Consider the following 262248-nt stretch of genomic DNA (forward strand, 5'->3'; position numbering starts at 1 on the left):
TAGGGGCGCTATTTCATTTTTGGATAAAAAACGTTCCCGTTTTAAGCGCGATATTTTGTCACGGAAAGATGCTCGACTATGCATATTCTTGACAGTTTTGAAAGAAAACACTCTGAAGTTTCAGAATCTGCAAAGATATTGTCTGTAAGTGCCCCAGAACTCATTCTACAGGCGAAACCAAGATGATGCGTCAACCAGGAAATGAGCAGAATCTCTGAAGCTCTGTTTTCCATTGTCTCCTTATATGGCTGTGATTGCGCAAGGAATGAGCCTACACTTTCTGTCGTTCCCCCAAGGTGTTAGCAGCATTGTGACGTATTTGTAGGCATATCATTGGAAGATTGACCATAAGAGACTACATTTTCCAAGTGTCCGCCTTTTTTGTCTGGCCTAGGGTGGCATATAGGCCAGGACCTGATGCTGCAACCTGGTCTCATGTTCATATTATTCTGTAGATGAATCCGAGACACTTAATTTAGTATGATATGTTTCGTATGGTATATATTGATTTGTGGATGTCAATCACCCATTTCGTATGATATGTTACGAATTTGCAAACTTATATGTTACGAATTCTAGCGAGGTGGCTAGGTTGCTAACGTTAGCTAGCTAGCTAATGTTAGCTAGGCTAGGGGTTAGGGTTTAGATTAAGTTTAGGAATTAGGTTAAAGGGTTAAGGTTAGGGGAAGGGTTAGTAACATGCTAAGTAGTTGCAAAGTAGCTCAAAAGTAGTAAGTAGTTAAAAAGTTTCTAATTAGCTAAAATGCTAAAGTTGTCCGTGATGAGATTTAAACTCGCAACCTTTGGGTTGATAGGTGTTCACGTTATATGCCCACCCATCCACCCAATCCTTTTGTTTTTGCCTGAAGTAACCATCTGTATTATGTAACCATACCAAATGTTACATATCATATTCTTTTGGTGTTCCATTTACATTTACTACGCTATGTCTAGTCTATGAGACCATGCTTGACGGTTGATCCCATTGAACTCAAACAGTTGTTTATCTCTCTGATATCTTTGCATTCAGAGATAGGCATTGGTTGATGGCTTAGAAAGGCCTCTGATGCTTGAACTCAAAATGTCCCCAGAAGAAACCAAGCAACGAGAACACATCAGGAAGTGACTTTGATTGTGAATCAGCAGTCCTTTTAGGTCTCATAAACTAGACGATGATTGCTCCCTTCCTGATTACAGAGAAAGAGGGAGAAAGAAGCGTTGATCATTGAATCAGAGGAGAATTTTCTCCTTCAGAACTGAAGACATTTGGGCTGATAACAAAGCTCTTAACTAGCCGAACAGGAAACAGCCTTTCCGCATTCCATGGGGGCAAAACCTTTTGTGCCCCCAGTCCTTGTGCCACGTAGAGAAGTCCCTGTAAGCAGGCATATACACAGTAGAAGTGAAATGTTAGTTGGCTTGCTTTTGTAGCCATTTCACTTTTTACCTTGGATTACAGACACAGCGGTTAGTAAGGGAGCAGTCATGGAGAGGAGGGCCCCAAACTACTCCAAATGGGCAGAAAGGCGATCCACTGTGGTTTATGGTAGGTGAGGATTCTTAAATTGCAAAGCTTCCCTCGAAGGTGCATCCATGATGGGACTTGGTTTATGGTGCTTCTTCATTTTCTGGCTGCCTTCCTCACTCACTCCTCAACATCGCAACACTGTGATACTCCACTTGCTTTTGTGTCAGACAATGAGTCACTTTTTTTCAACCCTGTTTGTGGTTCCTTCTATTATTTATTATTAAATAAAACTTGGTTTTGTACTTGAAATATTTATTTGGACACTACAGCATGTATTGGCACCTCACATTTGGCCAATACATTGTGTGCATTCTCATTTAACCACTATTAAAGGCCCAATGTAGCAGTTTTTAAGTACCTTATTGTAATAGTTTTCTATTAAAATTGTCAAAAAACTATTCCAGAAGTAAGAATTTAGCTTGGACTGTCTGTGAGTGGTCTGAGTGGATAGGGGAAAATTGAAAAATTGCCATTATTGGCAGAGATGTTTGTAACTCTCTTTGTTATTGGTTCGTTAACTCATTTACCACCTGATGATGTCATGAGGCATGCCAAAACCTGCCCCATGACATGCAAAAATCCTGCTGATTAGAAGGTCCTGTGTAGATTGTATTTTCAACCAGCAACTATCAGGATATAACACTTTTACAGCGTTAATTTCATCAGCTGTTCAACTATATAATACAAAACACAATAAAAAAACGAATTTTAACTGCACTGGGCCTTTAACCAATATTAGGCTAACATTGAATTCAATTGAGTAAAATGCACAAGCAGGCATAGTGGATTAGAGTTGCCTTTTATTTCGCTGGTTTGGGGCAAATTTGCATGGGATTGACTCAAATTAGTAATAGGACAGGCCAAGAAAAAACAGCTGCAAGACCAGATATGATGCAACAAGTATCTGTAGGCCATATCTCATAAAAACAAATAAGCAGTAAAAAAAATCCCAGTTCAATTAGAGTCCCAGGCAATATGTAAACTAGCCTATATGCCTACTGTAGCCTACAATCACAGCTAGAATAATTGTATACTTGTAAAAACCATAAGGTGATGTTAAGATGTATTTTATTTTGTTAACCCCACAAGCAATGCGCTCTGCCACATTCGGCTCGTGGAGGATGCTGACTTTGGGCACGGAATACAGCTCATGGGCCCAGTCTCCTGAAAGCCTTCGTCAACGACAGGCAGTGATAAGCGAGAATGCTGAAGAAACGGACAGCATCGACATTGACCCGTCATGGAGAGAGCAGCAGATGGACGTTCCTCAACAGTATGATGCCATCCTGCACCTTGACGAGAGAGCAGCTTCAGGAGGGAGTCGTGGTAATCATAACATCATTCGTACACACGAAGCCCTCAATAGCACGCCATGGTCCAAGTCTAACAGGTAAAGTTGATAGTTTGATATTTTAAGTAGAAATTGTGCACCAATATTGACATTTTAAAGCCTGTGATATTCAATGAAGTTCCCTTTAATATAGACCACATAGAGAATTAAATAAATTAGATTTGTTATATAAATACAGATTTGCTAAAGTGCCAAAATTCAGCATTTTGTCATGTCCCTCTGTGCACCCTCTGTGACTTCCAGGATCATGTAAACCCAAGTAACCGCAACATTTCTCAAAGTTTTAACCATCATTATAAAGCACTAGTTATTTCTGAAGATTGTTATCATGTAATTAGTGATTCATAACCAATTTTAAGAATAATAATGTTGATCATTCCATTCGTTTTAATATGGTGAAACTATTCCTTTTTAAATAATAATAATAAAAAAAAACATTGAACATTAATACTTCAAATCATAGTGTAAAAGCAGTTGAGATGGTTCTACTATTTTTTGGCAATTTTCTAGTGTTTTGTGGTGGAAAACTGAGTGAGTCGAGCATAACACATCAACATTGATAGACAGGCTAGAAATGTTTAACAAATTCAATTGCCACTCTGTTGCACACAACAAGCTTCCATTTCCCCTGTCACAAGGGGATTTCTGCCTGATTTAAGATGAATCATCCACCCTGTTACAGCTGTCAACCCTGTTAGTTTATTTTCCACTTTAATAGTATTTTTTTTTACTCACTGGGAAAACATGTTTTTTTATCAAGTCAAACATGAGCTCTTTATGACAAAATGTTAAAATTTGATTAAATAAAGTATTTGCCACCAAGTTAAACATCTCAAAATGAAACGAATTGATAGAACAAGTCGAATGACCCAGTAATGGTATTCTCAGGCTAGGCTAGCGCAATGACCTGAGGAAGATTAACACTTTTGACAACTTTGATATAGAGGCTTTCTTCCCAGTAGCGTTTGTGCAAGGGATATTTTGTCTCTAATATCACTGAAAGGGTTACTTATTAATTTGCATTTTCATTCTGTTGCAATAAATAATTGCAGCCACCAGAGGGATTAAAACCTCACTCAACTCCTCTAGATATCTACAAATCAAACACAGGCCATGAGTTATTAGGCACTATTACGCACAGGCATTTCTCAAAGTTTCTTTCTATCAACCTAAGAGGCTGTTCTGTTGGATTTATTGCAACATTGAGCTTGTACCATACCATCAATAGCTCTCTTACATAGATGAGGTCAATTAAACACAATCAATAAATGTATAGCAGAGGCTGGTGGGAGGAGCTATAGGAGGATGGGCTCATTGGAATGAGTCATTGGAATGTAATTACTGGAACGGTGTCAAACCTGTGGTTTCCATGTTTGATACCTTTTCATTTATTCCATTATGTCCTCTTATAGCTTCTCCCACCAGTCTGATGTATAGGCTATGAAAACCTGAATTCCAGTGGTCCTTGAGGATAGTAAGTGACAGTGATGCCAAGCCGGCACAGAGGGAGATAAGCTCCTAAACCAGGGGGCACCCAAGCAGCTCAAACAGGGTATTTGGCACAGGGGGACAGACCGACCATGGTTGCACAGAAAGACCCGCCAGGCCACTGCCATCCCACCCACAGTCCCTAGTTGGGAAACACAGGACTTCCTAGGGAATATCTTCAGCAGTGAGCTGGTGGGGGAGGCTCATCTCCATTCAGTCCTGGAGTGGCCTAGCCAGTCTCCAGATCTCAACCCCATAGAAAATCTTTGGAGGGAGTTGAAAGTCCGTGTTGCCCAGCAACAGCCCCAAAACATCACTGCTCTAGAGGAGATCTGCATGGAGGAATGGGCCAAAATACCAGCAACAGTGTGTGAAAACCTTGTGAAGACTTAAAGAAAACGTTTGACCTCTGTCATTGCCAACAAAGGGTATATAACAAAGTATTGAGATAAACTTTTGTTATTGACCAAATACTTATTTTCCACCATAATATGCAAATAAATTCATTAAAAATCCTACAATGTGATTTTCTGGATTTGTTTTCCTCATTTTGTCCATCAAGGTTGAAGTGTACCTATGATGAAAATTACAGGCCTCTCTCGTCTTTTTAAGTGGGAGAACTTGCACATTTGGTGGCTGACTAAATACTTTTTTGCCCCACTGTATATACAGTGCCTTGCGAAAGTATTCGGCCCCCTTGAACTTTGCGACCTTTTGCCACATTTCAGGCTTCAAACATAAAGATATAAAACTGTATTTTTTGTGAAGAATCAACAACAAGTGGGACACAATCATGAAGTGGAACGACATTTATTGGATATTTCAAACTTTTTTAACAAATCAAAAACTGAAAAATTGGGCGTGCAAAATTATTCAGCCCCTTTACTTTCAGTGCAGCAAACTCTCTCCAGAAGTTCAGTGAGGATCTCTGAATGATCCAATGTTGACCTAAATGACTAATGATGATAGATACAATCCACCTGTGTGTAATCAAGTCTCCGTATAAATGCACCTGCACTGTGATAGTCTCAGAGGTCCGTTAAAAGCGCAGAGAGCATCATGAAGAACAAGGAACACACCAGGCAGGTCCGAGATACTGTTGTGAAGAAGTTTAAAGCCGGATTTGGATACAAAAAGATTTCCCAAGCTTTAAACATCCCAAGGAGCACTGTGCAAGCGATAATATTGAAATGGAAGGAGTATCAGACCACTGCAAATCTACCAAGACCTGGCCGTCCCTCTAAACTTTCAGCTCATACAAGGAGAAGACTGATCAGAGATGCAGCCAAGAGGCCCATGATCACTCTGGATGAACTGCAGAGATCTACAGCTGAGGTGGGAGACTCTGTCCATAGGACAACAATCAGTCCTATATTGCACAAATCTGGCCTTTATGGAAGAGTGGCAAGAAGAAAGCCATTTCTTAAAGATATCCATAAAAAGTGTCGTTTAAAGTTTGCCACAAGCCACCTGGGAGACACACCAAACATGTGGAAGAAGGTGCTCTGGTCAGATGAAACCAAAATTGAACTTTTTGGCAACAATGCAAAACGTTATGTTTGGCGTAAAAGCAACACAGCTGAACACACCATCCCCACTGTCAAACATGGTGGTGGCAGCATCATGGTTTGGGCCTGCTTTTCTTCAGCAGGGACAGGGAAGATGGTTAAAATTGATGGGAAGATGGATGGAGCCAATTACAGGACCATTCTGGAAGAAAACCTGATGGAGTCTGCAAAAGACCTGAGACTGGGACGGAGATTTGTCTTCCAACAAGACAATGATCCAAAACGTAAAGCAAAATCTACAATGGAATGGTTCAAAAATAAACATATCCAGATGTTAGAATGGCCAAGTCAAAGTCCAGACCTGAATCCAATCGAGAATCTGTGGAAAGAACTGAAAACTGCTGTTCACAAATGCTCTCCATCCAACCTCACTGAGCTCGAGCTGTTTTGCAAGGAGGAATGGGAAAAAATGTCAGTCTCTCGGTGTGCAAAACTGATAGAGACATACCCCAAGCGACTTACAGCTGTAATCGCAGCAAAAGGTGGCGCTACAAAGTATTAACTTAAGGGGGCTGAATAATTTTGCACGCCCAATTTTTCAGTTTTTGATTTGTTAAAAAAGTTTGAAATATCCAATAAATGTTGTTCCACTTCATGATTGTGTCCCACTTGTTGTTGATTCTTCACAAAAAAATACAGTTTTATATCTTTATGTTTGAAGCCTGAAATGTGGCAAAGGGTCGCAAAGTTCAAGGGGGCCGAATACTTTCGCAAGGCACTGTATGTCAGAAAAGCTGTAAAAAAAACTAAAAATATAGTTGTCCTCCGTAGAGTGGGGGTGGTGGATGGGTTAATAAAAAATATAAACAATTATAGGCTATAGATAGTCTTGATCATTTGGGACCCCTTGGCTATTTCACTCATGACAGGTTATAGCCCAGACTTAATCAATATTTTGTTTTGTCTCATTTATTGATATGAATATAGCCTCTTCGTGATGGGGTTGTGCAATGCAAATGGCTATAACAAGCCTACATACAGAGTGGAATTCGCTAATACAGCAGTCAAAATGCCTAATATAAGACCTGCAGTCCATGCTGCTAAATACTGAAAAAGTGTGATTCATTAGGTTACATGATCACCACAGCCCCACCGACTATAAAAATAAATTATGCAATTATATAGCCATTAAATAACACACAACAGCATGGCATATTAAGATAGTGGAATAGGCCTAGCCTAAATCAGATTTACTTTCTATTGTGCAGCTCAGGCCGTTATTCTAGACAAGGCTCTTCTCTGTCTTTATAGAATCATTCTTACAATAGTAATTTGCTGAAGGCCCAAGCCTATACTACGTCATCTACTGGTATAACGTCTTTATCGAATGCCGTTCTAAAACAAGCTCTTGACTTTTATTTTGATCATTAAACCAGAAGATGCAAAGCAACTATCATCTGGTCTAGAAGTTGCTTGATTGACTAACTAACTTCGACTAGCTACGTTTGTTTCGTGTCCTTTGCAGATGCCACATTCCTGACAAAAGTTTGTACATATAAAAAAGATCTGTATCCGAGTAAAGCGAGACGTAAGTAAGAATTAAACGATTATATTTTGATTCATAGTCGTAACATATGGTTTAAACGTTTACGTATCTATTTTAACGGTTACTTTTCATGTTTCACGCATGGATTTTCTTACAATCCTAACAATTTATGTATGGATTTTCTTACGAGTTTAATGATACATACGTTCAAACTTTTGGCAGTTATCTGGCTCATATCTATCGTTTCCCCCCGTTGGCCCTCCAGTTCCCATTTCTTTGGGTTAGATGGGGTCCGAGCTGCTTGTTCAGGTTGTGTGCTACCCTTATCTGCTATATGGGCATCTACATCCCATTCATATCCATTCAAATCTGTCTGAGCTGGCACTGCCTCCAGAAACTGCCCATTCATTATGCCGCTGTAAATATGGCTGCAAACTCGGACCAGACAGGGAAATTGAATAGAGGTTCAGGCAGACGGGAGGTGCGATATTGTAACGTTTGAATCACATTGGATGACCTATGGTGACTTATTAGTGCTTTTGAACATAAACAAATAATAAAACAATTTACAGATTGCAGCTTTAACGGTCATTGACATGGCTGACATCGGGTCCTCGATTCTCTCAGACTGAGAAAATAGTTCCAACATGCCGGCTAGCGTTAGCTTTGTGCCTTCCTCCAGTAACTTTGTGCATGGTCTGATGTAGGCTACATTAGCTAAGAATAGCATTCCTGATCTGATTCTCAGTATCACCGGAAAAATATGTCTCTTGCACCCTGCCTAAGGCGAGTGCTAAATGTTGTACAGTCTCACCTTCCCTTTGTGCAATTTTCTGAAATGTTTGGCAGGCAAATGCTGTGTTAATTTGTGGAATGAAGAAGATTCAATGCTCTGATCGCAGCTCCATAATCCGCATCATCCAGTCCAGAAAAAGTAGAGCTCTCCTGCGTTGACAGTTGCACACAATGTGGACCTTTTCTATAATCAGTAGTGCCACAATAGCCTACAAGGGGCACTCTTTTCAGGCCACTTAGATACAACGATTTTCACTTCAAGTAGTGACGTCATACATCAAGGATGCCCACTGGTGTCAAACCCAGTAAACTATATGACAGTATGATTGTGTATGTTTAGCCTACCAACAAATCCTAACGTATTATACATGTTTCATGTAGGCTCAATGTTTAATCGAATACATTATTAAACACACATTAAATATAGGCTCTTGATGCGTCCTGAGTAAATAATTATTAGAAACTCTCTGTCACACATCCATCCACCTCAGAGCGCTCCTGAACAGGTCGAGTACCGATAGGCTAATTTTGGTCACATGCGCTGATAGTTAGGGACCAGTAAATCATTGGATCGGAGTCTACTGAATTGGTTGGGTTGTACAGACAGCGAGCGATCAAGTGAGAATCAGGAGGAAACAACCCCGTAATGGTTGATTGCTATGCTATTGGAATCGACAATTGACACTTGCAGACAAAACATAATTGTTTTGTGTACTTTTCTCTTCTTCTGGAGACTCAAAATACTTTTTCTGTGGTCTTTCAACATTGACAAGATGTAGCCACTACCGAAAAGATACACGTGTGTTTCATTTCGGCATTTTTCCTGTCGTGGCTGCATTATCTATTTAGTTGGAGCAGGCTGACATGGATGTGATATGTGGAATGAATTGGAGAATATATCATTCGATAGGTTGAAGTGCATTTGGCACATATTGCGATTGAACGCAAACTTTATTTAATAATATTTCGAATTTCTTTGAGAATGGACAAAAAGGAAAGGATTTACCCAAAGAAAATCGATGTATTTTCTTAAAACACAAGCCATACACTAATGCAAACCTGTGGTCTGGCTAAGTGTGTTTGTTGTAATGCTTCTGCCCTCCATTTCCACTGACACCAGTTTGGATTTTTATTGTTGGATCTGTGCGTTTCCAGAATGGCTCGCTTCGCAGAAGGTCTACCCACCCGCTTTGGAGCTGGAGCAGGTGGAGGAGGCAGAGGTGCGCCCGGCGCAGGCAGAGGGGGCGCCCGGGCTGGTGGTCCTCCAGGCGGCCAAAGGATGTACAAGCAGTCGATGGCTCAGAGAGCCAGGACAATGGCCATATACAACCCTAACCCTGTCAAACAGAACTGCTTCACTGTCAACCGATCCTTGTTCATCTTTCGAGAGGACAATCTCATTAGGAAGTATGCTAAGCGAATAACCGAATGGCCATATCCTTTCCTACGCAAAACCAGGTTACACATTTGTATTTGTATAACGCACATATCCTTATTTGACAAACACGCATTGGTAGATTTTCATTTAGAAACATGACACAGGGAGTGAAGCGCTTTTATTTTATTTCAATATGTCTGATTTTACTGAACATGACATGTATGCCCTTTGTCACCATTTCGAAGCTCATCTGTAAGTGTACTCAATCGATTATTACATTATAGGAAGTAAGCCTATTCTGGTGTAAATTATTAGTTCATTAAACCTTTTGCTTAACCTCTGGTACACCTGTCACTCAGTGTTCTGCCTGATTGGACACGAGAAAGGATTTTTCATCCAATAATAGTGTTAGCATATACAGTTTAATGACTTGGCAAGATGTCCTATGTACCGTGTACACACTCACGAATTATGCACGACTGCTTTTTACTTCAAACATATTTGGTTGTGATTCGCAATTGCCAACTACATATTCGCTAGATTCAGTTTTCAGTTAAATGAGCGAGTTTAATCTCTGCAATGTGTATGTATGTTTTTAGTTATCTCAGCGCTTGCTTCTCTTGGATTATTAGGGTTCGTTTTTTAAGGCACATTTTCCGTATTTCGTCTCGTTTGCACATTGCCTGTTTGTTAGCAGTGTCTTTTCAACTGTTGCTGTTCACCGATTTGTCCGTTTCCATGGTAAGGTGAGCGCCCAGTGAGTTGGAGACCGCTGGCTCTGATGTTGTAAAACGCCTCCCCTAAAGGGCAGATTCCACCATTAATTTTTCGTATTTGTCCACTCAGTCGAGTAAGGCTCGTTATGGCCTGTTTGCAAGTGCAAAGTGCAGTGTTAGGCTTCTGGCGGGCCCTGGGCACACGATTCTAGGGTGATATGTCGATGGGTCAGTAAAACCTTCCCATTCCTCCCCGACTCGCTATTCCACAAAGGCCTCCCCCCCCCGGCGAATGATCAGAAAAAAATTGGTAGAATGATTCAACCATAGAAAACGAATTGAAATGGTAACCCAAGGATAGCTCTACAGCCCAGGTTCTTAGCCACCCTGCATGGGCAGAGTATGGTCTATTGTTGTAGTGTGTGGGATTAGCCTACCATCTTTTATTTCTGTCCATGTGTAGCCATGCTGTGTGAATTAGGATATCTATTGGACTCCTGTTCAGTCAATGTCATTAATTGGTTAACTGAGCTCAATGAGTCAGTGACTTCCTAAAGCTGAATATATGTTCTGCTCATCCAAATAGATCAATCTGTTCAGTGGCACCTCAGGTGGGTGGTGGCAGTGAGACTGTTTTAGTGATGCTCATTGTACATAAACACTGTTGAGGCAACTCTCACCAGCCTTTACACAATTTGGGTATTTGCCTATCTTTTTTAAAATCTAGGTTATTCTATGTCAATACAGAGATATTTACCGCTATGGGTTAAGACTAATAAACTTACATGTCGGAGTTAGTTTTTTTTTTTTTACTGTGCATGAAATTCTTTGTCATGGCTTGTGTTCCTTAACCTGCACACTCCGTTTGAGTACTTGATCCTGGCCACCATCATCGCCAACTGCATCGTACTGGCTCTGGAGCAGCACCTACCAGCCAATGACAAGACCCCCATGTCAGAACGTCTGGTAAGACACTCATCACACTGAGTCCCAAATGGATGGTCGTGTACCAAATGGCACCCTATTCCCCATTGTCTTCCGTCAGATGGTGTCATTCTAACACGACACGCAGGAGCCAGAGTGGACAATGTAAGGAATAGGATTCCATTTGGGACACAGCCTATGATAACAATACCTATCACACTTTCTATAACTTTACTTAGTGCTACAATTTATATACTTATACAGTTTGCCTTCCGTTTGTTTGCTGTAAAAGTGTGGAATGTTTGTTCTTTTTGCTCATTTTGAGCTCTCCACCACTTGAACTCTGTGATAAGGCAGTCCAGTCAGCCCTAACAATACCTCCCAGAGGGCCCTGAGTCTCAGACACACCTCCAGTACATGGGAGAGCAGCACCCCTTCCTTATTAGTTACTGGAAGCATGGTGTGTCTCCCCTCCTCCCAGCTATCATTCTGTAAGTCAGTTGAGCCTCGCACTGAGCAGGCTTTGATCCCCCCCTTCTCCTCCACAGGCCCCTTGTTCCCCCACCTGCTCACACGCGTAGCTTAAACCCCCGTTTGCACTCTGCCAGTCGAGTCATTAAACCAATACCGTTTAAACTGTAAAAAGCTTAAATGGTAACTTTTCACTTTAAGCTGTGAAAGAATGAAGCCGGAGGGGCTGCCACGTAGCCGTTAGAGAAACAGCACCACAATCCTCCAACACAGCGTCTTCAGTCAGGACACGCATAGAATAGCATTACATTGTTCAGCACTTAGCTCACAGATCGGTCTTAAGGATGTTTTGACTCCTGGGAGTCTGTATAAAATAGAGGAAAAGGCATAAAAGGCTCTGCTGCAACAGCTTGGCGAGATAAGGTTAATGACTCCCCTCAAATGTAGTCACCTGCTCCTGTTCTCAATTATCTCCGTAGTTGTGATGCAACATTAGCAGTGGCGTAGTGGCACAAGAAAACACAAGGTACTCGACACCTGAGAAACTGATTAGTGTTTGTGAGAGAATATACAACTCCCCTCTTCCTTTCTCCCTCCTTCCCCTCAAGAAGAAACATGGAATACCAGCATCTTTCATGGTCCAGGGTGAGTAGATTGAGGTGTGTCTTATGTGAGCTCATGATAATAGAACATTGTCAACAGGCATGGTTGTTCAGCTCCATAGCAGAGTTTTACCCTCATGGTCCCCTGTGATTTCCCCTCTGCCCCTCCAGATGCATTTACTTTAGATGGAGTGTTCATTATTCATGAACATTTGACATCTATACCTTATGTTAACAAACAGTCTACTGTACTACATAATGCATTTATGGATGGACCCTCCAGCCTAGCCATTATAAACTCAGCAAAAAAATAAATGTCCCCTTGTCAGGACCCTGTCTTTCAAAGATAATTAGTAAAAATCCAAATAACTTCACAGATCTTCATTGTAAAGGGTTTAACCAGTGCTTCCCATGCTTGTTCAATGAACCATAAACATTTAATGAACATGCACCTGTGGAACGGTTGTTAAGACACTAACAGCTTACAGACGGTAGGCAATTAAGGTCACAGTTATGAAAACTTAGGACGCTAAAGAGGCCTTTCTACTGACTCTGAAAAACACCAAAAGAAAGATGCCCAGGGTCCCTGCTCATCTGTGTGAACGGGCCTTAGGCATGCTGCAAGGAGGCATGAGGACTACAGATGTGGCCAGGGCAATAAATTACAATGTCTGTACTGTGTGACACCTAAGACAGCGCTACAGGGAGACAGGATGGACAGCTGATGGTCCTCGCAGTGGCAGACCACGTGTAACAACACCTGCACAGGATCGGTACATTCGAACATCACACCTGCGGGACAGATACAGGATAGCAACAACAACTTCCCAAGTTACACCAGGAAGGCACAATCGCTCCATCAGTGCTCAGATTGACCGCAATAGGCTGAGAGAGGCTGAACTGAGGGCTTGTAGGCCTGTTGTAAGGCAGGTCCTCACCAGACATCACTGGCAACAGCGTCACCTATGGGCACAAACCCACCGTCGCTGGACCAGACAGGACTAGCAAAAAATGCTCTTCACTGACGAGTCGTGGTTTTGTCTCATCAGGGGTGATGGTCGGAATCATGTTTATCGTCGAAGGAATGAGGCCTGTACTCTGGAGCGGGATCGATTTGGAGGGGGAGGGTCCGTCATGGTCTGGGGCGGTGTGTCACGCATCATCAAACTGAGCCTGTTGTCATTGCAGGCAATCTCAACACTGTGCATTACAGGGAAGACATCCTTCCTGCAGGCTCATCCTGACATGGCCCTCCAGCATGACAATGCCACCAGTCATACTGCTCGTTCTGTGTGTGATGTCCTGCAAGACAGGAATTACAGTGTTTTGCCATGGCCAGCAACGAGCCCTAATCTCAATCCCATTGAACACGTCTGGGACCTGTTGGATCGGAGGGTGATGGCTAGGGCCATTCCCCCCAGAAATGTCCGGGAACTTACAGGTGCATTGGTGGAAGTGGGGTAACATCTCACAGCAAGAACGGGCAAATCTGGTGCAGTCCATGAGTCGGAGATGCACTGCAATACTTAATGCAGCTGGTGGCCACCACAGATACTGACTTTTGATTTTGACCTCCCCATTTTGACATGTCTCTGGAACTTGTTCAGTTTAAGTCTGTTGAATATTGTTATGTTCATACAAATATTTACACATGTTAAGTTTGCTGAAAATAAATGCAGTTGACAGTGAGAGGACATTTCTTTTTTTTGTTGAGTTTATAAGGCTTGGCATAGCATTGTTTTGTCTGCTATCTCTTTTATAGCAGACAGAGATGCATAGATGTCAGTCTTAATGCTCTTCATTAGTGTCTTTCCTTACATTAAAGCCCTGAGAGCCTCAGCCCTGTGTGTTGTCTTCATAGTCAGCGGGAGGCCCAGAATCACTTCACTGGGTGAACAACAAACCAGTTATTTAAAAGCTCACATACCCTTTAGCCTGTCAAACTCATTTGTGATTATTTGCATTGGTGGTTGAGTTCATAGAGCTGTGGAGAGAGCGAGAGGGAAGTTACTGTAAGGCGTGCAATATCCTCTGCTGGTGCCTGTGTGTGTAACAGGGCCTCAGGAGTTAAAAGTGACGTGATACGTGTCTGATCCAGCACTTCTTTGAACAAGAGCAAGGATCATCCTATCTGAAAATTGTTTTTTGTCAAAGATCTTCATGCCACTCAAATGGTTTAATTGTTTTAATGCTTTGTTAAATATATTTAGCAGGAAGCCAATCACTAATAGCCCTATTGGAGACTAAATAGCTTCATCAACTTATAGTTGTGTAATTTGTAATCATACTCATTTGCTGTCAATTAGTATTATTTGTTAAGAGTAAAATGTAAGCTTTTATTTTATGCAGGTGATAACATGTTAGGATGAATGTGTTAATCTCACTGATTGAAAATTGTGTCCAAGATTACAGTTGGTGTTCTGGAGTAGGCTATGTTTTCACTTCCCCTCACTCCTTCTCCTCTTTTCATCCATGAAGAGAGAGTTCCATTCCTTGACCCATTCTCCACATGCTGGTAGAAAAGTAAAAGAAACAATCCCCCTTCTCTTTCCCCCTCTCTCTTCTGCCATGCTTCATTTCCCTCTCCCTTGTTCCCTGCCTCTCTTCTGCCATGCTTTATTTCCCTCTCCCTTGTTCCCCGTCTCTCTTCTGCCATGCTTTATTTCCCTCTCCCTTGTTCCCTGTCTGCCATGCTTTATTTCCCTCTCCCTTGTTCCCTTTCTCTCTTCTGCCATGCTTTATTTCCCTCTCCCTTGTTCCCCGTCTCTCTTCTGCCATGCTTTATTTCCCTCTCCCTTGTTCCCTGTCTGCCATGCTTTATTTCCCTCTCCCTTGTTCCCTGTCTCTCTTCTGCCATGCTTCATTTCTCTCTCCCTTGTTCCCTGTCTCTCTGCAGGATGACACAGAGCCCTACTTTATTGGAATATTCTGTTTCGAGGCTGGCATTAAGATTATCGCCTTGGGCTTTGCATTTCACAAAGGCTCGTACCTCCGCAACGGCTGGAACGTAATGGACTTTGTGGTCGTCCTCACTGGGTGAGTCCTGGGCCTGCTGTGTGTGTATGTGTGTAGATTTGTTCATGTCCATGCTTATTTGTATGCGTTTTATGAATGTGTATGGGGCACATTCCTTAGTGGTGCATTTGGCTGGAATTTGCCTTTTCCACTACTGCGCTATACTTAATGATTAACGCTGTCCAACAAAGAATATTAATGCAAAGCAACCGAAAGTGACGTTTAAATAAAAAAATACGAATTCTGTTATACCAATTTATTGTCTAATATTGCTCATGAAATTTGCTCATGAAAGTCTTTGTTTTGACTCTCCCTTTATGATGCAAGGGCTCAGTGGAAGCTTGAGGTAATAGGCTAACTCATCCAAAGGTAAAAATGAGTAGAACTTCAGTGAGACAGCACAGTTTTGGATGGATGCTCTGTGTGCCATGTTCAAAGTCTGGGGCCGGCTCTTAGTCCGGCTGTGCTGAGAGAGTGTCTGGCTGGCAAGGTGACACTAGCCAGTCAGAGGACTTTGGAGAGCAGTAATGGCTCGGCCTCTGATTGACTCCAGATGGGTGAGAGGGTAGAGCTACTGTAACTATCTGGAGCAGTGATGCGGTACCAACACAGTATAATCACCTCTGAGAAGTGGACCAGCCAGGTCATTAGCTAGAATCACCTCCTCTCAGGGTGTATCCTACTCCACTGCTATAGGGAGCACCTACAAATGCAACACAGTCACTCTGTTACTGCTTCTATTTCTCTGTTGCTCTTGCCGGTGGTAAACGTTGCCTTGCTTTGTTCAATTTACGAGTGGCAAGGTATTGTGCCAGCTTGTTATAAGTAGTTTGAATAAGATTGATGGTCTAAATAATGGCCATTCCGGAAAGTCGATAAACAAATAAATCAAGCTGGATACTGAAGCTGGTAAGTAAGGAAGAGTGAGAGTGGGGAAGAGAGTGGGAGAAACAGTTTGGCTGTTGATGTAGTCTTCGTCTTGCCCCCTTCCACTACACACACACCTCTCATAAGTCATCAGTAGCGTTATTTTATTTTAGAGCGCATGTACAATGTGAAATATCTTATCTTAGGCAGCCCAGCTGTCTTTATTATAGCAAAAACAAACAAGCAATGGCATTGAACTACAATGAATAAAAATATAAAAACAACATGTTCAGTTTTGGTCCCATGTTTCACGAGCTGAAATACAAGATCCCAGACATTTTCCATGTGCACAAAAAGTAAATTTTTCTAAAATGTTGTGCTGCTTGTGCTGGGGGCAATAAAAGGACACTCTAAAATTTGCAGGAATGTCCACAAGAGATGTTCCCTGAGAATTTACCATTTCTCTACCATAAGCTGCCTCTAACAGAAAATGTGGCAGGACGTCCAACCGGCCTCACAACTGCACACCACGTGTATGTAGATTGTAGGCGAGCGGTTTACTAATGTCAACGTTGTAAACAGAGTGCCCCATGGTGGCGGTAGGGTTATGGTATGGGCAGCCATAAGCTACAGACAACGAACACAATTGCATTTTATCGATGGCAATTTGAATGCTGAGATACCGTGACAATATCCTGATTCCCATTGTCATTCATCCGCCTCCATCACCTCATGTTTCAGCATAATGCACCGCTCCATTGTGCAAGGATCTGGACACAATTCCTGGAAGCTGAAACTTTCCCAGTTCTTCCATGACCTGCATACTCGCCAGACATGTCACCCATTGTTTGTGACGCTCTGGATGGACGTGTGTGACAGCGTGTTCCAGTTCCCGCCAATATCCAGCAACTTTGCATAGCCATTAAAGAGGAGTGGGAAAACATTCCATAGCCCACAATCAACAGCATGATCAACTCTATGCGAAGGAGATGTGTTGCGCTGCATGGGGCAAATGGTGGTCTCACCAGATACTGGCTGGTTTTCTGATCCACACCCCTACTTTTTTTTTTTTAAAGGTATTTGTGACCAACAGATGCATATTTGTATTCCCAGTCATGTGAAATCCACAGATTAGGGCCTAAAGAATTTGTTTCAATTTACTGATTTCCTTATGAACTGAACTTCCTTATGAACTGTGACTAAAATTGTACATTTTTTGCATGTTGTGTTTAATTTTTGTTCAGTATACAGCTCTGTAAAAAATGAAGAGACCACTGCAAAATGAACAGTTTCTCTGGTTTTACTATTTATAGGTATGTGTTTGGATAAAATGAAAATGTGCTTTATTCTATGTACTACTGACAACATTTTTCCCAAATTCCGTATAGATATATTGTCATTTAGAGCATTTATTTGCAGAAAATGCAAACTGGTCAAAATAACAAACAAAAAAATGCAATGTTGGCAGACCTCGAATAATGCAAAGAAAGTAAGTTCATTTTCATTTTTAAACAACACAGTACTAATGTGTAACTTAGGAAGAGTTCAGAAATCAATATTTGGTGGAATAACCCTGATTTTCAGTCACAGCTTACATGCGTCTTTGCATGCTCTCCACCAGTCTTTCACATTGATGTTGGGTGACTTTATGCCACTCCTGGCGCAAAAATTCAGCAGCTCGGCTTTGTTTGATGGCTTGTGACCATCCATCTTCCTCTTGATCACATTCCAGAGGTTTTCAATGGGGTTCAAGTCTGGAGATTGGGCTGGCCATGACAGGGTCTTGAATTGGTGGTCCTCCATCCACACCTTGATTGCCCTGGCTGTGTGGCATGGAGCATTGTCCTGCTGGAAATGTTGGGGAACATTGTCAGAGCAGAAGGAAGCTAGTTTTCTTCCAGGACAACCTTTTACGTGGCTTGATTCATGTGTCCTTCACAAAGACAAATCTGCCCGATTCCAGCCTTGCTGAAGCACCCCCAGATCATCACCGATCCTCCACCAAATTTCACAGTGGGTGCGGGTCACACTGTGACCTGTAGGCCTCTCCAGGTCTCGCACCAAAATTTGGTGCAGGATTTTTATTTCACCTTTTATTTAACCAGGTAGGCCAGTTGAGAACAAATTCTCATTTACAACTGCGATCTGGTTAAGATAATGCAAAGCAGTGCGACAAAAACAACACAGAGTTACACATGGGATAAACAAACGTGGTCAATAACACAATAGAAAAATCTGTATACAGTGTGTGCAAATGAAGTAAGGATGAAGAAAATAACTTAACTATTTGGTTGTAATATCATCACCTCTTGAAGAGCATAGTCAGACCTACGAATTTCAGAATATTCCATGCAAAGCAATTGCGCACATTTAGCTCTGTCAGTTATACAGCAAGTAACTGCATGCTTTTCATGATCAGTAAACATCAATTGATCATGTGAGGCTACACTACGTATCTGAAATGACATCTCTCAATATTGGCCAACATTTATTGAATATTTGAGTGATATAAAAGTGAACAATACCTGAGTGGTTTATGTTAATTTCCCATCTTTTGAGGGTTCTGCCTGTCAAGCAGTAGAAGAGCGCATTTGCCATGATACTGTTAGCCGATAATGTTTACTTTGCAAGCTACCAGTAACATGTTGTACAGACCTAAATGTACTTTTTTCCCCTCCAACCAATGTAGGCCTACCTAGCAAAGTTAGCTAACATTGTTTGTACATTTTTAATTATGATTGCTGCTGACAGACATATAGGCTACATTGATTGATTGAAGGACCCCTTCAAATTGGATAGCTAGCTAATAACAGATCACGTAAATATGGCTAGGTAAAAAGCAAACTTTCATGACTATATCCAAATATTGTTTGATTTGCTTGCTATCTACGTAGAGTGGTGATGATAGTAGTCCGACTGACAACTTTACCAGGATGTCAAGCTCTTTCCAAAATCCTAATCTCTGAAGCAAGCTAAATGATGTTTGCTTAGCTAGCTACATGCCGAATGGATAAGGTACCGTCACATATCTGAAATTACATGATCATTGATGCTTACTGATCATAATAAGCATGCAGTTACTTGCTGTGTAACTCCAAAAAATGTGCAAAATTGTCTTGCATGGAATAATTGGACATTTTTAGGTCTGACTATGCTCTTCAAGAGGTGACTGGGCTGCCAACTTTTGAAGAAAGCTTGGAGAGAGATTTGCTAAGAATGAGAATTGTTCCACTGATAAGAATAAATGCAGTAACTAGATAATAAAATCTCCTGAAGACAAGATTACATAAATCTTCCCCTACACCCTAACCAAATGTTTTTATTTATTGCCCCCACCCCCCCAGAATAAAACGTACAAACTGTTTGCCAAAATTATTTTCATAGTTACAAATCAGATCACCCTACCAAAATTCCCTGCTAAAACATACTGTAGATGTGTCTGCTGCCTTGTCGTTGTCACAGCATAAATGCTAATCACAAAATGAGGCGACTAATGCTAGTGTGGATTAAATCGACTTTAGTACATGCTGTCAAAAGGCTGCATTCTGCGATAGGGATGGGAGTAACCGCAATCTAATTTTGTTGACAAAACAGTGCTACCCAGTCGCGGCCGGCTGCGACAGAGCCTGGCCTCGAACCAGGACCTCTGGTGGCACACTGTGCCACTCTGGTGGCCCATCATTTTTTAAAGTTAACATGCTGATTTATACAATGGACAAATTAGAAAATTAAATCAGTACTTTTCATTGCATGAGATATGAGGTCAAATGTGTGTTTCATGCCAATGCATGAGAGTCGGCAGCTCTGATAACAAAATATACTGAACAAAAATATAAACACAACATGTAAAGTGTTGGTCCTATGTTTCAAATAAAATTGTATTTGTCACATGCGCTGAATACAACCTTAGTGAAATGCTTACTTACAAGCAATTAACCAACAATGCTGTTGTAAGAAAAATAAGTGTTAAGTATAAAATAAGTAATTATATATTTTTTTAAATAAAAGTAACATAATTAAAGCACAGCAGTATAATAACAATGGTGAGGCTATATACAGGGGGTACTAGTTCTGTACCTAGACTTGGCGCTCCGGTACTGCTTGCCATGCGGTAGCAGAGAGAACAGTCTATGACTAGGGCGGCTGGAGTCTGACAATTTTTAGGGCCTTCCTCTGGCACCGTTTGGTATAGAGGTCCTGGATGGCAGGAAGCTTGGCCCTAGTGATGTACTGGGCCGTACGCACTACCCTCTGTAGTTCCTTGCGGTCAGAGGTTGAGCAGTTGCCATACCAGGCAGTGATGCAACCAGTCAGGATGCTCTCGATGGTGCAGCTGTAGATATTTTTGAGGATCTGAGGACCCATGCAAATTCTTTTCAGTCTCCTGAGGGGAAATCAGCTTTGTTGTGCCCTCTTCATGACTGTCTTGGTGTGTTTGGACCATGTTAGTTTGTTGTTGATGTGGACATCAAGGAACTTGAAGCTCTCAACCTGCTCCACTACAGCCCTTGCGATGAGAATGGGGGAGTGCTCGGTCCTCCTTTTCCTGTAGTCCACAACCATCTTCTTTGTCCTGATCACGCTGAGGGAGAGTTATCCTGGCACCACACGGCCAGGTCTCTGACCTTCTCCCTATAGGCTGTCTCATCGTTGTCGGTGATCAGGCCTACCACTGTTGTCAACGGCAAACTGAATGACGGCGTTGGAGTCATGCCTTGCCATGCAGTCATGAGTGAATAGGGAGTACTGGAGGGGCATTAGCTAAAATAAAAGATTCCAGAAATTGTCCATACACACACACACACACACAGCTTATTTGTCTCATATTGTGCAAAATGTTTAAATCCCTGTTAGTGAAGGTTTTCTCCTTTGCCAAGATTGTGGGTAAAAACGTTTCTGTTTGGCTGGCCCTGGCTCCCGAGTAGATGGGTCTATTCCCACCCATGGCTGTGCCCCTGCCCAGTTATGGGAAATCCATAAATTAGGGCCTAATATATTTGTTTAAATTTACTGATTTCCTTCTATGAACTGTAATTCAGTAAAATCATAGAAATTGTTGCGTTTATTTTTATGTTCAGTATATTTCACATTTAACAATCCCTTTTAAAGTTAACGCAGTTGTGATTGGAGCAGAGCTGGAGCGTGGAGTGGAGCTTGCTCAATTTGACTGGAGAGTAAAGCACGTTTCCCAAAGGGTGGAGCGCCGTCCTCCCCAATTTCGCATCCAGTAGCGCTCACTTCACGAGCTCAGGGCATGCCCAGGCCAGCATGCATTTGTAGTCTAGTTGTGTGCCGCTATAACCCCTTACTTTAGCTACTGTCATCTAGTATGCTAAATATTTTCATGAAGAATCTTATTAAACACAGAGATGAAAAATCAAGGTAACTCGCAAAGATGAGGAGGAGCAAGAGACGCAGTGCGGTGATGTGTCCACAACTAAAGAGTCATTGTGGAATCTGAAAAGACGGGTATCCCGAAAGAACTTGCACATGCTAACAAAAAGGAACGAAGTGGGTAGCTAGCTAAATGTGTCATTGTAGCAAAGTATTTATAAACAAAAAATCAGATCTCTTAAGTTTTGTTCATTTTCGTTCTGTAATCTGTACAATAGGCCATCAGTGATTTTGGCCCAATAGTGCTGGCATATTGCTTCTTTTAAGGAGCTTTCCTTTTTTGGTAGGGTTATTTTGCCTAAACTCTTTTTAGGCCTACCTACAGAAAAATGTAAAATTAATAACTACGCATCCCTGCCCAGGTATTCTCCACTGCTCTCCATGAGCCTGAAGCAAGAGACTCATGTTTCCAAAAATGTATTCAAAGGCACTGTAATGGAGCCTAAGGCATTTTTTTGTTTAATTTGTAATGAATTCTAAGTAAGTCATAACCTACATGTGCAATTTATAGACTATATAATGATTTAATACAACAAAATGTTGTTTGAATGCTGAGCGCTTAATGTCCCTGCCAGCCTAGTGTCACTCGCAAATGCTTCACAATTTATTTATTTGCATGCTTTTGCCTAAATAATTATTTTATTATTATTATTATTTTATTTTATTTATTTATAATTATTTTATTTAGGCTACCTGTCTAGCTCCTGACCTATTTAGTGTTCATATGCTGTTTAACACGACATGTAGCCTATTTGAAATGAGAGCTACTTAGTCACCTTCTCCTGTTGTTTATTCAAATACTTTTAATTCAAATCGTTTGGTTTCAATACTTCAAAAACAAATGGTAGGTCCAGGTAGTCACAAAAATAGATGGGTGTCGGTTAAATGTTGAATTTAACTTCTTGGCGCACCCATACCGTTAGTGGGATCATTTGTCAACATCCGCTGAATTGCCGAGCGCCAAATTCAAATTAAATTACTAAAAATATTACATTTTCATTAAATCACAAGCGCAATATAGAAAAACAAAGCTTAGTTTGTTGTTAATCCACCTGGCGTGTCAGATTTTAAAAAAGCTCTGCAGAAAAAGCTATCCAAGTGTTTGTTAGGACATCTCTCTCAGCAGACAAAACATTACAAACTGCTAGCAGCAAAGTAGATTGGTCACGAACGTCAGAAAAGCAATAAAATTAATTGCTTACCTTTGATCTTCAGATGTTTACACTCACGAGACTCCCAGTTAAACAATAACTGTTCCTTTTGTTCCATGAAGATTATTTTTATATCCAAAATACCTCCATTTGGTAGGCACGTTTTGTTCAGAAATCCACAGGCTCGAGCGGTCACGACGGGGCAGACAAAAATTCCAAATAGTATCCGTAGAAACATGTCAAACGTTTTTTATAATCAATCCTCAGGTTGTTTTTACAATAAATAATCGATAATATTTCAACCGACCATAGCTTTTTCAATAGGAGAGAGAGAAAATGTCTGCTCCAAGCTGTTGCGCAAGCAAAACTCTGCTAGCACCCAGCCATCCACTGACACGATGTGATCCTTCTCGCTCATTTTTCAGAATAAAAGCCTGAAACTATGTCTAAAGACTGTTCACACCATGTGGAAGCCATAGTAAAATGAATCTGGTTGATATCCCTTTAAATGGAGGGAAGGCATGCAATGCAACAGGGAGATTTGTTTCTCTTCGGCACTTCCTTGTTGGATTTTCCTCAGGTTTTCACCTGCAGTATCAGTTCTGTTATACTCACAGACAACATTTTGACCGTTTTGGAAGCTTTAGAGTGTTTTCTATCCTAATCTGACAATTATATGCATATTCTAGATTCTGGGCCTGAGAAATAGGCAGTTTCATTTGGGTACGTTTTTCATCCGAACATCGAAATACTGCCCCCTACACTCAACAGGTTAATGAATGCACCGCTCCATGAGCGGAATTTCCGCCTTCACAGCTTTGCTCACATACTCTGTCCACCAGCAGGCAAATCAAATGCTCTACACCTTATTGTGACGATTTATTGAAAACGATCTTTCAAATACTGTTATTCATTATAACACAGACTGGGAGGGGTTATCCATTTCTATCTAGTAATTTTAGAATCACCCAAGTTTGGTAGCCTATGCTGTTGGAACACTTTCTGGCCATGGTTGTTTATCTGGTGGTTGCAATGTATCTATCACTGTCATCAAACATTCACCTGAACATTCTCATAAAAAGGTCTGTGGGAGAAGCGTTTGGTATAAGGTCAGACAACATTTTTACATTCAAATCTGATTGGATACAGTGTTTGAATAATGAAATATCTGACTCAATTTAACTCCAGAGTTGCTTTTTTCTTCTGACAAAACTAAAACCGGGGACTGTCCCCAGGAGATTGGAGACATAAGGTTGCCCAACCTTAAAATATACATGCTAATGATTGTGATCCTTGGGACAGTGGCAGACTTTTTTAATCTTTCCTGTTCAGGCATCAGCAGCTGCTAATAAGATAATACATCTGCCCGTGGTGCCACAGGCCTAATCAATAGAGTACAGAGCCAAGAACACTGACAACTGAAAGAACTCAGGTACTCATGCTCATGTATATTTTCCTTTGAAGCCAGAAGGAGGCTAGTATCAGCTACATTTATGCCTTTACTAGACTATGGGGATATTTTATATATGAATGCTTCCGCTCAGTGTTTGAGATCAATTGACACTCTTTACCATGGCACTTTGAGATTTATTTTAAACTGCAAAACCCTTACGCACCACTGCACTTTGTATACCAGGGTTGGCTGGCCTTCTATAGTCACTCGTAGGCTCAGTCACTGGTATACTTTTATTTACAAAGCCATTTTGGGTTTACTACCTTTTTATTTGTGCATTTTTATTGTTCAGAAATGTGGTGGGTACTCTCGTCGTTCGCTGGACTTTATCCTGCTAACTGTTTCAAATATCTGAACTGAATTTGGTAAACGGGATTTTATGTACTCTGCGCCATCGTCTTGTAACACCTTACAAATTACTTTTAAACTGGAAGAACTTGTCCCGATTTGGTGTTTTTAAATCACTGATGAAGGATTTTGAGGCTGATTCCCTGACCTGTCAATGTTTTTAATTTGCTGTTTTATACTCTTGTGAATTCAATGGTTTTTACTAGATTACTTGTAATTTTTCATGTCTGTCTGTAATTTTTTTTTAATGACTTGGTGCTGCCTATCTTGGCCAGGGCGCTCTTGAAAATATATTTTAATCTCAATGAGCCCTTCCTGGTTAAATAAAGGTAAAATAAAAACTGACCTGGAGCCAAAACAGCCAACCACAACTCTGGACCTGAGAGTATCCATGACATGTTGAAGAACGGGTATTTTCTTGCTTTAAACACTACATTTACAGTTCTCTGCTGCCAATGACTGGAACGAACTGCAAAAATCACTGAAGCTGGAGACTCTTACCTCCCTCACTAGCTTTAAGCACCAGCTGTCAGAGCAGCTCACATATCACTGAACCTGTACATAGCTCATCTGTAAATAGCCCATCCAATCTACCTCATCCCCATACTGTATTTATTTATTTATCTTGCTCCTTTGCACCCCAGTATCTACTTGCGCATTCATCTTCTGCACATTCTACCATTCCAGTGTTTTTAATTGCTATATTATAATTACTTCCCCACCATGGCCTATTTATTGCCTTACCTCTTTTAATCTACCTAATTTGCACATGCTGTATATAGATTTTTTCCACTGTATTATTGATTGTATGTTTGTTTACTCCATGTGTAACTCTGTTGTATGTGTCGAACTGCTTTGCTTTATCTTGGCCAGGTCGCAGTTGCAAATGAGAACTTGTTCTCAACTAGCCTACCTGATATAAAGGTGAAATATATATATATATATAATTATTATTATTTTTTTGTTCATTTAACAGACGCTCTTAACCAGATCGACTCACAGGAGCAATTAGGGTTAAGTGCCTTACTCAAGGGCACATCAACAGATTTTTCGCCTAGTCTGCTCAAGGATTCAAACCATCAACCTTTCGGTAACTGGCCCAATGCTGTTGACCGATAGGCTACCTGCTGCCCAGTGTGTTATCACCCGTCAAATTCACGGGTTCCATCCAATTTTAACTCAGTAACCACATTTTCAGAGAGGAGTACAAATCTTCTGGCGCTGCAATACTGGATGTTGTGTTTGTTGTATTTTATTATTATTATTATTATTATTATTATTATTATTATTAATTTAACTAGCTACACAGGATCATCTGATTACTTAATTTAGAAACCTGGTTCACCGTTTTGATTGAAAAGGCCCCTTGGTCTATTGAATTTATAACCGAGTAATTAATCAGTTACAGTATGTGCTGAAGCACGGTGAAAAGGAGGAGAGCTGCTTCCTGTTTTCTTAGCCCATGCATTTGATTGATGGCCAGCTTTTAATCACAGGAGAGTTATGTGAGATGTGTATGTGTTGACTGCGAGATCTATAATCGGCTGTGTTTTGTTTCCCTCCGAGAGCTTGCCAGGTCTGTGCTCCACCATGCTCCTGTGGTTAGAGCGCCAGCTCCTCTCATTGTTCATGCTTGTAGACATCCAGGCATCACTTTTATTGATCAAGGCCTCAGTTGGCCTTGTAAAGCCCTTAGCAACAGCATGGCAACCACAATCAAATGTTCTCGCGGTGAGGTCAAAGACTTCACTCTCTGCTAACTGTAAACTACATGCAGACAAAACATTGGCAGTAGTGTTTGTCATCTGCGTTTGGGCTTGATGATCAAGTCGGACCTCTAAGTGTTATGGATATGAGATGGCCGTTGCTGACTTCAAAGTACTGCTTTCAATCCTTCACCCTTTCATGTGCCTTTTTCATGTAATATGGTCGGACCAACAATCGTGGGCTTCAAAGTGGCCGTAGAGAGAAGCGTGCTTGGGTCAGTCCTGTCTGTTTCAGTCCCTTTGAACCCCTGCCAAACTGTTACTGTATGTCTGGTACTTGTGTAACTGTTCGCTCTCACAAAGCTCTACAGGTGATGTGTGCTTGAGATTATATGTGTGTGTGGTTTGATTTGACTATCCTTGTGGGGACCAGAAGTCGTCACAAGGATAGTAAAACAAGGAAAATTCAGACAAGTGGAGACCATTTCGCTGGTCCCCACAAGGAAAAAAAGCTATTTTTAGGCTTAGGGGTTATGTTTAGTTTTAGTGTTAGGGGTTAGAGAAAATAGGATTTTGAATGGGAATACATTTTTGGGTCGCCACAAGGATAGTAAAACAAATTTGTGTGTGTCATCTGTATGTTGCCAGACCTTGGGGCTCTGCTGAATAAGACATGACAGTATGAATGAACCATATGGTGTCGTTTGGAATGGGCGTGCTGCGCTGTCACTGCCTGATGCAAAGTGATACTAAAACGACAGTCTCCGTGTCACCCCTCCTGGTCAGGGCATCAAAATCCCATTTGAAATGTACAGAGAGGAGCCTTATTTACACACCCTGGCTTTGAGGCGTGGCTTTGGAGAGTTGGACACATGAGAGGTGTCATATTACCCCTGGGTGTGTGGCAATCTCTTTCTTTCTTTAAATCATGTCTCTTTTATGTCTGCTTCCATCCTCTATGTACAGTATTCACATCTCTATCACTACACCTCCCTTCCTGTTTCCTCTTTCTATCTTGATCTTGTCTTTTTTCATCCTTAAGAGAGGTGGAATTCTTTCACTTTGTTTATTAATTGTGTAGTACTTAGACACCTTGTCAGTACTGATGGAGTATCTGATATGTTTTTCTACCAGGTTCTCTATAGTGTAGTATGTCAAAAACCTTCTGGAGTTTTTTCACCACTTGAGAAAATATTGTAATACTAGCCTCTAATATTATGTAGCTGACGCTGCTGATTTGAAGTCACTTGGAGGTGATTCAGTATGCTATTTAGAGTATGCTAATAGTGGTCTCAGTGATGCAAATGCTAAATGATAGCTAGGAAAACATGTCTCGATTCCCTGTTTCTGTTAGTCCATTAGGGTTAGTCCATAAGATTAATATTGATTTAGGACTTCGTTGCCCTATATTTGACTGCAGGAATTCACCTTTCAAACATGCCGGAAAGCATGATCAAATTTGATGCAAGTTGAATATTGAAACACTGACCAAGGTTGTTCCCGAAACGCGTCTGTTTGACCTCAGCTGCCTCATAAGAACATTCAGGAAGTCCTTTTCCAGTTAAATATTTCCCACATCCACAAAGAGTAGGATCTCAGTTCTTAGCACAATGTTCCTTATGGTTTGGCTTTTTCTCACATTGATGTGATTTCCCACTACCTGCTGACTGCTGTATACCTAGGGCTGTTGCGGTGACCAGTCACCGTGACTGTGGCGGTGACTGGTCACGAGTCATGATGGCAGTCAAATTCCATGCGACCGTTTAGTCACTGTAATTAGGCTTCTCCAAGCTGCTGCTGATGGTCATTAGTAGCCTACCAAACTTGCTAATTGCCTGGTAGTCAGCACTCCATTGTCCCTCTAATCACTCTGACATCAATGCAAATGTCTTTGAAAATCTAATCAAACACTTCATGAGGGCAACATTTCTACAGCCTATGCAATTTTGGGAGAAAACAGAGTGATGGCTGCTAATAAAAAGACGAGGATGGCATCAGCTTTCTGTAGGCCTACTATATTTATTTCTCAACTTTCCTAATATTAAGCACATTGCTTATATTTACAACAGGAGAATAATCTACCTGGCTGGCACGAAAATGAACCTCGGGGAAAAGCGTCCTCCATTCGCCATTTAAGTGCATAGATAACATATTTTTTCCCGCTGCCCCGTTTTCAACACAGGTGCATTCTAAATGGGTCAATTCTAAATCTTAACAAATGTCACACATATATTATTTAGTATATGTAAAGACAAGATTGAATGAAGAATAGTCAGGGTGATGATATTAGCCTATCAATTATATATTATAACTTGTGATTGATGACCAGCATAAGAAACAATGCCTTTTTTGACAACTTTTTCTAATCATAGTCGTGCATCTCTTGTAGCCTAACCTATATGTTTTAATAAGGTTTGTATCACAACTAAAGTGGCAAAATGAACTTCTTAAAATGAATTACATTAATCTGCTTTAGATTTGGTGTAGTGCCTAACTGGCATGAGCAGCAAGTGAGTTTCAAGTTTGGGGAAGATCATTTTCACCATAAAAATGCACCTTTTATAATAAAAGCATGACATGCATAATTGCATTTCTGGTTACTTTTGATAATGCCGTTTTCCCTTTAATGGAACATTCCGCTTATAGCCTACTACCATGTGCGCATTGCTGCGCTTATGTGAAGAAATGGCTTCATAGTTTATCAACATTTTAAGCTAAACGTTCTGTTACGTCAGCAACGTTGCATACCTTTCTTTTTTGACGCTAGTGGTTATATTAATTTGATCTATAGCATCCCACAACTGTCCCAGACTGTTTGGATTTTTTAATTCTCGCACAGAATACGATAGGTTGACTTTGGTACTATGGGGGATAGTAGATTGACATAGGCTAGTGCTTTTGCCTACTCATCTTGTTGGCTGGCGAAAAGTAAATGTGGAACGTTCTTTCAATATCTTCAATATGCACCTTGGAATTGGATAAGGATGCAGTTGCTTCCCGGATGTGTCCGTCTTCGCTTGTATGTAGCCTGTGAGAAAGACCCGATCACATGACCGAGCCTTGTGAGTGAGAGACGCTTTTGGATTGTGCAGCACACTGAGGGAGAACGGGCACTCCGGGCTGCAAAAGCCATGGATTTTTTTAGGGTGCATTATGGCCATGAAGGGGATGCCCCTGTGAAATTCGAGGCATTATCAAGTGCTTGTCAAATTGTAAATGAGAGACTATTGGAGTGTGTGCAGCTTGCGCAAACAACTAAGCAGAGCTCATGCCTTTCAAGCAACTTCTTTCAAATCATCATTAGTCTCATCATGCTGCCTTACAATGGATTAAACATCTGAACATATAGCCCAACTAAAGTGGCATTAACTCTAAATGAAGCATATAGGAGTACCTATTTCTTTGTTAACCGCTCAACACAGAATAGCCGCATGTGCACACTCCCTCAAATCATTTGGAGAAAATATGTTTTATTCTGCTTTGTTCAATTATATTCTTCATACTATAAAATAATGCCACGGAATGATAAGCAAATCTTGTCTCTTAAATGAACCAGTGTAGCCCATTGCCATTTGGCCTAGCCACATCAGGACCTAGCATAAGGACAACTCAAGAGTTTGCTATTATTATAGACTACATTTTCTTAATATCTTGCTTCTTTAGAACTGTCTAAAATAAATTATGGATTTTTGAAGGTGTAGCCTATATTACATGGATTTATTATTAGACATACATAGGGCTGTGGCGGTCAATTACCGTTAGACCGACTAGTTATTTGGTTGACAATCACCGGCTGATGAAATGTTGTGATCGCCACAGCCCTATGTATGCTTCGACATGGACAGGGGTCTGAGCTGGGTTGGTTAGCTGTTGACTGTGGGACTCTCATTGCCTGTCTGCCTGGTTTTTTGACAAAGTGGTTTGTAAATGCTGGTGCGGAACGCCGTTCCCCACATTGTAACAGACTGATACCAGCTCCTCTCCCTGTCAGCTGGCCAATGTGCTCCAGGGGGATCTACACATCTCTTTCTCTTTTGTTTTTCTCTCACTCATCTCTTTCTCTCATCTCCCTGTTTTTTTCGGTCTTCCACACACACACACACACGCGTGTGGACACTTACACACATTCTCAATCTGTTTCTATGTATACATTTCTATGACTACTGCTTCCAGAGTAGTGCCGTCAGAGTTACAAGAGAAGAGCACTGCTAAACGGTGACACTGTGACATTTCCCCGTGCTCTCAGCACCTCATCAAATCTCAGGCATCCTATAAAAAGCACAGGCTTGTAAATAGGGCTGTAAAATGAAATGTGTTTTATGTCGTCAGCATTTTAAACAGGACAGATTTAGGTCATTGATATGGAAATAAAGGTTGTGTTGGTTATGGCATAATAAATAAACCCAAATATTACCATCTTTTACACTGCATTTTATTTCCAGTGTCTCACTTAGGGCTGTGGCGGTCATGACATTCCGTCAGCCGGTGATTGTCAAGCGAATAACTGCCGGTCTCACGGTAATTGACCGTTAATTAACAGAAAGCATTTAGTATCTCCTGGCTTCTACGCATAGCCTGAAAGCCACTGATGCAGAGCTTTGGAACATCTACATTTTAAAAAGTCTAATAAATCCATGTAATATAGCCTACACCATCCAGTAATTTTAGGCAGATCTAAAGAAACATGATGTGAAGAAAATGTAGTCTATTTGGGCATACTCTGAGTTGTCCTTATGTTAGGTCTTGATCTGGCTAAGCCAAATGGCTGTGGGCTACACTAGTTCATTAAGCAGACAAGATTTGCTTAGAATTCCATGGCATTATTTTATATCATTTCATAGTATGAAGAATACAACTGAACATAGCTGAATAAAATATATATTTTCTCAATGATTTGAGGGAGTGTGCACATACAGCTATTATGTGTTGAGCAGTTAACAAAGAAACAGGTCCTGCTATATGCTTAATTTAGTGTTATTGATGAAACTTTAATTGTAATCAAAATGTTGGGCTATATGTTTGGATTTTTAATACATTTCTAAGGCTGCAATAAGCGTCTCAAATTATGATTTGAAAAAAAGTCACATGAAAGGCATGAGCTCTGCTTGATTTTTTGCACATTCTGCACACCATCAGTCTCTCATTCACAATTTGACAAGCACTTGATAATGCCTCAAATTTCACAGCAGCATCCCCTTTTTGTGGATGTAATGCCCCCTTAAAAAAATCCATGCCTTTAGCGGCCAGTGTTGTGCCCTTGGGCTGAATATAATAATTATAATTCCCTTCTCCTGGCTGCGTGCTCCAAAGCACCTCTCACTCACATGGCTCTCTCCGATATCTCAATTCTTATTATCCAATGTCCGTCACGTGATCGGGTCCTTCTCAGTCTACAAGTGAAGACCGATAAATCGGGGACGCAAATGAGTCCTTATAGAATTCAAAGGCGCATATTGAAGATGTTGGAAGAACTGTCCACATTTACTTTTTGTAAACAAACAGCAAAAGCACTAGCCTATGTCAGTCTACTATCCCCCATAGTGCAAACGTTTACCTATTCTATTGGTCAACTTGTCCTTCTGTGCGATTAAATAAATATTCCAAACATAGTCTGGGACAGTTGTGGGATGAGAGAGATTCCAAATGAATACAGCAACAAGTATCAAAAATACTTTTAAAAGCAATGAGGCTGATGCAGCAGATCAGAACGTTTAGCTTAAAATGTTGATAAACTATTAGGTTATTTATTCACATTATAAACGCAGCAATGTGCAAATGTTCCAAAATGTAATAAATTAGCGGGAAAACACCATTCGCAAAAGTGACCGCAAATGCGATTTATGCATGTAATGCTTTATTATAAAGGTGCATTTTTATTGTAAAAATGACCTGTCCTGAACTTAACTCATACGCTGCCTATGTATGTATGCCAGTTAGGCTCAACACCAGTTGTAAAGCAGATGAATGTGCTGAATTTTAAGAAGTTATTTGGCCACTTTAGTTGTGATGCAAACCTTATTAAAACATATAGGCCTATGGGTTAGTCTGCATGATGCAGTTTGTTTTCATTTAAGATTGACCAGTATCATGCACCTGTCTTGAAACCGGAACACTTTTCCTGTGGTTAATTGGCCAGGTAGGCTAGGTAGACTATACTCCTGTTGTAAAGAGAAGCAATGTGCTTAATATTAGGGATGTTGAGAAATAAATATAATAGGCCTAGCCTATAGAAGAAAGCTGATGGGATCCTATATAAGAGGCCATCAAAATTCAGTTTTCTCACGCAGTTGCATAGCCTATAGAAATGTTGCGCAACACGAGCTCATGGGCTCTCATGAAGTGTTTGATTAGATTTTTGATTACATTTGCATTGACGTCAGAGTGATTAGAGGGACAATGGAGTGCTGAGTACCAGGCATTTAGCAAGTTTGGTAGGCTACTAATGATCATCAGCAGCATCAGCTCTTGGAGAAGCCTAGTTACCGTGACTAAACGGTTACGTGGAATTTGACTGCAGTCATGACTCATGACCGCCTGTGTGGAGGGAATACAGTCACCGTAACAGCCCTAAACTCACCTACATTTTTGGTAATAATGATCACATTATAGCAGCTAGGAACTGAACTCCTGAAATAATAAAGTGTTATGTTTTACGCTAGTGCTGTACTTATTTTGGCAAGGCCTCTGACGATATCCACTGCGAGAGCTTGTTTTACTCTCCATCATATGGTGAGTTTCCTCCACTTCTACCATGTTGTTTTTAGTCAAGGGACTTGCATCAAAGTGGACAGGTTGTATTAGTTAAGACTGTCTCCCTGTTCTATTTGCACCTCCCCAGGTGTGTGTGTGTGTGTGTGTGTGTCCTACTGTCTGACAGCAGTGATTCATCTGGGGCCCTCCAGCTTGTGGCTGGGGTTTATTTGTTCACAATATCATCCGGACATTGAAAACAAAGCAGAGCACACATGCCCAGACTCACGTGGCACAGTCCTGAAAATTAGATCGGAGCATGGAAAAAGATCCTTTCATCACTTGGAATTTCCTCCAAGCCAACCAAAACTCCACGACCTGGTGTCCCTGCAGGACAAGTTTACAGGTTGTTGAGACATGTCCGACTGGGCACATGTCAATTCAACGTCTATTCCCTCTGGTTTTAATGTTGTTTTATTGAAATTATGTGAAGACAATGTTGATTCAACCTGTGTGTGCCCAGATGGGTTGTTTCTAGTTGTCACCCAATGTTTCGAGTTTGCGCTGCCTTATGTAAGGAAGCATGTTGTTTTACCTCACACACACCACACACATGCCTGCATGGACACACATACATCCATCATTTGTTTTCTGTTGTATTTGTGCTGTTGCCTGCGTCTGTTTTTGTCTTATTTTTTAAAATCTATTTTTAAGCCACAGTACCCTTTGCCTCTTGCCTGTCCGTCATTGTAAATAAGAATGTGTTCTTAATTGACTTGCCTGGTTAAATAAGTACACACTCAATCTTAATGAATGACTGAACACATAATGTGAATGTGTCCGAAATGGCACCCTATTCCCTATTTAGTGCACTACATTTGCCCAGGGGCCATAGGGAAATATGGTGTCATTTCAGACGCAGCCCACATCTGTCGGTTACTGTGTAACCTAAAAGAAGAGGCCCTTTTATCTGATGAACTGGTTACCGTTCAGCTGCACAGCAACAATATCTGCTGGCATACCAATCAACACCAGCTGCAGGTGGGTCTTTGTTCCTGCCCACATCTCTCCCTCCTCACTGTGAGTTCCTCCAACTACTGAGCTCATTTAGTTTAGCTGAGTCAAATGACAAGTTCTTGGTTTCAAGTACATCATCATTTTGAATGTCATTGTGTTTGTCTTGATTTTCCATTGGTTAGATCCTGGAATTTATCTAAACATTTTTGTAAATTATATTTGTTTTTACCTTTTTATTTAACTAGGCAAATCAGTTAAGAACAAATTCTTTACGATGACGGCCAAACCCGGATGACGCTGGGCCAATTGTACACCGCCCAGGGTGTCTGTAGTGACACCTCTAGCACTGAAATGCAGTGCCTTAGATCAGATCAAATCAAATGTATTTATATAGCCCTTCTTAGATCAGCTGATATCTCAAAGTGTTGTACAGAATCCCAGCCTAAAACCTCAAACAGCAAGCAATGCAGGTGTAGAAGCACGTTGGCTAGGAAAAACTCCCTAGAAAGGCCAAAACCCAGGAATAAACCGAGAGGAACCAGGCTATGACGGGTGGCCAGTCCTCTTCTGGCTGGGCCGGGTGGAGATTATAACAGAACATGGCCAAGATGTTCAAATGTTCATAAATGACCAGCATGGTCAAATAATAATAATCACAGTAGTTGTCGAGGGTGCAACAGGTCAGCACCTCTACCGCTCCTGCTGTCTCTAGAGAGGTCTGGGACAGGTAGCACGTCCGGTGAACAGGTCAGGATTCCATAGCCGCAGGCAGAACAGTTGAAACTGGAGCAGCAGCACCGCCAGGTGGACTGGGGACAGCAAGGAGTCACCATGCCAGGTAGTCCTGAGGCATGGTCCTAGGGCTCAGGTCCTCCGAGAGAGAGAAAGAGAGAATTAGAGAGAGCATACTTAAATTCACATAGGACACTGGATAAGACAGGAGATATAATATTCCAGATATAACAGACCGAGCCTAGCCCCCCGACACAAAAACTACTGCAGCATAAATACTGGAGGCTGAGACAGGAGGGGTCAGGAGACACTGTGGTCCAGTCCGACAATACCCCCGGACAGGGCCAAACAGGCAGGAAATAACCCCACCCACTTTGCCAAAGCACAGCCCCACACCACTAGAGGGATATCGTCAACCACCAACTTACAATCCTGAGACAAGGCAGAGTATAGCCCACAAAGATCTCCGCCACGGCACAACCCAAGGCGGGGTGCCAACCCAGACAGGAAGATCACGTCAGTGACTCAACCCACTCAAGTGACGCACCACTCCTAGGGATGGCATGGAAGAGCACCAGTAAGCCAGTGACTCAGCCCCTGTAATAGGGTTAGAGGCAGAGAATCCCAGTGGAGAGATGGGAACCGGCCAGGCAGAGACAGCAAGGGCGGTTCGTTGCTCCAGAGCCTTTCCGTTCAACTTCACACTCCTGGGCCAGACTACACTCAATCCAATCATAGGACCCACTAAAGAGATGAGTCTTCAGTAAAGACTTAAAGGTTGAGACCGAGTCTGCGTCTCTCACATGGGTAGGCAGACCATTCCATAAAAATTGAGCACTATAGGTGAAAGCCCTGCCTCCAGCTGTTTGCTTAGAAATTATAGGGACAATTAGGAGGCCTGCGTCTTGTGACCGTAGTGTACGTGTAGGTATGTATGGCAGGACCAAATCGTAAAGATGGGTAGGATCAAGCCCGTGTAATGTTTTGTAGGTTTATCAGTAAAACCTCAATCAGCCCTTGCCTTAACAGGAAGCAAGTGTTGGGAGGCTAGCACTGGAGTAATATGATACATTTTTTGGTTCTAGTCAGGATTCTAGCAGCCATATTTAGCACTAACTGAAGTTTATTTAGTGCTTTATCTGGGTAGCCGGAAAGTAGAGCATTGCAGTAGTCTAACCTTGAAGTAACAAAAGCATGGATACATTTTTCTGGATCATTTTTGGATCAAAAATGTCAGATTTTTGCAGTGTTACGTAGGTGGAAAAAAATTGTCCTTGAAACAGTCTTGATATGTTCGTCAAAATCGAGATCAGGGTCCAGAGTAACTCCGAGGTCCTTCACATTTTTATTTCAGACAATTGTACAACCATCAAGATTAATTGTCAGATTCAACAGAAGATCTTTTTGTTTCTTGGGACCGAGAACAAGCATCTCTGTTTTGTCCAAGTTTAAAAGTAGAACGTTTGCAGCCATCCAGTTCCTTATGTCTGAAAGACAGGCTTCCAGCGAGGGCAATTTTGGGGCTTCACCATGTTTCATTGAAATGTACAGCTGTGTGTCATCGGCATAGCAGTGAAAGTTAACATTATGTTTTCAAATGACATTCCCAAGAGGTAAAATAAATAGCGAAAATAATAGTGGTCCTAAAACGGAACCTTGAGGACCACCGAAATTTACAGTTGATTTGTCAGAGGACAAACCATTCACAGAGACAAACTGATATCTTTCCGACAGATCAGATCTAAACAAGGCCAGAACTTGTCTGCGTAGACCAATTTGGGTTTCCAATCTCTCCAAAAGAATGTGGTGATCGATGGTATCAAAAGCAGCAATAAGTTCTAGGAGCACGAGGTCGGATGCTATTAAAACGTAATTTGCCACCTTCACAAGTGCAGTCTCAGTGCCTGGATGGGGTCTAAAAGTAGACTGAAGCATTTTGTATACATTGTTTGTCTTCAGGAAGGCAGTGAGTTGCTGCACAACAGATTTTTCTAAAATGTTTGAGAGGAATGGGAGATTCGATTTAGGCCGATTTTTAAAAAAAAAAATATTTTCTGGGTCAAGGTTTAGCTTTTTCAAGAGAGGCTTTATTACTGCCACTTTTAGTGAGTTTGGTACACATCCGGTGGATAGAGAGCCGTTTATTATGTTCCACATAGGAGGGCCAAGCACAGGAAGCAGCTCTCTCAGTAGTTTAGTTAGAATAGGGTCCAGTATGCAGCTTGAAGGTTTAGAGGCCATGATTATTTTCCTCATTGTGTCAAGAGATATAGTATTAAAACACTTGAGTGTCTCCCTTGATCCTAGATCCTGGCAGAGTTGTGCAGACTCAGGACAACTGAGCTTTGGAGGAATACTCCGATTTGCTTTCTAATGATTGATATTTTCCTCAAAGAAGTTCAGGGATTTATTACTGCTGAAGAGAAAGCCATCCTCTCTTGGAGAATGCTGGTTTTTAGTTAGCTTTGCGACAGAATCTTATTTTCCTCAATTTTGTTGGAAAAATAGGATGATCGAGCAGCAGTGAGAGCTCTTCTATACTGCACGGTACTGTCTTTCCAAGCTAGTCGGAAGACTTCCAGTTTGGTGTGGTGCCATTTCCTTTCCAATTTTCTGTATACGAGGGAACTAGTTTCTTATGACAAATGTTTTTAGTTTTTAGGGGTGCAACTGCATCTAGTGTATTGCGCAAGGTTAAATTGAGTTCCTCAGTTAGGTGGTTAACTGAGTTTTGTCCTCTGACGTCCTTGGGTAGGCAGTGGGAGTCCTTAAGGGCATCAAGGAATCTTTGGGTTGTCTGAGAATTTATAGCACGACTTTTGATGCTCCTTGGTTGGGGTCTGAGCAGATTATTTGTTGCGATTGCAAACGTAATAAAATGGTGGTCCGATAGTCCAGGATTATGAGGAAAAACATTAAGATCCACAATATTTATTCCATGGGACAAAACTAGGTCCAGAGTATGACTGTGGCAGTGAGTAGGTCCGGAGACATGTTGGACAAAACCCACTGAGTCAATGATGGCTCCGAAAGCCTTTTGGAGTGGGTCTGTGGACTTTTCCATGTGAATATTAAAGTCAGCAAAAATTGTAATATTATCTGCTATGACTACAAGATCCGATAGGAATTCAGGGAACTCAGTGAGGAACGCTGTATATGGCCCAGGAGGCCTGCAAACAGTAACTATAAAAAGTGATTTAGTAGGCTGCATAGATTTCATGACTAGAAGCTCAAAAGAGGAAAACGTCTGTTTTTTTTTTGTAAATTGAAATTTGCTATCGGAAATGTCAGCAACACCTCCGCCTTTTGCGGGATGCACGGGGGATATGGTCACTAGTGTAATCAGGAGGTGAGGCCTCATTTAACACAGTAAATTTATCAGGCTGAAACCATGTTTCAGTCAGACCAATCACATCAAGTTTATGATCAGTGATTCATTCATTGATTATAACTGCCTTTGAAGTGAGGGATCTAACATTAAGTAGCCCTATTTTGAGATTTGAGGTATCACAATCTCTTTCAATAATGGCAGGAATGGAGGAGGTCTTTATTCTAGTGAGATTGCTAAGGCAAACACCACCATGTTTAGCATTTACCCAACCTAGGTCGAGGCACAGACGCAGTCTCAATGGGGATAGCTGAGCTGCTAGTGGCAGACTCCACTAAGCTGGCAGGCTGGCTAACAGCCTGCCACCTGGCCTGCACCCTATTTCATTGTGGAGCTAGGGGAGTTAGAGCCCTGTCTATGTTCATAGATAAGATGAGAGCACCCCTCCAGCTAGGATGGAGTCTGTCACTCCTCAGCGGGTCAGGCTTGGTCCTGTTTGTGGGTGAGTCCCAGAAAGAGGGCCAATTATCTACAAATTCTATAATTTGGGAGGGGTAGAAAACAGTTTTCAACCAGTGATTGAGTTGTGAGACTCTGCTGTAGAGCTCATCACTCCCCCTAACTGGGAGGGGGCCAGAGACAATTACTCTGCTGACACATCTTTCTTGCTGACTTACACGCTGAAGTTATGTTGCGCTTGGTGATCTCTGACTGTTTCATCCTAACATCGTTGGTGCCGACATGGATAACAATATCCCTATACTCTCTACACCCACCAGTTTTAGCCAGAACCATCTTCAGATTAGCCTTAATGTAGGTAGCCCTGCCCCTGGTAAACAGTGTATGATCGCTGAATGATTCGTTTTAAGTCTAATACTGCGGTTAATGGAGTCGCCAATGACTAGGGTTTTCAATTTGTCAGAGCTAATGGTGGGAGGCTTCGGCGTCTCAGACCCCGTATCCAGAGAAGGCTCGGCCTCTGACTCCGACTTGCTACTTAATGGGGAGAACCGGTTGAAAGTTTCTGTCGGCTGAATGAGCTACACTGGTTGAGCATTCCTACAGCATTTCCCTGCGCTACTCAGGAACCAAAACACGTGACAGGTCAGCTGACCCTGTTGTACCAGAAAGTGTAGCTGGTTCAGAGAAATGCAAGTTGTACCAGTTCTTGTCTTTTCCTTTGGTTTTTCCTGCTCGTTCAATGACTATTGCTGTGTGTTTCTCTGTCCATGTATTTAAGTTTGTCCAGTTTTCAGATTGGAACAACCATGTTGTCTTAATACTCGGCTGTTGTTGAACATTTTCCTCAGTTGAACGCTCAACAGTATTACATGCCATGGTTGAAGGTCTCTGCTCCATTTCCTGTTTCAGTGTCTATATCATTGGATGCGTCATCTGGTAGATTTGTCTGTTAATGTGTCATTTTTGACATTTTCATTAGGAGGTTGATTCTCAGCAACAGCCCCTCCATCTTGTTGATCATTTACTTTCCGCAATCTTGAGTGATGCACCTTGACAATGGTGCCTCCATGCCTCAAATATCACCACACCATCTTGGCCAATGACTACTCCCAGTCCTTTTCCACTCACTCGAGTCAACTCGTTTGTAGTACACTTTGTTTCCAGTCTCGTATTTCTCATCGGTGGGTCGAAGCTGGTTACGCAGAGCCCTGCGAATTCTCTTTGAACACTATGCTTCAGTGAAGGTTTTCTCGCTGCATAAAGTGCTGAAAGGTGCTGTCCCACCCATTCAATCACACTGGTCCCTTCTAGTGCTGGTGGATTGTCAACCAGTACAGAGAGAAGATTAGGGTTCTGCCCGAAATTTAGTTGGTATGGGCTGTAGCCATGAACATTATGCATTTATTTTTTTTGCCAACAAAGCCCAATTTAGGGCTGTTTTCCAGTCACATCCATTGTCTTTCTTCACTTTCAGCATCTCCTGTGAGTGTTTGATTATGTCTCTCCAGAAGTCCATTGCTCCATGGACTATATGTAGCAGTTGTCTTTACTTCCATGTTAAATTTGTCAGCCATTTCTCTTATTTCATTATTATTAAATTCTCCTCCATTGTCACTACAAATTCTGGGGCGGGACATGCACACTTATCCAGGAATGAATGAAGTGCTTGATGATTTCACTGGGTTTCTTTGTATTCACAATGCTTCCAGCACTAAAGTGTGTGAAGTGGTTGACTATGTGAAGGTACCACACACTTGGTCCTAGCTCATGTAGATCTACAGCCAATGTTTCATTGTACTTGGAAGCCAGTGGCAAACCAACAGCTGGTCCGGGTTTAGGTTTGCTGTATTTCTGACATGTCTCGCAACTGTTTACTATCTGCTGTAGAATGGAAATACTCTCATCATTATTCCCAGAACTGCTGAGTCATTTCTGAAGTCTGTCAACTGTAGCATGTCCAAACTGTTTGAGGTTTTAACAATACTTTGTGTTTTTCCTTTGTGTTCATGTTCTCTGTGACTGTCAGAATCTCCATGTGCTCTGTGTGCATCAGAATTGTTACATGGACTCTGTGTGATGTCTTTGTCTAAAATGTTTACACAATAGTGACCTGAGGTAGTAAGTTCAAAGGTCAATGTTTTTTTAAACATCACTGCCTTGTCATTTTTTTTATGTCTAGAACATCCCCTGCCTTCTTGGGGGAAGCTTTGCTTAATAGTACGGGGATACCTGCAGGGACCACTTCTGTTTCAATGTAACACTTAATCTGACACATTTTTGCTGGTATCTTAACTCTCTTGGGAGAATCGTCCATTCTACCGTCTCCAGAGCCATTTTGCACCACACATACTGTGTACATGCCGTATCAATCACAGCAGATCCTAAGGATTCAATTATAGAGATCTCAATATCAGAAACAGATTTGTTTGAAAACAGTGTAAAGTTACACTGCTCTCTCTGTGTTTTACATTTTCCTCTCTTAGTTTAACTTGTTCATTTTTATGAGGACAGTCTTTAACCCAATTGTAAGTGCTTTGACGAATAGCACATTTTGATCTCCTTCCATACCTGTCCAGTGGATTTGTGGCGTGCAATGTCGCCCTCTTCCGGTTGTCTTGAGGATGTGACTAGTTGGCGTCTTTTCTCTGTTGTTCAGTATAATATGCTGCATCACTCACTTGCATTCCATCACGACAGACGTCTTTTCACAAAAAAATATTTTCAGTGCCGACTTCATTGACGGAAAAGTGAGCACAGTACAAGCAGTCAAAGCCAACTGCTTCTCCCTGCCATCCAGACAGGTAGTATCTAGCAACCTAAAATCAATTTGTATTGGTCACATACACATGGTTAGCAGATGTTAATGCGAGTGTAGCGAAATGCTTGTGCTTCTAGTTCCAACAGTGCAGTACTATCTAACAATTCCCCAACAACTACCTAATACACACATTTAAAGGGACGGAATAAGAATATCTACATAAACTCAGCAAAAGACACTAAGAGCAGACCACATGTAACAACACCTGGACAAGATCGGTACATCCGAACATCACACCTGCGGGACAGGTACAGGATGGCAACAACAACTGCCCAAGTTACACCAGGAACGCACAATCCCTCAATCAGTGCCCAGACTGTCCGCAATAGGCTGAGAGAGGCTGAAATGAGGGCTTGTAGGCCTGTTGTCTGATGAGGACCTGCCTTATATCACCGGCAACAACGTTTCCTATGGGCACAAACCCACCATCGCTGGACCAGACAGGACTGACAAAAAGTGCTCTTCACTGATGAGTCGCGGTTTTGTCTCACCGGGGGTGATGGTCGGATTCGCGTTTATCGTTGAAGGAATGAGCGTTACACAGAGGCCTGTACTCTGGAGCGGATCAATTTGGAGGTGGAGGGTCCGTCATGGTCTGGGGCGGTGTGTCACAGCATCATTGGACTGAGCTTGTTGTCATTGCAGGCAATCTCAACGCTGTGCGTTACAGGGAAGACATCCTCCTCCCTCATGTGGTACCCTTCCTGCAGGCTCATCCTGACATGACCCTCCAGCATGACAATGCCACCAGGCATACTGCTCGTTCTGTGCATGATTTCCTGCAAGACAGGAATGTCAGTGTTCTGCCATGGCCAGCGACGAGCCTGAATCTCAATCCCATTGAGCACGTCTGGGAACTGTTGGATCGTAGGGTGAGGGTTAGGGCCATTCCCCCCAGAAATGTCCAGGAACTTACAGGTGCCTTGGTGGAGGAGTGGGGTACTATCTCTGATATCTCTCTGGAAGGAAACCCTTACTCTAATTTTGTCTACCTTGTTGTCAAGAGACTGGACATTGGCAAGTAGTATACTCGAAAGCGGTGGGCGGTGTGCACGCCTACGGAGCCTGACCAGGAGGCTGCTCCGTCTGCCACTTCTGCGGCGATGTTGTTTTGGGTCGGCTCCAGTTTGGGAAAGTAGTATTCCTGGTCATAAAGTTGGTAAATTGACATTTATCCAATAGTTCTCTTTAATCCAATAGTTTTCCCCGGTTGTATTTTAATAACACTTAACATTTTCTGGGGTAACAATGTAAGAAATAATACATAAAAAAGGTTTCCTAAGGACTCGAAGCGAGGCGACCATCTCTGTCGGCGCCATCCTGCAACTTGAACGCTAACACTGCATTCAGGAGAACTTGTGCATCCTGTTTTACCTCTGTCCGAAATCAATTATGTAGTCCGTCATTGCAACCAAAATGTCTCTAGTAACACTGTCAAAGTTTGAATATGCCTCGTAGGCACGGTCTCTCTCTTCTTTAAGACACACAGAATCAAGTGCTCTGATTTAAGTTCCCATATCATCATCCTTGTTCAAATCCTCCAGGAATATTTCCTGTGCTGTATCTCTTGCTCTTCCCTCGAGTGATAATACCACCACAAGTGCATGCTTTATCTCATCCAGATTAGTAACCCCTGTCCAGATTCCAAGTTATTTTTTTCCTATTTTCATACGACCTCTTGTTGTCGGTGGGACATTGGTAGGAGAGAATGGCTAATAACTACAATGTTAACATAAAATGCGACTAGGTTCCAGTTTAACAACGTTTACTAAACCGTATTTCCACAATACATGATTGCCATTGCTCTCAGGCCAGGTCCATAAACAGTGAGACTAACGTGCAGACGTACTAATAAGAGTGAAAGCACCTTTAATAATATAGGGATACTTAAAACATGAACTTAACACACACTTCTTTGGCACCTGTGTGAGAGCAGGCGTAGCACTGGAAGAGGTGGACCATGAGGTACCACCTCCCACCACCCATCACTCATCCCTTGCCAGCTGTCGTGCCAACTGAACACTTTTTCTCACTCATATCACAATTTATTTGTCACATGCCAAACTCAACTGGTGTAGATTTTACTTTGAAATGCTTGCTTATAAGCCATTCTCAATGATGCAGTTTATAAATAAAATACACTAGAATGGAACTATATACCAGATCAGTGTGCAGAGGTACTTAGTATTTGAGGTAGATACTATATGTACATAAAGGCAGAGTAAAGTCACTCGGCATTTAGGATAGATAATAACAACAGTAAAACAAAGAACGGAGTAGCAGCAGCAAATTCTGAGTTAAAATGTGTTTGTGTGTGCACACAGTTGAAGTTATAAGTTTACATAAACTTAGGTTGGAGTCATTAACTACTTTTTCAACCACTCCACAAATTTTTTGTTAACAAACTATAGTTTTGGCAAGTCGGTTAGGACATCTACTTTGTGCATGACAAGTAATTTTTCCAACAATTGTTTACAGACAGATTATTTCACTTTATAATTCCCTGTATCACAATTCCAGTGGGTCAGAAGTTTACATGCACTAAGTTGACTGTGCCTTTAAACAGCTTGGAAAATTCCAGAAAATATTTTCATGGCTTTAGAAGCTTCTGATAGGCTAATTGACATAATTTGAGTCAATTGGAGGTGTACCTGTGGATGTATTTCAAGGCCTACCTTCAAACTCAGTGCCTCTTTGCTTGACATCATGGGAAAATTGTGGAACTCCACAAGTCTGGTTCATCCTTGGGAGCAATTTCCAAATGCCTGAAGGTACCATGTTCATCTATACAAACAATAGTACACAAGTATAAACACCATGGGACCATGCAGCTGTCATACTGCTCAGGAAGGAGTTCTGTCTCCTATAGATGAAAGTATTTTGGTGCGAAAAGTGCAAATCAATCCCAGAACAACAGCAAAGGACCTTGTGAAGATGCTGGAGGAAAGAGGTACAGAAGTATCTATATCCACAGTAAAACGAGTCCTGTATCAACATAACCTGAAAGGCCGCTCATCAAGGAAGAAGCCACTGCTCCAAAACCGCCATAAAAAAGCCAGACTACGGTTTGCAACTGCACATGGGGACAAAGATCGTACTGTCATGACGTGGCCCCTTTTGTGTATAGCTAGTGGCTTCCCCCTCTCTCCTACACCCAGGTTTCAGAAGGAAGTTCTTTGTTTCTGACCATTTTGAGCCTGTAATCGAACCCACAAATGCTGACGCTGCAGATACTCAGCTAGTCTAAAGAAGGCCAGTTTTATTGCTTCTTTAATCAGGACAACAGTTTTCAGCTGTGCTAACATAATTGCAAAAGGATTTTCTAATGATCAGATTTTTTTAAATGATAAACTTGGATTAGCTAACACAACGTGCCATTGGAACACAGGAGTGATGGTTGCTGATAATGGGCCTCTGTATGCCTATGTAGATATTCCATTAAAAATCAGCCGTTTCCAGCTACAATCGTCAATTACAACATTAATGTCTACACTATATTTCTGATCAAGTTTGTTATTTTAATCAATGAAAAATGTGCTTTTATTTTCAAAAACAAGAATATTTCTAAGTGATCCCAAACGTTTGAATGGTGTGTGTGTGTGTGTGTGTGTGTGTGTGTGTGTGTCTAGTGAGTGTGCGTAAAGGGTCATTGCAAGAAATAGTCAGGGCAGATAGTTAGGGTACCATTAATTGATTATTTAGCAGTCTGTATCTTTAGCAGTCTCATGGCTTGGGGTTAGAAGCAGTCTCGAGCATGTTGGTCCGAGAGCCGATGCTCCTGTTCCATTTGCCGGACGGTAGCAGAGTGAACAGTCTATGGCGTGATTGGTTGGAGTCTGTGACAATTTTTTGGGCCTTCCTTTGACAGCTCCTGATATAGAAGTCTTGGATGGCAGGGAGCTCGGCACCGATGATGTACTGGGCTCTCCGTTCCACACTCTGTACCGCTTTGTGGTCAAAGGTGGTGCATAAATTTGCCATACCAAGCAGTGATGCATCCAGTCAAGATGCTATCGATGGTGGAGCGGTTGAACTTTAAGGATCCGAGGACCCATGCAAAATCTTTGCAGCCTCCAGAGGGGGAAGAGGCTCGGTCGTGCCCTCTTCACGACTGTGCGGGTGTGTGTGGACCATGTTAGGTGCCTTCATGACTATGTGACCATGCACAGGTCTCTATGGTGTGGTGTCAGTGTTACAAAAAAAACCTATTGAGATTAAGAGACTATTGGTTCCTTTTATGTGAACCCTTAACAACAGAAACAATGTCTTGTTCAGAACTTTATCTACTTGAGTGGCATCAAGTAGAAATCAATGGTCTGGATGGTTTAGACTGACTCACTGCATGAGAGTGGTGGGTGTATTGGTTTCGAGGGATTCTTCCATCCCCTGACAATCATGATGACATACAGTATATGTATATGCCACTTTCCTGTTGGAGGGGTCAAGAGTTACGCCACCTGCTGTAGCAGTGGCACCAACCCCAGGCAGATGTTAATAGCTTGTGAATCAGTGCACTTCTTCAGTTCAGAGCTTTCTGCACACACACACACACACACACACACACACACACACACACACACACCATATCTGTGTGGTTTTGCTGGCAGTAGTGCATTCATGCATTGTTGAGTGGTGGTTGTTAATTTTCCTGTGAGCAGATGAACTAGAGAAAGCCACAGCTGACATCTCTTCACACATAGCTTTTTAATTTTTTTACAGCAGCGATTACCTAGGTCGCCTAATGACCACATTTCCTAAAATGTCATTTAATTCTGCCACCCATCACAGTTGAGCAAATTAAAATGTGACCTTTAATGTAATGATTACAGTGATTGTAAGGATGCGTCTCATCATTATTGATATATCTGAACCTGAGATCTGCTTTGTAATCTGATGGTTATGTCACTTTTGGTGGAGAAGGGGTTTGTGCTGAGAGAGAGGAGACAGTAAGCGAGATGGAATAAAGCAAGAAGTGGTGACATTAGCGTCATCTCTCTTTTCTGTAGTAGCCTGCGGGGTGGCCATCTCCCTTGGATAGGTTCAGCTTTTGGCTGGGCCACTCCCTTCACATGGTCATGACTTTCTCTGTGTCTCTGTAGTGGTAAAACGACTCCCCTGAAGTGGGATTGGGTTGAATTTGTGCACATCTGTCGGTGTTGGAAATTGAGATTCAGAAGGTCCTACCTGTATGCCAACAAGCTTGATGGAAAGATCATTGGCTATTATGATTCGACGAAAAGCTGTCAATCAGTCTGCCCAAGGAGCCTGGAGCCAAGATGGAGTCCTCTGTCCTCCCACCCTTCCCCTGATGGCAGCCTTGTGCAGCCAATCCCAGACTGACAGCAGTGTATGTACGGAGGAAGTGTTTGAAAAGGTCCTCTCTGAGCCAGGAAGTCTCATCACTGCATCAGAACTCTTAACAGATTGTATTGGCCAGGGAACTGTGATGATTCATCAGGCTTTTGACAGGGACCTGAATGTGGAAATGCTGCTTATCATTCATGGCTGCCCACTGCTAACGTCTCTTCACCCATCATAACATCTTGGCTCCAAGCTGCAAACAAATACAATACATAAGAAGGCCTGTCAAGGAAGGTTTGCCAAAGGATCGGCCAAATGATCAGGTTGGCTTTAAGGTCAAGGCAAATAGGGCCCTGGCTACTTGCTCATCTCAGTCTGCTCTCAAGATCGAGATATAGTGTATTTGTGTTGTTTCTGTGTACCCAAAATGTCTGCAATAAAATGTGTCCCTCAAACCCCACCCACTGTTTCTGTTGTCCAAATACATCTGAACATAGATGGTACCATAGCACTCTCATAACGTGTCCCTCAAGACTTACGAATGTGGAGGAAGTGAAACCACCGACCGTGTGAATAATGAATGATGCAACCAACTCCTATTGGTGTACGCCAGCCAGCCTCCTCTTCATTCTCCCTGAGTGCTCCTCCAAGGGTGTAGGTCAACAAAATATAACCCACATCACATGGCTGTGTTGTAATGGGCTGTTGACTAGCAGTATTGGTTCTGTACAGTATTGGTTCTGTACTCCATGGAAAGCCTGTAAAAGGGAGAAAAATTGCTTTTTGCGACTTGTCCGTTCTACCAAACAGCAGTGTAATGGAGAGGATGGTTGTAGAGACAGCTTTGTGTCTGCCTCCCTTCAGTTCCATAGAACAGAGGGTGAGTGAGGGGAGAGTTTGCTTCGTGCGTTTAGAGAATAGCCTTCCTCCTCCAGTTTCCCTTTTGTCTCATTACATCTACCAGGAGGCTGGCTCGCCTCCTATCGTCTCGTCTCGCCTTAGTGTAGAAACGCTCTGTTTGTTCACTCAGCGCCGCTCTGTATGTGCTCTTTTTCTGTGGCATATCTGACAGAGAAAGCGAGAGGGAGCATAAATTGTATACAGAGAGGAGGGGTAGAGTAAGACTGAGGTAAACGTGTCACAGAGCGCAAGAGAAGGAGGGAGAAAGTGAGAGACTGTGTATGAGGCAATTAAGCTCAAGGTAAGTATGAGCAAGACAAAGAGGGGCTGTGGGGGGCGAGGGATCCAGCCGTCCAACCCTGTGGTCAGTGCATGCATCTGTCTGTTTGCTTGATATGCTCATGAGATATTGATCCCTAGCAGTGACTTGATACGGTCAGCCCCTTCCATACGCTCAGTATGGTGTTTTTCAGCTATTAAATGGATCATCATCCAAGTCTTAAACATGATCTAAAAAACACAAATTAAACTAAATACAGTCTCTTAACCAAACACCTCGATTGAAATAACGTGTTGCTATCTGACATTTAACCAATCCACTATAAGTCAATATTGACTAGAACCTTTAGTGGGAGGGGAATGAGTTGCAGAGATTGTCTGCCTTGGGATCAGCCAAGCGTTATCTCCTTGTTAGTGACACACACCATCCCACTAAATGGCCAGTCCACAATCTAGGCCAGCCAAACAAGGCTGTTATCATTCTGAGATGTGCCGCTCTGATCGATCACTGGACCCTTGTTTGTCCTTCACAACTCACTGCCCTGGCTGGATTCCTCTTCTGGAAAACTCTCCCCTCACTGCAGGAATGACACATGAGCACGCATGTATAGATTTTACACATGAATGCTCATATTCCTGTACAGTAGAGAAAGGGAGAAATAGAGAAATATATTTATATATTATAAATATATATAAATATATATATATATTATTGTCTGAAACTGAACCACAGGCAGTCAGTGTCCAGAGCAGAGACAGAGGATGCTCTTTGGGACGCAGACAGAGAGCAAGAAGATGGAGACAGCCTTTAGATGAACTGTCTGGCGCTCGCGCACCGGAGGGCATCTCAGGAGAGCCAGTCTAATCCATGGGTGTGAATGGAAAAAGGAGCAGAGTGGCTGACTCGTTTGAGACCCTGCCTCCACTGCCTGCCCTTCGCCACCAGGCGCTGCCTGCCATTCACCACACTGTGTGTGTGTGTGTGTGTGTGTGCACGTACGTGATGATGATTAAGGAGCGTTTAGTTATGTTGGTGTGCTTTCTTCAAGAAAACCTGAATTTGTGATAATATACACTCTTTTTATTTATGTCTGGCTTTTCAACCTTGTTGAAAGCCAAATCAATAATTAAGTATGAGCACCCATCTATACTGAACAAAAATATAAACGCAACAATTAACGTTTTTACTGAGTTACAGTTCATATAAGGAAATAAGTCAAATGAAATAAATGTATTAGTCCCTTCGTATGGAGCATTTCTGGGATTTATTTTTTCAGCTCATGAAACATGGGACCAACACTTTACATGTTGCTTTTATATTTTTGTGCAGTGAGTTTCATTGCCCCTTGTGGTGGTGATATTTCAACCATGTTTTTCCCCTGCTTTCCTCCCTGTCTTTCCCTTCCTCTTGTCCTCTTTCTGGGATTGCAGAATTTTGGGGGAATAGCACCCGAAACACTGAGGAGCCTTTTAGTCGCCATGGCAATTGATTTATTACTGTATATCCGTTCTGCATAAAAAAGTGAGGGACAGGGAAAAAGACCAGGACTGAATCAAATGTACCGGTAACTGCCAAAATAAAGGACACATTTGAGTAAGTGAGAGATGCAAAGTATAAGTATCCGAAGCAATTGACATCCCATCATGCTTAGGGTCATGTAAAAAAAGTTGCCCGTTGTTTTGGCTACCATGGCTATGCCCCCATAAGATGACAATGCCCCCATCCACAGGTCACTGAATGGTTTGACGAGAATGAAAACGATGTAAACCATATGCCATGGAAGTCTGTTACCAGATCTCAACCCAATTGAACAATTATGGGAGATTCTGGAGCGGCCCCTGAGATGCCGTTTTCCAGCACATCAAATTTTATTGGTCACAGATGCATGTTTAGCAGATGTTATTGCGGGTGTAGTGAAATGCTTGTGATTACATCTCCACAGTGCAGTAATATCTAACAATTTCACAACAATACACACATCTAAAGGAATAGAATTAAGAATATAAACAGTGGGGCAAAAAAATATTTAGTCAGCCACCAATTGTGCAAGTTCTCCCACTTAAAAAGATGAGGCCTGTAATTTTCATCATAGGTACACTGCAACTATGACAGACAAAATTAGAAAAAAATCAAGAAAATCACATTGTAGGATTTTTAATGAATTTATTTGCAAATTATGGTGGAAAATAAGTATTTGGTCACCTACAAACAAGCAAGATTTCTGGCTCTCACAGACCTGTAATTTCTTCTTTAAGAGGCTCCTCTGTCCTCCACTCGTTACCTGTATTGATGGCACCTGTTTGAACTTGTTATCAGTATAAAAGACACCTGTCCACAACCTCAAACAGTCACACTCCAAACTCCACTATGGCCAAGACCAAAGAGCTGTCAAAGTACACCAGAAACAAAATTGTAGACCTGCACCAGGCTGGGAAGACTGAATCTGCAATAGTTAAGCAGCTTGGTTTGAAGAAATCAACTGTGGGAGCAATTATTAGGAAATGGAAGACATACAAGACCACTGATAATCTCCCTCGATCTGGTGCTCCACGCAAGATCTCACCCCGTGGGGTCAAAATGATCACAAGAACAGTGAGCAAAAATCCCAGAACCACACAGGGGGACCTAGTGAATGACCTGCAGAGAGCTGGGACCAAAGTAACAAAGCCTACCATCAGTAACACACTACGCTGCCAGGGACTCATCCTGCAGTGCCAGACGTGTCCCCCTGCTTAAGCCAGTACATGTCCAGGCCCGTCTGAAGTATGCTAGAGAGCATTTGGATGATCCAGAAGAAGATTGGGAGAATGTCATATGGTCAGATGAAACCAAAATATAACTTTTTGGTAAAAACTCAACTCGTCGTGTTTGGAGGACAAAGAATGCTGAGTTGCATCCAAAGAACACCATATCTACTGTGAAGCATGGGGGTGGAAACATCATGCTTTGGGGCTGTTTTTCTGCAAAAGGACCAGGACGACTGATCCGTGTAAAGGAAAGAATGAATGGGGCCATGTATCGTGAGATTTTGAGTGAAATCCTCCTTCCATCAACAAAGGCATTGAAGATGAAACGTGGCTGGGTCTTTCAGCATGACAATGATCCCAAACACACCGCCCGGGGCAACGAAGGAAAGGCTTCGTAAGAAGCATTTCAAGGTCCTGGAGTGGCCTAGCCAGTCTCCAGATCTCAACCCCATAGAAAATCTTTGGAGGGAGTTGAAAGTCTGTGTGGCTCAGCAACAGCCCCAAAACATCACTGCTCTTAGAGGAGATCTGCATGGAGGAATGGGCCAAAATACCAGCAACAGTGTGTGAAAACCTTGTGAAGACTTACAGAAAACGTTTAACCTCTGTCATTGCCAACAAAGGGTATATAACAAAGTATTGAGATTAACTTTTGTTATTGACCAAATACTTATTTTCCACCATAATTTCCAAATAAATTAATTACAAATCCTACAATGTGATTTTCTTGATTTTTTTTCTCATTTTGTCTGTCATAGTTGAAGTGTACCTATTATGAAAATTACAGGCCTCTCATCTTTTTAAGTGGGAGAACTTGCACAATTGGTGGCTGACTAACTTTTTTGCCCCACTGTACATATTTGGTTGAGCAATAACAGAGCGGAATAAACTAAAATACAGTAGAGTAGAATACAGTATATACATATGAGATGAGTAATGCAAAATATGTAAACATGAATTAAAGTGGCCAGTGATTAGTCTATGTATTATAGGGCAGCAGACTCTCAGGTGCTAGTGATGGCTTTTTAAGTCTGATGGTCTTGAGATAGAAGCTGTTTTGCAGTCTCTCGGTCCCAGCTTTGATGCACCTGTTCTGACCTCGTCTTCTGAATGATAGTGGAGTGAACAGGCAGTGGCTCGGGTGGTTGTTGTCCTTGATGATCTTTTTGGCCTTCCTGTAACATCTGGTGCTGTACGTGGTCCTGGAGGGCAGATAGTTTGCCCCCGGGTGATGCGTTGGGCAGACCGCACCACCCTCTGGAGAGCCCGGCGGTTGAGGGCGGTGCAGTTGCCATACCAGGCGATGATACAGCCCGACAGGATGCTCTCAATTGTGCATCTCAAAGGTTTGTGAGGGTTTTAGGTGCCAAGACAAATTTCTTCAGCCTCCTGAGGTTGAAGAGGTGCTTTTGTGCCTAATTCACCACACTGTCTGTGTGGGTGGTCCATTTCAGTTTGTCTGTGATGTGTACGCCGAGGAACTTGAAGCTTTCTACCTTCTCCACTGCAGTCCCGACGATGTGGATAGGGGGGTGCTCCCTCTGCTGTTTCCTGAAGTCCACGATCAGCTCCTTTGTTTTGCTGACGTTGGGTGAGGTTATTTTCCTGGCACCACACTCCCATGGCCCTCACCTCCTCCCTGTAGACTGTCTCGTCATTGTTGGTAATCAGGGCAAATACTGTTGTGTCGTCTACAAACTTAATGAATGAGTTGAAGGCGTGCATGTCCACGCAGTCATGGGTGAACAGGGAGTACAGGAGGGTGCTGAACACGCTCCCTTGTGGGGACCCTGTGTTGAGGATCATGGACGTGGAGGTGTTGTTTCCTACCTTCCCAACCTGGGGGACAGCCTGTCAAAGTCCAGGAACCAGTTACGCATGGCGGGGTTCAGACCCACGGTCCCGATCTTAATGATGAGCTTGCAGGGTACTATGCTGTTGAATGCTGAGCTATAATCAATGAACAGCATTCTTACATAGGTATTCCTCTTGTCCAGATGGGTTAGGGCAGTGTGATGGCGATTGCGTTATCTCTGGATCTATTGGGGCAGTAAGCAAATTGAAGTGGGTCTAAGGTCTCTACACCTGCATTGCTTGCTGTTTGGGGTTTTAGGCTGGGTTTCTGTACAGCACTTTGAGATATCAGCTGATGTATGAAGGGCTATATAAATACATTTGATTTGATTTGGTCTCAGGTAAGGTAGAGGTGATGTGATCCTTGACTAGTCTTTCAAAGCACTTCATTATGACAGAAGTGAGTGCTACAGGGTGATAGTCATTTAGTTCAGTTACCTTTGCTTTCTTGAGTACAGGAACAATGGTGGACATATTGAGGCAAGTTGGGACAGCAGACTGGATTAGGGAGAGATTGAATATGTCCGTAAACACTCCAGCCAGCTGGTCTGCGCATGCTCTGAAGATGTGGCTAAGGATGCCGTCTGGGCCGGCAGCCTTGCGAGGGTTAACACGCTTAAATATCTTTCTCACGTCTGCCATGGAGAAGGAGAGCCCACAGTCCTTGGTAGCTGGCCGCGTCTGCAACACTGTTATCCTCAAAGCAAGAAAGGTATTTTAGCTTATCCGGAAGCAAGACGTCGGTAGAGTTCCAGACACTATGTAGACCTAATGACGAGGCATATTGAAGCCGTTCTGGCTCATGGTAGCCCAACGCGCTATTAAGTCATTATGTTGGTGTATTCTTTACTTTGGCAGTTACCTGTAGTTATGCTAATGATTTCAACACCCATGAGAGAGGAGGGAAAGTTAGCTTCTAGTGTGGGAGAAGTGGTTCTGCTGGGTTGCCAGCAGCAGTATATTCAATGCCCTTTTTAGTGGGAGTTTCTGTCTTACAGTATAGCTTCTAGTAATTATACCCTATAGTCTGTTCATTTGCTCAAGGTAGTTCAGATTTATCCAAATAGTAAGTTCAATATGAGTACAGTGCATTCGGAGCCCTTGAATTTTACCACATTTTGTTACATTACAGCCTTATTCTAAATATATTAAATTCTTTTTTTCCCCTCATCAATCTACACAATACACCATAATGACAAAGCAAAAACTGATTTTTATAATCAAACATCTCTGGAGAAACCTGAAAATAGCTGTGCAGCAATGCTCCACATCCAACCTGACAAAGTTTGAGAGGATCTGCAGAGAGGAATGGGAGAAACTCCCCAAATACAGGTATGCCAAGGTGTACAGGTGTAGCATCATACCCACATATGGGTGGCCCCCAGTAGGCTGCACATGGCTTTTCAGCACGAGGCTTAAACTTGCTAGATCGGGTTAATCACACTCGCAAGCTTACATCACAGTGCACCTTGTCAGAATGGGTCCTTCGGGAAAAATATCCAACAATCATCTCTCTGTTTCATTAAAAATACTGTCCTCCATGTTGCTCTTAGGCTGGATTAATGCACATAGAGCTTCAGCTACCTCCCTAATTCTCTGTCTCTGCTACCCCTGTTATCTCTCCCTCTCTTTGTTCTCTCTTCTTTCTGCCTTTCTCGATTCACCCCTGGGCCCTGCACTGCCAACAAGTCTCTCCATCCCTCCACCTGACATTTAAATGTTAACACAGCCTTAGATCTCAGTAAACCCCCCATGATGCACAGTGTCAATTCCCACTGTCCCCTCATGCCCCCTGTGTTTGTCTTTGTCCCTGTGTGGATGTCTTTGTCCCTGCGTGGATGTTTTTAGTGTATTTTCTATTGTTGTTGCCCTCAACCTGAAGACCTGTGATCTTGTTATGTCTTTATCTACTTCTGGCTCTTTGTTCCGGCTCTTTGTGTTTATCCTTGTCCTTATGTCCCCTGCGTATCTGTCCCTGACTCTGATAACCCTATGTGTTCGTGATCAGCTCTGTATGTGATAATGCCAGCCTTGTTTTGTTGTTAGCTCTGTCTGTATGTTGCAGACAGCCATCCCTTCATTTACTCTCTCTTTTCCTCCCCTCTCTCTCCTTTCCTCTTTTTCTATCTGTGCCTCTCCCTCTCTCTGCCCACGACCTGAAGGAAGGCTGTGCTCCTCTCAGCACAGAATCATATTTTTTCTTTCCATTGCTATCTACGTATGCATGGCATTTACTTATCAAAGTGTGTGTGTGCATGTGTTTTGCGTGCACTCTGGCGTCACACCTACTAATCATAGTAGGTATATGAATCTTTATGGAGGATATTTTAGTTGACATGGAGGAATTCAGTCTCAATTAATATTGACATTAGTCTTGTCCATATTCCTGCGTGTGTGCCCCTTTGCAGTGTGACATTAGGAAAAACTCTCTCGCTCCATCTAATGCTGTGCTACTCCCACAAACCCGATGGAGCTGTTGTCATCTCACCTTCCTGTTTCTATGGTGACAGGGTGCGATCTATGGTCAGTGTGGCTCAGTCTCGGTATTCTCACAAACACATGAACACTAACGCTTATGCACATCATGCAGGCACACACACACTCATTGACCCTTTCAATCATGACCTTTCACATGCCATCTAACATTCATGAACATTCACGCACGCAGAGGCACAGGAGGTTCCTTCTCTAACCCTCTCGGTCTCTCCCTCTATCCCACAACGTGCACACACACACACACACACACACACACACACACACACACACACACACACACACACACACACAGAGAGAACTATGTAATCCTTACAGTCTATCTCTTTAGCTTGAGTTATCATCCACACACACCTGCTTCACACACACTCCCACTGATGGGAAACCAATATGAAACGATGCATCTCACCAGCTGGTACTGAACCACAGGCAAGACCAACCCATATGATTGGCATCAACCTCACATACAGTATGTATTGATGTCATATTATTGTAGTGAAAAGCATGAGCTGGCAAATACCCCATCAATTTAGTGGAGGTGCTGACTAAAGGTGAGTGAACTGTAGGCTATAAAAATAGAGAGTCGCACCCTCTATATGTAAGCTGTATATGTAAGTAATTTGTTGGGTAAACACAAGTTTCGGCCTCACTGTGATTCTCCAGCCTGAAGAAGCAAGGCAGAGTGGCTGAAACCTTATATATATATATATATATATATATATATATATATATATATATATATATATATATATATATATATATATATATATATATATATATATTTGTCCCAGCAAATTACTGAAAGCTTACATATAGTGTGTGCGACTCTTTATTTTTGTCATAATTATATTATACCCCATATAATAAGACAGTGACAGCATGTGTGGGAGGATGTTACCTTGCATGACAATGAGAGAGTTGACAGGTACAGCTGCCAGCATGCTGTAGTGTACTCTATATTTCTCTTTTTCTAAGACATTTTTATTTTATTCCTTTCTTTTTATTTCTCTCTGTCCTACCCTCTGCTGTGAACGTAAGAGAAAATGGTTGCATGTCAAGGGGGTTGAAACGTGTGTGTGTGTGTGTGTGTGTGTGTGTGTGTGTGTGTGTGTGTGTGTGTGTGTGTGTGTGTGTGTGTGTGTGTGTGTGTGTGTGTGTGTGTGTGTGTGTGGGGTGGAGGGGGTTTGCTCCTCTCCCTGGCCCCTATGTGGAGACAGCTGTCCAGGCTGAGGGGTGTACTGTATGAGCTGGCAAAGGTGTGAATCTCTGAACCCTTCCAGCAAAATCTGCTAATTTACCACTGGCCTCATCCAAGGGTTTGTGCCCGCTCGATCACTGTGATTGTGTGTGTGTAAAGACCTTTATATACATGATTTATTATAGTACATTGTTGAAATAGCAAGCAAGAAATGCATTTCACTGTACTAGTGCACCTGACAATAACTTGAAACGTGGACCTTCTGGCTATGTATCAGAGCTACAGTATCGACCACAGAAATATAATCACTATAATTGCATTCCCTAATATTTACTGTAGAATTTGGAAGTGGAAAAAGTGCATAGTTAAAGTTATGTAATCTCAATTAGCCTAGCTCGAGTAACTAGCTTCTCTTGTTTTGATGCAGTCAATACTAGGGATTTCCTTACAAAAAAGATTGCCGTTTTCAAACTGCAGTAAAAGTGCAGTAACCGCAGTCGACTGTGGTATTTTGGACACAGTGATTGCAGAATAACTATAGTGTACTGCAGTTGAACTGCAGTTTTACCTCACTGTAACTGCAGTTACACTGCAAAATTACTGCAGTCAATAAAAATGTGTTATTTTGGACTCAGTATTTGCAGCATACTGCAGTTATAATGCAGTATAACTACGGTTATACTACGCTGTACTGCAGTTTACTGCAATCTGACTGCAATCTTTTTTCATAAGGGTTAATATTTTCCCGAAAATATATTTTATATATTATATATTTTCCCGAAGTTTCAGTACCGGGAATATCAGAATGAATATCACCATATTTGCCAAAGTCAAGTTGATAATTATAGAGATACCAGATCAGCTCATAAATAACAGGGACATGAAGAGAGGAAATGGTTTAAATATCAAGATATCTTAACAGGGGCTGTTAAAAAAAATATCCATATCTACGCATGCAAGACAAGAAAAGGATTTTGCGTTTCAGTGGGATTGGGACGATAGGAATATAGCCTAGGCTCCATTGACGTGAGTCAATAGATAACTAATACACTTGATTTAGGCTACGTTATTGCATGCTAAATGTTTCTGCAGTGATAGATGAGCAAATGAATAAATGAGTTACCACTTCCGCTTGTCCAGCCAGAGCTCAATCAACCAAATATACAGACAGTAAACTGTATTCTGGTCAAGTCCATCCTTTTCAACTGTTGCTGTACATGTACTACTCTATCCACTTATTCTTCAGATATATATACAGAGAGAGAGTCAAAAGTTTGGACACATCTACTCAAATATATTTGAAATTCTTCTAAATAGCAACCCTTTGCCTTGATGACATCTTTGCACACTCTTGGAATTCTCTCAACTAGCTTCACCTGTAATGCTTTTCTTACAGTCTTGAAGGAGTTCCCACATATGCTGAGCACTTGTTGGCTGCTTTTCCTTCACTCTGCGGTCCAACTCATACCAAACCATCTCAATTGGGTTGAGGTCAGGTGAATATGGAGGACTATTTTACAACCAAGATATTTGATATGGCATTGAGATATGGAGTGAGCGAAATTCTCATTGGCCATTGCGATTGTGTAGGTCTTATTGGACGATATACAACTGTAATGTTTTTTGGGACATAACATTTACTATTAGACTAATACATGGCTATTAGCAGTGGGTATTATATTTTTATAACATTTTTATTTAATCTTTATTTAACCAGGTAGGCCAGTTGAGAACAAGTTCTCATTTACAACTGCAACCTGGCAAAGATAAAGCAAAGCAGTGTGACAAAAACAACAACAGAGTTAAACATAAACAAACGTACAGTCAATAACACAATAGAATAATCTATGTACAGTGTGTGCAAATGTAGTAAGATTAGGGAGTAGTAGTAAGATTAGGGAGTAGTAGTAAGATTAGGGAGTAGTAATAAGATTAGGGAGTAGTAGTAAGATTAGGGAGTAGTAGTAAGATTAGGGAGTAGTAGTAAGATTAGGGAGTAGTAGTAAGATTAGGGAGTAGTAGTAAGATTAGGGAGGTATATTTAGAGTCAGCAATCTTGTTATGAGTTTCCACTTCAACGCAGGTGGTGAATTAGTCCCAAATAAATTTGCCTATGATATTATTGCACATAAAGATGCCGGTAAATTCACATGTAAAAAAATGACATTCTGGAGTCCTATATTAACAGTCAAATCTAACAACAATAGCATATTTGTTAATACAAAATGCATGACAATCCCTGTATTAGGTTGCACATGAAAATATTTTGAATCACAACAATGAAAAGATGATTAAACAACTTAGTTCTCGAGTACCATCTCCGTAGTCCACACTTTTTAATAAAGCACTGTAAATTACTTTTTAAGATGATACAAATTTTGTGACACTGCTAAAACATATTTGTGTGACTAAAAATCTTAGTGGCACCAGTGCCACCAGGGGAACATGTTAGTCTGGAGCACTGGTCGAGTAGCAGTGCTTCTACTAAATAATAAAAGTAATAATTGCACAACAAATCTGTGTCCGTGGCTGCAGGATTTTTTTTTGTGGGGGGTTGCTCTTGTTTTAGTTTGAGCACATGCACCCCCCCCTCCAAAATGTATGTGCACAGCCCTAAACATTTGGGATGAAGACATTGGCTAAAAGACACACTATATACATGCCAAGCTGAGGACCCAGCAGAAGAGAATGTGTGAGGGTGCACCTCCTTGGAATGGATTACCATTGACAGAAGGTGACATACATGTGTTGTGTCGGCAAAAGGGTCTTGCTATTCCATCTCCCTGGTGTGATTTGAACATTCATTTGGAGATTGATTTGGTCTCTCGCTAACAAGGACCGTCATAGGAAAAAGAAAATGGCTTTTCTTCTTTCACTCCTTTCACCTCATCTACTATTCACATAAATACATTCTGATCTGTCGCCATCCAAGAATAATTATTTTCATTTGGTTTTAATATGCAATGGCCCCAGAGCGGGACGCAGTCTTTTCATGGAGTCAATAAGTCATTGATCTGAAATTCTATTGTGCCCGTTCGAGAAGGTGTAATGTAAGCACTACCTCATCTGATATGGGCGCACTGAGGACAGTAACGATTTCTGGGTCTGGTTCGCAGCTTCTTCTACCTCTGTTCTCGCCATTTGATAGCACGCTTTGTTCTTATTTGGTTCTTTGTTCTTATTTTCCTACACAATGGGAAATTAAACCAAACTCACTTGGTTTTTAACAACATTATCTGTGTGCTTTAAGTAGCCATCAGTAGCTTTTTATTGAGAAATCGACACTACTTGATGTGCTCATACAGTCTGGAAGTATGTCAGGTGTGGTTATATTTAGCTAACACTATTTGCTGTATACTGAGGGAAGAATGAATTATTGTTATGGGAGTGAGTGATGTAATATATGCCCAAGGGGAGGAGGAGAGTTTCTCAGACAGAAAGACAGGCCATGTGTAGCAGTCAATTGCTGCTCTCTTTTTCCCTGAGAGCCCTGTATTCACTGAGCGAGCGGGGGGACACGCTGTTTCTTGTTTGTTTGCTGAAATCATTATTTTGGCTGATGAGAGACACTCAAAGGAAGTTCAGTCTGCTTTCGTCTGAACATAAAATAATTCACCCTCAAAGATATATATATATATTTTTTTTACTTTTATTTAACTAGGCAAGTCAGTTAAGAACTAATTCTTATTTTCAATGACAGCCTAGGAACAGTGGGTTAGGGGCAGAACAGTGTTCGGGGGTTAGAACTTGCCACCTTCCGGTTACTAATCCAACACTCTAACCACTAGGCTACCCTGCCGCCCAATATAAATTGTTCCTTTTAAGTTATGTTTGTGTGCGTGTGTGCATGCGTCTGTTTTGTGATAATTATCTGGTACATCAGTTGGCTGTGTTCCTACACCTATACAGTATATACAAAAGTATGTGGACACCCCTTCAAATTAGTGGATTCATCTATTTCAGCCACACCCTTTGCTGACAAGTGTATAAAACCGAGCACACAGCCATGCAATCTCCATAGACAAACATTGGCCTTACTGAAGAGCTCAGTGACTTTCACTGTGGCACCATCATAGGATGCCACCTTTCCAACAAGGCAGTTCGTGAAATTTCGGCCCTGCTAGGACTGGCCCGGTCAACTGTAAGTGCTATTATTGTGAAGTGGAAACGTCTAGGAGCAGCAATGGCTCAGCCGCGAAATGGTAGGCCACACAAGCTCACAGAACGGGACGCAGAGTGCCGAAGCACGTAACGCGTAAAAATTGTCTGTCCTCGGTTGCAACACTCACTACCAAGTTCCAAACTGCATCTGGAAGCAAAGTCTGCACAATAACTGTTTGTCGGGAGCTTCATGAAATATGTTTCCATTGCCGCACACAAGCCTAAGATCACCATACACAAGCCTAAGATCACCATGCACAATGCCAAGCGCCGGCTGGAGTGATGTGAAGCATTCCACCATTGGACTCTGGAGCAGTGGAACCGCATTCTCTGGAGTGATGAATCACGCTTCACCAGCTGACAGTCCGACGGACAAATCTGGGTTTGGCGGATGCCGGGAGAATGCTACCTGCCCCAATGCATAGTGCTAGGTTGGTGGAGGAGGAATAAGGGTCTGGGGCTGTTTTCCATGGTTCGGACTAGGCCCCATAGTTCCAGTGAAGGGAAATCTTAACAGCATACAAATAATAAAAATGGCGCCGGAAGAAATGGCAGCAGTTTTACCGGTGCCCAACCAGTTGTGCTATTATGTGTTTTTTTTCCCATTATTTGTCACTTTTTTTGTACATTATTTTTCTGCAACTGTATTTTACATATCTTAAGATTTTTTCTTCAACAAGCAAGACGCACAGGACATTCTCCAAACACCCGACAGGGCCAATATCCCCATTATTTGCAAGAGGAAGAAATGCAGGCACAGGGGACACAGAGCGGGATGCCTCGTGAGGACCCGCAGAAGGCGAGTGGGCAAGCTGCCGTTAATGTCAATATTACTCGTCATTGGACAATAAATTAGACGAGGTACGATCACTAATATTCTATCAATGGGGCATCAAAAACTGTAAAATCCTATGTTTCACGGAATCGTGGCTGAATGACGACATGAATATTAAGCTAGCAGGATATACGCTGCATCGGCAAGCTAGAACGGCACACTCCGGTAAGGACGTTGTCCCAACAGTGACTGTACGTACATACCCCAACCAGAAGCCATGGATTACAGGCAACATTCGCACTAAGCTAAAGGGCAGAGCTGACGCTTTCAATGTGTGGGACTCTAGCCCGGAAGCTTACAAGAAATCCTGCTCTGCCCTGCGACGAACCATGAAACAGGCAAAGCGTCAATACAGGGCTAAGATTGAATCATATAACACCGGCTCCGACGCTCATCTTATGTGGCAGGGCTTGCAAACTATTACAGACTACAAAGGGCACAGCCGCGAGGTGCCCAGTGACACAAGCCTACCAGATGAGCTAAATCACTTCTATGCTCACTTCGAGGCAAGCAACACTGAGGCATGCATGAGAACATCAGCTGTTCTGGACGACTGTGTGATCACGCTCTCCGTAGCCGACGTGAGTAAGACCTTTAAATAGGTCAACATACACAAGGCTGCAGGGCCAGAAGGATTATCAGGACGTGTGCTCCGGGCATGTGCTGACCAACTGGCAGGTGTCTTCACTGACATTTTCAACGCTGATTGAGTCTGTAATACCAACATGTTTCAAGCAGACCACCATAGTCCCTGTGCCCAAGAACACAAAGGCAACCTGCCTAAATGACTACAGACCCGTAGCACTCACGTCTGTAGCCATGAAGTGCTTTGAAAGGCTCCAATTTGCATACCGCCCCAACAGATCCTCAGATGATGCCATCTCTATTGCACTCCACACTGCCCTTTCCCACCTGGACAAAAGGAACACTCGTGAGAATGCTATTCATTTACTACAGCTCAGCATTCAACACCATAGTACCCTCAAGCTCATCACTAAGCTAAGGATCCTGGGACTAAACACCTCCCTCTGTAACTGGATCCTGGACTTCCTGACGGGCCACCCCCAGGTGGTGAGGGTAGGTAGCAACACATCTGCCACGCTGATCCTCAACACTGGAGCCCCCCAAGGGTGTGTGCTCAGTCTCCTCCTGTACTCTCTGTTCATCCATGTCTGCATGGCCAGACACGACTCCAACACCATCATTAAGTTTGCAGGCGACACAACAGTGGTAGGCCTGATCACCGACAACGACGAGACAGCCTATAGGGAGGAGGCCAGAGACCTGGCCGGGTCTCACTTTATTAGGCCCTGACATCCATTTCTCTTTCAACACATCCTTTTAGCTGTCATTTGTTTTATTACCATATTGTTACTTGGAAAGATCAATAATTTATAATTCAAGAAAAACATCTTGTTGTAATCATCCTCTATTCCGTCTCTTGTTCTACAATATCAGGGTGATGTCAGGGCTCTACCCACATACAATCAAGCTATAAGCTATAAGCTTGTTTTTCTGGAGCCTTTGACTCACATGCCCTCCCAGTCCCCTCATTGTACGCTCACTACTAATGTGTTTATCTAGGTGATTAGTCAGCAAATGAGAGTGGGCGGACCGGGCTGGGGCAAGGTTGTTGTCTCTTTTCTACTTTCCTCTTACACATGCAGCCCAATTAGACAAAATGAATGTGAATGCAAATGGTTTCTGGCTAATGTGTGTCCCAGTGTGTCTCTCTCGCTCTCTCTCAGCTACAAAAAGCGCCAATCAGAGATTGTCTGTCTTTGGAAGATGAGGTGATTATCAGTAGTTTGCGAAGTGTAGAAGTGGAGTATAAATATTACATTAGTGAAATACAGCATGCATTTTCAATGTCATAGGCTTGATCTTCTTCACTGTAGAAGGATCAACCTTTTGTGAATGTTGAGGGTCATAGAAATCTGCTCTGAGGTACAGTAGTGGTTTTCTATGACTCTTTTTCGTAGGCGGCAATGGAGAGCAGGAGTGAATTCTTGATTCCTCATGTCCTTCGTCCTCATCTCCTTCTCAAAGCACATTGGAGCAGAAGATCTGAGGCCAGGAGAGTGGATGTGAGTAATCAAGGGAATACAATTGAGACTAATCCCATGATTTTGATGATCCACCTCTAGACGTCTTAATGAGGTAGTACAGAGGTTGTGACAAACCCTCTGAATCAAACGGAGCAGGATGCGCCAACTCATACACAATTTGTTAATATTAATGAAAAAAAAGGACGAGAAAATAGCTCCCTCCAAATGGATCACTGCTGTTGAATATCGCAAAGATTTGCCCTCTGCTCTAATCTCTCTGTCTTTCCTCAAGGCTACTAGAATCTGCCTTCCATAGTCAACAACTCTCAAACCTTAGCCCTCATCTGTTGGATTATTTACATCAACGTACTAAATTACTCTCATTTAGTGCTTTGAATGAAAATGTGCACAGGATTCATCTTTGACTATACATCCTTTATTACCAATTCCTTTGGTTATCTGTTTTCAACGTGTCCCTTCTTTGCCACAGCCGAAGAACCCTTTTGGAACCCTTTTTTCTAAGAGTGTATGTGTTTGTGTGTGTACACTACCGTTAAAAAGTTTGTGGTCACTTAGAAATGTCCTTGTTTTTGAAAGAAAAGCACATTTTCTGTCCATTTAAAATAACATCAAATTGATCAGAAATACAGTGTAGACATTGTTAATGTTGTAAATAACTATTGTAGCTGGAAACATATTTTTATTTTATGTAATATCTACATAGGCGTACAGAGGCCCATTATCAGCAACCATCACTCCTGTGTTCCAATGGCACGTTGTGTTAACTAATCCAAGTTTATCATTCTAAAAGGCTAACTGATCATTAGAAAACCCTTTTGCAATTACAGTTGTTCCTCCATTAAAATTTGCGAGCTTGCACCGTGGGACTTAGAGGTACCCAGCGTCACGGCTTCATTGCTCCAGACCACCACAAGGGGGAGTTGGAGCACTCATTATGCATTTGGGTCCCAAGGTTTTTATATGACCAATCATATCAAGTGGTTCCAATGACGAATTTTGACGCGAGCCACCCGTGCCTGGTGGCGTTCTTCAACAAATATGGCTCACAAAACATTATGGTGGAAGCAAATGTAAGTAGTTATAACGTCATAACAACTGAAGCAAAGAAATGTACAATTGAAAGGAATATGTTAGAGACAAAAGCTTGTGCATATTTTTTTGTTTGTCGTAAAGTTCATTTACAAAAATCGCTATTTAGCAAGTTATCTGACAAGCTAACATTAGCCAACTAGCTGGTGTTAGGAGAATGAAAATGTCATTTGTGTTTAATGTTTTAGGGACTCCTGAGAACCAGCAAACCAGGCTGTCGTCTTGTGGATGTAAAGAATCTAGCTAGCTAAAGCATTTACTGAAAAATGTAATGTACAGTTGTGTAAGCTTGCCTTGCAATGCAGCTGAAGGAACATAGCTAGCTAACTATTTACTTGCTTATTGTGGGGCCTCCCAGCATCCCGGAGTCGCCTCTTCACTGTTGACATTGAGACTGGTGTTTTGCGGGTACTATTTAATGAATCTGCCAGTTGAGGACTTGTGAGGCTTCTGTTTCTCAAACTAGACACAGGAGTGATGGTTGCTGATAATGGGCCTCTGTACGCTTTCATGACATGGCCCTTTCTGGGTATAGATTGTGGCTTCCCCCTCTCTCTCACTCTCTCCTACAACCCAGGTTCTGTTATCTCAGGTTGTAAATTCCTGGCGGAGACTCTCTCCCCCTTTTCATGCAGAGAGACCACAGAGTGAACAAAGGATTTCACGTGGCCAAACTCCTAAATCCTGGGATGCGAATACCGAGAACCGCCGAAACATCTATCTATGAGAACATTTCTGAATGGTACTCTGAAGTATCCATTCTAACCACGAAAGAGAGAGCGACTCGGATGAACTCTCCATCAGACACACCGGATTATAACAGAAAAGACCACGACACATGGGAGTAAATATATATTGATTTAAATTATTCCCGAATGAGTGAGTGTTCATTTGCAAAGGATTAGCATTTCAATTAATATAATTGTCAATTGTGTGTAGTGAACCCTTTTTTCTTTCCCGCTCTCTCTCAGTCCACACCCACTTCCCTTTGTCCACCAAGTCGGCTTAGCCCACTAGGGAATCTTCTTTGTTGGTAACATATATACTGTTTGTTTGTTTTTGCATTTCTGTGATTATTTAGTTAGTAAATAAATGATTAAGCCAATTGGTGTATGGATGATTTATAGTAAAGGCTGGGTTTGTGCAGATAACCAACAATTTGTGATGTTTGGAATGAGACTGACGTGAGGTAAAGAATAATTAATTAATAGAAGACTAATTTATCATTGAATATTAAAATATCTCAAGTTATATTCGGAAAATTGTAACTTTGTAATCTGAAGATTTTCCGTGGTGCCCCGACTTCCTAGTTAATTACATTTACATGATTAGTTTAATCACATAATAATTACAGAGACTTGATTTGATAAAATAAGTCTTCACTTTTAATGATACCAAGGACATAACGCCTATGTAGATATTACATAAAAAATCTGCCATTTCCAGCTACAATAGACATTTACAACATTAACATTGTCTACACTGTATTTCTGATCAATTTGATGTTATTTTAATGGACAAAAAAGTAGCTTTTCTTTCAAAAACAAGGACATTTCTAAGTGACTCCAAACTTTTGAATGGTAGTGTATGTATTTTCCGTTGGGGCACGGACTTTCAACTCCCTCCAAAGATTTTCTATGGGGTTGAAATCTGGAGACTGGCTAGGCCACTCCAGGACCTTGAAATGCTTCTTACGAAACCTTTCCTTTGTTGCCCCGGGCGGTGTGTTTGGGATCATTGTCATGCTGAAAGACCCAGCCACGTTTCATCTTCAATGCCTTTGTTGATGGAAGGAGGTTTTCACTCAAAATCTCATGATACATGGCCCCAGTCATTCTTTCCTTTATACGGATCAGACGTCCCGGTCCCTTTGCGGAAAAACAGCCCCAAAGCATGATGTTTCCACCCCCATGCTTCACAGTAGGTATGGTGTTCTTTGGATGCAACTCAGCATTCTTTGTCCTCCAAACACGACGAGTTGAGTTTTTACCAAAAAGTTATATTTTGGTTTCATCTGACCATATGACATTCTGCCAATCTTCTTCTGGATCATCCAAATGCTCTCTAGCAAACTTCAGACGGGCCTGGACATGTACTGACTTAAGCAGGAGGACACGTCTGGCACTGCAGGATGAGTCCCTGGCAGCGTAGTGTGTTACTGATGGTAGGCTTTGTTACTTTGGTCCCAGCTCTCTGCAGGTCATTCACTAGGTGTGGTTCTGGGATTTTTGCTCACCGTTCTTGTGATCATTTGGACCCCATGGGGTGAGATCTTGCGTGGAGCCCCAGATCGAGGGAGATTGGGAGAATGTCATATGGTCAGATGAAACCAAAATATAACTTTTTGGTAAAAACTCAACTCGTCGTGCTTGGAGGACAAAGAATGTTGATTTTCCACCATAATTTGCAAATAAATTCATTAAAAATCCTACAATGTGATTTTCTGGATTTTTTTCTTCTCATTTTGTCTGTCATAGTTGAAGTGTACCTATGATGCAAATTACAGGCCTCTCATCTTTTTAAGTGGGAGAACTTGCACAATTGGTGGCTGACTAAATACTTTTTTGCCCCACTGTATATATATATATACACGTGTATATATGTGTGCGTGTATATATACCACCATTCAAAAGTTTTTAGTCACTTAGAAATGTCCTTGTTTTTGAAAGAAATCCATTTTTTTTGCCCATTTTTAAAAACATTCAATTGATCAGATATACAGTGTAGACAATGTTAATGTTGTAAATGTCTATTGTAGCTGGAAACGGCAGATTTAAGTCGTGTCTTTGGCACACACACAAACATCCACAAACAACTGTTGTTTATAGTCTTCTTTGTTAAGGTGCCACATTTCGCATGCTAGCATTTAACATATACATGTTATTCAATAATTTCACCAACACAATTCGCTTGCGTGAACGTGCATCTGCGTAGCCAAGCTCTAAAATAGAACTTGGTTCTTCACCCCCTTATTGGATATCAGGAAGTTACAAACCCACATGGATGATTGAAAGACAAATGAGGAGAGATTAATTATATATATACACACACACACACACACACACACACACACACAGTACCAGTCAAAAGTTTGGACACACCTACTCATTCAAGTGTATTTCTTTATTTTTACTATTTTCTACATTGTAGAATACTAGTGAAGACATCAAAACTATGAAATAACACATGGAATAATGTAGTAACCGAAAAAATGTTTAAAAAAATCAAGAGATTTGAGATTTTTCGAAATAGCCACACTTTGCCTTGATGACAGCTTTGCACACTCTTGGCTTTCTCTCAACCACTTTCATGAGGTAGTCACCTGGAAACCATTTAAATTAACAGGTGTGCCTTGTTAAAAGTTCATTTGTGGAATTTCTTTCCTTAATGCGTTTGAGACAATCAGTTGTGTAGTGACAAGGTAGGGGTGGTATACAGAAGATAGCCCTATTTGGTAAAAGAACAAGTCCATATTATGGCAAGTACAGCTCAAATAAACAAAGTGAAACGACAGTCCTTCATTACTTTAAAGACATGAAGGTCAGTAAATCCTTCAAATGCTTCCGCAAAAAACTTAAAGCGACATGATGAAACTGGCTCTCATGAGGACCGGCAAAGGAAAGGAAGTCCCAGGGTAACCTCTGCTGCAGAGGATAAGTTCATTAGTTACCAGCCTCAGAAATTGCAGGCCAAATAAATGCTTCACAGAGTTCAAGTAACAGACTCATCTCAACATCAACTGTTCAGAGGAGACTGTAAATCAGGCCTTCATGGTCGAATTGCTGCAGAGAAACCACTACTTAAGGACACTAATAAGAAGAAGAAGATACTTGCTTGGGCCAAGAAACACGAGCAATGGACATTAGACCGGTCTAATGAGTCCAAATTTGAGATTTTTGGTTCCAACCACCATGTCTTTGTGAGACGCAGAAACGGATATTCTCTGCATGTGTGGTTCCCACCGTGAAGCATGGAAGTGGTGGTGTGATGGTGCTTTGCTGGTGACACTGTCAGTGATTTATTTAGAATTCAAGGCAAACTTAACCAGCATGGCTACCACAGCACTCAGCAGCGATACGCCATCCCATCTGGTTTGCACTTAGTGGGACTGTAATTTAGTTTTCCACCAGGACAATGACCCAACACACCTCCAGGCTGTGTAAGGGCTATTTTACCAAGAAGGAGAGTGATGGAGTGCTGCATCAGATGACCTAGCCTCCACAATCACCCGACCTCAACCCAATTAAGATGGTTTGGGATGAGTTGGACCGTGGAGTGAAGGAAAAGCAGCCAACTAGTACTCCGTGTTTATAGATTTTATAGCAGGCTAGAGAAAACTTGTTTAGGAGTGTATGGGCACACAGACCCACAACAGGCACTTAACAAGACACTTGGAATAGTAAGTATTTTTGTATATTCATAAAAATAAACAAAAGTATGTGGACACCCCTTCAAATTAGTGGATTTGGCTATTTCAGCCACACCTGTTGCTGACCTGTGTATAAAATCGAGCACACATCCATGCAATCTCCATAGACAACATTGGCAGTAGAATGGCCTTACTGAAGAGCTCAGTGACTTTCAATGTGGCACAGTCATAAGATGCCACCTTTCCAACATGTCAGTTCGTTAAATTTATGTCGTGCTAGAGCTGCTCCGGTCAACTGTAAGTGCTGTTATTGGGAAGTGGAAATGTCTAGGAGCAACAACGGCTCAGCCACGAAGTGGTAGGCCACACAACTCACATGCCGACTGCTGTAGCACATAAAAATCGGTTCTCGGTTGCAACACTCACTACCGGGTTCCAAACTTCCTTTGGAAGCAACGTTAGCACAGTAATTGGTTGTCACTAGCTTCATGAAATGGGCTTCCATGGCCTATCAGCCTCACACAGCCTAAAATCACCATGCACAAAGCCAAGCGTCGGCTGAAGTGGTGTAAATCTGGCCGCCATTGGATCAGTGGAAAAGCGTTCTCTGTAGTGATGAATCACGCTTCACCAGCTGGCAGTCCGACGGACGAATTTGGGTTTGGCGGATGCCAGGAGAACGCTACCTGCCCCAATGCATAGTGCCAACTAAAGTTTGTTGGAGGAGGAATAATAGTCTGGGGCAGTTTTTCATATTTCAAGCTAATCCCCTTAGTTCCAGTAAAGGGAAATCTTTCATGCCACAGCATACAATGACATTCTAGATGATTTCTGTGTTTCCAACTTTGTGGCAACAGTTTGGTGAAGGCCCTTTCCTGTTTTAGCATGACAATGCCCCCGTGCACAAAGCGAGGTCCATACAGAAATGGTTTGTTGAGATCTTTGTGGAAGAACTTGACTGGCCTGCACAGAGCCCTGACCTCAACCCCATCAAACACCATTGGGAGGAATTGGAACGCCGACTGCGAGCCAGGCCTAATGCTTTTGTGGCTGAATGGAAGTCCGCACAGCAATGTTCCAATATCTAGTAGAAAGCTTTCCCAGAAGAGTAGAGGCTGTTATAGCAGCGAAGGGGGGACCATCTCCATATTAATGCCCATTATTTTGAAATTAGATGTTTAACGAGCAAGTGTCCACATACTTTTGGATATTGATGTTTGAGGCAATATCAACACAAAAGAGGATTTGCAATTATTATATACAGGAGGAAGGTTGGCTGGGTTAACTAATGTTACCATACACCACATACGCGTACAGGTACACTATTTCATCTCTAGTTTCTCTCAAGTGTGTACGTTTTTGTCTAGCTGATCAGCATCCAAAAATAGATGTATTATCAGCTTCTTATCCTTCACTCTTAGAAAAAAGGGTTCCAAAAGGGTTCTTCGGCTGTCTTGATAGAACACTTTTTGGTTCCAGTTGAAACCCTTTTGGGTTCCATGTAGAACTCTCATTTTACATGGAACCCAAAAGGGTTCTACCTGGAACAAAAAAGGGTTCTTCAAAGGGTTATCTTATGGAGTGGTTCTCAAACTTTTTGACCTGTGATCCACAAAAAGCTTGCTACCCTCGTACATGCACATCCATGCGCACACAAGCACGCACAATTACTACACAAATGTAACCAGTCATTACAGCCATAAACGATTATTCTTTTTCAAAATGCAAGATACAGAAATAAACTATTTTTTACACCTGCATTTTGAGCTGAAAGTCATTTATGACTAGGGAGGGATATGTCACTTCTCTGGATTCCCAGAGCAAGCAGGATACAACCTACCTGTAAGTAGTTGCCGGATCGGATGGAAGGCGTGGTCTGTCGGTAGCCAAATATTGTAATAAATTAGGCAAAAACATCTTCGACCCATAAGTATTGACGGCAGTTTTATTTGATTTATTTTACCTTTATTTAACCAGGTAAGCTAGTTGAGAACAAGTTCTCATTTGCAACTGCGACCTGGCCAAGATAAAGCATAGCAATTCAACACTAACAACAACGCAGCGCTACACATGGAATAAACAAAACATAGTCAATAGTACAGCGGAACAAAAGAAAACAAAATGTCTATGTACAGTGAGTGTAAATGAGGTAAGATAAGGGAGTTAAGGCAATAAATAGGCCGTGGTGGCGAAGTAATTACAATATAGCAATTGAAACACTAGAATGGTAGATGTGCAGAAGATTAATGTGCAAGTAGAGATACTGGGGTGCAAAGGAGCAAGATAACTAAATAAATACTGTATGGGGATGAGGTAGGTAGATATATGGGCTGTTTACAGATGGGCTGTGTACAGGTGCAGTGATCTGTGAGCTGCTCTGACTTTAAAGCTAGTGAGGGAGATATGAGTCTCCAACTTCAGAGATTTTTGAAGTTCGTTCCAGTCATTGGCAGCAGAGAACTGGAAGGAAAGACGACCAAAGGAGGAATTGCTTTTGGGGGTGACCAGTGAGATATACCTGCTGGAGCGTGTGCTACAAGTGGGTGCTGCTATAGTGACCAGTGAGCTGAGATAAGGCGGGGCTTTACCTACCAGAGACTTGTAGATAACCTGTAGCCAGTGGGTTTGGTGACAAGTATGAAGCGAGGGCCATCCAACGAAAGCGTACAGTTCGCAATGGTGGGTAGTGTATGTGGCTTTGGTGACAAAGCGGATGGCACTGTGATAGACTGCATCCAGTTTGTTGAGTAGAGTGTTGGAGGCTATTTTATAGATGACATCACCGAAGTCAAGGATCGGTAGGATGGTCAGTTTTACGAGAGTATGTTTGGCAGCATGAGTGAAGGATACTTTGTTGCGATATAGGAAGCCAATTCTAGATTAGATTTTGGATTGGAGATGCTTAATGTGAGTCTGGAAGGAGAGTTTACAGTCTAACCAGACACCTAGGTATTTGTAGTTGTCCATGTATTCTAAGTCAGTGCCGTCCAGAGTAGTGATGCTGGACGTGCGAGCAGGTGCAGGCAGGGATCGGTGAATAGCATGCATTTAGTTTTACTTGCGTTTAAGAGCAGTTGGAGGCCACGGAAGGAGAGTTGTATAGCATTGAAGCTCGTCAGGAGGTTAGTTAACACAGTATCCAAAGAGGGGCCAGAAGTATACAGAATGGTGTCGTCTGCGTAGAGGTGTACCAGAGAATCACCAGCAGCAAGAGCGACATTATTGATGTATACAGAGAAGAGAGTCGGTCTGAGGATTGAACCCTGTGGCACCCCCATAGAGACTGCCAGAGGTCTGGACAACAGGCCCTCCGATTTGACACACTGAACTCTATCAAAGAAGTAGTTGGTAAACCAGGCGAGGCAATCATTTGAGAAACCAAGGCTGTCGAGTCTGCCAATAAGAATGTGGTGATTGACAGAGTCGAAAGCCTTGGCCAGGTCGATGAATACGGCTGCACAGTAATGTCTCTTATTGATGACGGTTATGATGTCGTTTAGGACCTTGAGCGTGGCTGAGATGCATCCATGACCAGCTCTGATACCAGATTGCATAGTGGAGAAGGTACGGTGGGATTCGAAATTGTCGGTAATCTGTTTTTTAACTTGGCTTTTGAAGACCTTAGAAAGACAGGGTAGGATAGATATAGGTCTGTAGCAGTTTGGGTCTAGAGTGTCACCCCCTTTGAAGAGTGGGATGACTGCGGCAGCTTTCCAATCTTTGGGAATCTCAGACTATACGTAAGAGAGATTGAACAGGCTAGTAATAGGGGTTGCAACAATTTCGGCAGATATTTTTAGATAGAGAGGGTCACGATTGTCTAGCCTGGCTGATTTGTAGGGGTCCAGATTTTGCAGCTCTTTCAGAACATCAGCTATCTGGGTTTGGGTAAAGGAGAAATGGTGGGGGCTTTGGCGGGTTGCCGTGGAGGGTGCCGGGCAGTTGACCGGATTAGGGGTAGCCAGGTAGCTGGCCTCACATTGGGTGAGATGTCCATAGCAGATTGCTGAACTGTATGTTATATGGATGCCAAGCAGAATGGGAGAAAATGTCAGTGCTTTCTGGTTACTAGTATGGCTATGCGCATATGCGCATACATATGTCAACAGTTGATGCTCAACATTTTGGTTCTGAAGCGCAGATGAGATGTTTTTGAGATAAGAATTTGGTACAATATTGTAGGACTATGTTATTAACCAGATCTAATAGGCAAAGGAATGAATATAAAATACACATGCTATATGTAGCCTTTTAAAATATTAATGAAAAATATATATTTTCCCATTCTTTTTCACACTCGTGACCCCACAAATCCTTCTCCCGACACTCCAGTCTGAGAACCACTGGTGTACTGTACTGTGGGCAGCAGTGGGACTCTGACACAGTCAGCTGACCCCTTTCATTATCTGGCGCTGGGTCTTCCAGAGTTCCTTGGTGGACGGACCTATAATAAGACCATGACGTCAGCCTCTCTCTCTCTCTGTCCCCCAAGGCCACGGCAGGCTCTGGTCTCTAACAACCAGCGTCACCCAACACAGCTACCACCAGGGAAAGAAGCAGAGCATGACTCACTCCAACAATGGCTGCCTGCCACCGCTTCTTTCTATTTTCACACTACTTATTCAATATTTACCTAAATTAAGGATTTGTGTATTATTTTGTTTTGTCTTATGGTGAAATTGTGAGAATGAATAATTGAGTGATTTAAATGTTTTGGTAGAAAGCCTTCATCCCCTCCAGCTGAATTAGTGACAGGGGCAGAGAGGGCACGGAGACTTGCCATAGCTTTGTCATCAAGTCAGCCAGTCAGTTTGATAAAACCCAACGACCACACTTTTCTTTCCTTATTTACCAAATCTGGCAATGGCTAAGAGCATCCTATTGGGTGTGAAGAGGGAATGAAAACACATGACTATTTTCTTTTTGTTTTTCTGCAAATAGTGCAGGATCAGCTTGGGACACATTAGTGGGCTGGTATTAATTAACGTTCTGAGGGGTGAGGAGGCGGGGGAGGAGAGGGGGAGGACGGGTGAGTAATATGGCAAAACGAACACCCCCCCCCCCCCCCCCCCCCCCCCCCCCCCTCTCTGCTGTGTTAATTGACTGAGGTGGGAATAGGCAAGAGACTGGCTCAGATTTCAACTTCTACAGTACAGGAGGACCCCTAAGGAGAACATGTTGTACCCTGCCTGACTGCTGTGACATCAGTGCTCAAGCTACGCTGCTCAACACTCAGAGAATATTCTTTCTAAAAGACTGTATCTGCCGATAATGACAGTAATAGAACTAGGAGAAAGACAGCCGCACGCATCAAGTTTCTAGGTTCTCCAGGTTCATGGGATGCATGCCAACCCCGAAAATATGAAGTCTGGCTATGTGAGACTAGGAAAAAGACGTGGGAAAGACGTATTGTTGACGTGGGATGGACAGTTTGTTTTGTCTGACTTTTCTGTCCTGATCTTTGATATCTGAGATGTTCATGGCTCTAATCTGAAAATGTCTCATCACTCCTCATGTTGACGCCCTGTTCATCACAGCCAGTGCGACTGCCAAAGGTGGCCATATTTGATCAAAAGGAGGCCTGGCAGGCACAATGAATTCATTAGACCTGTCCTTATGGGGCATTGTGGAAAATGCCTCTCTCCGTTTCTGTCTCGGCACGGCTGTCCTCTCAAATCACATGGTGGCGGGAGGCTGTGGTCAAAGCTTCACTGACGAGTTGACCCCCGCCTAGCAGACTAACAGGATATGACACGTGAAGACTGCCGCTACGTAATTGGTGGACTTGACTGATGTCCCTTTCTATTAGAAGAGATGGCAGAAATGAATTTTAATTGGCAAGAAATGGGCTTTATCTAATGGCCAGTTCATAGGGTATGTGTGTAATTTCTGTATGTTTGTGTTTGCATTTAGAGACATTAATGGACAAATCCACCCAAAACCACTCATTAATTTAATTTACAGTGTTAAATAACACTAATATGAGAGAAAAATATTTTTGGTGAACTAATGTTTAATTTTGGCATTATAAGGTTGGTAGCAAAAATCTGTTGCAGCTCAAGTCGCCTACAAAATCCACAATGTGACGATTTAGCTTAGCAACCGCGTGACGCAGCATGACAACATGAACGTGATAGGTCGATAGTCTGCTAGTTTGGGCATTATACATTTCCTAATTAGAACACCAATAACTCAGATGAGTTAATGACCCAGGGAATTGATAGAACATCTCTCAGATGCACAAAAACAATATAACATTCAAAATGGGGGAACATTTCCAGTAAGAAAGACAACTATACAGAAAGCAAGGCATTCTGTCTGCCTGTATTACGGCATAGGTCTGGAATTAAGCTGTTGGCCTATCGAGACAGACCGACAGACACAGAGGATCAGGTAGACAGTCAGGCAGCCGCTTTTGTGCTCGCACTACTCTCCTTACTGTGCTCACACTACTGCCTTCTCCTCTGGGAGTGCACATTGCGTCTCCTTTAGTCAGGACGTGTGAAGAACTCAATCGTTGCCCCCAGACTGGCTGTGTTTCAGTAATTAAAGTGTCTCACTCACCCGCAGAGGGCAGGAAACCTTTTTCTCTCTCTGCGCGCGTGGATCTGGAGGAAGGAATGACGAGCTGTATTCACACACAGGCTCCAGAGCTACTGAGGCATCCTAATGTAACAGGATGAAATGCACAGAAATGTCAAAGATTTTACTGAGTTACAGTTCATATAAGAAAATCAGTCAAATCATCCCTGGGTCGCTCCTCTTTTTAGTTCGCTGCAGCTAGCGACTGGAACGAGCTGCAAAAAAAAAGAAGCTGTGACACATCTCCTTCATATAGAGTTGATCAGGCTGTTGATTGTTTCCTGTGGAATGTTGTCCCACTCCTCTTCAATGGCTGTACGAAGTTGCTGGATATTTGCGGGAACTGGAACACGTTGATCCAGAGCATCCCAAACCTGCTCAATGCGTGACATGTCTGGTGAGTATGCAGGCTATGGAGAAACTGGGACATTTTCAGTCTCCAGGAATTGTGTACAGATCCTTGTGACATGGGGCCATGCGTTATTATGCTGAAACGTGATGGGGGTGGATGAATGGCATGACAATGGACCTCTGTGAATTAAAATTGCCATCGATAAAATGCAATTGTGTTTGTTGTCCGTAGCTTATGCCTGTCCATACCATACCCATACCCACCGTCACCATGTGACACTCTGTTCACAACGTTGACACAAGCAAACCGCTCACCCACACGACACCATATACGTGGTCTGTGGTTGTGAGGCCGGTTGAACATACTGCCAAATTCTCTAAAACCACTCTGGACAATGGTCGAAAAATTAACATTCAATTCTCTGGCAACAGCTCTGGTGGACATTCCTGCAATCAGCATGCCAATGGCATTGTCTGTGGCATTGTTATGTATGACAAAACTGCACATTTTTGAGTGCCTTTTTATTGGCCCCAGCACAAGATGCACCTGTGTAATGATCATGCTGTTTAAAATCTCTACAGAATCAGTGTCCCGAAATTGGGACAGTTGCTGCTCAATATGCGATATGTGACTAGAATGGCGTTGTAAGCAACAGCCAACTTTCCGGGACATAGACATGTCTTATATCGTCAGAAAGCTTAAATGATTGTTAACCTAACTGCAATTTAAAGTAGCTATTACAGTGAAAAAATATCATGTCATTGTTTTTTTGTTTTTTAAAATTTATTTCACCTTTATTTAACCATGTAGGCAAGTTGAGAACAAGTTCTCATTTACAATTGCGACCTGGCCAAGATAAAGCAAAGCAGTTCGACACATACAACGACACATGGAGTAAAACAAACATACAGTCAATAATACAGTATAAACAAGTCTATATACGATGTGAGCAAATGAGGTGAGATAAGGGAGGTAAAGGCAAAAAAAGGCCATGGTGGCAAAGTAAATACAATATAGCAAGTAAAACACTGGAATGGTAGATTTGCAATGGAAGAATGTGCAAAGTAGAAATAAAAATAATGGGGTGCAAAGGAGCAAATTTAATTAATTAATTGAATACAGTAGGGAAAGAGGTAGTTGTTTGGGCTAAATTATAGGTGGGCTATGTACAGGTGCAGTAATCTGTGAGCTGCTCTGACAGTTGGTGCTTAAAGCTAGTTAAAAAGCTAGATAAGTGTTTCCAGTTTCAGAGATTTTTGTAGTTCGTTCCAGTCATTGGCAGCAGAGAACTGGAAGGAGAGGCGGCCAAAGAAAGAATTGGTTTTGTGGGTGACTAGAGAGATATACCTGCTGGAGCGTGTGCTACAGGTGGGAGATGCTATGGTGACCAGCGAGCTGAGATAAGGGGGGACTTTACCTAGCAGGGTCTTGTAGATGACATGGAGCCAGTGGGTTTGGCGATGAGTATGAAGCGAGGGCCAGCCAACGAGAGCGTACAGGTCGCAATGGTGGGTAGTAAATGGGGCTTTGGTGACAAAACGGATTGCACTGTGATAGACTGCATCCAATATGTTGAGTAGGGTATTGGAGGCTATTTTGTAAATGACATCGCCAAGGTCGAGGATTGGTAGGATGGTCAGTTTTACAAGGGTATGTTTGGCAGCATGAGTGAAGGATGCTTTGTTGCGAAATTCTAGATTTAACTTTGGATTGGAGATGTTTGATATGGGTCTGGAAGGAGAGTTTACAGTCTAACCAGACACCTAAGTATTTGTAGTTGTCCACGTATTCTAAGTCAGAGCCGTCCAGAGTAGTGATGTTGGACAGGCAGGTAGGTGCAGGTAGCGATCGGTTGAAGAGCATGCATTTAGTTTTACTTGTATTTAAGAGCAATTGGAGGCCACGGAAGGAAAGTTTGAGGATAGTGCACGACAACAACACTTTTATCAAGGCAACTAGTTTGATACATTCACCTCTGACGGTAAATAATGTACTGTCATTCAATAATCTTGCTCTGACTGGTCATTCTGAGGGTCCCAGAGATAAAATGTAGCATTGTTTTGTTTGATAAAGTCTATTTTCAAATCCTACACTGTCCATGTTGTATACTGCGTTTTGCATGAATGAAAACAATTTATTAAATCTATTCGGCAAAACGTTGTTTAACCCGGTCAAGTTTGGTTTCTGTGCAATCCTCAGACACTCTAGAAGGCAACCAAACGTGTTTCATCTTTCTACATTATGTATTGGCTACACAACATGACAATTAGCCCATGAAGGTCTGACATCATTACACACCAATGAGACAAGCGGTGTTCACTTGAATTACAGTGTCTTGGTCCAATGACCACCTATCGTTTTGAAACCTAGCTAGTTGGATAGACAATGAGCTGGGCTTTCCAGTAGTATGTGAATACCCTTTGTACGACAAACAGCCATCATGCTAGAGCTGTGCGCAACAGTGTTCATTTTCATGTGAAAGCAAACTGAACACATGGTAATTTACGTTACGCAGCGGTTCGTTCTCTTCTACATACTTTTCTCAAAACTGAAAAAGTAAAACATGGCTACTAGGAATGGAAAAGCTAAATCGAAGTCTAAGTATACACATTTGGATGAGATTATTACAGAAATTGTCCGGGAGAGTGACACACACACATGGATGTGGACTTTGTGAGTGTCCACAGTTTTGATTCCTGCGTGGAATAAATGTTTTTGGAAGGAAAAACAAGATCCACTTTTAGATCAGTATGCTAATGCAGTTGCTTAAATGGTTGCATATTAATTTGAGATTTTTCTAATATATATATATAAAATCAGCAAATTTAAGAAATGTCCTCACTATCAACTGCGTTTATTTTCAGCAAACTTAACATGTGTAAATATTTGTATGAACATAACAAGATTCAACAACTGAGACATAAGCGGAACAAGTTCCACAGACATGTGACGAACAGAAATTGAGTAATGTTTCCCTGAACAAAGGGGGGGTCAAAATCAAAAGTAACAGTCAGTATCTGGTGTGGCCACCTGCTGCATTAAGTACTGCAGTGCATCTCCTCCTCATCCTATCCAACAGGTCCCAGATGTGCTCAATGGGATTGAGATCCGGGCTCTTTGCTGGCCATGGCAGAACACAGACATTTCTGTCTTGAAAGAAATCACGCACAGAACGAGCAGTATGGCTGGTGGCATTGTCATGCTGGAGGGTCATGTCAGGATAAGCCTGCAGGAAGGGTACCACATGAGGGAGGAGGATGTCTTCCCTGTAACGCACAGTGTTGAGATTGGCTGCAATGACAACAAGCTCAGTCCAATGATGCTGTGACACACCGCCCCAGACCATGACGGACCCTCCACCTCCAAATGAATCCCTCTCCAGAGTACAGGCCTCGGTGTAACGCTCATTCCTTCGACGATAAACGCCATTCCGACCGTCACCCCTGGTGAGACAAAACAGCGACTCGTCAGTGAAGAGCACTTTTTGCCAGTCCTGTCTGGTCCAGCGATGGTGGGTTTGTGCCCATAGGCAAATTTGTTACCGGTGATGTCTGGTGAGGATCTGCCTTACAACAGGTCTGCAAGCCCTCAGTCCAGTCTCTCTCAGCCTATTGCGGACAGTCTGAGCACTGATGGAGGGATTGTGTGTTCCTGGTGTAACTCGGGCAGTTGTTGTTGCCATCCTGTACCTGTCCCGCAGGTGTGATGTTCGGATGTACCGATCCTTTGCAGGTGTTGTTACACGTGGTCTGCCCCTGCATGGACGATCAGCTGTCTGTTCTGTCTCCCTGTAACGCTGTCTTATTCGTCTCACAGTACGGACATTGCAATTTATTGCCCTGGCCACATCTGCAGGCCTCATGCCTCCTTGCAGCATGCCTCAGGCATGTTCACACAGATGAGCAGGGATCCTGGGCATATTTCTTTTGGTGTTTTTCAGAGTCAGTAGAAAGGCCTCTTTAGTGTCCTAAGTTTTCATAACTGGTGTTCCCCATACTCTATATAATATATATGTTTATAGATATGTGTTGTGTATTTGATGTATTGATGCAGGGCTCACCCCCTGATACAATTAAGGTTAAATAAAAATAGTGTGTACATTTTTTTTCTTCACATTGTTTTTCGCTGTGTGTACTTACAGTATGCTATTAGATCAGTGTTGGTTGCTAACTTGGCCCTTATCTTAAATAGTTAACGTCTGTGTTGGGAGGCATTGGATCAGCGTTCTCGTCGCGTCTCCTGTTAGTACCTTTTAGCTAATGATCCATCACGTATGACATTCCTGGGAGTGTGTAAACTTAAATGTTTTATTACCATAGCATTTTTGTATGTTCTCTATAGTTATATACTTGAAAATGTATACATTTATTAATTCGGCCACTTGGGTACATTTTGGCAAACTTGTGAGGGACACCTGAGAGACTTCATTCTAAATATTATGTAGCTCTCTCATTCTTGAATGTGGACGACATCTAAATTATCCCCAGCTTCCTATCTCAATGTATGGCCTTTCTTTTGCATATCAAAGATGATAAAATAGAAAACACATGTTTTAAAAAAAAAAAATATTTTCCCAGATTCATTGTGTTATATTCTCCTACATTAATTTCACATCTCCACAAACTTCATAGTTTTTCCATTCAAATAGTATTAATAATATACAAATCCTTGCTTCGGGTCCTGAGTTACAGGCAGTTAGATTTGGATATGTCATTTTAGGTTGAAATTGAGATGAAGGGTGCTATCCAGAAGAGGTTTTAATCAGCTTCTTGATATGCCACACATGTCAGGTGGATGGATTATCTTGTGAAAGTAGAAATGCTCACTAACAGTATATAGATCTGGAGCCACCCTAGATTGGGCCCCTGGAGGGCGTGGCAGCCACTATAACACAAAAATATAAAAACATAATTAGCTTTCTGTCAATGTGTCTTTACAAAGTTGAGAGTATCATCTTTCAGATGCAATTGGAACTGAGTTGATAGCCCATAGCATTCCTAAGCATGCTGAACGTCTTTAGTTGTATGTCAGATTAGCTCAATCGCCAATTTCTAAACATCACAGAAACACTTTTAATGAATAACACTAACATGTACATGACAAGTTGCTATGGATGAAATTGATCAAAATAACTGTTCAAAGCATAAAAACATATTCCTAAACATCAAATTTGACTGTTATGTCAAATTTGTCAAATATATGCTTATTTGGAGAGATTTAAACAATTTACTTGTTACATAAGATTAATAAAATAAAATGTTACAGCTTGATACTGTGAAATGTTTAATTGGCACTTTTAGGGTTATAAATAATGTATGTAATACTTGTATCCCTTATTTCCCTTATTCGTGTTTCCTTTATTTTGGCAGTTACCTGTGTGTTGTTGATTTTAGGGTTAAAGGGACATTCTGCCATTACATCAATTTTTTTTACTTAAAAAAAATATAGATATATTGAGCCCCCCCAGAGAGTGGGCTCAGTCCAAAGGTTCATACAGGTGAATGCTCTCCACAATATATGCTTAAGATTTCTGCCATATGCTATGTTTTGGTATACTGATAAGGGGTGACTCACAGGATAGGGAAACATCACCAAGGACCCACAAGATAAAACATTTTGTGTGTGTGTCTTTGTGAAATGCATACACACCCGCTGTCTGACTGTGTGTGGCTAGCAGGCGCCGAGTGTGTGACTGATGGCTGATAGCATCACCCTTTATATTTCCCGTGGCATCGCCTGGCGCTTACATAGATATATTGTGGTGATGATAAAGAGATAATAAAACCCACTCCTCTTCAACTCCCAGCTGCCTGTCTGCTCCTCAGACATAAAACCATGCCCTCCTGTCCCCATCTCACTCACACACACACACACACACACACACACACACACACACACAAGGTTTCATCATTGATTCGGGCTGATATGGTGTCAATTCCGATTCAACAGTCGAACGGACGCGAGCAAGATGAAACATCATTGCACAAGCAAACACTTGAGTCGAGGGAGAAGATCTGTGGTCGAGCGAGCAGAGGATGGGTGCCGCGAGTGCAGGCCAGTGTCGTTGAACGCAAATGAAACTTGAGAGCTTGCGAGTGTAACTTTGATCAAGCAGAAAAGCATTTCCGCATGCAGTAAATTAATTTAAGAGCAGAGATTTTTGTTCACCTGAAGAAATACTTTCTACTGTGCATACCACCCTGAATATCACTGCTGGCTTGCTTCTGAAGCTAAGCAGGGTTGGTCTTGGTCAGTTCCTGGATGGGAGACCAGATGCTGCTGAAAGTGGTGTTGGAGAGCCAGTAGGAGGCATTCTTTCCTCTGGTCTAAATACAAAATATGTGATTGGGGACACTGCCCTGTGTAGGGTGCAGTCTTTCGGATGGGACGTTAAATGGGTGTCCTGACTCTCGGAGGTCATTAAAGAGCGCATGGCACTTATCATAAGAGTAAGGGTGTTAACCCGGGTGTCCTGGCTAAATTCCCAATCTGGCCCTCAAACCATCACGGTCACCTAATAATCCCCAGTTTACAATTGGCTCATTCATCCCCCTCCTCTCCCCTGTAACTATTCCCCAGGTCGTTGCTGCAAATGAGAACGTGTTCTCAGTCAACTTACCTGGTAAAATAAAGGATAAATAATCAAGACTCCGAAATGACTGCACTCACAAATACGGCACGTATAGCCAGAATTATTTTTTTTGGGTAGGCCTAGAAAAATTTGGATTGCCATTTTTTCTACTTATTTATTTAATTTGCAATGTGCACTGTATATTATTTCGTAATACAATCGTTTCATACTAGTGCATAGTACTTGGAGCAACCTCATTACATACAGTTGAAGTTGGAAGTTTACATACACTTAGGTTGGAGTCATTAAAACTAGTTTTTCAACCGCTCCACAAATTTCTTGTTAACAAACTATCGTTTTTGGCAAGTCGGTTAAGAAATCTACTTTGTGAATGACACAAGTCATTTTTCAAAAATTATTTACAGACAGACAAATATTTCACTTATAATTCACTGTATTACAATTCCAGTGAGTCAGAAGTTTACATACACTAAGTTGACTGTGCCTTTAAACAGCTTGGAAAATTCCAGAAAATTATGTCATGGTTTTAGAAGCTTCTGATAGGCTAATTGACACCATTTGAGTCAATTGGAGGTGTACCTTTGGATGTATTTCAAGACCTACCTTCAAACCCAGTGCCTCTTTACTTGACATCATGGGAAAATCAAAGGAAATCAGCCAAGACCTCAGAAATAAATTGTAGACCTCCACAAGTCTGGTTCATCCTTAGGAGCAATTTCCAAATGCCTGAAGGTACCACGTTCATCTGTACAAACAATAGTACGCAAGTATAAACACCATGGGACCATCAATCCCAGAACAACAGCAAAAGGACCTTGTGAAGATGCTGGAGGAAACAGGTACAAAAGTATCTATATCAACAGTAAAACGAGTCCTATATCGACAGAACCTGAAAGGCCACTCAGCAAGGAAGAAGCCAACGCTCCAAAACCACCTTAAAAAAGCCAGACTACAGTTTGCAGCTGCACATGGGGACAAAGATCGTACTTTTTGGAGAAATGTCCACTAGTCTGATGAAACAGAAATATATTTTTTTATCCATAATGCCCATTGTTATATTTGGAGTAAAAAGGGGGTGGCTTGCAAGCCGAAGAACACCATCCCAACCATGAAACACGGGGGTGGCAGCATCATGTTGTGGGGGTGCTTTGCTGTAGGAGGGACTGGTGCGCTTCACAAAATAGATGGCATTATGTGGAAGAAAAATTATGTGGATATATTGAAGCAACATCTCAAGACATCAGTCAGGAAGTTAAAGCTTGGTCGCAATTGGGTCTTCCAAATGGACATGACCCCCAGCATACTTCCAAAGTTGTGGCAAAATGGCTTAAGGACAACAAAGTGAAGGTATTGGAGTGGCCATCACAAAGCCCTGACCTCAATCCTATAGAAAGATTGTGGGCAGAACTGAAAAAGCATGTGTGAGCAAGGAGGCTTTCAAACCTGACTCAGTTACACCAGCTCTGTCAGGAGGAATGGGCCAGAATTCACCCAACTTATTGTGGGAAGCTTGTGGAAGGCTACCCGAAATGTTTGACCCAAGTTAAACAATATAAAGGCAATGCTACCAAATACTAATTAAGTGTATGTAAACTTCTGACCCACTGGGAATATGATGAAAGAAATAAAAGCTTAAATAAATATTTCTCTCTACTATTATTCTGACATTTCACATTCCTAAAATAAAGTGGTGATCCTAACTGACCTTAAACAAGGGGTTTTTACTAGGATTAAATGACAGGAATTGTGAAAAACTGTACTTGGCTAAGGTGTATGCAAACTTCCAACTTCAACTGTATACAAATAATTACCTATCCCAGCACATTAACATTAAAAAGGCAGTAACTTTAGACCAGTTGCCAACTTCCCAGCAATATAAAACTCCTCTTCAGACTCACTTTAATCTCGATGGGCAAGCAAGCTTATATTTGATGATTCAATTTATACCACGGTGGGCATTATTACTATAAAATGGTAACTTTCCTTTCGTAGACGTACCATACATAAGGCGTGACTTACATCATAAGGCACAGACGTTGAGGCTTTGAGTTGAATATGGTGATGATTTCATCATAATCCAATGTATCTGTCAGTTCACGCTCAAAAGACAGCAAACTGAAGAGGTTCAGCCGGGCCCTTGTCATTGATGTGCGAAGACGATTTATTTTATCCTAGTTGTTGTTGAGAAAAGTCTCTCTAAACTGCATGATGTCATTGAAGTGTGACAATGATCCTTAACAGAGAGTTTATATTAGGGAAAATATCATCAGGGCAGCTGTCAAGTACACTCATTATGGAGGAAAACTCACTCTTTCCCATGTTAATTTTGCGACTCAACTGCTGAATAAAAACAGTGAATTCAGCGTCGTCAATTGATATTGTATAAAGGTCACATGTGGTCTTCGGCTGCTCTTTAAGCCCGCAGGTTTGGGATTCTTTGGAAAAGGAGGCAGCAGCTTGTATGATCCCGTATGTGTCTTCTTGAAATCTTGAGTTCAACTCAGTAATCTGTCTGTCTAGAATATTGTTCCAAAGTTGCCTCAGGTCACTGTCACTCTTGATGCTGGATGTTTTCCGTAAGGAATTTGTGACTACACTGCCAATTTTACAGGCATTTTTTTGCTGCCGTGATGCACTCACATCCCAATTACTAATATCATGCTTAATCATCATCTCTTCAGTTCGCTTGAGAACTTTATCAAAGTCTCCGCCTGAGTTATCTCTGAACGTAGAAAAGCTGCTTTTGAGGATTTCAATTAAACCAATACAGTCCGTCACAGACAATGTAGAGCTTTGTAATCCCTTCATAGCAAAATCACTAGTGTCAAACAATTGACTAAAGGAATAAAAACATATTTTTCTGGATTTGTTGTAAGAGGGCATCGGCTTCTAATTTGGTTTGTCCACAAGCCTCTGGAAACTCTGCAAGAACCTCTAAAATGACATCTAGCAGTAACAGCACTTTTCTAACAGACCCTGATTTTGAACTCCAACGTACATCTGTGGATCTTTCTAGCTCGATACATGGTCTATCGGGATGCAACTCTTTCTGTACTTCTATGAATCCAGCATGTCTGTGGGATCCACTCATAAATGTGTGTAACTAGTTTACTGTGTCAAAAAAAGTACTGACATGTCCCGACACTTTTTGTCGCAGTGCACAGAACCAAATTCAGATGGTGGGGAGTTGCAATGCACATGTACCGCTTGCTTGAATGTTTGCTTTAGCAGGACTTCTACCCCTCCTCTGTTCCCCGATATGACTGAAGCGCCATCGAAACAAAAACCCTCACACAGAGTGGGATCCAACTCCAGGGGTTACAACACTTCAAGTATTTTCTGAGAAATCTCTTGTGCAGACAAGTCAGCAGTTTCCATAAACCCAACAGCTCTTTCTTTAATCAAGTCCAAGATGGTATAGCAGTCAGACAATCCGCCTCACCCAATGTGGTATGGATCTGCTATTTTCTTTACTTTAGAACCGGAACCCCCAATAGAAGCTAGCCAGCTAACTAGCTACTAGCTAGGTGTCAGCTAGCAGTCATCAGCTAACCTTTAGCCCAGACAACTTTTGTCAGTCTGCACAGCGCAATTCAAACCAGAGCATATCAGACTTATTTTTCTCCATATCTCTGGATTCCTACCGCCAGCTCTGAACCTTTTCACCTGGATCATCGCAGCTAGCTAGCTGCTATCCGAGTGGCCACTCCTGGAAAACTTCTCTGTCCCAGAGCAAGTACCAATTATCCTGGAGCTAGCTTATGCTAGGCCCATCTCCCGGCTAGCTGAAGAGGTCCATCAGCCACTCCTTGGGCTACAATACCTATTTTGCCAATTGGCCTGGACCCCTTTTACTGCCGATACGGAGCCCCGCCGAACCATCACGACTGGTCTGCCGACGTAACCACACGAGGGGGCTACAACAGACTTCTTCCGTCGTGAAGTCCCTCTAAGGCCCTTCTGCTAGCTTGCCAGCCCCGGCCCGCTAGCTGTCTGAATCGCCATGTCTCCAGCCCGCCTAGCTCACTGGACTCCTATGATCACTCGGCTACGCATGCCTCTCCCTAATGTCAGCATGCCTTGTCCATTGCTGTTTTGGTTAGTGATTATTTCCTTATTTCACTGTAGAGCCTAAGCCCTGCTCAATACGCCTTAGCTAACCCTTTAGTTCCAACTCCCACACATGCGGTGACCTCACCTGGTTTAAATTATGTTTCTAGAGACAATATCTCTCTTATCTTCACTCAATACATAGGTTTACCTCCACTGTACTCACATCCAACCATACCTTTGTCTGTTCATTATGCCTTGAATCTATTCTACCGTGCCCAGAAACCTGCTCCTTTTACTCTCTGTTGCAAACGTACCAGACAACCAGTTCTTATAGCCTTTAGCCGTAGCCTTGTCCTACTTCTCCTCTGTTCCTCTGGTGATGTAGAGGTTAATCCAGGCCCTGCAGTTCCTAGCTCCACTCCCATTCCCTAGGTTGTCTAGGTTAGGTTACCTTTGGCTATGCCGGATTAAGTGATATGACATGCTATTCTATAAAAAATGTTATCCGTAATTAATATTACCTGATTGAGCTAATCATGTAAATGTAATTAACTAGAGAGTCAGGGCACCACGAAATAATATTTATAGAGCTGTTATTTTCCGAATAAACTCTTAAAGACCTAGTGATATTTTACATCAATAGCAGTCAATATTAATCGTCACCTTAATTCAGTCTCATCTGAAAGTTGTAAATTCTTCACGAACCCTAGCTAACAAGTAGAATCAGGAATACATAATTGGGTTTAATGATTTATTTACTAAATACCTAACTAATCACACAGAATTACATGTACACATAATTAATCATAATTTCATTACAAATTACGTCATAAAGGAAAACGTCCCTAGCGGGCGGAACAGATATGACAGCTTGTTACACAAAAGAAAAGGGCTGGGTTTGAGTGAAAGAGCGGGAAGACTGAGGAACAAAGGGCGAAGCTGTGCTATCGTACATCTTATGCATTCTAAATTACCGCCCATTTGGAAAAGGAAAATGCAATAACTATTTACTCTGAGCTGCGCTTCGGTAGGTTGGAGGTAGATGGAAGGCCGTGTTGCCCAACCGAATCCTTTGAAGAATGTCTCTGCTGGTAATTGGATACGTTGTAGTAACGTCGTTGTGTGGTAAACGGGATACTCTGTCTGTTCCTTCCTGACCTTCGTTTGCAGCTGCTGTTGCTAACTCAACGGCTAGGAGGTATCACTTCTGTAGTGAATAAGAGTTCAAAGTTCATACCATTCGCAACCAAAGCTCACGCTGATGTTGGCTTCGTTCTGTAGTTATTATCTGAACCATTCTGACATCGGACCATCGTCCTCACATCCTCGGAACAGGAGGTTACATTGTCGTCAAGGCTTTATATAGGAAGGGAGAGGAGGGCGTGCTTGAAAAGTTTTATAGCCCATGTCCCTTCACAGGGGCAGGCCACTGATTGAGCATAGCCCTACCCTTATGAAAACCCAAATCTCACATTTTAGAAGCTAAAATCACATTTCATCCCATCACGAATATTTCATATTCAAACATTTAAATTGAACAACAATTCCATGTGAATCCGATAACTCTGATGTGTAGACTTTCCACTGTAGAGTTTGTCATCTTATCATTGATGAGAATGTCTCAGATGACAACCGAACTGACATCATATTCATTAAGTACCACTGCATATGTTCAATTGGTCGGATTACCAGAATATAGTTCATTTCCCCCCACCTTCTGATGTTCCAGAATCTCTATTTTAACCAAAGGGGTTTGCAAATGTAACATCAGTTGGGTAGAGAGAGAAAAAAGGGGGGAAGAGGTATTTATTACTGACATAAACCTACCCCCAGGCCAACGTGACAAGGTGCTCTCATTTGTTAACTTCTGTAACCGTAAAAGTCTTTGTTTCATGCATGTTAACATTAGACGCCTCCTCCCTAAGTTTGTTTTATTCACTACTTTAGCACACTCTGACAACCCGGATGTCCTAGCCGTGTCTGAATCCTGGCTTAGGAATACCTCCAAAAACCCTGAAATTTCCAATCCCGAACTATAAAATTTTCCGACAAAATAGAACTGCCAAAGGGGGCGGAGTTGCAATCTACTGCAGAGATAGCCTGCAGAGTTCTGTCTTACTATCCAGGTCTGTGCCCAAACAATTTGAGCTTCTACTTTTAAAAATCCACCTTTCCAGAAACAAGTCTCTCACCGTTGCCACTTGCTATAGACCACCGTCTGCCTCCAGCTATGCCCTGGACACCCTGAATTGATTGCCCCCATCTATCTTCAGAGCTCGTGCTGTTAGGTGACCTAAACTGGGACATGCTTAACACCCTGGCCATCCTACAATCTAAGCTTGATTGCCTCAATCTCACGCAAATTATCAATGAACCTACCAGGTACAACCCCAAATCCGTAAACACAGGCACCCTCATCGATATCATCCTAACCAACCTGCCCACCAAATACACCTCTGCTGTCTTCAACCAGGATCTCAGCGATCACTGCCTCATTGCCTGTGTCTGTAATGTGTCTTCGGTCAAACGACCACCTCTCATCATTGTCAAACGCTCCCTAAAACACTTCAGCGAGCAGGCCTTTCAGCACAAAAACATCCTGTGGCGTACTGGATTCAGGGAAGTTAGGATCAATACACTCAGGGAAGTTAGGATCAATACACACAGGTAGTTAGGAAAGCAAAGGATAGCTTTTTAAAACAGAAATTTGCATCCTGTAGCACAAAGTCCAAAAAGTTCTGGGACACCGTAAAGTCCATGGAGAATAAGAGCACCTCCTCCCAGCTGCCCACTGCACTGAGGCTAGGAAGCACTCACCACAGATAAATCTACGATAATTGGGAATTTCTACTTTTCTACGGCTGGCCATCCTTTCCACCTGGATACCCCTACCCTGGTCAACAGCTCTGCACCCCCCACAGCAACTTGCCCAAACCTCCCCCTTTCTCCTTCACCCAAATCCAGATAGCTGATGTTCTTAAATAGCTGCAAAATCTGGACCCCTACATAGTATAGTCTGAGATTCCAAAAGATTGGAAAGCTGCCGCGGTCATCCCCCTCTTCAAAGGGGGTGACACTCTAGACCCAAACTGCTACAGACCTATATCTATCCTACCCTGCCTTTCTAAGGTCTTCGAAAGCCAAGTTAACAAACAAATCACCAACCATTTTGAATCCCAGCGTACTTTCTCTGCTATGCAATCTGGTTTCCGAGCTGGTCATGGGTGCACCTCAGCCACGCTCAAGGTCCTAAACGATATCATAACCGCCATCGATAAGAGACAATACTGTGCAGCTGTATTCATCGGCCTGGCCAAGGCTTTCGACTCTGTCAATCACCAAATTCTTATCAGCAGACTCAACAGCCTTGGTTTCTCAAATGACTGCCACGCATGGTTCACCAGCTACTTATCAGACAGAGTTCAGTATGTAAAATCGGAGGGCCTGTTGTCCGGACCTCTGGCAGTCTCTATGGGGGTGCCATAGGATTCAATTCTTGGGCCGACTCTCTTCTCTATATACATCAATGATGTCGCTCTTGCTGCTGGTGATTCTCTGATCCACCTCTACGCAGACGACACCATTCTTTATACTTCTGGCCCTTCTTTGGACACTGTGTTAACCAACCTCCAGACGAGCTTCAATGCCATACAACTCTCCTTCCGTGGCCTCCAAAAGCTCATAAATGCAAGTAAAACTAAATGCATGCTCTTCAACCGATCGCTGCCCACACCTGCCCGCCCGTCCAGTATCACTACTCTGGACGGTTCTGACTTAAAATATGTGGACAACTACAAATACCTAGGTGTCTGGTTAGACTGTAAACTCTCCTTCCAGACTCACATTAAGCATCTCCAATCCAAAATTAAATCTAGAATCGGCTTCCTATTTCGCAACATACCCTCGTAAAACTGACTATCCTACCAATCCTTGACTTCGGCAATGTCGTTTACAAAATAGCCTCCAACACTCTACTCAACAAATTGGATGCAGTCTATCACAGTGCCATCTGTTTTGTCACCAAAGCCCCATATACTACCCACCACTGCGACCTGTATGCTCTCTCTGGCTGCCACTCACTTCATATTCGTCGCAGAACCCACTGGCTCCAGGTCATCTATAAGTCTTTGCTAGGTAAAGCCTCGCCTTATCTCATCTCACTGGTCACCATAGCAGCACCCACCCCTAGCACGCTCTCCAGCAGATATATTTCACTTGTCACCCCCAAAGCCAATTTCTCCTTTTGCCGCATTTCCTTCCAGTTCTCTGCTGCCAATGACTGGAACAAACTGCAAAAATCACTGAAGCTGGAGACTCATATCTCCCTCATTAACTTTAAGCACAAGCTGTCAGAGCAGTTCACTGATCACTGCACCTGTACATAGCCCATCTGTAAATAGCCCATCCAACTACCTCATCCCCATACTGTTATTTATTTATTTATTTATTTTGCTCCTTTGCACCCCAGTATCTCTCCTTGTACATTCATCTCCTGCACATCTATCACTCCAGTGTTTAATTGCTATATTGTAATTTCTTCTCCACTATGGCCTATTTATTGCCTTACCTCCCTTATCCTACCTCATTTGCACACACTGTATATATACTTTTTCTATTGTGTTATTGACTGTATGTTTGTTTATTCCATGTGTAACTCTGTGTTGTTGTTTGTGTCGCACTGCTTTGCTTTATCTTGGCCAGGTCGCAGTTGTAAATGAGAACTTGTTCTCAACTGGCCTACCTGGTTACATAAACCTGAAATAAATAAAAACTAATTCCAGCATGAATGTATCGAATGCACACAGCAATAAATTCTCGTTTAGATTTATCTTTTTATTAATCTGCTATTATGGCAAAATATGTGGAAGGAGCAGAATGAACTTCATCTTTTATCCTCCACAGTAACAATGATGCTGGCAACTCGTTCTGTATTTCGGGGCTCATAAGTGTGGCATTGCGAGGTAGCTAATTAAGCCTGTTTTGTATTTCTGAGTCATACTTTAAGATGACGAGTTAGTTATGTGCGAAACAATGTGGTTGAGCAAGCAGAGGAGGGGTCCCGCGAGTGCACAGGCCAGTCAAGAGTGGAATTTAAACTTTAGAGCTTGCAAGTGTGACTTTAAGCAGCAAAACATCATTTGCACAGATCAACACCCCCCAAAAATTTTCCACAGTACATATAGATAGAACTGTAAGCAAAGAAATGCTTGAATCGTCCACCAGCAATAGTCACTTGTCAATGTCAAGTTTTCGCTCTCAATTTCTCCAATTGTTCTCTCTCATGTCTGGGAAACGTTGGGTTTGGATTTCAGGCTGGTGGGGGGCAAAGTTAACGATGGGTGCGTGTCTAGAAGCCTTAGATTGGTCACTGGAGTGATGGAAGAACTAACAAATTCATGCCCTTGGTCAGTCCAGTGTTGTGATTGGCTATTACGAGCATTCTGCTTGTAATGCATTGCAGAGGCGTCTGTTTGGAAACCCAGCAGCATGATAACCAAATTAATTGGGAAATAAAACCTAATAGGTATACTATACCTTGTAGAATCTACTTGCTAAAGTTAGCTAGCTAACGTGCCAGCAACATTCGTCTGTAAAACGAATAGCAGAGTCAGTTCTAGCAAACACCGTAAACCGAGTCCCCTAATTAGACGCAGGATCGAATATTTAGGACTCACACACACACACACACACAAACAGCACATGGGGATTTTGAATTAAGGGATAATCTGCTGCGTGCTACAGTTTATCCAGTACATAACCAATCCCAAATAATAATTGTAAACTGACATATGATAAACCAGCTAAACTCAGGTTAATCACGTGTCAGAATCAGCTTTATTCGCCATATACGTTTGCATGTACAGGATTTTGACTCTGAAATGGTGCTGCCACAATAAACAGAATATACAGACGATAAACAGAATATACAGACAAAGGGTTCATAGTGTACATACTGTATGTGGGTCTGGAAATTCTGCATTTACAGTGCATTCGGAAAGTATTCAGACCCCTTGACTTTTTACAACAGGTTTAGATTTTTTTGCAAATTTGTACAAATTAAAAAACAGCAACCTTATTTACATAAGTATTCAGACCCTTTGCAATGAGACTCGAAATTGAGCTCAGATGCATCATGTTTCCATTGATCATCTTTGAATTGTTTCTACAACTTGATTGAAGTTCACTTGCGGTAAATTCAATTGATTGGACATGATTTGGAAAGGCACACACCTATCTATATAAGGTCCCACAGGTGACAGTGCATGTCAGAGCAAAAACCAAACTATGACGTCAAAGGAGTTGACCACAGAGCTCCATATTTTTTTAATTTCCCAATGATGGAGACCATTGTGCTTTTGGAAACTTTCAACAACCTAGAAATAGTTTTATTCTCTTCCCCAGATATATGCCTCATCACAATTCTTTATCTGAGATCTACAGACATTTCCTTGGACTGTATAGTATAGTTTCTGCTCTGACATGCACTGCCAACTGTGGAACATGTCCAAACAATTGAATTGGCCACAGATGGACTCCAATCAAGTTGCAGTAACTTCTCAAGGATGATCAAAGGAAATTGGATGCACCTGATCTCAATTTGGACTGTTGCAGCAAAGAGATGTGAATACTTATGTAAATTAGATTATTAGATTAGATTAAAATTGGTATTTTTGGAAACCGATTTGTCAGATTTTTACACCTTTATTTAATCTTTATTTAACTAGGCAAGTCAGTTAAAGAACACATTCTTATTTTCAATGACAGCCTAGGAACAGTAGGTTAACTGCCTTGTTCAGAGGCAGAACAACAGATTTTTACCTTGTCAGCTCAGGGAGTCAATCTTGCAACATTACAGTTAACTAGTCCAACGCTCTAACCACCTGCCTCTCATTTCACTCCACGAGGAGCCTGCCTGTTACGCAAATGCAGTAGAAGCCAAGGTAAGTTGCTAGCTAGCATTAAACTTATCTTATAAAAAACAATCAATCAATCATAATCACTAGTTAACTACACATGGTTGGTGATATTACTAGTTTATCTAGCGTGTCCTGCGTTGCATATGTGGTGCGTATTTGCGAAAAAGGACTGTCCTTGCTCCGCTGTCCTTGCTCCAATGTGTACATAAACATCAATTATTTTCTTAAATCAATACACAGAAGTATATATTTTTAAACCTGCATATTTAGCTAAATGAAATCCAGGTTAGCAGGTAATATTAACCAGTTGAAATTGTGTCACTTCTCTTGCGTTCATTGCACGCAGAGTCAGTGTATATGCAACAGTTTGGGCCGCCTAATTTGCCAGAATTTTACGTAATTATGACATAACATTGAAGATTATGCAATGTAACAGGAATATTTAGACTTATGGATGCCACCCATTAGATAAAATACGGAACGGTTCCGTATTTCACTGAAAGAATAAATGTCTTGTTTTCGAGATGATAGTTTCCAGATTTGACCATATTAATGGCCTAAGGCTCGTATTTCTGTGTGTTATTATGTTATAACTAAGTCTATGATTTGATAGAGCAGTCTGACTGAGCGATGGTAGGCACCAGCAGGCTCGTAAGCATTCATTCAAACAGCACTTTCGTGTGTTTTGCCAGCAGCTCTTTGCTGTGCTTCAAGCATTGCACTGTATATGATTTCAAGCCCATCAACTCCCAAGATTAGGCTGGTGTAACCAATGTGAAATGGCTAGCTAGCAGGGTGCGCGCTAATAGCGTTTCAAACGTCACTTGCTCTGAGACTTGGAGTAGTTATTCCCCTTGCTCTGCATGGGTAACGCTGCTTCGAGGGTGACTGTTGTCGATGTGTTCCTGGTTCGAGCCCAGGTAGGGGCGAGGAGAGGGATGGAAGCTATACTGTTACACTGGCAATACTAAAGTGCTTATAAGAACATCCACAGGTATGTGAAATACAAATGGTATAGAAAGAAATAGTCCTATAATTCCTATAATAACTACAACCTAAAACTTCTTACCTGGGAATATTGAAGACTCATGTTAAAACTAACCACCAGCTTTCATATGTTCTCATGTTCTGAGCAAGGAACTTAAACATTATCTTTCTTACATGGGACATATTGCACTTTTACTTTCTTCTCCAACACTTTGTTTTTGCATTATTTAAACCAAATTGAACATGTTTCATTATTTATTTGAGGCTAAATTGATTTTATTGATGTATTATATTAAGTTAAAATAAGTGTTCATTCAGTATTGTTGTAATTGTCATTATTACAAATATATATATATTTTTAAATCGTCCGATTAATCGGCATCGGCTTGTTTTGGTCCTCCAATAATCGGTATCGGCGTTGAAAAATCATAATCGGTCGACCTCTATTATTGGCATCCTTGGTAAAGATGAGCAAAAAATACTATATATTGTATGCTAAAAATTTGAAATATTATTTTATACTAATGCAATTGCTTTGAGAAAAATATTTTGTAATTAAAAATAATCAAAAACATTATTGCCACCCCTGTGACCAATACTCTTGCAACCTCCCCTTGCGAGGATAACGACACTGAGCCTTTTGTTTCATGAGATTGGAGAAGACATTGGGAAGGATCTTAGACCATTCCGCCATACAGAAGCTTACCAGATCCTTGATATCCTTCGTCTGCTCTTATGGACTGCCCCCATCAATTTAAACCACGTATATGAATTGCTGTTCTAGTCCAGAGACTGAGATGGCCATTGCAAAATGTTTATTTTTGTGGTGAATTAACAATTTCTTTGTGGATTTTGGTTAGTGCTTGGGGTTACTGTCTTGCTTGAAGATCCACCTGCGGCCTAGTGTCAGCCTCCTGGTAGAGGCAAAAAAGGTATTTGGCGAAAAATGTCCTAGGTACTTGTTAAAGTTCATGATGCTGTGGACCTTAACAAGTGCTCCAGGACCAGTGGAAGCAAAATAGCCCCATAACATCAAAGATCCACCACCATATTTTATCATAGGTTTGATGTACTTTTCTGCATATGCTTCTGTTTTTTTTAATGCTGAACTCAACAGTGGTGTGAGTGGCCAAAGAAATCTAGTTTCATGTCATCTGACCATAACACAGCCTGGAGTTCTGTTTGATAAACAGCATTGGCACTTGGATTGGAACCGTTGCTATGGTCAGATGACATGAAAAAAAGCTTGCACACCAGTGGTGGATTTAGCATTGAAAGCAGAAGGCCATCTCAGTCTGCCAACATGAAACCCATTTAAAACCTGTGGTTTGAATTGAAGAGGTCAGTCCTTAGACGAAGGATATCAAGGATCTGTAAAGATTCTGTATTAGCATCCCTCCCAACGTGTACTACAATTTCAGAAAACATTATAGAAAAAGTCTCGGCGTCATTATCCTTGCAACCGGTGCCAGTAATGAACTTTTAAATGTTTTATTTGGTAATACTTGTTGAACAAAATCTCTTTATCTGAGCAATTGTATTAGCATAAGATCATATAATTTCCCAATTTTTGGGGAGCATACAGTATAGCTCAGTATTATTATTTATTTTATTCAGTCTTTTTTGCTCATCTTTGTCAATGGTGCCAATAATTCTGGACCCGATTGTATTTCTGTCTCTCTCCCGCAGTGTGTGATGTTTTTCAGTATGTTTTAGTGCAGCACTTAGTTGTCCCCCCCATCCATGTGCTTCTGCTTATAATGCAGCCAGCCAGCTGTGGCTCTGTGACTGAGAGCTACACCACACACACACACACACACACACACACAAGGACCTGCTGCTGCTCTACTGTCCTTACTGACAGAGAGAGAAAGTGGTGAAGATACCTTGCCCTGAGTGTACTGTTTTACGTGCCTCTTATGAATGCACCCACCTGACTCTCTTCTCGTTGTCATGTATGTGTCTCCAGGATCCTGGCCACGGTGGGCTCAGACTTTGACCTGAGGACTCTGCGAGCGGTGAGAGTACTAAGACCACTCAAACTGGTGTCTGGCATCCCCAGTAAGTCACTGACATCAACAACAGGTTACTTAGTGTGCACCATCATATTACTGTAGCATTAATACAATATGGAAGATTTGTATACAGATCATGCATTTCTAAACACACAAACACAAACGGACTTATTAAGTATGACATATCTTATCTTACATGGTCAACATATGGCACCTTTCTCTCCCTTCACCCCCCCATCTCTCTTCCTTCCCAATCCATCTCTCTCCACAGGTCTTCAGGTGGTTTTGAAGTCTATCATGAAGGCCATGGTGCCTCTGCTCCAGATAGGCATGCTGCTCTTCTTCGCCATACTCATGTTTGCCATCATCGGAGTGGAGTTCTACATGGGCAAGTTCCACTCCACCTGCTTCACTGTGGACACTGGTGAGTGCTGACACACACACACACGCACACACACACACACACACACACACACACACACACACACACACACACACACACACACACACACACACACACACACACACACACACACACACACACAGACAAACACACACAGTAGGTTATGGAAACACAACACACAGTACCAAGTTTTAGGCCTCCCTTGTCTACATTTTGATAGCCTTTTATAGACAGATTTTGATAGATCACCTCTCAAGGTTGGATAAATAAGTGTCCATCAATAAGGAGTTGATGGAGCTGAAATAGATAGATATTCTCCCACTGGAGTCAATGTGTTGATAAAAATGGATCTGATAGAAAACAGTTCCTGTATGCATACTTTATGCCATCAGTGTCAATGGAGGGTGTGAGTTGATCATAGTGTTGACGGCTCTACCAGCTGGAGGTTGTGTGTGTGTGTTTGACCCTCTGTGTGGTGGTGGTGTGAGAGGTCTTGACAGCCTGCTAATGTATGTGTGTGTGTGTACATGTGAGTTATTTTAGTAAAGAACAGTGGGGTAACAAATCAGCTCAAGGCACTGGTAACATCTCCCCAGCTGCACGTTGCTGTGTGTGTGATTCGTCAGCAGGTGTGCACTGAGTGCATGTTAGTGAGTGTGTGTGTGTACCATATTTTAAGCTCACTTAATCTGCCAGTGTGTTTGTTTTACTGTATGTGTTGTAATTACAGTAACTCACTCTCTCCCTCCCCCTCTCCCCTGTGCCCCCCCCCACCCCACCCTACCTTCCCCTCCTCCCTCCCTCACCCCATCTCTCCCTGTTCTTTTTCTATCCCTCTCTCCCTACCACTCCCCCTCCCTCTTCCCCCTACCACTCCCCCTCCCCCTCCCTCCCCCTCTCTCTTCCCCCTACCACTCTCCCTACCACTCCCCCTCCCTACCCCTCTCTCTTCCCCCTACCACTCCCCCTCCCTCCCCCTCTCTCTCCCCACCCCCACTCTCCCCTCTCTCTCCCTTCTTTCTCTTCTCCCCCCATCCAGGAGAGCGAGCAGCAGCGTTCCCCTGTGGTACGGAGGCCCCAGCCAGGATGTGTCCTAATGGTACAGAGTGTACAGAGTATTGGATCGGCCCCAACTACGGCATCACCAACTTTGACAACATCCTGTTTGCCGTGCTCACCGTCTTCCAGTGCATCACCATGGAGGGATGGGTGGACATCCTCTACAATGTAAGACCTCTGTCTTTCATTATTTCGTTCTCTCTCTCCATCTGTCTCTCTTTTACGCTTTCTCCAAGAACAATGTCACCTCTATAGGGTTACAAAATTCAGTCAACTCTCCCAAAATTCTCAGGTTTTTCAGAAATCCTGGTTGGAGAATTCTGGATATCCTACCTGATTCTGTGAATGTTTCAACCAGGTTTTCTGGAAAACTGGCACACTTGGGAAAGATACTGGAATTTTGCAACCCTACACACACATTACTTTTCCACTTATTGTAAACTAAGAGCTAACACATCCCACACTTTCCTTCTCTCTCACGGTTTCTCTCCCTATATTCTATTGGGTATATAGTGAGTGCATGTCTGTGTATAGAAAACATGGAGAGAAAGAGAGCTACTAGAGGTTTATTTGACTGAGTAGCAAACGTGAGAATGCTAATCATTGACTACAGCTCAGCGTTCAACACCATAGTGTCCTCAAACCTCATCACTAACCCCTCTGCAACTCGGTCCTGTACTTCCTGATGGGCCGCCCCCAGGTGGTAAGGGTAGGTAACAACACATCTGCCACGCTGATCCTCAACACGGGGGACCCTCGAGTGCGTGCTCAGTCTCCTCCTGTACTCCCTGTTCACCTATGACTGCATGGCCAAGCACGACTCCCAACAACATTAAGTTTGCCGACGACACAACAGTAGTAGGCCTGATCACCGACAACGAGGAGACAGCCGATAGTGAGGAGGTCAGAGACCTGGCAGTGTGGTGCCAGGATAACAACCTCTCCCTCAACGTGATCAAGACAAAGGAGATGATTGTGGACTACAGGAAAAGGATGACCGAGCACGCTCCCATTCTCATCGACGGGGCTGTAGTGGAGCAGGTGTCCACATCACCAACAAACTAACATGGTCCAAACACACCAAGACAGTTGTGAAGAGGGCACGACAAAGCTGATTTCCCCTCAGGAGACTGAAAAGATTTGGCATGCGCCCTCAGATCCTCAAAAAGTTCTACAGCTGCACCATCGAGAGCATCATCACCTGGTATGGCAACTGCTTGGCCTCCGACCGCAAGGCACTACAGAGGGTAGTTTGTATTGCCCAGTACATCATTGGGGCCAAGCTACCTGCCATCCAGGACCTCTATACCAGGTGGTGTTAGATGAAGGCCCTAAAAACTGTCAAAGACTCCAGCCACCCTAGTCATAGACTGTTCTCTCTGCTACTGCACGGCAAGCAGTACTGGAGCGCAAAGTCTAGGTCCAAGAGGCTTCTTTACAGCTTCTACCCCCAAGCCATAAGACTCCTGAACAGCTAACCAAATGGCTACCGGTACTATTTGCATTGACCCCCCCCCCCCCCCCCCCCCATTTTTACACTGCTGCTACTGTTTATTTTCTATGCATAGTTACTCTACCTCTACCTACAATGTACATGTTACCTCAATTACCTTGACTAACCTGTTCCCCCGCACATTCACTCTGACTTCAGTTTATTCTTCTTCAAACTACATTGTTGGTTAAGGTCTTGTAAGTAAGCACATATGACAAATAACATTTAATTTGAACAGAACTGAGGATCTGGAGGTAGCATACGTGTCTGCTGTGCTGCTGTGTGTGTATGTGCACTGAATCTCACACACACAAACAAACCTACCTACAGCTGGGGAGATGTTACCAGTGCCTTGAGTTTCCAGTGTGTTTCCATTATGTACGTTTGTGTGTGTGTTTAAATTAGAGAGTTTAATAGTCACATGTACAGGGTTGCAGATGTAATTACAGTGACAATTCCAACCAACAATGCAGGACAAAGTGACATATAAAAATAGATAGTAATAATATATATTAAGCGGTGTTGGAACAGCAGGGGAGGAGGGGATGGGGGGTAGGAATACCAGGGGAGTATGAAGGGGGGACAGGGCAAGCAGGTGTCTGACTAGTGGTAGCTATTCAGCATGAAAAATGTCAATTTTAGTTGGAGGCAGTGTAAAAATGTCTGTTGAGGAGGTGGTGGGTAGGAAGTCCAAGTGGGCAAGGGGGAGCAGGTAGCTGACTAGTGGTGGCTCTGGGGGTAAAAACTATAGGCCAGTCTTACAGTTTTAGTTATGATGCTCCTATACTGCCTGCGTCTGAGTGATCGTAACGGGAAGCACAGGCCATGAATCAGGTGGCCGGGGTCCCTGATTATCTTCTTGGCCTTCCTGCGACACCTGGTGTTGTAGGTGTCCTGGAGGTCAGCCAGTGTGCACCCAAAGGTGCGTTCAGTTAGCAGTTTGAATGAAGAGCACCTGGTATTGGAGAACCAGGACTAACAGACAGTTTGAATGAAGAGCACCTGGTATTGGAGAACCAGAACTAACAGACAGTTTGAATGAAGAGCACCTGGTATTGGAGAACCAGGACTAACAGACAGTTTGAATGAAGAGCACCTGGTATTGGAGAACCAGAACTAACAGACAGTTTGAATGAAGAGCACCTGGTATTGAAGAACCAGGACTAACAGACAGTTTGAATGAAGAGCACCTGGTATTGGAGAACCAGAACTAACAGACAGTTTGAATGAAGAGCACCTGGTATTGGAGAACCAGGACTAACAGACAGTTTGAATGAAGAGCACCTGGTATTGGAGAACCAGGACTAACAGACAGTTTGAATGAAGAGCACCTGGTATTGGAGAACCAGGACTAACAGACAGTTTGAATTAAGAGCACCTGGTATTGGAGAACCAGGACGAACAGACAGTTTGAATGAAGTGCAGCTGGTATTGGAGAACCAGGACTAACAGACAGTTTGAATGAAGTGCAGCTGGTATTGGAGAACCAGGACTAGCAGACAGTTTGAATAAAGACCAGCTGGTATTGGAGAACCAGGACTAGCAGACAGTTTGAATAAAGACCAGCTGGTATGTGAGAACAAGGACTAGCAGACAGTTTGAATAAAGACCAGCTGGTATGTGAGAACAAGGACTAGCAGACAGTTTGAATAAAGACCAGCTGGTATGTGAGAACAAGGACTAACAGACAGTTTGAATAAAGACCAGCTGGTATGTGAGAACAAGGACTAACAGACAGTTTGAATAAAGACCAGCTGGTATGTGAGAACAAGGACTAGCAGACAGTTTGAATAAAGACCAGCTGGTATGTGAGAGTTTGAATAAAGACCAGCTGGTATGTGAGAATAAGGACTAGCAGACAGTTTGAATATAGATCAGCTGGTATGTGAGAACAAGGACTAACAGACAGTTTGAATAAAGACCAGCTGGTATGTGAGAACAAGGACTAGCAGACAGTTTGAATAAAGACCAGCTGGTATGTGAGAGTTTGAATAAAGACCAGCTGGTATGTGAGAATAAGGACTAGCAGACAGTTTGAATATAGATCAGCTGGTATGTGAGAACAAGGACTAACAGACAGTTTGAATAAAGACCAGCTGGTATGTGACAACAAGGACTAGCAGACAGTTTGAATAAAGACCAGCTGGTATGTGAGAACAAGGACTAGCAGACAGTTTGAATAAAGACCAGCTGGTATGTGACAACAAGGACTAGTAGACAGTTTGAATAAAGACCAGCTGGTATGTGAGAGTTTGAATAAAGACCAGCTGGTATGTGAGAACAAGGACTAGCAGACAGCAGTTTAGATTACTCCCTGCTGGGTTCTGGAGCCCTGTGTGGATTCTGGCTTCCTCCTTTTCCCCCCAAATCCTGCCACCTTGTCTTTAGGTAGGCTGAGCTGCCAGCAACGTGGCAGGATAGCAGCATTTGCAACTGCTACAACTTCCAACACCTCTTCCTCTTCTCTCTATCCTAATTTTTTCCCTCTTTATAAAACCTCTCCTGTTGCCTGCTTTCTCGTTATGCTAGCAAGCTCCTCTCCTGTGTGGCTACATGCTGCTGGGAACAGACTCACTGGGCTTTTAGTGCACCTGTCACACTCTATCCCTTTTTCTCTCTCCCCATTATTTCTCTCTCTTCTCTCTCTCTGTTTCTGTCTCTACCTCTCCCTCTTCCCCTTCTCTTCCTCCCTCTCTCTATTTCTCTCACCTTTTTCCCGATCTTTCTATTTCTCTCTCTCCTCTCTATGTCTCTCTCTCTTATGCCCCCTGCTGTGTTCCTGGCAAGGCTGCCTTCACACAGGGTGAGGAGTGTTCCCTCTAAGTAGGACAGACTCTTTTCACAAGGCCTCATGGAACTCGTAAACATACTGTTTGCCTTCCTCCTATCAGATCAATCCTGTTGGCTCGTCCTCCTCGAATCTGGTTAAGTGGATTGAACTGGTACATGTGTACACACATATCTAGAAGAAAAAGAAACGCACACCTATTAAAACGAGGTGCTGGCTAGCAGAGTAGAAAACTTGAAAATAAAAGAGAGCCGCACACTCTAGGAGCTCAGATGCAAAAATGTAATTTAATTTAATTTCGACAGCCAAGCTGTCTTCATCAGGGTATGTGTACACACAAACACACGCATGCGTACACACACACGCACACACACACAGATCCTGGAAGACATCCTGGAGATATTTTCTTGGAAGTGATGCGTTTGTGAACACATGACAATTGTAAAGCGGGCCTCATAAGAGCTATGGGATGGTTTTGAAACCTTGCTTATGTTATGCTCACACATTCAGCTTGGGCTTCTGAGTCACTTCCAGTAATATTTGCACATCATGCTAAAGGCACTGTGAGGAGACTGTATCTATCTGTGTGTGTGTGCGCACATGTCAGTGTGTTTGTGTGTGTGTACTTAGCACATATGCAGGGGAAGGAACAATACAGTAGCATAATGAAATAAGAACACAAGCCCCTCTCCATTCTGTACATTGTGTGTTCCCGTTACCCAGCGTTAACCTTGTGGATTGATGGACTGTCTCCTCTCCACAGCCCCAAGGGAATGCTGGGATACTCATTAATGGTGCGGTGAGCGCTAATCTGCCTCTCCCTCCTCCCCTTGTCTCTCCTCTGCCCCAATCCTTTGCTCTCAGAGGAAGCTGATGTTCTGGAATGGAGTGTCTGTGCTATCCTGTGCCCAGAGGGGATGATAAGGAAGTGACTTGGCTCAGGCCAGGACAACAATACATTAATATCACCACACATTAGCACTATCAGCTGAGCAAATATATCTCCAATCGAGTCATTATAGCATCAGAGTGGATGGAAGGATGTCACCAAGCAGAGAGAGAGGTTTCTTGCTCTCCGTGGGTGAGTGAGACACTCCCAGAGGAGAGGGCAGTAGTGCGAGCACACAATCTTGATGTTTTAATCATGGGAAAATACTCCAAATGAAGAATGATAGGATCTTATGCTAATTTTGATAATGTTGTCAGGGTAGCCTAGTGGTTAGAGCGTTGGACTAGTAACCGGAAGGTTGCAAGTTCAAACCCCCGAGCTGACATGGTACAAATCTGTCGTTCTGCCCTTGAACGGGCAGTTAACCCACTGTTCCTAGGCCGTCATTGAAAATAAGAATTTGTTCTTAACTGACTTGCATAGTTAAATTAAGGTTAAAAAAATAATAATAATACAATCTCAGCGAGAGAGTGTAGGCAGACTGGGAGGCAACTTCCCAGTGTCATCTTAGTCTAGAAGCCAAACACAGAGAGAGGATGAACAGAATAGAGATGGACTGTGTCCCAAATGGCCCATAGGGAACTGCACTATGTAGGGAGTAGGATGCCATTAAGGACACACGCATGGTCTATCATGGAACATTGTGGGGCTAAATTGCTGAGGAATACATATTAAACTGTTCAACTACTCACGGAGGGTAAATGGATTGAAAATTACAGAATCACACACTATAACTTTGTGGGGCTCCTGAGTGGCACAGCGGTCTAAGGCACTGCATCTCAGTGCTAGAGGTGTCACTACAGTCCCTGGTCCAATTCCAGGCTGTATTTCAACCAGCCGTAATTGGGAGTCCCATAGGGCGGCGCACAATTGGCCCAACGTCGTCCGGGTTAGGGTTTGGCCGGGTTAGGCCGTCATTGTAAATAAGTATTTGTTCTTAACTGACTTTGCAAGATAAATAAATGTTAAATAAAAAAATATATATTTTTAAATAACTCTCATTTGCTCTCCATTGTTCAGTGTCTCGTTCTCTCTCTCTCTCTAACCACGTTTCTATCCACTGTTTTTATGCGAGTAACTTCATACCATATAAAATAAAAAATCACAACAACTGTAATGGAATTGTTAGAATTGTTCGTTTGACATGGTGCGATCTTTTTCTGTCAGTAAAGTGAATTGTGCGAAAAATGGCGGTGGACACACTTTTATGTGCAAATATTGATGTAATAACTATCATATCGAAGTAAGCTTGGAGTCACGCGATGTTATGGTGTGTTGTCCTTCCACTATGACTTGCAAAACCATGCAGCTTATTAGGCTACAGATGAAATAAGTTATGATCAAAGTGCACACTATGAGCTTGATGCTGCTTTCCAATCAAATATGGAGAGTCTTCTTCTGGGGACATGATGATCAATGCTTGACTGCTGTTTGACAAATAAAAATATTCTCACTCTTATCCATAACAATCTCATCATGTAGACTGTGAGCTGTTGTTGGATAAGGAAACACATTGAACTTTAGATTTATATTCAGTGCATGAAAGCCTAAGTTACATTTTTTTTTTGTGTACTGTCATAACGCACTCATTTTTATCCGCAACAATCTGTCGCCGATTGAATGGAAACCTAGCTTCTGTTTCTCTCTGTATATTTCTTTCTGTTTCTTGCTGACTGCTACTGGGATCGGAGAAGCAATGTGCCCCGATTTAAAAGTTGTGCACTATACAGGGTTAATTGGGTGCCATTTGGGATGCTACCCTGTCAGGCTAGCTAGATGCTACTGTTAGATCTTAGTGAGCGGGGTGGTTCCAAGCGTTAATAATGTGGCAATTTTAATTTCATGCTTGTTGATTTTATTTCTCTCGTTCTCTCTCTCTTTCTAAGCAACCTAATGACTGCTGGCTAATTAGAACAATCTATAATCACCTCTGCTGTGAAATGTTTAGCTTTATGTCCCCCAGAATCCTCCTTGGAACAGCATTCTCCCTGACCACATGGAAAGACTACTGAACAAAAGCATCTCTCACTCTGTATAGAAGGCTTTATCTCCCTTCAACTGATGGGATCTTTGTCTCAATGTAGTGTGATCTAGCGTTGGCTAAAAGCCTCTGGTAAATGGCATTAAGTAAGTAGCCTTGTCAGAATGAGCCAGAATAGTGCAGGAATCTCCTGTTTCTGTAGCGTGAGGCAGCTTGATGTACTTGTTCATAGTCTGTCGCAGGGTCTTACCCCCAATCCATTTCCTTAATGCTGAGTGCCAAGCAGAGAGACATCAGGTCCCATTTGTACAGTTTTAGGTAGAATTCGCCTGGGGAATCAAACCCACAACCTTCCAAGTGACAGCCTTTTCCTAGGACCTTCAAGAGGTACTTTTCTCTATTGTGTTAGTTATCAGGTATTTCACCCATGTACAAAGAAATTAATGTTTGTTCTGTGTCAAATCCCATTATTTTTCCAATGTTAGATCTTATTTCTCCAAAAGATATGAGAGTGGTCCGCCCTCAATAGACCGCATTCTCTCCAACAAGGGTGTAGTGAGCCAGTCTGTTTTGATTTCAGTTTAGGTGTTATGAAGAAACGTATAACATTCTTCCAACAGAATTCTCTCCATGACCTTGAGTTGGTAGAGCTTTGTTGAGTCTCGAATATGTTCAACCATGTTTCATCAGTTATTTCAATGTTAAGTTCCTCCTCCCATTTCTTTTTAATATAGTTTGTAGAATGTTTCTTTGAGGCTTGAATTCCCAAGTAGAGGTTTGAAATAGTTTTTTTGTTACTCCCCAAGTTGTATGCGTTAGTGAATACTTGGATTAATTTTGGAGGTGCTCGAGGGTCAGTCACTTTTATCTCCCTTAAGAAATAGTGTCGAACTTGTAGGTACAGTGCCTTGCGAAAGTATTCGGCCCCTTTGAACTTTGCGACCTTTTGCCACATTTCAGGCTTCAAACATAAAGATATAAAACTGTATTTTTTTGTGAAGAATCAACAACAAGTGGGACACAATCATGAAGTGGAACGACATTTATTGGATATTTCAAACTTTTTTAACAAATCAAAAACTGAAAAATTGGGCGTGCAAAATTATTCAGCCCCTTTACTTTCAGTGCAGCAAACTCTCTCCAGAAGTTCAGTGAGGATCTCTGAATGATCCAATGTTGACCTAAATGACTAATGATGATAAATACAATCCACCTGTGTGTAATCAAGTCTCCGTATAAATGCACCTGCACTGTGATAGTCTCAGAGGTCCGTTAAAAGCGCAGAGAGCATCATGAAGAACAAGGAACACACCAGGCAGGTCCGAGATACTGTTGTGAAGAAGTTTAAAGCCGGATTTGGATACAAAAAGATTTCCCAAGCTTTAAACATCCCAAAGAGCACTGTGCAAGCGATAATATTGAAATGGAAGGAGTATCAGACCACTGCAAATCTACCAAGACCTGGCCGTCCCTCTAAACTTTCAGCTCATACAAGGAGAAGACTGATCAGAGATGCAGCCAAGAGGCCCATGATCACTCTGGATGAACTGTAGAGATCTACAGCTGAGGTGGGAGACTCTGTCCATAGGACAACAATCAGTCGTATATTGCACAAATCTGGTCTTTATGGAAGAGTGGCAAGAAGAAAGCCATTTCTTAAAGATATCCATAAAAAGTGTTGTTTAAAGTTTGCCACAAGCCACCTGGGAGAGACACCAAACATGTGGAAGAAGGTGCTCTGGTCAGATGAAACCAAAATTGAACTTTTTGGCAACAATGCAAAACGTTATGTTTGGCGTAAAAGCAACACACCATCCCCACTGTCAAACATGGTGGTGGCAGCATCATGGTTTGGGCCTGCTTTTCTTCAGCAGGGACAGGGAAGATGGTTAAAATTGATGGGAAGATGGATGGAGCCAAATACAGGACCATTCTGGAAGAAAACCTGATGGAGTCTGCAAAAGACCTGAGACTGGGACGGAGATTTGTCTTCCAACAAGACAATGATCCAAAACATAAAGCAAAATCTACAATGGAATGGTTCAAAAATAAACATATCCAGGTGTTAGAATGGCCAAGTCAAAGTCCAGACCTGAATCCAATCGAGAATCTGTGGAAAGACCTGAAAACTGCTGTTCACAAATGCTCTCCATCCAACCTCACTGAGCTCGAGCTGTTTTGCAAGGAGGAATGGGAAAAAATGTCAGTCTCTCGATGTGCAAAACTGATAGAGACATACCCCAAGCGACTTAATCGCAGCAAAAGGTGGCGCTACAAAATATTAACTTAAGGGGGCTGAATAATTTTGCACGCCCAATTTTTCAGTTTTTGATTTGTTAAAAAAGTTTGAAATATCCAATAAATGTCGTTCCACTTCATGATTGTGTCCCACTTGTTGTTGATTCTTCACAGTTTTATATCTTTATGTTTGAAGCCTGAAATGTGGCAAAAGGTCGCAAAGTTCAAGGGGGCCAAATACTTTCGCAAGGCACTGTATCTGTAAAAATCTTGTTTATCCAAGCAATGTTTTTTACTTAGGTCCTGGACGTTATCTAGGTTCCCATTCCTTATAATTGTACTGAATGATGTGATGCCTTTCTGCGTCCATTGTTTAAACCTGCTGTCCTGAGTTGCAGGGGTGAAGCTGGGGTCGTATGCATGCCAACTCAGCAGTTTGATCTCTCTGTCTAAATTATTGTCTTCAGAGAGAAATTAATCCACTGATTTTGTCTATTGTATAGTTCTTTTAACATTTCCTTATTTCCCAACTGACTGTATTGGTATCTCTGTCAAAGTAGTCTCGATGTCTTTCCATTTGGATTCGTATTCTGAATTGGACCAACACACCAGAGGTCTCAATTGGGCTGACACATAATAATCTTTTAGGTTTGGTAAGGCCATACCCCCACAGTTTTTTGGTAACTGTAATGTTGGTCTCTTACTGTTCCAGATAAACCTTGATATTGTTTATCCCATTCTCTAAACTGTTTAGGCGGGATTTCTATGGGCAGTGATTGGAACAAATACAGTAACCTTGGCAGGATGTTCATTTTGATTGTTTCAATTCTACTACTACGATCAAAGGGAAGTGAATTCCACCTGTCTAGGTCATCATATATTTTCTTGTTAATGTGATCGTAATTCATGCAATTAGGTTTGGGTGTATCTTTTGGTAAATTTACTCCCAGATATTTGATGGATGAGGAGGTCCAGGTGAAGTTATACCTACTCTTCAGCTCTTCCTGTGGGGTATAATTATATACTAGGGCCTGGGTCTTGTGTACGTTAAGCACATACCCTGAATATGTTCCAAATGTTTGTAAAACATCCATCAATCTAGGTACACTTGAGCCTGGGTCTTTAAGGAATAACAGAACGTCGTCAGCATACATGCATGTCTTATGTTCGCAGCTGCTTATGGTTATTCCCTCTAAGGTTGGGTCCTGTCTTATTGCCTGTGCTAATGGATTGAGGTACAAGGAGAAGAGCGTGGGTGAACGATTACAGCCTTGTCTTGCCCCTCGCTCTAATTTTATAGTTCGTGTCAAATGTCCATTTATCTTTATTCTAGCGGTCGGAATACAGTGTTTTGATGCACTGTATCACTTCTTTGTTGAAACCAAATCTTTCCATAACTTGGAATAAGTAATCCCATCCCACTGAATCAAATGCTTGTTCTGCATCTAGGCTGATTAATATTGCACTTGTCTTATTCTGAGTAATGTGGTCCATGACTTGTAGTGTTCTCCTTATATTTTCCTGTGTCTGCCTATTTTGTATGAAACCAGTTTGATCTCCGTCAATCAATTCTGGGATTATGTTCTCCATTCTTTTGGCTATTATTGAACTGCATTCTTTCTTATCTTTACCCTCTTTTGGGATTACTGATATGAGGGCCTCTCTCCATGACGGTGGGAGACCCCCCCTCCCTCAGAGTCCAGTTAAAACAGGCCTTAAGTAGAGGTGCTAATTGTTCTCTGAAGGTTTTGAACCATTCTGAAGGGAAGCCATCAGGGCCTTAAGTAGAGGTGCTAATTGTTCTCTGAAGGTCTTGAACCATTCTGAAGGGAAGCCATCAGGGCCTTAAGTAGAGGTGCTAGTTGTTCTCTGAAGGTCTTGAACCATTCTGAAGGGAAGCCATCAGTGGCTGGAGACTTGTTGACTTTTTGTTGAGATATTGCTTTATTCATTTCTTCTGTGGATATTTCTAAAGTTAGTCTATCATTTTGCTCTGTCCCAATTGAGGGGAGATCAAGTGAGTTAAAAAAGTGCTCTATTGTCTGTGCATCTGCCTTCTCTGGTTGCTTGTACAGATTTGTGTAATATGATTCCAATGCATTCTGTATTTCATCTAATTTGCATGTGATCTTTTTTGTTTTTGGGGTCTTTTATTTTGAAAATGGTATTCTGTGCTTGTTGTTTCCTGAGTCTCCATGCTAGTAATTTGGTTGCCTTTGAGCCTGCTTCATAATATCGTTGTTTCAGGAACCTAAGCTTTTTCTCTACTTCTTCTCTATAAATCTGGTCAATTTCCTGTTTTACCTTTTGAATCTCTCGTAATATAAGAGGGTCTTTGTATTGACTATGAGATCGTTCTAAGTTTCTTAGTGTTACCTGTAATTTCAGCAGTTTCTGTGCTTTAATCTTTTTCTTGAGAGATGATGTGGCTATGATCTTCCCTCTAATAACCGCCTTAGCTGCATCCCACAATATAGCAGCAGATACTTCCCCATTATCATTATTCTCCAGAGAGATGTTAAATTCTGTCTTTATTGATTCCTTGAATGCAGCATGCTTGTATTAAGTCTCAAGGTGTAGAGTTAGGTAAAGTCCATTATGATCTGATAAGTCGCTCTGCCCGATCCTACAATCCTTAAGCCTGTGTCTATCTGCATTGTACATAAAAAAGTAGTCTAACCTGGAGAATTCAGTGTGGTGGGCTGAGTAAAAAGTATATTCCTTATCGGTCTTGTGGGTGTCACGCCATACATCGAGCAGTCCTAGATCCTGCAGTAGCCTATTGATCTTTTTGGCAACTAGGCTCATTTTCCTATTTTGGTTTGTGATGTCCAATTTTGAGTTTAGAATTGTGTTAAAGTCTCCTCCACAGATAAGAGTGCCAGTGGTTTCTGTGGCAATTAAATCAAACACCTTCCCGTAGAAGATCATGTCACTCCCTGTGGGTGCGTATACATTAAATAATGTAACTTCCTTGTTATCCAGTTTACATTTAACAAGTATAAATCTACCCTCCTTGTCTTTTATTTCTGACATAAACTCAAAATTAACTGAATTTGGGATCAAGATTGCAACTCCCCTTCTTCCCATTTTATAAGAAGAAAAAAAAGAGTTCCTATATCCCATTTTCTTGAGTTTCTCGTGTTCAGGTGTGGATAAGTGAGTTTCCTGACAGAATAGTATGTCAACTCTCTCCATCTTTGCTATTCATCTTTGCTATTACCTTACTTATTTCTCTTGATGGCACTCCCCAGTCTGTTTACATTGAGACTTATGACCTTACTTGGCACTCCCCAGTCTGTTTACATGGCACTGCCCAGTCTGTTTACATTGAGACTTATGACCTTACTTCTCTTGATGGCACTCCCCAGTCTGTTTACATTGAGACTTATGACCTTACTTCTCTTGATGGCACTCCCCAGTCTGTTTACATTGAGACTTATGACCTTATGATGCATTGATATAAATAGAAAACCCTGTGCACCATATCTGCCTGCTTATCATGAACCTAAAAATGAATGAAAAATCAAGAGCGATAATAAAGTAAACCAAAGTGGTAAAATACTTTGGTTTTAGGACTCCCATGTCAGAGGACTGTCTCTTGCCTCGGGGGTTTGAGGGGATGTCCGCAGGATGGGCCCCTTGCTCAGATATGAAAATGCATGACGTAGTCACAAACAAGACCTGGTGGAACCGAAAATAATAAGGGTGCCTATTTCGTCGCTTATACACATTGGTTAATTACAAGTGAAAACTATATCGGTCATGCTTGCATATCATGAATCCTCCCCTCAATATGCCCTTCTGTCGCTCTGTTGTCAATGTGTCATTAATCCTTAGCTAATATATATGTTATTAACGTGACGCTACTTAGTGTGTTCGTAAAGAACACATGCTTTTGGCTACTCACCCTTGTTCTGCATTGGGGGAAAATAGAGGAGATATTTTACCTATTGTAATGTCAACCGTAACAACCCAAAGTCTTAACAGCTCGCGGTAACTATTAATTCTGTTAAATCCGATTCAGTGTCTTACATCTTCCCGTTGGAAATGCCTGAGTCTCTCTCGGATGTGAACGTCCTCTCGCCGAGATGGTTTCCCTCTTTCTCCATGACCCTGCTTGTCAACAGTGATCCATGGGAGAGCTTGCTCGAGTCTTTCCGCTGGTGATGTCGCCTTTTTCCTGGCGGTATACTCCACTGAGAAGCCCCTTGACTTCAGGTCCTCAGCCGCCTCGTCTGCATGCGCGTATGTAACCGGGCCATTTTCCAGAAATACCCGCATTTCTGCCGGGTATGGTGTTTGGAAGCGAATACCCTTCTCTTTAAGTGCTTTCTTAATGGGGGTGTATTCTTTCCTTCTTTTCAGTATCTGTCCCGCGTAGTCATGATCAAAGAACACTCATGGCCTTGGAAGTTAACAGGCATTTTCCAGGTTGCATGTAAGACTTTCTCTTTGACTGAGAATTTTAGGCACCGTACTACTATGGATCTTGGTGGGGCGCCGCTGGGGGGGTTTTGAGGCCAGAGCTCGGTGTGCTCTCCCGATTCCCAGGTCAGTGTCGTCTTCAAGTATGCCCTTGAATAGACCCTCCACGAAGTTGGGCATAGTCTTTTTTTGCACCCTATACTACGTTATAAAGTCTAATGTTGTTTCGACGTGAGAAACCTTCGAGTTCTGTCACTTTTGCCTGTAGTGCGTGTTGGCTTTTCAGTGACTGTTCCAAGTATTTCCTTGACTGTGGAGTTCCATTTGTCCTTTTCCCCAATGTGCTGTTCTGTGTCCCCCATTCTTGTAGATATGCTGTGAAGTTCTAATTTGTTTTCTTCCAGTTTCTGTTTAATGTCCTTCTTGAACTCATTTAGTTATTTTCTTACATCTTCTCGAAGTTCCTCTCGTAAGCCTGTGAGTGCCTCGTGCAATTCCTCCTTCATCACCTAACGAAATGAGGGTTCTTTTGCTGCTATCTTATTTCAGGTTCATCGACGATTATATCTTCTGCTGTCTTGTTACGGGCTGTTGTTGTAGCTCCGCGACCTTTTCCTTTTTTCCCCTTTTCCATTATAATGCTCAGAGTAAATACTTGAATTTAGGGGGGGGAGGGGAATACCCAACCGATGTGCAGTATGAAAAACTAGGCAGCCATTTCCTAAGTTGCGTCACCGGAACTCCCCGTTTCATGGTAGTCTTAATCAAATCTAATTTGAAACAAAATTATACACCTCACACACATGGTTATTTTAAATGTTAAGTTTGCATCACAATATTATACTTTATATACATCACAGAAGACTGAAATATAGCAAATCTCCTAGTGTGTTTGAGCTATACACTGGCGTGACTGTTCAGAGATGTACAGTTGGTCAGTGTCCAAAAATCAACAACAAAAAAATATTTTTGAAACTTCTTTATTTTCATGCATATAACTTATCAAATAGCGTTTTTATGACCAAATTCACATTCTTTAGTGAAGACAATGTTTTCATGAGTGTTTGAGATTAGGTCCCTGAAAGGTCAAAAACCTCTTCAAATAGAGGTATGTTTAGCACAAAATATCTTACAAGTAGGGCCTCTTACTGTCTCATGTCACAATTCAATTCAAATGGCTCTATTGGCATGGAAAACATATGTTTACATTGCCAAAGCAAGTGAAATAGTAAACCAAAGTGATAATAAAAAATAAAAAAAACAGTAAACATTACACACAAACATTCAAAAGGAATAGAGGCGCTTCAAATATCATATATATATGCAGTGTTGTAACAATGTACAAATGTGACCGACCACCTTGATTCATTCTTATGTAGCAAAAATGTGAAATAGTGTTTTTTACATTGGATAAAAGCAAAAACACTACAAAATGGTATATCATACACTGCATTTTGTAAGATTAAGACAAAGTGGTAAAAGTAGTATTCTACAATAAGGGAACATTTCAGGTAAACAGAAAGTGTCCAGATAGAAGTCATTTATATATATTAGATAACGCTCACAAAGACACACTGGTCTAAATTGATGGTTCATGTGAAGGAAATGCCCTAACCACCAGCCACATCTTTCTAAGTGGATGGGTCTCTACAGGAGGTGGAAACGGTACAGCCAAATGGTTACTTGCATAGTAGCAATATCAGAAATAGAGTCAATATAAATAAAATATACAGAATGTACAAGAACAATATCAGTGATAGACGAGGTAGTTGTATGCATACAATCAGGGGTAAAGTGGCTGAGCAGTGGGATAAAAATGAATAGTAGCAGCAACGTATGTGTGTGTTAGTAGTCATGTGAATAGAGACACTGCAGATCGTGCTGATGACTGGTCCGTCCAAACCACGCATGAACAAGGGAATCTATATTCAGAGAGCCTGTTTGACTTTGGTGAAGGGCATGTGATGGCCATTGCCTCTTTGTCGCAAAACTCCCCTTTCTCCTCAAAAAAATATGTTTGTCTAGCTCTGTCCAGTCCAGGTGATGCTTGTATAGGCAGACAATCTATGGGAGGAAGCTGATACCTGGTACTGACCGAGTCCGAACGCTCCTTGGCGACAACATCAGGCTCCAGAACATCGAAGCTGTAAAACAGGAAATAACAAAAAAAGGTAGAAGCCATTACAACATCAATTCACCTTCCATGTTTAGATAAGAAGAATAACCTCCTATAATGCAATGAAAATTATATTCACCCGACGTGCTGGTATTGCTTGATATATGGCAGCGGCCTGAAGTACAGAGTCAGGTGTTGTTGCCAGCCATATTTTTTCACCAGTGCCTCTTTGCTTGACATCATGGGAAAATCAAAAGAAATCAGCCAAGACCTCAGAATTTCTTTTTGTCCCCATGTGCAGTTGCAAACCGTAGTCTGGCTTTTTTTATGGCAGTTTTGGAGCAGTGGCTTCTTCCTTGCTGAGCGGCCTTTCAGGTTATGTTGATATAGTATTCGTTTTACTGTGGATATAGATACTTTTGTATCAGTTTCCTCCAGCATCTTTACAAAGTCCTTTGCTGTTGTTCTGGGATTGATTTGCACTTTTCTCACCAAAGTACATTCATCTCTAGGAGACAGAACGCGTCTACTTCCTGAGCGGTATGACGGCTGCCTGGTCCCATGGTGTTTATACCTGTGTACTATTGTTTTACAGATGAATGTGGTACCTTCAGGCGTTTGGAAATTGCTCCCAAGGATGAACCAGACTTCTGGAGGTCTACCATTTTTTTCTGAGGTCTTGGCTGATTTCTTTTGATTTTCCCATTGATGTCAAGCAAAGAGGCACTGAGTTTGAAGGTAGGCCTTGAAATACATCCACGGGTACACCTCCAATTTACTCAAATGATGTCAATTAGCCTATCAGAAGCTTCTAAAGCCATGACATCCTTTTCTGGAATTTTCCAAGCTGTTTAAAGGCACAGTCAACTTAGTGTATGTAAACTTCTGACCCACTGGAATTGTGATACAGTTAAATAATCGGTCTGTAAACAATTGTTGGAAAGATTACTTGCATCATGCACAAAGTCGATGTCCTAACCGACTTGCCAAAACAATAGTTTGTTAACAAGAAATGTGTGGAGTGGTTGAAAAACGAGTTTTAATGACTCCAACCTAAGTGAATGTTAACTTCCGACTTCAACTGTAGGCGTCAGGGAGACTGGGGAATAGTGGGCAGCTGGTGATTTATGACATTGTGTTGGAGGGGAGAGAGGCAGATAAAGATCTCATCTGGTGATTTGGCTGGCTGGGGCACATTTGCCACAAAAACACTATTTTCAGCGGTAGTTTTGAAATAAGGTTAATTATGAAAAATGAAAGGATTTCCACACATGAAACTACTAGAGGGAACTTTTGGTCATTGACTGCAGGGAAAGGTTTAATTGTTTATTAGTGTGACTCTTAATGAGGTCATGGCTATCTAAATGTTTATAGTGGTGGATTGCCTGTGTGGCCCTCTTGTGGTCATAGTGCCCCCTATAAGGTGTGTCATTTGTCTTGTCACAGTAGTCTTTGGGCTCTTACTATAATTTCACAATCACAGTAGTGGTTGTGGACCTCGCTTCAAAGTCACAGTAGTCCTTGTGGTCGTAGTTTCACCAATGGTTGTGGTCAGTGTTACCCGTGTCTCTCACCTCATTAGAGCCATCTGAGTCACTGTAGTCTGGGCTCACCTTGACCCCGTTTCCATGGTATCCTGCACTGTCACAACGATCACATCGCTCATTAAACACTTAAAAATAGAAGGGAAGTGAGGAGGAGGGGCAGGCGGACAGCGCGGAGTGAGAGGAGCTACGTTGAGACTAATATGATCTGTGTTTGTCTGTTGTCAGTGAATCATCCCGTTTTGGTTGTAGCTTGTTGGATCGGCAGTAAAACATGAGGGGAGTGGAAGAGACTGTGCTCATGTCTCTGTGTGTGCATGTGTGCAGTGTGTGTGTCTTTACTGAGACCAGACGGCTGGCTACACATTCCAGGTAAGCTCTATGTGCAGGGAGACGGAGAGAAAGTGAAAAAGAGAGAAGGACAAATGGAGAGGCAAGGGCAGTGAGTGTGTAAATGAGATACATAGGGCTGATAGAGAGATATTGAGAGAGACATAGTTTCTTCCCGTTTTACACCGTAATAATATTCCAGTGTTCATCTCAGGAACAAAACCAAGATCATAACCAGAGAGTAGTGCACTTAACATCACCTAGAACCGCAAAGAAAATGCTTTCCTTTTCAGAATTCTCTCAAGGCCCTTGTTCCTTGTGTTTCCCCCATTGTTCCAACCAGTGTCTGCACTCTTAATGGAGCTCCAAAACGGATTCTGAGTGCCTATTTAGTGCACTACTTTTGACCATGGCCCATAGGGCTCTGTTATGCACTATATAGAGAGAATGAGGTGCCATTTGGGATGCAACCCCAGTGTAATCTTTTACCATGCGTCTAGCACGGTGGCCTTTTTGTAGCTCTCCAGATCTGCTGGTGTGTGTGTTCTCTCCCATCATTGTGCCTCTACAGCACTTTTCCTCCTCCAGTAATGCAACCCTTCGAGGGGTAGGAATGGGTTTGGGCTTGAATCTGTTTCCCTGTGCACTGTCAGAGCCATTCTCCCAACCTCATAACTAGCTACCAAGTTTTATTAAAATGCTGGGCTTGCAGGTTCACCTGCATCTAAAGCCTATTCCTTTGGGGTGTTTCTAAAGGCCACCGAGTGCTAACAATCTAAATAATGCGTGTGGAATGCTTGATAGTGCATGTGATGTAAACAGAGAGGTCTACTTTCTCTGGGATCTGATTATTGACTGGTTTTCATCAAGCTGTCCACTCAAGAGGAAGCTTCTCACGGTAACCAGTGCCTGTAATCTGGTTCAGGTTATTAATAAACCTACTAGGGTGTTGACAAACACTACAGGAACAAGATCATCCACGTGTATTGATCACATCTCTACTAATACTGTAGGACTTTGTTCTAAAGCTGTATCCGTGCAGTGATCACAGTATAGCTATAACCAGGAAAGCCAAAGTTCCAAAAGCTGGGCCTGAAATGGTGAATAAAAGATCATACAAAATATTTTGCTGTGACTCTTATGTGGACAATGTAAAAAAAAATATGTGATTAATAAGGAGCATCTAGACATTGCACTTGATTATTAATAAACATGCACCTGTTAAGAAACGGACTGTTAGAACGGTGAACTGTTTATGGATTGATAAGGAATTTAAAAACTGTTTGAAAGAGATGGGGTAAAAGGAGTGGCTAATAAGTCTGGCTGTACAGCTGACTCGCTGACTTACTGGAAATTGAGAAATTATGTGAATAAACTCCACAAAAAGAAGAAGAAACTGTATTTTGAAGCCAAGATCAATGATATAAAGAATTCATAATAAAACAAATAATGCAAGAAAATCCTTGTACATTTTAATTTTGTAAAGATAGTGTGCTAGAGGTGGAAAACGCATAGTTATTGTTCGATAATAACACACCTCCTGACATTGACAACTTAGATGGAAAGCTACTGAGGATGGTAGCTGACTATTGCCCCTCCTAACTGTCACAATTTCTTTTTTTCTCTAAGTCTAGAGGAAGGTGTTTGTCCTTAGGCCTGGAGGAAAATCAAAGTGATTTTGCCTTTACTGGTTCTAACAGTCAATTAATCAAGCAATCAAATGTGTTTATGAAGCCCTTTTTACATCAGCAGATGTCACAAAATGCTATACAGAAACCCAGCCTAAAACCCCTAACAGCAAGCAATGCAGATGTAAAAGCACAGTGGCTAGGAAATACTCCCTAGAAAGGGAGGAACCTAAGAAGAAACCCAGAGAGGAGCCAGGCTCTGAGGGGTGGCCAGTCCTCTTCTGGCTGTGCTGGTTGGAGTTTATAAGAGTACATGGCCATTTAAGACCAGATTGTTCTTCAAGACGTTCAAACGTTCATAGATGATTAGCGGGGTCAAATAATAACCAGTGGTTGTAGAAGGTGCAACAGCTCAGTACCTCGGGAGGAAATGTCAGTTGGCTTTTCATAGCCGACCATTCAGAGGTTGAGACAGCAAGTGCCGTTCACCTTCGCACCCCTGGGCTAGACTACACTCAATCATAGGACCTACTGAAGAGATGATTCTACAGTATTGACTTAAAGGTCTAGACCGAGTCTGCGTCTCTCACATGGATAGGCAGACCATTCCATAAAAATAGAAAAAGCCTGCCTCCAGCAGTTTGCTTAGAAATTCTAGGGACAATAAGGAGGCCTGCGTCTTGTGACCGTAGCATACATGTAGGTGTGTACGGCAGGACCAAATAGGAGAGATAGGTAGGAGCAAGCCCCTGTAATGCTCTGTAGGTTAGCAGTAAAATGTTGAAATCAGCCCTTGCCTTAACAGGAAGCCAATGTAGAGAGGCTAGCACTGGAGTAATATGATCACATTTTTGGGTTCTAGTCAGGATTCTGGCAGTCATGTTTAGCACTAACTGAAGTGTATTTAGTACTTTATCCAGGTAGCGTGGAGAGTAGAGCATTGCAGTAGTCTAATCTTAAAGTGACAAAAGCATGGATTAGCTTTTCTGCATCATTTTTGGACAAAAGTTCTGATTTTTGCAATGTTACTAAGATTGATATATTAGTCAAAAGAGAGATCAGGGTCCAGAGTAACGCTGAGGTTCCTCACAGTTTTATTTGAGACGACTGTACAACCATCAAGATTAATTTTCAGAACCAACAGTAGATCTCTTTGTTTCTTCTGACCTAGAACTAGCCTCTCTGTTTTGTCCGAGTTTAAAAGTAAAACATTTTCCGCTGTCCACTTCCTTATGTCTGAAACACAGGCTTCCAGTATAGGTCATTTTGGGGCTTCACCGTGTTTATTTGAAATGTACAGCTGTGTGTTGTCCGCATAGCAGTGAAATAACATTCTGTTTCCGAATGACATCCACAAGAGGTGGAATACATAGTGAAAACAATAGTGGTCCTAAAATGGAACCTCGAGGAACACCGAAACTTACAATTGATTTGTCAGAGGACAAACCATCCACAGAGATGAACTGATCTTTCCGACAGACAATATCTTAACCAGGCAAGAACTTGTCTGTGTAGACCAATTAGGGTTTCTAATCTCTCCAAAAGAATGTGGTGATTGATGGTGTCAAAAGCATTAAGGTCTAGGAGCACAAGGACCGATGCAGAGCCTTGGTCTGACACCATTAAAAGGTAATTTACCACCTTCACGAGTACAGTCTCAGTGCTATGATATGGTCTAAAACCAGACTGAAGCGTTTCGTATATATTATTTGTCTTCAGGGAAAATAATACATTATTTGTGAAGTGTCTATTTGTCAAACTAGACACTCTAATGTACTTGTCCTCTTGCTCGGTTGTTCACAGGGGCTCCCACTCCTTTTTCTATTCTTATTAGAGCCAGTTTGCACTGTTATGTGAAGGGAGTAGGACACAGCGTTGTATGAGATCTTCAGTTTCTTGGCAATTTCTCGCATGGAATAGCCTTCATTTCTCAGAACAAGAATAGACTGACTAGTTTCAGAAGACAGGTCTTTTGAGCCATTTTGTCATTTGAGCCTGGAATCAAACACACAAATGCTGATGCTCAGATACTCAACTAGTCTAAAGGCCAGTTTTATTGCTTCTTTAATCAGAACAACAGTTTTCAGCTGTGCTAACATTATTGCAAAAGGGTTTTCTAATGATCAATTAGCCTTTGTAAATGATCAACTTGGTTAGCTAACACAATGTGCCATTGGAACACAGGAGTGATGGTTGCTGATAATGGGCCTCTGTACACCTAACTTTAAACAACACTTTTTATGGATATCTTTAAGAAATGGCTTTCTTCTTGCCACTCTTCCATAAAGGCCAGATTTGTGCAATATACGACTGATTGTTGTCCTATGGACAGAGTCTCCCACCTCAGCTGTAGATCTCTGCAGTTCATCCAGAGTGATCATGGGCCTCTTGGCTGCATCTCTGATCAGTCTTCTCCTTGTATGAGCTGAAAGTTTAGAGGGACGGCCAGGTCTTGGTAGATTTGCAGTGGTCTGATACTCCTTCCATTTCAATATTATCGCTTGCACAGTGCTCCTTGGGATGTTTAAAGCTTGGGAAATATTTTTGTATCCAAATCCGGCTTTAAACTTCTTCACAACAGTATCTCGGACCTGCCTGGTGTGTTCCTTGTTCTTCATGATGCTCTCTGCGCTTTTAACGGACCTCTGAGACTATCACAGTGCAGGTGCATTTATACGGAGACTTGATTACACACAGGTGGATTGTATTTATCATCATTAGTCATTTAGGTCAACATTGGATCATTCAGAGATCCTCACTGAACTTCTGGAGAGAGTTTGCTGCACTGAAAGTAAAGGGGCTGAATAATTTTGCACGCCCAATTTTTCAGTTTTTGATTTGTTAAAAAACTTTGAAATATCCAATAAATGTCGTTCCACTTCATGATTGTGTCCCACTTGTTGTTGATTCTTCACAAAAAAATACAGTTTTATATCTTTATGTTTGAAGCCTGAAATGTGGCAAAAGGTCGCAAAGTTCAAGGGGGCCGAATACTTTCGCAAGGCACTGTATATATATATATGTCAATTTCTGACATCAACTGTATATATATATATATATATATATACAGTTGATGTCAGAAATTTACATACACTTAGGTTGGAGTCATTAATACTTATTTTTCAACCACTCCACAAATTTCTTGTTAACAAACTATAGTTTTGGCAAGTCGGTTAGAACATCTACTTTGTGCATGACACAAGTAATTTTTCCAACAATTGTTTACAGACCGATTATTTAACTTATAATTAATTCACTGTATCACAATTCCAGTGGGTCAGAAGTTTACATACACTAAGTTGACTGTGCCTTTAAACAGCTTGGAAAATTCCAGAAAATTATGGCATGGCTTTAGAAGCTTCTGATAGGCTAATTGACCTCATATGAGTCAATTGGAGGTGTACCTGTGGATGTATTTCAAGGCCTACCTTCAAACTCAGTGCCTCTGTGCTTGACATTATGGGAAAATCAAAATAAATCATCCAAGACCTCAGAAATAAAATTGTAGACCTCCACAAGTCTGGTTCATCCTTGGGAGCAATTTCCAAACGCCTGAATGTTCCATGTTCATCTGTACAAACAATAGTACACAAGTATAAACACCATGGAACCACGCTGCCTTCGTACTGCTCGGGTAGGAGCGGTACTAGAGATGAACATACTTTGGTGCGAAAAGTGCAAATCAATCCAGGAACAACAGCAAAGGACATTGTGAAGAAGATCCTGGAGGAAACAGGTACAAAAGTATCTATATCCACATTAACAAGAGTCCTATATCAACATAATAAGAAAGAAGCCACTGCTCCAAAACCGCCATAAAAAAGCCACACCACGGTTTGCAACTGCACATGGGGACAAAGATCGTACTTTTGGAAGAAATGTTCTCTGGTCTGATGAAACAAAAATATAACTGTTTGGCCCTAAATGACAATGTTTATGTTCGGAGGAAAAAGGGTTAGGCTTGCAAGCCGAAGAGCAGCATCATGTTGTGGGTGTGCTTTGCTAAATAGATGGCATCAAGAGGAAGGGAAATTATGTGGATATATTGAAGTAACATCTCAAGACATCAGTCAGGAAGTTAAAGCTTGGTCGCAAATGGGTATTCAAAATGAACAATGACCCCCAGCATACTTCCAAAGTTGGACAACAAAGTCAAGGTATTGGAGTGGCCTTCACAAAGCACTGACCTCAATGTTATAGAACATTTGTGGGGAGGCTTACAAACCTGTTACACCAGCTCTGTCATAAGGAATGGGCCAAAATTCACCCACCTTATTGTGGGAAGCTTGTGAAAGGCTATCCAAAACGTTTGACCCAAATTTAAAGGCAATGCTACCAAATACTAATTGAGTATGTAAACTTCTGACCCACTGGGAATGTAAATAAATCATTCTCTCTACTATTATTCTGACATTTCACATTCTTAAAACAAAGTGGTGATCCTAACTGACCTTAGACAGGGAAATTTTACTAGGATTAAATGTCAGGAATTGTGAAAAACTGAGTTTACATGTATTTGGCTAATGTGTATGCAAACTTCCAACATCAACGGTATATATACACACACACACACACACAAATACAGTACCATTCAAAAGTTTGGACACACCTACTCATTCAAGGGTTTTTCTTTATTTTTACTATTTTCTAAATTGTAGAATAATAGTGAAGACAACAAAACTATGAAATAACACATGGAATCATCTAGTAACCAAAAAAGTGTAACCAAAAAAATTTAAATATATTTGAGATTCTTCAAAGTAGCCACTCTTTACCTTGATGACAGCTTTGCACACTCTTGGCATTCTCTCTACCAGCTTCACCTGAAATGCTTTCCCAACAGTCTTGAAGGAGTTCCCACATATGCTGAGCGCTTGTTAGCTGCTTTTGCTTCACTCTGCAGTCCAACTCATCCCAAACCATCGAATTGGGTTGAGGTCGAGTGATTGTGGAGGCCAGATCATCTGATGCAGCACTCCATCACGCTGCTTCTTGGTAAAAATAGCCCTTACACAGCCTGGAGGTGTGTTTTGGGTAATTTTCCTGTTGAAAAATAAATGATAGTCTCACTAAGCGCAAACCAGATGGGATGGCGTTTTACTGTAGAATGCTGTGAGAGTCATGCTGGTTAAATGTGCCTTGAATTCTAAATAAATCACTTCCAGTGTCATCAGCAAATCAGTCCCCCACCATCACACCACCTCCTCCATGCTTCACGGTGGGAACCACACATGCGGAGATCATCCTTTCACCTACTCTGTGTTTCACAAAGACATGACGGTTGGAACCAAAAATCTCCAATTTGAACTCATCAGACCAAAGGACACATTTCCACCTGTCTAATATCCATTGCTCATGTTTCTTGGCCCATGCAAATATTTTCTTCTTATTGGTATCCTTTAGACCCTTTTGGGCTCCCGAGTGGCCCAGCGCTCTAAGGCACTTCATCTCAGTGCTAGAGGCATCACTACAGACACCCTGGTTTGAATCCAGGCTGTATCACATCCGTCCGTGATTGGGAGTCCCATAGGGCGGAGCACAATTGGCCCGTCGTCGTCTGGGTTTGGCCGGTGTAGGCCGTCTTTGTAAATAAGAATTTGTTCTTAACTGACTTGCCTGGTTAAATAAAGGCCTGATTCACGCAGTTTCCTATGACCAGTTGATGTTGAGATGTGTCTGTTACTTGAACTCTGTGAAGCATTTATATGGGTTGCAATTTCTGAGGCTGGTAATGCTAATGAACTTATCTTCTGCAGCAGAGGTCCTCATGAGAGCCAGTTTCATCATAGCGCTTGATGGTTTTTGTGACTACTTGAAGAAACGTTCCGAATTGACTGATGTTCATGTCTTTAAAGTAATAATGGACTGTCATTTACCTTTGTTTATCTGAGCTTGTCACAACACAACTGATTGGCTCAAATGCATTAAGAAGGAAAGACATTCCACAAATTATATTTTAACAAGACACACCTGTTAATTGAAATGCATTCCAGGTGACTACCTCATGAAGCTGGTTGAGAGAATGCCAAGAGTGTGCAAAGATGTCATCAAGGCAAAGGGTGGCTACTTTGAAGAATCTCAAATCTCAAATATATTTTGATTTGTTTAACACTTTTTTGGTTACTACATGATTCCATGTGTTATTTCATAGTTTTTATGTTTTCATTCTTATTCTACAATGTAGAAAATAGTTAAAATAAAGAAATACCCTTGAATGAGTAAGGGTGTCTAAACTTTTGACTGGTACTGTGCATGTGTGCATATATATATACATATATTATTAATCTGTCCTCGCTTGTCTTTCAATCATCCATGTGGGTTTGTATCTTCCTGATATTCAATAAGGAGGGGACTTGCAGCACGTGAAGAACCAAGTTCTATTTTAACGCTTGGCTACGCAGACGCACGTTCATGCAAGCGAGCTGTGTTGGTGAAATGATTGAATAACATGTACAGTGGTGCAAAAAAGTATTTAGTCAGCCATCAATTGTGCAAGTTCTCCCACTTAAAAAGATGAGAGAGGCCTGTAATTTTCATCATAGGTACATGTCAACTATGACAGACAAAATCCAGAAAATCACATTATAGGATTTTTAATGAATTTATTTCCAAATTATGGTGGAAAATAAGTATTTGGTCACCTATAAACAAGCAAGATTTCTGGCTCTCACAGACCTGTAACTTCTTCTTTGAGGCTCCTCTGTCCTCCACTTGTTACCTGTATTAATGGCACCTGTTTGAACTTGTTATCAGTATAAAAGACACCTGTCCACAACCTCAAACAGTCACACTCCAAACTCCACTATGGCCAAGTCCAAAGAGCTGTCAAAGGACACCAGAAACAAAATTATAGACCTACACCAGGCTGGGAAGACTAAATCGGCAATAGGTAAGCAGCTTGGTTTGAGTAAATCAACTGTGGGAGTAATTATTAGGAAATGGAAGACATACAAGACCACTGATAATCTCCCTCGAACTCGGGCTCCACGCAAGAGCTCACCCCGTGGGGTCAAAATGATCACAAGAACGATGAGCAAAAATCCCAGAACCACACGGGGGGACCTAGTGAATGACCTGCAGAGAACTGGGACCAAAGTAACAAAGCCTACCATCAGCAAGGGCATTGAAGATGAAACGTGGCTGGGTCTTTCAGCATGACAATGATCCCAAACACACCACCCGGGCAACAAAGGAGTGGCTTCGTAAGAAGCATTTCAAGGTCCTGGGGTGGCCTAGCCAGTCTCCAGATCTCAACCCCATAGAAAATCTTTGGAGGGAGTTGAAAGTCTGTGTGGCTCAGCAACAGCACCAAAACATCACTGCTCTAGAGGAGATCTGCATGGAGGAATGGGCCAAAATACCAGCAACAGTGTGTGAAAACCTTGTGAAGACTTACAGAAAACGTTTGACCTCTGTCATTGCCAACAAAGGGTATTTAACAAAGTATTGAGATAAACTTTTGTTATTGACCAAATACTTATTTTCCACCATAATTTGCAAATAAATTCATAACAAATCCTACAATGTGATTTTCTGGATTTTTCTCATTTTGTCTGTCATAGTTGAAGTGTACCTATGATGAAAATTACAGGCCTCTCATCTTTTCAAGTGGAAGAACTTGCACAATTGGTGGCTGACTAAATTCATTTTCCCCCCACTATATGTGTTAAACGCTAGCACACGACATGTTTGGTTTGGGTGTAATACCTGGTCTCACCAGGTAACAAATGAGACTGTCAACAACAGTTGTTTGTGCATGTTTGTGTGTGTGGGTTCACATATTCATGTGTGTGTGTGTGTGTGTGTGTGTGTGTGTTTATGAAATAGAAATACAGTTGTGAATGAAAAAGTCACTTCAGAACTGTCTTTCCTTAAAGATGCTTGGCTTTGCTTTGATAGGGTACTACAGTAAAAGTGGTCGGTTAAAGTTTGAACAATGTTTTCTATTTGGTCCTGCTGGTGAGCCATTGCCCAATAAATTGCTCATTGACTGGAGGAACTATTGATTTTAGACTTTCAATTCAAAATATGTATCAGTGCCTTATTTAAAATCAATAGCGAAGCTGACACAACAGTTTATCTTTTCACTTGATTTTCTCTTTACAATTATCCATCTACTGTCCCCAGAGAGGCTGGGGGAGACAGTCAGTCAGATATTGGGAGAGAGAATGATAAACTACAGAGAATGAGAGAGAAGTTATAAAGATAAAGAGACAAAGGCAAGAGTAATGGATGATGAAGTGAAACAGAAAGGCTGATGCTGGACATTCATCCTGTGTGTGGGCTGAGAAAGTGACAGCTGAGAGACAGATGGTAAGATGGGATGAGTATGTGTGTGCTCACACACAAACACTTTGTTTTTTTGTCAGGGACCATGGAAAAGAAGATTTAGCTAGATAGTCCCTGGGCAAAAAATCATCAATGGCGCTGGAGAGGATGGTTGACGTTTTACATGCTCCTAACCAACTGGTATTTTGCTCATTTTTTTGCGTTGTTTGTAGCTTATTTTTTAAACTTATTTTGTATGTAATGTTTCTGCTACCGTCTCTTATGACTGAAAAATAACTTCTGTACATCAATAGCGATTACTCACCTCGAACTGGAAGAAGCTTTTTCCTTTAACGAGTCCGACGAGAAGGATAAACTGCTTTTCCGGGAACATGCCCAAATCCCGGTAATTTGCGTGAGGAAAAGACAGAGAAAAAGGGGGCGGAGGTCGGGCTGCCTTCTGAGAATTTGTAAACGAGCGAGTAAACTCCCACTGCCATCCATTCTATTGGCCAAAGTGCAATCATTGGAAAATTAAATCGATGACCTACGATCAAGATTATCCTACCAACGGGACATTAAAAACTGTAATATCTTATGTTTCACTGAGTCGTGGCTGAACGACGACACAGATAATATAGAGCTGGCGGGATTTTCAATGCACCGGCAGAACAGAGAAGCTATGTCTGGTTAGACGAGGGATGGGGGTGTGTGTCTATTTGTCAGTAACGATGTCTAAGAAGTCTCGAGGTATTGCTCGCCTGATGTAGAGTACGTTATGATAAACTGTAGACCACACTATCTACCAAGAGAGTTCTCATCTATATTATTCGTATCCATTTACCACCACAGACCGATGCTGGCACTAAGACCGCAATCAACCAACTCTATAAGGCCATAAGCAAACAAGAAAATGCTTATCCAGAAGCGGCACTCCTAGTGGCTGGGGACTTTAATGCAGGCAAACTTAAATCCATTTTTACCTAATTTCTACCGGCATGTCACATGTGCAACCAGAGGAAAAAAACTCTAGCCCACCTTTACTCTACACACAGAGATGTATACAAAGCTCTCCCCGCCCTCCATTTGGCAAATCTGACCATAATTCTATCCTTCTGATTCCTGCTTACAAGCAAAAACGAAAGCAGAAAGTACCAGTGACTCACTCAATAAAAAAGTGGTCAGATGACGTGGATGATACGCTACAGGACTGTTTTCTAGCACAGACTGGAATATGTTCCAGGATTCATCCAATGGCATTGAGGAGTAAACCACCTCAGTCACTGGCTTCATCAATAAGTGCATCAATGACGTCATTCCCACAGTGACCGTACGCATATATCCCAACCAGAAGCCATGGATTACAGGCAACATCCGCATCGAGCTAAAGGCTAGAGCTGCCGCTTTCAAGGAATGGGACACTAATCCGGACACTTATAAGAAATCCCGCTATGCCCTCAGACGTACCATCAAACAAGCAAAGCGTCAGCTTTGGATTAAGAATTTTTAATCGTACTACACTGGCTCTGACACTCGTCAGAAGTTTTTTATTTATCTATTTTTTATTTCACCTGTATTTAACCAGGTAGGCCAGTTGAGAACAAGTTTTCATTTATACAGTGCCTTGCGAAAGTATTCGGCCCCCTTGAACTTTGCGACCTTTTGCCACATTTCAGGCTTCAAACATAAAGATATAAAACTATTTTTTTGTGAAGAATCAACAACAAGTGGGACACAATCATGAAGTGGAACAACATTTATTGGATATTTCAAACTTTTTTAACAAATCAAAAACTGAAAAATTGGGCGTGCAAAATTATTCAGCCCCTTTACTTTCAGTGCAGCAAACTCTCTCCAGAAGTTCAGTGAGGATCTCTGAATGATCCAATGTTGACCTAAATGACTAATGATGATAAATACAATCCACCTGTGTGTAATCAAGTCTCCGTATAAATGCACCTGCACTGTGATAGTCTCAGAGGTCCGTTAAAAGCGCAGAGAGCATCATGAAGAACAAGGAACACACCAGGCAGGTCCGAGATACTGTTGTGAAGAAGTTTAAAGCCGGATTTGGATACAAAAAGATTTCCCAAGCTTTAAACGTCCCAAGGAGCACTGTGCAAGCGATAATATTGAAATGGAAGGAGTATCAGACCACTGCAAATCTACCAAGACCTGGCCGTCCCTCTAAACTTTCAGCTCATACAAGGAGAAGACTGATCAGAGATGCAGCCAAGAGGCCCATGATCACTCTGGATGAACTGCAGAGATCTACAGCTGAGGTGGGAGACTCTGTCCATAGGACAACAATCAGTCGTATATTGCACAAATCTGGCCTTTATGGAAGAGTGGCAAGAAGAAAGCCATTTCTTAAAGATATCCATAAAAAGTGTAGTTTAAAGTTTGCCACAAGCCACCTGGGAGACACACCAAACATGTGGAAGAAGGTGCTCTGGTCAGATGAAACCAAAATTGAACTTTTTGGCAACAATGCAAAACGTTATGTTTGGCGTAAAAGCAACACAGCTCATCACCCTGAACACACCATACCCACTGTCAAACATGGTGGTGGCAGCATCATGGTTTGGGCCTGCTTTTCTTCAGCAGGGACAGGGAAGATGGTTAAAATTGATGGGAAGATGGATGGAGCCAAATACAGGACCATTCTGGAAGAAAACCTGATGGAGTCTGCAAAAGACCTGAGACTGGGACGGAGATTTGTCTTCCAACAAGACAATGATCCAAAACATAAAGCAAAATCTACAATGGAATGGTTCAAAAATAAACATATCCAGGTGTTAGAATGGCCAAGTCAAAGTCCAGACCTGAATCCAATTGAGAATCTGTGGAAAGAACTGAAAACTGCTGTTCACAAATGCTCTCCATCCAACCTCACTGAGCTCGAGCTGTTTTGCAAGGAGGAATGGGAAAAAATGTAAGTCTCTCAATGTGCAAAACTGATAGAGACATACCCCAAGCAACTTACAGCTGTAAAAAGGTGGCGAAAGGTGGCGCTACAAAAGGTGGCGCTACAAAGTATTAACTTAACGGGTCTGAATAATTTTGATTTCTTAAAATTTTTTGAAATATCCAATAAATGTCGTTCCACTTCATGATTGTGTCCCACTTGTTGTTGATTCTTCACAAAAAAATACAGTTTTATATCTTTATGTTTGAAGTCTGAAATGTGGCATAAGGTCGCAAAGTTCAAGGGGGCCGAATACTTTCGCAAGGCACTGTAACTCAATCCTACTCTTCACAATATGAGCACAGTGATCAAAACAGCCCTGGGCCAGTTAGAGTAACCAGATAAAAACACAAGTGGGGCCCAATGCAGAGAGTGTACAGGGAGAGATGGAGAGTCCAATTATGGTGTGCTAAGCTAGTGGAATGGTGGGAGATACACTATATATACAAAGTATGTGGATACCTCTTCAAATGAGTGGCTTTGGCTATTTCAGCCAAACCATTTGCTGACTGGTGTATAAAATCAAGCACACAGGAATGCAATCTCCATAGACAAACAGTGGCAATAGAATGACCTTACAGAAGAGCTCAGTGACTTTCAACGTGGCACTGTCATAGGACAACAAGTCAGTTCGTCACATTTCCGCCCTGCTCGAGCTTCTCAGGTCAACTGTAAGTGCTGTTATTGTGAAGTGAATGCAAGATGGCCGCCTAACTTTGAGTTCTTTGGAAACTATGTATTATTTAGTTTTTTTCATGCATCGCGCTGACAGAGATAAATTCCTCTCTGGGAAGAGGAAGGGCGGGGATGTATGCTTCATGATTAACGACTCATGGTGTAATCATAACAACATACAGGAACTAAAGTCCTTCAGCTCACCCGACCTAGAATGACTTACAATCAAATGCCGGCCAAATTCTCCAAGAGAATTCTCATCAGTTATTGTCACAGCGGTGTACATTCCCCCTCATGCAGACACCAAGACGGCCCTCAAGGAACTTCATTGGACTCTATTTAAACTGGAAACCATATATCCTGAGGCTGCAGTTATTGTAGCTGGGGATTTTAACATAGCAAATTTGAGAACAAGACTACCTAAATTCTATCAGCATATTGATTGCACTAAGCACGGGTGTAATACACTCGATCACTGCTACTCTAACTTCCGCGATGCAAACAAAGCCCTCCTTCACAAGCAGGGTATTGAATTAAAGCTACACTCGTTGTGAACCTAGCCAACAAGTCAGATTTTTAAAATGCTTTTCGGCGAAAGCATGAGAAGGTATTATCTGATAGCATGCACCACCTGAAAATGCCTGAATGCGACGTAAACAAAGACTCTGCTTATCCGACGCAGCACAAAACGCAGAAATAAAATATAAAACATTCATTACCTTTGACGAGCTTCTTTCTTGGCACTCCTATATGCCCCATAAACATCACTATTGGGTCTTTTTTTCGTTTAAATCGGTCCATATATACCCAAAATAGCTTTGTATGGAAGCTGTGTCATTCAGAAAAAAACATCGTTTTTAAACGCTGCGTAATTTTTTTAAATTAAAAAAGTTGACGATAAACTTTCACAAAACACTTCGAAATCCTTTTGTAATCCAACTTTAGGTATTAGTAAACGTTTATAATCTATCAAAATGATTACAGGGCGATGTATATTCAATAGCTCCTCGTTTGCAAATCAATGGCTGCCCATGTCCACATTAACAACATCCGGGTGAAGACTGGAATTAACGGATGCCAGATAGATGGATTTTCCAACAATTAATTCAATTGAAAATGACGACAATGGCGACATCGTGTGGAATTTGTATGAATTGCATGCAGGTCGATATTCAATTTTGCCCTCTTTTAACAACTCATGGAAGTGACTTATGGAAATTATTTTTAGCTTTCAGAGAGCAGTTTTTCTTGCGTTTTTCAATGAAACACACGATCTGTTATAGTCACAGCCGTGATTTAACCAGTTTTAGAAACTTCAGAGTGTTTTCTATCCACACATACTAATCATATGCATATACTATATTCCTGGCATGAGTAGTAGGACGCTGAAAAGTTGCGCGATTTTTAACAGAATGTTCGAAAAAGGAAGGGGTAGACTTAATTTAGCAAATCCGACCACGACGCCATCTTGCTCTTACTGTCTTATAGGCAGAAACTCAAACAGGATATGTACCAGTGACTCGAACCATTCAATGCTAGTCTGACCAATCGGAATCCACGCTTCAAGATTGTTTTGATCATGCGGACTGGGATATGTTCCGGTCAGCCTCAGATAACATCAATCTATACGCTGACTCGGTGACTGAGTTTATAAAGAAGTACATTGGAGATGTTGTACCCACTGTGACTATTAAAACCTACCCTAACCAGAAACCGTGATGGACCGCAATTAACCATGGAAATAGGTCTGGGAATATGCCTGAATATTAACATTGAAGATATTCCCTCCGCAAGGCAATCAAACAAAAAAAATGTTGGTACAGGGACAAAGTGGAGTCGCAATTTAATGAATCAGACACGAGATGTTTGTGGCAAGGTCTACAGGAAATCACGGACCACAAGAAGAAAACTAATCACGGACACTGACGTCACACTTCCAGACAAACTAAACACCTTCTTTGCCTTCTTTGAGGATAATACAATGTCAGTAGGCCCACTAACAAAGGCTGCGACCCCCCCCCAACCCCCTCTCTTGCGACGTGGCTGACGTGAGTAAAACATTTAAACGTGTTAACCCTCGCAAGGCTGCTGGCCCAGACGGTATCACCAGCCGCATCCTCAGAGCATGCGCAGACAAGCTGACTGATGTGCTGTCCCCACATGATTCAAGATGGCCACCATTGTTCCAGTACCCAAGAAGGCAAAGGTAACTGATCTAAATGACTACTGCACATCATGAAGTCATCATGAAGTGCTTTGAGAGACAAGTCAAGGATCATATCACCTCCACCTTATCGGCCACCCTAGACCCACTTCAGTTTGCATGCCGCACCAACAGGTCCACAGACGATACAATCGCCATCTCTCTGCACACTGCCCTATCCCATCTGGACAAGAGAAATACCTATGTAAGAATGCTGTTCATTGACTACAGCTCAGCATTCAACACCATAGTACTCGCCAAGCTCATCATCAAGCTGGAGGCCCTGAGTCTCAACTCCGCCCTGTGCAATTGGGTCCTGGACTTTCTGATGGGCCACCCCCAGGTGGTGAAGGTAGGAAACAACATCTCCACTTCGCTGATCCTCAATACTGGGGCCCCACAAGGGTACATGCTCAGCCCCCTCCTGTACTCCCTGTTCACCCACAACTGCGTGTCCATGCATGCCTCCAACTCAATCATCAAGTTTGCAGACGAGACAACAGTCGTGGGCTTGATTACCAACGACGACGAGACAGCCTACAGGGAGGAGGTGAGGGCACCCGGAGTGGGGTGTCAGGAAAACGACCTCTTACTCCACGTCAACAAAACAAAGGAGATGATTGTGGACTTCAGGAAACAGCAGAAGGAGTACCCCACTATCCACATCGAAAGGACAGCAGTGGAGTTTTTAAAAATTCCTCTGCGTACACATCACAGACAAACTGAAATGGTCCACCCACACAGACAGGGTGGTGAAGAAGGTGCAACACCGCCTCTTCAACCTCAGGAGGCTGAAGAAATTTGGCTTGTCACCCAAACACCTGACACACTTTTACAGATGCGAGAGCATCAATCGAGAGCATCCTGTCGGGCTGTATCACAGCCTGGTACGGCAACTGCACCTCCCTCAACCACAAGGCTCTCCAGCACTCGATGTCACAGGAAGGCCAAAAAGATCAAGAACAACAACCACCCAAGCCACTGCCTGTTCACAACGTTACCATCCAGAAGGCGAGGTCAGTACAGGTGCATCAAAGCTGGGACCGAGAGTCTGAAAAACAGCTTCTATCTCAAGGCCATCAGACTGCTAAACAGCAATCACTAACTCAGAGAGGCTGCTGCTTGCATTGAGACCCAATCACTGGCTGCTTTAATAAATGGATCACTAGTCACTTTAAACAATGCCACTTTAAATAATGCCACTTTAATAATGTTTGCATATCTTACATTACTCATATGCATATACTGTATTTTATGCCATCTATTGCACCTTGCCTATGCCGCTCTGCCATCGCTCATCCATATGTACATATTCTCATTCACGCCTTCAGATTTGTGTGTATTAGGTAGTTGTTGGGGAATTATTCAATTACTTGTTAGATATTACTGCAACTAGAAGCACAAGCATTTCGCTACACTCACATTAACATCTGCTAACCATGTGTGTGACCAATAAAATTTGATTTGATTTTGATTTGAAACGTCTAGGGGCAACACCGGCTCAACCATGAAATGGTAGGCCACACAAGCTTAGAAAACTGGACCACTGAGTGCTGAAGAGGTCGGCACGTAAAAATTGTCTGTCCATTGCAACACTCACTACCGATTTCTAAACAGCCCCTGGAAGCAACGTCAGCACAAGAACTGTTAGTCGGGAGCGTCAGGAAATGGGTTTCCATGGCCAAGCAGCCGCACACGAGCCTAAGATCACCATGCGCAATTCCAAGCATCGGCGGGAATGGTGTAAAGCTCGCCGTCATTGGACTCTGGAGCAGTGTATACTCGTTCTCAGGTGTGAGCCTCTTAGTTTCAGTGACGGGAAAGCGAAGTCCATACAGAAATGGTTAGTCGAGATCAGTGTGGAAGAACTTGACTGGCCTGCACAGAGCCCTGACCTCAACCCCATTGAACACCTTTGGAATGAATTGGAACACCGACTGCGAGCCAGGCCTAATCTCCCAACATCAGTGCCCAAGCTCACTAATGCTCTTGTGGCTGAATGGAAGCAAGTCCCTGCAGAAATGTTACAACATCTAGTGGAAAGCCTTTCCAGAATAGTTATAGGGGCTGTTATAGCAGCAAAAGAGTGACCGAGTCCATATTAATGCCCAGGGTTTTGGAATGAGGTAGTCGCCGAGCAGGGGTCCACATACTTTTGGCCATGTAGTGTATTCACTATAGGTCTCACACCTTTATCTGTTACTGCATCTGTTACTGCATCTGTTACTGCACTATTGATCGTTAGCATACATGAATGTGTTCTGATTAGGTGACGAACCTGGTCCCTATGGGTTAATGACTGAGCTGTTAATTACCCTTGTTTAGCCAGTATCTTCCCCCTGCCACCTTCCCTTAATTGCCCAGTACAAGCCATTGGTCAAGAGGTCTTAGTGTAGGTCTTATCTAATCAATGGAATCCTCACCCTATGGCCAACTCTGGAGAGTAAGATTGATCCAGGAAGTTTTAGGAGGGTAGAGAGGGCACCTAAACTGGAGTGATTGATAATAAAGCCTGTATAATCAAATCTCAGGCCAAAATAAATGCTACAGGCTACCCACTGCATTATTAATATTCTTTGCCACAATCACAATCTGAGGCCTTGTCCCGAATGGCACACTGTCTTCCCAATATAGTGTTCGACATTAGGGACCACTTTTTATATCGTGAATTGGGTGTCATTTGGGATGCACACCAGAAAAATGATGATACAGTTTTCATGGAGAGCTCATGCGTAGTTCAAATGACAGGTTCTTGCAGATACAGTACACTTCCTATCTGCGTTAACCTTTATTTTTCATGTTTATTTTTGCCGTGTCTCTATGCACACACACACACACATTAGCACACACTTTTCTTTTCTCATGTTTTTGTTCCTGTAACAGTTTTCTTTAGGTGAAGGAGAAGCGGACCAAAATGCAGCGTGGTGGTTATTCATGTTCTTTAATTTATAAAGACACTATACATGAAATAACTAACAAAACAACAAACGTGCGAAAACCTAAAACAGTCCTATCTGGTGCAAACACAGAGACAGGAACAATCACCCACAAACACACAGTGAAACCCAAGCTACCTAAGTATCATTCTCAATCAGAGACAACTAATGACACCTGCCTCTGATTGAGAACCATACTAGGCCGAAACATAGAAATAACCCAAAACATAGAAAAACAAACAGACTGCCCACCCAACTCACGCCCTGACCATACTAAATAAATACAAAACAAAGGAAATACAGGTCAGAACGTGACAGTACCCCCCCCCCCCCCCCCCCCCCCCCCCAAAGGTGCGGAACCTTGACCTATAGGGGAGGGTCTGGGTGGGCGTCTGTCCGCGGTGGCGGCTCTGGCCCCACTTCACCATTGTCTTAGTCCCCCACCTTGTCCGCTTCCGTGGTCTCCTAACCACGGCGACCCTACTTAATGACCCCACTGGACTGAGGGGCAGCTCGGGACAGAGGGGCAGCTCGGGACAGAGGGGCAGCTCGGGACAGAGGGGCAGCTGCTCGGGACAGAGGGGCAGCTGCTCGGGACAGAGGGGCAGCTCGGGACAGAGGGGCAGCTGCTCGGGACAGAGGGGCAGCTGCTCGGGACAGGGGGGCTCTGGCGCCGCTGGGCTGAGGGGCTCTGGCGCCGCTGGGCTGAGGGGCTCCGGCACCTCTGGGCTGAGGGCTCTGGCAGATCCTGGCTGGCTGGCAGTTCTGGCAGATCCTGGCTGACTGGCAAATCCTGGCTGAACGGCGGATCCTGGCTGAATAGCGGATCCTGGCTGACTGGCGGATCTGGAAGATCCTGGCTGACTGGCAGCTCTGGCGGCTCCTTGCAGACTGGCAGCTCTGGCGGCATCCTGCAGACTGGCAGCTCTGGCGGCATCCTGCAGACTGGCAGCTCTGGCAGCTCCTTGCAGACTGGCAGCTCTGGCAGCTCCTTGCAGACTGGCAGCTCCTTGCAGACTGGCAGCTCCTTGCAGACTGGCAGCTTTGAACAGGCGGGAGACTCCGGCAGCGCTGTAGAGGAGGAAGGCTCTGGCAGCGCTGGACAGGCGAGGCGCACTGTAGGCCTGATGCGTGGTGCTGGCACTGGTGGTACTGGGCCGAGAATACGCACAGGAAGCCTGGTGCGGGGAGCTGCCACCGGAGGGCTGGTGCGTGGAGGTGGTACTGGGTAGACCGGACCGTGCAGGCGCACTGGAGCTCTTGAGCACCGAGCCTGCCCAACCTTACATGGTTGAATGCTCCCGGTCGCCCTGCCAGTGCGGCGAGGTGGAATAGCCCGCACTAGGCTATGCAGGCGAACCGGGGACACCATGCGCAAGGCTGGTGCCATGTAAGCCGGCCCAAGGAGACGCACTGGAGACCAGCTGCGTAGAGCCGGCTTCATGGCACTTGGCTCAATGCTCACTCTAGCCCGGCCGATACGCGGAGCTGGAATGTACCGCACCGGGCTATGAACCCGCACTGGGGACACCGTGCGCTCCACGGCATAGCACGGTGCCTGCCCGGTCTCTCTAGCCCCCCGGTAAGCACAGGAAGTTGGCGTAGGTCTCCTACCTGGCCTCGCCATACTCCCTGTGAGCCCCCACCCAAGACATTTTTGGGGCTGACGCGCCGCCGTGCTTGTCTCTCCAACTCCATTCTCCGATAACCTTCCGCGCACTGCTCCATCAAATCCCAGGCGGGCTCCGGCACTCTCCCTGGGTTGACCGCCCACCTGTATATCTCCTCCCAAGTAGTATAGTCCATACTCTTGCTGTCCAAAACGTCCTCCCATGTCCATTCCTCTTTGCGCCGCTGTTGCTGTTGCCCGTTACCACGCCGCTTGGTCCTGTTGTGGTGGGTGATTCTGTAACGGTTTTCTTTAGGTGAAGGAGAAGCGGACCAAAATGCAGCGTGGTGGTTATTCATGTTCTTTAATTTATAAAGACACTATACATGAAATAACTAACAAAACAACAAACGTGCGAAAACCTAAAACAGTCCTATCTGGTGCAAACACAGAGACAGGAACAATCACCCACAAACATACAGTGAAACCCAGGCTACCTAAGTATGATTCTCAATCAGAGACAACTAATGACACCTGCCTCTGATTGAGAACCATACTAGGCCGAAACATAGAAATAACCCAAAACATAGAAAAACAAACATAGACTGCCCACCCAACTCACGCCCTGACCATACTAAATAAATACAAAACAAAGGAAATACAGGTAAGAACGTGACAGTTCCACTTTAATTTTTAAAAATATATATTTTTATAGTATTACTGATATTGAATACTCCATTGTTGGGAAAGAGTAAGCAAGAAAGGCAGTTCACTGTACTTGTGCACGTGGCAATAAAAATGTGAATATAAATCAACATGGAATAAGAGAAGTGTGTAACATTACAGCAGACCTAGCTGGATTAGAGTCCAATAATCCACTGGAGCATATCGTACCAATACATACAGTGGGGAGAACAAGTATTTGATACACTGCCAATTTTACAGGTTTTCCTACTTACAAAGCATGTAGAGGTCTGTAATTTTTATCATAGGTACACTTCAATTGTGAGAGAAGGAATCTAAAACAAAAATCCAGAAAATCACATTGTATGATTTTTAAGTAATTAATTTGCATTTATGCATGAGTATTGCATAAGTATTTGATCACCTACCAACCAGTAAGAATTCCGGTTCTCACAGACCTGTTAGTTTTTCTTTAAGAAGCCCTCCTGTTCTCCACTCATTACCTGTATTAACTGCACCTGTTTGAACTTGTTACCTGTATAAAAGACACTTGTCCACACACTCAATCAAAAAAAATTACAGACCTTTACATGCTTTGTAAGTAGGAAAAACTGCAAAATTGGCAGTGTATCAAATACTTGTTCTCCCATTTGTAACTATGAGTACAGAAAAAAAGGTGCAACTGTCCCCATAGGAGAACCCTGTAAATAACTATTTTTGGTTGCAGGTAGAACCAGAGTTCTACATAGAACCCAAAAGAATTCTACCTGCAACCAAAAATCTTTGTTCTATGGGGACAGCCAAGGAACCCGTTTGGAACCCTTTTTCTCAGTGTACTGGGAAACTAGTCAGGCAGACAGGCCGATACAGTGCCTTGCAGAAATATTCACCCCCCTTGGCGTTTTTCCTATTTTGTTGCATTACAACCTGTAATTTAAATGGATTTTATTTGGATTCATGTAATGGACATACACAAAATAGTGACTTGTTTCAAAAAAATTATACAAAAATAAAAAAACGGTAAAGTGCATATGTATTAACCACCTTTGATATGAAGCCCCTAAATAAGATCTGGTGCAACAAATTACCTTCAGAAGTCACATAGTTAGTTAGATTGCACACAGGTGGACTTTATTTAAGTGTCACATGATCTCAGTATATTTTCACCTCTTCTGAAAGTCCCCAGAGTCTGCAACACCACTATGCAAGGGGCACCACCAAGGAAGCGGCACCATGAAGACCAAGGAGCTCTCCAAACAGGTCAGGGACACAGTTCTGGAGAAGTACAGATCAGGGTTGGGTTATAAAAACATATCTGAAACTTTGAACATCCCATGGAGCACCATTAAATCCATTATTAAAAAATGGAAAGCCTATGGCACCACAACAAACTTGACAAGAGAGAGCTGCCCACCAAAACTCACAGACCAGGCAAGGAGGGCATTAATCAGAGAGGCAACAAAGAGACCAAAGATAACCCTGAAGAAGCTGCAAGGCTCCACAGTGGAGAGTGGAGTATCTGTCCATAGGACCACTTTAAGCCGGACACTCCACAGAGCTGGGCTTTACGGAAGAGTGGCCAGAAAAAAGACGATTGGTGTTCGCCAAAAGGCATGTGGGAGTCTCCCCAAACATTTAGAAGAACTCTGGTCAGATGAGACTAAAATTGAGCTTTTTGGCCATGAAGGAAAACACTATGTCTGGCTCAAACCCAACACATCTCATCACCCCAAGAATACCATCCCCACAGTGAAGCATGGTGGTGGTGGCAGCATCATGCTGTGGGGATGTTTTTCATCGGCAGGGACTGGGAAACTAGTCAGAATTGAAGGAATGATGGATGGAGCTAAATACAGGGAAATTCTTGAGGGAAACCTGTTTTGGTCTTCCAGAGATTTGAGACTGGGACGGAGGTTGACCTTCCAGCAGGACAATGACCCTAAGCATACTGCTAAAGCTTCACTCGAATGGTTTAAGGGGAAACATTTAAATCTCTTGGAATGGCCTAGTCAAAGCCCAGACCTCAGACCAATTGAGAATCTGTGGTATGACTTAAAGATTGCTGTACACCAGTGGAACCCATCCAACTTGAAGGAGCTGGAGCAGTTTTGCCTTGAAGAATGGGCAAAAATCCCAGTGGCTAGATGTGCCATGCTGATAGAGACATACCGCAAGAGACTTGCAGCTGTAATTGCTGCAAAAGGTGGCTCTACAAAGTATTGACTTTGGGGGGTGAATAGTTATGCATGCTCAAGTTTTCTGTTTTTTTTGTCTTATTTCTTGTTTGTTTCACAAGAAAAAATATTTTGCATCTTAAAAGTGGAAGGCATGTTGTGTAAAAATCAATTTTATTTCCAGGTTGTGAGTCAATAAAATAGAAAAAATGCCACAGGGGGTGAATACTTTCGCAAGCCACTGTAGACAGGCAGTCAGACAGCTCCAGACCATTATATAGGCCAGACCTCAGCCTGTCTCTCTCCCAGCAGGGGATTGGCTTGTCAGGCTAGTTTGACTTTCCACAATTTTTTCCAATTGGCTGTTTAGAAACAGTAGTTTGGGGTTGTATTATAACAACCGTGTAATACAACCCCAAGGTCTCTCTGTTCTGCACACGGTACCTGGTGGATCTGATTTGGTGGTTGGTTGACTGACTGTGTGGGAGTGTGTTTACCGGTAAGAAGACATTTATTTGAGTGTTAAGTAGCGTATATTGAAGTTTTTGTGTACAAGCAAGTACAGCAAACATGTCAGATATAGATGTTATGCAGATGTTGTACATTGACCAACTGCAAACATTAAGAGGATACGTAAAACTCATACACCTTTTTCTTTGTCTTTCTTGATTGATTTCGTGATTGTGCGTGCGTGCGTGCGTGTGTGCGTGCGTGCAGGCTAATGATGCCTCGGGGAACACCTGGAACTGGCTCTACTTCATCCCCCTGATCATCATCGGATCCTTCTTCATGCTCAACTTGGTCCTGGGTGTCTTATCAGGGTAAGTCTGACCAAACATACACACACACACACAAACACAAACACACACACAAACACAAACACAAACACAAACAAACAAACAAACAAACAAATAAAAGGGTTACAAAGTTCTTTAAATATGCTCACACACCTATGCATGCACTCACTCACACATGCACACACACCAACTCTTTCCTTAGGCCCAGATAAAGTTCTGCTTCCCCATAGGAACCCAGTTCTTTCTAGACTAATGACAATGTAAATGGAATGAGCCCTGTTGAGACGGACCCAGTGTGTGTAGAGGAGTGTTTCTCACTGTCAGAGACAATGAGACCGACACCACTGAGTTCAAAGAGAAGAGCAAGGGACACCATTAAGATTAAAGACCTGGCCATTTTAAAACACAGGAGAGAGAGCGAGAGAGTGAGAAGAGAGAGAGAGGGAGATAAAGACAGCAAGTCGGGGGAGGGATGGAGAGAAGGAGAGTGGGAGATTACTAATTTTAGCTGTTTTCAGTGTAATTTCAGTTGAGATGCATTTCCTGTCAGTTGGAGGAATTCAAAATGAATCCGCACACTTTGGTTCGGCTGGCGTCTAGCCGAACGAGTGTGCTCGCATACTCCCTTAAAACACCTTCGCTTGAAAAACAAGAAAAAGCAGCAATAGTACTGTTTGTCCATCTTGAGACGCTGTAACCAAAAATACTGAGAATAAATGAGATCTTAGTTGCACAATTTTACATCTAACTAAGCTGTTTGGTGCAGTATTTCTCAAGTGAAAAAAGTAGCATGAAAACAATTTGTCTGTCGCTGAACACTTAGCTGAAGAATCCCTACTGTTGACCAATGACCACGAAGGGGTGTAGATTTTGGCTCCGAATTTTGGCTTGCCTCGAGAATTTGGGGATTTGTACGAACAGCCGAAAACCCCCCCCGAAGACCAAAACGAACAAAAGCGTCACAAAATGACATCATAATATATGCACAAACTGTTCCAAATTGTTTCAGATGGGAAGCATGCTTTGGGTTCAGGAAGGACAGAAGATATGGAGGACGCACGCACACACAATGCACACACACACACACACACACACACACACACAAAACACAAAACAGAGGAGAGCTAGCCATTCACTGAGAAGGAGATTAGGCTTCCCAGAAAATGTAAACATAGCACCTGACCAGAAACATGTAGCCATACTACGTTACTCTTAACAGGAAGTCTCCTTGTAGGGCTGATCGGAGACATTGTATGCCTGTGTGTTTGTGCGTGGGTGAATAATGCATCCCATATTAAAAGAGACTAAAGAGAGAGAAACAGGGAAGAAGACATTCATCCATGTCTGTTTCTCTCTGAGTTTGGCCCTTCAAAGAGCACTTTCATGATCCATTCCTCCCAGAGAGGAGAGGAAGAGTGGAACACACACAGAGGCTGAAATGCCATAGAAATGAACCTGTATATTCCAATAGGAGTTTAAAGTGTGTGGGTCCATGTGTGTGTGTCCATATATATGTGTGTGTGTGTGTTCACAGGGAGTTTGCCAAAGAAAGAGAGCGTGTGGAGAAGAGGCAAGACTTTCTAAAGCTGCGCAGACAGCAGCAGATAGAGAGAGAGCTGACAGGATACCTGGAGTGGATATGCAAGGCAGGTCAGGCTCACCTCCACTTTTTCTAGTCCGTGTGTGTGTTTTCCACATTTTGTTACATTACAGCCTTATTCTAAAATTGATTAAATAATTTCCCTCATCAATCTACATACAATACCCCATAATGACAAAGCGAAAACAGGTTTTTAGTGTATATTGAGTGACATTTCAGATGTATGTGTATGGGGACAGAGAAAGAGTTAGTTATTTGAAAATAATATAACTCGTTAGATGATTTGTTAAGCCAAATTTTACTCCTGAACTAATTTAGTCTTGACTAAACTAAGGGGCTGAATACTTATGCTTTTTTTTAGTTATACACTTCTTTATGATTATAAAAAATAAAAAAAAGCCCCCCTTTTCTCCCCAATTTCGATCTTGTCTCATCGCTGTAACTCCCCAATGGGCTCGGGAGGCGAAGGTCGAGTCATGCTCCAAACCCGCCAAACTTCGCTTCTTAACACCCGCCCGTTTAACCCGGAAGCCAGCTACACCAATGTTTCGGAGGAAACAACATTCAAATGCCGACCGAGGTCAGCCTACAGGCACCCGGCCCGCTACGAGTAGTCGCTAGAGCGCGATGAGCCAAGTAAAGACCCCCCTGGTCAAACCCTCCACCAACTTGGATGACACTGGGACGATTGTGCACAACCCTACGGGACTACTGTTTTAATCCCACTTTGTAACACAATAAAATGTGAAGGAATCCAAGGGTCTGAATACTTTTGCAAGGCATGTGTGCGTTGTTTCTTTAAATGATGGTGATGTGTATGCACTGTACGTGGGTATGTAGAGTCTTAGAAAAAAGGGCTCTACCTAGAACCTAAAAGGCTTATTTGACTGTCGCCATAGTAAAACCCTTTGAAGAACCGTTTTTGGTTCCAGGTAAAACCCTGTTGTTCCAGGTAGAACTATTTTCGGTGCCATGTAGAACCTCTTCCAAAGAAAAACCCAGAAGGGTTCTCTCATGGGGACAGCAGAAAAACCCTTTTGGAACCCTTTTTTCTAAGAGTGTACAGTGTGTGTGTGTGTGTGTGTGTGTGTGTGTGTGTGTGTATGTGTGTGTGTGTGTGTGTGTGTGTGTGTGAGCGCGTGTTAGCGTGTGAGTATGTGTGTGAGCATGTGAGTATGTGTGTGTGTGAGCATGTGAGTATGTGTGTGTGTGACGTGGTATATAACCCTGTCCTTTCCTGTTCCAGAGGAGGTGCTGCTGGAGGAGGAGGATGAGAACGCGGAGGAGAAGTCCCCTCTGGACGGTGCGTGGTACAAGAGGAAACATAACCTCCCAGGTGAAAAGCGGGCTAGAGGTCCACGCTGTGGCCTTTACCATGGTACCCTACTGGACTACCATGGTACCTTATGGTAAAACAGGCACAGTTAGATACTATTCACCATTCTCATGAATTAGCCTCACCCATTTTCAGATTCAGACTATGTTGCACCATGTCATTCTGTGGTATATAAATCGCTCAATTCGATTCATGCCATATTCAGGGTTCCATGAATGTGGTCTGGTTCTCTTTCACCTGGGTTATAGGGAGTAATACACTATTACAATGTGATAGAGTATCAATGAGTGATTACTAAGATCCAGGGAGACTGCTGTAATGAGATGCTTGTCTCATTCTCTCTCTCTAGTCGGTCTTTCTCGCCCTCTATTTCTATCCTTTATTTCTTAAACTTTCCATCTATGTATTCCCCTTCACTCCACTCTTCTTGCCCTCTCTTCTTTTTTCCTCTTCTCTGTTGTGGGTGGTTCTCTTCTTGTTCTCTATCACTACCCCCTCTCTCTCTCTTCACCTCTCTCTCTTCTCTCCTTCCCTCTTCTTTCTCCCTCTCCCCTTCTCTCTCACTCCCCTCCTCTATCTTCTCTTTCTCTGTCCTCTTCTCTCCTTCCCTCTTCTTTCTCCCTCTCCCCTTCTCTCTCACTCCCCCTCCTCTCTCTTCTCTTTCTCTTTCCTCTTCTCTCCAACGTGGACGGTTCTTCCTGCTCCATCTGGAGTCCAGTCATGTCCCAGCTGTTACTCCCCCCAGCCCCCTGCAGCCGCATGTTGTGTTATGTCCATACTCTCAGCCAATTAGGTCTGGTGTGGGAGCCAGGGTTAATTAGGGGGATTTAGAGAGATGACTTAATTGGATTAGGGCTGTACGATACATACGCGCACACACAAACACACAAGCACAAATCTACACACACACTCACACACATTTCTCAGGTTAGATGACAGAACTGATGGCTTGTCTACATATTTTGTCTACATCTTCCTTTGTTTAATAACTTAATTACATGATGCAGATTGTTATGCCACTGAATAATATTGTTAAAGTTGAAAATGTCGACGTGGCCAAGGGATATTGAATGGCAGGTTCAAGTTCTGTTGACACATGCACAAGTACAGTCAAATGCTCAACTTGCAAGATCTACACAACAGGCAGTAATCAATGTCAAAATAGTATAATTCATAAAATAACACATTTATATAATAAAGAAAACATGAGAAATAAGAAACGTTTTAAAAGTTTTTACAATGTGCAGGAATACTGGAGTATATGAAGTAGATATGTAATGTTTCCACCTCGCCCATCTGAGTGCAAGCGAGCTAATATAAGACAGGTAAATTGCCGAACCTGACGTTAGGGCTGGAAAATGCCAGTGTACCTGTTTTTACATGACAAATTTGTAAAATAATGTGCGTTTGACACTAGCACCGCCTTAACGCCAGCCGGAAGGGTTTTGTATACTAGTAATATACTAGTGGTAATATATACAGTACCAGTCAAAAGTTTGGACACATACTCATTCAAGGGTTTGAAGACATCAAAACTATGAAAGAACAGATATGGAAACATGTCATGTTAAACAAATCAAAAAAGTGTTAAATAAATGTAAATATATATTTATTTGAGGTTCTTCAAAGTAGCCACCCTTTGCCTTTGACAGCTTTGTACACTCTTGGCATTCTCTCAACCAGCTTTGTGTGGAATGCTTTTCCAACAGTCATGAAGGAGTTCCCACATATGCTGAGCACTTGTTGGCTGCTTTTCCTTCACTCTGCGGTCCAACTCATCCCAAGCCATCTCAATTGGGTTGAGGTCAGGTGATTTTGGAGACCAGGTCATCTGATGCAGCACTCCATTACTCTCCTTCTTGGTCAAATAGCCCTTACACAGCCTGAAGGTGTTTTTTGTGTCATTGTCCCTCAACAAACTTCACTGGACATTATGCAAACTGTAAACTACATATCCTGAGAAAATAATGCAAAAATAATTTAGACGGATACGGTGACTGAGTTCATAAGGAAGTGTGTAGGAAATGTAGTACCCACTGTGTCTATTAAAACCTACCCTAACCAGAAACTGTGAATAGATGGGAGCATTCGCGCGAAACTGAAACAAACCATCGCATTTAACCATGGCAAGGCGACTGGTAATATGGCAGAATATAAACAGTGTAGTTATTCACCCCGCAAGGCAATCAAACAAGCTAAACGTCAGTATAGAGAGAAAGTGTAGTCTCAATTCAACGGCTCAGACACGAGACGTATGTGGCAGGGACTACAGACAAAAACGGACTACAAAAGGAAAACCAGCCACGTCGTCGAGACCGATGTCTTGCTTCCGGACAGGCAAAACACATTCTTCGCATGCTTTGAGAGTAACACAGTACCACCAACGCAGCCTGCTGCCAAGGACTGTGGGCTCTCCTTCTCTGTGGCCGACGTGAGTAAAACATTTAAACGTGTTAACCCTCGCAAGGCTCCCGGCTTTAAACTGCATCTCCCTATCCCAGTCTGCTGTCCCTACATGCTTCAAGATGGCCACCATTGTTCCTGTATCCAAGAAGGCAAAGGTAACTGAAGTTAATGAATATCGCCCCGTAGCACTCACCTCTGGTATCATGAAGTGCTTTGAGAGACTAGTCAAGGTTCATATCACCTCTACCTTGTCTACCACCCCCTAACCCACTTCAATTTGCTTACCGGCCAATAGATCCACAGACGATGCAATTGCCATCACTCTGCACACTGCCCTCTCCCATCTGGACAAGAGGAATACCTATGTAAGAATGCTGTTTAATGACAATATATCAGCATTCAACACCATAGTACCCTCCAAGTTCATCATCAAGCTGGAAGCCCTGGTTCTGAACCCTGCCCTGTGAAACTGGGTCCTGGACTTCCTGACGGGCCGCCCCCAGGTGGTGAAGGTAGGAAACATCACCTCCACTCCGCTGATCCTCAACACTGGGGCACCACAAGGGTACGTGCTCAGCCCCCTCCTGTACTCCCTGTTCACCCATGACTGCATGGCCATGAACGCCTCCAACTCAATCATTAAGTTTGCAGATGAGACAACAGTAGTAGGCTTGATTACCAAAGATGACGAGACAGCCTACAGGGAGGAGGTGAGAGCTCTGGGAGTGTGGTGCCTGGAAAACAATCTCAACAAAACGAAGGAGATGATCGTGGAGGTAAGGAAACAGTAGAGGGTGCACCCCCCTATCTACATCAATGGAACCACAGTGGAGAAGGTGGAAAGTTTCAAGTTCCTTGGTGTACACATCACTGACAAACTGAAATGGACCTCCCACACAGACAATGTGATGAAGAAGGTGCAACAGAGCCTCTTCAACCTCAGGAGGCTAAAGAAATGTGGCTTGTCATCTAAAACCCTCACACATCTTTACAGATTAACAATTGAAAGCATCCTGTCGGGCTGTATCACCGCCTGGTACGGCAACTGCACCGCCCGCAACCATAAGGCTCTCCATAGGGTGGTGCGGTCTGCCAAACGCATTACCGGGGGCAAACTACCCGCCCTCCAGGACACCTATAGCACCCGATGTTACAGGAAGGCCAAAAAACAAAAGACATCAACCTCCTGAGCCACTGCCTGTTTATCCCGTTATCATCCAGAAGGTGAGGTCAGTACAGTTGCATCAAAGCTGGGGCCGAGAGACTGAAAAACAGCTTCTATCTCAAGGCCTTCAGACTGTTAAACAGCCATCACTAGCACATTAGAGGCTGCTGTCTATAGATACAGACTAGAAATCACTGGCTACTTTAAGGAATGGAACACTAGTCATTTTAGTAATGTTTACGAACCACACATCACTCATCTCATCTATACTGTATTTATACTATTATAAGGTATCTTAGTCACATAATAATGTTTACATATCTGGCATTACTCATCTATGATATGTATGTATGATATGTACAGTTGATGTACATACACCTTAGCCAAATACATTTAAATTCCCTGTCTTAGGTCAGTTAGGATCACACTTTATTTTAAGAATGTGAAATGTCAGAATAATAGTTGAGATAGTGATTGTTTTCAGCTTTTATTTCTTTCATCACATTCCCCGTGGTTCAGAAGTTTACATACTCAATTAGTATTTGGTAGCATTGATTTTAAATTGTTTAACTTGGGTCAACCATTTTGGGTAGCCTTCCACAAGCTTCCCACAACATGGTGGGTGAATTTTGGCCCATTCCTCCTGACAGAGCTGGTGTAACTGAGTCAGGTTTGTAGGCCTCCTTGCTTGCACATGCTTTTTCAGTTCTGCCCACAAATTCTCTATAGAATTGAGGTCAGGTATTTGTGATGGCCATTCCAATACCTTGACTTTGTTGTCCAACTTTGGCAGTATGCTTGGGGTCATTGTCCATTTTGAATACCCATTTGTGACCAAGCTTTAACTTCCTGACTGATGTCTTGAGATGTTGCTTCAATATATCCACATAATTTTCCATCCTCATGATTTGATCTATTTTGTGAAGTGCACCAGTCCCTCCTGCAGCAAAGCACCCCCACAACATGATGCTGCCACCCCCGTGCTTCACGGTTGGGATGGTGTTCTTCGGCTTGCAAGCCTCCCCCTTTTTTCTTCAATCATAATGATGGTCATTATGGCCAAACAGTTCTATTTTTGTTTCATCAGAGCAGAGGACATTTCTCCAAAAAGTACGATCTTTGTCCGCATGTGCAGTTGCAAACCGTACTCTGGCTTTTTTATGGTGGTTTTGGAGCCGTGGCTTCTTCCTTGCTGAGCGGCCTTTCAGGTTCTGTCGATATAGGACTCGTTTTACCGTGGGTATAGATACTTTTGTACCGGTTTCCTCCAGCATCTTCACAAGGACCTTTGCTGTTGTTCTGGGATTGATTTGCACTTTTCTCACCAAAGTATGCTCATCTCTAGAAGACAGAACACGTCTCCTTCATGAGCGGTATGACGGCTGCGTGGTCCCATGGTGTTTATACTTGTGTACTATTGTTTGTACAGATGAACACGGTTTTTTCAGGCGTTTGGAAATTGCTCCCAAGGATGAACCAGACTTGTGGAGGTCTACAATTTTTTTTCTGAGGTCTTGGCTGATTCCTTTTGATTTTCCCATGATGTCAAGCAAAGAGGCACTGTGTTTGAAGGTAGGCCTTGAAATACATCCACAGGTACACCTCCAATTGACTCAAATGATGTCAATTAGACTTTCAGAAGCTTCTAAAGCCATGACATAATTTTCTGGAGTTTTCCAAGCTATTTTTCCAAGCTAAGGCACAGTCAACGTATGTAAACTTCTGACCCACTGGAATTGTGATACAGTGAGTTAAATAATCTGTCTGTAAACAATTGTTGGAAAAATTACTTGTGTGTAAACTTCCGACTTCAACTGTATATACTGTTTTCTATACTATTCTACTGTATCGTAGTCCGTTCACTCTGACATCGATCGTCTATATTTATGTAGTCTTAATTCATTCCTACTTAGATTTGTGTGTATTGGGTATATGTTGTGTAATTTCTTAGATATTACTTGTTAGTAATTACTGCTCTGTCGGAGCTAGAAGCACAAGCATTTTGCTACACCGGCAATAATATCTGCTAATCGCTTGTATGTGACCAATGCATTTTGATTTGATTTGAAGAAACTTTTAAAGTTATTTTAGTTTTCCCCATAGACTGACCTTCATGTCTTAAAGTAATGATGGACTGTCGTTTCTCTTTGCTTATTTGAGCTGTTCTTGCCATAATATGGACTTGGTCTTTTACTAAATAGGGCTATCTTCTGTATACCACCCCTACCTTGTCACAGCACAACTGATTGGCTGAAACGCATTAAGAAGGACAGGAATTCCACAAATTAACTTTTAACTTTGCACACCTGTTAATTGAAATGAGTTCCAGGTGACTACGTCATGAAGCTGGTTGAGAGAATGCCAAGAGTGTGCAAAGCTGGCATCAAGGCAAAGGGTGGCTACTTTGAATAATCTCAATATAAAATGTATTTTTTGGTTACTACATGATTCCATATGTGTTATTTCATTGTTTTGATGTCTTCACTATTGTTCTACAATGTAGAAAATAGTAAAAATAAAGAAAAACCCTTGAATGAGTAGGCGTGTCCAAACCTTTGACTGGTTCTGTATATCATACAAGGACAATATTCACAAATTCTATGGCACAATGGCAGAGTCATGTCTCAAGTGTACAACTAATAAGGCCTCAATAATCCATGCTTTCTGGGAATGCTATATAGTCCAGAAGTTGTGGGAAGACCTAAAAAGTTGGCTGTCAGAATGATTACAATGTAAACTTACATTGAAACTTACATTGAATCTGTCTCTCTGCATATTTCAAGACATGGCATATGGGGCTGTAGTGAGATACTCAATGACCTGGACAATTCTTTTCTCATCACTCATCTTGAAAAACGTATACTAAGTATTTGGAAGTCAGTCAATTCGCCATCATTGACACACTTCGGAGGGAATCCAGGACTTTTGATTGGAGAAGCATCCAACCTTCACTGTGGGCCCGATGTTGGCAAAGTATTTCATGATGAAGCCGGTGACGAGGGTGGTTAGATCGACAACGCTATCGGTGGAGTCCCGGAACATGTTCCTGTCAGCGTTAGCAAAGCAGTCCTGTAGCATTGCCATCTATTAGGACGACCATTTTTCAGTGGAGCGCGTCCTGTTTACCTCCTGTTTTGAGCTTTTGTCTATAAAGGGGAAGCAGGAGTATAGAGTTGTTGTCAGATTTGCCGAAGGGGGACCAGGGAGGGCCTCGTGTGCTTGCTTGTGACTAAAAGTGGTCCAGGACTTTATTACACCGAGTGGCAAAGGAGAATTGTTGTTAGAAGTTGGGCATCACTTGTTTTAGTGATGCGGAATTATATTATTTGCATCAAGAAAAGCAAGCTTTGGGTGCATGGTTTCCTGCATGTTTATAGCCTCGTACAGTTCGTCAAGTGCCAGCTTTCTGTTGTTTTCCTGAGCTGGAATGGATACAGCAGTTATGATAACAGAGGAAAACTCTCTCGGGAGGTAGAAGGGTTGGCATTTGACCATCAGGTATTCCAAGACGGGTGAACAATAGGTTGAGACTATCACTAGAGTCAGAACACCAGTTTGTTGATGAAGAGACATATCCGTCCCCCTCTGGTTGTCCCTGAATCCGATGTCCTGTCCCCTCGATGAGTATCTTGTACAAATGCCATTTTTCAGTAAAACAGAGGAAAATGTAGTTACGAGCGTCACGTTGATAGCAAATCCGCAATTGGAGGACATCCATCTTATCAAGTGACTATGCACATTGTGGTTATGTGCCTTCCTCAAGGGCACATCGACAGATTCTCCTTGTCAGCTTCGGGAGTGAACTACCAATCGTTCGGTCACAGGAACCCTGCTCTAACCACTAGGCTACTTGCTGCATGGAGTGCAGGTGACTGCATTGTGCAAATGCCAAACATTGCTGACCGAGCAAAGATACAGTTGCTGGAAGGGATGGAGAGAAATTAAAGGACAGATTTATAGGTAAAGATCCAAACGCTGGAGCGTTGTCAATCTGTCTGTCGTTCTATTAAACACCTTATCGGTTCTCTCTATTTCACCATTTACTCATAACTCTCCAGAGAATTAAGATGTTGCTCCGATCCTCATTCATAGAGAACATAAGCAGAGCTCATTTTTCCTCTGAGCAGAGCATTGAAGAGGTACTCTAGATTCTAGAAGGGTTGTAGAGCTTTTGTGACATTGACGGTCATGTGACGATCACATTCATGCACCGCAGTTTTTCATTTCAAGGCTGACTTGAAGCGGAAGCTAGAATCGGTGAATGAAAAACGTGATTGATGCCCACTATTCATTGCATCCAATTAGCCCACACTTATGGGGGAGGGGTATGGTGGGTGTGTGTGTGCGTGTGCGTGCGTGCGTGCGTGCGCTTGGCAGCACATACATATGTGTGTATGTAAATGTCCATGTGTGTGTACATATCCTTACTCCTGCCTCTCTGCTGTGCTGTGTGTGTGCAGTGTTGAAACGAGGCAAGGTAAAGAAGAGTAAGAATGACCTGATTGGTGCTGAGGAGGGAGAGGATCACTTCACTGACATGTCCTCTGTTGGTAAGACTCAACCGTCCTGTACTCCTATCTGACTGACCAGTCAACTGTCTGACTGACCCCAACCTTCACATTTGACCTTAACTGACTAAATCAACCTTTGGCTAACACTGACCTTTTAGATAAGTTGAGCTTGTCCTCACAGCTTGTACCGTATCTAGGCTATTGGGAAAAGGTGTCATGTTCCCTTTCTGGTGACATTTGGCCTATTAAAATGTTTTCCTATACTTCATGCATCTTTTTAATGCCTCGATGTACTTAACTGTTATCTCTGGTATGTAAACACAAATAACAACACTCACAGTATCATAGTCAGAGGTTTAGCTTGTTTTACTGATTCTTTGTATCAAATCAAATTGTATCTGTCACATACGCATGTTTAGCGGTGTAGTGAAATGCTTGTGTTTCTAGCTCCAACAGTGCCGTAATATCTAACAATTCACAACAATACACATAATACACACAAACCTAAAAGTAAAAGTGTCATGGGGATGCAGGCTTTACACAGTCAAATCTTATATCAACATTTTTCCTGTTCTAGACTAAAGATCCAATTTCACTCTCATTGAGGCAGATTACATAACCTTTTAATGCAAAAAAATTGCACATTTTCAGAGTGGAAAGTGAGAATTGAGGATACATTTTTGCCTTTGTCATTTGCGTCTTATCCATTTTAGTCTTAGTCGTGAAGGTCTTTCAATTAGCAAAGAAGCTTGGATTTATTCAGGTGGAATGTAGAGCGAGAGTCTAAATATGGAGCTTCTAGTGCGGTTGATTACAGCCTGAAGTAGCCTCAATACTCTTATACTGTTCCCCCTCAGATTCAGAAATACAGACTTAATGCTGGATGCCAATAGTTGTCTTTGTAAACTATTAGAACATGTAATATAATGTTAAATCACCCTAGACTTGCGGATGATGACTTGATAATGATGAACAGTAAATCCCTTTAGGGAATGTGACGTGATGTACAGCATGATACACCTTTCTGTGCTGACTTCCCTACTTTCCCTAGCCCCCCCAGGCTCTCCGTTTGGCCGAGCCAGTGTGAAGAGCAGTAAGCTGGAGAGCTCGTCCTACTTCCGCCGCAAGGAGAGGAGAATGCGTTTCTTCATCCGTCGCATGGTCAAAGCCCAGAGCTTCTACTGGATAGTACTATGTCTGGTGGGCCTCAACACACTGTGTGTGGCCATCGTCCACTACGACCAGCCTGAGTGGCTCACCACTGCTCTCTGTAAGTCACACACACACGTGTGTATGCACACCAGGCACGTGCACACACACAGATGCCTACACACACATGCACAAATACACACACATTCACAATCAAATGGATGATTATTAGTAGCTGATGCATTTAGTCATTGATGGTTCTCCATCCCCCCTGGAACCCCAGACCTGGCAGAGTTTGTGTTCCTGGGTCTGTTCCTGTCTGAGATGAGCCTGAAGATGTATGGCCTGGGAGCCAGGAACTACTTCCATTCCTCTTTCAACTGCTTCGACTTTAGTGTAAGTCACCATAAATGCCTGTGCAATACCTTTAAGAGCTAATTAATCTGTCTCAGATACAGATGCTTACTTAATTTGACTTACATGGCAACTGGATACATTTTTTATATGATAATTAAATGTTGAATTGTTTGATGTTAAATGTTGAATTGAATCAATTGATTGAATTGGTTGGTCCTCTGTAGCTCAGTTGGTAGAGCATGGTGCTTGTAATGCCAGGATAGTGAGTTTGATTCTCCGGACCACCCATACATAAAATGAATGCACTCATGACTGTAAGTTGCTTGGGATCAAAGCGTCTGCTAAAAAGTATTTAGACCCCTTGACTTTTACCACATTTTGTTACGTTACAGCCTTATGCTAAAATTTATGAAATAAATACAAATCCTCAGCAATCTACACACAATTACCCATAATACCCCATTAAAAACAAGTTCTTAATTTTTATTGCAAATGTATTAAAAACAAAAAACAACTTATTGACATAAGTATTCAGACCCTTTGCTATGAGACTCGAAATTGAGCTCAGGTGCATCCTGTTTCCATGGATTATCCTTGATGGTTCTACAACTTGATTGGAGTCAACCTGTGGTAAATTCAATTGATTGTACATTATTTGGAAAGGCACACACCTATCTGTATAATGTTGACAGTTGATAAAAAAAACCAAGCCATGAGGTCGAAGGAATTGTCCGTAGAGCTCCGAGACAGGATTGTGTCGAGGCACAGATCTGCGGAAGGGTACCAAAACATTTCTGCAATATTAAAGGTCCCCAAGAACACAGTGGCCTCCATCATTCTTAAATGGAAGACGTTTGGAAGTCCTGGCCAAACTGAGCAATCGGGGGAGAAGGGCCTTGGTCAGGGAGGTGACCAGTCAGGGATGGTCACTCTGACAGAGCTCCAGAGTTCCTCTGTGGAGATAGGAGGACCTTCCAGAAGGACTACTATCTCCGCAGCACTCCACCAATCAGGTCTTTATGGTAGAGTAGCCAGACGGAAGACACTCCTCTGTAAAAGGCACATGACAGCCCGCTTGGAGTTTGCCAAAAGGCACCTAAAGACTCTCAGACCATGAGAAACAGGATTCTCTGATAAAACCAAGATTGAACTCTTTGGCCTGAATGCCAAGCATCACTTCTGAAGGGAACCTGGCACAATCCCTATGGTGAAGCATGGTGGTGGCAGCAGCATGCTGTGTGGATGTTTTTCAGCAGCAGGGACTGGGAGACTAGTCAGGATCGAAGCAAAGATGAACGGAGCAAAGTTCAGAGAGCTCCTTGATGAAAACCTGCTCCACATTGCTCAGGACCTCAGACTGGGGCGAAGGTTTACCTTCCAACCGGACAACAGCCTTAAGCACACAGCAGAGACAACACAGGAGTGGCTTCGGGACAAGTCTCTGAATGTATTTGAGTTGCCCAGGCAGATCCCAAACTTGAACTCAATCGAACATCTCTGGTGAGACCTGAAAATAGCTGTGCAGCGACACTCCCCATCCAACCTGACAAAGCTTGAGAGGATCTGCAGAGAAGAATAGGAGAAAATCCCCAAATACTGGTGTGCCAAGCTTGTAGCATCATACCCAAGAAGCCTCGAGGCTGTAATCACTGCCAAAGGTGCTTCAACAAAGTACTGAGTAAAGGGTCTGAGTACTTATGTAAAAGTGATATTTCCATTTGAAATGTTTAATAAATTAGCAAAAAATGTATTCATTATTGTTTTTGCTTAGTCTTTATGGGGTATTGTATGTAGATTGATAGGGGGGAAAAGTCATCTTTTAGAATAAGGCTGTAACTTACCAAAATGTGAAAAAGGTTGAGGGGTCTGAATACTTTCTGAATGGACTGTGTGTATGTATACAGTACATATCATAGTATTAGTTGTTTTACTATTTTCCCCATTGTAGAATAACTGACACAACTGATTGGCTCAAAGATGGAGATGGAAAGATGGAAATAAATTCCACAAATTAACTTTTAACAAAGCACAACTGTTAATTGAAATGCATTCCAGGTGACTACCTCATGAAGCTGGTTGAGAGAATAGTCTGCAAAGCTGGCACCAAGGCAAACGGTGGCTACTTTGAAGAATCTCAAATATAAAATATATTTTGATTTGTTTATCAATTTTTTGGTTACTGCATGATTCCATGTGTTATTTCATGGTTTTGATGTCTTCGCAATTATTCTACAATGTAGAAAATAGTCAAAATAAGAAAAACACTTGAATGAGTAGGTGTGTCCAAACTTTTGACTGGTACTGTATAATCAGTGACAGTGATTAGCTGCTGAGTAGCAAGTAGTAGCTACTTTGTTACAGTAGCTCTTTCGCCTTTTCTCCTGTCCTCTTCTCCACAGGTGATAATAGGGAGTATACTTGAGGTGGTGTGGTCGATGATCAAACCAGGGGCATCCTATGGCATTAGTGTGCTGAGGGCTCTTCGTCTGCTCAGGTTATTCAAATTTACCAAGTGAGTGAACACACATTTCTCATACAAGATATCAACATACATTCAGAATCAAATGTGGTGAATGTTTTATACTCACTAGATTAGTCAATAATCATGTGATTCACAACAAAAATGGAAAATGTGGATCTATTTACCGGTAGTACCACAATCAACCCTCCCACCATCCTTTCCTCCCTATATTCCCCTTGTCCATTCACCACTATCTCCATCTCTTTCTCTCTCTCTTCCTCCTTTCTCTTCTCTCTGCTTTTCCCAGGTACTGGAACTCCCTGAGGAACCTGGTAGTGTCTCTTCTCAACTCAATGAAGTCCATTATCAGCTTGCTCTTCCTCCTCTTCCTCTTCATCGTTGTCTTTGCCCTGCTGGGCATGCAGCTCTTTGGAGGGCAGTGAGTATTCCCTACACACTCCTCCATGGAACCTGACCCTTGACCCCTAATTTTTCACCCCTGTCTCCTCTCTGATCCTACACACACCACACCTACCTACCTGCCTACCTGATCACCTCTCTCTCTTTCTCTCTCTCTCTCTCTCTCTCTCTCTCTCTCTCTCTCTCTCTCTCTCTCTCTCTCTCTCTTTCTCTGTCTCTGTCTCTAACCCCTGATCCAGCACTGCCGTGGTGGCAGACACATTGCCAGAGCAGGGACCTTCACAGCAGTGTAGCTTTAAAACCGGACTGTGTAAAACCTCCTGATCTGTGCTACGATGTGTTAATGAAAGGCCTGGCTCTAACCCAGCTCTGCCTGCCGACAGCCACAAACACACCATCTGGTGGGACACTGTTTATCATTTAGACCGGAGGCCAGCCAAAATACCTTCCTCATTGTTTAGTCTGGTTTACACAGTTTATGTTGTTGTTAGATTTTTACCTCAGCGCTCTGAGTCAAAATAAGCTACCTTTCCCATTATATCCTCAACATTGTAGCAGGTACGAGGTTAGAGCTCTTGAGGGAAACTCCTGTGTCATATTCTCATCTGTCTTCCAGAATGACGGCATTGGCGGGTGCTGCGCTCCAACTGGGCTATTTGGAGGGAGAAAGAGAGATGGTTGCCATGGTCTCATGCTCATTTTAAACTGGCTGTCCCGTCATAATTACCACGTTAGTCTAGGCTGATGGATATGTGTGAAAACACTCTGACATGCACATGGTGCTCAGCTGTTGGACCACATGCCTATCGTGATGAGTCTGAATCCATTTTCCTATAATCACCTATGTTCCGACTCCTTATGAATGGACATGGGAGACAGAGAAAAGGCATTAATAGACTTCTATATTTGAGCTCAGACAGTTAATGATTGAGTTGATTATACACTGCAGAGGTTGCATCCCTATCAGCCAGCCTCAGACAAATGTCTCATTAAAATCCAGGGAGGTAGGGAAAGTAAACGGTTTGAGAGAGCAGTCTCCTGCTCCACAGGGATTTGAATGTCTGCAGGACATAACTGCCTGCAGGAGATTTGTGAAAAGCTAAGCTAAAAGCAAAGCAGTGTGACAAAAACAACAGAGTTACATATGGGATTAACAGTGTGTGCAAATGTAGTAAGATTAGGGAGGTACGGTAATAAATGGGCCAAAGAGGCAAAATTATTAGAAATTGGCATTAACACTGGAATGATAGATGTGCAGATGATGATGTGCAAGTAGAGATACTGGGGTGTAAAAGAGCAAAAATAAATAACAATATGGGGATGAGGTAGTTGGGTGGGCTATTTACAGATGAGCTATGTACAGGTGCAATGATCAGTAAGCTGCTCTGACAGCTGATGCTTAAAGTTAGTGAGGGAGATAAAATTCTCCAGCTTCAGCGTCTAGTGCTTTGGGAACAGAGAATTAAAGGAGCAAATTTCTGGGCGCAGTATAATAGATTCAGGGCATAATGTACAGACAAGGGTATGGTAGGATGTGAATACGGTGGAGGTAAACCTAGGCGTTGAGTGACGATGAGAGAGGTTTTGTCTCTGGAGGCACCAGTTGAGCCAGGAGAGGTCTCCGCATGTGTGTGTAGTGGGACAAAAGAGCTATCTAAGGCATGTTGATCGGGATTGAGGGCTCTACAGTGAAGAAGATCTAGCCGAGACAGCAGTAGACAAGGCATATCGACATTAGAGAGAGGCATAAAGTAATCACAGGTGTTGGTCGGGAGAGCTAAGACAATGGGTAAATGGCGATGAATGGGCAGAGCGGGTCAGTTAGGTACATTTAGGGCCTGAGTTCGAGGCTGGGGCCGACAGATAAACAAAATGAGGTACCGTGTTATTGAAACAGTCCAGGGGACATCAGCTGTGTAGTCAAGTTACCATAGGGTCAAAAGAGCAGCAATAGGTGAGTCGGGGCCGTTCGGTTGTCACTACTATGCTAGACAAGCGAGGGACACGGTGTTCAGAAAAGCTAGCGGGCTGGGGCTAGCGGGCTGGGGCTAGCGACATCGTAACAGAATAGCATGTTGAGAACACATTGGGCGATTACTTCGGCAGACGAGTCGTGATGGATCGGCGGGGTTCCTTGTCAACAGTAAAGGGTCCAGGCCAGTTGGCAAAATAGGTATTGTAGCCCTAGAATCAGCTGGTATATGGGCCTAGCTCGAGGCTAGCTCAAGGCTACTTGGTGCTTGCTTCGGGACAGAGGAGCTAGCTGGGATGATCCGGTGTAATGATCCAGAGCGGCAGAAATCCGGTGACGTGGTAATATGAGAGAATGGAATAAAAATAGCAGATCTGTACCACATTGGGTGAGGTGGGTTGCAGGAAAGTATATTTAGTTAGTAGATAGAAATTGAGATTCAAATATATAAGAAAAAAAACTGCTATTTACAAGACAAAGATAAACACACATCTGACTGCTACGCCATCTTGGAAATGAAATGCTCAAACCAAATGGTCTTACGAACAATGGGGAGGATGGAAAGATAATGCAGTAGGAATTATTTTGGGGGGGATTGTGTTTAGTATTCATTGTTATTCACTTGTTGAAACCTGCCAAGTTGATGCAACTTGATTCCATTGATAAAGTAAGCTGAAATAACAAGGGATTTGTTTTTTAGATCTAACCAATTTGTTTCCCAGTGGTAGGCCCTTTCGTCTTAACTTCATTCTCATTGGTTATATAGGATATTTTGTGGTTTTCATGATAGATATAAACATTTGATTATTACTTACTCTATTAGATAGAGATGGTGTTTTACAGGTGTGCTTTGTATTGAATCCCTCACGTGTTTCAGGGAACCTCTCAAAACTCGAATTTAGAGTGTGGCCACTTTATAGGAAGCGGATCCAACGCCTGCGTTCCCTTCTCGTTGTTAACTAGAGCATATTCCTCCCATTCTCCACAGAGCAGAGCTATTGTCTCAGGTGGTGGGGGGTGGAGGAGGGGGTTGGGTGGCAGAATCCATTGCAGTGTAGCAGAGCCTCATCTCACAAGCCTCTGTTTGAGGATTGATTTAATGACATCTCTGTAGATGCCTTGGGGGGCGAAACAACAACATCCAATCCCTATTATCAGAGTAAACACTGGAGTTCTGCACAGTGGCATCAGAGCATGCGGCCGCCACTGCCACCAGTGTGCCAACCTAGAAAGAGAAAGGGAACGAGGGAAAAGGCTGCATATCTGCAGGTGGATAATCTACAATTTACCACGCCCATGCTTAATATCTCTCTCACACACACCACCACCACCAATGGCTCTCTAAGCAGGGTACATGAGTTGTTTATAGAGCTGGTTGCTGTGGTAACCCTAGGAGCCCCCCTCCCCATCCAACCACCCCATGCCTTCCTTCCTCTGAAGCTCTTCTTCTCACACATCCCCATCACTTCCTCTGATGCTCTTCTCCTCACACGACCCCATCACTTCTGCTCACACTTTGTCCTCTCACATCTCCATCACTTCCATCCTGATGCTCTTCTCCTTACACGTCCCCATCACTTCCATCCTGATCCTGACATCCTGACATTTTTTTTTACCATAGCATGTACTTGAACATGTTTAAATTGACCAATTCAGCACATTTGGGCAAGCTCCTGGCAGACTTGATACAAAATATTGTGCAGTAATGTAATTCTTCAATGGATCAGTCTGAAACTTTGCACACACACTGCTGCCATCTGGTGACCAAAATCTAAATGACACCTAGACTCCTATCTGAAAGTATGGCCTTTCTCTTGCATTTCAAAGATGATGGAACATAAATAAGTGCATGTTTTTTTGTTTGTGTTATCTTTTACCAGATCTAATATGTTAATAATATATAATATGTTACCTTCATTTCACATTTCCACAAACTTCAAAGTGTTTCCTTTCAAATGGTATCAAGAATATGCATATCTTTGCTTCAGGTCCTGACCTACAGGCAGTTAGATTTGGATATGTAATTTTAGGTGAAAATTGGAAAAAAAAGGGTACGATCCTTAAGAGTGCCTTTGAATGGGGTATGGTAGTAGGTGCCAGGCACACCGGTTTATGTCAAGAACTGCAACACTGCTTGGTGTATCAAGAATGGTCCACCATTCTTGTTGTGAGGATACAGAATCAATAGACCATTTATTTTGGTATTGTCCTCAGGTAGCCTGTTTCTGGTCTCAGGTTCAAGAATGGCTGAAAATGCATTGATCTAAAATTGACCCTAGAAATAGTACTGTTAGGAGATCTGGAAAGACCCGGTCAGTCAATTACTAATATACTGATACTCTTACTAAAAGTATTTATCTTCAACACGCAATCTGTAGATTCTATTTGATTAGATAGATTGAAATTGTACATTAAACATCATAGCATAATTGAAAGATAGGTGTTGTGTAGAAACACGAAGTGGGTGTCCCAGCAGAGATAGATGGGATGGGCTAAGGGAAGCTGAGGGTGACCAGCAGAGATAGATGGGATGGGCTGAGGGAAGCTGAAGTTTGGTATGTTGAATTGGAGACAAGTGGGAGTGGAGTTGCTGTGTGAGAGAGAGAATGATGGTCAAAAGATAAAGGGGGAAAAAGTCTAAATAAAACATAATAAAAGTACATTTTAATGACACTAAGTGGCAGTGTTTTTACAGCTAATGCCGGTTTGCCGAGGCTGATGCCGTGCAGGTGTTTGTACACATGCATATACACACACTCTCATTCAAATACACACATACAAGAACACACACATACATGTAATAGTGCCAGACATGCACACAAACATTTAAAATTGGCATTGCTGGGGTTCTTGGAGGGTTTGGGTTTCACAAGATTGATCATGAAAAAGGAAATTATGACATATATTTCATATCACTATCATGCACACACACACACCCTCACACATAAGGATGGCTCTGTTGCGGATAGACTGATACATGTTTGATAGTGTCTTGATGCTGTATTGTTTGTCCTTCATGTTCTAATATTTTAATGTTACCCCTTCCTTGTGTTTTTTGTAATAAATAATTATATATAATAACAAAAAGAATGGTCCACCACCCAAAGGACATCCAGCCAACTGTACACAACTGTGGGAAGCATTGGAGGCAACATGGGCCAACACCCCTGTGGAACACTTTTGACACCTTGTCATTTCGCAATGAATTGAGGCTGTTCTGAGGGCAAAAGGGGGGTGGGGGGGTGCAACGCAATATTAGGAAGGTGTTCCAAATGTTTGTTATACTCAGTGTAGGACTCTATGTAACTGCTATTGCAAGTGCTAAGGTAAGTCCATCAACATTGTTTTGGTGGATATTGATATTGTTCAACAATTGACAAAACTGAATGAAAAAAAGTGCTCCTATGAAAATGTGCATCTTCTCTGAACACTGTATGAAGTGTAGAAAACAAATGATCAGTTTGTTGCAGGGGACGGTAAGCATTTGACCGTGTTAGAATTGAAGGATCATCATAGGTAGCATGTATCTGGGGTTTGTGCTTGTTCTGTGGGATGACCATTCATTCCTCCATTGCATCTTTATTTCATTCTCTCACTTCTTCACATCTTCTCCAGTTTCAAGACTGCAGACTCAGGTTTTGGCAGGTTTGTTCCTCAAAATGGAGGAGGTCATTTTAAGATGGGGTGGGGGGTTCTTGACAACTTGAGCAGCATTTCCTCTGTGTGTGTGTGTGTGTGTGTGTGTGTGTGTGTGTGTGTGTGTGTGTGTGTGTGTGTGATTGGTAAGGTCATACAAATGATCTGGATAATACTTGGGCATATTGCTTATTATTATTGCTTACAGCCCATATTATTTATTTACTCAATTTAAAAGTATCTGTTTTTAACCTCTATTCCGCTGAGCTTTGCATTGACTGTAATGGAGGATTTTGACCTGTCAGACACACAGCTACCTCTGATGTTCAGGTCTCTTCTACATGTCCTCATTCTCTGACTGCATCCCAAATGGCACACTGTTGCCTTTATAGTGTGCTACTATATGAGCCCTAGTCAAATGTAGTGCACCATGAAGGGAATAGGGTGCAATTTGGGACGTAGACTGTCTGTTTTTCTGCACTACACCATGTAGATTGTTCAGGCGTCACATCAGGAGTGCTGTAAAGGTTGGAGCTATGGAGCTGTGTGGCTCCCTCCATGGTGGCTTGTGTTTCCTGGTGTTGCATGGCTCTGTATTATTTAATGACATATATAACAACCTTCACCGCCATCTCTGAAACCACTCCTCACCTGAAGCCTAGGAATGCACAGTGTCGATCCCCACATTCTCTCAGAACTCTATTGTACCTGTGTATAACATTATACAAGGTTATGTTGGTGTGTGTAGGAGTGTGTGTGTAAAGGTTTCAAAGAGCAGGTTTGACATAGAGAGTCAGACAAGAGAGATAGAGACTGTAATGTAATTGTAACAAGGTACAGTAACAATGTGAATGCCTGGGTCTTGAACTCTGAGTTTCTTCTCCTAATTATGTCTACATCATACTGTCAAATCAAATCTTATTTGTCACATGGACCGAATACAACAAGTGTAGACCTTACTGTGAAATGCTTACTTATAAGACCTTAACTCTTACTTTTCTGCATTGTATGGTTAAGAAAATATTTATAAAATTAACTAAAGTAAAAAAGCAACAATAATGACACCATATACAGGGGGTACCAAGAGTGTGCATACTATGTGTATTTGTACTGATAAACAGCAGGATGGAGATCTGTTGTTGCATTGAATTAGTTATAACTGTTTATTTGTTGGAGAAGAGTATGTCTGCCAGATTTTTTTATTTATTTTACCTTTATTTAACTAGGCAAGTCAGTTAAGAACAAATTCTTATTTTCAATGACAGCCTAGGAACTGCCTGTTCAGGGGCAGAACGACAGATGTCAGCTCTGGGATTTGAACTTGCAACCTTCCGGTTACTAGTCCAACGCTCTAACCACTAGGCTACCCTGCCACCCCATAATGATGTCAGTTGGCAAACATTAAGTAATTCAGGGTTGTTGTAGCATATCCAATGACTGCAAATGTCATGATACTGGATTTACACATTTCAACTGCTGTGACCATAAAATGCACTACGCTCAAACCTACATGTAGATGGAAACCCATGTATCTGATTCTGAACATCCTGCCTGTCCTCTCTCAGGCCAAACGTCTTCTATTTGACTCTATCTGTCCATTGTTCTTTCTCCAAGGTTTAATTTTGAAGAGGAGACGCCGACGACCAACTTCGACACTTTCCCGGCGGCCATTCTCACCGTCTTCCAGGTACTCGGTCTCTTCTTCTCTCCATTTAATGAACCAACTAATTTGGCTTTTCACTCTGGAGCTCTATCCTTCGGAATGTTGGACTAGATTAAATAATTGTGTTTTGAACTAAGATAATTTGCAATTAGTGGAATTTGTTGGTCTAACTACTTTTTGTCTCTGTCTCCAAATTACTCATCTTTCTGTTAGCCTGTGTTATACTTTTATTTAAAGTATTAATTGTTGAAATGTTGACTTTACATTATAACTAAATATTTTGTATTCTTCATTTCATACACTGAACAACTCCCCCAAAAAATACATTTTCTATTCTATCTCAACGGCCAATGGCAGATTTTGACTGGCGAGGATTGGAATGCAGTGATGTATCATGGTATTGAGTCCCAGGGGGGCGTACGGCGGGGGATGTTCTCCTCGGTCTACTTCATCGTCCTCACACTCTTTGGAAACTGTATCCTCTCTGACTCTCCGAGTCGTGCCACTGCATGGATATCAGAGATTTCATCTGCATGAAATATTCATATAGTTAAATATAAATATCTCATGTCAAGTGCTGCAATGAGAGCTGTAAACTTTGACAAATTATTTCCGTGGGGGGGCATGCTCCTGGACCCCCTTAGGAGGGTTCCCCCAGTGAATTCTGTCCATTTCAACCTCGCACATTTCCACCACATCCGGTCTGTTGCTGATATTTGGTTGCAATGCACCACGGCTTAGCCATGAAATCCACTATATTGTGTTAAAGTTTTTTCCTGAGCTTAGTTCCAACCAGACACGCTCCTGAATGTCTTCTTAGCTATCGCCGTCGACAACCTCGCCAATGCACAGGAGCTCACCAAGGTAAGTCTGATGAACCCACAGAACCACATTCTACCCAGGGAACTTTAAAGAACAATTCTGAATAAAATTACCCCTGGTAACCCATCCCTTATGGTTTATTGGTCCAGGATGAGGAGAAGCAGGAGGAAGAAGCCAATAAAAAGCTGGCCCTGCAGAAGGTCATGGAGGTGAAGGAGGTCAGCCCCATGTCAGCAGCCAACATCTCTATCGCTGCGTAAGTCGCCCACCCCCATGTTCTCTAAACATGGTCTTTCCTGTGTCCCCTCCCATTCTGACACCAGCCTGTCGCTATATTGTCAAGTATCAGATATAGCTGGTTCTGCACATGGCCAATGTGCTGTTGGTGTCTTGGCTCTGATCACTGTCTCTCAATGTGTCTCTGTTGTGATTATCGCCTCTGTCCATTTGCATTCTCCTAACTACACAATTGACATGTCTGGCATGTTTCTGTCTACGTGTGTGTGCTTTGACGATGATCCTTCTCTTTCTGACAGGAGTAGATGATTGGTCTGAAACAGATCTCCAGTCAGCAGCAGTTTCTCTGATTGGCCTTTCAGTCTTATTTCGTGATCATCAATACAACTGATTCATGCATTAGAGTCTGATGGAGTCAATCAGAACATTGTCAACATCAGCAATCTCCTATAACCTATTTACTGTATCTAACCAAGTAGCCATGCCCTCTCCCCACTGGAATTGGCTATAGGACTAATTCTTGAATTGTGTCATTTTTAGCATTAGGGATGTCATTATGTACTAGGTAAAGATGAGCTCTATTGACAACAGTACTCTATAAGGAATATTGACAAAACATTTTGACAGTCAATAAGTCATTGGTTTGTACATGACAATGCATCAGTAATGTCATTCTCAGCCCATGTGGGACACATCACCTATTAGATGTTTATGACATGTCCTCTGTGTCCTGACTGTGAGCCCAATGACCTGGGCACGTATTGAAAAAGACCCCCAGAGTAGCAGTTTTGATTTAGGATCCTTTTAGCCTTTACCACCATAATGAATAAGATAATATGGATAGGAGGGACCTGGTCCAAGATCAGCACTCCTACTTTGAGATGCCTTGTGGATACGGGTCTAGGTCAGAATGGTGGTTAGTTTCAGAAAACAAATCTTTGAAAAAATGAATTCATCTCTCATGGACAGATGACCAAATTTCACACTATTTTAGTTCTTAGTCAACCAAGATGAATAATGAATAAACACATTTTAGATTGACAGTAGCCTACTGCATCAATCCTGATGATTGCTTTTAAAAATGGATTTGCCATAAATAGCCACTTGTTTTATCTGTGCTAGTTACGTCCGTTGTTGGAACGAACGTACCGCTCTGCAGGCTACACAGTAACTGTACAAAAACAAGATCCCACAAACCCAGGTGGAAAACAGGTTGCCTAAGTATGATCCCCAATCAGAGACAACGATAGACAGCTGCCTCTGATTGGGAATCATACCCGGCCAACAAAGAAATAGAACACATAGATTTGCCCACCCAAGTCACACCCTGACCTAACCAAATAGAGAATAAAAAAGGCTCTCTAAGGTCAGGGCGTGACTGTGTTTTTATCTGAATTGTATCTTTTTAACATAGAATGATTAAACCTTAATGAGGTTCATTTGTCAGTCTATTTCAAAGCTATGTTGATCCAGGCCATTTCTGAGGATTTTTTTCATTTTTAGATATCTGCATAATGTGCAGTTTTACAAGGCTATTTACTTTTGATTAAGGGAATCCATAATCGTCTTTTATTCACAAAAGTAATCATGATGTTTTTTAAACGAAGACCATTGTCTGTTTGATTGAAAACGTCACTCTTACATTTGAAAGCCTTTGTAAACCCATTGTGTATTGAACTTTGCAAATCCCCTTTGATACCATTTCTTTAATTACATTGACTTGAGTGTTATTTCTTCTGAAAGTTTTCAGTTGTATGTCTTTGGTAACACTTCAGTGAAGGGGTTTAGTATCAATAAATATTTGCACCCCTCGTAGTCACTTGACCACAGTATGTAACAGTGTGTGGTGTACAGTACTACAAACTATCTATACAGTATAGTGTACACTACCCCTACTGCTGAAGTGTTAACCACTATTGTAGTTGTTGCTCTGTTGGACTAGTCCTTCTTGTTCGTGGAGGGGACAGGTGGACAGACAGACAGGCAGGCAGGCAGACAGACACTTTATGGAGTCCACCTCTCCCCACCACATCCTTTTGGTTTGTGTCTCATCCTTTCTTTCTTTTTGTTTTTATTGTTTTTGTTCTGAATGTGCAGTTTTGTAAAGCAAAATCGAGATGCACGCTCTCGCAGCTCGTCCGTCTCCAGCGTGCATTCACCGTGAGTTTTTGCTCTCTGTTACAATGTTACAATATTTTTACGCCCTCTCCTCTCCTTCCCCGTCTTCTCACCCATACCTGCCTCCTTCTGCTTCCCCTTTCGCCTTGTTCCACCTCTCCTTTCCCCCCTCTTCCTCGCCCATACCTGCCTCCTTCTGCTTCCCCTTTCGCCTTGTTCCACCTCTCCTTTCCCCCCTCTTCCTCGCCCATACCTGCCTCCTTCTGCTTCCCCTTTCGCCTTGTTCCACCTCTCCTTTCCCCCCTCTTCCTCGCCCATACCTGCCTCCTTCTGCTTCCCCTTTCGCCTTGTTCCACCTCTCCTTTCCCCCCTCTTCCTCGCCCATACCTGCCTCCTTCTGCTTCCCCTTTCGCCTTGTTCCTCCTCTCCTTTCCCCCCTCTTCCTCGCCCCATCCACTTCTCCATCTCTTCTTTCCCCTCCTCCTCCACCTAGCCTTCCAATCCCTCTATTAAATCACTCTCTCCATTCTTGTGATCCAGAGTGTTGAGATACGCTTGAAACTGGAGAACCCAGTGGTGGCTCACTGGTGGCTCTCATTATAGATTGAGATTTCAAATAATAATACTTGTCTTATTTACTGAAGTTAAGGCAACTGTGTGTGTGCGTGAGTGTAAATGCATGTGTGTAAATGTGTGTGAGCGTGACTGAGTGTGTGTGTGTGTTTCTGAAAACTGAATATTTCATTGTGCATAGCACCAGCTTTCGTCTCCACTGTGTTGACGTCTGAAATGATGAGAGTTTAACCTGAGCTTTTGTGAATAGTTGCTATATAAATATTAAATGCCTTGGAGCACGGTCAATTCCCAATACATTTTGTCAGTTTTACAGCTTGTGTTTTTTATACCCCGGGGTTTCACTTCTTCAACACACTGGGTGAGGACCAAACAAATTATAGTACAGTAGCCAAGGGGTAGTATGCCATACTAGACAAATCAAATAAAGTGAAACATAGCATTACGTTGATTTAACCTCTGACCTCTTTGAAATTACATGAATTTGGCTTAATCATTTTTGCCAATCAGTAACAACTCTCATTTCTAAACGTTGTGGTGTTGTTGTTGCTAATCTGTGTGTATGTTTCTATCTTGTCCACTGTAATCTCTCTCTCATACCAAAATCACAGCTTACATTATTTGTCTATGCCTTGCATACTTGTTTGTCTGTCTGTCTATTGCTTTTGTTGTCTGTTTTATCTATTCCCCTGCCCGTCGAGTCTTGAGTTACAGGTGACACAAATAATGCAACTTTACTAGTCATACATACATACAGTTGAAGTCAGAAGTTTACATACACTCAGATTGGAGTCATTAAAACTTGTTTTTCAACCACTCCACAAATTTCTTGTTAACAAACTATAGTTTTGGCAAGTCGGTTAGGACATCTACTTTGTGCATGACACAAGTCATTTTTCCAGCAATTGTTTACAGACAGATAATTTCACTGTATCACAATTCCAGTGGGTCAGATGTTTACATACACTAAGTTGACTGTGCCTTTAAACAGCTCGTAAAATGATGTCATGGCTTTAGAAGCTTCTGATAGGCTAATTGACATAATTTGAGTCAATTGGAGGTGTACCTGTGGATGTATTTCACCTTCAAACTTAGTGCTTCTTTGCTTGACATCATTAGAAAATCAAAAGAAATCAGCCAAAACCTCAGAAAACAATTGTAGATCTCCACAAGTCTGGTTGATCCTTTGGGAGCAATTACCAAATGCCTGAAGGTACCACGTTCATCTGTACAAACAATAGTACCCAAGTGTAAACACAATGGGACCACGCAGCTGTCATACCACTCAGGAAGGAGACGCGTTCTGTCTCCTAGAGATGAACGTATTTTGGTGCGAAAAGTACAAATCAATCCCAGAACAACAGCAAAAGGACCTTGTGAAGATGCTGGAGGAAACAGGTACAAAAGTATCTATATCCACAGTAAAATTAGTCCTATATCGACATAACCTTAATGGCCGCTCAGCAAGGAAGAAGTCACTGCTCCAAAACCACCATAGAAAAGCCAGACTACAGTTTGCAACTGTACATGCGGACAAAGATCGTACTTTCTGGAGAAATGTCCTCTGGTCTGATGAAACAAAAATATAACTGTTTGGCCAAAAATTACCATTGTTATGTTTGAAGGAAAAAGGGGGAGGCTTGCAAGCCGAAGAACAACATCCCAACCGTGAAGCACGGGGGTGGCAGCATCATGTTGTGGGGGTGCTTTGCTGCAGGTGGGACAAAATAGATGGCACCATGAAGGGGGAAAATTATGTGGATATATCGAAGCAATATCTCAAGACATCAGTCAGGAAGTTAAAGCTTGGTCGCAAATGGGTCTTCCAAATGGACAATGACCCCAAGCATACTTCCAAAGTTGTGGCAAAAGGGCTTAAGGACAACAAAGTCAAGGCATTGGAGTGGCCATCACAAAACCCCGATCTCAATCCCATGGAAAATTTGTGCGCAGAACTGAAAAAGCTTGCGCGAGCCTGGAGGCCTACTAACCTGACTCAGTTACACTGTCATGAGGAATGGGCCAAAATTCACCCAACTTATTATGGGAAGCTTGTGGAAGGCTACCCGAAACGTTTGACCCAAGTTAAACAATTTAAAGGCAATGCTACCAAATGCTAATTGAGTGTATGTAAACTTCTGACCCACTGGGAATGTGATGAAAGAAATAAAAGTTGAAATAAATCATTCTATCAACTATTATTCTGACATTTCACATTCTTAAAATAAATTGGTGATCCTATCTGACCTAAGACAGGGAGTTTTTACAAGCATTAAATGTCAGGAATTGTGAAAAACTAAGTTTAAATGTATTTGGCTAAGGTCTATGTAAACTTCCGACTTCAACTGTATATTCATACTGTACACACAGAGTCATACAGTCAAAAACATGTGTACATAGAAACCATCTTTGAAATGATTCCTTCGGGCCTCCCGAGTGGCACTGCATTCTAAGGCACTGCATTACAGTGCTTCAGGCATCACTACAGACCCTGGTTTGATCCCAGGCTGTGTCACAACCGGCTGTGACCTGGAGTCCCGAAAGGCGGTGCACAATTGGCCCAGCGTTGTCCGGGTTAGGGGAGGGTTTGGCCAAGGGGGCTTTACTTGGCTCATCGCGCTCTAGCGACCCCTTGTGGCAGGCCGGGCTCCTGCAGGCTGTCTTTGGTCATCAGTTGAACAGCGTTTCCTCTGACACATTGGTGCGGCTGGCTTCCGGGTTAAGCGAGCAGGTGTTAAGAAGTGCGGCATGGCGGGTCATGTTTCAGAGGACGCATGACTCGACCTTCGCCTCTCCTGAACCTATTGGAGAGTTGCAGCGATGAGACAGGATCGTAATTGGATATCACGAAATTTGGGAGAAAAAGGGGGTACATTTTTTTTTAAAGTATACCATATCCCATGGCAGGAAGAACAAAGGGTTACTTGCCTTGAAATCTATATTTCCCTCCCATCTTCATACTAATCCACTAGATTTTGGCCTTGGTATGAAGTTCATGTAAAACCTAGCCTTTGTCTGAATCCAGACCCATGGCCACAAACTCCTCCCCGTGGCCACAAACTCCTCCAACTCAATCATCAAGTTTGTAGACGACACAACAGTAGACATACAGCATCCAATGTCACAGGAAGGCCAAAAGGATCAACAAGGACATCAACCACCCGAGCCATGGCCTGTTCACCCTGCTATCATCCAGAAGGCGAGATCAGTATAGGTGCATCAAAGCTGGGACTGACAGACTGGAAAACAGTTTATATCTCAAGGCCATCAGACTGTTAAATAGCCATCACTAACTAGCTACCACCCGGTTGCTCAACCCTGCATCTTAGAGGCTGCTGCCCTATATACATAGCCATGGAATCACTGGTCACTTTAATCATTTTTACATACTGCTTTACTCGTCTCATATGTATATACAGTGCCTTGCGAAAGTATTCGGCCCCCTTGAACTTTGCGACCTTTTGCCACATTTCAGGCTTCAAACATAAAGATATAAAACTGTATTTTTTTGTGAAGAATCAACAACAAGTGGGACACAATCATGAAGTGGAACAACATTTGTTGGATATTTCAAACTTTTTTAACAAATCCAAAACTGAAAAATTGGGCGTGCAAAATTATTCAGCCCCCTTAAGTTAATACTTTGTAGCGCCACCTTTTGCTGCGATTACAGCTGTAAGTCGCTTGGGGTATGTCTCTATCAGTTTTGCACATCGAGAGACTGAATTTTTTTCCCATTCCTCCTTGCAAAACAGCTCGAGCTCAGTGAGGTTGGATGGAGAGCATTTGTGAACAGCAGTTTTCAGTTCTTTCCACAGATTCTCGATTGGATTCAGGTCTGGACTTTGACTTGGCCATTCTAACACCTGGATATGTTTATTTTTGAACCATTCCATTGTAGATTTTGCTTTATGTTTTGGATCATTGTCTTGTTGGAAGACAAATCTCCGTCCCAGTCTCAGGTCTTTTGCAGACTCCATCAGGTTTTCTTCCAGAATGGTCCTGTATTTGGCTCCATCCATCTTCCCATCAATTTTAACCATCTTCCCTGTCCCTGCTGAAGAAAAGCAGGCCCAAACCATGATGCTGCCACCACCATGTTTGACAGTGGGGATGGTGTGTTCAGCTGTGTTGCTTTTACGCCAAACATAACATTTTGCATTGTTGCCAAAAAGTTCAATTTTGGTTTCATCTGACCAGAGCACCTTCTTCCACATGTTTGGTGTGTCTCCCAGGTGGCTTGTGGCAAACTTTAAACAACACTTTTTATGGATATCTTTAAGAAATGGCTTTCTTCTTGCCACTCTTCCATAAAGGCCAGATTTGTGCAATATACGACTGATTGTTGTCCTATGGACAGAGTCTCCCACCTCAGCTGTAGATCTCTGCAGTTCATCCAGAGTGATCATGGGCCTCTTGGCTGCATCTCTAATCAGTCTTCTCCTTGTATGAACTGAAAGTTTAGAGGGATGGCCAGGTCTTGGTAGATTTACAGTGGTCTGATACTCCTTCCATTTCAATATTATCGCTTGCACAGTGCTCCTTGGGATGTTTAAAGCTTGGGAAATCTTTTTGTATCCAAATCCGGCTTTAAACTTCTTCACAACAGTATCTCGGACCTGCCTGGTGTGTTCCTTGTTCTTCATGATGCTCTCTGCGCTTTTAACGGACCTCTGAGACTATCACAGTGCAGGTGCATTTATACGGAGACTTGATTACACACAGGTGCATTGTATTTATAATCATTAGTCATTTAGGTCAACATTGGATCATTCAGAGATCCTCACTGAACTTCTGGATAGAGTTTGCTGCACTGAAAGTAAAGGGGCTGAATAATTTTGCACACCCAATTTTTCAGTTTTTGATTTGTTAAAAAAGTTTGAAATATCCAATAAATGTCGTTCCACTTCATGATTGTGTCCCACTTGTTGTTGATTCTTCACAAAAAAATACAGTTTTATATCTTTATGTTTGAAGCCTGAAATGTGGCAAAAGGTCGCAAAGTTCAAGGGGGCCGAATACTTTCGCTGAATACTTTCTGTATATATATATATATATATATACTCTATTCTATTCTACTGTATTTTAGTCAATGCCACTCCAAAATTGCTCGTCCTAATATTTATATATTTCTTAATTCCATTCTTTTAATTTTAGACTTGTGTGTATTGTTGTGAATTGTTAGATACTACTGCACTGTTGGAATTAGGAACACAAGCAGTTCGCTACACCCACAATAACATCTACTAAATATGTGTATGTGACCAATAACATTTTATTTGATTTAATGCAACCATCACATGTTCTCACATGCCTGTTAGACCTCACAGGGAATCGTGGTGCTTCTGGTCCAAACATGGCCAGTGTGCATCCCAAATGGCACCACCCTATTCCATAGTACACTACTGTTGACCAGGGCTCTGGTCATAAGTAGTGAACTATATAGGGCATATGGTGCCATTTCAGATGCAGCCCATGTGTGAATCTGTAGAGGGTTTGGGTGAGCATGTTTTAAACCCAAGCGTGGTAAATGACAAGTTTACTATGGGGAGTATTTGTGTTGGCACATCCATAAAGACCATCTTGTGTCTCCAGCCAGCAAAGTCCCACTGTTGTTTGTACAGCAACTCAGACCATATGGGAGAAATTAGCGATTTGTTTTGTGTGCAAGTTGTGAAGCTCAGATGCTCATGGGTTGATATGCTTGTGCTATGGATGACAGTGTTTTCTTAAACACCATTAATACCAAAATAGGAGAGCTACTACAGGTGAGCTGCTACTTCACTCTAACACCCTGTATCCCTCTCACTCCTCATATCTGTTCCCCTCACCTGTCCATTGGCCCTGCAGTAAGGAGCAGCAGAGAGCCAATAAGATAATGTCAGTGTGGGAGCAGCGCACCAACCAACTGCGTCGAAACAACCTGAGAGCCAGCTCCGAGGCTCTGTTCAACGAGCTGGACCCCGAGGAGCGTCTGCGGGTCTCCTCCGCCCTCCACCTGCGCTCCGACATGAAGACCCACAACGACCGCCCCCTAGTGGTGGAGCCAGGTAACGGGGACAATCCCCGACCCCCCGAGGAGGACAGAGACGGAGCAGACCCCCAGCAAGAGGGAGGAGAGCCCCACGGTCCACAGCCACGCAAGCACTACCGTCACCGGGAGAGGAACGGGGAGAATGGGGAGAGCAGGCATCACACCCACCACAGCCGCAGTAGGGACCACTACCACCCAGACGTGCCCCGGTCCAAAGAGGGCAAGGTGGAGAGGAACCATAGTCGAGAGGGGGGGCAGGGCCACAGGCACCATCACCAGGCTGAATCCCCAGAGGAGGGGGTTAACGGAGGGGGAGAGGGAAGGGAAGACCACCACCCCCACTCCGACGGACAGGGGAACGGGGCCCTGGCTACCAGGGACAGACTGGATAGCAGGGGCCGGGGCCACAGGGAGGAGAACGGAGAAAGGAGGAAGCACCACTCACGCAGAGTCAGGGCCCAGTCAACACTGGATGGAGACGAGTGCAGAGAGAACGGAGAGAGAAATGGAGACAGGGACCAAGGACACAGGTAAGACCAGTGCTGACTGACCAACACATTCTCAATGTGCTTTAATTACCTCTTTTTACTAAGTCATCACCGCAGAGCTTCACTGATGTGCACAGGCTGTGTTTTGAATGTTTTGCAGGGACAGGCAGACCGACTCTCAAGGGGAGAGCTTGGCCACCAGTCCTGTGCAGCCTCCTGCAGGTCTGCAGGCTGGAGAGAAGCAAGAGGATGCTGACAACCAGAAGAACAGCCACAGAGCCAGCCAGGCAGGCCTGAACAGCAACACTGTCCACATCCCTGTCACCATCACCGCCCCATCCAGAGAGACCACCATCATACCCAGTCAGTACCCTAGTCTCTATCTTAGTCCAGGAGTTTTCTAACTTTTCTTGCCCAGGGACCCACCGCCAAGGCAAACCAGCGACCCAGGGACCCCCCCATCATATGTTAGCAAAACAAATTGTGAATGATAACGGCAAGTAGAAGTAATTAACATTTAATAATGATAAGCAGTTTCATTTTTCTGACCACCTCACAGTTCATTGGAAGAGGAAGTGTAAACTCTAACATAGTCTATTACCTAGAAAGGCATCTTCGCGGCGTAGAGAAAGTGTTGCTGTTGTAAAGCACATTTTCAGCAATTCTTCAAATTTTCTCATTGAACTCATTGAACATTTTGTAGCCAGTTTTCAGAAATTCTACACACTTTGGCATAGAGCTGAGACAATTTTGCCAATTCTATTTTGCCATGGCTAATGCTGTGTTCCTCTGCTCAAACATTAGAACAATTTTAATGGACATTTATTTTTATAATTCTCCCTGACTGTCTAGCTTTTATTTGATTGTTAGTTCTAAAGATGATATTATGAAAAAATAAAGTTTAATATTTTTTGTGTGCTTTCTGCCTGTTTTTGGTCTTTAAAGTTGACACTGAAATAGTTTTTCCATCCCGTAAATAGCCACTTAAATGGCCTGCTTAAGAATTGTCTCCATATTAAAGGGATAGTTCAAGATTTTGGCAATGAAGCCATTTATCTATTTCCCTAGAGTCGGATGAACAGGAACAGTTTGCATGCTAACTGTTCCTGTAGGCTTCCAGTCATTGCACTAAGCCCAGTTAGCATGGGCTAGTGAAACAACCTCTAACTTCCTTCATGCTGGATGCAGTGACATAACAATGGTGGAAAAAAAATCCCCACAACCCCTAGGGGGCCGCGGACCCTAGTTTGAAACCCCTGCCTTTATCAATACCTCAGTCTGTACACCAGTCAGTTCCCCACTGTATTATGTTCCTCTTAGCCATAGGCTGCAGGGGAAACACTTGTGAAAGTGAAAGTGAAAGTGTAGTGTAACATTAGGTTAGTATGACTGATCAGCTGTGTGTTGGTTATGTTGTAGTGAAGGTCTATCATGAGTTCTTTCTGAGTGTAATCTCTCTCTCTCACTCTCGCACTCACTCTCTCTTTGATAGTGGATAACATAGACTGTGAGAGCCTCCCCCTGAACGAGGAGAAGAAGGACTTGGAGGAGGAGCTGAAGAACGGCCCCAAACACATTCTCCCCTACAGCTCCATGTTTGTGTTTGGACAGACCAACCCGTAAGTCATGTCCTGAGACAGGGAACCTGTTGGCTAGTAAGACTAGTCTGGGCTCAAACTGTTTCTGCATTTCTATATTTGGTGCCACTCAGTATTATGTCAGCGTTTTGAGAGGGTATGTTGAGTGCACTCAGTGAGATGACCTGTGCTGTTCAGGGTGCGTCGGCTGTGCCACTACGTGGTGAACCTGCGTTACTTTGAGATGTGTATCCTGTCGGTCATCACCATGAGCAGCATAGCCCTGGCTGCTGAAGACCCTGTGCAGGCCAATGCACCACGCAACAACGTGAGTCCTGCAAGAGTACACACACACACACACACACACTGCTGGGTATTTGGGTACGGAGGCCTGAGGAGCAGTTCCTACTAGCGCTAAAGGAATTGCCTCCAAATCCCAGATCCCCCTCAGTCCGACTGACTGACTAGTTGATTCATTAGGCCTGATTGAGCTGCCAGAAGCTTCTAGAATTTCTGCTAATATCACCTGAAAGTTATACTTTGTGAGAGTGCTACAGAAACAAAAATTGTAATAAATATGAGCTGAGTGCTGAGTGCTGCTGTGTGTCTTGAGGAAGAGGAAAGAAGACGGGCTGTGTGACATCTGACTGAACATTCAATCATTTGCAGGTGCTCAAGTATCTGGACTACGTCTTCACAGGAGTGTTCACCTTTGAGATGGTGATTAAGGTGAGAGGTCATACTGGTGAAATGGTTGGAAATAGACATACAACAGTTTCCTCAGTTTGAACACACAGAGGCACTCTCTTAAGTTGCAGCTAGAATTAGCTCCACTGTAATGCGGTAGCACTGGTATTACAGTATATCCAAGACCAGGGCTCCTTGCTGAAGTGGTAACATTCATCCATTAACATTCATAATGTGGATCATCTTCCTTATGACTTTAACTCTGTGTGTAGATGATAGACCTGGGACTGCTCCTTCATCCTGGTTCTTACTTCCGGGACCTGTGGAACATCCTGGACTTTATTGTGGTCAGTGGAGCTCTGGTGGCGTTCGCCTGCTCGTAAGTAAACACTTGACATACTGTTTGTTCTTGTGCCAGCTGTAGGTGGGGTTAAAGGGGCAATATGGGGTTCGAAAAACCAAACAAAGCAGGCACCTCACCATTTGTTTTGGTAAAAAGCTGAGGAATGGGGCTGGAGAAATTGAGAAACTTAAGTCCAAAAATGTATGTTCCAATCCCAGATTGCCCCTTTAAATTGATTGCAGTATTAGTACTGTTTCAAATCCTTTTTCAGCCAACAGCACCTCTCCCCCAGGTTGTCACTTCACAGTCAACACACAAATATGCCAGTCTGGGTGGTGCACTCACTCACCCGCCACAGCCCAAAACAACCTCTCTGTACAGCAATGAGGGGCTCTAAACCACTTTGCCTGTGGTTATTTGCCAAAATGGGTTGTTGCTCAAACTCTTATTTTAACCTTTAATCACCCCTCCCATCTGTGTAATAGGGTGTGTGGGATTTGGTTAATGAGCGTGAGGTTAAGCTAGGGAGGTGGGCGGGGGCTTCGTCTTAGTGCTAATGTACAGCAGTTGTTCTCTCCCTCCCTGGTACTGAGAGGGAAATGTTATCAGGTGCTTCTATGGCAAGTAACACACACAGTCTCAGACATGCACACACACAAAGACAATAAAGGGAGGTGAAATCCAGTCTTTCCAACCAGTAAAAGGAAATGGTGTATCCTCTCCCACAACCAGCTCAGTCAGTTATTTTGCACCCCAGTGGTGTCATGGTGGGGCTAATGTGTAATAACCTGGGAAGTAGTCTATTGTACCACATTTGTATTGCTGTTGTCTATCTTACTCTTCTCTCTTTTTTTCTGAACTGTAGCCTATTGTATATGGATGGTTTTCTGTGTCGCTGACTGTCTCTTTCTCATTTAATTCTGTCCCTCCATCTTTCTCTTTTGTGGCTTGGATTGCTTTCAGGAGCTTCATGGGGTAATGCCTTTGTTTGCCTGCTTTTTTCCCTTTGTCTCTTTTGTCTTTCTTGACAGTTTATCTCTCTATCTCTCTCTCTCTCTCTGTCTCTCTGTCTCTCGTACGGTTTGTCTCTGTCTGTTTCTCTGTCCATCCTAGTCAACAGAGCCTATGCCCAACATGTAGCCAGCAGCCTCACGCTCATTTCTCAAGCTTTTTGATTAGTTAGCCTGTATTAGAGGTCGACCAATTATGATTTTTCAACGCCGATACCGATTATTGGAGGACCAAAAAAAGCCGATACCGATTATTCGGCCGATTCTTTACATTTATTTGTAATAATGACAATTACAACAATACTGAATGAACACTTATTTGAACTTAATATAATACATCAATAAAATCAATTTAGCCTCAAATAAATAATGAAACGTGTTCAATTTGTTTTAAATAATGCAAAAACAAAGTGTTGGAGAAGAAAGTAAAAGTGCAATATGTGCCATGTAAGAAAGCTAACGTTTAAGTTCCTTGCTCAGAACAAATGAAAGCTGGTGGTTCCTTTTAACATGAGTCTTCAATATTCCCAGGTAAGAAGTTTTAGGTTGTAGTTATTATAGGAATTATAGGACTATTTCTCTCTATACCATTTGTATTTCATTAACCTTTGACTATTGGATGTTCTTATAGGCACTTTACTATTGCCAGTGTAACAGTATAGCTTCCGTCCCTCTCCTCGCTCCTCCCTGGGCTCGAACCAGGAGCACAACGACAACAGCCACCCTTGAAGCAGCGTTACCCATGTAGAGTAAGGGGAACAACTACTCCAAGTCTCAGAGCGAGTGACGTTTGAAACGCTATTAGCGTGTACCCCGCTAACTAGCTAGCCATTTCACATTGGTTACACCAGCCTCATCTCGGGAGGTGATAGGCTTGAAGTCATAAACAGCGCAATGCTTGACGCACAACGAAGAGCTGCTGGCAAAATGCACAAAAGTGCTGTTTGAATGAATGCTTACGAGCCTGCTGCTGCCTACCACCGCTCAGTCAGACTACTCTATCAAATCATAGACTTAGTTATAACATAATAACACACAGAAATACGAGCCTTAGGTCATTAATATGGTCGAATCCGGAAACTATCATCTCGAAAACCTTCTTTCAGTGAAATACGGAACCATTCCATATTTTATCTAAGGGGTGGCATCCATTAGTCTAAATATTCCTGTTACATTGCACAACCTTTAATGTTATGTCATAATTACGTAAAATTCTGGCAAATTAGGCGTCCCAAATTAGGCGTCCCAAACTGTTGCATATACACTGACTCTGCGTGCAATGAACGCAAGAGAAGTGACACAATTTCACCTGGTTAATATTGCCTGCTAACCTGGATTTATTTTAGCTAAATATGCAGGTTTAAAAATATATACTTCTGTGAATTGATTTTAAGAAAGGCATTGATGTTCATGGTTAGGTACACGTTGGAGCAACGATACGCACCGCATCGATTATATGCAACGCAGGACACGCTAGATAAACTAGTAATATCATCAACCTTGTGTAGTTAACTAGTGATTATGATTGATTGATTGATTGATTGTTTAATGCTAGCTAGCAAATTACCTTGACTTACTGCATTCGCGTAACAGGCAGTCTCCTCGTGGAGTGCAAAGAGAGGCAGGTGGTTAGAGCGTTGGACTAGTTAACTGTAAGGTTGCAAGATTGAATCCCCCGAGCTGACAAGGTGAAAATCTGTCGTTCTGCCCCTGAACGAGGCAGTTAACCCACCGTTCCTAGGCCGTCATTGAAAATAAGAATGTGTTCTTAACTGACTTGCCAAGTTAAATAAAGATTAAATAAAGGTGTCAAAAATAATAATAATTAAATCTGCCAAGTCGGTGTCCAAAAATACCGATTTCCGATTGTTATGAAAACTTGAAATCGGCCCTAATTAATCGGCCATTCCAATTAAATCGGTCGACCTCTAGCCTGTATAGCTACGCATCTATAGATTCACCCTCATTATATTACTGTAGATGATTGGGTCACATTCCATTTGGATAGTCCCATATAGATGCTCTACAGATGGTCATCATACTATCTGTTGAAAAGCAACTGCTTGCTAAGGTTACAGTTAGGGTTAGCTGTAGAATAAGAGTTAGGGTAGGGGTTAAGATTACGATTAAGTTTAGGGTTAGGATAAGGGTTATGGTTAGGGTTAGGGTTAGCTGTAGAATAAGAGTTAGGGTAGGGGTTAAGATTAGGATTAAGTTTAGGGTTAGGATAAGGGTTATGGTTAGGGTTAGGGTTAGCTGTAGAATAAGAGTTAGGGTAGGGGTTAAGATTAGGATTAAGTTTAGGGTTAGGATAAGGGTTAAGGTTAGGGTTAGCTGTAGAATAAGAGTTAGGGTAGGGGTTAAGATTAGGGTTAGGATAAGGGTTATGGTTAGGGTTAGGGTTAGCTGTAGAATAAGAGTTAGGGTAGGGGTTAAGATTAGGATTAAGTTTAAGGTTAGGATAAGGGTTATGGTTAGATTTAGGGTTCGGTTTAGTGGATGGATGGTGTTGTTGAATGTGATTGAACATCTACAAACCATCTATATGGGACTGTCCAAATAAATAGTTTCCTGTTATTCTGACCATTTACATATGTTCACTTATTTACTCTTCCATTGAAAATTCACACTCACTCATTATTGAGAGGGTGTTTTTGCATGTAACAGTAGTTTGATTTGATGTAGGTGCGTTTGAGGTGTGTGAGTGTGTGTGCCTCTTTACTGTGTGCGTGTGAATGGCTGTCTATATGCACATACATCCTTGTGTGTGCGTGCACGTGTGTATGTGCAGGTGTGTGAGTATGTCTGTGCGTGTGAGTGCGTGCATGCATGCGTGTTTGTGGTAGTTGTCCCATAATGCTGTCTCAGTAGGGTATGTATGTTTGTTCCTCTCCTGGTGGTGTGGGATGCTGATAGGGAGTTATCTGGAGGATACACTTCCTCTCCCTAGCTGCTCACATCACAGACAGACAGACAGACAGACAGACAGACAGACAGACAGACAGACAGACAGAACTGTGTCTCTTGTCGAACGTCATGTCTTGTCCTCCTTAATGCCATCTCACTGGAAAAACCTCCTGTCAGAAAATTAGGCCTGAGTCCCAAATGGCACTCCATTTACCAATGTAGTGCACTTATTTTGACCAGGCCCAATATGGCTCTGGTCAAAACGAATGCACTATGTAGGGAACAGGGTGTAATTTGTCAGAAACAGGAGATGGACAGCTAAACCTGTCCTTTTACTATTTTTTTCAGTCTGTTAGGTTTCTGCTCTTTTTTCACTTGAACTTAGTAAAATCCTTCCGTGTGCTTGTCATTATCTGTTTCATTCTGCTGTGTTTTGATGTTCTTATTATGTCTTAAGGATAACTAGCACCACAGTATCTCCATGCCTATTCAACAGTAGTAGTGGTAGTAGTAGTAGTATTATTGGCTTAAAGTGTTTATTTTGCCCAGTGTTTCTGTATATTTCTGCCTTTTTCTTTGTCTCTATGAAGCAGCCTTAATATCTTATGTGCTTTGGGTTTGTTCTCTGTGATTCGTGACGTGTGTTTGTTTGCGTGTGTCCTGTTTATCATTGCTTTTCTTCATCAGATCGCAACAAAGCGTGGCCAGGTGGGGACCTACCCTCTCCCTGTCATTGACCCCCTTACCCCAAAAACGTTCCCCTATCAACCTCCTCCATCGCATTCCAAAACTCTCACTTTCTCTGCTAGATACCCATTCCACCTCTTACGCTCTCAATGAACTAATCCCAGTCCCAATGAGGAACTATTGGAGACCCAGTAGTTTTCAGAAGACAATCACTGATCAGATTCATCTCTGTCCCTTGTTGCCATTGTGTGCCGACATGCCAAAGCAAAGGACAGTTGTACAATGCCAACATTTACAGTTGGAATTAGAATGAAAGTATATCAAATAAATACTAATATATTTATAGTGCATTTGGAAAGAATTTAGACCACTTCGCTTTTTCCACATTTTGTTATGTTACAGCCTTATTCTAAAATGGATTAAATTGGTTTTTTCCCTCATAAATCTACACACAATACCCCATAGTAACAAAGCAAAAACAGGTTTTTAGAAATGTTTGCAAATGTATACAACCATTCAAAAATGTGTGGTCACTTAGAAATGTCCTTGTTTTTGAAAGAAAAGCATTTTTTTTTGTCTATTTAAAATAACATCAAATTCATCAGAAATACAGTGTAGACATGGTTAATGTTGTAAATGACTATTATAGCTGGAAGCAGATTTGTAAAAAATGTATATCTACATAGGTGTACAGAGGCCATTTATCAGCAACAATCACTCCTGTGTTCCAATAGCATGTTGTGTTAGCTAATCCAAGACTATCATTTAAAATAAAAAATACATATTATTTTTTATTTTATTTTACCCTGTTTTCTCCTAATTTCGTGGTATCCAATTGTTTTTAGTAGCTACTATCTTGTCTCATCGCTACAACTCCCGTACGGGCTCGGGAGAGACGAAGGTTGAAAGTCAATGCGTGCTCCGATACACAATCCAACCAAGCCACACTGCTTCTTAACACAGCGCGCATCCAACCCAGAAGCCAGCCGCACCAATGTGTTGGAGGAAACACCGTGCACCTGGCAACCTTGGTTAGCGCGCACTGCGCCCGGCCGCCCACAGGAGTCGCTGGTGCGCGATGAGACAAGGATATCCCTACTGGCCAAACTCTGGAGTATCAGCATTTGTGGGTTCAATTACAGGTTCAAAATGTCCAGAAACAAAGAACGTTCTTCTTAAACTCGTCAGTCTATTCGGGTTCTGAGAAATGAAGGCTATTCCATGTGAGAAATTGCCAAGAAACTGAAGATCTTGTACAACCTCGTGTACTACTCCCTTCACAGAACAGCACAAACTGTCTGTAACCAGAATAGAAAGAGGAGTGGGAGGCACCGGTGCACAACTGAACAAGAGGACAAGTATATTAGAGTGTCTAGTTTGAGAAACAGACGCCTCACAAGTCCTCAACTGGCAGCTTCATTAAATAGTACCCGCAAAACACCAGTCTCAATATCAACTGTGAAGAGGCGACTCTGGGATGCTGGCCTTCTAGGCAGCAAAGAAAAAGCCATATCTTAGACTGGCCAATAATAATAAAAGATTAAGATGGGCAGAAGAACACAGACAATGGACAGAGGAACTCTGCCTAGAAGGCCAGCATCCCAGAGTCACATCTTCACTGTTGGCATTGAGACTGGTGTTTTGCGGGTACTAATTAATGAAGCTGCCAGTTGACGACTTGTGAGGCGTCGGTTTCTCAAACTAGACACTCTAATGTACTTGTCCTCTTGCTCAGGAACTCTGGAGATCATCGGGTTCTTGGGCACCTCCCAACCAAGGCCTTCTCCCCCGATTGCTCAGTTTGGCCGGCCGGCTCTAGGAAGAGTCTTGGTGGTTCCAAACTTATTCCATTTAAGAATGATGGAGGCCACTGTGTTCTTGTGGACCTTCAATGCTGCAGCAATGTTTTGCTACCCTTTCCCAGATCTGTGCCTCGACACAATCCTGTCTCGGAGCTCTACAGACAATTCCTTCCACCTCGTGGCTTTGTTTTTGCTCTGACATGCACTGTCAACAGTGGGACCTTATATAGACAGGTGTGTGCATTTCCAAATCATGTCCAATCATGCATTTAACACAGGTGCACTCCAATCAAGTTGTTGAAACATCTCAAGGATGATCAATGGAAACAGGATGCACCTGAGCTCAATTTTGAGTCTCATAGCAAAGGGTCTGAATACTTAAGCAGATAAGGTATTTCTGTTTTACATTTTTTATACATTTGCAAAATGTTCTAAAAACCTGTTTTCGCTTTGTCATTATGGGGTATTGTATATAGATTGATTGGGGGGTCTGTAACGTAATACAGTGCCTTGCGAAAGTATTCGGCCCCCTTGAACTTTGCGACCTTTTGCCACATTTCAGGCTTCACACATAAAGATATAAAACTGTATTTTTTTGTGAAGAATCAACAACAAGTGGGACACAATCATGAAGTGGAACGACATTTATTGGATATTTCAAACTTTTTTAACAAATCAAAAACTGAAAAATTGGGCGTGCAAAATTATTCAGCCCCTTTACTTTCAGTGCAGCAAACTCTCTCCAGAAGTTCAGTGAGGATCTCTGAATGATCCAATGTTGACCTAAATGACTAATGATGCTAAATACAATCCACCTGTGTGTAATCAAGTCTCCGTATAAATGCACCTGCACTGTGATAGTCTCAGAGGTCCGTTAAAAGCGCAGAGAGCATCATGAAGAACAAGGAACACACCAGGCAGGTCCGAGATACTGTTGTGAAGAAGTTTAAAGCCGGATTTGGATACAAAAAGATTTCCCAAGCTTTAAACATCCCAAGGAGCACTGTGCAAGCGATAATATTGAAATGGAAGGAGTATCAGACCACTGCAAATCTACCAAGACCTGGCCGTCCCTCTAAACTTTCAGCTCATACAAGGAGAAGACTGATCAGAGATGCAGCCAAGAGGCCCATGATCACTCTGGATGAACTGCAGAGATCTACAGCTGAGGTGGGAGACTCTGTCCATAGGACAACAATCAGTCGTATATTGCACAAATCTGGCCTTTATGAAAGAGTGGCAAGAAGAAAGCCATTTCTTAAAGATATCCATAAAAAGTGTTGTTTAAAGTTTGCCACAAGCCACCTGGGAGACACACCAAACGTGGAAGAAGGTGCTCTGGTCAGATGAAACCAAAATTGAACTTTTTGGCAACAATGCAAAACGTTATGTTTGGCGTAAAAGCAACACAGCTCATCACCCTGAACACCATCCCCACTGTCAAACATGGTGGTGGCAGCATCATGGTTTGGGCCTGCTTTTCTTCAGCAGGGACAGGGAAGATGGTTAAAATTGATGGGAAGATGGATGAAGCCAAATACAGGACCATTCTGGAAGAAAACCTGATGGAGTCTGCAAAAGACCTGAGACTGGGACGGAGATTTGTCTTCCAACAAGACAATGATCCAAAACATAAAGAAAAATCTACAATGGAATGGTTCAAAAATAAACATATCCAGGTGTTAGAATGGCCAAGTCAAAGTCCAGACCTGAATCCAATCGAGAATCTGTGGAAAGAACTGAAAACTGCTGTTCACAAATGCTCTCCATCCAACCTCACTGAGCTCGAGCTGTTTTGCAAGGAGGAATGGGAAAAAATGTCAGTCTCTCGATGTGCAAAACTGATAGAGACATACCCCAAGCGACTTACAGCTGTAATCGCAGCAAAAGGTGGCTCTACAAAGTATTAACTTAAGGGGGCTGAATAATTTTGCACGCCCAATTTTTCAGTTTTTGATTTGTTAAAAAAGTTTGAAATATCCAATAAATGTCGTTCCACTTCATGATTGTGTCCCACTTGTTGTTGATTCTTCACAAAAAAATACAGTTTTATATCTTTATGTTTGAAGCCTGAAATGTGGCAAAAGGTCGCAAAGTTCAAGGGGGCCGAATACTTTCGCAAGGCACTGTAGATCTGGGACTGCTCTTCCATCTTGGTTGTAACGTAACGAGATGTGGAAAAAGTCAAGGGGTCTGAATACTTTCGGGAATGCACTGTATACTGTAATTATACAAAGTTACAAGCATACTGTGTCATCAGAAAGTCCCAATTTACATACAAACATAATCTTAAATAGTGAAGGCGTTAGCGAGAAGGGCAGATCAGGGAGAGTGAAACGTGTTTCTGGGTTGAGAGAGCAGAAGGTTCGGAATAATGCTCATGTTCTACTGGGAGGCAGATTATTGTAAACAGGAAATGCTGTGCTCTCTCTCTCGGAAAGGGGCAACCAATAAGGCTGTAGTCATGGTGACCGAGGATAACCTCCTCGCATCTGGCTGCTGCAGCTGCACACACAAGTCATATCAGGGCTGATCTGAGCTACTTAATGTGAACACACACACACACATATATTCTTCCTGCCTACAGCTCTTCTGAAAGCTATTGAGGAATGGTTCACTCGCCATCTAGACGTGTTGAGACCCTGGATTGATACGGGCGGGGGTTGACTTACCGGATTGCATGCTAGGGTAACCAGATATTTAGTGCGTGCATGACTGTTGCATGCCAGTGTATTAGACCTAAAGCTCCCATTGGGTAAGAAAAAGTCAACACGCCCATTCTGTGTGGAACCATGCTTCTGTTTTCTCTAGTTATTGAGGTAGTTGTCTCCACTGAATACATCTAGACTAACTCATTATGGGTTCAGTCCTTGAGATGGGTGCACAACACATACTGTATAGCTCCAGTTTACGTGCCAATCTTCCATTGACGGCAGTGTGAGATTTATTCCAAAGTATGAGGTGTGTACTTCAGTTCAGTATGCACCTCAAGTCATGATTTCAAACTGTATAGTGCAGTACATTGCACGGTGCTCCACTGAGAGTGGAAAGGCAGGGTTGCTCTCTCATCCCCTCTAGCAGAATCATGGATGGGTTACAACTTCCTATAGTCAGTTCTTCTTTGGAGCCTCCTAGTCCTCCTCCACTGGCTGTCTGGGCCTTATTTCACACTGAATTTAGGAGCTCCAGCCCCATCTATATTGATGGACAGAGAGGACTGACTGATTTCTGCCTGTGTAAGAGTGGAGATATGCACCCTAGAGAGTTCTCTACAGATGAATATGGAGCCGCAGGCATTATCAACCTGCCGAGGAGCTGTGACACACACACACACACACACGCACACACACACACACACACACACACACACACAGTCTTGTACAACTAACCTTGTGGGGACACACAATTCAGTCCCATTCATAATCATATTTTCCCTAACCCTTATCCTAACCTTAACCCGGAAACCTAACCTTAACTCTAACCCCCCTAGAAATAGCACTTGACCTTGTTGGGACTACTAGACTGCTGGTCCCCACAAGTATTGTTAAACACGTCCACACTAGACATGCTCACACACACACTCATACACACACACTAAAGTATGTAAACTCATAATAAACACACAGAATATATGATGGTGAGAGTATATGGACAGCCACAGTGTGTAAATGTGACTGGTAGATTATTGTATTGACACCACACTGTCCATCTGGCTCCTGAGGACGGTACTGTATATTGTCGCTAACAGGTTCTAAATTATTGTTTTGTAACCCGCCATTGTGGCAAGAACATCAGTGGTTCCTGCAAAGAAGCTCGTCCCTGACTCAGGGCTGGTTTCTTTGTATCTTTTTCTACCACCGTGTATGTCCTTTGTCCTATTATGTGATTGCTCCCTGTATTGCTCTTAAAATATGATTCAATAGCTCTATTGCTCTGTGTAGGTATGTTTCTGTACAATAACCCATCAACTCACATGCATGTACTCTACTAACTCTATTGTACTCTACTAACTCTATTGTACTCTACTAACTCTATTGTACTCTACCGACTCTATTGTACTCTACTAACTCTATTGTACTCTACTAACTCTATTGTACTCTACCGACTCTATTGTACTCTACCGACTCTATTGTACTCTACCAACTCTATTGTACTCTGCTGTACTCTACCAACTCTATTGTACTCTACTGTACAATATTGTACTCTACTGTACTCTACCAACTATATTGTACTCTACCAACTCTATTGTACTCTACCAATTATATTGTACTCTACCAACTCTATTGTACTCTACCAACTCTATTGTACTCTACTGTGCAATATTGTACTCTACTGTACAATATTGTACTCTACTGTACTCTACCAACTCTATCGTACTCTACCAACTCTATCGTACTCTACCAATTATACTGTACTCTACTGTACTCTATTGTACTCTACCAACTCTATTGTACTCTACTAACTCTACTGTACAATATTGTACTCTACTGTACTCTACCAACTCTATTGTACTCTACCAACTCTATCGTACTCTACCAATTCTACTGTACTCTACTGTACTATATTGTATTCTACTGTACTCTACTGTACTCTACTGTACTCTACTAACTGCTGAATATACCTACTAGAACTTGTAACTGCAAGAATGGGGGGTATTTGATTTATACATGTGTGCCTTAAAGAGAGAGAGTTTAATGAATACCGTGTATGCCAAAGGAGGCTGGTGGGAGAAGCTATAGGAGGATGGGCTCATTGTAATGGCTGGAATGGAATGACTGGTATGGTATAAAATATATGGAAACCATATGTTTTACTCCGTTCCATTTATTCCATTACAACAATGAGCCCGTCCTCCTATAGCTCCTCCCACCAGCCTCCTCGTGTGTGTTTGTGTGTGTGTGTGTGTGTGTGTGTGTGTGTGTGTGTGTGTGTGTGTGTGTGTGTGTGTGTGTGTGTGTGTGTGTGTGTGTGTGTGTGTGTGTGTGTGTGTGTGTGTGCGTGTGCGCGCGAGAGACAGGTCAGGAGGTAAGGTAGTGGTGAGAGCCTGTGGGCCACAGCATAATGCCTATTCTCCTTTTGTTTGGTCTATAGTCACTAACTGTGGGCTTGCTCTGTGCAGAGGAACTAAAGGCAAGGACATCAACACCATCAAGTCTCTCAGGGTGCTGCGAGTTCTAAGGCCTCTGAAGACCATCAAACGACTGCCAAAACTCAAGGTAGCTACATCTGTTACCTGTTCGCTCCGCTCTGACACAACAGAAAAGCCACAAGTCAAACAAACACATACGGATGCACTCACGAACGTACACACACACACACACACACACACAGACCTGTGCCTCTGCAACACACACACACAGAAATTGCAGCAGCAGCCAGTGGATGAATAACTCCCAAGTGATTTGTATGAGATATAAACTAATAAATTAATCACATCAGTGGGAGAGAAGAGGAGGATGAGATGTAATGACTTATATCCACAGTGTCTATCTTCATATACCAGTTAATCATCCTCTGCCCGGTGACAAATGGGGAAAAATGCTAATCTGTCTCACTCTTTTCAGGACCCCAGCTCTGATCTTGTCTCACAAGGACTAGACCAAAGTAATTGATGTGTGGAAAGGTAGTTGATCAGACCAAAGATAGCAGCACATCCTGTTGAAGTAATTGATGGGTTGATTGAGATAGATCAGGGTTAGCAGGGAGGTAAGCCCTTCTACTCCCTACCTCTGGTCCAGGGCGTTACATGCTGCTTGCTGAGGCTGAAGGCTCAGTGTCAGCAAGCTGCATGTAACACACGGGACTAGAGCTAATCACTCTCATACACTTAGCTATTTGTACTGAGTGACATGAGTGACATAAAAAATAACTTACTTCAGGGAGCAGCTCTGTGAGTTACTGTCTCATTCATCCCTGCAGATACAGTACATATTAATTGGGAAGATTTCAAAACATGCCATGACAGGTAGACAGTCATTCAAACCACAAATTGATCAACAGAGTGCTGCGTAGAGACTGTGTGCATGTGTCTAGATGGGTGTTCACATGCATGGTAACGTGTTTGAGTGATTGTGTGTACCTCTATTTATTGGTGTGTGTGTCCTCCTCTAGGCCGTGTTTGACTGTGTGGTCAACTCTCTGAAGAACGTGCTCAACATCCTCATTGTCTACATGCTCTTCATGTTCATCTTCGCTGTGATCGCTGTGCAGCTGTTCAAGGGCAAGTTCTTCTACTGTACCGACGAGTCTAAAGGTCTGGAGAAGGACTGCAGGTACAGTACACACTCACACCATTGACACTGACTGGTATTGGATATACCCTTTCAAAAAAAAAACATGACAAAGTCACGAGAGAACAAATCACCTGAAAAATGTGAATACATATTTTTTATATAATATATAGTTGAAGTCAGAAGTTTACATACACTTAGATTGGAGTCATTAAAACTAATTTATCAATGACTCCACAAATGTCTTGTTAACAAACTATAGTTTTGGCAAGTCGGTTAGGACATCTACTTGTGTGCATGACACAAGTACCTTTTCCAACAGTTATTTACAGACAGATTATTTCACTTCTAATTCACTGTATCACAATTCCAGTGGGTCAGAGGTTTACATTCACTAAGTTGACTGTGCCTTTAAACAGCTTGGGAAATCCCAGAAAATGATGTCATGGCTTTAGAAACTTCTGATAGGCTAATTGACATAATTTGAGTCAATTGGAGGTGTACCTGTGGATGTATTTCAAGGCCTACCTTCAAACTCAGTGCTTCTTTGCTTAACATCATGGGAAAATCAAAGAAATCAGCCAAGACTTAAATAAATATTTGTAGACCTCCACAGGTCTGGTTCATCCTTGGGAGCAATTTCCTAACACCTGAAGGTAACAAGTTCATCTGTACACAAGTATAAACACCATGGGACCACGCAACCGTCATACCGCTCAGGAAGAAGACACGTTCTGTCTCCTAGAGATGAACGTACTTTGGTGCAAAAAGTGCAAATCAATCCCAGAACAACAGCAAAGGACCTTGTGAAGATGCTGGAGGAAACAGGTACAAAAGTATCTATATCCACAGCAAAATGAGTCCTATATTGACATAACCTTAAAGGCCACTCAGCAAGGAAGAAGCCACTGTTCCAAAACCACCGTAAAATAGCCAGACTACGGTTTGCAACTGCACATGGGGACAAAGATCATACTTTTTGGAGAAATGTTCTCTGATCTGATGAAACCAAAATAGAACTGTTTGGCCATAATAACCATTGTTATGTTTGGAGGAAAAACGGGGGAGACTTGCAAGCCGAAGAACACCATCCCAACCGTGAGGCACGGGGGTGGCAGCATCATGTTGTGGGGGTGCTTTGCTGCAGGAGGGACTGGTGCACTTCACAAAATAGATGGCATCTTGAGAAGGAAAATTAAGTGGATATGTTGAAGCAACATCTCAAGACGTCAGTCAGGAAGTTAAAGCTTGGTCACAAATGGGTCTTCCAAATGGACAATGATCCCAAGCATACTTCTAAAATTGTGGCAAAATGGTTCAAGGACAAACAAACAACAAAGTCAAGGTATTGGAGTGGCCTTCACAAAACCCTGACCTCAATCCTATAGAACATTTTTGGGCAGAACTGAAAAAGCGTTTCAGAGCAAGGAGGCTTACAACCTGTTACACCAGCTCTGTCATGAGGAATGGGCCAAAATTCACCCAACTTATTGTGGGAAGCTTGTGGATGGCTACGTGACAAGTTTGGCCCAAGTTAAACAATTTAAAGGCAACGCTACCAAATACTAATTGAGTGTATGTAAACTTCTGACCCGCTGGGAATGTGATGAAAGAAATAAAAGTTGAAATAAATCATTCTATCAGCTATTATTCTGACTTTTCACATTCTTAAAATAAAGTGGTGATCCTAACTGACCTAAGATATGGAATTTTTACAAGCATTAAATGTCAAGAATTGTGAAAAACTGAGTTTAAATGTATTTGGCTAAGGTGTACGTAAACTTCTGACTTCAACTGTATATGGATTCGTATGCTTAATTTATAAGTCCATAAATCTATGTAGCAACTAAGGATTGCCCCCTTAAAAGGCAGTGACCATCATACAGCAGAACTGTCTCCATTTGAACATTATCCATTAACCTGCCCCATTTATTCTGTCTACTCTTCCACGAATGTCCCGCAAAATCGTTCCCGTCTCGCATTTGGGCTTTTTAGATGTGGTCGCCTTAATTCCCTCAATGGAACATTGCTACTGCAAAATGTTAACACCATCTTTTCACATGTGAAAATTAGATTTTTGCAGTTAGAGTATTTTTTGTGAATATAGCTTGTGCCAATTTACCTACAAGATAACAATACAATACTGTGCTATTCTCTTTTTCTTTCTTTCTCTCTTTGTCCGTCTCTCTTTCCCCCCCCCCCCCCCTCTCTTTCCAACGTTCATCAGGGGTAAGTTTCTGGACTATGACGGTGATGAAGTGGCGGCCCAGGATCGTGAGTGGAGGAAGTATGAGTTCCATTATGACAATGTGCTGTGGGCCTTCCTCACCCTATTCACCGTCTCCACCGGGGAGGGCTGGCCAATGTGAGTAGCCCACACCAGCCAATCAGCTGTAGAGAGAAGCTCAGGCCAGCCAATTACCTGTAAGGACCTTGTCACATAACTACAGGCTAGCACATCACTGGTAATGAGCTACTCACATAACCACAGACTAGGTAGCCAATCAACTGTGAAGAGAAATACAGGCCAGCCAATCCCCTACATGTGGCCTACTTACATTACTACCGACTAGCCAGTCACTGGCAATGGCCTACACACATAACCACAGGCTGGCCAATTAGCTTCCCAAATAATTCCAGGCAGACTAGAGGGTTCCTATCGGGTCCATTGACCCCTATTGAATGTACACAGTGTCCTCAACAAGACGAGCATCCCATTTGACATCCATTCCAAAGGACAAAGTGCCAATGATGTGGGGGAAATAAATGATCTCGGGTGAGACTAGGTGGGGTGAAATCCAGTGGGAGAGGTGTGTGTGTGTGCGTAATGGCGTGCGTGTGCTGAGGTAATGTTCAGGAGGAGACAGCGCTAGTCAGTATGATGGCCTTCATCATTTGCACTAATTTATGGCATGTAGAACCTGACCAGGGATTCCACAATGTCTTAATTGCTCTCCTCAGCTAGTCAGTCATTCATCTTCTCTCTCTGTCTCTCTCCACATCTCCTTCCTCAGGGAAATCATTACCCCAAGTACAGGGTTTAACAAGGGCTACACAATAAAATGTAAAAGAGCTAACTAGCGTTAGATTGATCTTTCAATCAAAATGGCTCTATTCCCTGTGACTCAGCGAATAGGGCTTGAGAAGGGGTACTACAGCTCTTTTTGGTATTCTCAGAAATTAATATAAAGCAGAATATCTTCAAAACATCAGTGTTTTTAGTTTTATTTACACATTTGCTGCATATCTGTTTTAATCATATTCAAAAAACTCATTTTTTTGTTGTTGTTATGCAACCTGGTAAACATTCATATATTCCCTGCTTCGTAATATTCCCTGCTGTACTCAGTTATGGAAGATGAAAGATGAATATTGGACATATTTTGTTCCAGTAAATGTATTGCTTTTTTCCCCACAGCCTGCTTGTACATCACATATTATTGTGTGGCCTCCCTGCCATGGCTGCCTAGTGGTGTATGTATAGGTTAAAACAATTAAACTAGTTAGGCTTAGATAGTATTAGGATAGTTTCCTCTAGGTACAGATCTAGAATCAGCTTCTCCTACCCGAATCCTTACTTTAACCATTAATGGGACAAATGCAAAACTGACCCTCTGTGTTTACCTGTTTTCTCCAGGGTCCTAAAGCATTCTGTGGATGCCACCTATGAGGATGAGGGTCCCAGCCCAGGCTTCCGTATGGAGACCTCTATCTTCTATGTGGTCTACTTTGTGGTCTTTCCCTTCTTCTTTGTCAACATCTTTGTGGCTTTGATCATCATCACCTTCCAGGAGCAGGGAGACAAGGCCATGTCAGAGTGTAGTCTGGAGAAGAACGAGGTACACAAACACACACAAACAGACACACACACACACACACAAACCTTCCAAGAGCCGGGAGACAAGGCCATGTCAGATTGTAGACTGGAGAAGAATGAGGTACACAAACAAAGACAGACTGACACACACACACACACAAACCTTCCAAGAGCCGGGAGACAAGGCCATGTCAGATTGTAGTCTGGAGAAGAACGAGGTAGACAAACACAGACAGACCGACACACACACACACACACAAACCTTCCAAGAGCCGGGAGACGAGGCCATGTCAGATTGTAGACTGGAGAAGAACGAGGTACACAAACACAGACAGACCGACACACACACACACACAAACCTTCCAAGAGCCGGGAGACAAGGCCATGTCAGATTGTAGTCTGGAGAAGAACGAGGTACACAAACACAGACAGACCGACACACACACACACAAACCTTCCAAGAGCCGGGAGACAAGGCCATGTCAGAGTGTAGACTGGAGAAGAACGAGGTACACAAACACAGACAGACCGACACACACACACACAAACCTTCCAAGAGCCGGGAGACAAGGCCATGTCAGACTGTAGACTGGAGAAGAATGAGGTACAGTATGCTGTCTGAACACACGCTGAACCACAGAGATAGAGAGATACACGCGCGCACAAACACACAAACACAAGCAGAGAGACAAATACACACATACACAGAGAACAGACACACTCTCACCTAGTTGTCTGGCACCCAGTGAAGGTAACTCACTTTTTGTTGACACGTGCACCAACAATTATTAATACAAGGCCAAGTCATTTCTGCCTCTCCTCTGTTGAAACCGTCCCAGTGTTGGATCTCTCAACACTTTTCATAGCACCTGTGGATATATTTCAGTTGATTTCCTGGCTAGCCTGTTGTTTCCCTCAGAAGGCATCAACACAAAAGAACAGCAACCCTCAGGAGAAGCAACCAGCCCAGTGTAGTCCATCCAGCTGTATCTTCATTTCCTACATCACTGAGGTTCACTCTACAGTATGTCCCAAATGGCACCCTATTCCCTTTTATGGCGCGCTATCGGACGTTAGTTCAGCCTTTGATCTTTTTCATTTGATTGTACATTGGTCCTTTTATATGTTGATAATCGGTGTTTGAACTATATCGGATATGATTAGGGGGATGAGTGAGTGAGTTTCACAAACTCTCACCTCATTTCTCTCCCTCTTTCTCTCCCTTCCCTCCCTCCCTCCCTCCCTCCCTCCCTCCCTCCCTCCCTCCCTCCCTCCCTCCCCCTCCAACACAGAGAGCTTGTATCGACTTTGCCATCAACGCCAAGCCTCTGACGCGCTACATGCCAGCAAACAAGCAGTCGTTCCAGTATAAGATGTGGCAGTTTGTGGTGTCGCCGCCCTTTGAGTACTCCATCATGACCATGATCGCACTCAACACTGTGGTGCTGATGATGAAGGTCAGTGATGCTTCCCACACACCATCGGCAATGTGTCCATTGTAGAAACAATGGTCCCGTTCCAGGCTGTATACATTATAGACGCATGCCAGATCTCAGAATGCCTGGATAACTGTACACATCAAATGATATTGCAATTGGATGCCCCTCTGCACAGTCAATAATGTGGCACACAACCATTGGTTGATGCAATTGTATTGTCTGCTATGAAGTCAGCCTGCAACGCAACCTATAACTGGATATAAGCATTGCAAGTTTCCCTTGATCACTGAGGCAGGGTCAGAGCATTTGTCATAACTCTAATGAATGATTTGGGGGTTGGGAAATCTGATCGTAGATCTGTTATAAGGGGAATTTCTACCTTGAGTGGGATAACTTTGGGACAGGGTTTTGGCACAGGTAATCAGTTTAATTTGGATGGATACATTGAACGTATCCGTTGTTGATGTTTAAGCAGCCTCTCTGTTGCTTTAACCACATGGTTGATCCATTTGGCTTATCTCCAGGTATTGACCTTTACAGGTCTGTCAGACTGAGGGATAGGGCTGTTGCGGTGTCTGTATTACCACCATACTGGCAGCCATGAGTCATGACCACAGTAAAAATCCACAGACTACCAGGCCATCAGGGCCTAATGGCCTGGTAGTCAGGGCTCTATCGTCTCTCCATCAGGTCCTAATGGCCTGGTAGTCAGGGCTCTGTCGTTTCTCCATCAGGTCCTAATGGCCTGGTAGTCAGGGCTCTATCATTTCTCCATCAGGTCTTAATGGCCTGGTAGTCAAGGCTCTATCGTTTCTCCATCAGGTCCTAATGGCCTGGTAGTCAGGGCTCTGTCGTTTCTCCATCAGGTCCTAATGGCCTCAGGGCTCTATCGTTTCTCCATCAGGTCCTAATGGCCTGGTAGTCAGGGCTCTGTCGTTTCTCCATCAGGTCCTAATGGCCTGGTAGTCAGGGCTCTATCGTTTCTCCATCAGGTCTTAATGGCCTGGTAGTCAAGGCTCTATCGTTTCTCCATCAGGTCCTAATGGCCTGGTAGTCAGGGCTCTGTCGTTTCTCCATCAGGTCCTAATGGCCTGGTAGTCAGGGCTCTATCGTTTCTCCATCAGGTCCTAATGGCCTGGTAGTCAGGGCTCTGTCGTTTCTCCATCAGGTCCTAATGGCCTGGTAGTCAGGGCTCTATCGTTTCTCCATCAGGTCTTAATGGCCTGGTAGTCAGGGCTCTGTCGTTTCTCCATCAGGTCCTAATGGCCTGGTAGTCAGGCTCTATCGTTTCTCCATCAGGTCCTAATGGCCTGGTAGTCAGGGCTCTGTCGTTTCTCCATCAGGTCCTAATGGCCTGGTAGTCAGGGCTCTGTCGTCAGGTCCTAATGGCCTGGTAGTCAGGGCTCTGTTGTCTCTCCATCAGGTCCTAATGGCCTGGTAGTCAGGGCTCTGTTGTCTCTCCATCAGGTCCTAATGGCCTGGTAGTCAGGGCTCTGTTGTCTCTCCATCAGGTCCTAATGGCCTGGTAGTCAGGGCTCTGTCGTTTCTCCATCAGGTCCTAATGGCCTGGTAGTCAGGGCTCTGTTGTCTCTCCATCAGGTCCTAATGGCCTGGTAGTCAGGGCTCTGTTGTCTCTCTATCAGGTCCTAATGGCCTGGTAGTCAGGGCTCTATCGTTTCTCCATCAGGTCCTAATGGCCTGGTAGTCAGGGCTCTGTCGTTTCTCCATCAGGTCCTAATGGCCTGGTAGTCAGGGCTCTGTCATTTCTCCATCAGGTCCTAATGGCCTGGTAGTCAGGGCTCTGTTGTCTCTCTATCAGGTCCTAATGGCCTGGTAGTCAGGGCTCTATCGTTTCTCCATCAGGTCCTAATGGCCTGGTAGTCAGGGCTCTGTCGTTTCTCCATCAGGTCCTAATGGCCTGGTAGTCAGGGCTCTGTTGTCTCTCTAACCATTCTGATGTCAATGGAAATGCAATGGAAAATCACAAACCCTTTTCATCACAACAGTGTAGTGCTTTTAAAACTCACCTCACTGTGATGATCAATTTGAAGAAAGAAGTTCAACAGCAGGTTGCGACTGAGTGTAAAACATGGTTGTTGTGGATGTTGTTTCAAAGCCTAACACAACGAAATGGACAACGCTTTCTAAGGTGATGATTCATTCAAACACCCGTACACATATAAGAGCTTATGCATAGGCTTATGATGAGAGAACAGCTGTACAGCCTGAGACAAGGAACAGACTCCGCATTAATAGCCTATAGTCACATCATGCAGCCCATATATGTTTTGATTTAGAACACATTCTATGGTTTGTATCATTCAAAACTAAAATGGCCAAATAACTCTAAATAACTCTTTTTCAAATGATCACTTTTGCGCACAACTTCATTTTTCCCGGAATGGGAAAGATATCCTTTCTATTTTATTCTGCTAAGTTCAATGATATTCTTCTTACTATAAAATCACGTAATATAAAATAATGGCACAGGACTTATAAACATATCTTGTCACATAACAGCCAGATAACGTATAGTAGGCCAACTCATAATCTGTTCTTCTGAAATACATTTTCTTCAGATAATGTTTCTTTAGACCTGATTCAAATAAATCATGGATTTATTGTGGTGTATGTTCAATTGATTTATTATACTTTTTAAAATGTAGATGTTCCAAAGGCGCACATCAGTGGCTTGTATGCAGCTGGTATGCGTGGAGGCCTGGAGATACTAAATGTGTTTGTTAATTACAGGTCAATTAATTAGGGACGGGGTGTTTTACACACACACACACACACACACAGACAGACAGACAGACAGACAGACAGACAGACAGACAGACAGACGAAAAAAAGAGGGAAAGGATAACTTTAACAAGTATTACAATGGTCTGTCAGTCTGACATTGGAAATGGACATGCCGATTATCATTTCCTCATGTTCAGTGGGAATGAATGTTGACCTCTGACATCTTCCCGACCTTTGCCTGACTTCTGACCTCTGCCTTCAGTTTCACGGTGCTCCGGAGCTGTATGAGGCCATGCTGAAGCACCTGAACATTGTGTTCACAGCTCTCTTCACACTAGAGTGCATCCTCAAGATCATCGCTTTCGGACCACTGGTGAGCCTCCATCTCCCCATACATTACAGCACATGGTCACTATCTATCTAAGCATTTAGGACTAATTTTGGAATCACTCAAGTTGTTTTTTTGGGGAAAATACAGTTGAAGTCAGAAGTTTACATACACTTAGGTTGGAGTCATTAAAACTTGTTTTTCAACCACTCCACAAATTTCTTGTTAACAAACTATAGTTTTGGCAAGTCGGTTAGGAAATCTACTGTACCTTTTCCAACAATTGTTTACAGACAGATTATTTCACTTCTAATTCACTGTATCACAATTCCAGTGGGTCAGAAGTTTACAAACAGTAAGTTGACTGTGTCTTTAAACAGCTTGGGAAATTCCAGAAAATGATGTCATGGCTTTATAATCTGAGTCAATTGGAGGTGTACCTGTGGATGTATTTCAAGGTCTACCTTCAAACTCAGTGCCTCTTTGCTTGACATCATGGGAAAATCTAAAGAAATCAGCCAAGACCTCAGAAAATAATTGAAGACCTCCACAAGTCTGGTTCATCCTTGGGAGCAATTTCCAAACACCTGAAGGTACCACGCTCATATGTACAAACAATAGTACGCAAGTATAAACACCATGGGACGACGCAGCCGTCATACTGCTCAGGAAGGAGACGCGTTCTGTCTCCTAGAGATGAATGTACGTTGGTGCGAAAAGTGTTAAATCAATCCCAGAACAACAGCAAAGGACCTTGTGAAGATGCTGGAGGAAACGGGTACAAATGTATCTATATCCACAGTAAAACGAGTCCTATATCGACAACCTGAAAGGCCGCTCATCAAGGAAGGGTAGCCTAGTGGTTAGAGCGTTGGACTAGTAACCGGAAGGTTGCAAGTTCAAATCCCCGCGCTGACATGGTACAAATCTGTCGTTCTGCCCCTGAACAGGCAGTTGTTCCCAGCCACTGTTCCTAGGCCGTCATTGAAAATAAGAATTTGTTCTTAACTGACTTGCCTAGTTAAATAAAGATTTTTTTTAAATAATAAAAGCCACGGCTCCAAAAACCCCAAAAAATCCAGACTACGGTTTGCATCTGCACATGGGACAAAGACCGTACCTTTTGGAGAAATGTCCTCTGGTCTGATGAAAAAAAATATAACTGTTTGGCCATATTGACCATCGTTATGTTTGGAGGAAAAAGGGGGAGGCTTGCAAGTCGAAGAAAAAAACCAACCCAACCGTCTAGCACGGGGGTGGCAGCATCATGTTGTGTGGGTGCGTTGCTGCAGGAGGTACTGGTGCACTTCACAAAATAGATGGCATCTTGAGGGAGGAAAATTATGTGGACATATTGAAGCAACATCTCAAGACGTCAGTCAGGAAGTTAAAGCTTGTTTGCAAATGGCTCTTCCAAATGGACAATGACCACAAGCATACTTCTAAAGTTGTGGCAAAATGGCTTAAGGACAACAAAGACAAGGTATTGGAGTGGCCATCACAAAGCCTTGATCTCAATCCTATAGAAAATTTGTGAGAGGAACTGAAAAAGCATATGCGAGCAAGGAGGCCTACTAACCTGACTCAGTTCCACCAGCTCTGTCAGGAGGAATGGGCCAAAATACTCCCAACTTATTGTGGGAAGCTTGAGGAAGGCTACCTGAATTGTTTGACCCAAGTTAAACAATTTAATGCCAATGCTAACAAATAGTAATTGAGTGTATGTAAACTTCTGACCCATTGGAAATGTGATGAAAGAAATAAAAGTTGAAATCAATCCTTCTCTCTACTATTATTCTGGCATTTCACATTCTTAAAATAAAGTGGTGATCCTAACTGACCTAAGACAGGGAATTTTTTTCTCTGATTAAATGTTAGAAATTGCTAAAAACTGAGTTTAAATGTATTTGGCTAATGTGTATGTAAACTTCCGACTTCAACTGTAGATGACTGTGTACCAGGGTGGGGAAGAGAGACAGAGAAACTGAGGCAGAGATAGAGAAAGTGGGATATCAGGACAGAGACTGATAAAGAGCCTTTGTGAAAACATTGGAAGGTTAATGGATGTCCAGGGGTAGTTTGGATGAGGGTAGGATGACAAGCCTTCAGCAAGAGCCACCGGGGAGGCGAGGTGTGTGTTGGGGATGATACAACAGCTTAAGTTGAGGGGATGAGGGTGGGAAGGTAAAGCAGTGGGATTGAGGGATGGAGGGAGGAATACATCTCCCAGGCAGCGCCGGGCCACCTGGCCCCTCTGCGCGGCTCTTCATCTCCAGATTCATTCACAGTTCATCCCCAGGCTCATTTGTCAAATGGCTTTTTTCACACGCCAATTACCTCCACCTGTTCAGCACTTAGCCCAGATGGATGGGCCTCTCGCTCTCTCTCGCACTCGCTCTCTCTCTGGGCGCCTATGTAGTTTTAAATTGCTATGCTCCCCAGGAGGAGAGTATGCTCACTGCCATGCCACCTGACAGATTCACCTGTCTGTCTTAGGTCTATTCCGCTGTTTAGAGTCTCTGAGTGTGTGTGTGTGTCTGGGAGTGAGTGACACTCTGTAGGCTATATATTGGATGGCCTTTGAATGAAACTCAAAGCAACTCATTAAAAGCTGCCTCATTTGAGGAGCTTAGAAGACATGCTCTGTAGAGTGTGGCCTGAGGAAAGCATTTAAAGTGCAAGGGTTTGGTACCAATCACAATAAAACCTCTATCCCTCTCCCTCCCCCTCTCTCACCCGCTCTCCCTCTATTTCTCTCTTTTTCTTCCTCTCTCTTTCTCTGTTGCAGAATTACTTGAAGGCAGCTTGGAACGTGTTTGACTTTGTGACAGTATTGGGGAGTATCACAGACATCTTGGTCACAGAGATTAAGGTAAGTGCTGCTTCAGTACAGTGTGCCCATACAACTTATTTTATGGCAAATAAAAAAAAGAAATGTCCTCTCACTGTTAACTGCATTTATTTTCAGCAAACTTAACATGTGTAAATATGTGTATGAACACAACAAGATTCAACAACTGAGACATAAACTGAACAAGTTCCACAGACATGTGACTAACAGAAACTGAACAAAGGGGGGGTCAAAATCAAAAGTAACAGTCAGTATCTGGTGTGGCCACCAGCTGCATTAAGTACTGCAGTGCATCTCCTCCTCATGGACTGCACCAGATTTGCCAGTTCTTGCTCTGAGATGTTACCCCACTCTTCCACTAAGGCACCTGGGGGGAATGGCCCTAGCCCTCACCCTCTAATCCAACAGGTCCCAGACTTGCTCAATGGGATTGAGATCCGGGCTCTTCGCTGGCCATGGCAGAACACTGACATTCCTGTCTTGCAGGAAACCATGCACAGAACGAGCAGTATGGCTGGTGGCATTATCATGCTGAAGGGTCATGTCAGGATGAGCCTAAAGGAAGGGTACTACATGAGGGAGGAGGATGTCTTCTCTGTAACGCACAGCGTTGAGATTGCCTGCAATGACAACAAGCTCAGTCCGATGATGCTGTGACACACCAACCCAGACCATGACGGACCCTCCACCTCCAAATCGATCCCTCTCCAGAGTACAGGCCTCGGTGTAACGCTTATTCCTTGGACGATAAACGTGAATACGGCGATCACCACTGGTGAGACAAAACCGCGACTCGTCAGTGAAGAGCACTTTTTTCCAGTCCTGTCTGGTCCAGTGATGGTGGGTTTGTGCCCATAGGCGACGTTGTTGCCGGTGATGTCTGGTGAGGACCTGCCTTACAACAGGTCTACAAGCCCTCAGTCCAGCCTCTCAGCCTATTGCGGACAGTCTGAGCACTGATGGAGGGATTGTGGTGGTTCCTGGTGTAACTCGGGCAGTTGTTGTTGCCATCCTGTACCTGACTCGCAGGTGTGATGTTCGGATATACCGATCCTGTGCAGGTGTTGTTACACGTGGTCTGCCACTGCGAGGACGATCAGCCGCCCGTCCTGTCTCCCTGTAGTGCTGTCTTAGGCGTCTCACAGTACGGACATTGCAATTTATTGCCCTGGCAACATTAGCAGTCCTCATGCCTCCAAGCAGCATGCCAAAGGCACGTTCACACAGATGAGCAGGGACCCTGGGCATCTTTCTTTTGGTGTTTTTCAGAGTCAGTAGAAAGGCCTCTTTAGTTTCCTAAGTTTTCATAACTGTGAACTTAATTGCCTACCGTCTGTAAGCTGTTAGTGTCTTAACGACCTTTCCACAGGTGCATGTTCATTAATTGTTTATGGTTCATTGAACATGCATGGGAAACAGTGTTTAAACCCTTTACAATGAAGATCTGTGAAGTTATTTGGATTTTTACTAATTATCTTTGAAAGACAGGGTCCTGAAAAAGGGACGTTTCTTTTTTTGCTGACTTTATATGGCAATTTACAAAATGCATCGGCACATAGCGATTCTCCTATATGCAGTCGTGCCTGTATGTCTTCACACATACTACATTTACTCCTTGAATGAGGATGTTTTCATGAGGTTAAACCAAGTTACATTACTGTTGGTGAGGTAATCAGAAGAAGCCACCAGCATATCCTTCTGCTTTAGAGAGCTGCTGGGGATGACTGAGAGCTCTCTCTCCTTCTGGATAGATTAGTATGGAGCTGGGGGACAGACCGGAGTGGGAGGCGGAGTTTGAAAGAGGGATCAGGAAAAGCCTCTGTGCAGATTGCAGCACAGGACCACTGAAGTCGATTGGAGTAGTCTGTTTACTATTTAACTCTCTCTGTGGACGAAATTTCCCTTTGTGTGGGATTTCTCTCCCCCCCCGTGACAGTCTTTTTCTACTCTCTCTCTCTGGTTTTCTATCTTTCTCTCATTGTGTTTCCATCTTCTGCTATTTCTTTGCTGCTGCCTGTGCTCCCTCTGTGACAATATGGACCCTCTCTAGACGGTAAGTGTCTTGTTCCCGTTGCTTTTGACCATTCCCTTGGCGGCCAGTCTAAATCATACATAAATGGATAGGTAGATACTCTTCACTGAAATGGTACCATTGCTTCACTGAGCCCCCTTGTTAACCTAAACCATTCTGAGTGTAACCCAAATCTGATTCAAGAACAGTTGTTTGAATTCCAGTGTGTCTCCTCCTGCAGGACAAGCTGATCAATCTGAGTTTCTTGAGGCTGTTCAGGGCGGCCAGGCTCATCAAGCTGCTGAGGCAGGGCTACACCATTCGCATCCTACTATGGACCTTTGTCCAGTCCTTCAAGGTGATTCACTGACACCTCACCTCTGACCCTTGACCCTGAGGTTTGACCCCTGCCTACTCAACATGGACTCTTGATTTGAGAGTTACATGGTATTCATCTGATCAGTAGTGAATTTAATGAATGCAGGCTGATTCATTATTTTGTAATAACTGTAAGCATATAGATTGAACTGTAAGGGGAGATAAGGAAATAAAATGAGGACATCTTTCTTTTTGTATACTTAAAGGGATACTTAGAGATTTTGGCAATGAGGCCCTATATCTACTTCATCAGATGAACTCGTAGATACCAATTAAATGTGTCTGTGTCCAGTATGAAGGAAGTTAGAGGTAGTTTCGGGAGCCAATGCTAACTAGCATTAGCACAATGACTGAAAGTCTACAGGTATCTGCTAGCACCCATAGGCTTCCAGTCATTGTGCTAACGCAAGCCAAAATCCCAAAGTATCCCTTTAATGGCATTTGAAGTGATATTGATGTTTATTTGGAGTCTTAGAGAAGTGGTTTGTTCTGTGGAGCTTTCGTCGTAGAGAGAACAAGGACATTGCCAAGAATAGTTAATTTGATAGCAGGTTAAATGTGGGGTGGTGAGAGCTTTTAAGCCTCAATGAAAATGGATAGTTGCTGCAGAATGTTAAAAGGTAGCTCATTATTTCTGATTAATGTGTACCCTTCCCTTGTCTGGGATATATGTGATTAAGGAAATCAACCCGCGGGTCAACTTGGCTGCTCTGCTCCATAAATAAGACTATTAAACCTTACTGTGCTGTTAACTTCTCGGTGCGTGTGTGTATTTTCTACTTCCAGGCCCTACCTTACGTCTGCCTCCTCATCGCTATGCTCTTCTTCATCTACGCCATCATCGGCATGCAGGTGAGTCATACCACACACACGTCCAGTGACAATAACTATGCTATACTATGTTATATATCATAAAGAGAATGCAACAGCTTATCCTCTATGGGAGATGGTTAAACAGATGGTTCCAATCTTTAAAGTTGATTGCTCATTTAAAAGGAAGCCTATGTGGCAGCAAATCTGATCAATTGTATGCACAATGGAGGTGCTTGCCATCCACTAGATTAGCATGGCATTATAAATCAATGGTAATTGTGTCTTCTCGTAAAAGAGCCCTCATTTAATCATCGATGCTGTATAATGAGATGCTGTATAATGACAAAAGGGCACCCAGAGGGAGGGGTGGATCAGGACACCCCACCATGAGTGACAAACTTCATATTCCAATTAAACAGGGAGCCAAAAGAAGCTTATCTGGCTCTTTGTTATCATCAGGACTATCTGTGTGTCCCAAATGGCACGCTATCCCCATATAGTGCCTTTGTCAAAAGTAGTGCACTATATAGGGAATATCAACATTTGTGTGCCATTTGGATGTACCCTATACGTGTGAACTTGGGCAGAATACAGGGTCTCACCATGTCATTCAATTCTATTGTTATTAGATTATAAATATTTTTAGATAGCTACAGTGAACTCCAAAAGTATTAGGACAGTGAATTATTTTTGTTTTAGCTCTGTACTCCAGCAGTTTGGATGTGGAGCAGACTGTCAGCTTTAATTTGAGGGTATTTTCATCCATATCGGGTGAACCGTTTAGAAATTACAGTACATTTTGTATAAAGTCCCCCATTTTCGGGACCAAAAGTATTGGGACAAATTTACTTACAGTTGAAGTCGGAAGTTTACATACACTTAGGTTGGAGTCATTAAAACTTGTTTTTCAACCACTCCACACATTTCTTGTTAATAACAAACTATAGTTTTGGCAAGTCGGATAGGACATCTACTTTGTGCATGACACAAGTAATTTTCCAAGAATTGTTTACAGACAGAATATTTCACATCTAATTCACTGTATCACAATTCCAGTGGGTCAGAAGGTTACATACACTAAGTTAACTGTGCCTTTAAACAACTTGGAAAATTCCAGAAAATCAGGGATTTAGAAGCTTCTGATAGGCTAATTGACATAATTTGAGTCAATTGGAGGTGTACCTGTGGATGCATTTCAAGGCCTACCTTCAAATTCAGTGCCTCTTTGCTTGACATCATGGGAAAATCCAAATAAATCAGCCAAGACCTCAGAAAAATAATTATAGACCTCCACAAGTCTGGTTCATTCTTGGGAGCAATTTCCAAATGCCTGAAGGTACCACGCTCATCTGTACAAACAATAGTACGCAAGAATAAACACCATGGGACCACACAACCGTTATACCACTCAGGAAGGAGATGCGTTCTGTCTCCTAGAGATTAACGTATTTTGGTAGGAGGGACTGCAGGAGGGACTGGTGCACTTTACAAAATAGATGGCATCATGAGGTGGAAAACATCTCAAGACGTCAGTCAGGAAGTTAAATCTTGGGCGCAAATGGGTCTTCCAAATGGACAATGACCCCAAACATACTTCCATAGTTGTGGCAAAATGGTTTAAGGACAACAAAGTCAAGGTATTGGAGTGGCCATCACAAAGCCCTGACCTCAATCCCATAGAAAATTTGTGGTCAGAACTGAAAAAGTGTGTGCGAGCAAGGAGGCCGCAACACCTGAACCTATAGGGGAGGGTCTGGGTGGGCATCTGTCCGCGGTGGCAGCTCCGGACTGAGGGGCAGCTCCGGACTGAGGGGCAGCTCCGGACTGAGGGGCAGCTCCTGACTGAGGGGCAGCTCCTGACTGAGGGGCAGCTCCGGACTGAGGGCAACTCCGGACTGAAGGACCGCTCCGGACTGAAAAGCAATTCTGGCATCTGGCAGCTCCTGGCTGACTGACTGCTCTGGCAGGCCCTGGCTGACGGCTCTGGCAGCTCCTGGCTGACTGGCAGCTCTGGAAGCTCCTGGCTGGCTGGCGACTCTGGAAGCTCCTGGCTGGCTGGCGACTCTGGAAGCTCCTGGCTGACTGGCGGCTCTGGAGGCTCCTGGCTGACTGGCGGCTCTGGAGGCTCCTGGCTGACTGGCGGCTCTGGCGGCTCCTGGCTGACTGTCGGCTCTGGCGGCTCCTGGCTGACTGGCGGCTCAGGACAGACTGGCGGCTCTGGCGGCTCAGGACAGACTGGCTGCTTTGGTGGCTCAGTACAGACTAGCGGCTCTGGCGGCTCAGGACAGACTGGCGGCTCTGGCGGCTCAGGACAGACTGGCGGCTCTGGCGGCTCAGGACAGACTGGCGGCTCTGGCGGCTCAGGACAGACTGGCGGCTCTGGCGGCTCAGGACAGACTGGCGGCTCTGGCGGCTCAGGACAGACGAGACTCTGGCGGCTCAGGACAGACGGGAGACTCTGGCGGTTCAGGACAGACGGGAGACTCTGGCGGCTCTGGACAGACGAGGCGCACTGTAGGCCTGGTGCGTGGTGCCAGCACTGGTGGTACCGGGCTGGGGACACGCACCTCAGGGCAAGTGCGTGGAGCAGGAACACTGGACCCTGGAGGTGCACTGGTGTCCTGGTGCGTGGTGCCGGTACTGGTGGTACCGGGCTGGAGACACGCACCTCAGGGCGAGTGCGGGGAGAAGGAACAGGGCATACTGGACCCTGGAGGCGCACAGTAGGCCTGGTGCGTGGTGCCGGTACTGGTGGTACCGGGCTGGGAACACGCACCTCAGGGCGAGTGCGGGGAGAAGGAACAGGGCATACTAGACCCTGGAGGAGCACAGTATGCCTGGTGCGTGGTGCCGGAACTGGTGGTACCGGACTGGGAACAAGCACGTCTGGGCAAGTGCGGGGAGCAGGAACAGAACACCCCGGGTTGTGAAGGTACTCTGGAGACCTGGTGTGTATAGCCGGCATCAATTGTTCCGGAACTTTAACACGTTTCGGGATGAGTACTAGGAACTGACACGTGGCATCAGACAGCTAACACGCTGCTCAGGGTGAATGCCGTGCATACTATGCCAAACCAACAGCGCTCTCTCTTCACTCTCCTCCAATTTTATCAACAACTTGTCGAATGTCTCATAATCTCCCCTCCATTCACTCTCCTCCAATTTGTCCAATAACTCCTCAACATTCTCGGACTCACACCTCAACTTCGCCGACTGCTCTGATTCCATCCCCGGCTCCTTACGGTAAGTACGTGAAGTTGGCGCAGGTCTCCTACCTGAACTTGCCACCACCCCCGTGTGCCTCCCCCACAATACATTTTTGGGGCTGCCTCTCGGTCTTCCAGCCGCTCTGCCGTGCTAGCTCCTCATAATGCCGCCTCTCTGCTTTTGCTGCCTCAAGCTCTGCTTTGGGGCGGCGATATTCCCCTGGCTTTGCCCAGGGTCCTTTGCCGTCCAACTCGTCCTCCCATGTCCATTCCTCCTCCTTGCGCTGCTCCTGCTGCCGCTGCCTGTTACCATGCTGCTTGGTCCTTTTTTGGTTGGTGGTTCTGTAACGGTTATCGTCTGGAGATAGAGAGTACCAAAGCGCAGCGTGGTTAGTGTTCATCTTTTTAATGGAAAACTGAACACTTCAAAAACACAAAACAACAAAGTGACAACCGAAACAGTTCTATCTGGTGCAGACACACAAAGACTGAAAACAACCACCCACAAACCCCAACAGAAAACAGGCTACCTAAATATGGTTCCCAATCAGAGACAATGACTAACACCTGCCTCTGATTGAGAACCATATCAGGCCAAACAAGAAACCCAACCTAGAAACACAAAACATAGAATACCCACCCAACTCACGTCTTGACCAACTAAAACAAAGAAATAACACAAGTTCTGACAGTGGAAGGCTACCCGAAGTCCAACAATTTTAAGGCAATTATACCAAATACTAATTGAGTGTATGTAAACTTCTGAATGTGATGAAATAAATAAAAGCTGGAATAAATCTTTCTCTCTACTATTATTCTGACATTTCACATTCTTAAAATATAGTGGTGATCCTGACTGACCTAAAACCGGGAATTTTTACTAGGATTAAATGTCAGGGATTGTGAAAAACTGAGTTTAAATGATTTTGGTTAAGGTGTATGTAAACTTCCGGCTTCAACTGTATGTGTATTAAAGTAGTAAAATGTTAAGTATTTGGTCCCATTTTCATAGCACACAATACTACATCAAGCTTGTGACTTTTTGTTGGATGCATTTGCTGTTTGTTTTGGTTGTGTTTCAGATTATGAATGAGTAGGTGTGTCCAAACGTTTGACTCTATTTTTGCATATTTTTTACTCTTAATGTTAATAGATCTTCAACCAAAACCAAATATTAGATAAAGGGAACCTGAGTGAACAAATAATACAAAATGTTGATAATTAATTAATTTATTTTATAAACAAAGGTACGCAACACCCAAAGCATCTGTGTGAAAAAGTAATTGCCCCCTTACACTCAATAATTGGTTGTGCCACCTTTAGCTGCAATGACTGCAACCAAATGCTTCCTGTAGTTGTAGTTGCTCACATTGCTGTGTGTAGTTGCTCACATTGCTGTGTGTAGTTGCTCACATTGCTGTGGAGGAATATTGTCCCACTCTTCCATGCAGAACTACATTAACTCCGTGACATTGGTGGGTTTCAGGTCCTGCCACAACATCTCAATGGGGTTTAGGTCTGGGCTTTGACTAGGCCATTCAAAAACTTCAAATATGTTTATTTTCAGCCATTCTGATGTAGACTTGCTTGTGTGTTTTGTATCATTGTCTTGCTGCATGACCCAGTAGCGCTTCAGCTCACAGACGGTTGGACCTGACATTTTCCTTTAGAATTCTCTGATACAGAGTAGAATTAATGGTTCCTTCAATGATAGCAAGTTGTCCTGTTCCTGAGGCACCAAAGCATCCCAAGCCATCACAATACCACCATCATTCTTGACCATTGGTATGAGATTCTTGCTGTGGAATGAAGTGTTGGGTTTTCCTCAGACATAATGGGACCCATGTTGTCCTAAAGGTTCCACTTCTGACTCATCTGTCCAACATTCTTCCAGGAGTCTTGACGATCATCCAGGTGCTTTTTGGCCAACATAAGTTGACTTTTTGGATGACATGGCTACAGTTATGTTATGTCTGGTGAAAACCCAACACTACATTACACAGTAAAAAACTCAGACCAATTCTTCAGCCCTCACTTCCCTATTTCTAACTTGCACAGGTGTGTCTCAAATGGCACCCTATTCCCTACATAGTGCACTACTTTTGACCAGAACCCATAGGACTCTGGTCAAAAGTAGTGTACTATACAGGGAATGGGGTTCCCTGTATAGTTCCCTGTATAGGACATACCTATAGATAACATACAGGGAATCCCTCTAACTGCCATGCTGGCCATTTCTGATTCCTTCAGGTGTTTGGAAACATTGAGCTGAATGAGGAATCAGCCATCAATCACCACAACAACTTCCAGACCTTCTTCCAGGCTCTGATGCTTCTGTTCAGGTGGCCATGTCTCCACATTCTCCATTTTAGGCCTTTTTTCCCATATCTTTCTATTATTGCTATTGCAGTATAATGTAATACAATAACCACATTTTTCCTTATGCTCATGGTGGTGTTTGTGGTAGATATACAGTGTCCAATGATGGATATACAGTGCTTACATTGCATGTGTTTGTTTGTGTATATGTGTGTATCTACAATATGTGTGTGTGTGTGTGTCCCTTTGCAGGAGTGCAACAGGTGAGGCGTGGCATGAGATCATGCTGTCGTGTCTGAGTAACCGTCCGTGTGATAAGCTGTCAGGGTCCGGAGGGAAGGAGTGCGGCAGTGACTTTGCTTATTTCTACTTTGTCTCCTTCATCTTCCTCTGCTCCTTTCTGGTCAGTATGGTCCATCACAAATGAATGACCAATTAGGATGACCAATGTCCAATGATTGACCGATGATCAGCAAGAAAGGACCATTCACCTATCCACCTCCCTCTCCCTTCCTCCAGATGCTCAATCTGTTTGTGGCGGTCATCATGGACAACTTTGAGTACCTGACCAGAGACGCCTCTATCCTGGGGCCTCACCACCTGGACGAATTCATCCGTGTTTGGGCCGAGTACGACCCTGCTGCCTGGTAGGTGTCTTTAATCCTCCTCCAGGTGATTCTTTTTTTCCCTTGAGTCAAGACAGCGTCAGTTTTAGGGGTGAAGAGGTGAAGGGAGGGACATGAAGTGTCATAGTGAAGGGTATAGCAAATAGTCGGTGACAAATCAAAGATGGCTCTAAGTTCCAGTGGGATGACTCTGTGACGTTTGACAACGATTGACGGACAGGGAGGGATCCCGTTTTAGTGGGGCTGAGTGACGTTAAGCCGGCGCCTGGAGTGCCAACTAGGGCCTCAGAGGCAGACTGATGTAAATCCATGGTTCCGCTCCGCTCAACTCTGCTCGATATCCGCTAGGCTCTCCTGACGACCCTGAAGCTCCTCTCATTCTGTCATTGTGGAGGGAGAAGAAACTATTTCAATCACACAACACATCTCAGCTGCTTTCCAAAGTATTTATCAGACCCATTGAGAAATACTGGAACTCTTAAGAGCAGAAATCGGAAGTTAGGCTGAGATGCAGCAGGGTGAGAAGTCCTAAATGTCCCCAATGCCACTCTATTCACTTTATAGGCTATAGGGTTACATTTGGGGTACAGACTTATAACCTCCCAGTAACCCTGTAGTCAAGTATGACTATAGATAAACAAGCTTGTTATTTATACACTGAGTATACCAAACATTAGGAACACCTTCCTAATATTGAGTTGCACCCCCTGGATTCACCTGGTCAGTGTATGTCATGGAAAGAGTTGTTCATGTTTTCTATACTCTGTGTATATCTGCACCATATCTACAGGTGGGCTTTATTCAATGACCATGACTGCACACAATGGAGGATATACATGTTAAGTCATTGGAAATGGTTGTGTTTGTGTCCTAACCTCCTCTAACCTGTCTTGTCTTTTACAGCGAAAGGATATGCTATCAGGATATGTACAAATTGTTGCGTTTTATCTCGCCTCCTCTCGGCTTAGGGAAGAAGTGTCCTAATAGGGTGGCCTACAAGGTTTGCAACCCCACACACCCCTTAATCATGAAGGGATGAGGTTGAAGTGGAGAGTGAATGAATGTGAATGACTCCTAGTGCCAGAGATTCAACCACACACACACACACCCACACACACATACCTCTCATACTAACCAGCTGGTGGGTAACCATGGCAACTAATGGAAAACAATGCCACAATGTAAGCCTCATTACAGTATACTGACCAGGCTTCCTCATCATCTCTGTTTTCACCATACTGAATGCAGTATGCAGTAGGCCTATATGGTTTTCTCAGAGTAGGCCCGGGAGACTGTTCAATTTGGTTACCGCTGATGTCTCGGAGCATGCAGGAACAGAAGACATCTGAACAGTGAAGCTGCAACCTTGCACATACATACACATACACATACACATCATGATCAATCCAACCTCATGATTTTGCCATCTCAATTCCCCAAAAACACCCCACCCTCTTCCTGTCCAACCCTGTGATCCATCCCAGTCTCAAGCAGGACAGGGTTGGCATCCCGCCCCGGAATCCACTGCCCTGGAAATCTAAAATAACACAGATTTCTGTTGTTATCATTTTCTCTTCTGTTTAACCATCTTCTTTTGGTAATTTCTAACTCCCCCTGCCCCCTCCTCCTACCTTACCTGGATTCCTCCAAACCTCTCTCTGACCCCTGTGATCTCCTCCTGTGACTTCTCCCCCTGTGAAGTGGCCGTATGACCTACCTCGATATGTACGAGATGCTCCGTCACATGTCCCCTCCACTAGGTTTGGGAAAGAAATGCCCGCCCAGAATCGCCTACAAGGTAGACCCCCCCTCCTCCTCTTCCCCCAGCAGTCTTCCTCTCACCCCTGTCACTCACTCCCACCTGCCCTGTATCTCTCCCGGCTTCTATCAGTCTGTCACAGCCACTTCCTGCTGTGCTCTTGTAGTATCCTTGTTGTTGCTCTTTCTGTCTCTTCTTGATGTTCTCTTTTGCCCTCTCTCGGCGTTTGGTGTTTACTGTGCTCACTTTTCCGTCTGGCCATTTAGACTTGTTTTGAAACTAGTTTTTCGATCTGTTCACCTGTTCACCTGAGAAGAAATTAAGACTGACAGTGAACACAAGCCACACTATTAACATGAAGTTAGCTAGAAACTCATTGCAGGTTTTGAAAATTCACTGTATAACAAATGTGCCGTTTCACATAAAATGAGATAATGAATACGAGGTTAAAAAGTGGTGGAATTCCCCTTTAATTAGTCCTATAGAAGAGTAATACAATTAAAAACACAACCTTTCCCCTCTAGTCTTCTCCATTCTCATACTCTATGGGCTGTTCTGTGTTGTGTGGCAGCATTTAGAGAGCTTGTATTGTGGACCAAGGTAACAATTGTTCAGTACTCAGGTGTTTGCCACTGTCAGTGGTTCCAGCATGTACACAGCTGTCTAGATGAATCATTGTTAAAACAGACCTAGCCGTACCCTGGATAAAAGCATCTGCCAAGCGACTAGTTGGGTCTGACATGTGTGGCTTCTCCAAATGTAACTCCTGCTTTTGAGAGATTAATCGATAGGGAGAAATGAGAGGGAGACATGGCACACTGGAGCGAGGCTAGCCTTTTAAAATGCTTTTTTTCATCTATTTTTTTTCATTCTTCCTCCCTTTCTTTGCTGTTGTGGAAAATGCATCTCACTCAACTCCCTCCCTAATGAACAGAGGTACCTGTGTATCTCTGTCCCCCTCTGTTTTCAACTGGATCTGAGCGGAGCTTCACAATCCCTGCTAAATTACCTTTCTTGTTCTCCGTATTGGGATTTCTCTCATCTACCTAACTCCACTTTGTTTGTGTGTGTGTGTGTGTGCGTGCGTTCATGTGTTTTTGACAGTATGTGTGTACCTATATGTGTATATACAGTATTTGTATGTTTGGGTGATGGTCTCACAAGTCTGTGGTTTTCCTGTCTCTCTAGTGGGCACTACATGACATGTCAGGCCCTGCACACCTCTTCCTCCTCTTCCCCCTCTCCTCTTCTCCTTCTGTATTGTAACAGCTCCCGCATGGAAGTACGCTCTCTTGAGCTCAAGGGTGGCTTGCTTGCACGCGCACGCGCACACACACACAAACACGTCTCATCTGCAATTCCCCTCCGCTTGGCTTGAAGACAATAGGATCCGTCCTTCCCAGTCTCTGCATGTTTTTGTGTGCATCCTCATTCTGCCTCCCCATTAGCCCTGCATCAAGCTCTACATGCATGTATGTCACTATGTCTGAGTCTCAATTGGAAGTCTATTCCCTATATATTGTACTCGTTTTGCCCAGAGCCCTATGGTCCCTAGTCAAAAGTAGTGCACTATATAGGGAGTAGTGTGCCTTTTGGGATGCAAGCTTTACATGCATGTATGTCACTATGTCTGAGTCTCAATTGGAAGTCTATTCCCTATATATTGTACTCGTTTTGCCCAGAGCCCTATGGGCCCTAGTCAAAAGTAGTGCACTATATAGGGAGTAGTGTGCCTTTTGGGATGCAACCTATCTCTCTACTCACAATGAAAGGAGGCTAGGTGGAATGTGGCCCCATAACACAGACATGGCTTCATTCATCCTTTCATAGCAGCACTAAAACATACTACTCCAGGGCTTGCCTTGGATTCATGCTGACATGTCAACTGGTTCTCTCATTTTGTGGTTACTGAATTCAGAAAAGGACTAACTACACTCCACTTCATCCACACCACTCATAGTTTCTATTAAATTGCTATTAAGTCACTTTTCAGTCACTTGTCATTTTTTGACTCTGAGTCCATAAGATGATGAACTCACCATGCATTTCTCTGAGGAGTACTAATACACATTGCATTGATTTGTTGGGCATGTCCCCCTCAATGTCCATCTCAAACATTGACCCATAGTCTCACTCTCACGTTATTTGCATGGAGTGTTGCTCTGAATGTTCTCTTTCCTCTCTGGGATGTCTTGTGTTGTTGTGTTCCTTGAAAGCGATTCTGTGTGCTGGACTGAAACTAAGTGAAGCCACTGGCTGTTAGAAGTCCACACTCGCTCTCAAGTGAAACATATCAATTAATTTAGCATGTATGGTGTCCATATTAGGACAGTTTCAGACTCTACAGCCAGCACACAGAACCTCTTTAAAGAGCTATTGATCCTAACGTGGGTGTTCTAATGGGCCCTCACCATGGTTTCTATTCTCCTTAGCGATTGGTTAAGATGAACATGCCCATTGCTGATGACAACACGGTGCACTTCACGTCCACTCTGATGGCGCTCATCCGCACTGCTCTGGAGATCAAACTGGCGTCTGGTAAGTGACCTTTAACCTAACCAGCTCTACACAAAAACACACTCCAACCACAGTAGTAGAATGGGAATATGGCAAATACGAATAAATACAAAACATAAATCAAGTTAAGAAAATGTTTAAAGGATATATATATAAAAAAAGTACCTGTTTTGTTTACTTACAGAAATCACAATAATATTGTGTCATCATTCAAAGAAGAGGGTGGTGGCCTAATAAACCCGTACTGCTCGGTCTAGGGCCATATGTATCAAGCATCAACAGTAGGAATGCTGACTTCGGATCAGTTAAGCCTTTTAGATAAAATGTATGAACTTACATGGACCTGATCCTAGATCAGCACTCTACTCTGAGGTGCTTGATACATATTGGCCTTGATGGGGATGTGTGGGACATTAGTTTCTGGTGCTGATGAATGAGTAAGGATGTATGTAATGTGACCTACCTTTGTTTCTCAACAGGAGTCCTGGCCCAGCGTCTGTGTGACGCTGACCTGAGGAAAGAGATCTCCAGAGTCTGGCCCAACCTGCCTCCGAAGACTATCGACCTGCTGGTCACACCATATAAAAGTAAGCCACGCTGGTGGTGTGTGTGTGTGTGTGTTTGTGTTAAAGGGTGTGAGTGAGAAACTGAAATGCAGAGCAATAGAGAGAAAGAAGTAAGAAAGAACTTAGAGAGACAGAAAATACAGTAAATAATCTTCAGAGCACTGAGCTTCACCAAAGACCAGTCATCTCTCCAGGGAGTGTGTTGCCTCAATTGCCAGACTTTCTGCTAATTTCTACTCTCTCTTTTGACTGCTTGTTGTCTATTCTGTATGTGGGAGCTATGTTTACACACACACACACACACACACACACACACACACACACACACACACACACGGCTTCACAACAGTACACTCGCCCTCATTCTGTCTCCTCCGATGCCATCTACTGGTAGTGGAGAGAAGACAACTAGTGCTTCAACTTTTCTCCACTGCTCTCTCCTTCCTTCATTCCTTCTTCTTTATCTCCTCCTTCCTTCTCTCCTTATTCCTTCACTCCTCCTTCCTTCTCTCCTTCTTCTTTATCTCCTCCTTCCTTCTCTCCTTATTCCTTCACTCCTCCTTCCTTCTCACCTTCTTACTTCTCCTTCTTCCTTCTCACCTTCTTCCTTCTCTCCTCCTTCCTTCTCACATTCTTCCTTCTCTCCTCCTTCCTTCTCACATTCTTCCTTCTCACCTTCTTCCTTCTCACCTTCTTCCTTCTCACCTTCTTCCTTCTCACATTCTTCCTTCTCTCCTTTCAGATGATGAGTTCAATGAGCTTCTTTGCCCCTTTGCGGTTGTAAACCGAGAGCTGACAGTGGGGAAGGTCTACGCTGCCCTCATGATCTTTGACTACTACAAGCAGAACCGGGCCAAGAGACTGGAACAGCAACTGGGACTGGACTTCACAGGGACAATTAAGGTAGGATTGTATAGACGGCTCATATTTGCCATAATTGCCAGCATGGGCAGTGCCATTGAGGGCTATCCAAACTTCTTCAAAATAGTAAAAGTTGTCAATGGCGCTTCCCATGCTAAAACAAGCTTTGTAGCAAGTGAGCCCTCTATCCACATCTATGGGCCTCAAAAATGCACTCATGCATGGGACTGACTCTCATGGATGTTCCTGAGATAAATCTTCCCATACAGACGAAAAGGCATTGGGTCCTATGGTGTTCTTTTGGGGCCAAATTATTAGCGAGTTTTAGGCTCCAAATCCATTGAATTTGTCACTACTGTGACTGATGAAGGACTAGAAATGGGATGGAATTTAATGCATTCGTAACGTCACTACAGTGCCTTGCGAAAGTATTCGGCCCCCTTGAACTTTGCGACCTTTTGCCACATTTCAGGCTTCAAACATAAAGATATAAAACTGTATTTTTTTGTGAAGAATCAACAACAAGTGGGACACAATCATGAAGTGGAACGACATTTATTGGATATTTCAAACTTTTTTAACAAATCAAAAACCGAAAAATTGGGCGTGCAAAATTATTCAGCCCCTTTACTTTCAGTGCAGCAAACTCTCTCCAGAAGTTCAGTGAGGATCTCTGAATGATCCAATGTTGACCTAAATGACTAATGATGATAAATACAATCCACCTGTGTGTAATCAAGTCTCCGTATAAATGCACCTGCACTGTGATAGTCTCAGAGGTCCGTTAAAGCGCAGAGAGCATCATGAAGAACAAGGAACACACCAGGCAGGTCCGAGATACTGTTGTGAAGAAGTTTAAAGCCGGATTTGGATACAAAAAGATTTCCCAAGCTTTAAACATCCCAAGGAGCACTGTGCAAGCGATAATATTGAAATGGAAGGAGTATCAGACCACTGCAAATCTACCAAGACCTGGCCGTCACTCTAAACTTTCAGCTCATACAAGGAGAAGACTGATCAGAGATGCAGCCAAGAGGCCCATGATCACTCTGGATGAACTGCAGAGATCTACAGCTGAGGTGGGAGACTCTGTCCATAGGACAACAATCAGTCGTATATTGCACAAATCTGGCCTTTATGAAAGAGTGGCAAGAAGAAAGCCATTTCTTAAAGATATCCATAAAAAGTGTTGTTTAAAGTTTGCCACAAGCCACCTGGGAGACACACCAAACATGTGGAAGAAGGTGCTATGGTCAGATGAAACCAAAATTGAACTTTTTGGCAACAATGCAAAACGTTATGTTTGGCGTAAAAGCAACACAGCTCATCACCCTGAACACACCATCCCCACTGTCAAACATGGTGGTGGCAGCATCATGGTTTGGGCCTGCTTTTCTTCAGCAGGGACAGGGAAGATGGTTAAAATTGATGGGAAGATGGATGGAGCTAAATACAGGACCATTCTGGAAGAAAACCTGATGGAGTCTGCAAAAGACCTGAGACTGGGACGGCGATTTGTCTTCCAACAAGACAATGATCCAAAATATAAAGAAAAATCTACAATGGAATGGTTCAAAAATAAACATATCCAGGTGTTAGAATGGCCAAGTCAAAGTCCAGACCTGAATCCAATCGAGAATCTGTGGAAAGAACTGAAAACTGCTGTTCACAAATGCTCTCCATCCAACCTCACTGAGCTCAAGCTGTTTTGCAAGGAGGAATGGGAAAAAATGTCAGTCTCTCGATGTGCAAAACTGATAGAGACATACCCCAAGCGACTTACAGCTGTAATCGCAGCAAAAGGTGGCTCTACAAAGTATTAACTTAAGGGGGCTGAATAATTTTGCACGCCCAATTTTTCAGTTTTTGATTTGTTAAAAAAGTTTGAAATATCCAATAAATGTCGTTCCACTTCATAATTGTGTCCCACTTGTTGTTGATTCTTCACAAAAAAATACAGTTTTATATCTTTATGTTTGAAGCCTGAAATGTGGCAAAAGGTCGCAAAGTTCAAGGGGGCCGAATACTTTCGCAAGGCACTGTATATTACATTCTACTCTCTCTGTATCCTGCAGAATAAAAAGGGCCCAGCCTTCTTCCGCCCCATGCCCATGACCCATATGCAGGAGGAGGAGACAACAGTCGCCAGAACCAATCCCCTGCCATCCTCCCAACCTGAACCAGAGTCTCAGCCAGAGCCCACGCCATCCACCACCTCTCTAACCAATGGGGAAGCAGTGTGAGTGCCCATCCATGGGGTTTTCTTAGCAGACATACAGTCATGAATATCAATGGATTAACATTCAAATACTGTACACATGTAGTAAAGCAGGTAGACGTAGCACATCATGTTGACTAATAATGTAATCGTGTGTGTGTGTGTGTGTGTGTGTGTGTGTGTGTGTGTGTGTGTGTGTGTGTGTGTGTGTTTAACCTCAGACCAAGCACTACAAGTCCCATAAAAGAGTCAGGAGAGCAACTGTCTCAGGAGGGCCAACGGTCCAGCAGTAGAAAAAGGATTCTACAGAGGGGCCAGTCAGAGGACGTGCCCTACTCCAACAAACCTCAGGTACTTAGTACATATATTATACCAAAGATGGGAAATATGCAAGCAACCATTCACTCTTAAACCTCTGGTACACACAACTAGTGGTTGCAAACTTTTGCTAAATTGCCTACTGTGTGTTGTTTCAGGAATCAGTGGAGATGAGGCAGGTGGAGAACGGTGCTGATATAGGGGGCTACTCTGGTCTGGATGGCCATGGCAGAGCAGCCTCCATGCCAAGACTGGACTCCCAGTACAGTGTAAGTCCTTCATCACTCACTGCCTTACCCCTATACTCTCTCACATAGGACCCCGCCAAGACCCGCTAGGGCTGCCAACATGGTGCCTGCACAAATCAAAGGGCATTAATTCTACAAATAGGACAATGTCAACATTAGGGCAATTCTAGTTGTACAGTAGTAAACATTATACAGGTTAGGGTTCGTACAACACAGTTAATACACAGTACAATTCTTCGTCATACAGTCAGTAGGACTTGATGATGATATTACAATGATACATAGTCAGAGAGGAAGGGAGTGAGGGAAGTAGTAGAAGTGAAAGGGAACATACAGTAGGATAGAGAAAGAGAGTAGAAAAAGGAAACAATATAAAGGTAGGTAGAAATGAATTAGTGAAAGCAGCCACAGGCTACCTAAAGCAGAGACGCTCTCTGTCAGTGCCCATCAAGTCATCCTGCTGACCTCGTGTGAATCCCAAATGGCACCCTATTCCCTATACATTAGACCACTTTTGACCAGGGCCCATATGACTCTGGTCAAAACTAGTGCACTATATAGAGAATAGGGTGCCATTTGTTATGTAGACCTCATGTGATATCTCACTATAATATTTCCTCAACAAATCTGAATGTAGAGCCATGTCCCCAGCAACACAGTGAACAAGTATTTGGCATTCTACACAATATAAAATATATTTATGTTTTAAACAAGTGATGATAATTTGATGGCCACATTGTGTAATATAATTTACTCAATAATGTAATATGCAAATATCTCTCTCCCCGAAAAGTTCAGGTGGAAAAATCTGTAGGGAATTGCATAAACCCTTATTTCAACTATGCCCCATCATCACCTTGCTGTTTATAAATGTTGACATCCATTTCCACATATTTTTTGGACCCATTTGCCTAATTTAGTTTTTCACACAAATGTTATTATATCCATTATGGATATAGTTAATGTCCCAAATTTGTTTTTACTGACATTCATTTTCTGTCTTTTTATTTTCATCTTTTTCTCCCAGCTCCTGTGGTAAATGGAGTCTTGGTTTCTTCCCTCTTGAATACTTTTTCCGGACCCTTCTTTCCAGCTGTGTGATTGGTTCACACGTCTAACCAAATTAATCCTGTCTGTCTCGCTTTGCTGTCAGTCTGTCTTCCTGTCTCTCCATCCAGTCCCATTCCTCCCATCCTCTTCTCCTCTTGACTCCCATGGCTAATGTTGTGCCCACCTCCCTCCTGTGTCTGATAGCGGAACCACCCTCGTCACCTACCTGGGACCTACCTGGCAGTATGTACACCTGTTCCGCCTCTCTTTCTCTCTCTCTTTTTGTATATATCGCTTTCTATATATCTCTCTCTTTCCCTTTCTCTCTCCCATTCCTCTTTTTCCAACTCTGTTTGCCTCTGTGGTCCCTCCATTCCAGAGTTCACACACTCTCAGCATCAATGTTCCCTCTTAACTGCATATTCAGAGCTCCCCCAGGTCTGCCGTGCAGAAGAAAATATCAGCCCACTGAGAGAAGCAGGAGTTTGAACTTCACTCAACTTTTTAGAGCAGTGGTCACCAACCAGTCGATCACCATCGACTCTAAGGCATTCCTAGTCGATCTCCAAACATTTCTGTAAAAAAAAAATATAAAGCCTTGTGTTCCTATTTTTTTTCCATTCGTCTGGGGCTGTTGGCGTTAGGTGCACCCGATTCAGCTGCCCTGCGCTCCGGGTAGGCGAACTGTTGCCATTTTGAACTATTTCATGTGATTGAAGGTGCAAACTCTGCATTTCCGGCAGGCCCGGAAATCAAATCAAGTGCCCTATAGGCTTACCGCTGGCCAATCGAATGGCTCGTGTCTGCAATAAAGTAGCAGGAAAGTTAATACTGTGAGATTTCAAAACGTTTAAAACCATAACTAGAGAGAGACTGTCAACAAATACAGCAAAGAGCTGCTGTTTGTATGACTGACTTTATGTTTAAGTTCTTACTCAGCACTGTCAACACTTTGTATTCAACACTGTTATAACCCATAAAATGCATGTTCTTCCTATTTACACTCAGCGCTGCAACAAGCGCTGCAGCAGTAATGAATGAGGAGGAAAGTGTATCTATAGGCGTTGTTGTTATAATTAGCCGCTTGGGTCTTTTTTAATATCCAGGAATATTTTACTTACTCTGTTCATAGGAGTAACAACATGAATTTGTGCATGAGGCAGAAATAATGTGGTGCGACTTGAGATTCGCCATCAGCTGGAACGGTTGGTTCCCTTTTTGGTCCGTGTCAGTGGAGGAAAGGGAGAGATGAGGGATGTTGAGAGGCGGACCCTCAGTCTTCTGCTCTCTCCTTCCTCTGAGACTGACCATTAGATGCAGGCACCATCAGCCCAGTAAAATAAAAAGCAAATTATTTAAATGTATGCTCACTCCTCACAAGTAATACAACAACAGATCTATTACCGGTGGGATCATATAGCCTACCTCAAATGTTGAAATTTTTTTTTTTTAAATGTCCCGAACAACAATGCACTGGCAGGGCAATTCATGTAAAAAACATCTGAGTGGTAGATCTCAGCTTGCATTTTGACACAGAAAGTGATCTTGACTCAGAAAAGGTTGGTGACCACTGTTCTAGAGTTTTCACAGTTAACACTATCAACATTTCTCTTTACTGTGGCAATTGTGATCGAATCAACGCAATATTAGCCACTTTTAATGCAACATATCGAAACAAAACAAACTATGCAAGAGCTTTTGTTGTAGGCAGAACGCATCGGAGTAAGATTCTATTGCATTGACATGCACGACTCAGCCCGTACTCTACACAGACCAGTGTGACAAAACCAATCAGAGCTGCAGCAGGTCTATATGCAAATATACCATTGCCATATATGGATCTGTGCCATTTACATTGAACTGGACTGTGTTTACAGTGAGTAGATGCATATTTTTGGGGGGATAAAAGCAAGAGCTGCGTGTAGCCACGTGTGCACATTTGTTCATATCCTTTGGTAGTTTGTGAGTTATTAACCCAGTTATAGATCATTTGTAGTCAGTAATAGAGGAGTGATTGCTTCCTAAACGTATACATTTCTAGACATCTTTGAAAAGTGAGTCAGGTAAAGAGATTTTTTTGTCTTAAAGTGTTGTATTTTGAGACATGCTTGAAGTAGCCAATAGGTAGAGAGGGGAGCCTAATTTCATGGTATGGGAATAATAATGCATTTTATCAAAACTACCACATTGAACACCACACCTTGGCTGCTACTGTAGGCTGAATAATATAACAGCTATTTATTTCCATGTTAAAATGTTATGGGATGCATTATCTCCAATGTTTTTGATGGTAGGCCACTCTGGTAGGCCGACATTATGATCAAATAGCCACAGTAGCCTACTTGGCCACTGTTGAAACAGTAACTTAAAGCGGGTACAACCTCAGTGTTCACAGTAAACACACGCCAGGAAGTTGCAATGGAATTTTCACAATTTCACAATGTTTTCACAAAGTTTGCGCTCAGCAGGTCCTGAAATTTGCACAGTGCCGAAAAAAATTAGAGGGAACATTGATCACTATCTGTCTGACACTCTTTAGACATTAGTTAAAGTCCATATTGGTGTGAGTATTAGAGAGCCACATCACCCACAGTAGAACTATTGTTCAGTGTTTTAGTACTTTGAAAGTTCCCCACATACATACATGGTATGCCATTTTCTGCTTCCTTGCCATTAAGTGACATATGATATTTTTGAGAATTAGTGTTTGTGTTGTTTCAGTGGGTGGTGTGTTAATGTTTTAATGTAAGCAGGCGACTGCTATTTTCCTACTTTCCTACTGACATAACTGTACTGTTCTCTCTTTATTTCCATATGTTGTTGTTGTTGTACAATCCACTGACTGAAGCTACTGGCCAGGACTGTGTGATAGGAACTCTTGGAACAAGCACAACAGAGTGTATACCTCAATAATCAATTTGGTTATGATCTATAATATCTGTCAGTTGACTTGTGGCGATACCGATTCAACAATGAAGTAAGAACTCAACTTTGAACTGGAATTTGAATAGGACTTTTATATTGGGAATACTCCCATGCTTTTTCCAGGAGACTACTCAGTGTTATGGGTCAACTATGGCAGGGTGTCACCCAGGCTGTGACCAACAGAGGGGGTGATAACGTAGTTAGTGTTCCAGCCTATCAGCTCAGTTACTGTATCTCCAGTCCAGGCAGAGCTATTCGGTCAGATAAGAATCTGGCAGGGTGGCGACATTTCCTATTAAGCAACTACAGTATCACCCTGATGTTCAGTATTTAAGTGTTTTAGAAATAACTGTAGTCATGTACTTACTACTAATGGACCACATTGATAGAAGCTGTTCATTATTTTCCAGCAGTCTTAAAGTTCATCATGTTGTCTTTTGCCATGTTAATCAAGCTTCTTTCAAACACAGAAAAATCAGAGCTTGTCAAGGTGTGAAATATGTCATGGGAAATGTCAACACCCTACCTATTCATCACTAGCAGTGTCACCTGCTAGCATATGACAAGTTTTAACAACATGGGCCAAACATTATGTACGCCCAACCCCAAATCAGACCCTACCGCTTACCCCCTATGCACCTGTGTGTATCCCAAAAATGTGATAGATTTAAGTAGCATGGTGAATATGGTATGGTGCCAGTATGTTGCCACTTAGCGTGCCAAAGACCTATAGCTCTGGTCCAGGGCATTACATGCGGGTTGCTGATGCTGAGCCTTCCTACAATGTCAGCAAGCCTTACATAATGCCCTGGACCTGAGCTAGCCAGGGGCCAGAGGCAAGGTAGAGTCATTACCATACCATTATCATTTTGATTATACCTACCGTATCCTTTCGGATCTATATCATGTGCCTAGGCTCTAGGGATAGGGGCAAAGGGGTTGATTTGGGATTCGAAGGGTGCTACACCAATCATTAGTGATGTGTTCAAGATTAAATGTAGTGAGTGGAAATCGCGGAGTGTTTCAGTCAGAAATGTCTCCTCAACATCTGTTTCTGAAGAGGTTGAACGTCGGTCTCAAGCCCAGAGAGTGGTGTCCACCGGTCGATCATACTTTCTTGTCTGTACTGTGTCTAGTGAACAGTTTGGTGCTTGGTGCTCCTGTCCAGTAGTGCTTTGGTTGTGCTGTATAAAATAACACTCTAACGCTACACTACTATGGTAGCTAGCCCTCCATCTTGTATTCCTCCTCACTGTTCTTCCTCTTTGCTCGCTCCTCTCAGCCTATTGCTGACATCAGTCCTATCAGGCGGTCGGCGTCCACGTTGGCTTCCCAGTGCCACCGGGAGATGAGTCTGAGAGACTACACCCTGGAGCGGCCCAGCCAAGCCCAGGCCTCCTCAGCCCCAGGTCAAGCCCAGGACAGGCCCCACCACCATCACCACCATCGCTGTCACAGACGCAGGGAGAAGGACAGGGACAAGAAGCAGAAGTCACTTGACAGGGCAACCAGCGTTCAGCCTTCTAGTACAGCATGTGAGAGGGGTACCCACATGATGCATGCATGCGCACACATACACACACAGACTTGTTTCACATGGTCATGCAGCAACATACACACTCGCAAAGATATCTCACTCACTGTGGAACCCATGCAGTCCAAGTTGTTGAACTATGAATTCATACAGAAATAGAGTAAGAAAACCATTCATTTGCATAAGCAGTGAAAGAGCCCTTGCTCTTGTTCCAAATCGCTTGGACGCCTTTGCATAGTGGCATAAATTCCTTATCGGATTAAGGGCCTGATCGGGTTATGAAGGAAAGGGTTTTCTCTGTTGCGCTTCCCAAAGGACTTGAGCCAGGGATTTTGTGTGTCAAGTTTTCCATCTGACTAGCAAAGAGACTTATGAGCTCCCCGAGGAAAATCTGCTTTGTGTGGATTAGATTTTTGATTTGTATTTGCCGTTCTTCTTTGTTCTATGGCCTCAAAAACGGTAGTTATAAAATGTTGGCTAAGCTGCTCCAGTAGTAGCTCCCCTTAGGGGCGACGGGGCGGCCGCTCTACAAACTGTGTACGATGTGAAATTAGCACGTCTCATGTACAGGCTGTGACTGAGTGAGGCTAAAATAAACTTTCTAGTGGAGAATGTCTCTGGCAGCCTGGGCCCCACAGAACATGGGCCTCAGCAGCCAAGAGGTTTTTTTGTATTTCTTTATTTAACCAGGTAGGCCAGTTGAGAACAAGTTCTCATTTACAACTGCGACCTGGCCAAGATAAAGTAAAGCAGTGCAACACGAACAACAACACAGAGTTACACATGGAATAAACAAACATACAGTCAATAACACAAGAGAAAAGTATATATACAGTGTGTGCAAATGAGGGTAGATAAGGGAGGTAAGGCAATAAATAGGCCATAGTGGTGAAATAATTACAATTTAGCAATGAAACACTGGAGTGATAGATGTGCAGAAGATAAATGTGCAAGTAGAGATACTGGGCTGCAAAGGAGCAAACCCCCCCCCCAAAAAAACTGTATGGGGATGAGGTAGTTGGATGGGCTATTTACAGATGAGCTATGTACAGGTGCAGTGATCTGTGAGCTGCTCTGACAGCTGGTGCTTAAAGCTAGTGAGGGAGATATGAGTCTCCAGCTTCAGTGATTTTTGCAAATCATTCCAGTCATTGGCAGCAGAGAACTGAAAGGAAAGGCGAACAGATGAGAAATTGGCTTTGAGGGTGACCAGTGAAATATACCTGCTGGAGCACGTGCTACAGGTGGGTGCTGCTATGGTGACCAGTGGGCTGAGATAAGGTGGGGCTTTACCTAGCAAAGACTTATAGATGACCTGGAGCCAGTGGGTTTGGCGATGAATATGAAGCGAGGGCCAGCCAATGAGAGCATACAGGTCGCAGTGGAGAGTAGTAACTGGAGCTTTGGTGACAAAACTGATGGCACTGTGATAGACTGCATCCAATTTGCTGAGTAGAGTGTTGGAGGCTATTTTGTAAATGACATCGCCGAAGTAGGAAGCCGATTCTAGATTTAATTTTGGATTGGAGATTATTAATGTGAGTCTGGAAGGAGAGTTTACTGTCTAACCAGACACCTAGGTATTTGTAAATGTCAACATATTCTAAGTCAGAACCGTCCAGAGTAGTGATGCTTGACGGGTGGGCAGGTGCTGGTAGCGATCGATTGAAGAGCATGCATTTAGTTTTACTTGCATTTAAGAGCAGTTGGAGGCCACAGAAGGATAGTTTCAAATCAAATGTATTTATAAAGCCCTTATTACATCAGCTGATATCTCAAAGTGCAAAGACACACTGAACCCTGTCTGAGAGGTAGTTGGTGAACCAGGCGAGGCAGTCATTTCAGAAACCGAGGCTGTTGAGTCTGCCAATAAGAATGTGGTGATTGACAAGAGTCAAAAGCCTTGGCCAGGTCGATGAATACAGCTTCACAGTATTGTCTCTTATCGATGGAGGTTATGATATTATTTAGGACCTTGAGCGTGGCTGAGGTGCACCCGTGACCAGCTCAGATTACATAGCGGAGAAGGTACGGTGGGATTCAAAATGGTCGGTGATCTGTTCGTTAACTTGGCTTTCGAAGACCTTAGAAGGGCAGGGTAGGATAGATATAGGTCTGTAGCAGTTTGGCTCTAGAGTGTCTCCCCCTTTGAAGAGGTGGATGACCGCGGCCGATTTCCGATCTTTGGGGATCTCAGACGATACGAAATCCAGATAGAACAGGCTAATAATAATGGGTTGCATCAATTTCGGCTGATCATTTTAGGAAGAGACGGTCCAGATTGCATAGCCCAGTTGATTTAGAGGGGTCCAGATTTTGCAACTCTTTCAGAACATCAGCTATGTGGATTTGGGTGAAGGAGAAATGGGGGGACTTGGGCAAGTTGCTATGGGGGGGTGTAGGGCTGTTGACCAGGGTAGGGGTGGCCAGGTGGAAAACATGGCCAGCCGTAGAAAAATGCTTATGGAAATTCTCAATTCGTGGATATATTGGTGGTGACAGTGTTTCCTAGCCTCAGTGCAGTGGGCAGCTGGGAGGAGGTGTTCTTATTCTCCATGGACTTTACAGTGTCCCATAACCTTTTGGAGTTTGTGCTGCAGGATGCAAATTTCTGTTTGCTTTCCTAACTGCCTGTGTATATTGGTTCCTGACTTCCCTGAAAAGTTGCATATTGCGGTACTATTCGATGCTAATGCAGTACACCACAGGATGTTTTTGTGCTGGTCAAGGGCAGTCAGCTCTGGAGTGAACCACGGGCTATATCTGTTCCGGGTTCTACATTTTTTGAATGGGGCATGCTTATTTAAGACTGTGAGGAATGCACTTTTAATAGTAACCAGGCATCTTCTACTGACGGAATTAGGTCAATATCCTTCCAGGATACCTAGGCCAGGTCGATTAGAAAGGCCTGCTCGCTGAAGTGTTTTAAGGAGCGTTTGACAGTGATGAGGGGTGGTCGTTTGACCGTAGACCCATTACGGACGCAAGCAAAAGGCAGTGATCGCTCAGATCCTGGTTGAAGACAGCAGAGGTGTATTTGGAGGGCAGGTTGGTTAGGATGATATGTGCCTGTTTTTACGGATTTGGGATTGTACCTCGTAGGTTCATTGATAATTTGTGTGAGATTGAGGGCATCAAGCTAAGATTGTAGGATGGCCGGCGTGATAAGCATGTTCTAGTTTAGGTCTCCTAACAGCACGAGCTCTGAAGATAGATGGGGGGCAATCAATTCACATATGGTGTCCAGGGCACAGCTGAGGGCAGAAGGTGGTCTATAGCAAGTGGCAACAGTGAAAGACATGTTTCTGGAAAGGTGGATTTTTAAAAGTAAAAGCTCAAATTGTTTGGGCACAGACCTGGATAGTATGACAGTGTAGTCCATGTTTTCTCACATAGGTCAAAGGTCATCAATACACACTCAAACCCATACTGACCTAATTGATAGACAACCACACATAAACCGTACCATTTCACATGGCTCAGAGACTATGATGGAACCCCTAAATCCCTGTTTGCGCTGTATGACATCATGTCTGAAATTGCATCCTAATCACCATATAGTGCATTACTTTTGACCAGGTCCCATAGGGACCTATGGTTAACAGTAGTGCAATACACAGAGAATGGGGTGCTAATTGGAACCTAGCCATGACCTCCAAGAAGCAGAAACATGATCCATGGAACTGGTGGGCTGGCTGGTCAGCCGTCCACTGATAATGACACGGAGATGATCTGCAATAGAGATCAGTCTGTGGTCATGGTGTAGTGTAGGTGGAGGGTAGTGCGCAGGGTGGTTTTGTGTTAGCGTTAGAGGCCAGCAGCAGCTGGGCTTTATTGGGCAGGCCCAGTCAGGGGGATTTATGGACACCTTTTGGCAGGGCAGAGAGTGGAGGGAGAGAGGACAGGGAAGGAGGGAGGTTGAGATGAAGACAGAGAGGTAGAGCGAGAGGGAGGGAGATGCAGAGAAAGCGATACATTCCTCTGGGACAGAAACACCAAGACAGGGCTCTGACACATGAAGAGTGAAAAACAGCCACTTGAAGCTGTTCTGTTCTGTCGTTGTGGTTTTCATCATTGGATTTTGGAAGAAAATTGAAAGGTCCGCATGAAATATTTTCTGATGTTTTGCCTTTCTACCTTTTAATTTGGTCTGAGGGATGCACATGCACATACCTCACATGCCTGTATGTTACATAAGTCCCTAATACTGTGTGTGTGTGCCACAGGTTCGTCTGTTGACCCCCCTGTGGAGGGCTTGACCAGAGAGCGGGCGAGGGAGCGTGACCGCGGCCGGCCTCATGAGAAGAGGCACCACTCTGCAGCCGGGGAGACGAAGCGTTACTACTCCTGTGAGCGCTACGTAGGCAGGGAGCACTGCCACACCAAGTCAGCTGGCCCCAGCCGCTCCACCTCCCCTGGAGAGACCCACGACCTAGGCCTCTTGAAGCAGGTGAGTGGCCCTGGAGCTTGGGGGTTGAGGGAGAGATGTTAGTGCTGCTTTAGGGTGAGATGATTTAGGTTAGGGGGGGGGCGATTTCCTGTCCATCGCTTCATCTCTACGACTCTCTGCTTTGTTTTCCGTCTCCTGTAGAGTATCAGGATGAGTAAAGGCAGCCAAGTGGTCCTAACCTTTGGATCTAGCCCATCCTGCCGTGGGCGCAGACAGCTCCCCCAGACCCCCCTGACCCCCCGCCCCGCCGTGGCCTACAAGACTGGAAACTCCTTGCCCATGCAGTTTGGTTCCACAGGGCACCAGTCCTTTCTCAGTCGTGGACTCTCGGAGCGTAACGCCCTGCTGGAGTCACCCCCCATACCCGTCACCCTCATTGGCTTAGACCCAAACCTGAGCCCCTGTCCGCGGAACGCCCCACCATGCAGACTCCCTGAGGAGCCTGATGACTTCCAGGATGCTGTGAGCAACCATGGAGGGAGCCACTCCCCTAGGATCATTGCCTCAGCCTCCCATGGGGCTGCCGGGCCCTCTTCTGCACCTGCCCCACAGGGCCGGGTTGGGATCCCAAACGGGTACCACTTCACTCTTGGGGTCAATGCCGTTTCAAGCTCCAGCCCCAGAGGGACTGGGAGTTTTCGTGAGAAGGAAGAGGATGACTGGTGCTAGTGTAGCATAGCGTGGTTTAGCTAACATCCCCCACCACATATCTGGAAGCGTTTTAGCTTGAACGTTGATGAACTCGCTCATCTTTTAAACAGATGATAGTACAGTTTTGTTGTTTCCTGTGTGCTCTTAGGTGGCCACGGGTATGCTCAAAGATGTGTAAAACATTGAAAAATTACTCTGAAAAGGAAAATCATTCCCGTTTTTTGTGATGTTTTCTCTTTTCTACGCAAAGGACACTAAAGGACAAAGGACACCTGCTATGACATTTTCTCAATTCCTTTCTTGCACTGAAATTAAAGCTTATTTTGATAGTGTGCATAGTCCAGAGGACATGTGAAATCCCTCTTGAGTATTTGACCTTTCTTTTTTTTATTAGATGAAAAAAAAGCCAAAATGTCTTCCTACTGTCTGTGGGGGAAAACAACTAAGACTTTAAACAGTGTTTCTCTGCAGGATTGAGCAGAAACATCTTTATTTCACCCTATATTCCAATTTTAAAATGGGGCTACATACTATTGCTGTCTAAAGGACAAAACACACTGTGCTGTCATACGGCTAAAAGCAGCTGGTGGCCTATCGCCTCTGACCACAGACCATCGGCTGCCATTTTCTACACAATGAATAGCCAATGTTCTTTGACACCCAGCAGGTGATCTACTGCGTATGGAGTGTGTTTTCCTTTCATGTGTCTGCTGGGTCTGGAAGTAAAATGAGAGGAACCAGGAGGCACAAGTGGTGATAAAAATGCATTACCACTCAAATCCCCTCCCTCTCTGCAAAAAAATCTATTTTACTCTTTTTACACAAGCTTTCGGTATTACAGAAACATACATAAGGATAGTATAGGATAGTATAAGTAGGTCTAGTATTGCTGCTGTTTTTCCATGTAACCCATGACATGTTGAACCATTTCTCAACAACGACAAAAACACAGGACTGAAGATTCTAATATATTTTCTATGGAACTATAACAATAGATGGAATATATTTTCAGGATGTTCATTATTTTGTGAGTTGTACCTAGTGTAAGTGATGAGTGTAGTTGGGTAGGTCAGCTGTTTCTAACGTATTGCTCTAGTGGCTGAATACCAAGTGCCTATCATTAAAGATGTGTTATTGTAAAGCTATAATGCAGCCTGACTTTTGATGTATCAACACTGGAGAGGAGAGGAGAGGGTGGAACGTATGATATGTGGTATACGGTATATGATGTATATAATAACTGGTTATGCATATGAGTAGAAATGTATATAGTTGAAATGCAAAGAGAGGTTTACGTAATTTAAGGACTACAGTATGAATTGCTGGTTTGGAATGAACAAAGCCTTTTCTTTGATTCTCCAAGGAGGGAAAGGTTTTTGGTAATTATGTACAATATGATTATGTACAATATAGAAGTTATAAGTAGGTCAGAACTACAGATCCAAAGAAATGTAATGCAATGTAATGCATGCCAGGGTCTTGAACTTGTCAAAGTTGTCTGTACTTTTGCTTAGGGGTGTATACAGAGCGTTTGCCTTTCTCTTCCAAAAATAGACAGCACTGCCAGAGTGAGTTGTAGGGAAAGGTGGTTCCTGGGGAAAAAGTGTCCTTTGTGATTCCTTCCAACAAGGAAAGTTTCACTTTACATGTGCTGATCGATATCAACAATATATTCAAATGTATGCCTCCATATCTTTCAGATAAAGTTGAGTAAATGTACAGTACGCTAACGAATTCTGCCACTTTTGCCAATATCTCAAGGGTTTGTTTTCTTCCAAATATATTTCTCCTGAAAGCAGGGTCGTGTGAAGGGTTTCACTAACTGATATATAGCCTACAACCTTGTGTGCTCACAAGGGTTGTGTTGAGTGTTGACTCTTTAAAGTAGGGCTATGCAACAAGATGACACTTTGGGACGGATTATCATCTGCGCTGTAGCTTTACCCTCTGGGGTCTCCAGGTTCAGGCTTTAGCATGACTTTTTACCAAATTTTACATAGGATTTATTAACAAAGATTTGTAAAATGTAAATGTAGTATATAATGTACATTGAAAATGCATTAATGAAGGCACAATGGTTATAAATGGAATTATGTCAAACAGGGCATTTTGAGTTCAAGCAAGTCGATTTGCATGTACTCTGATAGAACCACCCAGATGGACAAAAGTTTGTTTTTATTGTACTAAATCAGAAATAGCATTTATTTTGTTTTCTAGAGTCAGATATATCGTGCAATCTATTTGATAGATCGTCAAAGGTGAAATATTAGACTTTGAATTGAAGTTATTAAATGTGAACATGGCTATTTGTAGGATTGCAGGAATCTTCCTTTGGCCTCTGTGTGCCAATATGGTGTCATAGTGGGGGATATAATGAGTGTGTACCCCTAGATCTGTGAACACACCCATCATGTTTTAAACCACTCACCTCACCCTCCCAGTAAATAGGTCGCCAGTCTCGGCATACCTCATCCGGGTTTCCTGTGGCTATATTCCCTGGACATGTCATGTTTGCATGTTATGAAACGTATGTGCATGTGCAAAACAAAGACATTGTATAAAGACTGTAGTGTATGAAGATAAACAATCTGTTCACTGGTTGTATTTTCTGAAGATCTTTAATGCATATGTCTTCGTTTCTGGAAAGTCAAAGAGCTTGAATTACACTTCAACGAAAGTATTGAACTATATTTGAAGGTTCTGGTCCTTTGCTGCCTGATATGTTATAGGCCTATGACTGTCAATCCTACAGTTATTTCTACCATTACATTTTGTATGAATAGAAGTCCTTGAATAAAGATATATGAACATGATTGAAGCCAATGAGTTGGCATATTTCTTGGTGATATATTCACCTGCTTGATGGTGATCTGTTTTGTTGGGGATGTCTTTATTGTAAGAGTGGCATATGCAGGGGCTTGCTTATTAGTTCATAATTAGATTTGAATACATCTGTATTTTCATCAAGCCTTTGCAGTCATTCTCAGAAGTGGCTGAGCCCCATTAACCACCTGCCCCAAGTGTATCTGAATTCTGCCTGACAAACTAGCCAGAGGAGCTGTCTGTCTCCCAGTAGCCTAGTGAGTCTGTTGTCACAGCTATAGACAGTTTGTGAGGTGTGAACCAAAGAGGGGTTTCATTGGCTTGGTTCTCAGGGGTGGGCGGGGAGCTGTGGAGAACTTGGTCCTGAAAGAGAGGTTGCAATTGCCACACACAGATGCTTATGGAGAGAGATCTTCAAAACAAGTCAGCTAATGTTCTATTAATGGAAAATACCTATTTGTGTCTTAACTGAAGTTATAATATCTTCACTGATTTATAAGTGAGAAGTTTTGAGTGAGCGGAAAAAAGTTGCCTTTACCAAATATGCATTGTGCGTTTGGGTGTTGCTGTCTCCGCATCCCATCCACTTGAGGACGCATTTCATTACCATTATTGTTCAACGTTAATTGTTTTGAACATTTTAAGACTTTTTGATATTGAAGGACAATGTTACCCAGGGTAATAAAGTGGGCATGTTATCTATTGGGGCTCTTCAATATCAGCGCTGCTTCCGTTGATGATGAATGGACAGACTCTGCGGGCGAGTCAGGGTCGGGAATGCTAACAGGTAAGGAACGACCGGTGACTTGCTGAAATAATGTGTATTGAGTGCATCTGTAAACCTGGCCATAAAGCCATTATGTCTATATGCTTTTGATATTTAATTCGCACTCCTGCTGCTAAATCAGCTTAGTCTATCACCTAGCCTACTGTATGCCATTACATTGATTTCACAATTATGCAATTATATTCAACGAAATAGGTTGAGTCAATTCGACAAGCTTGTCATCTAATGTATTCGCCTCGTGGAGCCGCTGTTGTTTAATTAATTTTCTGATGCGGGTGCTTTTCCTTTATGTTACGTGATTTTCTTTCACGGAACAATTGTATTAAAGTAAATCTTCTACTCTAAATTATTCCACGAGTCAGATGTACTGTACTATTTTCTGAAACATCCCTGACCAGCACTACATGTCTTGAAGTAAACAGAGCTACTGGTCTCCCTCCACCTATTATGTGCTGCCTTCAGCATAGATGCCTCTTAGGCTGCGTTTACAAAGGCTGATATTTGTTTCACTAATTGGTCTTTTGACCAATCAGATCAGCTCTGAAAAAGATCTGATGTGAAATTATCTCATGTGATTGGTCAGAACACCAATGAGTGGAATAAATATCAGAATTGGGTCTGCCTGGGTAAACGCAGCCTTAGAGCCAGAGCAGATGTAAGCACACTCATTGCTTAATGTGCCAGATTCATTGGCAACAATAATGAACCATCCTTGGACTGATTCCCTGGCTGGCACCATTTTATCTGATATGCTTACTTCTAGCTAATGGCCTGCCCCACACTATACTTTGTTGACAGCATTATCTTTCAAAATGATGTTATTAGATGCCTTCTGAATCTGAAGTAGCCTACCCATACCAATGACAGCATGCAATTTGAGCCTGTCCATCAACTGGTCAGTCCAGCTAGATTAATAGATCATGGCCCTAATAGATTATCTTGTGAATGTGAACTTCTTGCACACCACAACTCCACTATCAGTCTTATTTATTACCTACCGTAAGCGAGGAGGCTGTCTAAAAAATAATGCAGAATGGGGTTGATTGAAAGTAAATTCAGTCTCTCATTTATCATTGTCAACGGTCCTCCCCCTGGTGCACAACCCCCTATCTCTTATTGTCTTTGGTGCAACCTCTCGCTTGAATCATGTGCTTGTGCTCAACTTCAACCTCCATTTTAAGAGCTCTTGGCACAGGGTGAAATCAAGACACTTGTCAACAGTCACAGCACTGAATGTGGTTGGCAACCTCACATGGAGACTCAACACAAAGCACAGGGATGTAACTGCTTTCCACCACGTGCATGATGAGGTACATGCTGTTTCAACATATTTGACACATGATGATTGCATTCAAGTAAACAAGGGATTTTCATTTATTCAGTTAGTGTTTGAACTTACATCTGTAGAACACGTCCACAGGTGTTTGGTGGGGCAAATCGTACTTGCTCATTGGCAATGAGGAAAATCCCTTGGGAATGTGCCTGCAATCCACTCGGAGGCTTAATGTTGATAAACCACAGCCTACCGTGAGTGACATAGGGCAGGCTCAATGTGTCACTTTTCAATCTTGACCTTATACACATTGGCATAGCTTTGTGATACTGTAACTGCTTATTTGCTCTCTCAGCAATGACCATAATACTAATGGTGCTGTAGAGTCAGAGGATCTGAGTAGTACTGTATTATTAGAGCACTCCCTGGGGATCAGAGGTCGTTGACAGTTGGGGCTCTAGAAATCTGTTGAAATAATCTACAATATCAGTGACAGTACTACCCATAGTTCATACTGGAGATTCATTGGTGTTTTTCCCATTGTGGTCCTTTAAATCAGTTTGAGATATTTTACAGCTTTTCATTCTAACCGTGTTTAATCTGTTTTTGTCCAGTTAACAGATGGGGTACTCTGGGATTGGCCAAATGATCAAACATTTTTTGGTCTGGATTCTATAGGATTGTTTTCCAAATGCACTATTATCATATTTCCTCAGTTTAAGTCTGTAGCCACATAAGGTACCAAAAAGAGTTGTCTGAGAAAGGAGACCAAGCTAAGGCCTCAAATTAGAGTTTCATAGTGACAGACAAATCCTGGGGTGTGTTGATTGAATCCAGCCCCATGTTCAGAGTTGAATGTTTTCACTGTATGTTTTGAGTCCCTGGAGTCGTTGCGGACGGCAGAGCGTGAAAGCCTTCTTTAAACAGTGACGATTTTCATTGAATAGACTGGTGATTATGTAATGTTAAGATAATAGTCCTCTAGGCAGCTGCATAATCAAGCCTTGTGAGGTGGTTACTCAGTTATTTAGATTTTATTACTATTATACCCTGTAATAAAAATACCTTCGCTCACCTGGGGCTTTGTTAATTCTGTTGATACTAAGAATGACGACCAGCTCAATAAAAGTATCAGAGAAAGCCTAAACACTAGTTGAGCTCAATGACCTAATGTAAGTTTATCCCGCACGAATAAAGAAGGGGGGGGGGGGCTGAGGAGTTATTTTCATAGCCTTTGACATTGTAAAAGTGACTAAACCCACAGCAATGCGCTTGCGGTGGCGGTGACGTCATATTGCCGTCTGCACTGTAATTGCGTTGGTTGTGTTGAACTTTGGTGGCGACAGCACCAATGAGACGTCGCTATAGCGTGCAGGAAGATACAATACATCATCCCCAGCATATTTGAACTCTCTCCAACTATGATAAATTACACGAATGCAGTCTGTTCAACCGGGGTTGATAAATTGCCTTCATTTATTTGATGGCTTTTAAATCAAAGTTCCTACAGTGACCAGCCCTGGTTTGGCTTGACAGGGTAGATCAAAGAGGAACTGTGTAGTCGTTCAATCTGAGGAACAAACTCAAAAAAAAAATGGCTGTTATCTCTGACATGACTCGGGGCCTGTATCTAGCCAGTTTCAAGCTGTGATATATGACTCCTCATCGTGTCTAGAATACCAACACCTTCGCCCCATTACTGTGTCTGGAATACCAACACCCTCGCTCCATTACTGTGTCTGGAATACCAGCACCCTCGCCCCATTACTGTGTCTAGAATACCAACACCTTCGCCCCATTACTGTGTCTGGAACACCAGCACCCTCGCCCCATTACTGTGTCTGGAATACCAACACCCTCGCCCCATTACTGTGTCTGGAATACCAGCACCCTCGCCCCATTACTGTGTCTGGAACACCAGCACCCTCGCTCCATTACTGTGTCTGGAATACCAGCACCCTCGCCCCATTACTGTGTCTGGAACACCAGCACCCTCGCCCCATTACTGTGTCTGGAATACCAGCACCCTCGCCCCATTACTGTGTCTGGAATACCAGCACCTTCGCCCCATTACTGTGTCTGGAATACCAACACCTTCGCCCCATTACTGTGTCTGGAATACCAACACTCTCGCTCCATTACTGTGTCTGGAATACAAGCACCCTCGCCCCATTACTGTGTCTGGAATACCAGCACCCTCACCCCATTACTGTGTCTGGAATACCAGCACCCTCGCTCCATTACTGTGTCTGGAATACCAGCACCCTCGCCCCATTACTATGTCTGGAATTACAGCACCCTCGCCCCATTACTATGTCTGGAATTACAGCACCCTCGCCCCATTACTGTGTCTGGAATACCAACACCTTCGCCCCATTACTGTGTCTGGAATACCAACACCTTCGCCCCATTACTGTGTCTGGAATACCAGCACCCTCGCCCCATTACTGTGTCTGGAATACCAGCACCCTCGCCCCATTACTGTGTCTGGAATACCAGCACCCTCGCCCCATTACAGTGTCTGGAATACCAGCACCCTCGCCCCATTACTGTGTCTGGAATACCAACACCCTCGCCCCATTACTGTGTCTGGAATACCAACACCCTCGCCCCATTACTGTGTCTGGAATACCAGCACCTTCACCCCATTATTGTGTCTGGAATACCAACACCTTCGCCCCATTACTGTGTCTGGAATACCAACACTCTCGCTCCATTACTGTGTCTGGAATACCAGCACCCTCGCCCCATTACTGTGTCTGGAATACCAACACCCTCGCCCCATTACTGTGTCTGGAATACCAACACCCTCGCCCCATTACTGTGTCTGGAATACCAGCACCCTCGCCCCATTACTGTGTCTGGAATACCAGCACCCTCACCCCATTACTGTGTCTGGAATACCAGCACCCTCGCCCCATTACTGTGTCTGGAATACCAACACCCTCGTCCCATTACTGTGTCTGGAATACCAGCACCCTCGCCCCATTACTGTGTCTGGAATACCAGCACCCCCGCCCCATTACTGTGTCTGGAATACCAGCACCCTCGCCCCATTACTGTGTCTGGAATACCAGCACCACCGCCCCATTACTGTGTCTGGAATACCAGCACCCCCGCCCCATTACTGTGTCTGGAACACCAGCACCCTCGCCCCATTACTGTGTCTGGAATACCAGCACCCTCGCCCCATTACTGTGTCTGGAACACCAGCTCCCTCGCCCCATTACTGTGTCTGGAATACCAGCACCCTCGCTCCATTACTTTGAACCTCAGCAATATTTATCATAAGATCATACTGCAACGCTCAGAATGTAGAACATATGTTGTTGAAAAATATAAGATTGTATTCACTCAGTCAACATTAGCAACAGAGCATCATTCAATCTTCTTCATTGGGGCAATACCCTTTCATTCCTAGAAAGGCCCCGTGCACCCTTACCATCACCTCCACTTTAGAGGTGGAAACCTTTGACTGACCTTCTGGCCTCTCTGATTTAGTGTGTTATTAATGGAGCCCAGCCAGTGAGAGGGCCAGGACTTTCTCTGGCGGCTGGTGTGTGTTAACACAATGGGCAGGGCAGCCCCATGTGCATTATGAACCTCCAGCTACCAGCTCTATCTATAGCCCTTTGTCACACACAATTACCTTTCAGACAGGATGCCCTGACTTTCACATTTACCCCCCCCACCCAAAACTTCCCCTTAGAACAGCGCACCCTACGTCATTATGAGATTATCAGACCAGAACCTGTGCACCTCCATAAACTGAAAGTCTGGATTCGGCAGTGTACAGCAGTGTTTGAGTCTCACACTCACAATGTTTTCTGTCTGGCAAAGTTAGCGAGGGAAAATGTTTGCAAGCTGTTCCTCAAAGAGGAGGATATAGTTTTTTCCTCCACTTAGCGCCGTCTGTGTGAGTGCATTGGCCTGCATGATCTGAAGACTTTGCGATCCCATCCAGTCCGCACGCTTTCAGCACTTGTCTAGCGCATAGTCATCTCCATGTCGCCACAGACTACCAGATCAGAGGAGCGGCACCGACCACGTCTGCGAGATACTCACACTTTGCCGGCAGGTCGAGCTTATGTCATTGCCAATATAATGCCAGATACAAAACCGCGCAGCTGCATCCAATGAAACATGATCCAAGCTGCAGCTTTGTTGAGAGTGTGTCTGGAGCCTATTACCAGCTGAGCCGATCGGAGGCACCCACCCCTAACACACTTCACCAGCGTGAACACACTGGATCACTGCTGATGTCAACCCTGTGTGAACACAATCAGGAGTAGTCCAATGGGCACAAGCCATATGCTGGACCAGAACTTGGGCCATTATCTTTGTACAGGAGTAATGGAAAGAGATACTAGATTGTGTGGGATGATTCTGTACAGAGCAATAATTTTTTTAAATGGTTGGTGTGCTGTTGGAGAATTAGAGGGTGCACCACAGGGTTCGTTCCTGAGGCCATGTTTGTTGCCACCACATCAATGTGCAGCCCACAAAACACATGCCAGATGGTAACATAAGAGTTGAGCAATGTGATAAGGGTGATTTAATGATGCCATAATAGTCTTAACCTTTTGTTCGCGGTTCTGCCGTGATGGAAGTGTGGACATGCTGCTATTGTGTCCATTTATCCCTTCTAATATCTTTGAGTTATTTTGCAGACTCGTAAATGTTACACACCTGCCAATTCAGAGGTCCACCCAGTTCTTGTTGATTCCAAACAGTGTGGTAGCAACCAAAGCCATAACTTGGTAACAATGCTCTGGGAAAAAATTTAAAGACGAAATGCACCTGCTGTCTCAGGTGATGCACTCTACAGGGGCCTGTCTCGGACTGTCTCTCCCTGTGTCTGTGTGTTCCAATATTTAGTTTCTTTCCTTCTAGTCTTTTGATTTTTCAATTTCACATTCACACAGAAACTTTCTCTTCTTGCTTCTCCTTTTCTCTCTTTCGCTCTCAAGGAGTTGGCTACTTGAGAGAATAGCCACACTGTGAATAGCCACATTGTCTTTCCACTTACAGTCAATAAGGGGGAGCCCAGCCCAGGTGTCCAAGAAAAACACTTGGCTAGAGTTTGGTGAGGCGCTCCAGCTCTGGCAGGCTGTTGGAGCCAAGCCTACTGCAGATTTGTGCCTAATACTTGGCACCACTATGCCCTCTGGGAGTTCCTAAAACTATCAATATATTGTAATTCATAATTTACAAAAAGTCAATTGGGGGCCAGGAGGCTGGTTTTAACTAGAGCAGCTGTGACATGCGTAACTGCTCTAATGTGCTGCTTGTGTTCTGCAAAATAGATGCCAGATGACGCAATGTTGTTTCATGCGGGTTAAACACATATGCCCCTAGATTCCCTTATACACACATTCCCGTTTTGACCCATAGTACAACAGCACAAAACTTTTTCTCCCGACATACACTCAGGTCCATTGTCCAGCTGCCTTCTCAGTGACCATTATGTGACAGCAATGTGCACTAAATGGTCAAATAAACACACCACTCCCCCCTGCCCCTTTAGGGTTAATCATGCCATTCATGTTCCTCTTTAGTCTGCCCCAAGTATATTATTGGATGGGACTACAGGTTGGATCAGCTAACATTCTACAGAGTTTTCAGCTGTGATGTTTGACTCCTCATCATCTTTACAAGTGTCATCCTAAACTATAATTCAGAAACATATTATTTATCTTTATTCTATCACTAGCAAGGCATTTAGCAGTACATATAATCTTCAGAAGTTTTGACTGCAAATAATCAAAGGTTCCAGTGATATTTCGATTATTCATTTCTTATTCAAAGTGAGGTATAACCAGGCTTGACCAGCAAGGTGCTGCGCGGTTGCCGAAATGTACATTCAACATGCTAGTTTGTTAATAAGATAAAATGAACGACTTGCAACATGCTCATAAATGTCCTCCACTCAGATGTACATGTGCTGATCACTATCTTTACTGCTTTTGACTGATCTTGATTGATGAAGGACCTGCGGTTAAAGACTGTTAAGACAAACTGAACTTCACTCCAATGGTGGAGAGCCAGAGGGAGCAGCACAAGTACATCTTGCCATTGTTTTTTGTTTTTCCTTCTTCAGTTTCCTCAAGTGAACCATGGCCTAGCTCGGAAATTCCTCCCTTGTCTCTGCCAGAACACGTTAAACCCCCTAAGCTCCTTTTTACTTGAGGCTGATTGATTGTGTTGAAGTCCCTGCTCAGTTCTGCATGTCACGTGCTCTCAGTGGGGTCATGACAGGCAGGGTATAGCAAAGCGGCCAGCAGCTGAAGGACTGTTAAAGGCCCTGGAGGTGTTTTGGCTTGTGGGGGGGCTTCATCATTGACTGGTCCCTTTTCATGGTGTAGACCGGCACTGTGTCATTTTAATCAAAACAGTCCCCCAACAAGGAATTTTAACAAGGGTTTTTTACTATATGCTTGGGTGTTTGTGTGTGCGCAAGTTCGAGTGTGTGCATTTATGTGTGTGTCTGTGTGTAGAACTGTGTGTGTTTGTGACAGGGGGTTCTGTGAGGATGTACGGAGGTGATAAACTGCATCACTGAGACGCTTTGCTTGTTTTGCTGAAGCTTTGCTGGAGCTCTCTCTAAAGTCATTTAGGCTGGACATACCAAATGGCTCCTCTACAAGGGCCCATTACCCTTTCATTAAGATGGAGCCGAGAATCACTGAGTTTACCTGTTCAATGGCTACACACCCTGACGGCCAACTGCGTCCTCCTTGCCACCTTCAGCCCAGACAACCATTCACAATCTGAATGATTGTCTGGGCATCTCCCTTCGCAATTGATAGTTGCCCCGTGTGAATTCTGTATGTGCCATGACCTCATGTCACGTCACGACCCCTGTCATTCACATACAGTGCATTCGGAAAGTATTCAGACCCCTTGACTTTTTCCACATTTTGTTCTGTTACAGCCTTATTCTAAAATAGATTTAAAAACATCAATCTACAAACAGTACTCCATAATGACAAAGCAAAAACAGGTTTTTTGAATTGTTCCACATTAATAAATAAAAAAATATATCACATTTGCATATGTATTCAGACCCTTTAGTCAGTACTTTGTTGAATCATCTTTGGCAGCGATTACAGCCTCAATTCTTCTTGAGTATGACACTACAAGTGTGGCACACCTGTATTTGGGGAGTTTCTCCCATTCTTCTCTGCAGATCCCCTCAAGCTCTGTCAGGTTGAATGGGGAGCGTCGCAGCACAACTATTTTCAGGTCTCTCCAGAGATGTTCGATCAGGTTCAAGTCCGGGCTCTGGCTGGGCCACTGAAGGACATTCAGAGACTTGTCCCAAAGCCACTCCTGCGTTGTCTTGGCTGTGTGCTTAGGGTCGTTCTCCTTATGAAAGGTGAACCTTTGCTACAGTCTGAGGTCCTGAGCGCTCCGGAACAGGTTTTCATCAATGATCTCTCTGTATTTGTCTCTGTTCATTTTTACCTCAATACTGACTAGTCTTCCAGTCCCTGCTGCTGAAAAACATCCCCACAGCATGATGCTGCCACCACCACGCTTCACCTTAGGGATGGTGCCAGGTTTTCTCCAGACGTGATGCTTTGGCATTCAGGCCAAAGAGTTCAATCTTAGTTTCATTAGACCAGATAATCTTGTTTCTTATAGTCAGAGTCCTTTAGGTGCCTTTTGGCAAACTCCAAGTCGGCTGTTATGTGCCTTTTTACTGAGGAGTGGCTTCCATCTGGCCATTCTGCCATAAAGGCCTGATTGGTGGAGTGCTGCAGAGATGGTTGTCCTTCTGGAAGGCTCCCCCATCTGCACAGAAGAACTCTGGAGCTCTGCAGAGGGACCATCGGGTGCTTGGTTACCTCCCTGACCAAGCTCCTTCTCCCCCGATTGCTCAATTTGGCCGGGGGGCCAGCTCTAGGAATAGTCTTGGTGGTTCCAAACTTCTTCCATTTAAGAATGATTGAGGCTACTGTGTTCTTGGGGATTTTCAATGCTGAAGAAATTGTGCCTCGACACAATACTGTCACAGAGCTCTACAAACAATTCCTTTGACCTCATAGCTTGGTTTTCGCCTCTGACATACTTATATAGACAGGTGTGTGCCTTTCCAAATAGTGTCCAATCAATTGAATTTACCACTGGTGGACTCCAAACAAGTTGTAGAAACATCTCAAGGATGATCAATGGAAACAGGATGCACCTGAGCTCAATTTCGAGTCTCATAGCAAAGGGTATCTGTTTATTATTATTTCTGTTTATTATTCTTAATAGATTTGCAACAATCTGAGTAGTTTGTGGTTAAGTTGAGGGAAATGTCTTTATATTGACCTGACAGTACGAAGAGCAACTGAAGGGGACACAGACAGGAGTGTGAGGGAGGGGATATGCTGTCACACAGTATGGCATAGGCCCCCTGGACTGATACGGCCTGTCTGCCAGTGGTCATGGTTTTACTAGGTCCCTGAAGAGCAACACACTAAAATGAACATGCTTCTGGGGTCAGCATCATGACAGCCTTCAGCCGATGGCCAAGCTCTGCAAAAATCTCAAGCACTTAAATACCCTAGTCAGTGCAACTCTGGTGTTGTCTTGCCCTTTACACATTGCCCTACATGATAACAATGACTTTAACAAGACATGGTCAACCATTATGATGGTCACTGAGATTTCAGGGGAGATGAAAAGGTCTTGGACTGGGATAAAACCTGAGAGAATGCCCTGAAATGTCAACATTCAGTAACAGTGTAGTGAGAGAAGTGAAAGACACTTAAAATCAGTTGGTGGTTTTGTTCCTCTCTTCTTATGTTGAACAGTATCTACACTGCAGTATACTACAGTACGGTGAGTGTTATATTGACTGGAGCAGCAACCTCTGTCTGAGACAACGATACTGTATCAACGGCATGGCATCATTCCTAGAGTGCACTCATGGGTTTCCTCAATAGACTGTCCTATTCAGAAACACACTCATGTTCAAATTAGAAATTAAGACACGCTGTGATAATACATCAATAAACCATAAAGAGGCTCTCAGTAAAACTAAATCGATATTTTACTGGTGAAACCCTCTATGATTAAATAAAGGTCCCTTAATGTTTGCTAGGGCAGTGGTTTATTTTTTCTTTCTTTGAAATATTTAGCCTTTTGTTGAAAGCTTGAAATACTTCTTGGATACTGATTTATTTTGGTCTGTGTGCAGTCTAATACACAGCCCTGCCCGTCTCTGCCACACCCACCCAGTCTACTTCTGAAGTGTTTATCTTTCTAGGTTCCAATACACTCATTACTGTGGAGACCAACTCCCATGGCAGTTCCACTGTCCCTCTCATCTGATGTTAAACACCAAAACACTCCTACCCTTTCCTGGTATGTTAGACACTAACGGGTATGTTTTGCACCATCTGTTTGCACGTTCATTTCTCCCCATATTTTATCTTGCCCTGTGTTCCTTGGAACCGAAAGACAGACGGAGAAGGAAAAACAATAAAATAGTTGGTGTTAATGAATGTCATCACAAACCGTTGCTTGCTCAATGCATTCCTGGATCTCAATAGTTTTGAGCTTCGCAGACAAGCTTCAAAATTATACAAATACCAGGAATGAGTGCCTGGGTTGAAGTGCTGTTTTTAATTGTTTCCTGGACTTGGTATTTTTAGACTTCCACAGGTGCTGTTCATGTGGCTAGAACCCAACTTTGAGAACTACCTGTGCCATCCATATCTCCAGATGGGATGCGGCCTCTGACCCCTCACATCTGTTCTGCAGCCGATTCATTTACTTAGACCATGCAGACCATTCCCTTGTTTTGCTGTATGTTTTTGTCATTATCATGCTTCACATTGAAAAATTGGAACCATTTATTTGATTGTCAAAAAGGACTTTTCAAAATACCAAGTTGACTGACTACCCAAGTGCAGGTAGTGTAGTATTCAAGCCCATATAATTAACTTTCTCCCCTGCTCTGATGACTCTTGGAGCTAAAAAGAGATGAATAGTGGAGAATACCATGACACCACCTCTGCATTGTTAAGGTGTACAGTGTTTCCCCCCAGGTATAGATGCTCATAACCTTGTAATTAGGTCTATTCAATCCTGTGCCAAAACTGGAGAGAATGTGTCCTGAAGCCACTTTCCTTTCTCTATCTACTTGTTGTATATCCAAAGGGTTGAGTTCAGATGCAGACCCGAGCAAGTGTTGACTGGTGTGACTTTAGACTTCCCCTCTACCAAAAGCCAGATTGTCAAAATAAACCCTTTGTAGGCTATTGTCCTGTGGAACATATTGCACTGAAAGCTTTGGCAAGTTGATAAGCACAGTCATTTTCCCCCAAAGCCTTTGTCTGAAACATACCATTCAGACTTGCAGAAGGCCAGGGGGTTTGGATTACTCCCGCCATCACTCTTAAATCAGGACCCCTATAAATCAGCCAGACGAGACAATCTGGACCCTCTCTTTCTAAAATTATCTGCCGAAATTGTTGCAACCCCTATTACTAGACTGTTCAACCTCTCTTTCGTATCGTCTGAGATTCCCATAGATTGGAAAGCGGCCGCAGCCATCCCCCTCTTCAAAGGGGGAGACACTCTAGACCCAAACTGCTACAGACCTATATCTATTCTACCCTGCCTTTTCTAAGATCTTTGAAAGTCAAGTTAACAAACAGATTACTGACCATTTCGAATCCCACCGTACCATCTCCTCTATGCAATCTGGTTTCAGAGCTGGTCATGGGTGCACCTCAGCCACGATCCTAAACGATATCATAACCGCCATCGATAAAGACATTACTGTGTAGCCGTATTCGCCTGGTTCACCAACCACTTCTCTGATAGAGTTCAGTATGTCAAATCGGAGGGCCTGTTGTCCGGACCTCTGGCAGTCTCTATGGGGGTGCCACAGGGTTCAATTCTTGGGCCAACTCTCTTCTCTGTATACATCAATGATGTCACTCTTGCTGCTGGTGGTTCTTTGATCCACCTCTACGCAGACAACACCATTCTGTATACCTCTGGCCCTTCTTTAGACACTGTGTTAACTAACCTCCAGATGAGCTTCAATGTCATACAACTCCCCAGTCCACCTAGCCGTGCTGCTGCTCCATTTTCAACTGTTCTGCCTGTGGCTATGGAATCCTGACCTGTTCACCGGACGTGCTACCTGTCCCAGACCTGCTGTTTTCAACTCTCTAGAGACAGCAGGAGCGGTAGAGATACTCTGAATGATCGGCTATGAAAAGCCAACTGACATTTACTCCTAAGGTGCTGACCTGTTGCACCCTCCACATCCACTGTGATTATTATTATTTGACCCTGCTGGTCACCTATGAACATTTGAACATCTTGGCCATGTTCTGTTATAATCTCCACCCTGCACACCCAGAAGAGGACTGGCCACCCCTCATAGCCAGGTTCCTCTCTAGGTTTCTTCCTAGGTTCTGGCCTTTCTAGGGAGTTTTTACTAGCCACCGTGCTTCTACACCTGCCCTTGCTTGCTGTTTGGGGTTTTTGTACAGCACTTTGAGATATCAGCTGATGTAAGAAGGGCTTTATAAATACATTTGAATTGAAACTCTCCTTCCGTGGCCTCCAACTGCTCTTAAATGCAAGTAAAACTAAATGCATGCTCTTCAACCGATCGCTGCCCGCACCTGCCCGCCCATCCAGCATCACTACTCTGGACGGTTCGGACTTAGAATATGTGGACAACTACAAATACCTAGGTATCTGGTTAGACTACAAACTCTCCTTCCAGACTCATATTAAACATTTCTTATCCAAAATTAAATCTGTAATTGGCTTCCTATTTCCCAACAAAAGCATCCTTCACTCATGCTGCCAAACATACCTTTGTAAAACTGACCATCCTACCGATCCTCGACTTTGGCGATGTCATTTACAAAATAGCCTCCAACACTCTACTCAATAAATTGGATGCAGTCTACCACAGTGCCATCCGTTTTGTTACCAAAGCCCCAGTTACTACTCACCACTGCGACCTGTATGCTCTCGTTGGCTGGCCCTCGCTTCATACTCATTGCCAAACCCACCAAACCCACTGGCTCCAGGTCATCGACAAGTCTCTGCTAGGTAAAGCCCCGCCTTATCTCAGCTCACTGGTCACCATAGCAGCACCCACCCGTAGCACGCGCTCCAGCAGGTATATCTCACTGGTCACCCCCAAAGCCAATTCTTCCTTCGGCCGCATCTCCTTCCAGTTCTCTGGTGCCAATGACTGGAACGAACTGGAAAAATCACTGAAGCTGGAGACTCTTACCTCCCTCACTAGCTTTAAGCACCAGCTGTCAGAGCAGCTCACAGATCACTGGACCTGTACATAGCTCATCTGTAAATAGCCCATCCAATCTACCTCATCCCCATACTGTATTTATTTATTTATTTATCTTGCTCCTTTGCACCCCAGTATCTCTACTTGCACATTCGTCTTCTGAACATTCTACCATTCCAGTGTTTAATTGCTATATTATAATTACTTCGCCACCATGGCCTATTTATTGCCTTACCTCTTTTAATCTACCTAATTTGCACATGCTGTATATAGATTATTCTACTGTATTATTGAGTGTATGTTTGTTCATTCCATGTGTAACTCTGTGTTGTTGTATGTGTCGAACTGCTTTGCTTTATCTTGGCCAGGTCGCAGTTGCAAATGAGAACTTGTTCTCAACTAGCCTACCTTAAATAAAGGTGAAATAAATAAATACATTATATTATTATTCTCAAGGAGGGGGAATGAGATAATGTTTGAGGGTTCAACTCAGCTTGTGTGAAAGACTTTGTCATCACACTGTGGAGCGAGTTCACAAGTTTTCACGAGTTTACACAACTGAATTCTTAAATTTGGGGATGCACGATATGTCAGTAAGCATATCGGAATCTAACAATATTAGCTAAAAATGCCACATCGGCATCAGCCAGATGTCTAGTTTAACGCCGATGAGCAAAACCGATGTCAAAGCTGCATACCTATATAACGTAGGTAAATGACCTAATGACGAAATACAGAGCTACACAGAACAAAATCACAAAAATTCTAAGCGCACACTTTCAACAACTCAACAAGTTCAAGTCGAGTAAGAAAATTTCAGCAAGACAACTCAAAGGCGAAATCCATTAACGCCAAGATATTGCCCTTGACAATCAACCGTTCTCTGTCGTGGATGATGTTGGCTTTCGCCGCCTAGTTGAGGACCCCGAGCCCCACTACCAAGTAGGCACTATTTTTCAGATGTTGCCCGACCGGAGTTACACAGTATTGTTGAAACGCACATCCATGAGCTACTTGCTATGGGCGTCACTGCTATTAGCTTCACTACTGACATTTGGACACAGTGATATCAGCCCCATGAGCATGCTGAGTCTGACAGCACAGTGGGTCGACGAGGATTTTGTACTGAGGAAAGACGTATTGCTCAACAATGTGCTGGTTCTCATACCGCTGCTGCCATTTCAATGGAATTTGAGAACCTGTTTGAAACTTGGAAACATGAACACACTCCTAGCACAGCTGACCTGAGAAATAAGCTCATCAACTGCGTCTGCAGCAGACATGTTACCCTCTGTCATGACATTGAAACGCCTGCTCAACAGAACTGCCGACACAGACCGTGGGGTTAAAACATGCAAAAGTGCTCTACAAGAGCCTGTGAACAAGCAATTCAGTGGCATTCTCTCAGAGCCTCTTTACTGTGTCGCCACCATGCTCGATGCTAGGTACAAGGATCGCTACTTCGATGCAGACAAGAAACAGGGTTTACGTGACATGTTAGACACAGAGATATCCTGCTTCAAGTCAAGCAGTAAAGCAAAGCACAGGCATTTCAGCTTTTATAACCTGGGATCTTGTCCATGGCCAAGAGAAATGCTCCTCTCTGTCTTTTGAGAAAATACTTTACACGTCTCCTCCTTTGGCTCTGCCTTTTAAATGTTTTCCCTCTTTCCTCCCCTAATCCCAACCCAAATCCTTTTAGATGTTTACCAAACGTCAGTTTGCAGTTTATAAATGTACAGTAGCAACCTTATACAGTTGGTCTTAGTCATTGGCTCATTTTATCTCAGGAATAAAACAGGTACTCAGCTGTGGATGATTTTAGCAGATGGTGCAATTGACAAATGCAAGTTGAAGGATAGCGTAACAAAGGATATTTCAGGGAAAGTACAGAAGGGGAGGAGTGCTAATCAGTGGTTGTAAATTCAAAGACACCTGCTGGTACCTGTGGCTGCAATCATGACCTGAGCTGTATAGACCGTGAGATAACCCAATACTAGTGCAGTCAAATCAAATGAAATTGTATTAGTCACATGCGCTGGATACTCAGCGTGGCGGATGTGTTATTACCTACCCTTACCACCTGGGGTGCGGCCCGTCAGGAAGTCCAGGATCCAGTTGCAGAGGGAGGTGTTTAGTCCCAGGGTCCATTGACTACATCAGCTAGGTTTTAATGTGTTTTTGCTCAAGGCTGATCATGTACTGTTCAGATGGAGAATAATACCTTTGTATTTGCAGGTTGTTTGCCTAATACCGTCAATCTGCCTAATTTGACCCAAGGGCAATTGACCTATGGAGCTTGATTAAATTACAATGTCTTTGCTGAAACTTTGCATAAGGAATTGAGTTACTTATTCCTAAAACTCCCTTTGTTCTAAATGAGAAGACCTGCTCTGAGTGTCGTGGCTCTGCCAGCCTGTCATGATTGAGGCGGCTGGTATAGGGTGACACAGATACAACTTTCCACTGTGCTGGGACAGTGTTTAATATAGATCTGATGGTTTTCCTCTAAAGTAATAGAGCACAAGCTATCAAAGAACCAGAAATACATTGTCTGACGTTAGGCCTGGTATACATTCCATATGAACCACGCTATTAATGGTTACTTTAGATCACATTGTTGCCAACAATTGCCTTTAGTCTACGGGATATAAATGCAGCCGTCAGAGTTGATTTGGAAACCTGCAGATGGAGGGCATGCTGCGCTGCAGTGAGCAGTAAGCACTGTACAGGGACATGCACATGTGTGCACAGAGGCTGTACTTATTGAATCTGCTTTCAACCCCCTCATGTATATCCCATATTGTGCCGATGAGGGATTAGTGTTCTTTGTCCAACTTAATTAAACCCACCATTAAGTGAGAGGAAAACAGTGCAGGAAGTTTTTATGCCCACCCTAACCCTCCTAACTGTGATTAGCCCCTCTGGATAAGAACAGCATATGCTGGGAGGGAGGCTTAATTGGCCATTAAATAGGGAAATTATGCAGGGCCTGGAGTCTGGCTTGTTAGACCGAATCAGCCACAAGACAACCAAGACACAGGGGAGGATTGCTGTCCACAATATCAGGGTGAATGGCACTGCACATTGCAGAATGTCAACCCAACATCATTCTTTGCTATTTGCTACATTATTAGAAGTGCAGATCTGTCTTTTTCTGCCAAGCCACGAGCAGGCCTGTGGGCTGTGGGGCTGGTTCCTTATGAGTCTGCAGGGTGGGTCTGTAACACTGCTGTTATACCCATTCAGACCATTCAAATCCCAGTCTGGGTCCTCACTGAATGCAGCCCCAGTTAACAAGGCTGTCTTCATGCAAACAAAGATGTCAGAGAAGTTCGCCAAATGTGTTGAACTCTAAAAGGACGTTCCCATTCTTTCACCTTTCAATGACTTTATTTACACCTGACCAATGAATGTCATTTGTCTTTCAGATATCTGTTGGCTTTAAACCATTATTGCTTATACTGTACATGTGAGTTTCTTGCTTGTGCTGTACATTCTTCCAAATCTGCAGGCGAACCCTAAATGTTTCCGTCATACCATTCAGGTCAGCTTAACATCCAAAGGGGAAGTGGATGATCTGGAGAAGAGAATAGAGAAATGTCCTCCTCTCTTCTTTCTCTCTTGCTTTCTCCATTTATCTCTGCCGGTCAGTCCGCTGCTTTTTCATTGGGCCAGTTGGAAGTCTTTAATCATGTTCCTATTAAGGCTCCTTCCTTCCCTGGCAGAGGCCAGTAATTGGACTAGAGTAATTGGGGTATCCGCTGGCCCATCCCGGCCTATTACATTAATGTGATCCCAGGGAAGGCTGACGCGGCAGGCGGCTCCACTTCCCCTGATTAGGGAGTCTGGAGGTGGTCCAGACCAGGGAGTGCGGGGGTGAAGGTTTGTTTAAGACTTAGGGTTAATGACTAATAGCTTCCTCTGTGGTTACCACTGATAACCACTAGCTCTGTGGAGAATACCCCCAGCACTGGAAATGGGCCTTAAATGTTGGTTTTCAGCATGATACAAATAGACTGCCGTAGATTTCACCTCCATCTCCTCATAGATTAAAAACCTCTGAAGAATCAGGTCCTTTTTTTTAGCTGCCCTTTAAGGATATGTGTTGAAACCTTGAGGTTGATTAAAAGAGTAGTTTGACCCAAAAAGGAGAAGACAGAACTTTCCTCTTTTCTTTCCTCCCATCTTGTGAAGGTGCAGCTGCTTTCACTCAAAGGCATGTACCCAAAATAACCCTGTGGGATATCCAGACTGCACCACTCACGACTAATTGTGCACATAAGTATACTGCATAATAGTCCATAGGGGAGTCTAATTGAAAAGGAAAAAGTCCTGGTGTTTCATTCCTCTCCTTTGTGGTGCAGTGAATCTAGGGATGGACTGTATATCATACCAATTATTATAGATGGTGACAAGGGGAATGAGATGAGAGTGTGTGTCAGATGTCAGAGTGCAGATATGAAGCGACCAGTGAGATAATGTTCTTGTGTGGTTATTTACTTGGGGAGATACAGAGTTATGTTCTCATAGTACAAATAAAATCTGTCGTAAGGCCAGCAGTCTGCGATGTCCTTCCCATAACTCTACAGTACAGAACATCTACAGGGTTGATATAATGTTAATGATCAGCAGAAAAGCCCAGGCAAAATTGGTATGTTCTGCCGCCCTCAATTGTAACAATATGAACGGGCAAACCACCAGGCGGCTCCAATATGATCTTCGGTATTTTGTGTCTTTGAAAGGATCAGTTGTTTTGAAACTGTATACAAACCAGTACTGTTGAGCTTTGTCAACTATGATAGCCATTATCGCACTGCAGAGTTGAGAGACTGGATGTGAATGTGCTGGACGGATGCCAGTCTTCAAGTGTCTATGTAGGGCTCCTGATATCGCATTCATAGAGACTAAACTTCCTTTAGCACCTATTGATGAAGGTATCTCCTTCCCATGCGAATTTTGCTAACCCTTTACACTCGTGCCTGTTAAAAATGGCAGATTTGGGCACTGGTAAATGCCTAAATTGGAATGCAGTGGCTTTACAGTAACATGCTATGCATGACGTCAGAGCTCTGGCTCTGCACTTCACAACACTGTATGGGTTTTGACTGACAGCCGTTCTGAACTTGAGCATCTCGTGTGATGAGGTTGCCCCATCCCTCCAGCTAATTGGGCAACTCACATTTTTTGGGTTGCTTGATTTTTGGGCACAAATTTTTGGGCACAAATGTGTTTACCTCCCTGTTAGTGGGAATTTATTCCTTTCCAAGGGGCACATCAAGAAGCTGATTAAACAGCATGATCATTACACAGGTGCACATTGTACTGGGGACAATAAAAGGCTGCTCTAAAATGTGCAGTTTTGTTAGACAACACAATGTCACAGATGTCTCAAGTTTTGAGGGAGTGTGCAATTGGCATGCTGACTACAGAAATGTCCACCAGAGCAGTTTCCAGAGGATTTAATGTTAATTTATCTACCATAAGCCGCCTCCAATGTCATTTTTTGAGAATTTGTCAGTACGTCCAACCGGCCTCACAACCGCAGATCACGTGTATAGCGCTATGTGGGTGAGCAGTTTACTGATGTCAACATTGTGAACAGAGTGCACCATGGTGGCGGCAAGGTTATAGTATGGGCAGGCATAAGCTATGGATAACGAACACAATTGCATTTCATCAATGTCAATTTGAATGCACGCAGATACCGTGACGAGATCCTGAGGCCCATTGTTGTGCCATTCATCCACCACCATCCTCTCATGTTTCAGCATGATAATGCACGGCCCCATGTCACAAGGATCTGTACACAATTCCATGGCCTGCATACTCACCAGACATGTCACCCATTGAGCATGTATGGGGCGCTCTGGATCGACGTGCATGACAGTGTTTTCCAGTTCCCACCAATATCCAGCAACTTTGCGAAGCCATTGAAGAGGTGTGGGACAACATTCCACAGGTCACAATCAACAGCCTGGTCAACTCTACGCAAAGGAGATGTGTCGCACTGCATGAGGCAATTAGTGGTCACACCAGATACTGATTGGTTGTCTGATCCACGTCCCTAACTTTTTTTAAGGTAGCTGTGTCACGGTCGTCCTCCTCTTCATCTGAAGAGGAGAGGTGAGATGGATCGGAAGACCAAAATGTGGCGTGGTAAGTGTCCATGGTAAATCTTTAATCAAGAAAGACTGAACACTATACAAACGAGTAACAAAAACAATAAACCAAATTCGACCGTGAAGCTACAAAATGAGACCTGTGCTGAAACAAGCCATCAACATAGACAATCACCCACAAACAAACAGTGCAACCCAGGCTACCTAAGTATGATTCTCAATCAGAGACAACTAATGACACCTGCCTCTGATTGAGAACCATACTAGGCCGAAACATAGAAATACCCCAAAACATAGAAAAACAAACATAGACTGCCCACCCAACTCACGCCCTGACCATACTAAATAAATACAAAACAAAGGAAATAAAGGTCAGAACGTGACAATCTGTGACCAATAGATGCATATCTGTATTCCCAGTCATATGAAATTCATAGATTACGGCCAAATTTTAATATTTAGGTTTTATGTACAATTACAACATGACATGATGTCATACCCTGGGTTTATCTGAACAAGAAGGAGCCTATGATTGTCTATTGTGAAGGAAATTCACTGCGGCACACGCACCTGAATGCGCTCATGACTCATTTCTATGCACACCAAAATTACGATCTGTTTCTCTGAATTGCACTGTGAAGCCTAGAACTGTAATATCATATTTTATAACTTAGCTAGTCATGTTGGCAATAGAACAGGCTTTCAAATGGTGCCCACCTGACAAAGATTGCGATTTATAATGGACCTTTTTGATTACGTAAACAACGGTAATTGTGTGATGGCGGGGATGCCAACTACTAAGTGTGTTTGCTCTAGTTCCTCAACAGCATGTTTAGCTAGAAGAGCTAAAAAAAAAATACATCTTATAGTTAAACTCTTCTTTGAGTCATAAAAGTGCATTGAAATTGTTTAGGAACTGTGTGGCCCCTAGGTGACACCAGTTAGTCCTCACTCAAACGCTTGTAATTTCTTTGTCTTGTGTTTTACCTACCCCACATTTTCCAGGAATATTCTTATCAATTTACTGAATGTATCCAGAGTATTCTCAGATTTCGTTATCAACAAATGCAGCGAAAAGTACAGTAAATGTAAAATGCACATAAAGTTAACAGTTTAATGTTTGGATTCAGTCTTGTGTTAGGTGAACTGTTGTGTCCTCACCTCTAATAATGTTTCCATAATCTGCTAACTGTTCCCTATCAATTGCTACCATACTTATGCATGTTTTTCATTCAGTATCTCCTCTGTAAGAAACATTTACATTAAGACCATATCCATATAATCCAATTCCCACGAGTGTAAAGGGTTTAGAGCCCCGACACTCAGTCGGAACATTAACATGCATCGCTTCCGGTACTTTTTTGGAAACATAAGGAATGTACAGTATCTTTCAAATCAGCGAGAATTATAATTGTTTTAAATCATAAATGACTACACATCTGTTATAGGGTTAGTGTTCCCTCACGGCCATATCTCCATGTTACAGTGCTTGTTTATGGAAGACAGAGGTGACCACCTGTGCTAATCAGCTCTCTAGGGTGTGCGAGCACCTGTGTGTAAGTTCAACTGGGGAGGAAGTGTAGTTCTTCGTCTGGAGGCACACAGCCGTATGGATCTGTGCAAAACTGCTACTGTAAGTGTATCTGTTTTATTTTAAAGATGATTTCTTGCTGATATGAAAGATAAGGGCCTTCATTATTGACGTTTCTAAACTTTCAAGAACACAACATTGGAATTGTAGTCCACCGGTAAGCGGTGCTTATAGTTGAGAACCCTTGGACAAGAGCTATCTAGAGCAAGGTCCCTGAGAGAGCTGAGCTGTAGGACCTACTGTAGGAGACTGGCTAGACAAGCACAAATTCTAGAGCTAAGCTCTTTACACACTTCAGTGATGTCTAAACCTGCATGTGGGAGAGGGGAATTCAGAGCCGAGAGAAAAGGGTGATGAGTTGGGATTCATGACTTTGTTCTGCAATGATTTGTAAGGCTTTCTTCTTGGCCTCCTCTCCACCGCCTTCCTCCTCTGTCTGTGCTAGAACCACACATCCAAAACAAACCCATTCCAGAAGGCCTGTGTTCATGTTGACACTGCCCATTATCACTCTTCTGGAATGAGACTGCATTTTGGGTGTTTAACAATGATGAACATGTTTTTCAATGTTCCCTTCATTAGATCCTGCAGCTTTTTCTGAAATAACTTGATAAAGTAATATGTGTTCTTTCTGTTTAAAGTATTTTCATTGTTTTCATTGTTTTCAAGATGAACGATATCCAAGTTACTTATAGCAAGACTATTAAAATAACCTCAAGTTCCTAAGGCAAGTCAGGTGGGTGGTGTGCTTTTAGCCTTTGTGTGTGTGTGTGTGTTTCTTTGTGTGTGGTTTGTATATTTTGTATTTGAAAGTATGTATGTTTCTCAATAGCTTTCTTGCTCAATGGCTGTAATCCAAAATAAAAACATACTTAAACATGGCCAGTTCTCAGTTGAATTACATTTTTCTTCATCTGATGTGAAGGAAATGCTAGCAGGGGCTTACTGATGTAGTTTAGCCTAGGACATCATGTCCAGGGTCGATGCACATTCCGCTTTCTGTCTTTTCTCATTGTGCAGACACAGTCCACCATATGTGCTCATGATGGGCCCCATCATCCCCTGTTTAGTGTCCCAAACCTGCCTCTCAGAGCCTGTGGCCCACATCCCCACTCATCCATCCAGACTGTTCTGGAAGCCCCCTCTCCTCCTTTCTGCCTACCCCCAGCCTGGGATTCTCCTGTGATCTCATATTAAGGAGAGTCTCTGCCTCTCTGCTATTACAGCCCATCAATCCTGTGTGAATGTGAGGGTCGCTGCCATGGCAGAGGAGAGGAGCAGGGGACGACTGACGGCTCTTTGATGCCTCCGAGAGCAGGAACCGTCCATTAGAGAGAGACTGGGGGGGGCCAGGTCTGCTTTGGACAGTATATGTGGGTCTGTCTTTGGTAATATTCAGAAAGTCACCCTCAAAATGGTCTGATCTGGCAGCCCTAGTGGCTAGCTTTGAGGCCTAACACACCGTGTCATATGGACTTTGGGATAAGACTCATAACTATCAACACCTGTCACTATTTACAGACAGGCAATGCGTGGCGAATGCAGGAATCTATACAAGCTTTTACTGTAATGCAGCATACAGAGATATACATGTGTGCTTTATAAAAATAATTCCTTGTTAGGCAGATAGTCAGAGGACAGACAGAGGATGTAGCCGTCCTCACAGAACTACAGCTTGTCTAATGATATAGTACAGCACAGGGATCTCCAATAGGTCGATCGCGAGCTACCAGTAGCTTGCAGCCCAACTATGAGTAGCTTGCCAAACAATTCTGAAAGTGTTTGCAATTTTCATGTGTTCCACCGCAAACGGTCATAAACAAATCTCACAAGTATCAGACACTGCAAGCTCTCAGCTACTATCTAATCAAGGCAACATTGATATTATCCCACTTCTGGTTAGCCGCTATTGGCTTAAAAAGCCAAACCGAACACAATATCTGCCAATAAATGTCCAGCAATATTGCCCCCGTCTGTCTGTGTGGTGCGCGCGTTTGTCGATCACTCCATGTGTAGCCAGTTGATGTGATAACTATCTTGTGGGATTTAATAAATACTTTCCCCGAAACCTTCTCAATTAAATGTTAGCTGCAAAGATCAATAATAACAAACCTCATTGCATTGACAACTGAGGATGGTAGCTGATTCTATAGCCTCTCCTATCTGTCATATCTTTAATCTGAGCCTAGAGGAAAATCTTTTCCTCTGGCTTTGATGGAAGCCAAAGTCATTCCGCTACCCAAGAGTGTTCAAACAGCAGACCTATCAGCTTGCTGCCAGCTCTCAGCAAACTGTTGGAAATAATTGTGTTTGACTAAATACAATGCTATTTCTCTGTAAACAAATTAACAACAGACTTTCAGCATGCTTATAGAGAAGGGCACTCAACATGTACTGACAAAAATGACTGATGATTGGTTGAAATAAATTAATAATAAGAACATTGTGGGAGCTGTACTGTTAGATTTCAGTGCAGCCTTTAATATTATTGACCGTAACATGTTGTTGAAAAAACGTATGTGTTATGGCTTTTCAACCTCTGCCATATCGTGGATTCAGAGCTATATATCTAATAGAACTCAAAGGGTTGTCCTTAATGGAAGCTTCTCTAATGTCAAACATGTAAAGTGTGATGTACCGCAGGGCAGATCTCTAGGCACTGTACTCTTTTCTATTCTTACCAATGACCTGCCACTGGCATTAAACAAAGCATGTGTGTCCCTGTATGCTGATGATTCAACCATATACGCATCACCAACCACAGCTAATGAAGTCACTGAAACCCTTAACAAAGAGTTGCAGTCTGTTTTGGAATGGATGGCCAGTAATAAACTGGTCCTAAATATCTCTGTAACTGTAAGGACAGATGCTGGGAGACGAGAAGCAAGTACAGGGAGTGAATATTTAATGAATAAACAGACAGGAAACAAAACACAAATAGCGTTTGGACAAGACACATAACGACATTAATGCTGACTCGGGAAAGAAACTGAGGAAGTGACAGATATAGGGGAGGTAATTAATAATGTGATCGAGTCCAGGTAATGTAGCGCTGATGGGCGTAACGATGGTGACAGGTGTGCGTAATGATAAGTAGCCTGGCGACCTCAAGCGCCAGACAGGGGGAGGGGGAGCAGATGTGACAGTACTCCCCCCCGGTATTTCACCTGGGTGAGCTGGCCGAGATGCGGAAGCCCGATGGAGTGGCCGAGGCGCGGGAGCCCGACGGGGCGGACGAGGCATCCCCAGTTGCTTCGGCAGCGGCACCCAGACCTGATGTCACCAACAAAAACAAAAAAACAAAATCCCAGATGCTTCAAATTGTTGAGTCAGAATTCTGTAAGAACGGATGCTGGGAGACGAAAAGCAAGTCCTGGGAGTGAATATTTAATGGATAAACAGACAGAAAAAAAATACGAACAGCGTCTGGACAAGGGACACATAACGACATTAATGCTGACTCGGGAAAGAAACTGACGAAGTAAGAGAAATAGGGGAGGTAATTCCTAACGTGATGGAGTCCAGGTAAGTTCGATAAAGCTGAGGTCTGTCTGTAATAAAGATATTTTTTTGACCCCACATTCCAAAAAGCAAGTCCTGCAGGCTCTTGTTTTGTTATCTTGATTATTCTCCGGTCGTGTGGTCGATTGCTGCAAAGAAATACCTAGTTAAGCTGCAGCTGGCCCAGAACAGAGCGGCACGTCTTGCTTTTCATTGTAATCAGAGGGCTGATATAAATACTATGCATGCCAGTCTCTCTTGGCTAAGAGTTGAGGAGAGACTGACTGCATCACTTCTTCTTTTTATAAGAAACATTTGTGTTGGAAATCCAAAATGGTTTGTGTAGTCAACTTACAGCTCTAACACACACACTTACCCACCAGGCATGCCAAATCCAGAACAAATTCAAGTATTATATAGAGCCATTATTGCATGGAACTCCGTTCCATCTCATATTGCTCAAATGAACAGCAAACCTGATTTCAAAAACCAGATAAAGCAACACCTCACAGCACAACGCCTCTCTCCTATTTGACCTAGATACTGTAGTTTTGTGTGAATGTATTGATATGTAGGCTATGTGTGCCTAAATAAAAATGTGGGATGTAGTTCTTGAGCTGTTCTTGTCTATTAATGTTCTGTATTATGTCATGTTTCATGTTTTGTGTGGACCCCAGGAAGAGTAACTGCTGCTTTTGCTACAGCTAAAGCTAATGGGGATCCTAATAAAAAATACCCCAAAGAAGTAGGCTTACCTGGCAGACGTACAGTGCCTTGCGAAAGTATTCGGCCCCCTTGAACTTTGCGACCTTTTGCCACATTTCAGGCTTCAAACATAAAGATATAAAACTGTATTTTTTTGTGAAGAATCAACAACAAGTGGGACACAATCATGAAGTGGAACGACATTTATTGGATATTTCAAACTTTTTTAACAAATCCAAAACTGAAAAATTGGGCGTGCAAAATTATTCAGCCCCCTTAAGTTAATACTTTGTAGCGCCACCTTTTGCTGCGATTACAGCTGTAAGTCGCTTGGGGTATGTCTCTATCAGTTTTGCACATCGAGAGACTGAAATTTTTTCCCATTCCTCCTTGCAAAACAGCTCGAGCTCAGTGAGGTTGGATGGAGAGCATTTGTGAACAGCAGTTTTCAGTTCTTTCCACAGATTCTCGATTGGATTCAGGTCTGGACTTTGACTTGGCCATTCTAACACCTGGATATGTTTATTTTTGAACCATTCCATTGTAGATTTTGCTTTATGTTTTGGATCATTGTCTTGTTGGAAGACAAATCTCCGTCCCAGTCTCAGGTCTTTTGCAGACTCCATCAGGTTTTCTTCCAGAATGGTCCTGTATTTGGCTCCATCCATCTTCCCATCAATTCTAACCATCTTCCCTGTCCCTGCTGAAGAAAAGCAGGCCCAAACCATGATGCTGCCACCACCATGTTTGACAGTGGGGATGGTGTGTTCAGCTGTGTTGCTTTTACGCCAAACATAACGTTTTGCATTGTTGCCAAAAAGTTCAATTTTGGTTTCATCTGACCAGAGCACCTTCTTCCACATGTTTGGTGTGTCTCCCAGGTGGCTTGTGGCAAACTTTAAACGACACTTTTTATGGATATCTTTAAGAAATGGCTTTCTTCTTGCCACTCTTCCATAAAGGCCAGATTTGTGCAATATACGACTGATTGTTGTCCTATGGACAGAGTCTCCCACCTCAGCTGTAGATCTCTGCAGTTCACCCAGAGTGATCATGGGCCTTTTGGCTGCATCTCTGATCAGTCTTCTCCTTGTATGAGCTGAAAGTTTAGAGGGACGGCCAGGTCTTGGTAGATTTGCAGTGGTCTGATACTCCTTCCATTTCAATATTATCGCTTGCACAGTGCTCCTTGGGATGTTTAAAGCTTGGGAAATCTTTTTGTATCCAAATCCGGCTTTAAACTTCTTCACAACAGTATCTCGGACCTGCCTGGTGTGTTCCTTGTTCTTCATGATGCTCTCTGCGCTTTTAACGGACCTCTGAGACTATCACAGTGCAGGTGCATTTATACGGAGACTTGATTACACACAGGTGGATTGTATTTATCATCATTAGTCATTTAGGTCAACATTGGATCATTCAGAGATCCTCAATGAACTTCTGGAGAGAGTTTGCTGCACTGAAAGTAAAGGGGCTGAATAATTTTGCACGCCCAATTTTTCAGTTTTTGATTTGTTAAAAAAGTTTGAAATATCCAATAAATGTCGTTCCACTTCATGATTGTGTCCCACTTGTTGTTAATTCTTCACAAAAAAATACAGTTTTATATCTTTATGTTTGAAGCCTGAAATGTGGCAAAAGGTCGCAAAGTTCAAGGGGGCCGAATACTTTCGCAAGGCACTGTATATCATGAGTAAGTATATTATTTATATCTGTTATTTGCAAACATTGCCATGAAATTAGCAGCAGCAGTACAGACAGGGCCGGCTCCAGGCATAAGCAACATAAACAGTCGCTTAGGTCCCCTGGTCGCTATGCGGCCCCCGACCTCCAAAAAAACACATATTATTAAATACTGTATATTAGAGGTCGACCGATTATGATTTTTCAACGCCGATACCAATTATTGAAGGACCAAAAAAGCCAATACCGATTAATCGGACGATTTTTAAAAATTTATTCATTTATTTATTTGTTTAAAATGACAATTACAACAATACTGAATTAACACTTATTTTAACTTAATATAATACATAAATAAAATCAATTTCGCCTCAAGTAAATAATGAAACATGTTCAATTTGGTTTAAATAATGCAAAAACAAAGTGTTGGAGAAGCCAGTAAAAGTGCAATATGTGCCATGTAAGAAAGCTAACGTTTAAGTTCCTTGCTCAGAACATGAGAACATATGAAAGCTGGTGGTTCCTTTTAACATGCGTCTTCAATATTCCCAGGTAAGAAGTTTTAGGTTGTAGTTATTATAAGAATTATAGGACTATTTCCCTCTATACCATTTGTATTCATTAACCTTTGACTATTGGATGTTCTTATAGGCACTTTAGTATTGCCAGTGTAACGTTTGAAACGCTATTAGCGCGCGCTAACTAGCTAGCCATTTCACTTCGGTTACACCAGCCTCATCTCGGGAGTTGATAGACTTGAAAGAGCTGCTGGCAAAACGCATGAAAGTGCTGTTTGAATGAATGTTTACGCGCCTGCTTCTGCCTACCACCGCTCAGTCAGATACTTAGATACTTGTATGCTTGTATGCTCAGTCAGATTATAAACAACGCAGGACACGCTAGCTAATATCAAGTAATATCATCAACCATGTGTAGTTAACTAGTGATAATGATTGATTGTTTTTTATAAGATACATTTAATGCTAGCTAGCAACTTACCTTGGCTTACTGCATTCGCGTAAGAGGCAGTCAGTCTCCTTGTGGAGTGCATCGAGAGAGAGGCAGGTCGTTATTGCGTTGGACGAGTTAACTGTAAGGTTGCAAGATTGGATCCCCGAGCGGACAAGGTGAAAATCTGTCGTTCTGCCCCTGAACAAGGCAGTTAACCCACCGTTCCTAGGCCGTCATTGAAAATAAGAATGTGTTCTTAACTGACTTGCCTAGTTAAATAAAGATTAAATAAAGGTGTCAAAAATGTTTTTTTAATCGGCAAATCGGCGCCCCAAAATACAGATTTCCGATTGTTATGAAAACTTGATATCAGCCCTAATTAATCGGCCATTCCGATTAATCGGTCGACCTCTACTGTATATACAGTATTTATATACACAGTACCAGTCAAAAGTTTGGACACACCTACTCATTTTTTTTTTTTTTACTATTTTCTACATCAAAACTATGAAATAACACTTTTTTTTTATTTTTTATTTTATTTCACCTTTATTTAACCAGGTAGGCTAGTTGAGAACAAGTTCTCATTTGCAACTGCGACCTGGCCAAGATAAGGCATAGCAGTGTGAACAGACAACACAGAGTTACACATGGAGTAAACAATTAACAAGTCAATAACACAGTAGAAAAAAGGGGAGTCTATATATACATTGTGTGCAAAAGGCATGAGAAGGTAGGCAAATAATTACAATTATGCAGATTAACACTGGAGTGATAAATGATCAGATGGTTATGTACAGGTAGAGATATTGGTGTGCAAAAGAGCAGAAAAATAAATAAATAAAAACAGTATGGGGATGAGGTAGGTGAAAATGGGTGGGCTATTTACCAATAGACTATGTACAGCTGCAGCGATCGGTTAGCTTCTCAGATAGCAGATGTTTGAAGTTGGTGAGGGAGATAAAAGTCTCCAACTTCAGCGATTTTTGCAATTCGTTCCAGTCACAGGCAGCAGAGAACTGGAACGAAAGGCGGCCAAATGAGGTGTTGGCTTTAGGGATGATCAGTGAGATACACCTGCTGGAGCGCGTGCTACGGATGGGTGTTGCCATCGTAACCAGTGAACTGAGATAAGGCGGAGCTTTACCTAGCATGGACTTGTAGATGACCTGGAGCCAGTGGGTCTGGCGACGAATATGTAGCGAGGGCCAGCCGATACAAGTCTCAGTGGTGGGTGGTATAAGGTGCTTTAGTGACAAAACGGATGGCACTGTGATAAACTGCATCCAGTTTGCTGAGTAGAGTGTTGGAAGCAATTTTGTAGATGACATCGCCGAAGTCAAGGATCGGTAGGATAGTCAGTTTTACTAGGGTAAGTTTGGCGGCGTGAGTGAAGGAGGCTTTGTTGCGGAATAGAAAGCCGACTCTTGATTTGATTTTCGATTGGAGATGTTTGATATGGGTCTGGAAGGAGAGTTTAGAGTCTAGCCAGACACCTAGGTACTTATAGATGTCCACATATTCAAGGTCGGAACCATCCAGGGTGGTGATGCTGGCCAGGCGTGCGGGTGCAGGCAGCGAACGGTTGAAAAGCATGCATTTGGTTTTACTAGCGTTTAAGAGCAGTTGGAGGCCACGGAAGGAGTGCTGTATGGCATTGAAGCTCGTTTGGAGGTTAGATAGCACAGTGTCCAAGGACGGGCCGGAAGTATATAGAATGGTGTCGTCTGCGTAGAGGTGGATCAGGGAATCGCCCGCAGCATGAGAAACATCATTGATATATACAGAGAAAAGAGTCGGCCCGAGAATTGAACCCTGTGGCACCCCCATAGAGACTGCCAGAGGACCGGACAGCATGCCCTCCGATTTGACACACTGAACTCTGTCTGCAAAGTAATTGGTGAACCAAGCAAGGCAGTCATCCGAAAAACCGAGGCTACTGAGTCTGCCGATGAGAATACGGTGATTGACAGAGTCGAAAGCCTTGGCAAGGTCTATGAAGACGGCTGCACAGTACTGTCTTTTATCGATGGCGGTTATGATATCATTTAGTACCTTGAGCGTGGCTGAGGTACACCCGTGACCGGCTCGGAAACCAGATTGCACAGCGGAGAAGGTACGGTGGGATTCGAGATGGTCAGTGACCTGTTTGTTGACTTGGCTTTCGAAGACCTTAGATAGGCAGGGCAGGATGGATATAGGTCTGTAACAGTTTGGGTCCAGGGTGTCGCCCCCTTTGAAGAGGGGGATGACTGCGGCAGCTTTCCAATCCTTGGGGATCTCAGACGATATGAAAGAGAGGTTGAACAGGCTGGTAATAGGGGTTGAGACAATGGCGGCGGATAGTTTCAGGAATAGAGGGTCCAGATTGTCAAGCCCAGCTGATTTGTACGGGTCCAGGTTTTGCAGCTCTTTCAGAACATCTGCTATCTGGATTTGGGTAAAGGAGAACCTGGAGAGGCTTGGGCGAGTAGCTGCGGGGGGGGGGAGCTGTTGGCCGAGGTTGGAGTAGCCAGGCGGAAGGCATGGCCAGCCGTTGAGAAATGCTTGTTGAAGTTTTCGATAATCATGGATTTATCGGTGGTGACCGTGTTACCTAGCCTCAGTGCAGTGGGCAGCTGGGAGTGCACGCTAACACATATGGAATATTGTAGTAACCAAAAAAGTATTATTTTTGGTTCCAACTGCCGTGTCTCTCTCTTATTACATGCATCTTCAATACCACCACTTTTCGCCCTTCTCTTACCATGTTGGCTGATGCAGAATTGTCTCGTAAGGAACTCAACATCTGTTTTACTTTCATTAGCGGCGAACAGAACAAGCGTGACTGGCAGCCACCCTCCTCATCATCACGATCCTTTGATTATGCTGCGTTCTAGTGTTTCCTTCTCAAGGGCACAGAGTGGTAACACAAAATGGTCTTTCACAAATTCTGTACCACCAGTGGGGGCTTAATGCAGAGTATCAGGGGTTTAAATCCTAAGTGGTTTATTAAGTGTGTGAGAATGTTTTCCAGCTCCCACTAGTGTTTCAACTACAACTGAGAATCTTTATCCTCGACAGTAAAATTGTCAGCTGGTTTTCATTGTGCCCCAACCCAATGATTCATTTATTATTGATGAATTAATAACATAATTTGAGGAGAAGGTCACCTCTCGCTGTCCCCCAGGTGTAATTAGATGTAGCTGGATCACACCTGGCAAAGCTTATCACATCCCTGTCCCTCATTAATTACTTTATGAAGTATTGCACTTTAGTTCGAACAAAATGTTGTTACTGCGGCCCTCCAGGAGCGCCCATTCCCTATCCCTCTAGTCCTCAGATTCATGGTGGTGTGTGTGTGGTGTGTGTGTGCGTGCGTG

At 42.9% G+C, this 262248-nt stretch overlaps 1 protein-coding gene across 1 annotated transcript; it reads left to right on the forward strand.

The window, feature by feature from the left end:
* The first annotated feature begins 1473 nt into the window (after positions 1–1473).
* Positions 1474–229983, forward strand: LOC139408568 (voltage-dependent N-type calcium channel subunit alpha-1B-like). The gene is made up of 52 exons (XM_071152620.1): positions 1474–1546; positions 2618–2918; positions 9372–9650; positions 11171–11276; positions 15204–15343; positions 96037–96128; positions 96354–96506; positions 97525–97712; positions 139273–139376; positions 140887–141002; positions 142199–142288; positions 150320–150409; positions 151422–151640; positions 151803–151915; positions 154276–154388; positions 154645–154776; positions 161980–162052; positions 162386–162503; positions 162825–162892; positions 163000–163106; positions 165185–165247; positions 171629–172342; positions 172461–172663; positions 173793–173919; positions 174076–174205; positions 174547–174606; positions 174837–174943; positions 175871–175882; positions 179512–179532; positions 186433–186529; positions 187425–187585; positions 189771–189908; positions 191181–191382; positions 192653–192817; positions 195807–195917; positions 198661–198750; positions 200976–201092; positions 201899–201964; positions 207382–207473; positions 207703–207853; positions 207970–208097; positions 209778–209874; positions 212268–212373; positions 212832–212939; positions 213661–213821; positions 215855–216018; positions 216219–216348; positions 216474–216584; positions 217818–217856; positions 221821–222073; positions 226299–226522; positions 226664–229983. Exons 1-52 carry the CDS (start codon positions 1486–1488, stop codon positions 227189–227191), a joined length of 7539 nt encoding a protein of 2512 aa, XP_071008721.1. The 5' UTR covers positions 1474–1485; the 3' UTR covers positions 227192–229983.
* Positions 229984–262248: the final 32265 nt, after the last annotated feature.

The sequence above is a fragment of the Oncorhynchus clarkii genome, chromosome 5 (genome assembly GCF_045791955.1).
Source record: "Oncorhynchus clarkii lewisi isolate Uvic-CL-2024 chromosome 5, UVic_Ocla_1.0, whole genome shotgun sequence".
In the NCBI taxonomy this organism is placed as follows: Eukaryota; Metazoa; Chordata; class Actinopteri; order Salmoniformes; family Salmonidae; genus Oncorhynchus; species Oncorhynchus clarkii.

Bases quoted from the DNA above. Each gene is read 5' to 3' on its own strand.
- LOC139408568 (XM_071152620.1), top strand. From the start codon at position 1,486: ATGGAGAGGAGGGCCCCAAACTACTCCAAATGGGCAGAAAGGCGATCC. The intron at 165,248-171,628 runs GTGAGTTTTTGC...TTGGCCCTGCAG, and splicing joins GTCTCCAGCGTGCATTCACC to TAAGGAGCAGCAGAGAGCCA. The intron at 209,875-212,267 runs GTAGACCCCCCC...TATTCTCCTTAG, and splicing joins CGCCCAGAATCGCCTACAAG to CGATTGGTTAAGATGAACAT.